The sequence below is a fragment of the Microchirus variegatus genome (assembly GCF_963457635.1).
Source record: "Microchirus variegatus genome assembly, chromosome: 11".
NCBI classification, from domain to species: domain Eukaryota; kingdom Metazoa; phylum Chordata; class Actinopteri; order Pleuronectiformes; family Soleidae; genus Microchirus; species Microchirus variegatus.
Genome location: NC_139812.1, coordinates 24480392 through 24741050, shown reverse-complemented (window position 1 = coordinate 24741050; position 260659 = coordinate 24480392). Strand labels below are relative to the sequence as shown.

The following is a 260659-nucleotide window of genomic DNA, read 5'->3' as shown; positions in this document are numbered from 1 at the left end:
TGCAGGCTGTCGCTCTCTCTCTCTCCCTCTCACGTGACGTTTTGGCCTTTGTGCAGTGCAAACTGCATGCGGGCAGTGGGTTTGGGGGAGGCGGGGAGGGGCGGGGGTGTCTTACGAAGAGGCTGTGATGATGATGATGATGATGATGATGATGTCTAAAAAGCATTGCCATTCCTGTTCCCACTGTGCATACGTTAAGTTATGCAGAACAAGGCATCCCATGTAATTGTTAATGTTTTTTTTTTTGTTTTTTTTTTTATCCTAAGATAATAAAAATATAATACACACAAACAGCAGGGAGACAAGTGTTTGCAATAATGTCGACACTAACATTTTAGACGTCGACAGTGGTGGTGATTTGCATGTATTGGAAAAAAAACAAAAACATTTTGGCGTCCATCCCTAAATAAATGTATGCAATGTTGTCTTTTCTTAAAGAAACCCAGCTCTGACGTGTGTCTTGTGCCCGTTTGAGGTTCACCCATGCTTTTTTAGTTTACTCGTTAGCTGCCACTTTATTAGGTACGCGTGCATCCGGGAGTCCTGCACGGGAAAACTAACAAAATAAAAGCCCCACGACCCGAGCCACATCTGTGGTTTAAAAAAAACAAAGGCTTTCATATTTGATTTTTACTCAAATGTTAACTTATTTTTACTTAAATTAAAAAAAAAAAAAATCATTTCAAAATAAAAGTCATTTTGGCTTAATGAGTTATGATTCATACCCTAAAATTTGTTTTATTATGAATAACAAATATATTTTTGTTACCACCTCCCCACCTTTAGTTCATTTTCCAAGGGTTTCACAGTTCAAGAGAATCCAGCAAAGTTTTGCATGGTTTTGGCTGTTTATCCACACGCAACTGGCATTTTTTTGAGTCCTAAAATACTACTTTTGGGGGTAAAAAAATTGTGTTATTGTTTGTAGAACCACTACACAACTTTGGGAAACTCAACAATGTCATAGCCTGACCTCTGTAACCCTGCGTAACTCTGCTAAATGTCATATAATGACGATCCCTATGCTCCATGTGGCGTATATATTTATACTACAGTGTTTAGCGTTATTTATGGGACGTTTCCGAATGTATGAAGGTCAATCAAATCTCTACTCACTTTGTTTTGTAATATTTGTAGTCGATAAAGAAATCTGGTTACAATCGTCTTAAAGGTACGGTGTGTTGGACTGTGGGAACAAAACCAGCCATCATTAATGTCGATGACTTCCAAAGTCGGATTTTATTCAACTTTTATTCTGAAAGGAAGTCAAAAGAGCAGTTTTAAGTAGACGTATTCTACCTTCACTTTCTGCCAGATGTTAATCTAAATCTCACACACTGGACCTTGAAAACAAACCACATCAGCTGCCGTCAACAATCACAGTTGTCTTTGATTCTCAGTTTGATCTCCAGCTGCTCGTCTCGATCACGTCTACATTCAGAAATCAACCGAGTTGCTGCAGAGTAGATGTTTGCATTAACAGGTGTACCTAATAAAGTGGCCCGTGAGCGTACATGAAAAGTTATGTCATTTTCCTCCCTCAGGTGTGACTGAGAATCACGGCGATTGTCGTCGTCGTCGTGGCCTTAGCGCTGTAATGTAAAGTCATAGGGGCTGAGGTGAAGAGAAAAATGCTGTAAAGCAGGTTGATGTCGCCGTCGCGTCGCTGCAGCTGCTGCTGGATCTGTGTTCACTGTGACTTCCTGCTTTAAAGGTCAGCGCTGCAAATAGCAGACGGGTCCTGAGGTTAGGGAAGTGAAGAAAAGGCGTATTATTAAAAAGTTCAGCTCAGGATGTTAAACCCACTTAAAAGCACAAAGCAAATAGGACTGATGTTCTAAGCCTAATATTTACGTTTAACCGCGTTACGTTAGTTTCAGCATTCGTGGATTCTTCACAGATCAGATGAGATTTTAAAGCTTAATTTGAACAAAAACGGTAAAATCACCTAGTTAATTTTTTTTACAATTTAAAAACTGCAGCAGCAAAATGTTCTTTATTATTATAATTGCAAAAACTACCAGCAAGGAGGCATTTCTATGTTAAAATTATTGGTGATGATAACCCTGGGAAAAGGCTGTGTATGAGCTTTGAAAGTCAGAAATAAAATCTTATAACCAATCGTGGAAAGGTGATCAACTGTATGTTAAATAAACGCAACTTCTTCCTCACTTTAAGAACATTTTAAGACATTTTTGTTTATGGGAGTCAAGCTTCAAATTAGTGACGCTAGCTAGATTCCAACAAATTGAGCAGCTAGCTGTAAAGTTGCTAGCCAGCTGCACAGCTAACCGAGAGAGCAAAGAAGCAGCTATCTCCTAAGTTGCTAGCTACCTGGCTCTAAGAGGGAGCAAAGAAGCTGCTAAGTTGCTAGCTACCCGCTTATTTAGCGGAGTGAGCAAGGGAGCAACTTGCTCCTAAGTTACTAGTTGTCTGGCTAACGTGAGTGAGCAAAGATGCTCCCTTGTTGCTAGCTAGCTAGTTGTTATAGCTAGTAGAGTTAGCAAATAAGCTTCTCTCTGTTGGTGTGTTAAAGTGCTACGAGCTGTGTAATTGTGTGTTTGGCAGAAGGTGGCGCAACAGAACGAACCTGTAAACGAAAACATAAACTCAGTTTATGGCAAACTGTAAATGAAAATATATGTTGTGAATGTACTAACTGTAGCAGTGTTTCTTTAATTTCTGATGACGTCGGGGTTATTTTATGTCTCAATTAGTGCTGTCAAACGGGAAAAAACGCGCGTGACGTCATGTTTACGTGACTCCCGATTGTTAAAATGAGTCTCTAAAGTAACGCTAAAGTTTACAAACAGAGGCACACATACGCAGTGCACAGGTACGTTTACATATAGCATCTTTAAAGGGACACTGTGTAGTATTTATGGGTTTATATAACCCAAAATCCACTTTTTTTATACATATTATGTGCTCCTGCATTGTCTAGTCGCTGTATAATAGTTTTTGTTTCATTTTCGTAGTGTTTCAAAAAGTCGTAAAATAACATGGTCGCGGGCCGCGATTGCATTGCCACTGTTAGCAGCGACGCCATGTTTCTACGGGAGCCTGTATAGACAAACGCTAGAGAACAAATCAAGCGTCTCTTTACTTGTAGCGGAAGTCCCGCCTCCTCTCTCTCCGCTTCGTCTGCTACGACCGCGGTAGCTCACCCTCTCCCTCACCTCACGAACCGAAAGACAACGAGGACGACATTTGACCGGCTGAGGATACCGTAGCGCTCAGTTAAGGGAGGGGGTGAGCAGAGCAGCAGTTCTTTGTTGTAAATTTCAGCCTCTCCTCTAGATGGCACTATAAACTACTTACTTCACCTTTAAGTTGCTTTCTGACAAGAAAACACAACATTTTCCTTTCAAAGCAAACTTGACCTTTGAACTTTTGACCAAAAAAAGTCAAACAAAACAAAGAAAACTAAGCTAAAAGAAGCCTGACGGAGGGAAAAGGCAACACCAGCCCAGGAGAACGAGGAGGAGGAGCAGGAGGACGAGGAGGAGGAGGAGCAGGAGGAGGCCGCAGGCGCTGGAGTCCTGCTCTGCTCCACAGTCTCGTACGACTTCAACCTCCAAATGAAGGAGTAACAGGATTAAGCAGCATATCAGAGTGATAGGAGAGCAGAGAGAGAGAGTGATGAGACTGTGGCTAAAGCACGGCCCAGTCAAAGCCTGAATTCAACATGTATATTTTAAATATATAAATATATATATATATATATGCTGTACCCCCCCCCCCCGGGGGAAGGCAGTCACATAATCCTCTTCTGCTCTATTAAGACTGTGTCGTCAGCTCTTTGCTGATGATGGAGACATCAAAGCTGCAGCAGTGACACGAGCGCAGCTGTAACCGTCTGAGTCAAAGTCGACGAGGAGGAGACGACGCTGCGTTAATAATGAATGAGAGAGAGAGAGAGAGAGAGAGAGAGAGAGAGAGCTGAGGGCTTCAGAATAAAGCGTCAAGCGGGAGATTAGACATCTTTACCTCTGAATGCCCTCTCCTTCTTCTCCTTCTTCATCATCATCATCATCGCACACTAACAAGGGTTTCAAACTTGTGGCGCGTGGGCCTCATGTTGCCCCACACTATCAACTTAAATTGTTTTTATATATATATGTATATTTATGGATTTTGTGTCATTTTATTTTGAAATTTAAAATAAATAAATATATAGATATAGATATAGATATAGATATGTTTAAAGGAGCCATATGTAAGAATGTGGCCAAAAACGGTTACTACACTCAAATTCAAAATACCGATTTCAAAATATTTGCATTAAAAAATATATTTTGCAGACTGCAAATCATGTTTATGTTTTGAAATCATGTTTCGTGACCTACCGCCGTCGACCAATCATTGCAGTCAGTAGAGTCTCAGCTGCCGAGCAACCACGGGTTGCCAGTTACGTCAGAAAACGAAACCCAAAAGACTTCGGTATTTTGAATTTCAATGTAGTAACTGTTTTTTGGCCACATTCTTACATATGGCACCCTTAACGTTTTTTTTCACTTAACTGCCCCCTACTGGCCAGATTAGACATGTAGTAGTAGTTTGAGAACCGGCTTAATTTGTACGCTTTGTGTGTAAGTTTTATCTCAAATTTTTCAAGATATTATTTAAGAAAATTTCACTTCGTACGTTTGAAATCGGAACTTTTTCCGGTTCGATTTAAAGGTACAGTGTGTATAGTTTAACCACATGGACAAGAGAACTTTCCCGACACAATCTTTTTTCCAACAGTTTACCATAAGAAATGACTATAAATGCGTGTAGTACATACGCCAGGCCTGTGTGTGGCGCTGTAGCGCTGCCACAGACACACAAGAAACACAGAGAAGAAGATGTGGACCGTGTGCAGAATGTGAATGACCCAAACCAGGACGACAAAGGAGAGAAAATAAAAGTTAACATATCGTGAAGAGACCAAACAATCTCCAAACACAAGGAGACGATGATGATGATGATGATGATGACAGCAACTGTAAGTACAAGAAATATGTTATTGTTGTCTGAAAGTTACATTTTAAGGCTCTCAAAATGGTGGCGGCATGTGGATAAGAAGTCGTAAACGATACAAAACTTTTGTTTTTTTCTCCTAATCTCTAATCCTAATCTCGTTCCTGTGTGTACGAGCCCTGATTGGTTGAAGTTCATGGTGCCACTTCCTGTCCAAGTGTGTTGTTGAACCTTTGTTAACCTAACCCTGACATCTGGAAAATCTGGAAAAAAAACACACACCAAAATGTAGTGATTTAAGGTTTGTGAGAGGGTGAAGGAGTGTGTGTTCTTGTTTGTGTGTCCTTGTGAGGACCAAACACACGAGCCATGGGAGTGAGGACGTCTTTGTTTAATGTTAAGACTTAGTTTTATGGTTAGAATTTGGGTTCAGGTTTAAGGTTAGGGTTGTGAGGGTGTGTTGTTTGGTACATCTTTAGGCCATTTTCAGGCATAAACACTGACCTTGTGAGGACCGGTAGTCCTCATGGAGACCAAAACATGGTCCTAATGAGGCAGAACCTCAATTCTGAGGAAGTGGCATTGATTTAGGACCAAGATTTGAAATATGATTATGGTTATGGGTTAGGGTTAGGCATTTTTACTGTAGTTTGTCCAAATGAATGCAGTGTGTGTGTGTATTTTTATATCTTTGTGAGGTCCAGAAAATGTAAAAAACAACAACTTTAAAGGGCACTTTTAGGGTTAAGACCTGGTTTTTAGGTTACACTAAGGGTATTGGGAATACATTATGTCTTATGATGTGTTCTCACTAAGATATAAAATCCTACGAGGTCCAGAAAATGAAAAACCCTATCTTTGTGGGGACATTTTGTCTTTTTTGTCACATTTTTAAAAGGGCTTTTTCACATCTTGAGGATTTTTTCTCTATCATAAACACCGACCTTGTCAGGACCGGTAGTCCTCATGGAGACCAAAACATGGTCCTAATGAGGCAGAACCTAATTTCTGAGGAACTGGCTTTGATTTAGGACCACGATTTGAAATATGGTTAAGGTTAAGGTTAGGCATTTTTATTTTAGTTTGTCCAAATTAATACAGTGTGTGTGTGTGTAAACGTGTATTTATATCTCTGTGAGGTCCAGAAAACGTAAAAAACAACAACTTTAAAGGGCATCTTTAGGGTTAAGACCTGGTTTTAAGGTTAGACTAAGGGTCTAGGGAGTACATATGTCTTATGATGTGTTCTCATGAAGATATAAAATCCTATATGAGTGTGTGTGTGTGTGTGTGTGTGGTGAAGGTTGGTGGGGGGGTCCGTCTGGCCTACAAAGAGAGGATAAGCCCAAGCTGGTAACCCCATTTCCCTTCCATCTGTTGGTAGCGGTTGTAGAGCATGGCCGCTCTCACCAGGACCTGGCAACCCATCCCCCAATCTCTCTCTCTCTCTCTCTCTCTCTCTGGCTGACTGCACAGCTGTGTTGCGTTTGGATTAGGCCAAGAATAAAACAGGAAGTAGAAATTAAACAAAAGCTTAAACACACACACACACACACACACACACACTGTAACTTAGCAAAGACTCCACAGCAGCACTGAAGTGACAGAACTGTGGAAACACACCCACACATGTAAGACCATGGTGTTTCACACACATATTATACCAACTGCAGCATGAACAAAGTCGTCCTCTGCCTCCCACACACACACACACACACACACACACACACACGCGCACACACACACACGGGCAGGACCACAGGCATATCTATGGTCTGTCTGTGCCCACACTCGCGCTCACACACATATGGTGGTTTTACATGCTAAGTGCTGCTCTGCTCTGCCTCTTCACGGTGGTCTGACGACGGAGAAGTCGCTCCGTCGGTCTCGGAGGAGCGTGCCAGCGTAATGACGCTTATGTGTTTTTCACGCAAATGTTGAAAAAGATAAAAGAGTTTCTTTTGGTGGTGTTGTGTGACTGAATATCAGGAGTCGACGTCTGATAACGTGGCTGCCATCAGGGACGGAAAGAATCATAGATTTTAGCCTCAGTTTGTCACGTTATCTCACTGTTAGACAGTGTTTTAGTGCTGAAAACTGACGTCAGTGGACCGCTAACTCCTCTACACCAAAGTCCATAGAGAAAATCAGCGATTTTAGCTCACAAGGACATGGCAACTCCTAAACTAACACATGTAATTGATTGGGGGGGGGGGCCGCATGTGGCCCCCGGGCCGCCAGTTTGACACCCCTGCTCTTCAGCGTTGGTACTAGAGTCAGGATCGGACTGATCCGGTGGCCGTGGATTTGTTCGGATTGCGAAATGTACGTCGCGCGGACCTTTGCGGACGTCTGTAAACACGTGGAACGTATGACTTATAAAGCTATAAATATCTTTTTTTTTTTTTTAGTGTTTGAATGACCTGAAATAATTTTTCTCTCCGTTTGTCAACACTTTTTTTTTTAATGTTTTATTCACGTTGAACGTTCATCAGAACACATTTTGGTGTCGACTGCGGTCACTCGGGAACTTTTTGTGCTTATTAAAGTGTGGAGAATGAAATCACTCGTCTCCTGTGCTGCAAACTTTCAGCTCAATCCTCTGCGTAGTTTCTCTTTCGTGTGTGTGTGTGTGTGTGTGTGTGTGTGTGTGTGTGAACGCACCAAACACAGGAACTACGGTGAATGAGGAAGTGGAATTGGGAAGGAGATGTTTGGGAAACACACAGCTGCACGTTCCCGTATCGTCGCTCTCTCTCTCTCTCTCTCTCTCTCTCTCTCTCTCTCTCCGTCTCTAAACTGGCGAACGTCAAATGTTGATGGAAAGGCATGAAAGTGCTTCTCGTCACGAGTTGGAAGCGACTGTTAATGAATGTACGGTAAATGTTTTCAGATGTTATTTTTACTGTCAGGACTTGAGTCACCTCGCGATGAGTCACCTCGGGCTCAGTTTCTCTGCGTGTGTTTTTGTTGACGCGAATATGCCAGCGCGCTCGTCTGCACTCCGTGTGTTTATGTGCGTCTTCAGGAATAAGAGAAGCACATGGAAACACTTTAGTGTGCCGCTGTCGCCACTGACCCCTCCCCATTCATTCAACACATACACACACACACATTCTTGTACTTGCCGCATACTGAGGACCAGCATTTCCACTTCATAAATCAACACAATTACAAATATCTACTTCGTGAATGACATCTATAAAGAACTACTGGGACTTTATCGCAATAAACATCGTACCATAGAGACTCTCAAAATATCGCAATAAATATCGTACCAGAGAGACTGTCAAAAATATCGCAATAAACATCGTACCATAGAGACTCTCAAAATATCGTAATAAATATCGTACCATAGAGACTCTCAAAATATCGTAATAAATATCGTACCATAGAGACTCTCAAAATATCGCAATAAACATCGTACCATAGAGACTCTCAAAATATCGCAATAAATATCGTACCATAGAGACTCTCAAAATATCGCAATAAATATCTTACCATAGAGACTCTCAAAATATCGTACCATAGAGACTGTCAAAATATCGTAATAAATATCGTACCATAGAGACTGTCAAAATATCACAATAAACATCGTACCATAGAGACTGTCAAAATATCGCAATAAATATCGTACCATAGAGACTCTCAAAATATCGTCATAAATATCGTACCATAGAGACTCTCAAAATATCGTAATAAATATCGTACCATAGAGACTCTCAAAATATCGCAATAAATATCGTACCATAGAGACTGTCAAAATATCGCAAATAAACATCGTACCATAGAGACTGTCAAAATATCGCAATAAATATCGTACCATAGAGACTGTCAAAATATCGCAAATAAACATCGTACCATAGAGACTGTCAAAATATCGCAATAAACATCGTACCATAGAGACTGTCAAAATATCGCAATAAACATTGTACCATAGAGACTGTCAAAATATCGCAATAAATATCGTACCATAGAGACTGTCAAAATATCGCAATAAACATCGTACCATAGAGACTGTCAAAATATCGCAATAAATATCGTACCATAGAGACTCTGAGGACCTTAAAAACAGACGTGTTTACGACCTAAGGAATTGATTCAGTGAAAACAAAGGCCAAAATGTCCTCACTTCGTAAAAATGACCTCACTTTGTTGTTTAAAAACCCTCAATGGTCCTCAGTATGCCGCAAGTACAAGAACACACACACACACACACACACACACACACACACACACACACACACAAAGCTTTTCCTGGCCCTTTAACCAAACCTTAACCATCACGACCGTGAGTGTCTAACCATAAAACCAAGTCTTGGAGGGATATTTCAATGTTTTGGAAGTGTACTTGTTGACGGTTTGGAAACATTTCTTTGGCATCTTTTGATCGTCCCCTGCACCTAGAACCCACAGGAGACATGAGCTCAGTGAGAACATGGCTGCCAGCGATGAGACATGGATTCAAACCACGCAAAAAAAACTCACCTAAAAATCTTAAATCTATGCCCGCGTAAGTGTACGTACTTTTTGAATTAGTTTAAGATAAAACAGCAAAGTCAAACCACCTTGTGAACAGGTGTGGCTAAAAAACACATTTTTGTCCACATCATCATGGTGTTGCCACATCGGTGTCTCTGCAAAACCACATTTCCCAATTTTTAAAAAAAAAATCTTAAACTATCAACTTTAAATTCCAACCGGGACAAAAAAAAATCACAAAGACACACACACACACACACATAACCCACAAAATCCACTCCAGGTTTTCCGGCTTCACTCGTACACACAAACACACACACACACATGAGTACTTAATATCACTGTGTGATCAATGAGGAGCACATATGTGTCCATTGTACTGAATAATAGTCAACATGTAAAGCCAGAGGCGAAAAACATGGAGAGAAGCATATCGGCTTTACCATGGAGCGACACACACACATTCTTGTACTTGCTGCATACTGAGGACTGGGTTGCTGGCAAAGTGAGGACCAGCATTTCCACTTTTTTTTATTTATTTATTTTTTATTATTATTATTTTTGGTGCAACATTTGACAAAAACGTCACACTATACTATGTTGTCCAAAATTTGGGAAAACAATTTTTACTCAAAATTTTGGGGAAAAAAATGTACTAAAAATTTTTGGTCCTAAATTTGACAGAAACGTCACACTATACTATGTCGTCCAAAATTTGTAAAAAAAAAATTTACCCCAAATTTTTGGTCCTAAATTTGAAAAAAACGTCACACTATATATGTTGTCCAAAATTTGGAAAAAATAGTTTTAACCGAAATTGTTGGTCCTAAATTTGACAACAATGTCATACTATACTGTCGTCCAAAATTTGACACAAAAAATTTGACCCGAAATGTTTGGTTCTAAATTTGACAAAAACGTCATACTATACTATGTCGTCCAAAATTTGACAAAAAAAATTTGACCCAAAATGTTTGGTCCTAAATTTGACAAAAACGTCATACTATACTGTCGTACAAAATTTGACACAACATTTTTTACCCGAAATGTTTGGTCCTAGATTTGACAAAAACGTCATACTATACTACGTCGTCCAAAATTTGACAAAAAAAATTTGACCCAAAATTTTTGGTCCTAAATTTGACAAAAACGTCATACTACACAGTGATTTCAATGAAAACAAAGTGAGGACCGGCCAAAATGTCCACACTCTGTAAAAATAACCTCACTTTGTTGGTTAAAAACCCTCACTGGTCCTCAATATGCCGCAAGTACAAGAACACACACACGCACACACACAGTCGCACACACACATTTGTACAACAGGAACTTGCATTGTGTTCACTTTGGCCCTCTGTTGAGCGGTGAAAAGTGCTTCTGCTGCAGGGCTTTACACAGTATATCTGTGCATATAGTCGTGTTGGATCACACACACACACACACACACACACACACACACACACACACACACACACACGCACACACACACTTTCTGACTCCATACATTTAAAAAGACTTGTACGTTGACAGACTCTGTTCTTCTACCTGACTTCTACTCTGAAATCTTAGAGCTGGCGTAATCCTTCCCCCGAGCCTCTTCCTCCTCCTCCTCCATGTCATCAGGAGGGTAATATGAGGCATATGGCTGCTGATGACAGTCCCTAATCCTCACGCTGATAACTGATAGTTACCCACAAAAACTCCTCATCCTCGACCAAGAACAAGGGAGGGGGGAAAGCGTGTCGCTCCCCGATACTGTGGAGGTTAGCTCAGCCTCTGCATCTGCCTCCTCGGCTGAGAGTTATTATCTGAAATGACTGATGTGGAAAAAAGAGTGATATTAGTGAAGTTAGAACGATAAACTGCTGCTGGGGTTTTGTAGCTCGTAAGATTGATAGTAATAATTTAAAAGAAAGTATGCTACATGTTTGAGAGCTTGTGGAGGATAAAGTCATAACAAATATTTCAAAAACTGTCATACAGTCCACCAACTACCACCTGAGAAAATATTATACTTTGTTGAAGTAACACCATTATCGCCAACATCAAAATACAGTGATGTAAATACATAGAGCAAAGCTATCTACGGACTTTTTCGCAAGATGCAGATTTATTCCCAAATAGGCCTTTGATGTGTCTATTATAAACTGGCGCGTTTTTCTATTGGTACGTATGGTGCAAAACGACAAAATTCAAAATGTCAGACTTCCTGTTGACTTGAGGCCATAGTTACGATCGACTTTTTTGTTCGTCTTGGTCTATAACATCTTCCCACCAAGTTTCGGGAAATTCGGTGGAACTCAATGTATGCCGAAGTCACCTGGCACTTCCTGTTTGGTGGCGAACGGTCAAAATTCGCCAAAACACAGAGGGTTGCCATGGCCACACCATTTTGAATACGTAAAACCATTTCACCTTTGATGTGTCTATGTAGTACAAATTGGCATGGTTTTTTTTATGTCCGTACGACAAATACGCTCGGATGGGTTTGCTCATTTATGAAGGGCGCAAATCACCAAAATGGACAACTTTCTGTTGACTTGAGGCCATAGTTACGATCGACTTTTTTGTTCGTCTTGGTCTATAACACGTTCCCACCAAGTTTCGGGGGAAATTCGGTGGAACTAAATTTTGCCTCCATTTTCACCTTCGGGGGGCACTATAGAACCCTTGGGTCTGGGAACTATACAGTATACACTATATATATATATATGTACATATATATATATATATATACTGTATATACAAAAACAAAAGTGGTTTGGTTGGATTGGGATTGTATGTTTGAGTTGACGTAATCGTGAGAGAATAAATATTTAATTTTTCCATGATTGCCAAAAAGCCGAGCGTACAGACAGCAACAAACATGTCGGGGGGGGGGCGTAAAAAAACCCCAACAGTTTGACAGTTTTTGTTCTGATCCACTCTCCGGTACGGTATGTGCATTTATTTAAACCCTCTGACATAAACGTCTGGTCTGCAAATGTTTATGGGCGAAGCCGTTTTTTAAACCGTATTGGATGATTCCTCTGGAGAAGCAGCAGCAGTGCAATGGAAAATTCTGCCGTGTGTGTGTGTGTGTGTGTGTGTGTGTGTGTACATACATACTTGTGCAAACAAAGTGACACACTTCTCCGTGAGTGGAGTGGATGTCAGTCACAGCGAGGATAGTCAGCCAGCCACAGCTTTTTTTTTTTTAAAGGGCCCTGCGATTTGACAGAATCCCATAGGGAGACATGGGGGGGGGTTGTGGGGATTAGGATTAGCAGCTGTTTCCCCTCAAACACTCGCGAAGATATGGGCTATATAGCTACACCACTGCTGATAGCAAATTAATAGATGAATAGAGCGTGCGTGCGCTCCGCCTCAGATAAAGTGCGAAAAGCCCTCAGTTTCATAAATAGCGAGGAAGGTGTCCTTTTCCTGAACTCGGCTGTGAGGATCTGCTGTCACACACACACACACACACACACACACACACACACACATATATATATATATATATATATGAGTGGCAGGCAGGGAAAGCGAAGGCATATTGTGGCCATGAGAAAGGTTTAAAGCATCATCATCGCTTTAATCTGGGCGCACAAAGCCAGCGACAGATTACGCCCGTGCCTCTTAAGCGACTCTGCCGCTGCAGATCCGGTTTAGATGACCCCCGCTAACGCCCTCAGAGACACGAGGCTCTTAACCCCCCAAACAAAACACACGTATTAACCACGTACACGGCATCCTCGTTGACTTTCCCCACACACACACACAGACACACACACACACTCAAGGCTTACGTCGGCTCCGCTTTCATTCATTTCAGGCACAGGAAAAAGCACAAAGTGTTGTTGTGTCACTCGCAGGTGTTTTTTTTTTTTGCGGTAAAAATGACACCATCGCTGGTGTGAAGAGGCAGCAGATGTTTCACTGATGTCATTCATGGACCTGAAGTACGGTGGCCCTGAGGTGCAAAACACAAACGCAAATCTCAAATCACAAACGCAAATCAAAAAACACAAACGCAAATCACAAACGCAAATCAAAAACACAAACACAAAAGCATTTAACACAACATTATCTCACAACGGAAACGCAAATCATTAATGCAAACAAAAAAGCAGACACCACAACGGAAATGCATGTCAAAGCGGGAACGCAACTCGGGATCGACCAGTGACGCCGTTTTTTTCGTTGTTGTTTTTTGAGTTGCGTTCCCGTTTTGACATGCATGTTTTTGTGTTTTCTGCTTTTGTGTTTGCGTTGTGAGTTAATGTTTTTGTGTTTTCTGCATTTGTGTTTGCGTTGTGAGTTAATGTTTTTGTGTTTTCTGGTTTTGTGTTTGCGTTGTGTGATTTGTGTTTGCGCTGTGAGTTAATGTTTTTGTGTTTTCTGCTTTTGTGTTTGCGTTGTGAGTTAATGTTTTCGTGTTTTCTGCTTTTGTGTTTGTGTTGTGTGATTTGTGTTTCCGTTTTGAGTTACTGTTTTTGTGTTTTTGATTTGGGTTTGTGTTTTTTGATTTGCGTTTGTGTTTTTTGATTTGCGTTGTGTTTTGTGATTTGCGTTTGTGTTTTGCACCTCAGGGCCACCGTACTGAAGTGACGATGACACGGCTGCCAACGAGGCTGCCTGAATAAAAACGGGCAAGAAATCAAAAAGAAAGAAAAACGCTCATGAAGGATGACAGAGAAAAGGCTCAAAAATGGCTGCCAGGAAAAAACATGCCCTCACACCAAAAAGACTCACCTAATAAAATCAAGGCCTTCTTTTATTCTGTGATGTGTTGACAACATGTTACTTAATTTCACTCTGACAGCATTTTTTTATGCCCTGAAATTGATGTTTGTGCACCGCTCCCTCTCCTGCACCAAAGTCCATAGAGAAAAGCAACAATTCTTTTTTAGCTCACATGGGACGTGAGAGCTGCTGTTTAACTGCTGCTTCATTTTGTAAAATAGCCTCATTTAGGTAAATCCAAACAAAGGATTTCAGTCCCCGAAATCATTAAGCAACACATTTGAAGCCACTGTTGGAGGCAGCAGTGGAGAACTTCTTCATTTGCCGTGTTGTAAAATCGCCGATTTTCTCTATGGACTTTGGTTCAGGGAGTTGCGCCGTTAGCAACGTGATTCAAACTTCATTTTCCAGTTGAAAAATGCGGTTTAACAGCAAAAATACACAAGATAAACTATAGTTAAGAAATTATAGACTCAAGCTGGCATTTTCCTTCTCCAGCAGCCAGTGTCTCCGTCTAAAGCTAGCCTTTGTTAGCAATAATGGTCGCTAACAGCACTCTATGTGGTATATTTCCGAACACAAATAGCATGTCTACGGTTAAAAGTTAAACAATACTGGGTGTGAGACTGATTTACAGTGAAATAAAAATTCTTTTAACGGTAAAAGTAGCAGAGTTTTGATGGTGAGGTTGCTAGCAGTTGGAAATCCTCACTCAGGAACCCTGGAAAATCCGAATAACTGACTATAAATGGAACACACCGTAAAGTTAGTTTCTCTCACACTGTCGTCACTACTTTTGTGAGCCTTTTGTTCTTGATCTTGTCAGGGAAGGCGAGTGTCTGCGTCTAAAGCTAGCCTTTGTTAGCAATAATGGTCGCTAACAGCACTCTATGTGGTATATTTCCGCACACAAATGGCATATAGCGACATGTCTACGGTTAAAAGTTAAAAATACTTATTTGACAAGACTTTGAGGGAAATGCTGCCTTTAGCGCGCTAACATGCTAACACAAACAACATCCTGACGTTTATCAGGTGTAACGTCGTCCCTTTAAAGGAGCTGAGGCAGCACATTTAGCACATTTGTGCTCAGTCTCACTTTAAGTCGAGCGCCAACCACACAATTAGCTCCCCACGAGTTAACGACTGTCTTTCATTCCACCTCCCGACCGAAGAAGGCGCTAAACCAGGGCTATATTCAATCACACACTCAGCGCAAATGTATGAAATGCCTAAAAAAAATTGCGTAAAAATAACAAAAGAACTGTACGGGAACAGAATCTGACGTGGTAGCAGTAATGTGTTTCACTTTGAAATAAAAAATAGTGTGTAAACAACAAAAAAAGTGTACTGTAGTAGCTGTGAGAGTTGTTTCTCATATTTTTCATATTTAACCCAGATGCAACTCAAAGTGCATAACATCAAAAAAGGTGCACAATATTAGCTTTACTACATTAGCTTCTCTGAATTAAGATAAATATTTGTCACGTAATTAATCTCAATAAAGAAACACTCGCCCAGATAGTGGAACCGCGTGTGGACAGCGCATGCGATCTAGCGACCTTTAAAGCGGGCCTTTCAGCGGCGAGCCGCTCGAAAACAGACGTGTCCGAGGGAGCTGTAGCCTCGTTATTTTCTTCTTCTTTGGTAGGATTGCGTCCTATTCCTATCCCTGCATCTAGACCAGTGCTGCCACCCGATGGTGAAATGGGATACTGCAGGACCCTGACGCGTGAGTATACGAGGGTCAACGATGTGCACGTGGAAGTATACCAGGAAGTATACAAGGCTGCTTTTGGGCCGCCATTTGATTGACACATTCTGCATAATTCTCAGTATTTTTCTTTGTTTTGCTGTTTAAAAAAAGGTGCAGCTCATTCATGTTTAATTGTCAGCATGTATGAAATATTTAAAGCTATAGCCACGGCTGGAGCTGGAGCTTAACCTTTGCTTTAAATAAAGAGCGGAAATGGAAAGTGGGAGAAAGTGAGATACGAGAGAGAGAGAGAGGAGGAGGATATGTAAAAGCCGAGCGACTTTGACAGCGGTTTGCCACAATACACTTGAGACCTGAAGGATGAGTCAGAGCGTGGACCACGGCCATGTGAGGGAAAACTGTGAAAGAGAAAAAGACAGAGAAAGAAAAAAGACACATTCTGTTTGAACTTAGTCCTTGAATTTGAACTATAGGAGAATAAAATTACAACAATATCATCACGGACCAGGAAACTTGGAAAAGTTATTCTGTTACGTGACAAAACTGAGGGTTTGAGTTTTTTTTGTTCTCCACGCGACACTTGAATTAGCTTTAATCACTCACTCACTCACTCACTCACTCACTCACTCACTCACTCACTTACACTTAGTCACACACTCACTCACTCATTTACACTCACTCACTCACTTACACTCACTAACTCACTCACTTACACTCACACCCACACTCACTCACTTACACTCACTCACTCACTCACTCATTTACACTCACTCACACTCACTCACACTCACTCACTTACTTACACTTACACTCACTCACTCACTCACTCACTCACTCACTCACTCACTCACTCACTTACACTCACACTCACTCACTTACACTCACTCACTCATTTACACTCACTCACTTACACTCACACACTCACACTCACTCACTCACTCACTCACTCACTCACTCACTCACTCACTCACTCACTCACTCACTCACTCACTTACACTCTCACTCACTCACTCATTTACACTCACTCATTTACACTCACTCACTTACACTCACACACTCACTCACTCACTTACACTCACACACTCACACACTCAAACACTCACTCACTCAGTCACTCACTCACACTCACTTACACACTCACTCACTCATTTACACTCACTCACTCACTTACACTCACTCACTCACTTACACTTACACACTCACACACTCACTCACTCACTCACTCACTCACTTACACTCACTCACTCACACTCACACACTCAAACACTCACTCACTCACTCACTCACTTACACTCACACACTCACTCACTTACACTCACACACTCACTTACACTCAGTCACACACTCACTCATTTACACTCACTCACTCACTCATTTACACTGACTCACTCATTTACACTCACTCACTCACTCATTTACACTCACTCACTCACTTACACTCACTCACACTCACACACTCAAACACTCACTCACTCACTCACTCACTTACACTCACACACTCACTTACACTCAGTCACACACTCACTCATTTACACTCACTCACTCACTCATTTACACTCACTCACTCATTTACACTCACTCACTCACTCATTTACACTGACTCACTCATTTACACTCACTCACTCACTCATTTACACTCACTCACTCACTCACTCACTTCAGTCATTTGTCTCTATACGTAGAGAAGATCTTTTTTTCTTTTTCACACTTTTACAATTGCAAAGCTAAACCACTGAAACCACATGGAAAATGTCCACACACCCTTCAATAACGGCCGTGTGTGTGTGTGTGTGTGTGTGTGTGTGTGTGTGTGTGTGTGTGTGTGTGTGTGTGTGTGTGAGAAAGAGGTAAAGACCGAGAGAGAGAAAGCACACCCTGTTTCCTGTCGCCAAATAAAGCTGATGGTGTGTGTGTGTGTGTGTGTGTGTGTGTGTGTTCTTGTCTTTCTATGCTTGTGTGGACCACCCCCTGGCAAACTACCTTTTTTGTGGGGACATTTTACCTTGTGGGGACAAAATGCCCGGTCCTAACAAGGATAATGCTAGGATGAGCTCCTTTGACCCTAATGGATGATCTGTCAAAGTTTCAGCAGAAGTCCTCATAGACTTAGAAAACTCAGAAATGTGTGTGTTTCAAGTTTGCCATGTGGCCACTCAGTGTTACTGCACCCACATTTTTTTTTCGAATGGGTGGAGTGAAGACAAATTTTGTGATTGGCTGAAGCAGGGGAATTTTGTGATTGGCTATTTCAAAGGCAGACAGTACATTTCAAATGAAAAACAATGCAAACAGAGCTTTGACTATTATTATAATTATTACTATTTACTATTCACAAAAACTTTAGCAATAATCCAGAGCACCACAATTAGAGTTATAATAATAATATTATAATAATAATATTTAAACTGGAAATAGTCAATTTTAGCCACAGATTAATTAAATAATGATTCAAATATATATTTTTGAACCACTTTTGCAAATCATGTGTATAAATCAGTGTATGAGTGTAGAGGATCGGCTTATTAAGGAAACTGAAAAATTGTAGTAAGAGTTTCATGTATTTTAATTGTAAGCACACTCAGGTAATGTTTATGAGATGTGCTGTACAAATAAAACAGATTTGACTGCATCAGTATTAATAATATACACTCAATGTTATTTTGATTTACCTTTCAGAGACGTTTTTATTTGAATCTATAATGTACCGTAACCAAAAATAAACTGAAAAATTAGTTTAATTTACATGAATTACATGAATTTTATTATATTTTAAGTAAAGTCATACTTGAATTTCACAGAGGGGATTAAACATGTTATCTGTCAATCTTAAGATCACCATCCTAACAGTACTTTTGCTTTAAACTCAGAGTTTAACTGAAAACTTAATTTTATTGACATTTTGCTTTGAAACCACACATTTGATAATTGTCAGCCTCGTCATCATCTTCTCTCTTAGTTTGACTCCACAGTTGTTTTTTTCTTTTTCTTGAACCATTCTTTTTATGTTCTTCCAGTCTCTTTCTGTTTACTGCCATTGTCTCCTTTTCTAAATTTCTTATTCACATGACAACTTGTGACTGCAGTCCAGTCTGTATGGACCAGGCCAATGGGCTAGTTGCCTTGTGATGTATTTTCAGTCTTAATTTGCATGTCACTGTCGTATCTGCACTGCACTTTTCCCTGTTTGTCCAGATAGAAAATGCTTTCCATCTGAAATACGTATTTTGTTAAAAGACAGTTTCAATAACTACTAAAGATATATAAAAGCACTACATCAACAACATAATTTAGACAAGCTCACATAATCCATACAGCGATTTTTTTACTATGTCTAACATGTCTATGTTAGATTTTGTTCCCATCATAATGCTTATGATTTTCTCATACATGATTATGTCTGAGCAGAACAGTACACAAGTCTTTGTCTAATTTAATCAGTCGTTGCCGTTTGAGGTAGTAAGAGGGAACGGTGGGGGATGAGCAGACTGACAGCAGACTGACAGCAGATTAACATCAGTCTAACATCAGACTAACATCAGATTAACAGCAGATTAACTCCACAATATTCAGCTCTTCTCTTCTCTGAACTTCAGGCCTTTACAGGCTAACATGCTTACAATAAAACTAAACTGAAGTATAGGCACAAGTAGAAAAGTGTATTTGTTTTTCAACATGAGCTTGACACAGCAGACACAATGGCGAAACACGGTGCATAAACCAGGCATGTGTGAGTAAAGAGAGTGGCCAGTTGAACTGGACAGTCCCAGGAAACAAGAACAGCACATGGACAATAACTACTGAGATAAACATAGATTTAAACAGGCTCACACAGGTGCAATGTTGGTCAAACTAGGTAATTGGTCAAATGCAGCATGAAATTGCTTTTTCAGTCTAACAGAATTAGGGACAACTAGTAAATAATCCTCTGCTTAGGGGTCGAGATCTTAAAAATACAAGTTCTGATTCATAGATGATGGTTTTAGTGTGTGAAATAATACACCATTAATCTGAAAAATACTACATTACTTGCACTTTTAACACAAAAAGAGCCATTATGCATGACTGTATAGTCGCAACCTTGGCCTCCACACTCTTGTCTCAGGCTCAGGCTGAGATTCTCAGGTTGATTGAGAACAGCTCAGAGTTCTGTGATGTAAAAATCATTTTAAATTGGGCAGATCTTCACCGACTGTTTTGTGAGCATGACACGTCCTCATCACAAATGACACTCTACCTCCCGTCTCACTGACATATAGAAATAAAGACTGAAAGGCTGTAAACACAAAGACAGGTTTGGACTGGGACCGTACCTATGTTCCCCGGGTCCTATGTTCCCCGATTTGTATGTGACCGGGGAACATAGGACCCTTTCTCTAAACCTAACCCTAACCCTACCCATTTTCAAAAAAGGGTCCTATGTTCCCCTGTCACATACAAAGTGGGGAACATAGGACCTTTTTTGGAAAAACGGGGAACATAGGACCCAGGGAACATAGGTACGACCCTTTTGGACTCACTGCCTTGAAGCTAGTATATCCAGTAAATGATGACATTTTGGTTGTACTTTTGTGTTAATACATCCATCCTGTCTCACACATAGTGGGTCTCAATTATCAAAGGTGCATTGAAACAGATGCAGATCCAGGAACATAAGACATTGTAACCCAGATTTCACTTGTAATTTCTAAAACATTCATATTTCACTAGTATTAATCTACATCTGATCAGGTTGAACTAATGGAAGAACACGTTTTTCACTTCTTAGAAATATTGAGGAGGGTCAGAACTCTGTCAATCTCTAACTGCTGTTTTGTTGCGCACTGAGCGGTAATGCTAAGCACAGGGAAAAATGTTCATTAATTCTCTTTAAAAAAATGTAAGGTTGAAGATTCACTGTCATTTCTCACAGTATAGCATTCTCATCCGTATTAGACAGTCATTAAAAGACTTATTAGAAAATCTCTACTCTAATCTCACGATTTAAAAATATATATAAAAACACTACATCCATGACATCATGTAGACAAGCTCTCATAATCCATACATTGTATTATATTATATTTTATAAAGTCAGATATTTCAGGGTGGATGTGTGTGTGGTAAGGAGAAACTTTTTTTTTTACTATGTGTAACATGTCTGTATTCTGAGCAGAACAGAACTTGCAGTTTGAGGGAGTAAGAGAGAAAGGTGGGGGATGGGCAGAGTAACATCAGATTAACAGCAGACTAACATCAGTGCAGGTGCAGCATGTCCCCCCCTCTCCCCCTCTCCCCCCTCCCTCTGATGGGCCATCAATGAAGGCTGCACTGAAAATTGTTAATATGTTCAGAGGGTCACAGTCAGGTCAGGCTTTCCCGCCTCTTCCTGCACCTGCAAACTATTTTTATTTTTTTTAGAATGCTGCATTCACAGGAAAACGGACATTTCACTTTTAATGACCCTAACAAAACATGTTTTATGTTTAAACTAATAACTCTTTAAAATCTTAATGCTACATAGAAACTCAGAACTATGACTTAAATAATGTTGTCTTTAGTTTTATTAAGTCATTTATATAAATAAATAACATTTATGAGCATCCTTTCACATTAAAGTCCAGGTTTCCAAACTTGCATTGAACGCGTCTCCAACATGTCTGACCGAGTTCAGAGGCTGCAGCAGCATCATCACATGTGTCAGAAAAGATTGGAGGACCAATTAACTGCAAAAAACGTTCAAGAACACCAAAAAACTTTACAATTATTGGAGGTAAGTCATTTTTCATATGTTTTTGAACTGTTTTAAAACATTTCTAGTTTTCTGGTGCATTTGAAGTATTATTATAGAGTCATATGATTTCTATGAAATGTATTTACACATGAAATAAGTCTGTAAAGTCAGCCAGCTCATTTATTTTGACTAATTACCTTAATACATTTGAATGACAGTCACCAAGTGTTTAAATTTAAAACCTAAGATTCTGGGGGCGTGTCCACTCGAGTCCATGACACACACAGATAGACAGACCTTTTTTGTGGGGACCAAAGTATAAATATGATATTCATCATGGCTGCTTCTTGGTGTCCATGTCATCACACACAGGACTTGTTAATCGACTTTTTTTTTTAAACTTTGCTGTATGGAAAATCATTTGTGTTAGTAAACATTATCAGTGTACTTTTTTAATAAAGTGAACCGTGTTTTTTTTTTGCTTCTTGTTAATTTTACAACTTATAACTTTTCAGATGATGAAGCGAAGGAAAGTTGAACAAGAAGAGGGACAGGTATGTTTTCCTCTTCCTTTGTTTCTTATATTGATGTCGGCTGAAAGCCACTAACATGTTTAGGTTTTTAAAAAGAGACTAAAAGTTTCACACATTTGACATAATTGGAATATAATTTCAGTAAAGCTTAATTAATGTTCCCATAATTTGGAGCTCAAACAGTTTTTACTGGTTTGTATGGATGAAACATTATATATAAATATATATTTTTACAGTATAATGAAATCATAATTTGAGACAATGCAATATATAAATCATACAGGCTGGTTATTAATTCTTCTATTTTTTTCTTCTAGTTCTATTGTTGACTGTTATGTCCTATGTCCTATTCATATGAAAAGGTTATTCATACATGTAGGAAACATTTCATATTTTCAGGTGTGATCACATTCCATTATATTTCAGATGTTATTACACTGTGAATATTGAATTGAACCTTGTTTTATATATTTATATATATATATATGTGTGTATATATACACACACACACAGTACTGTGCAGAAGACTCAGGCCACCATTAGATTTGTTGTTTTAGCTGCTGCTATAACAACAATCAAGGATAATTATTTCTATTTCACTTCACTGGAACACATCCAGAAAATATGTATGCAGTTTTTTTTGTTTTTGTTTTTTTTTTTAAAGAAAAAATCCTCTACAGGTGTAGAGTATTTAGCATGATCTACTCTTACACTTGAACAATAACACAGCTCTGTCAATACTGGAGTGGAACCTTCATTAATGTTACTGGTAAATCCTGTGTTTGTCCTACTATTTCATTTATAGAAATATCTGCTGTAAAAAATGCTGTTATGCTGTTACATACACGTGTTGCATGAGTTAAACTCACTTACAGCTCGCTAATATATAAGAGCAGCTTTAAGTCGCATCACTTCATTCACAATTCGTATTATCACAGAAAAAAACAACAGAGCTGCTGGAGACTGAAACGTTTGCACAGTACTGTGTATATATAGCAGATTAAATCCAAGTACCGCAGTCTGTCAGATGCTAATTTTCCACCAACCATTGGGCCTTAATGGTCTGTAATGACACATGAACACAGTTTTTACATTGTGAACTAAACTTAGCACAAAAAGTAAGGAAATGTATGTTTATTGGATAATTTCTTGTTGTAACAATAGAATGTATACTGTTGTAAACTCTGTTTATTTCCCTTTTAATAAGGAAACTGATTAATTGAAGCATTCCAAATTTTGCAATGCAACTGAAATTATTATTATATTTGTATTATTATTTAATATTTACATTATTATATTTAGTTATTTTTGCACAGATCACAGTGCTGCAAAAATTATCCATTTGTCAATGAGTGAACTTATAATTGATCATTGTGTTTTTTTAGGAGGACTGTGATGCTTCTCTATCAGAATCTAGCCATGATCTGGAAAGTGATTATGTGCCATCAGCCTCAGAGACCTCAGACAGCGAATCCACATGTGAGGTTCTTGAAAATAACACAAAATCAACACTAAAAATAAACCCTAAACTTCAAGATGAACCTGCCAACAACTTAAGTGACTCAGACGACAACCCCTGCAACTCCAATGTTGACGAAGACTGTGGCACAAAACACAAAAGTGACAGGGAAGACGAGACAACGGAATCAAAAGTTAGTGTGAAAAGCTGCAGAAGAGGACAGAAACGAAAATTTGACAAAAAACACTACTGTGTGTACTGTAAACATCCTCAGAGCAAAATGGCACGGCATTTGAAGAGAAAGCACAGTAATGAAAAAGAAGTGGCCCTAGCACTGTGTGAAAATCCGAAAGCATGCAGCCAGATATTAGCGTCACTTCGCAAAAAAGGAGATTACTACCATAATGTTGACGTTTTGAAGGAAGGACAAGGTGAGATTGTTACCTACAGGCAGCCAACAGAAGAAGTTGAGCCAAATGATTACTTACCATGTAACAAGTGTTTCGGGTTCTTCAAGAAAAATGAACTATGGAGACATGAAAAACGGTGTAAAAAAAACGAGAAGCCTGAAGTTCAGTCGAAGCAAAGAAAAAGAGTTCAGTCTGCTGCCATTTCTCTTTTACCTCACGAAGGACAAGCGTCACAAAGGTGCTCAGAGATTATAAGCAGAATGATTGTTGATAAAGTATCAATACAAGTGAAAAATGACCCACTCATCTGTGAATATGGAGAAAGACTCCTAGAGAGGCATGGAAGTGATCAATCAAAGGACGGTCACGTCAGCCAGAAGATGAGAGAGTTGGGCAGATTTCTTATTGCTGCTCGTTCCATGAACCAGAGGGTGAAGAACCTACAAGATATCTTGGTGCCTCCTTATTTTAAACTAGCTGTTGATGCTGCAAAAAAAGCCAGTGGTTTCTTGAAGGCGAAATATCGTTATGACACACCATCTCTTGCAATAAAATTAGGTCATTCGCTGAAGACGCTTTGTGAAATTGTAATTGGCCAACATATCAAGGATGAGGACGATGTGGCTGCTGCCAGAGTTCGGAGCTTCTTAGGGTTAGTGTCCACAGAGTGGGGTCTTTATGTGTCACGTCGTGCCCGAACCAACTTGGAGGAGGATCGTTGGAATAAAAAAGACATGATCCCTTTAACAGCAGATGTGATGAAGATGAACAACATTTTAAAAAGCACAAAGATAGAAGCAAAACAGATGCTCTTGACTGGACCTAACCCTGATGCTTACAAGACTTTAAGTGAGTGCCTTCTCTCTCAGATTATTCTGTTCAATAGAAGGCGACAAGGAGAAGCTGCCAGAATTCCTCTGCTGACCTACAAGAACAGAGTCAAAGACGTACCAAACGAAGACGTCATGCAGTGTCTTTCAAAATTCGAACAAAACTTAAGCAACACAATTACCAGGCTTGTCATAAGAGGAAAGAGAGGACGGAAGGTGCCTGTACTCCTCACAAGTGAGATGACTGAGTCACTGGATTTCCTAATCAAACAGAGAAATGACGAAAATGGGGTCCTGGAATCGAACGATTATGTCTTTGCAAGACAGAACTCAAAGTCTCATCTACGTGGTTCAGATTGTTTGAGAAAATATGCCAATGCATGTGATGCAGAAAGGCCTGAAACACTCACATCAACTCACCTGAGAAAACATGTGGCCACATTGAGTCAAATCATGAACCTTAAAGACAATGAGTTGGATCAGTTAGCAAATTTCATGGGACATGATGTTCGCGTTCATCGCGAATACTACAGACTAACAGAGAACACGCTTCAGCTTGCCAAGATTAGCAAACTGCTAATGGCCATAGAATGTGGGACTGAGGTTTACAAAGGCAAATCGCTAGATGAAATCAGTTTAGACATAGAAGGTAAGTATGCAAGTAGAAAGTTACAGAGTATCGTTTGAAGTTTTTTATGTTGTGATGTGTGTTCTATCAAAACAGTTCCTCCAGCTTCACAAATAAGTGCTGAACAGACGTTTGAAGACCAATCTTCTGAACCAGAAGAAGAATATGATGGTAAGTTATTTTAGTTTTTAGTTATTTTACACATTTATTCACTTTATCCTCCATATGAGTATCACATGGCTGTTGGTGCCAATCCCAGCTGATTTAGGGTCACATCCTGGGGCCTGGGGAGTTAGTTAACCCTGAGATGAGGGAAACTCTGTTTTTAATTTGGTTTCAAAATGCCAGTTCGGCTCAACTCTGAGTCAGTTACCCTGGCAACATACTCTGTGAACCTAACTCAAGTCATAAACGTAGCGTTTTTGTTTCTTTTGAGTTATTTATTTTTGTTTCCAAAAATGTGCACTTTTACCTTTACAGCATCTGTCAGTATGATGACATTATAATACTGACATGATATTACATTTATATTTTCTCTTGTAGAAGAAACACCGTCTGAGAGTCTGTTGGCAGAAACCTCATCTCCAAGACCAGATGAGCAGATAAAGCCTCAGGAAACAGGTAAACTCTTAGTAATTATCATTAATTTGCCCCTGCTCCTGTGTATTAACAGTTCAGTATTCTATAATTAATCCTTAATATGAATTACATTTTTATTTTGCATTGTAAGTTTGAGTGTATGTTACTTCTTTCTTTGTTAAAATAATACAGTTCTGTTTTTCTTCTTCCTGAAGCGTCCTCCAAAAAAAAGACATCAAAACGGTCAAGATCATCATTCCAGGAATCATATGGTATGATCAGTGAAGGAGCATTATTATATGGCTATTATTGTATATATAATATATAAATGTGATAATTTGGGGTGATTTATGATCTGTTTTATTTTGTAGGAGAAACATCCATTCAACTTCCAGACACCTCAGTTCCAACTCCACCAAAAAAGCCTAAGAAGACTCAGAAAACAGGTAAACTCTTCTTCTGTCTTATTTGTCTCCTCCTGCTTTTGTGTATGATCACTTCTGCAGTCTCCAATTACAACAAAACAACTAAAGGGAAAGTTCCAGGGTTTTGTGTAAATAAATCTTGCTTTGTAAGTGAATAGTACTGTAAAAAAAAAAAAGTGAAATGTCATGTGTTTGTTACCTGCTCTGTCAGTTTGTCCACACACTTCAGCTGCATCTTCATGAAGCATGTGACGCTGTGCTGTGATTGTGGTGTAAGGGATGGAATGTTAGGTGGACAGAAACAGCTGCTGGGCTCAGGGTTCTGGATTATGATTAGTCTATTGTGGCAAAGTACATATTACTCTCTTCTGCATCAAAACCAACTTGTGGGGTTAAAAATACACTTTTTACAGTATGTTTCACCAGGATGTTCTAGGAAACACAACATTTCAGAATTACAAATCAGCTGCACTCACTATGTCTTATGTTTTTTTCTAAATGTCAGGTGTGGATCCACAAACCGTACCTCCCAAAAAAGGCCAACGGAGATCTTGGACATCTGCAGAAAAACAGGCAGTATGGAAGCATCTTGGCAAATACATGACTCTGCAAAGAGTTCCAGGTAAAGAGATCTGTGATGAGGCCATTGACAAAGAGCCAGATCTCTCCAGGCGCGATTGGAGAGATGTGAAAAACTATGTGTACAATTATATTGTATCATCCAGACGTAAACAGCTGTAGTTTTGTTTTGTTTTTTTCTGGTTGAACAGAGGTTGTAAATGTACCCAAATGTTGGTGCCTGTAAGCACTTTGACAGTCGCAGGACTTAAAATGCTGATAGGAAATTATTTTATTACTCGGTTTGTTCTACAGTAATCAATGGTGCTGAAAAATTTTAAGTGAAGTTGAAGTTGAAAAAGTGAAGTGATGAGATGGTGAAGTGGTGAAGTGATGAGATGGTGAAGTGGTGAAGTGATGAGATGGTGAAGTGGTGAAGTGATGAGATGGTGAAGTGATGATGTGATGAGATGGTGAAGTGGTGAAGTGATGAGATGGTGAAGTGGTGAAGTGATGAGATGGTGAAGTGATGAGATGGTGAAGTGGTGAAGTGATGAGATGGTGAAGTGGTGAAGTGATGAGATGGTGAAGTGATGAGATGGTGAAGTGGTGAAGTGATGAGATGGTGAAGTGGTGAAGTGATGAGATGGTGAAGTGATGTGATGGTGAAGTGATGATGTGATGAGATGGTGAAGTGATGATGTGATGAGATGGTGAAGTGGTGAAGTGATGAGATGGTGAAGTGGTGAAGTGATGAGATGGTGAAGTGGTGAAGTGATGAGATGGTGAAGTGATGAGATGGTGAAGTGGTGAAGTGATGAGATGGTGAAGTGATGAGATGGTGAAGTGGTGAAGTGATGAGATGGTGAAGTGGTGAAGTGATGAGATGGTGAATTGGTGAAGTGATGAGATGGTGAAGTGGTGAAAATGTTTTCATGTATTAATTTTTTTCATTGTTTGTTTACCTCCTCTTTTATAATGAGGTGATCCTTGTGAATGGAACATTATGGTTTTCCCATAAGTGATGTTACTTTATCAAAGACACTTCCTTTGTGAAGTGTGATCTTTATCATTAAATGATGTTTGATGTTACTGATAAAGTGATTTGTGTTATTTTTCTCATACTTTTTGGAGCTGCAACAATTAATATATTAATTGATTACTAAATTAATTGTTAATTGTTTAACTATTTTGAATAAGTGATTAAATCAGAATATGAGAGAAATCAAATTAAATTAAATGACATTTTTAGGACCAAGCTCAATTTTTAAAAATAAATAAATAAATAAATAAGCAACATATTGATTAAGTTGCAGCTCAAATAAAGTGATTAGAGTTGATTCAGTACTTAATATCTCTATTAGCTACTTACATGGTAGCTAATACATGTGGTATTTTACATGTGATAGAAAACTCATCCTGTAATTAAAAAATACTTGTGGCATCATAAGAAACCCACAGATTAGTCAGTATTATTATTATTATTTAAAATAGATGTGTTACTTTGGCTGTGAATCATGGACTTTTTTCAGTAAACAAACCTTAAAGTACAGTAAAAAAAAAAAAGTACAAGTTGTCTTCAGAATAAGTAGTGGAAGTGTTTACAATTAACCTAAAATTAATTTATATATAAAAAATTAATTATATGTATTGAGTACAGTATTTCAGGTGTGAAACTTCACTAATCAACTACTATAATAAAGATTAATATATTTTTAGAGATCCCTGCTCCACTGTTCTAAAAACCTACAAACAAATACATGTGCGTATGTTAAAGTCTGCCTAGCAACAGTCACCGGTCCACACAAGTGCAGCAGAAAACTTTTTTTGCTTTTCTTTGAGTGTTTTCGAATCTGAAGTGAGATTCTTGCTCTCTACTCCCATCTAGTGAAGGATTTGATTTTTGCACATTTCTAGCTACAGTGGAAGTGGTGGTCCACACAATGACTACTGAGAACGTGGTCCACACAATGTGGTAAAGACATGTATGTGTGTGTGTGTGTGTGTGTGTGTGTGTGTGTGTGTGCACAGTAAGCTCAGTGATCACACATTCTATTTTCACCTTTTCTTTAGTCATATATCTGTGTGGAAATGCATGTTTATTATTTATCATTATTACCTTTATCTTTACTTATCTGACACCCAGTGGTGCAGAAAATAATACTAATACACTTTAATCGCACATAAAAACACACAAGTGTGCACTTCAAATTTGACATAAATTATTAAAAGTGCTTGTCGTGTGTATCCATGCAAAGTGCTACTACATCATTAACTCTACAGTCTACACCATATATTTTATTTCAGACGCATCTAATTAATTGTGTAAAAGTCTGTTATTTTTGTGGTTATGTGACTGTAAGTAATTCATTAAAATTATTCCTTATGAGGTTTGGCAATATTTTCAACAGATCCTTGTTCAGGGTGATACCGACTATTATGATGGTAAATTTCAAGTCATTCCGAGATACTTTTTGTTTTTCGAGAAGAAAGTCAGCTCACTGTCAAACTGCTTCAGGGCAAATGGATCATTTCCTGTATTTCAAAAATTCATTAAAATTATTCTGTAAGAGGTTTGCAAATATTTTCAACGGATCCTTGTTCAGGCCGATGCCGACTATTATGATGGTAAATTTCAAGTCACTTTTTGTTTTTTTGAAGAAAGTCAGTTCACTGTCAAACTGCATCAGGGCAAATGGATCATTTCCTGAATTTAAAAAATTCATTAAAATTATTCCTTAAGAGTTTTGCAAATATTTTCAACAGATCCTTGTTCAGGGCGATGCCGACTATTATGATGGTAAATTTCAAGTAATTCCGAGATACTTTTTGTTTTTTTGAAGAAAGTCAGCTCACTGTCAAAGTGCATCAGGGCAAATGGATAATTTCCTGAATTTAAAAAATTCATTAAAATTATTCCTTAAGAGGTTTGCAAATATTATCAACAGATCCTTGTTCAGGGTGATGCCGACTATTATGATGGTAAATTTCAAGTAATTCCGAGATACTTTTTGTTTTTTTGAAGAAAGTCAGCTCACTGTCAAAGTGCATCAGGGCAAATGGATCATTTCCTGAATTTAAAAAATTCATTAAAATTATTCCTTAAGAGGTTTGCAAATATTATCAACGGATCCTTGTTCAGGGTGATGCCGACTATTATGATTGTAAATTTCAAGTCATTCCGAGATACTTTTTGTTTTTTTGAAGAAAGTCAGCTCACTGTCAAACTGCATCAGGGCAAATGGATCATTTCCTGTATTTCAAAAATTCATTAAAATTATTCCTTAAGAGGTTTGCAAATATTTTCAACGGATCCTTGTTCAGGCCGATGCCGACTATTATGATGGTAAATTTCAAGTCACTTTTTGTTTTTTTGAAGAAAGTCAGTTCACTGTCAAAGTGCATCAGGGCAAATGGATCATTTCCTAAATTTCAAAAATTAATTAAAATTATTCCTTAAGAGTTTTGCAAATATTTTCAACAGATCCTTGTTCAGGGCGATGCCGACTATTATGATGGTAAATTTCAAGTAATTCCGAGATACTTTTTGTTTTTTTGAAGAAAGTCAGCTCACTGTCAAAGTGCATCAGGGCAAATGGATCATTTCCTGAATTTAAAAAATTCATTAAAATTATTCCTTAAGAGGTTTGCAAATATTATCAACAGATCCTTGTTCAGGGTGATGCCGACTATTATGATTGTAAATTTCAAGTCATTCCGAGATACTTTTTGTTTTTGAGACTAAAGTCAGTTCACTGTCAAAGTGCATGGATCATTTCCTGTATTTCAAAAATTCATGAAAATTATTCCTTAAGAGGTTTGCAAATATTTTCAACGGATCCTTGTTCAGGGCGACGCCGACTATGATGATGGTAAATTTCGAGTCATTCCGAGATTATGAGAGTTCTAATACTGTTGAAATTCTGCCATAAATTCACAGAAATTATTTACAGTGTAGGTTCAGAGTCGTATTTAAAACACGACGCTGGGAGTTCACATGTGGAGTAAAGGCGACGTGCTTGTTCTCAGTCCCCGTGAGACTGACACTCCCAGATAAGTGGGCTGACGATGATGATGATGATGATGATGATGTTTCTGTGCGGCCTCCACTGCTCCACTCAGATAAGCTTGAATAAAAACACAGCGTGGCTCATGCACGCTAACGTCTGCTCTTATCATCTTTCTGTGATTCCTCCACCTCCTCCTTCTTTAAATTTTTTTCTCTCTCTCTCAGTGATTTCTTCACACTCGACCTGCAGGTACGAGAAGTGCTGAGGTTTCATGTGATGATGTGTGTGTGCTCACTTCCTCCTGTGATGCTGCCGCTGCGACAGAGACCGAGGGAGAAAAGGCCCAGTATCTACCGCAAATAAGTGAGTGTGATTCATCACTTCCTTCCTAGTGAGCGCTTGGATAGAGCAAGAGCAGAGGGTTTGGTTTATACACACAGAGTTCATGGTTCACACACACACACACATGCACGCACACACACACACACACACACGCACACACACACATAAAGTGGCCAGTGAGTATATTTGTATACATGTATACATACAGTGCACTGAAAAAAGTTCAGATAATGTAAAAAAATTTTATTAAAAAATAAAATTAATTTTAATTATGAGTTGGAGTGTAAACTCAAATATTGATTGCAGTGAGTTTCCTTGAAATTTTGAGTTGTCTTTTTTTTACAGTGTAGTGTGTGTGTGTGTGTGTATGTACAGCCTCATTTTATTGTTGTACTGTAAAAAATGTTTGAGTTAACAGCCCAACGAAAGATCTCGAGTTTTTAAAAAGTTCCATCAACTAATATTATTTTGTTAGACAAACTTAGACAAAATTTATTTTTTATTTTTTAATTCAATTTTTAAATTATCTGATTAAAAAAATAGTAAGACAAACTGTTTGAAAACAGAATTTTGAGTGGGCACAACTCTAATAAAATAATATTAGTTGATGGAACTTTTAAAAAAACCAGAGATCTTTAACTTTACATAATATGTAAAGTTAAAACACTATAAAAAAAATAAAAAAATAAAGGTTTCTAGCAGTTAAAAACATATGTTTTTAACTGCTAGAAACCTTTATTTTGGGCCTTGTGTACCCAATTAAGTGGCCAGTGAGTGTATTTTTAAACACACATACATACAGTAGTGTGTGTGTGTATGTACAGCTTTAATATCCCTGTGTGTGGGTACTTTTTAGGACTTTCTCTGGTCTAAACGCTGATCTTGTCAGGACCAGTAGTCGTCATGGAGACCACAAACCTGGTTTAAGTTTAGGGCTGAGATTTAAATTGTGCCTAAAGTCAGGGTGAAGGCTCTTTTTTCCTTAAGTCGTCCAAAAATGAAGATCAACGCATTGTCCTAAGAAGAAACTCTGTTTGTGTACTTTTTAGGACTTTTTCTGGTATAAAAACACTGATCCTCGTCAGGACCAGGAGTCCTCATGGAGACCAAAGCCTGGTCCTAATGAGACAGAAGCTCATTTCTGAGGAACAGATTTAAAATTGGGGTTAGGATAAGATTAGGGTTTGGCATTAAATGGTTAGGGATGACTCTTTTTTTTTAGGTGGTCGAAAAATGAAGGTCAACGCAGTGTCCTCAGAAGAATCCCTGCGTGTAAACCTGTGTGTGTGTGTGTGTGTGGAGTTTTTCAGGTATAAACGCTGATCTGGTCAGGACCAGGAGTCGTCATGGAGACCACAACCTGGTTTAAGTTTAGGGCTGAGATTTAAATTGTGGCTAAAGTTAGGGTTAAGGCTCTTTTTTCCTTAAGTCATCCAAAAATGAAGGTCAATACAGTGTCCTAAGAAGTTTTTCAGGTATGAACTCTGCTCTCGTCAGGACCAGGAGTCCTCGTGGAGACCAAAGCCTGGTCCTAATGAGACAGAACCTCATTTCTGAGGAACAGATTAAAAATTGGGGTTAGGATAGGATTAGGGTTTGGCGTTAAATGGTTAGGGATGACTCTTTTTTTTAGGTGGTCGAAAAATTAAGGTCAACGCAGTGTCCTCAGAAGAATCCCTGTGTGTAAACCTGTGTGTGTGGAGTTTTTCAGGTCTAAACGCTGATCTCGTCAGGACCAAGAGTCGTCACGGACCTGGTTTAAGTGTATTGAAATTGTGGTTAAAGTTAGGGTTGAGGCTTTTGTAAGTCGTCCAAAAATGAAGGTCAACGCATTGTCCGAAAGAAGAAGAGCGTGCGCGTGTGTGTGTGTGTGTGTGTGTGTGTGTGTGTGTGTGTGTGTGTGTGTGTGTGTGTGTGTGTGTGTGTGTGTGTGTGTGTGTGTGTGTGTGTGTGTGTGTGTGTGTGTGTGTGTGTGTGTGTGTGTGTGTGTGTGTGTGTGTGTGTGTGTGAGGGCCTCCACAAAGCTCTGCTCTCGACCTCTGGTGCCATCTGCCAGTGACAGGGCAGAAATGCAAATCAGATGCAGTCAGATAATACGGCACACACGCTTCCTCCATTAGAGCAGCCTACAGAAATAAACTAGGTCAGACAGACCAGCAGCCAGCTGTGTGTGTGTGTGTGTGTGTGTGTGTGTGTAATAAGGCACATGTGCCTCTCTTTGTGTTGGGAGACAGCTATACATGTGTGTATGTGTGTGTGTGGGGGGGGGGGATGGGTTTCCAGTGAGAAAAGAGTGGGTTGATAATATCCTTTATTGTGATGCTGCTGCGGCGGCGGCGGCGGCGGCTCTGAGAACCCCGTGTGAGTGTGACAGGGCCAAGGAGCCCAGTGACAAACAAGGACTCTTATCTGAGGCTGGAATTAGACCCACGGCCAGAGCGCGACTGATAGGGAGGCGTATTAAACTCTCGCAAAAAAAAACAAAAAAAAAACAACCAACCAACCAACCATCCAACCACCCTGGAGGATGATGCAACGCAGAGGCAACACTGGCGTAATGCAGACAGATGCGTCCTCTCCTCTCTCGTATAGCTGCGGCGACGCCTCTGAATTATGAATGAGGCTCCTGGTGCAAAAAGTCTTCATTTGCACCCTCACAATGTACTGTTTGTTTTTTTTTCTTAACGCCTCACGTCATCGCTCTCGCTCGATTAAAGACTTTAACTAATGGTAACACGGTGGAATTCGAGAAGGCCTTTTTTTTTTTCAAATCCCCCTTTGTTTGAGGACGACGTTCACGACTGTGCACGAAGCAGATGGCTCGCCGTATATGTGCTGATCAGAGACTATTACATGGTGGAGATAAGCTGATTTAGGCTTTTTTTTTTTTTGTTGGTCAAACACAACATTTAAACACACGGTATGTCATTCCTGCCTGAGGGCATCTCTCGATCTAAACAATGACAAAAGACAAAAGAGTAAGGGAGTAATCCAAATAAACGTAACGGTAATAATGGTCCGTATTTACAGTACGTAGCATTTTTCTTGTCTCGATCACCACTCATTTACCATCTTCCCTACCCATTCACGGTCGTCAGGCGCAACGTGGGGTTGTGTCTTCCTCATGGAGCCTGGGAATTTAACTCACAACCCGCTCTACCACTGAGCTAACGTCGCAAAAAAGCAAAAGACGACACACTCTGGCTAACCATGTACAACCACGTACTGTACGTGAAAAGAGGTTGCTGTCTTCCAGTTTGCCGGAAGATGCCAAAGCGGAAGTAAATCTATGTTGAATAGCCTCCAGGGGGGGGCGCGACTGCCCTGGCTGCAAAAATAAGTCTGTTTGAATGGAAGTCAATGGGAAAGTTAGCTTGGCACGTTAATGCATGCTGGTTTCCATGACGACTGACCGCAAAAAGACGTGCGTGACGTCATGTTTACGTGACTCCCGATTGTTAAAATGAGTCTCTAAAGTAACGCTAAACGCTAAAAACAGAGGCACACATACGCAGTACACAGGTACGCTGGTTATTTGTAGCGCTGCTCTTTTCGTTTAATGAACAGACCGCTCCAGTTCGAAGGCATGCTAACGTAGGCATGCTAACGACGCTAACGAAGCTAACGGAGCTAACTGGTAAACGGACTCCGGTGCCCAGCACTACTTCTATCTCTTACTTGATTTATAACGTCAGTAAACAGGTACCTGAGGTGCTAACGGTCTCAATAGCTAGTTTCAGGTCTTCTTCAAAAGAACGTGGTGTCATTTTCGTAAATGATGTTCAAATTGTAGAGGGAGACGTCCTTGAACTTATGGTTGCAAAACGTCAACGCATGGTGCAGGCTTCAAAATAAGCGTTCAGGTTCTTTGGGGCTGACGTGACGACCCAGTTGTCGCTTGAGTTGAACTGAATATTTCCCCCCTTCCTCCGACGATTCACACATTGTTTTTGCCCAAAGTTCTAGCAGAATCGTAGCCTCCTGGGTGAACTCAGCGGAATCTGCCAGCAGTTCGATTTTGCTCTGCAGACGCACGTATCTGGTGAGGACAGGAGTTCTTTTGGCCAACTACATAATCTCCAAAACAAGGGAACCAATCACTAACAGGTTTTTCTTTCTGGCACGCTAAAGCGTAACAGCCCGGTCACAGCTCCCCCTACAGTTTCGGAATCCGATATTTACTCGTGTCAGACAGTCGTTTTCTCTGCTTTTGGCTTGAAGGACGTCTAAAATAACGCGGTTACTGCCTTTATCTTATAGAGTGTGTGTGTGTGTGTGTGTGCGCGTACTGCCGTGTAACAATTCAACTTTATCGCGAAACTTCCTGATTCTGAGCAGGGCCGGCCCAAGGCGGACTAAGCCACTGCTTAGGGCCCCGTGACCACCAGAGGGCCCCCAAGAGCAATTACCTAAAAAAAAAAAAAAAAAAGTTTGGATTGCTGTAGTTTATTTAGAATTTTTCTCCCCATTTTTTACTAAAGCTTTTTCACAGAAAGTTCTCACATTTAGTTTTACAAGTGTATTTGTATTCGTGACAGAGTAGAATAAGTAGAAGTTAGTATAGCAGGTGTATGAATGATCAATAATCATTATTATTGGCAGTGACAGAGGGCCCCAAAATCTTATTTTGCTTAGGGCCCCATGAAGGCTTGGGCCGGCCCTGATTCTGAGGACTCCAGGTTGGCGGCCCTGATCTCCCAAGGCTCGTTTTCCGATAATTCAAGGGGGACGTACCTATGTTCCCTGGGTCCTATGTTCCCCGATCGGGGAGCATCTGACCTTTTTTTAAAAAAAGGGTCCTAAGTTCCCCACTTTGTGGAAGCCTGGGTGTGGAGCTCCAGGGTAAAGGGTTAGGGTAGGGTAGGGTAGGGTTAAGGTTAGGGTTAGGGTAAGGGGTAGGGTCCTATGTTCCCCGGGTCCTTTTGGGTGAACAGCGGGAGCGGGGAACATAGAACCCTTTTTTAGAGAAAGGGTTCTATGTTCCCTGGTCACATACAAAGCGGGGAACATAGATACGGTCCCCATTCAAGCATCACAGTGACTGTGAAGCTGCTAAAATCCCTGCGTAGTTCCACTTTACCATGACGACAAACTAGAATCAGTGTCTAGCAGCTGTTGTTTACGCAGCAGTGATTTGATTCTGCTGTTGCTTCCCTTTTTAAGCGACTTGCTCCAACGAACTTCCCGGGGAAAAGTCGCTCATCGCTCCTGAGAAAAGTACAACGAGATCGTTTCTTTGTGCGTTTTCCGTTGCTCTGCATACGTCGTCCAGATCTGATTGGTCGTAGGTCTTTCAAATTTTGTCTACGTGGATTGGTCAGGCCTCTTGGAAGTAATTACAGGCGACCCAAATGAAACGGCGCGTTCCCTTGAACAGAAACACGGATCGCTGTGGGTTAAAAGAGAATGTTGTGTCAGTAACGCAGAACAGTTACGCGCTGTATCTTTAATATATCAGTGTAAAACCTCTTTATCTCTGTGTGTCATTTCAGACTGGCGCTGCAGCATATTGTGTAAATTTCTATCGTTTCACAGCTGAGAGGTTCAAGCTGCACTTTACATCTGAGTCGATTTACCTTAAAGGCCGTGTTTGTCTCTGATGTTGACGCAAACCGATTCCAGATCCGCGACAGACGTGTCAAGTTAGCAGCTTTTTTTTCCTCATACGATGAACATACCGTATATGCGAACATGCCTTTCATGATCATTTTCAATCGCGGCCCCCCGACTATTTATAGGTGCTCAAACATTTCCTTCTGCGGTCTGACTTTCTCTGCTTTCTTTCTCAACCGATTTCAGCCGCAGATTGTAAATTTGCTCACGAGGGAGGGTCAATGATTCTCATTTCCTGCCGTTTGGTTCCTCTTTAGACCAAAGACTCTCCACTCCCTGAATTCTCAGACGTTTCCTCGGAGGAATCCGCAGCCGCCTGCGCTCGCCGTGTACGCGCCGTACGTTGGCGTGCACGCAAACACCAGCTCGTTCACACGGGCACACGTCCAGTACGACATGTGTCTGTAGGTATTTGAGCGTAATGCATGAAGTTAGAGGGGGGAAAAAGTGACATGAGTTGAAACGGTTCCAGGCTGGTGGGAGTTTGACAATTGCAGACAATCAGAGAAAAACTGTAAAATAAGATTCCTCAATTGCAAGAGAACAGTAGTTGAATATGAATGAAGATAAAGGGTGAATTCCAATTCCTTGCTTAAACCTCAATCTCAAAAATGCGCGCTCCCTCTAGTGCAAGTGCTGTCCCGATTCTCAGAAAAATTGAGTTGAGGGGCAAGTTTAAGGGCTGTATCGCCCTCAATATTGAGATTTTCCGAGACCACCCTTGGGAGCAAGGGCTACCCAGAATGCATTGCGTGTTTTCACATAACAAAGATGGCGACCCAAAGCAGCGAAACGAGTACGCTACAAATGAAGTATTTTCTTTGTTAATAGAGATATAAAAATGATGAAAACCATTGTATTATCTTAGTTTAGGCCCATATTATGGATTACTGACGTCATTGTTGCGTAACATTTTCGGCATTTTGCTTACTAGGGCTGCAGCTATCTAATTTTTGTAATTAAGTATTCTACCGATTACTCCTCAATCAATCAAAAAGTAATTGGTTGAATACTCGAGTACAAAAATATTCGATAGCTGCAGCCCGAGAGTAGTACCAAAATGACCAACCTACAACCGTTCCATTCTTTGGCACCCTTCAGACTAGACCCACAACAGTCAGCTGATGGGGTCACTCCCACTCATACAAAGCTCGACGTCTTTTGGAGACAAACTGCCACAAACCAAGCCAGAAAAAAGAGCTGTGTCCTCCATTGTTGTCTTTTTCCTCTGTTGATGTCGCGCTGGTACGACGTCATGCTACCTGGCACAGCCCACGCCCCGCCTACAAAGTAAAGGTCCTGTTCTCAGTTGAAATGCAAGCCCGGCCCAGGGCTTTACCAATCCAAATTAACAAATCGAACCCTGCAACGAGAACCAGAATAAGGCAACGAATGAAGGTTAATTCAGTAATATCTACACTTCCTTAGTCTCTACTATCTTACGATCATGCTTGCGACTTTATTTCACCTTAAGACAGACATTTATAACTGTTTACTCTCCCGCGCCAAAGTCCATTGAGAAAAGTGGTGTGTCTGTGTCAAATAAGTGAATCCAAATAAAGGATTTCAAGCCCAGAAGTCACAAATCTAACACATTTGAACTTTTAAAATCACTGATATTCCCTCTGGACTTTGGTGTTTTTGTTTTTTTTTTAAAAAGAAGAAGAAAGAATATAATTCAGTTTGACTTCATGTATTTTTATACATTGTAAGAAGGACATCTGTTGATTGCTGTTTATGTAAGGTTTAGAAACCACAGTAACATAAAATGATCACATGTCCTCACTAATAAATCACAGATGGGTCGTCCTTGAGGATAGAGTGGGAGGAAGTCCTGTCGTTAAACGGTTTAGACGCAGGACTAATGGCTGGAGTGGACGCCTTCGCTCTGAGGACGGAGAGGACAGGTAAAGGACGGGACACTGTCGTCCCAGTCTACAGGCTTAGCTCGGCCTCTCGTCCCACTGCTTCTGCTGCTGTTGCCTCTGTTTTGATTAAATCCATAACCGGATTCTTTCCAATACCAATAGTCCCCGACAAATCCATCTCCATGGGATATTCAAACAGCATTATTCTCGTCTTTGTGTCTGCGCTGGAGGGGGAAAAAAGAGCTTCAGCGCAGTTTGGAACAAGACATCCAATCTGTACTTCTTCTCTCCATTGTCTCGCCCACCATGCAGACAGTCCATTGAATGAACGCTCTGGGCCAAATCCCCCCCCTTCCATGAGCAGACACAGTCTCCCCTGCCCACAGATACACTCCGCTCTAATTAGTCAGACTGTTGGACGTATTGTGGGGGGAAATCGCTCTACAAAGACATATCGTCTCGTGGCAGCTTTACAGATTTAAAGTGCGTGTAAAGCAAATGCAGAGTTGGAGAATAAGTGGCTGAGAACATGTGAGAAAATTTGCAACTGTGGAATAACCATTGAAAAGAGTTTCTCTTTCCCGTCTTCTATTCAGGTTGTTTTAGGCGTGTCAAAAATCATGAAGCAGTTTGGTTTGGTACAGTAAGGTACGGTTTGGAATGCTATAGTCCTGGGTCAGGCTTTGCGTTTCAACTGAGAAGAGTGTCTTTACTTGGTAGGCGGGGTGTGGGCGGTGCCCGATGGCCGCATAGCTTGACATCGTACCAATGCAGCGACAATGTGACGACGACAACGAACGTCAGCAACAAATGACAACGGCAACAAACGACGACAACGAACGTCAGCAACACACGACGATGACAAGAAGCGAAGACAACGAACGTCAGCAACACACGACGATGGCAAGAAGCGAAGACAACGAACGTCAGCAACACACGACAATGGCAAAAAGCAAAGACAACGAACAACAACAACGAACGTCAGCAACACACGACAACGGCAACAAACGACGACAACGAACGTCAGCAACACACGACGATGACAAGAAGCGAAGACAACGAACGTCAGCAACACACGACGATGGCAAGAAGCGAAGACAACGAACGTCAGCGACACATGATGATGGCAAGAAGCGAAGACAACGAACGTCAGCAACACACGACAATGGCAAAAAGCAAAGACAACGAACAACAACAACGAACGTCAGCAACACACGACGATGGCAAGAAGCGAAGACAACAAACGTCAGCAACACACGATGATGGCAAGAAGCGAAGACAACGAACGTCAGCAATACACGACGATGGCAAGAAGCGAAGACAACAAACGTCAGCGACACATGATGATGGCAAGAAGCGAAGACAACGAACGTCAGCAACACACGACAATGGCAAAAAGCAAAGACAACGAACAACAACAACGAACGTCAGCAACACACGACGATGGCAAGAAGCGAAGACAACGAACGTCAGCAACACACGACGATGGCAAGAAGCGAAGACAACGAACGTCAGCAACACACGACGATGGCAAGAATCAAAGACAACGAACATCAGCAACACACGACGATGGCAAGAAGCGAAGACAACGAACGTCAGCAACACACGACGATGGCAAGAAGCGAAGACAACGAACGTCAGCAACACACGACGATGGCAAGAATCAAAGACAACGAACATCAGCAACACACGACGATGGCAAGAAGCGAAGACAACGAACGTCAGCAACACACGACGATGGCAAGAAGCGAAGACAACGAAGGTCAGCAACACACGGCGATGGCAAGAAGCGAAGACAACGAACGCCAGCAACACACGACGATGGCAGGAAGCGAAGACAACGAACGTCAGCAACACATGATGATGGCAACAATCGAAGACAACAGACGACAACAAGAAGCGAAGACAACGAACGCCAGCAACAAATGACAACGGCAACAACCGACGACAACGAACGTCAGCAACACACGCCGATGGCAACAAACGACAACAACGAACGGCGGCAGCAAACGTCAGCAAAATGACGATGGCAACACACAAACGACGGCAGCAAACGCCAGCAAAACATTACGATGGCAACAAACGGAGACAACCAACGTCAGCAACACATGACGACGGCAACGAACAACGGCAGTGAACGTCAGCAACAAATGAGGACGGCAACAAATGACGACAACGAACGACAGCAGTGAACGTCAACAACAATTGACGACGGCAACAAACGACGACAACGAATGACGACGATGAGCGTCAGCAACACGGTAACGATCGAAAACGAACTACAACGGCAACGAACGTTCACAGTGAACAAGAACATGGAGGACAAGAATCGATACTTGGTACTATTTCTAATGGAAACGCAAAAAATAAGTACCGTACTATAACGAACCGAAGTTAGCATTATGAATCCTCCTCAAACGCTGTAGTGATATAAAAGCCCTAAAGTGAGCTTTAAATCCTGTTTCTGTCATAAACACTGACCTTGTCAAAACCTGGTCCTTATGAGGCAGAACCTCATTTCTGAGGAACTGGCTAAGTTCAGGGCTAAGATTTCGGGAGTTAGGGTTAGGGATAAGGCTTATAGTTAGTCTGGTCAAATGAATGGAAGTCTGTAAGAGTCAGAATTTTCCTGTGTGGTGACAAAGTCAGAAGACATAAGCTGATGTTTAAAGGTGTTTGTTTTGACAAACTAGTGATGAAATAAATGCTTCGTTTTGAACGTGTGTGTGTTATGTGTGTGTGTGTGTGATGTGCTGCGGCGGCATGTTGCACAGCCTTGCACAGAGCGGCCTGTTCCTGCAGTTACAGTGTGTACAGTGTGTGCGTCACATCTACACAACTTGGTGAGTTTTCCCCTGAGACCTGCGTCATCAGCACAGAGGTTATTTCCTGTAGTTGAAGAGCAGCATGACTCTCTTCCTGTTCTGTGTGTGAAGAAGTACCAGCCCTAGCCCCCTCAACACCCCCCCCCCCCCCCCAAATGTTCTCCCTATACTGGGCACAACTTAAAAAGCAGAACCATTAGCGCGGCAGATGTTTTTGCCTCACATTTTTACTGAGTATATATTTCATATTTAAAGTCCTAATAGGCGGCATCACTACAGAGTGAGTTGACGCTTGACTTTCATCCCCTGGTTGTTAAAATACTAAGATCTGGGCTCTCTGTCCTCAGCTCAGTGAGAAAAGTTACCCGAGGCAGTTTCTCCATCTCTGAAACTCTCTGCCAATGTTGAAAATTGCATTTTTCTTTTTATCCAACTGTCTTTTAGACCCATGGTTCCCAAGCCGTGGTCCAAGCCAGAGATCACATGGAGGGTACAGAGCTTTGTCTGCTCTGAAAAATCCCAATCACACACTCTGCCCGGATAATCGCAACGTGGTATCACCCAAGTTAAAACCCTTTTTTTTTGGTCCACTTTTAAATTCATTCAACACCTCTATGACCTATGAACTTCTCTGACTATTACTGCGTAAAGCCCAATTTATACTCCTGCGTAAAGTGCTCTACGTCGCCGTCTCCGGCTGCACGAAATATCGCCAAGGGACAACGGCGACGGCAAGGGCTGCGATTGGTCCTCAGGACAGGCCGAGCTAACGCTGCTCTGTGCCGTCCACAGAGGCGGAGCTGATCACCGCCGACAACGTCGCTGCCGAACTATAAACCCGTCGTATTTATGCACAAAGCACGTGTTTAGACTCTAAATGGCTAATTTCTCGCCTCGTAAAACTTATCTTAAAACTGCGTTCCGTGACACAGAAAAGTTAGAAAACGGCCACTGTTTCATCAACAACAACAACAGTCTTTCTCTTTCGGACGCCATTGCTCACAGTAGCAAGAAGGACAACAACCTTGCCTAGCGACCCCTACTGATCGGGCAGGAAATTGCAGTGCGTATCCGTCACCACGACGGAGAACTATGAAGGCTCGAGGGCTCGCTGTCGGATAACGCATTACTCAGTCGGAGAAGTATAATGTGGCCTTAAGAAAGTCCTGATCGTGTTCCTGAGAATATCATGTCCGAATAACGTTGAAAATTACAAAAAACTCACTGATATAAACAAAGAAAAGAAGACAATATCAAGAGTTAGTTTGGTTTTCATTTTAGGAATCACAGAAGAGTTTTTGTCCGTATACGATGTGAGAATAGGATCAAAAACCTACAATTGCTGTTTATTTTTGCATATAAATACTTGTAAATATTAAATTTATTGTTGTGGTGTGTGTTGGTGGATAAAGGCCACATTATATTTCTCCGACTGTGTAATGTGTTATCTGACTGCGTAACCACGGTCACCCTTCAAGCCTTCATACTTCTGCGTCGTGGTGACGGATACGCGCTGCAATTTCCTGCCCGACCAGTAGGGGTCGCTGCGCAAGGATGTTGTTCTTTTGGCTACAGTGAGCAATGGCGTCGCGAGAGAAAGACTGTTTTTGTTGTTGAAACAGTGGCCGTTTCTCACTTTTCTGCGTCACGGAACGCAGTTTTAAGATAATTCGAGGCGAGAAATTGGCCATTTAGAGTCTAAACATGTGGTTTGTGTGTATTAAGATATGACGTATTTATAGTTTGGCAGCGACGTTGTCGGCGGTGATCAGCTCCGCCTCTGTGGACACTCGGTGCACACTGTGAGACGGCACAGAGCAGCGTTAGCTCGGCCTGTCCTGAGGACCAATCACAGCCCTTGCCGTCTCCGCTGTCCCTTGACGGAGTGACCGACTCTGTGCTCTGCATAACCCACACAGAGCACTTTACGCAGGAGTATAAATTGGGCTTAAGTCTCAACTCTACTTTTCTGCTTTTCCATCAGTCATAGTGCTTTTATTGGTACCTGCTCTGACGAGGTTCCAAGCGAGCTGACTGAGCCAATGCTAAAATGTGACATCAACAGACTGCCGGGCCACCGATTGGTCAGAGAGTGTCGTCACTGGAAGAGTCGTGAGCGTGACGTCCGTTGCTAGAATCAAACCGAATCACAACCCGTTCAGACGTATTTTACTTCAGCGACTGTGTCCGGTCGTGCAGAAAGAAACGATTCTAATGATTCATTTCCGCCCAAAATATGGAGGTACGATGAAGTAATGGAAAATGACATGACCATATATAATAGAAAAGCGCCGTCGGACACAAGCAACTGTTGGGAACCACTACTTTAGACGATCCCTTTCTTAGGCTCCAAACGCACTTCTGCGTGCTGCTTCCGAGGTGAATGTTTTGCAAACTGTTCACTTCAAGTTGTGCTCGGGAAAAGTGAAAACTGTCACGGTTGTTGTGTTTAAGTGCCAAACTCGCAGCAGTATATAGCCGCTCTGAATCGAAAGAGCAAAGCCAATGCCTTTGGAAATGTAGTTTTCACATTGACTCTCGGTGCTTTCATGGATTATCATTACTACCTGTGGGCCTGAAAAAGCTTTGGCTCTATAAAAGAAGTGCTGCAGCAAACGAGCTAAAGGAGAAGCTTAACCTCCAGGAAGTAAATATCAAATGTGAAGCTCCCTCTCTCCCACCGCAACATGCATGAAATTTTAAATTGAATGCATAACACACTGAGGGGCGAAATTCTCTTCTTTTTTTCTTTTTTTTCTTTTTGGCAGACAGAAAAATGTGACAAGTATCTCTTTAGCTCGTTATTTTGAGCTTCGAGTTAACGCTGTTGTGACCCAATTTCCTAAAACAGATTTAGATTACGGTTAAATAAGTCTATGAAACGCTCAGCATTAATGTTAATGAACCTCCTCACACAGACAGCCATTGATTCCCCCCCCAACTCTCTGTCTTTTTCATTCCGCCTAAAGAGAAAAGCTGTTACCTGCTGCTTCCTCATCTCCCTCCTCCTCTTCTTCTTCTTCTTCTTCTTCCATGTCCCTGGGGAGATTCTGCAACACAATCCCTTCCAGCAGCTTCCTCCTGACAACAAAAACCTTATTTTTTTTTATTATTTCCCCAGCCTTCCATCCATCATGATGGAGCTATTATTCGGCTTTATTCTGCATATGACCTGGAGCGGCGGGAGGCTGAACACATTGGCTGCACATGATGATTATGTCTCTCCTCGGAGTTTAAATCTGCACACTGCAGTTTAGTGTTGATGTGGCCTTCTAATGCTCCAAGTTTTATGTGGCATTAACGCAGTTACAATAGAGTAGGACGGATTTATTTGGGCTTTTATTGATGAATAATTCTATACTAATCATTCAACATCACGGAAATTGTTCTTATTTTTTGCCTATAAGAAAAATGATCTTGGTACTGCACTAGAAACATAAGATATTAAAGCTTATGTTAAGCTTTACGAACTAAAGCAAAGGTTTGCATGACATCACTATCACAGTTTGGTGTGTGTGCAAGTTTAGCCTCTTCTTCCCTGACCCTCTTTTTGGAGTCCCTGCACGAAAATGACATGCCCAAACTAAATAGAGTTGCAGTTACAAGCTCTATGTGGATTATCTTGGTATCAAAATAAAGATAACACTTGTGAGATTCCACCAGAGGTGTAAGTTTCACTGTGGATGCCACTATGTCAGAGTAAATGTACATGGAACACAGCATAAATGAAGGATTTTTTTTTCTCTCGCCTAAAAAAATATTGCATTTTAAAGTAAATATCACCTTTAAAATATGCAGTAGGAGCTTAAAAACACGTGGAGGTCATGTAACAACATGTGGACATGAGCTGTGCAAAGTCTGATGCTGCTGAAGTGAAGCAGAGTGAAATTACAGAGGTTTTAGTAAAGAGATGTCTAGGCATTCTCTCGTTTGGCACAGTTTGGCACCATCTGTGCCGTTTGAGATTTCTTAGGTACCAAATTATTAAAACCCATTTCATTTGATTTACATGTCACTACAGGTCTAAAAAGAACTTGTTTTGATAAACAGCAAAGGTAAGACAACATTTCTGCTTGTATTTCTTGAAAGTGACGCTCCGGTGTGCACTGTAACTGGTTTTTTTCGCTCCTGCTGTTTGATCCATCAGTGTTTTAACTGTGTTTCGTGAACATAAGAATGGTTTATATGAGCTTTCAGCTGAGTTTCTGACCTTTCTGTGGGTATGCAGCATGTCTGTGTTTGTTCAAGTTAGACATGGTTTGATGATGCTTTTGTCGCTGCGTCTGACGTGAAGAAGAGGTTAAGAATTTCTCAGGTATAAATACTTAAATCAGCTTAATCTAACTGAGTACAACTTTCTTAAATTTGGGGAACTTTTGTCTCATTTTGGTCTGTTTTGTAAAATATCATGTTAATTTTACCACAGAAGAGACCAAATGCATGTGCAACAATTCATTAGACACTGATTGATCCGGCCTCTACTTCCTTTCTCTCAGATTCACCCTAAAATAAACTTAAGTCTACGATATCTTAAGAATCTTGTTGTTAAACATCTTTATCTGTCTGGAAACTGAGATTTGTGTTGCGTTATACGCTGCTCACTCTTCATCAGAAAGTTAAAATGTGTTATTTACGAGTTCACCTAAGTTACACAAACTTGCCAAACGAGCAAACCCTGTATCCCTGCTAGCTAAAAACGCTAATATTCCTTAAGGACTTTAATATAGTAGAGCGGCTGCCTAATGGCGAGATAAAGCAACACATATATTCCTTGTAAACTGTCATATTTTTTTCGGTAAACCTTTTCTTAAGTGGCTTCTTAAGTTTTTTGTATCCCTAGCTAGCAGCTATGCTTTCATTCAGGGGATTAGCAGCTGAGGCAGCGCTAACTGTTTGACACGGTGCCTTAAAAAAACACTTTTACTATTACTTTGACAACATAATATGTTTTAAAATGTATGAAAAATACTTAGATAAGACTACAAGTCTGAAGGCACACTGAGTTGTTCAGAGCTAACTTCTACCATGCTAACACGCTCACAGTGACAACATGCTAATGATGATCTGTTGCTAGAGGTGACAATTAAGTGACATGTGTTTGGTTTGAAAAATAAAAAAGACAATAAATGTTCGTAAAATAAATATTAGCATATGTTAGGCTCAAAGAAGAAGCAGTAATTCTCTTAATTTAAATGATGCACAATGATTATTAACAGAAAATATTTGTTTGTGTCTTAAAAGAGCCGTTGTAACAAGTTACACATTATTTTCTCCATTAATTGAGTAATGGTTTGGTCCATAAAATGTCATAAAATGTTGATCAAACATGGAAATGATGATGTTCTCAAAGGTCTTGTTTTGTCCACAAACCAAAAATGACAATGATTTCTTTGTTAAATGGAGCAAAGAAACCAAGGAAATGATTCACACGTAAGAAGCTGACAAATATACTGGATTAGTTCAACTCCTGAGGTAAAATGCTGGACTAGATAAAGACGGTTGCTAGGGAAAATCCCCTCACGACACCTTGGCCTGTATCCACACACATCCCCGCTGAGTCCCTGTGTCCTGGAATTACACTGTGTATAAATAAAGGAGCGAGTATCTCTGTGGTGTGAGGCCATACGTCATGCTGCAAAAGGACATTTCTGCTCGGAGAAATATCTTTCTTAAGCTAAAATGTGAATATTTACTGGTTTCTTTGCTCAAAGATTTGACAAAGAAATCGTTAAAGGTGCATTATGTAATAAATCTAAAGCAACTGGCCATAAAATCCTCCTAATATGTCACAGAGACTCAGGAATAATGTTCATATAACAAACTGAATTCACCAACAACAACAGTTCAGCCAAAATATTTGCATTAAAAGAAATATTTTGCAGACTGCAAATCATGTTTATGTTTTGAAATCATGTTCTGGCATGTGGCGCCACCTACCGCCGTCTACCGATCATTGCAGTCAGTAGAGTCTCAGCTGCCGAGCAACCACGGGTTGCCAGTTACGTCAGAAAACGAAACCTAAAAGACCTTGGTATTTTGAATTTTAGTGTAGTAACTGTTTTTGGCCACATTCTTACATATGGCGCCTTTAAAACTGAATCATTTTTTGGTTTGTAGTCAAAACAAGACATTCGAGAATGTCGTCTTTTTCAGGTTTGGGAAACACAGATTGGCATTTTTCAACATTTTCTGACATTTTATAGACCAAAGAAAGTACTTGATTAATTGAGAAAACAATAAATTATGAAAATAATAGTTAGCTAAAGCTCTACACTCCTATCTGATCGGGGGGAAATCACAGTTTTGTGTGTGTTGTCGATTTTTTACTTGTCTGAACAACTGTTGCTTACTTCTTCATTTCCCTTTCTTTTTTTTGGCATTAAACACATACATTTGCTGTCAGTGTTGAGTCCTTTAGAACAAACGTTTTTGATAATATAGAGCAGACTGCATCAGGTTTTATTTTACTGATACACCCCCCCATCAAGAGAACACCCAGCAAACATAGAACAACATCACCACCTAGTGGCATAAATGTAGTTTACAATGAAAAGCCTATGAGGACCAAATCAATGACATAACTGTAGCACAACATAAATACCATATTTTAGATTTGGGTTCCTTGTTATTTGTAATGACAATTGTAAATGGGAAGAATGTCACAATAACCATTAGAGCTATTTTATAATGACATTGCATATCTTACTATTATCTTCAGATGTCTTTCAGTCAATTTGACATTAATTGTGGCGAGTTAAATTAGTCAAAACTGTCTTACAAATGCCTGTAACTGTCATAATTATGAGAAAATTGCATAATAATGAGATACTGTTTCAAAATTATGACTTTGAATCTTATCATAATGAGATGTTAAGCTGTAATTATGAGATATCTTTATTATTATTATTATTATTATTATGAGATATTAAGTCATTCAAGTCTTTCACGTTTGACTCCAGTAACGGAAGCCTGTTTGCGCCACTTGAAAAGTAAAAAATACATATTAAGTCATAGTTAAGAGCTTTATTGTGTGTCTATTTTATGAGATAGTTAGTTATTATTATGAGGAAAATGTCTCATAATGATTATTTACGATTTCTGAACTGTGACTTCATTTATATTTTGATTTTTCAAACGCCGTAAACAGGCTTCCGTACTGACAGTGGAGTCAAAAGTAAAGTGAAAGTAAAATACTGCCCTACTTTTCAGAAGAGACGTAGGGAGTACGCAGTGTTATTTCATTGCGTTGTTATGTTATATTATGTTTATTTTATATTATGTTATTAGTCGTACACAGGTCCTGAAGTGAAGACACGAATAATGGCGTCATATTCAAACAAGTTCACTGTGAGGTTTTTCACCTTCGTGTTGGTTTCCTACCAGTTGTCACTGTAAGTACAGTTGAACCTTTTTCCTGACAGGAAGTGTCGCCGTTTACTGAGGTTTACGTTTTTAAATCTTTTACAGAGTTATTATAACTGTCATTACTGCCTGAGGTTAACGCAGCGTTTGTAGAGAAGAGATTTTTATCGGTAGGTGTGGCTCAAATTTTTAATGTGTGTGTGTTTAGCTCCGGACAGAATTCACCGCAACACCTGAAGCAAAAAACTAGCACCTGAACAGACCGAGGTAACTGCGTTTTTAATGGAAACTGCTTAGCTTATGGCAGTTGTGACAGTTACGAAGACATTTTAAGCAAAGCCCCGGTGTTGTGTCGAAGTTTCCCCTCAATTTAAGCCGGTTTCCAACCTGCTGAGATGCAGGAAAATACCCCATCCCGCCTGGGTAATAACCGAAATGAACACCGGAAATCCCGGAAGAAGAAGAAGACCACCGGGGATAGGTCATTTAACTTTTTAACGTTCGCTGCTCTTGGAATAAACGGACTAATGACACAAAAACAAGAAACACCAGCAAGCTACACGTCGTTCTTTTAAATCTATTTATATTTGAAAAGATTTCCCCCCGTGATGTATTCCCACCGTTGCTTCTGGAGGGTGAATTCATGAATTCCTTCAAGTTTTTGCTCGTCGTTGCCTCTAGCGGCCATTTTGTGTGAGGCCATTATGAACTTTCTCTTTTTAAACAGTTTGCATTCAACACCAGCAATATCGATAAATAAAACAAAGACATGGTTAAAAGCACACCATAAATAGGAAAACAAATTCTACAATCTAAGAATTTAAAATGTTTAAAGTGTGGTAAATTTCCGTTATTGTGATATTTTTTTGATATCTTTTGGCAAAATTGTTAATATTGTGTGTGAGAGATTTGAAATGGGCCACGAGTGTCACAAATGTGCAGAAGTGTATTGCTGCCACACATACAAAAAAGTGGGGTGCTCGGTATTACATTATAATGAGAAACTATCGCGTTATTTCGAGATAAGATGTTTTGATGTTATAATGAGAAAACATCTTATCTCTAAATAACATAATAGTTTCTTGAAATAATGTGATAGTTTCTCGTTACAACGTGAAACAATCTTATCTCGAAATAATGTTTTCATTTTTCGTTATAACAAGAAACTATCACGTCATTTCAAGAAACTATTACATTATAACGCGAAATGATCACGTTATTTCCAGATAAAATGTTTTCTCGTTATAACGTCAAAACATCTTATCTCGAAATAAGGTGATAGTTTCTCGAAATAACGTAATAGTTTCTCGAAATAACGCGATAGATTCTCCTTTTATAATGAGAAAACATCTCATCTCAAAATAACTAGATAGTTTCTCGTTTTAATGAGAAAACATCTTATCTAGAAATAATGTGATAGTTTCTCGTTGTAACGAGATAACATCTTATCTCGAAATAACGTGATAGTTTCTCGAAATAACGTAATAGTTTCTAATAATAACGTGATAGATTCTCGTTATAATGAGAAAACATCTCGAAATAACGTGACAGTTTTTCATTATAACGAGAAAACATCTTATCTCGAAATAATGTGATAGTTTATCGTTATAACAAGATAGTGAAAGTTTCTCGAAATAACGCAATAGTTTCTCGAAATAACGTGATAGTTTCACGAAATAACGTGATAGTTTCTCGTTATAACGTAATACTGAGCCCTTTCTTGGCAGCAATACGCTTCCGTAACAAACAACCACTGGCTATTATACTCACTTTTATTTGTGTGTGTTTTTTAAATGTCACCAGGGCGTCTTCCTCACTCTCACTCCTAACTGACGGAAAAGTCACTCAGCATACATTTAAAGGATTGTTCCGCAACAGAAGGCAGGCGTGTGCAGATGGCACCTACATCCATGAAGGGCGGACGTGTTGCTTGTGTAGTGCCGGTGAGAGTCCAGAGGAAATGATTAAATCCGTAATAATGCACTGTATATTTTCCTTTTGGCTCATGTTTTCTCATCTCGTAGGCTTTCGTCTGAAAAGCCACTGTTCTGCGGGACACGTCGATAGTCAGTGTGAGTTCTGTGATGCGGGGACGTACAGCAGTCATCCCAACAGCCAGCCCAATTGTGAGCTTTGTAGATCCTGTGACCAACTCAGCGGTAAACACACACACACACACACACACACTGTGTCACGTCACATTTTGATGCCGTAACTTTTTATTCATACAAGATGTTAGATTTGGTTTAAAGAAAATTCACAACTCAAAATCCATATTTTTTTATGGAAACCTACTACTTTCTGTGCTGTTAATGTCAACATTAGTTAGTAAAATAGACAGTAAATCTTCGTAACTGTTAGCATATGTTAGGCTCAAAGACGCCGCATTAAATGATGTACAATAATTATTAACAGAGTAACAAGTTTAGTGCTGCAACTCACGATTATTTTCATAAATTATTAATCTTGTCAATTATTTTCGAGATTAATTCAATAGTTGTGCAAAAGGTAATTGTATTTTTTTTATTTCAGCAAACCTGGAGGAGGCGGAGCCCTGTACCGGTGCCAGGGACGCTAAATGTCGCTGTAAGAAAGGTCACTTTTGCATCAGCGGCACAGACACGTGCAGACTCTGTCATTCTTGTCAAGAGTAAGTTCATCCTCATGAAAGCTCTCAGCCCACTTCATGGCATTTTTCAAAATCAGGCATTGGGCCAAGTCAGCTTCAGAAGAGAGGCATTTTAAGATGTCTGGCTTCTATTTATGTCACCAGTTTATTTTAAATCAAATGTCTGAGACGTGAACTTTTGCCCGTCGCTCATTCTCGATCCTCTCTTGTTTTGAAGATGTGGCACCGAGGGCGTCAAAGTGGCCTGCACCTCCACCAACGACACGATCTGCAATGACACAGCCCAAGGTATGATGTACTTACCGGACGGTAATGTTGTCATTCAGCAACGTAATAATAACAACAACAACAACAACAACAACAACAACAACGTAATGTCATGTTTGTCTTTCAGGGGGAAATGGTGCGATCGTCGGCTGTGTAATTACCCTCGTGATCATCCTGATACTCGCTTCTGGATTTCTGGTGTACTATTTGAGAAGGAGGAGGTTGTGTGAGTATCAAAACCCTTTTGTTATGCAAACCCAGATAGTCTATATTGATTTAAAAAAAAAAAACACATTCAAACCATGTTTCGAATGCGATTCTGATCAGACTTTTAAAGATCAATTCCAATCTGAACGTCTCGGTCGCTCAGATAGGATTTCAAAGTGTCTTCAGCTTCACTCGCTGTGCGACTCGAACAACAACAACAACAACAATAACAACAAAGTAGATCCGAAGAGACGGACGTTAATTGGAGGCGTGTTAGACACAGTGGAAGAAAATAGTTAAAAAATCAGATCACATTTGATCACTTAGATCAGAAGATCAGATTCTGATCGGATGTGCTTCCAAATCTAATTTGGGCTGCAGTCTAAACACAGCCTAAGTAAAAAAGTAAAAAAACAACAACACACATAATACAGTAACATGTGACCAGCAGAAGATACAAAAATTCAAGTCATTCTGAGATACTTTTTGTCTTATTGAAGAGTCAGTTCATTGTCAAAGTGCATCAGGGCAAATGAATCATTTCCTGAATTTCAAAAATTCATTAAAATTAATCCTTAAGAGGTTTGAAAATATTTTCAACTGATCCATGTTCAGGGCGATGCCGACTATTATGATGGTAAATTTCAAGTCATTCCGAGATACTTTTTGTTTTAAAAAAAAAACACCTTCAGTTTATTGTGTTTTTATGTTCTTCCAGAAATAAAGTTGACTTGATAGAAATATATATTATTGATCCCGATACAGGGAATTTCTTACAGATACAGATGAAATACCTGTTGTACAACCTTGAAAAACTTCACATTCAAAATACCTATTTTTGAACCATATGTTTCTCTTTAACTCGTCTCTTCAGGTTCGAGACGAGGGTCTGCAGCTCAAGGGAACGGCACTGCGACCCCAGAGGTGGTGAGTCATTCTAACTCTCTGTTCATCAACAACAAATTAGACAAATTAATGTACGATCAACTTTTTTAAACCTGCTTCTCCTCTAATGCTATCAAAGCTGCCCCTTTCTGTAGGACATACAGGTTAGTCGACTGAAACCCTTGTTATTTTACCCTCGTCTGTGTCGGTGCTGTTGTTGTGTGACGTGTATAGTATTATACAGTATATGAAAAGATAGTTGAAAAATACTGTATTCACGTTCGCTCTTCTTTGTTTCAGGAGTTGCTGCTTTTTAAAGGTAAGAAAAACTTTAAAAAAAAACCGCTTGTTTTAGTTGATGCATATCAGACTTTAAAGTGTTATTTTACAATTTTTAGAGCTCCTCAAGTGAAATATATTAAGTAATCATCAGACTTGAGTAGATAAGGCTGGCAGATTCAGCAAAATCTCTTAAATCACCACCTAAAACCTCTTTAAATTGCCTCAATGTGATGTCATCTGTTTATTCACTGGAACCTCCGGTCAATGGGAGCTTTCTTCAATCCAATAATTTGAATTTAAGGCCTTAAAATGTCTTAAATTCTCCAAGAATCTCATAAAAGGTCTTAAATACAATCTGGAAAGGTCCTAAAAATCTATCAACATTACTTTTATTTAGAACATGCATAAACTTCAGTCTCGCTTTTTGAGGATGCGTTAACATAACTACAAAATGGAACTAAAGTAGGCCGCCAACAGCTAAGCCAAATTCTTGCATATGGGTAAGAGCAAGTTCAACTATTTGTGGCTCCAATTTTCCTTTATGTCTTTTGTACTTTTTGCCAGTATGGATTTGAAATGGGTCTTAAATTGTATTCATTATGGTCTTAAAAAGTCTTAAATTTGACTTGTTGAAACCTGCAGAGAGCCTGTTTAAAGCGGACCTAGACCGGAAGTTCCAATTAACGCTGTGCTTTATTGTAATCTCGGGCTCAGAGAGATCTCTGAAAAAACCTGGTCCGGTTACGTAAACACCGGTTCTCCTGAACAGCAGATCCTCCTGCTCCGGGCACTAGTCCGGGCACATCCGGTTGCGTACATTGAACCGCAGAAGAAGAAGAAGAACGTCCGTTGTGGTGGTGTTTCACGAGCGACAGTGTCTTCTGACTCTGGGTCAAAGTCATAAAAGGGACTGCGGCGGGGAGTCGTGAAGAAGCTATTTTTAAACACTGTTAAAACAATGTTTTGATAATGAGTAGCAGTGCATCCACCGTTCCAGAGGGGGGAGCTGCGCTTCTGAGAGCCTGAATATATCACTTCCGGGTACTGGCCAATCACAAGACAGTTGGGAAGCCGGGGTGAGAGTTGAGTCTGAAATATCGCGGCTGGGGAACAGCGTCAGAAAAGAGGATTTCTATCGGCTCGTTTACAGCAACTAGGAGGTTTTTGAGCATAAAAACAAGATAATGTATGTAAGTAGACCTCCATAACTCTATATGTGCAACAGGACAACTCTATGTGAGCTTTAAGGAAGCGGCTCTTACCACAAGCTGTGTTAGCACGTTCAGTCCTTGAATTTGAGGGAATTGGTCCTGGAAAGTTCTTGAATTTGGTGTCAACCAAAGGTGCGGGAGGCCTGAGTCGTGGTAGTGTTTGTTATCATTTGTCGTGTTTACCATTTTTAAATCCTCACATCTTTCACGTCAGATCTCGACCGTCACCAGTACGACGTGGCAGCCGTTTTGGGATGGAAGGACATGAAGGAGGTGGCGAGTCGTGCGGGCATTTCAAAAACCGATATCGAGACCTGTACCTTGAATCACCCGGGCGACGTCGACGAGCAAAAGCTGCAGCTGCTGGGCACGTTTGCGGAGAAGCACGGCCGCAACGCCTCGAAGACTCTGATCAGCGCGTTGCGAAACAGCGGCAAAAAAGACAAAGCGGAGAAAGTGACCGAACTTCTGCGCCGCGACGGCGACAACGACGCTGCTGCTTCGTCGGATGTCGGACACGAGCCTGTTGTGTGAGCGATGTTAGAATTATTTGCATATCTGCCTACCTGTCGAGATGTTTACATCATCGTTTCTAGCTGTACATATGGATTTTAAGAAGCTGCGATACGGATGTCGGAACTTTTATGAAATTATTAGTAGAAATTTTAAAAAAATATATTAGTTTTTTTTAGTTATGAATCATATCGCAGTTGCAATATTTATTAAAAAAGATGATGTTTTAGCTCTACTGCCATCTAACTGTAGATACTGTAACTTCCTGTTACAAAAGGATTTCATTCAGTGGCCTCATACAATGACGTGAAAACCAGTAAGTGTTGAGATTCTCCGGCCAAAATATTACGACTTCTGAAATTCTGGAACAAAGCGAACGTTTGTGGTGTGACCACGTCAGAGTCAGGGTGAGGGTTAAGATAGAAGTTAGCCACACTTTGCACGAGCCTAACTTTGAAAATTCGGCTGATTCTTGACGCGTTAACTTGCAAGCTGTATTATTTCTCATTTGTAATTTGCGAGGATTCGTGAACAGGAAGTTAACTGTTCGTTTTTATTTTTGTCACGTACGGTGGCCCTGAAGTGCAAATCACCAACACAAATGGGAAAACACGACATCAACTGAAACCGTCTCAGTTGATGTTGTAGTGCTTTAATTCATTTTGTGTTTTAGTTGGTGTTATTTCAGTTGATTTGCACTTCAGGGGCCACCGTAGTTATGTATTTGCTAACTGCATTTTCTTCCTCCGCTGTATTGTTTTTCATCAAAACTTCTGTAAGGAAAGTCTGATAATTTACCTGTATTTCCATACCCTTTTTCCCTAATTTTAAACTTTTTAAATTTCTCTGACACTGTTTTGTTTCTGATTTTCTTTTTCCACTTTGTATAGATTTATTTATTTTTTTAAATGTCTATGTGGAGCATCTTCAATCTGCCTTTTGTGTGTTTAAAAAAAAAAAAAAGAAGCCTTATGAATAAAAGTGCATTTAAAAATAAGCTGGTCACTGTCATTTATTTTAAGTCAGTCACACACACACAGACTCATTTGTCCCAGATGAATTATCTACTTTACTAAGTAGCAAATGTCACCACTGGAAACATGAAGGTTTATTAAAACTGGGTCATTTATATCGTAGAAACGTGAAATAATAATTGAAGTCGGTGTCTTCTTGGCCGAGAAAACAGTGTTTTTGGCTCATGTGGATGAACGACAACAACTCCCAGAATGCACTGCGCTCACTGTCCTGCGAGAAAACGAGGGAAGAGCCGTCGGTGTGTTCACTGTCACAGTGAGTAGAGATTTAAAATGACATGTTTTGATTTGATATAGTATTTTTACAATGTTGTATTTGGTGTTTCATATCTTTTTTAATGTCTTTTTAAAATCTCGGTAGCTGTGGAAAAAAAAAAACTATGAAAAAGTGAAGTGTTTTAGTGCGACCAGTAGGGGGTGCCAAAGCAGAACAAAAGGAGAGTGACACTGAAGTTGTGTGTGTGTGTGAGTGTGTGAGAGAGAATTTAGAAGTTTTGTATGAGTTTTCATTTATATAATTCATTTATAATTAAACTGCACTTTCTTTCTTTCTTCTCTGTATTAACTTTACATGAAAACTGCTTGTAAGTACAGAGTCTGATTTATTAACCTAATGCTATATTTACATTTTAATTTTAAGACTTTAATCGTGAAGAAACGTGTATTAATTTACAAATAAACTGGTCAAGCTATAATGTGTTATTTCTGTATGTTTATCATAATTAGTATTATTATTTACAGATTCATTTTACACAATTCATTACGTTTTTATTGTGAACTATATATTGTTTCCTATCAAAACACTTTTATTTTTACACCGTGAAATAATAATTATCGCGAACAATCTTTAATTTTAAGATTATATCACCAACTTTTATGGAAGTGTTGCTTTTTTCCCTTTTGTCAGTTGATCGTCCTGTGGAGGATAAAGCGATCGTCAATCACTTCCCACACTTAACAATTGGCCGAATAATCACCGGGGGGGTGGGGGGGCCGATTAGCCATTCTCAATCAAACTTTTGATTGTGACTTCAAAAGTTTTGACTTGAGTTGAGTTCACTCAGTGCTGATTAAGCCTATCAGCTCTCTACCACTCTCTCTTTGTATCTCAGTACAGTCTCACACCGCATGAAGGAAGCGATTTGTTTTCCCCCGTCGTCGAGATAAAACGAGGCGACAGCGAAGCTCTGCGTCAGGCCGGAGTGTGACGTGCGCGGCTCGAAGTGCGTAAGTAAAGCCGCAATACCAGTTTTAGCCAGAGGGAAGCGCGTCGTCGTTGACCTTGCGCCTAGGGGGGGCGAAGGAAATAACCTGTTTAACTTTACGCTGTGCAAAGTTATTTCAATTATTACCATTTAATACTGTGATTGTAATACTTGGAATTGGAATAATTCATTATGAAGAAAGATTATAATCAGCTACAGTACCGTTCAAAAGTTTGGGGTCACCAAGACAATTTTTGTTGTGTTTTCCCATTAAAAGTCACACTGTTATTCATCAAAAGAGTTTTCAAAATGAATAGAAAATATAGTCAAGACACTTACCCATAACCCAACATCATTGCGCAAGGGTTTTTATGGGTTTTTCTAACCATCAATAGTCTTCTAACGCCATTAGCAAACACAATGTACCATTAGAACACTGGAAATGGGCCTCTATACACCTATGTACATATTCCATTAAAAACCAGACGTTTGCAGCTAGAATAGTCGTTTACCACATTAACAATGTATAGAGTGTATTTCTGATTCATTCAAAAATAAGGGCATTTCTACCCTCTTAGAAATAAGGGTTCTTCTACAAGGGCTGAGGTTCTACCTGGAACCATTTGCTTGTGAAAAACCCTTTCCTGAGGAAAAGCTTTTTCAACGGTTCTTGGTAACACTAACGGTTCCAGTAAGATCCATTTTAATCCTGAATAAGGGGGTTTAAAAGGTTTTTTTTGGTGGAACCCTCCAAAAAGGGTTCTCCTATGAGGACAAGCCGAAGAACCCCATATGGTTCTACTTGGCACTTGTATTTCTAAGAGTGCAAGTGAGCCCAAACGTTTGAACGGTAGTGTATCTGTAGCTCGATATCACCGGACCTCTCTTTCTGATTTCTTCTATCTATGTAGGACTCGTCCCGGTATCTCTGTCCCGTCTCACGTTTGCCTCACATGTCACACGGCCGCTCGTCCTTGGGCCTTCGCTCACGATGACTCGACTGATTCCCCGCTGTTATCAAACGCGTCAATGATTAACCGTCGCCTCACAATCGTGAGTATATAATCTGTTCGGCTCATCGTCACAGCGCCCATCACTCTGGAAAACACACACTCACACATACACAGGAGTGTGTATAGCGTGTAGATACATGTGTATTTCCAACCCCCCCCCCCCCCCCCGAACACAACAGGAAAAGGGTTGACGCCCTCCCTCCGTCCCTCCGTCCCTCCCTCCGTCCGTCCGTCCCTGAAAGCAGCACTCACTTTTCAAGAAACCTTCCACATTTCTCAGCTTCACCCCAATTTTGCGACCTGACGTTACTCAGATGTGACTTCACCCCCGGAGGAAGTCATCTATAGAGTAAGAGAAAGCCTGAAGATAAGTGGAAACATCTGGGGTAAGATGACCTAACCCCCCCCCCCCCCTTGTCTAAACACATTCCTTATTCTTGCAGCTCTGTCCCCCTCACACAAGACAAAACATTTCCAGAAGACCAGATTAGGCTTTTTCTTTTTGCCCCCGTCTTATCCATTATATGCATGAAAAGTTGAACTTTAGACATATTTGGGCAGGGGGGGGGGGGGAGGACGAGGAGGACGAGGAGGAGGCGTGTCCTCATGCAGTGTCTCTACGGCCTTATAAAAAGCTGCATGTTTTGAACTCAGACTTTGCTCATTTGCATCAGGACTCCACCAGGACCTACAGCCGCAGGGAGAGAGAGACGACCTCCCTGCCTGAGAGGACACACCGGGACTCGAGCTAAGCAAATAACTCCTCACATGATGCTTTGCTTCTGAAGAAGGAGGAGGAGAAGGAGAAGGAGAAGGAGGAGGAGGACGTTTTTGTCTTGTTTAGTTTTTTTTCTCTGAGCTTTTGTGAAAGCCTCCCGGTTTTAAAAAAGATTGGCTTCGGTTCACATCCTACAATTGTCCCGGGAGCGAGAGCAGAAGGTCTTCACCACCACCAGTGAGGACCATGTGTGCTGCTGCTCTGGACCAATACTGTGGCTCCGTTTTCTGGGTAAGAATCAACCGCAGCTTCTCCGACGTCGGTCGGGTCAATTCCATTCAAGAATGAGCCGTAAACGATGAATAAGAGGTCTGAGAGGTGGACTTTAAGACAAGCCAAGAATGAGTGATCGTGTAACATCCCTGAGATTCATTGTCTAATATTAATGGGAACCAATTTCAATTAAATTAAAAGTATCTTGGTATTTTGTCCCGATGACAAACGCGTTGGAGAACGTGTGGACGTTTGGTTTGTCATTCAGAGATAAATGAACATTGTTGATTTCAGTCGTTCAGTCTGACCTTGAATGCTTTTAGAAGTCGTCCTTACTGGTGAGTTACTACTTAATTTAAACGTGGGAGGACATCAGAGAAATTCAATGCCTCATTTTTCATCTACAAAGCTCGTGTTAGGCACGCCGCCCGCCCTTCTACCTCGCTAACCAAGCTCAATCTCCACTGAAGGGCTATTTAAATAAATACTAACTGTTTGGTTGATTCATTTTTGTTGATCTTTTATTAACCCTTACCTCTAAAAAAAAAAAAATAGAACTTAAATATTAAAAAACCGACCTGCGATGCTGTGATAGATAGCACGCCGTGTTTTTAACCCTTGTACACAGTGGACACGTGACCGTCGTGACTCTTGAGTAACACATGACTCGACATGTCTAGTACCTGTACAACACATTAACCTCAGTTATCGCCTCTGTTTCATCTCTTGTGGAAACAAGATGCGTATAATTTTACGAATTTCGTTTTTTTTAACGACTTGACAAAACACCTATATTAACAATATACATATATATATATATATATATATATATATTTCAAGTACTGGGACAACTCACTTCTTTGGATTCTTAAATTGGAATTCAGGATTTGCTGATTTTCTTAAACCTCAACACAGACTTTATTATTTCCATCCTACATTTCCTTTATAAAGCTCTGGGTGTTAACTACACTCTTAGAAATAAAAGGTTCTACGGCTTGTCCTCATAGGAGAACCCTTTTGGAGGGTTCCACCAAGAACCCTTTTAAAACCTTTTATTCACGAAAAGGGGTTTTAAAGTGTTCTATGGGTCAAAATTGTTCTTACTGGAACCATCAGTGTTACCAAGAACCCAGAAGCAAATGGTTCCAGGTAGAACCTCGGCCCTTGTAGAAGGACCCTTATTTCTAAGAGTGTACCATTAATTAGTTTGCCTCCACAGAGTAACTAACGAGTCAGTTTTTGTTCAAATAACACACCACAGGCCACCGTTCAGCTCCCATTTTCCTCTTAGAAGTCTTTGTTTTCAAAGTATAATCAGAGACATTTTTGTAATATGACGTCAGTGACCTGTGTGTGTGTGTGTGTGTGTGTGTGTGTGTGCACTCCAGAATGAATCGTACCTGCAGAGGGAAGACCCAGATCTCCCACTATGTATGGAGCAGACGGTGCTGGTGTGGATCCCTCTGGGGTTCCTGTGGCTTTGCGCCCCGTTGCACCTGGTGTCGTTTTGCAGACAGGAACCGGGGAGCCGAAAGTTCCGCTCCAAGCTCTACCTCTGCAAACAGGTACGAGAAATCCATACAAACACAGTGTTTTAATTATTACAGGGTTTCGAAATTCTGAAGTGCATTTTCTTTTTACTACATACACCATTATAATCCTATCCGTCCTCCTTTCAGGCCGTGGTTTCTCTACTGTTGCTGACGGCCATCGTGGGCCTGGTGATCACGTTAGCGGTTGATTACAGTCCCAACAACGACTCGTCGTCGTCTGCGACTGAGAAATACCCAAGCGTTTACTATGTAAATCCCATCCTGTTTGCTGTCTCGTGGGTAAATATTACGTTTTTTCATCAAGATTTAAAGGTGGTATAGATTTTTTTTTTTTTTTTTTTTTTTCACAACATGTTTTTTTACATTTTTTGTTAGATCCTGGTTCTCTTGTGTCAAGAAGGAATGAGGCAACAGAAAGGAGTGGTCGACTCGGCCACGCTTTTCGTCTTCTGGTTGCTTCTCGTTCTGTGCGACATCTTCCCTTTCCAGACGCTGCTGCGAGAGGCACTCAGACAGGTATGAGGGAAAAAAAATTGTGCGAGGAACCTCACCCTAACCCTAACCCCAACCCTAACCCTAACCCTTCAGATTATTATTATGACGGGGTTAACGTGCATAAAAACTCTTGAAACTTGGCATGGAGTTCAGGTCTGGAGAAAATGCGATATTGGCATAATGCCAGACCCATACGTTGCTCAACGGACCTACAGCGCCCCCTATTGTGAAAACAGAGTCAAAATTGAGTTCCACTAAATTTCCCCAAACTTGGTGGGAAGATGTTATAGACCAAGACAAACAAAAAAGTCGACCGTAACCATGGCCTCAACTCAACAGGAAGTCGGCCAGTTTGGCGATTTGCACCCTGTATGTAAACGAGCGAACCTTTTGTCGTAGCGACATAAAAAAAAGAACACGGCAATTTGTAGTATACACATCAAAGGTGAAGCATCGTCAGAAGGATTTGCGGATTCAAAATGTTGTGGCCACGGCAACCCTCTGCGTTTTGGTGAATTTCGACCATTCGCAACAAAACAGGAAGTGCCCTATAAGTTCAGCATGTATTGAGTTCCATCGAAGATGTTATAGACCAAGCCGAACAAAAAAGTCGACCGTGACCATGGCCTCAAGTCAACAGGAAGTCCTCCTTTTCGAAATTTGCCGTCCATTTTGGCCATTTTCACCCTACGTAAATGAGCGAACCTGTCCGAGCGTGTTTGTCGTACCAACATAAAAAAAACCCTTGCCAATTTGTAGCAGACACATCAATGGCGTAGAGTCGTCGAAAAAGGATTTGCGGATTCAAAACAGTGCGGCCACGGCAGCCGTCTGCGTTTTGGCGGATTTCGACAACGAAACAGGAAGTGCCCTATAAGTTCGGCGTGCATTGCGTTCCATCGACTTTGGCGAAACTTGGCAGGAAGATGTTATAGACCAAGACGAACAAAAAAACATCGACCGTAACCATGGCCTCAACTCAACAGGAATTTTGAGTTTTTATGCACGCTAACCCGCTCAAAAACGACCACAAGGATAACAATAGGTTAGTTTCGGCCCCTGGCATTCGTGGCCATTGTATTTCTACCTTGGAAGAGTTCATTTAATTGAATAATTACCAGGTATCTTAAACCCATTTTCGTCCTTCCAACAGGGGGAGATCAGCGATGTCCCTCGCTTCTGCCTTTTCTACATTTCCTTTGGCCTGGAGCTGATTGCACTTGTTCTCTCCGCTGTGGCCGATATCCCTCCAGAAGACAGGGACGCTATTAAAAAGGTAAGCGTGGGCACAACGGGGAACGCCATTCTCTGAACATCATCCATCATCTGTGTGCTCACCAACTGCTTCCATCCACAGAATCCAGAAACCGGTGCAGCATTTTTGAGCAGAATCACCTTCACCTGGTTTAACAGGTAAACAAAAACAAAGAGTTATGTCAGTAAGGAACCTTCCAAAACTATGCTCTATTGATCCCACTTTTTCCCCCCTCGTCAGTATGATGTTTAAAGGCTTCAGGCGACCCCTGGTTCAGGAGGACATGTGGGATCTGAACCAGGAGGACAGCACCGCTTACATCCACGAGCGGTTCCAGTCTATCATGGACACGGAGTTGGGTAAAGCTCGGGTCCGCTTACAGACTCACATGAGGAACAAATCCCAGGAAGACGCATTTGAAAACGGCCACTGCTCTGGTCTGAGAGAAGGCGTCAGTCAGGATGTGCTGATGATGGTGAGCGTGTGGTAAAGCAATATACGTTTACGTGTCGTGGGTTCTCTGTCACGTGTCACAGAGTTTGTTCTGTTCTACTTCAGGCAGAGAAAAGAGGCAAAGGAAAGGGAAAGAAGAAAGAAAAGGAGGAAATCACCTATCCCAACTCGTGGCTGGTGACGACCATCTTCAAGAGCTTTAAAGGGGTTTTGATCGAGTCTGCCCTCTTCAAACTGCTGCAGGACGTCTTCATTTTTATCAACCCTCAACTGCTCAAGTGAGTCAAGTTACTGATGGGAATATTGTTACGAACCAAGTCAGAATTCTAAGTTTAAAGTCAGAATTCTCAGAATAAAGTCAGAATTTGGGGTTTAAAGGTCAGAATTCGGGGTTTAAAAGTCAGAATTCTAAGTTTAAAGTCAGAATTCTAAGTTTAAAAGTCAGAATTATGAAAATAAAGTCAGAATTCATAGTTTAAAGTCAGATTTCTGAGAATAAAGTCAGAATTTTGAGTTTTAAAGTCAGAATTTGGGGGGGGGGGGGGGTTTAAAAGTCAGAATTATGAGTTTAAAGTCAGAATTATGAGAATAAAGTCAGAATTCTGAGAATAAAATCCGAATTCTCAGAATAAAGTCAGAATTATGAGAATAAAGTCAGAATTCTAAGTTTAAAGTCAGAATTATGAGAATAAAGTCAGAATTCTAAGTTTAAAGTCAGAGTTCTGAGAATAAAATCCGAATTCTGAGTTTAAAGTCAGATTTATGAGAATAAAGTCAGAATTCAAAGTTTAAAGTCATAATTCTGAGAATAAAATCCGAATTCTGAGTTTAAAGTCAGAGTTCTGAGAATAAAGTCAGAATTTGGAGTTTAAATGTTTTAATCGAGTCTGCCCTCGTCAAACTTCTGCAGGACGTGTTAATTTTTATCAACCCTCAACTGCTCAAGTGAGTCAAGTCACTGATGGGAATATTATTACGAAGCAATTAATCCATTGATTTATTGATGATTTCACAGTCCCTTTCAAAATAAAATAAAATACGAGCGACTGATAAACCCTGACCCGGTGCTGAGTCACGCGACATCACTGACAATAAACTCAACACTGACTGTTTGCTGCTGATTGCCTCTGTGCACCTCATTGCAATCATTAACTCCAGAGATTAGGGTTGACTGTGTTATGCTCACAGTCAGTCAGTTTACACAAAAACATACATACAGTACAGCGTAGTATATAGTTGTACTGCAGAGACAGAGACAGAGCACAGGAGGTCACAGGATGTTTTCTGTCACCTCAACCACAGAACATATGATTCAATTAAATAAAATAAAATTAATACACACACACACACACATTAGGCAAAGTGTTTGCAGCTCTTTTTCTCAGGAGCTGGTGTTGACTTCTACGGAAGAGGATTAGAATAAAGTCCGAATTCTGAATTGTAAAGTGAGAACTCAAGTCTGAATTCTGATAATAAAGTCAGAATTCAGAGTTTTAAAGTCATAATTCTGAGTTTAAAGTCATAATTCTGAGAATAAAGTCATAATTCTGAGTTTTGAAGTCATAATTCTGAGTTTTGAAGTCAGAATTCTGAGTTTTGAAGTCAGAATTCTGAGTTTTGAAGTCAGAATTCTGAGTTTTGAAGTCAGAATTCTGAGAATAAAGTCAGAATTCTGAGAATAAAGTCAGAATTCAGAGTTTTAAAGTCATAATTCTGAGTTTTGAAGTCAGAATTCTGAGTTTAAAGTCAGAATTCTGAGAATAAAGTTAGAATTTTAAGTTTAAACTCTGATTCTGAGTCAGAACTCAATTATATTTTTCCTGTGTGGCCCTAATCCTTTTACGTAGACTGTCACTCATTCACTCTGAAATTAATACTCTGAAATTGAATTGGAAATGATAATTTTTTGCCCCCAATCGATCCTCACTCATGTGCCGTCAACTGTATTTATCCATCTGAAACACGCAAAAAACGTACGCGTGCACAACAACTCGTTCAAAGCTGTGGAAATAACAGTGTGTTGTGCTGGTGAATAATCCATACAACCCTTGGACTTCACTATTCGCTCGACATCAGCTGGGGGGGATTCATACTGATCTGTTTGCTTGAAGTCATTCTCATTACCTAGATATTACTTTGGAAATATGTCTGTGTATTACTGTTTCAGAAAAAGACGACTCTGGGAGCGTCACATGTAAGCACGTGCGATTGAGCTGCGCCGTTGACCGTTTCTCTTTTTCGTTAGACTCATGGTCTCCTTCACTCAAGACAAAGCCAGCCACGTCTGGGAAGGTTATCTCTACGCCGTGCTGCTGCTGCTGGTGGCCATCCTGCAGTCTCTGTTCCTGCAGCAGTACTTCCAACGCTGCTTCGTGCTGGGGATGCAGGTGCGCACGGCCATCATGGCGGCCGTGTACAAGAAGGTAAGACGCCCGCGTCTTGTTTTTAGCCCCAAAGGAAAATAAAACGTGACCATGACTCTCCCTTTGTAAGACCTGCTGTCAGCTTTTTACGAGCGACAAATCACTTTTATTAACGTGATACGAGGTTTGGTTAAATGTCACAGATAAGGAGACATCGTCTAATCACTGCCATGAGCTGTACAAAGTCTCACTCTGTCAACATTTGGTGCTTAAGTACTGTAAACACTGCCGTGATAGGGGCTGCAGGGATTAAGTGATTATTAGTCATGTACTATTTTGATAACTCATTAATCAGTTTGACTCAACGCAGTGATGATAGGGCCCTCGCATCCTCCACGCAAGTCAGGGAGTGACCTCACGTTTGAATCCACAAAACGTTTCAACAACTTTTCACCCTTCACGTGTCTCACTTATTTAAGTACGGTGCAAATCGCCAAAATGGACACCAAAATTCAAAATGGCCGACTACCTGTTGAGTTGACCCCATGGTTACGGTCAACCTTTTTGTTCGTCTTGATCTATAACATCTTCCCACCAAGTTTCGGGAAATTCGGTGGAACTTAATGCATGCCAAAGTCATAGGGCACTTCCTGTTTCGTGGCGAATGGTCGGAATCTGCGAAAATGCAGAGGGGTTGTCGTGGTCACGCCATTTTGAATCCATGAAACCATTTCACCTTTGACGTGTTTAGTACAAATTGGCACATTTTTTTAATGTCCGTACCACAAACGCGCTCGGACGAGTTCGCTAATTATGTAGGGTGCAAATCGCCAAAATGGCCGACTTCCTGTCGAGTTGACCCCACGGTTACCGTCAACTTTTTTGTTCGTCTTGGTCTATAACATCTTCCCACCAAGTTTCGGGAAATTCGGTGGAACTCAATGTTTGCCGAAGTCATAGGGTACTTCCTGTTTCATGGCGAATGGTTCAAATTCGTGAAAATTCAGAGGGGCTGCCGTGGCCACGATGTTTTGAATCCGTAAAACCATTTCACCTTTCATGTGTTTATTACAAATTGGCAAGTTTTTTCATGTCCATACGACAAACGCGCTCATTTACATAGGGTGCAAATCGCCAAAATGGACGACTTCCTGTTGACTTGAGGTCATGGTTACAATCAACTTTTTTGTTCGTCTTGGTCTTTAACAGCTTCCCACAAAGTTTGGGGAAATTCAGTGGAACAAAATTTTTCCTCTGTTGCGCAAAATTTCTTCCATGAGCTGTTTCGCCCCCTGTTGCTAACCCATCTCTCGCTCTCCACCTCTCCTTCCCAAGTCTCTGGTGATGTCCAACGACAGCCGCAAAGAGTCGACGGTCGGCGAAACGGTGAACCTGATGTCGGCGGACGCCCAGCGCTTCAACGAGGTGACCAACTTCATCCACCTGATCTGGTCCTGTCCGCTGCAGATCGTCCTGTCCATCGTTTTCTTGTGGGTGGAGTTGGGACCGAGCGCTTTTGCCGGGTTTGGAGTCATGATTTTACTGGTGCCGATCAACGCACTGCTCGCCTCCAGGGCCAGAACGATCCAGGTCAGTAGACCTAAACAGAATATACGTAGTAATATATATTACTAGGATCTTTGAGGGCTTGATTTCTCTTCCATCTCTTCCCAGATCGATAACATGAAGTTTAAAGACGGGAGGCTGAAAATCATGAATGAAATACTCAACGGGATCAAGGTGAGTTGCCTTTATTGAACTTATTCCTTGTTTGTTTTCCCCTGTAACGTGTGCCTCTTTCTGGGTAAAGATCAGTGGCCGTGTGGAAGTGAGACTTGCCTTTCATGTTTTTGAGGATAAACCTGAAATGTTAGTTTTGCATCCACCACCTGCGGTCTACTGCAATTGTCCACAGAGCTGTTTTCCCTCCTCCTCCTCCACAACCCCACCCTTCCTTCCTTTTCCGTGCCTCATTCTCCCTGAATCCATCGCCCTCTCCCACCAGATTCTGAAGCTCTACGCCTGGGAGCCGTCCTTCCAGAGGCAGGTCGAAGGCATTCGGGGAAAAGAGCTTCACGTGTTGAAGAAGTTTGCCCACCTGACGTGTATCTCCACCCTCTTGTTCATCTGCGCTCCGTCCCTGGTTTCTCTGGTCACATTCGGAGTGTTTGTGGGGATAAGCTCTGAGAATATATTGACCCCGGAGAAAGCGTTCACCTCCATCACTATTTTCAACCTCCTCCGATTTCCCCTCACCATGCTGCCCCAGCTCATCGCTGGCATTGTGCAGGTGAGAGACACAAAGTACACTGAGAGTCAGAATTCTAAGTTTAAAGTCAGAATTCTCAGAATAAAGTGATAATTCTCAAAATAAAGTCAGAATTCGGAATCTAAAGTCAGAATTTGGAGTCTAAAGTCAGAATTCTGAGAATAAAGTCAGAGTTCGGAGTTTAAAAGTCAGACTTCGGAGTTTAAAGTCAGAATTCAGAGTTTAAAGTCAGAATTCTGAGAATAAAGTCCGAATTCTGAGTTTTGAAGTCAGAATTCTAAGTTTAAAGTCAGAATTCTAAGTTTAAAGTCAGAATTTTCAGAATAAAGTGACAATTCTGAGTTTTAAAGTCAGAATTCTGAGAATAAAGTGACAAATCTGAGTTTTAAAGTCAGAATTCTGAGAATAAAGTCAGTATTCAGAGTCTATTCGGAGTTTAGTCAGAATTCAAGTTTTAAAGTCAGAATTCTGAGTTTAAAGTCAGAATTATGAGAATAAAATCAGAATTCAAGTTTTATTCAGAATTCGGAGTTTAAAGTCAGAATTATGAGAATAAAGTCAGAATTATGAGTTTTAAGTCAGAATTATGAGAATAAAGTCAGAATTCTAAGTTTAAAGTCAGAATTCTCAGAATAAAGTGATTCTGAGTTTTAAAGTCAGAATTCTCCAAATAAAGTGATAATTCTGAGTTTTAAAGTCAGAATTTATTTTCTGTAGAGTGCCACTCATTTGGAAAATGTAAAGAAATATTATTTTCGTCCCTTCAGACGACAGTGTCTGTGAAACGCCTGGAGAAGTTCCTCAGCGGTGAAGACCTTGACAGTAGCAGTGTGCAGCGCGACCCCAGCTTCAGTACGTTCACCGTCGACATTCGTTTGTGTTGTTGTTTTTGAAGCTTCTCAGCAAATCTTAACGTGTGCGTCTGCTTTCATTTGTTAGACGCTGCTGTCAAAGTACGTGACGGCTCCTTTGCTTGGGAAAAGGATTCCAAGCCTCTGCTTGAGAAGTACGTGAACATCGCTCACCCTTGAACTTTATATTATATGACACATAGCTGCAGCGTAACAGTGTGTTTGTGCTGTTTTTTCAGTGTTTCCTTGGATGTTAAGCCCGGTCGGTTGGTGGCGGTCGTGGGAGCTGTGGGCTCAGGGAAGTCCTCTCTGGTTTCAGCTCTGCTCGGAGAGATGCACATCGTCAAAGGCATGGTCAACATTCAGGTGATGCTCCTTTTGGTAGTTTTCTGTTCAAAGAGCTTCGGGTTATTACAGGGACAGCGCAGAGGGCTGTATATTGTATTTTATTATGTTTTTTATTTACCTCTGCTGTTAAAATGTGTACATATGTAAATATGTTCTTTATATGGTTTTCATTGTTTTTCTCTCAGACGCACATGACAGTATTAGAGCCACATGTAACATCTCAGACTTACGATTTACTGACTTTAATCTGAATTCTGACTTTAATCTCAGAATTCCAACTTTCTGACTTCAATCTCTGAATTCAGACTTTCTGATTTCAATCAGAAAATTCCAACTTTCTGAATTCTGACTAATCTCAGAATTCCAACTTTCTGACTTTAATCTCAGAATTCAGACTTTCTGATTTCAATCAGAAAATTCCAACTTTCTGACTTTAATCTTAGAATTCTAACTTTAATCTGAATTCCGACTTTAATCTCAGAATTCTGACTTTAATCTCAGAATTCTGACTTTAATCTGAAATTCCGACTTTCTGACATTAATCTCAGAATTCCGACTTTCTGACTTTAATGTCAGAATTCCGACTTTCTGACTTTAATCTGAAAATTCCGACTTTCTAACTTTAATCTGAAAATTCTGACTTTCTGACTTTAATCTCAGAATTCCAACTTTCTGACTTTAATCTCAGAATTCAGACTTTCTGACTTTAATCTCAGAATTCAGACTTTCTTATTTTAATCGGAAAATTCCAACTTTCTGACTTTAATCTGAAAATTCCAACTTTTTGACTTTAATCTGAAAATTCCAACTTTCTGACTTTAGCCTGAAAATTCCAACTTTCTGACATTAATCTCAGAATTCAACTTTCTGACTTTAATCTGAAAATTCCGACTTTCTGACATTAATCTCAGAATTCCGACTTTCTGACTTTAATCTCAGATTTCTGACTAATCTCAGAACCCCCCGTACTTCCAAGTGTTCAGGACTGGTGAAGCCCCTTCATTCTTTTCTGCGAGGCATTTTCATTCCCTCTCGATGGACCTTCTGACTCTTCTTTCACGTCTCTTTCTCCAGGGCTCCCTTGCATTTGTGCCACAGCAAGCCTGGATCCAAAATGCCACGCTCAGGGACAACATCCTGTTTGGCTCTCCGAGTGACGAGAGGAAGTTAGAGAGGGTGATCGAGGCGTGTGCCCTGAAACCTGACCTGGAGCTGCTGCCTGGTGGAGTCCTCACTGAGATTGGAGAGAAGGTCAAATATTTATTCCTGTGTGTCCCTAATACCTCTTCCGTATTAGAGGATATTAACTATATAAACTTAATATTTTCTTCTCTACCTTCTCCTCAGGGAGTCAACGTCTCAGGCGGTCAAAAGCAGCGTATTAGCTTGGCTCGAGCAACTTACAGCCAATCTGATATTTTTCTTCTGGACGACCCGTTGTCTGCAGTGGACTCTCATGTAGCGAAGCATCTTTTTGATAAAGTTATTGGACCCAATGGACTCCTTAAAGATAAGGTTCGTACTTAATCTGGCATCGGTCCATTTTACAGTGTTATTTGTGCCATTGGCAACAGACAATCCAGCAAATAAACACCCGGAATGACGTCTTTGTCTGCACAGACTCGTATCCTGGTGACACACGGCGTGGGTTTTCTGCCTTACGTCGACGAAATCGTGGTCTTGAAAGATGGAGCGATCTCTGAGGTCGGATCCTACAACAGCCTCCGCGCCAGCAAGGGCGCCTTTTCCGAGTTTCTGGACACGTATGCCGGAGAGCAGACAAAAGAGAGCGAGCCAGAGTCAGGTAATCAAACCGCACGATGTACTGTAGATACACTACTGTTCAAAAGTTTGGGGTCACTTAGAAATGTCCTTAGTTTTGAAGGAAAAGCACCTTTTTTTCAAGTAGTATCGATCTGCAGAGCAAGTTGCGTCTGTGACTTTCGATATGGGTTGAGCATTACCTAATGGTGTGCATCCTTGAGTTTGAAATTTTTTGGAGGAATTTTAATTTTGACTGATTTCTCATGCTGCACCAGGCTCATCAGCAAAAAAAAAGTATTTCGGAATGACTTGAAATTTACCATCATAATAGTCGGCATCGCCCTGAACAAGGATCTGTTGAAAATATTTGCAAACCTCTTAAGGAATAATTTTAATGATTTTTTGAAATTCAGGAAATGATCCATTTGCCCTGATGCACTTTGACAGTGAGCTGACTTTCTTCTCAAAAACAAAAAGTATCTCAGAATGACTTGAAATTTACCATCATAATAGTCGGCATCGCCCCGAACAAGGATCAGTAGAAAATATTTGCAAATCTCTTAAGGAATAATTTTAATGAATTTTTGAAATTCTGGAAATGATCCATTTGCCCTGATGCATTTTGACAATGAGCTGACATTCTTCTCAAAAACAAAAAGTATCTTGGAATAACTTGAAATTTACCATCATAATAGTCGGCATCGCCCTGAACAAGGATCCGTTGAAAATATTTGCAAACCTCTTAAGGAATAATTTTAATGATTTTTTGAAATTCAGGAAATGATCCATTTGCCCTGATGCACTTTGACAGTGAGCTGACTTTTTTCTCAAAAACAAAAAGTATCTCGGAATGACTTGAAATTTACTATCATAATAGTCAGCATCTCCCTGAACAAGGATCCGTTGTTTATCCGATTAATGTGACCATTTTTTTCCAGACAAGTGCCACGAGACCATGGACGTGCATCTCATCTCTGACATCGAAGATGCCGATCTAGACTCGCCCATGGTGGACATTGTGTCTGCTACAATGAAGAGGGAAAATAGCATCCGCCGGAGCAAGCGCATGGGCAGGTTAGAGCACCGCCGTGACACAATATTTTCTCTCAATTACACTACCGTTCAAAAGTTCGGGGTCACCAATACAATTTTTTGGTGTTTTCCATTAAAAGTCACACTGGAACACTTGAAATGGGCCTCTATACACCTATGTACATATTCCATTAAAAACCAGACAGTTGCAGCTAGAATAGTCGTATACCACATTAACAATGTATAGAGTGTATTTCTGATTCATTTAATCTTATATTCATTGAAAAAAAGTGATTTCCTTCAAAAATAAGGAAATTTCTAAGTGAGCCCAAACTTTTGAACGGTAGTATATTTCATGGCCCACAGTTAAACTTGTGAAGTGGTGTTGGTTTGCTCTCTCTGAGTGCTTTTGGCATCTACTTCTTTTTCTAGTATCAGACTAAGAACAAACAGTTCTATCAAAAAACCAGACGACAACGACGCAAAGAAAGGCCAGAGGCTCATAGAGAAGGAAGCGATGGAAACAGGACAGGTGAAATAAGTTCTTAAATACAGTAAATACATCATTTGGCATCACAGATTATATAACCTGTTCACTGAAACTTGTTGCGTCTTCAATCTCCAGGTGAAGATGTCGGTGTATCTCGAGTACCTGCGAGCCATGGGCTGGGTGTACAGCGCCACGGCCTTGTTCTTTTTCATCCTCCAGCTCGCGTCCACCGTCGGTCAGAATGTGTGGCTCAGTGATTGGACGAATGACGCGGCGAAGTACGCCAACCAAACGTACCCTACCTCAGTCAGAGACACCAGAGTGGGAGTGTTTGGAGCTCTGGGAGTCGCTCAGGGTAACTGTTGATTATCTGTTTGGGGAAATGGGAATAGTTTCTCCTCTTCAAAAAGGCCGACTTCCTGTTGAGTTGAGGCCACGGTTACGGTCGACTTTTTTGTTCGCCTTGGTCGATAACACCTTGCCACCAAGTTTCGGGAAATTCGGTTCAATTCGATGTATGCCGAAGTCATGGGGCACTTCCTGTTTTATGGTGAATGTTCGAAATTCGCCAAAACGGCGAGGGTTGCCGTGGTCACACCGTTTTGAATCTGCCAAACCTTTGAACAGCATTTCATCTTTGATGTGTCTAGTACAAATTGCCACGTTTTTTATGTCGGTCTGTCGGTTCGGTCATTTATGTAGGGTGCAAATCGCCAAAATGGATGCCAAAATTCAAAGTTCCTGTTGAGTTGAGGCCATGGTTACGGTCGACTTTTTTGTTCGTCTTGGTCTATAACATCTTCCCACCAAGTTTCGGGAAATTCGGCAGAACTCAATGTATGCCAAAGTCATAGGGCACTTCCTGTTTCGTGGCGAATGGTTAAAATTTGCGAAAACGCAGAGGGTTTGCCGGGGCAACACCGTTTTGAATTTGTGAAACCATTTCACCCTTTGATGTGTTTAGTACAAATTGGCACGTTTTTTCATGTCCGTACGACAAACGCGCTCGGACGAGTTCACTAATTTACGTAGGGTGCACATCGCCAAAATGGTTGCCAAAATTCAAAATTGCTGAGTTCCTGTTGAGTTGAGGCCATGGTTACGGTCGACTTTTTTGTTCGTCTTGGTCTATAACATCTTCCCACCAAGTTTCGGGAAATTCGGTGGAACTCAATGTATGCCAAAGTCATAGGGCACTTCCTGTTTCGTGGCGAATGGTTGAAATTTGCGAAAAAAGGCAGATGGTTTGTCGTGGCCACGCCGTTTTGAGTTTGTGAAACTATTTCACCTTTGATGTGTTTAGTACAAATTGTCTATAACATCTTCTCACCTAGTTTCGGGTTATTTGGTGTAACCAATTTTTCACCTTAGTTGGCACTATTGAGCCCTTGAACGACGCCAATATCGCATTTTCGCCAGACCTGACCTCCATGCCAAGTTTCAGGAGTTTTTATGCACGTTAACCCCCTCAAAAATGACCGCAAAGCCACGGATCTACTAATAATCTGAAGGATAACAATAGCTTCCTCGCAGAAATTTGTTCCAGGAGCTGTTCTGGGCCCCGAGCCTATAAACAATAGAATAGTTTTAGTTTCTCCTCTTGTGCTGAGTTTTCCCTCCCACAGTCCAGAGAAACCTCTCTTTGCCAAAACACTGCCAAACATTTTAAAGCGCTCCACTGTGTGAAGGTGTATTTACAGTCTCTCCTTTCCTGGCAGGTGTCTTTGTGTTCATCGGCGCCATCCTCATCGCCAACGGTTCGGTCGTCGCGTCTCGCATCCTGCACTCGAGTCTGCTGAACAACATACTGCGAGCTCCCATGCTGTTCTTCGACACGACGCCAATTGGGAGAGTGGTTAATCGCTTTGCAAAGGTCGGTCTATCGTTTCCTCTTTCTTGTTGTTGTTTTCTCACTTTCTTCCTGTCTTCTTCCTGACATATTCTTGTAAATCGGAATTTTGGACATAAGACCTATTTTCCAACTCAGCCGGTGTGATGGAGACGTCCGGAGACGTTTTCAAGAAATTTCATTCAGTTCTTCTAGTTGCCGAGTTCGCTGGTGCTATGGCTAGCGCAAGTCAATGTTACGAGCTAGCATGGCATTAGAAACACTCATACCGACTCCACAGTGCACCCGAGGCAAATCAATTGTAACGGCAGACTATCGATGTACATATCTGTGTTGATAGAATGATATTTGAAACAAAACTAACCTCGCATCGCATGAATTTTTGAGGGACTACTTTCTCAGCAGCAGTGGAATCAGTCCGCCGCTGCCATAGCCTAACAGGAAGTATGACGCGCTGCTGCTGAGACATAAATCCTTCAAATTTCAAGGTTGGTTTTATTTCAAACATTCTATCAACACAGATATGTACATCGATAGTCTGCCGTTACAATTGATTTGCCTCGGGTGCACTGTGGAGTCGGTATGAGTGTTTCTAATGCCATGCTAGCGTGTACCATTGACTTGCGCTAGCCATAGCACCAGCTAACTCGGCAACTAGAAGAACTGAATGAAATTTCTTGAAAACGTCTCCATCACACCGGCTGAGTTGGAAAATAGGTCTTATGTCCAAAATTCCGAACTGTCCCTTTAACTGACAAGGCAGTAATAAAACACTGTGAACAGTAAAAACAAGGTTAAACAGTGTTAAAGTAAACAGGCAGACTGTAATGATGATATAATCTATTTGACAATGGCACCAGTCATTCATTCAAGTACACAGAGTGCAATAACGGCCGTAAAACAATAAACAACAAGGACACAGACAACAAACGGGCACTTCATTCACAGACTGCACACATCACAATTGAATTGAATTGAATTGAATTGAATTGAATTGAATTGAATTGAATTGAATTGAATTGAATTGAATTGAATTGAATTGAATTGAATAACTTTATTCCTCCCCCGGGGGGAAACACACTTTTACAACAGCTCAGTTAAAGTGACAAGAGGTGCAGAAATGTGCAAGGGCATAATAAGTAAAAGAAATAAAACGTAAAGATAAGAGTAAATATAGAATAAAATAAAATACAATATGGTGAAAATTACACTCTAAATATCAGTAAAAAAGAAATAAAACGTAAGATAAGAGAAAAATAGAATAAAATACAATATGGTAAAAAAATCACACTCTAAATATAAGTAAAAAAAATAATACGTAAGATAAGAGTAAAAATAGAATAAAATAAAATACAATATGGTAAAAATTACACTCTAAATATAAGTAAAAAAGAAATAAAACGTAAAGATAAGAGTAAAAATAGAATAAAATAAAATACAATATGGTAAAAAATTTAATTAAATTACACTCTAATGTAGAGTAAGTAATAAAGTAGAGATAAGAATAACAATAAGATAAGAATGCACAATATACAAAAATGTACACACAGTGCAGAAAGGGAATAAACCGAGATGTGCACTCAATACAAAAAAGAAAAATCCTGAATGAAGCAACTGAATTTACACCATAAGCAGAGGTAAGTAGGTCAATCAGTTAAACGAGGAGTTAAATATCAATGAAATTGCATCTGCAAACACATCAAAAACACATGGAATATTTAAAACTCAGGCAAGACCAGACGTGATAAGCAAAATCTAAACTTCCCAAATGCCTTTCTTCCTAAAGGACATTTTCACCGTGGATGAAGTCATTCCCATGACCGCACGCTCCTGGCTCCAGTGTCTGCTGACGGTGTTGGGGACTCTGTTCGTCATCTGTTTGGCCACTCCTTTTTTCGCCCTCATCATCCTCCCTTTGGCTGTTTTCTACTACTTTGTACAGGTAAGCTGAGCCAGATTAAGAAAACAACAACAAATAGAGGGGGGGGAGGGGGGGAGGAAAAAAGGCTTGTTTTCTGATCCTCGCCCTCTCTCTCTCTCTCTCTCTCTCTACACCTAGCGCTTCTACGTAGCCACGTCGAGACAGCTGCGTCGGCTGGACTCTGTCTCTCGCTCTCCCATATACTCTCACTTTGGCGAGACCGTGTCCGGTCTGTCGGTGATACGAGCCTACGGCCACCAGGCAAGGTTTCTGGCGCACAACGAAATGGTCATGGACGAGAACCTCAAGAGCGTTTACCCTTGGATTGTGTCAAACAGGTCAGATATTGAAAACACCATGTTTTTATTTTGACACCAGTGTGTGATCAATGATAACACCTGATCACTATCTCTGTGTTTTGCAGATGGCTCGCTATCCGACTGGAGTTTCTCGGGAACCTGGTTGTGTTTTTCGCGTCTTTGCTCGCTGTTATTTCCAGGAATACCCTGGACAGTGGCCTGATCGGCCTGTCGATATCTTCTGCCCTGAACGTAAGTCACTGGTGCACTCTTACGTTGCAGATGATAACATTCTTTTTCTAATGCTAACAAATGGACAATTCCTTCTATTTCGGGGATTTGCAGATAACGCAGAACCTCAACTGGTTGGTGAGGATGAACTCAGAGCTGGAAACCAATATTGTAGCTGTGGAGAGAGTGAACGAATACACCAAGATAGATAACGAGGTATGTTAGATTGTCTTGCATGTGCATCATACTTCTTCGTCAATGTGTGTAACTCATTTACGTAGGTTGCAAATGGCCAAAATGGACGCCAGAACTCAAAATGGCTGAGTTCCTGTTGAGTTGAGGCCATGGCTACGGTTGACTTTTTTGTTCGTCTTGGTCTATATCATCTTCCCACCAAGTTTCGGGTAATTCTGTGAAACCAATTTTCACCTTAGGGGGCGCTATAGAGCTCTTAAGCAATGCACGGGTTCGGCACCTACGCCAATATCGAATTTTCAACAAACCTGACCTCCATGCCAAATTTCAGGAGTTTTTATGCACGTTATACCCCCTGAAAAATGACTGGTAAGCCACGGATATAATAATAATTTGAAGGATCCATTTGCCCTGATGCACTTTGACAGTGAGCTGACTTTCTTCTCAAAAACAAAAAGTATCTCGGAATGACTTGAAATTTACCATCATAATAGTCGGCATCGCCCTGAACAAGGATCCGTTGAAAATATTTGCAAACCTCTTAAGGAATAATTTGAATGAATTTTTGAAATTCAGGAAATGATTCATTTGCCCTGATGCACTTTGACAGTGAGCTTTCTTAAAAAAAAAAGAAAAAAAGTTGCAGTCTGTATTATTTTAGCTTTTACTTTCCTTATCATGCATTACCATAACTTAAAAATCTTCTTTCAGGAGTTTTTATGCACATTATACCAAAAATAATAAAAATAACCAGAAAGCCACAGATACAATCATAATCTGAAGGATAACAATAGGATCTCTGTGGCCAGAGATCCAGTAGCCAGCTATTCACTCTTACCTTTATAGATAAACCTAGGCCGTAGACGCGAGAAAGCCAACATGCTCCCCTTACAAGTCGCTTAATGCCTATACAGTAATAGGGTTAGCCGTCGCTAGCTGGCCCGGCAGCTAACTACAAGCTAGCTACGTCTAAGACCAAAAGTGTTTGTGGTTGTTTCTGTACAGGCTGAGTGGGTAAATGACGAACGACCTCCAGCGGATTGGCCTGAGGAAGGAGGGCTACAGTTTGAAAACTACAAGGTCCGCTACAGGCCTGGATTGGATCTGGTGCTGCATGGAATCAACTGTGACATCAAGAGCTCTGAGAGGGTGTGTGTGTGTTTTCTGTGCTTTTTGTGACCTTGACATTGTCAGGAACAATCGTAGAAAAATCTTAAATTTAGACTGTGTAGGCATGCACAGGTAGAAAGAAGATATGGCCTCTTTTGAAGCAAAGCAGAAAGGACTGTAAATATGAATATCGGAAAAAACAAACGTGCCAGCTGTCGTGTCACATTTATTAATTGTGTGTGCGTTCCAGATTGGAATCGTGGGTCGCACGGGAGCAGGGAAATCCAGCTTAACAAACTGCCTGTTCAGAATCATTGAAGCTGCCGAGGGCCGCATCCTCATCGATGGCATCGATATCGCAAAGATCGGCCTGCACGACCTGAGGAACAGGCTCACCATCATACCACAGGATCCGGTGTTGTTCTGCGGGACCCTGAGGATGAACCTGGACCCGTTCGACCGATTCAGCGACGAGGACATCTGGAGAACGCTGGAGCTCTCGCATCTGCACGACTTTGTGTCGGGACTGGACGAAAAGTTAGAATACGAAGTCTCAGAAGGAGGCGAGAACCTCAGGTACGAGAACACAGGAAAGCTGAACATAACACTATAGTTTAGAAGTAGGGGCTTGGCTACAGCGTTACAATTGTTCTTTGTATTTCTCCCTCTCAGCGTCGGGCAGAGACAGCTGGTGTGTCTGGCGCGAGCGCTGCTGAGAAAGTCTCGCATCTTAATCCTGGACGAGGCCACGGCGGCGGTCGACCTGGAGACGGACAACCTGATTCAGAACACCATCCGGCAACAGTTCTCACACTGCACTGTCCTCACCATCGCCCACCGCCTGCACAGCATCATGGACAGCTCCAGGTGAGTGGTGCCATTCAGGTTCCAGGGTGTAAGGATGAGTGTAGGGCTGCAGCTAGGGGTGGGGGGAAAAAAATCGATTCACATAGGAATCATCCACGATTCTGAATCGATTCATAAACTTCAAAAATCGATTTTTGGAAAAAAACAAAAAAAAAACAACATTTTTTTCAGAAAGTTTCTATTTTGAAAAACCACACAAAACACCAGTTTGTGTTATTTAACCCTAACCCTAACCCTAACCGAGTTACTCGAATCACTCGAGTAATCGTTGCAGCCCTAAATGAGTGACATCTAGTGGTGAGACATTAGATGTACCAAACGCTTTGTTTGCATAGTAAAAAAGGAAAATGAACACAATGGCTGGTTTGTCACTCGTCTAAAGTGCACATAACTTGTACTTATTTTTATTTTATTGTTATTTTAAAGCAGTTTTATACAAACACACGTCATATATCGGCCAATAAACATTCCTAAATGTCACACACTGGACCTTTGTAATGTGTCTTATACCACTCATTTCACAGCAGTTACATCATTCATTCTTGTATTTTTTTGTTGTTGTTCGTGTTCTGCTTTAACACGAGTTAATGCTTTACAAACAGCTGTGGATTGTTCAATTTCAACTCTTTAAAGACCTTTGGACCACATGGATCACATGGGCCTCACCAGGAAGTGGACTCTACAGAGTTGATTAAGAACCTTTTTAGACATAGAGTAACACTTTAAAGATGACTTGTGTATTTGTGTTTCTATTTTCTGTGCCGTTTGCTCTCTGTTTTATTTCTAAATTATGGGCTTGTCCAACATCTTGAGTCTTTTCATCCATCCCCTCCACTTCTGACCATTAATAATTGACAGTGTTCAGCCAGGTCACTCTCTGTGTTTGTGCTTCCTCCACAGGGTGATGGTGCTCGACGCGGGTAAGATAGTGGAATTTGATGCTCCAGGATACTTGTTGGAAAAACGAGGTCTATTCTATTCCATGGCAAAGGACGCTGGGATAACAACAGACGCCATTGCAAAGGATGCGGATTTCAGTGTTCTCTGATTTTTATACTATGACGACAGTGATGATGATGATGAAATTTCTTGAATTGCTTTTGTTGCTGAATTTGGTAAAAACTGATCATTTTTGTATTTGCAAGACAAAGTGTGTAAAAAAAATAATAAAAAAAATATTATTTCTCATAATCTGATTAATTGCTTTTCATGGAAAGAACCACCAGAGCGTTTTTTAACTGATGTTTGTTTCAACCAGGTTATACCAAACACTGGAGATATGATCATCACTGTAAAACAAAAACGTGCTGATTTATCTCTATGTTACAGTTAAATATACTGATACACCACACAGCAGCAGGTGTAACAACAAATCAACATAATGTTGACACTTAAATAGAACAAATAATGAAAAAAAACCCAACTATAAATATATAAATAAAGCTTTCTATGAGAAAACCTACAGTAGTTTACATATTTTGTGGAGTGATGTTTGGTTGATTTAGTGTTTTTTCACTGTACATAGTTGCACATTTAGAAATAATAAACTCAATCAGAGATTGGACCTTTTTGACTAATTAAAATGGGTCTTTTGTATTTTTAAATTAGTTATGTCTAATAAATAAATAATGTACATATGCTATATTGTATGTTTTTTTGTTGTTGTTAATTAGTTTTTCGTTTTACACATAATTTGGTAATAAATTAATTTAAGCAACAAAAATATCTGAGGGTGCTAAAAGAACCGGCTCTTTTTTACAGAGCCGAGCCAAAAGTACCGGCTCTCCATAAAGAGCCGGAATTCCCATCACTCGTGTGTGCGTGGTCAGCGTCATCCTCCTCCCGTCCATCACACGTGACGCGTATATTACAACCAATCACAGTCGTGTGGGCGGGGCCGATGATGAACTAGCGGAAGATTCAAAAAAGAAGATGGCGGCGGCTGAAAGTGATCCTCAAAACAAACACAAACTAGGCAGGAGGTATTAACTATTTTCTTTACTTTGGTGGAGAATTAAAAGTCACAAAACTACGCGATAATTCGTTGGTTTATGGGACGATTAACGCTCAGAAAAGCTGTGTCGTTTCCCTGTAACTGCTCTCGAATGTACATCAGAGCTATTGACGTTAGCAAACAATAGCTAACAACAATTCGTTACGCTGTGTTGTGTTCCGTTTATTCAGTATTTGCTCCTTGTACAGCCACTCTGTTGTTGTAATAACAAACACCCAAGTACATCAAGCGTTGCTATCCCATAATAAGTGTGTTTCTTTGTGACAGGGGGACAAAATGCAGCGTGTTCAACAGCCAGGAAAAGCCAAACAGCAGCCAACCGGTGATTTTTAGCCCGGACTTCTTTGTGGAGAGGCTGAAACACGAGCACCCGCAGATCTTTGCGGAGTTAATACTCAGCAACATTACGAGGCTCATCGATCTTCCGGGGGATGAGTTTGCGCAGCTCACCGGAGAGTCCGAGCCCAGGGTGCCCTCCTCCACTGGCTTCTTGCGCTCCTTGAACTTCCTGAAGAGAAAAGGTTGGGCTTAAAAAAAGCAGTGTATACAGTCTCTGAAATGTTGTTTAAGACAAATACAATGTTTTCAGAGGCGATTCTAGAGTCTGTAGGGGCCCTAAGCAAAGATTCCCAGGGGCCCTTCCTTCCAACCAGTGTTCATCACCATTATGTTATAAATAACCTTACACCCAACGAAAAATGTATGACATCAAAATTATTATTTTTTTTCGAAATGAATGAAATAACATGAGAAAAACCTTGTAATTAAAAAGTATGTGAAAATATAAATGTAAAGAACAATAAAATACTGTAAATAGCTTTTTAAAAAACTATATACTTAGCAAAAAAAATACATTACACTGTAAAGAACCCACATTATAAAACAATATACATATATAGAACAATAAAATACTGTAAATAACTGAAAAAAAACATATATAAACAGATGCATTACACTGTAAATAATCCTCTTAATTTTCCAACTTGCAGAACGATAAATTCACACAGGTTAAAGTGAGGTGGGGCCCCTTTAGGGAGGTTTCCTACTGAGATGTCATTGAAAATCGCCCATTGTTTTTTAAGGGGGACTGAGATGCGGCTGGTCACTGCACATTTCAGTAAAAACAGCCCTCAGGCTCCGAGTGTCGGGGGGAACCCCTATCAGCTCGGGGGCCCCAAGCAGTTGCCTGCCTTGCCTGTTCACAAGCTGCACCTCTGATATGTCTTCAACTTACTCCCACTGTGTGGTTGTATTGGAACCAACATATTGTGTTGATTAATTAAGTGTTAATTCATGCCTTTCAGACAAAGGAGTGGTTTTTGGTGCACCGTTAACGGAGGAGGGGATAGCGCAGATCCATCAGCTCATTGAATACTTGAGTAAAAGTGAGTATCGCCTTCATATACCTGTGTAACCTCTGCTGAGGACACACACACTCATCAAATATGATAATCGTGACTAACCACATTTGTATCAGGGTAACCGCGTGGTCTTAAAAAGTCCAATAATTTGAATTTAAGGCCTTAAAATGTCTTAAATTCTCCTAAAATCTCATAAAAGGTCTTAATACAATTGTGAAAGGTCTTAAAAATCTACATTAGCCCACACACCGCGGGCTGTTATAGCTTAGCATAGCAGCGGAGAAAACTTAATGAAAGCCCCCAGCTAAACTGAATTGCAAGTTCAACGATTTGTGGCTCCAGTTTTCCTTCATGTCTTTTGTACATTTTTGCCAGTGTGGATTTGAAATGGGTCTTAAATTGTAATCATTATGGTCTTAAATTTGACTTGTTGAAACCTGCAGAGACCCTGTGTATGTGTGACCTGATCCCCCACCAAGATGGCTGGTAAAACAGTGTGTTACATATGTTAAACCGTCAAGGCTGCATCTTACTTTACTCCTTCTACTTTAACTTGGCTGGAGAGATCAGAGAAAAACAGTGAAGTCATGGTTTATTTCTAGAAAGCGATGATGTCATGCACTGAAAGTGGACACTGGGGGCAAACGCCTCGAGTCAATAATTTATCTCGAAGCACTTTGCTCCTGCCGTCCTTCGCTTTTCATTTTCCCTTCACTCACTTCTGTGACTTTGGCCTCTTGTGTCTCCCCCTCACTCACCGCTGCGTTTCTATCCCTTTCGTCACGTAGACCTTCACGCCGAGGGCTTGTTCCGTGTGCCGGGACACAGCCTCAGACAGGCGGCCCTGAGGGAGATGCTGAACGCGGGCACAGAGATAGATCTAGAGACGGGCGACTTCCACCCCAATGATGCCGCCACGTTGCTTAAAGCCTACCTGGGAGATCTGCCCGAGCCTCTGCTCACTCACAAACACTATCACGCTCACCTCAAGATTGGAGGTGAAGTTGTTCTTGTTGCTCAACATAAATCACGAGTCAACACTATTGTACTTTTGCTAACGATCCTGTCGTCCGCTGCGTTCAGAGCTCACGCGCTTCGACGAAAAAGGCGATAAGACCAACGTGCCCGACAAGGAACGCCAGATCGAGGCGTTTCAGCTGCTTTTCATGCTGCTGCCGCCAGCCAACAGGAGCCTGCTGAAGCTGCTGCTGGACCTGCTGTACCACACCGCTCGCAACCAGCACCTCAACAAGATGTCTGCCATCAATCTGGCCACAATGTTCGCTCCACAAATCCTCTGGCCTAAGAACGTAAAGAGCTTTGGTTAATTTGGTTAATTTGTATGCCGTTAATCCACCACATGAGCAGTCAAATAACACGTTTCTTAAACGATGTTTTGGTTTTAGGTGACGCCGAGCGATCTCCAGGGAAACATTGAGAAACTGAACAGCGGCATCGCGTTCCTCATCAGGCATTCACAGAAACTCTTCAAGGTAAAAGCTTCACAACACTGATGTCTTCTGTTTTTCGTTCTTCTAACTCAATGAAAATGAATGACAACACGGGTTGATTTTTGTCGTCTGTATTGAACTTTAACTGGATATTGTTTGAGATAAATAAATCTAGAGGATGTCACAGCTCCCCCCGTGGTTATGTTTCCTCTGGTATTCTGAGTATTTAGCGTGATCTCCCCTTACACTTGAACATATAACACAGCTCTGTTAATACTCGAGTGGAACCTTAATTATTAATGTTACTGCTAAATCCTGTGTTTGTCCTTCTATTTCATTCATTCATTCTATTACGCCAGGTTTATTCAAGACATGTTTGAGTTGAGTATTACATACACATGATGACACATGAGTTAACCTCATTGACAGCTAATCGCTAATATATAAGAGCAGCTTTAAGTCGCATCACTTCATTCCGAAGTCACACGATCACAGAATTTGACAGACGGGAAAAAAAACAACAGAGCTGGTGGTGCCTGAAACTTTTGCACAGTGCTATATATGAGTTGTTAATTCATGATTTTCCCAATGGAATTGTCCTTATGTTTAAAATCACGTGGAGTTAACGTACGTGTTTACTGTCATTGAAGGCGCCAGTATACATCAAAGAATATGCCCGCTTATACTTCAAAGGATCAAACTCTCTTCAGTCAAAGGTGAGTGTTTTTGTTAGTTTTTTCCCTGAAATCCATCCTTATAATAATAAATACTAATGCTTTTACCACATGCTCAGGGACACTTGACATTAATGAGAAATATACAACATTAATTGCACCTTAAAAGCAGTTCTGACTTCTGACTTAATTGTAGGTGATCTATATTAGCGCTGCAGCTAACAATTATTTACGTAATAGATTAATCTGTCGATTATTGTCTCCATGAACCGTTTGTTCCATAAAATGTTAAAAAAAACGGTAATCGGTGTTTGTCAAATCTGGAAATGACGATGTTCTCCAATGTCTTGTTTTGTCCACAAACCAAAATGGTCCAGTTTTTAATGATTTCTTTGTTATGTGGAGCAAAGAAATGAAGAGAATATTCACATTTAAGAAGCTAAAACGATCAGAAACCTTGTTTTTAATCATGAAAAAGGCTTTAAACCGATTAATAGATTATCAAAATAGTTGATCAAATGCTGTGACCTGCTCGTGGACACATGATCTGAGGATTTTTCTCTAATAAAATGTCTGAAAACTGCTGTTGTCATGTTGTTCACACGTGTTAATGCAGCATGGTCTCATCACTCGATGGATTCAAAGATTTGCTTTCAGTGACATCAATGTATGAACGTAAATATCTGACCTCTCCAGGACGACATCACGCTCTTCTCTCGGACCAAAGACTCTGCTGCGTTCACCGCCGCCGCCGCCCCGTTGTCTCCCGTCACGCGACCGCTTAGAAGAGAGGTCAACGGCGCCTGCTCTGCCGGGTCGTCTGTCGACCCTCAGAGCTACACCGAGTCTGCGCTCAGGGAGCTGTACCAGCAGGTCAACAGCATGCCCGAGTCTGCCAAGAAGAAGAAACTCATCAGACAGGTACGCTTCTGTTGGATTCAGCTTCACAATGCACCTAAAATGCACTATGACCTTTACAGGTGAACTTGAAGGGATACTTCACAGATTTGCATGTGGCTTTGTATTGCTAGAAGAGCAGTAGTATTTTCTTTGGAGGTTTGTTTGTCTGTCTGTTAGCAACATAACTTGAAAAGTTACGGACGGATTTGGATGAAATTTTCAGTAAATGTCCAGGAACAAGTGATAACATTTTGGCTGTGATCCGTAGACGTTGCTCGCCGGGAAGGTTGTGTTTATAGGCACTGAGCTGCCTTGGCGGAGGTCTGCGCTCTGAGTGCTTTTCTAGTTTAAAAAAAAAATGTGCTTCCGTCCCTGATGCGAATGATGCGAAACGCGTCATTTGACTCACAGTAGGGCAAATTTGGAAAAGGGAAAACGGATATATTTACAACTTAGCGAAAAACTGAGGGAGGGAATACTACTGCTATTCTAGGAATACAAAGCCACATGCAAATCAGTGAAGTATCCCTTTAAGTGAACCTTCTGTAAACTTTTGAATGCACATTGTTCAATGTTTCATTTCTGGTTCAATGACAATTTCTATTCAAACTCCTCTTCATCATGATGTTCAAATGTTGACATCATGAGACCAAGACAACACCTTAAAATGAAATGACCATTGCGTCCTTAAATGCCTTGTTTTCATGCTAGAATATCACTGTAGCGTGAACTCTTTATAGGGATATTCTTGTACTACTACTTCTACTACTACTACTGTATGCTCCAGCTCTGGAAGCCTGAACCCTGTGTTTTTACGTCTGTGTCCAGTTTGAAAAGCAGCCTTTGCCGACGCCGTTGTCCGACTCGCGGACGCCGTTCAGCAGGAAACACTGGCGTTCGCGCTCTCTGGGTGGAATGATCAAGGTTTGTCGATCACTTTTCAGCATTTGAACTCTTTTTTTTTTTTGTTCAAAGCCAGTAAACTTGATCTATCGTTGGTTTTGTTTGTTTATTACTCAGTGATGCTCGCCTACAGTGATTTAAATATTTTACGATTAAAGGTGCCATATGTAAGAATGTGGCCAAAAACAGTTACTACGTTTAAATTCAAAATACAGAGGTCTTTTAGGTTTCGTTTTCTGACGTAACTGGCAACCCGTGGTTGCTCAGCAGCTGAGACTCTACTGACTGCAATGATTGGTAGACGGATGCCGAAACATAAACATGATTTGCAGTCTGCAAAATATTTTTTTTAATGCAAATATTTTGTCTGCACTGTTGTTGTTGGTGAGTTCAGTTTGTTATATGAACATTATTCCTGAGTCTCTGTGACATATTAGGAGGATTTTAAGGCCAGTTGCTTTAGATTTATTACATAATGCACCTTTAAAGAAAGTGTTTGCACGGTTCTAAAGATGCACTAGTGTGCGTTCAAGGTTTGTTTTTGAAGCTACAATAGTTTTCCTTGACCAAAAATCATGACGTTTTGTTTTTGTTGAAACAGAGGAAGGTGTTGGGGAACCAGGGATTGACGGAGAAAGAAAACGGCAAAATCCACAGCAGCAGCAGCAGCAGCAGTCCTCGTCCTCTTCACTGCAGTTCAGTCGACGGTCACGGCGCAGAAAAGATCAACTGAGAACAAGTGAGTTTCGCCACCACAGAGTGAAGTAGTGAATCAATCAAATATCAGCACACGGTGACACATTCTATTACGACACTTATTCTAATTTATTTAAACCAAATCCAAACAAACGTTCGGCGTGAGCCGTTAAATCCGTCATCGTCCTGTGACTGATGGAGTTTCTCTGGCACTTTGAGGCAAAACAGTGTGTGGTTCACCACAGGAAAGTCTGTGCTGACGTTACTAATGATGCTGAAAGGATTAAATAATTCTCTTAATAAATCTGTTTTCCTCTTCTTTTTCTTCCTCCATCTCCAGGATTAATCGTCTTCGGGAACTTGAGTTAGACGCATTAAAAGGATCCTCGTGGCCATGTTTTGACACACGTTTAGATCTTTATTTTTGTGAGTATGAGCCTTAAACGTAGCAAAAGGAATCCACCAAAGTTTGACTTTGACAAAAGGAGTCAAAATGTTACAGTTTTTACTTTTTACGTCGACGTAAGTTACTGTTTTTCTTCGATTCTTAGACGTGTTTCTATTTAATTTGCATACTTAATGGTATTTATTTCTTTGTGCAGGCTTTTCTATTTAAATATGAAATTTGCTTTAAAGTTGTAGAAAAGTTAGACTGAAAATGTGGTAAATCCAAAAAATGTGCCTTATTTTTTATCCTTTTTTTAACTTAATAAGAACTTCTAGAGAAACATTTTATTCCTGTAAGTTACCAAAAGTCTTTTCAGATTTTTAGTCAGTTAAGTATATAGGAGTGATGATGGGAGATGTTTTTTCTTTTTACTTTAAGCTCAACACTGTGATACTTTAAACCACTGCTTCTCTTAACTTGATCTTTTTGCTTTCTCAGACGAGTTTGAATCCTTATGCAACGTCGTGTACAGTCTCATATCCACGTGTTTTACGTTAATCCCCGTTACAGGTTTTTTTACGTGTTATTTTTTAAGCATTTATCGTGACTTTTTAATCTTCTCTTTAGCGGTTAGAGCGAATGCAAATGAAGACGAATCTTCCTCTTGCAATGTTTTATCCTCTCTGGGAGAATGTGAGTCAGAATTATTATTATTATTTTTTTTATTTTAAGTCCTCCTCGGTGTCTTTAACTGGCTTTAATTCAGTAGCAGTTTCCAGTTCAGCGGTCGCTCTGCCAAGCTGTTACAAGTCGACTGTGATGTGATTTCTGTCGACGTTAGTGACCGGGAAACACGTGTACGCTGATGCTACTGTAACTCACTGTAAAATTAAAAAGACATCGAGCTGTGATCTGGAGTTCTTTGATTTCTTTAAAATCATAGCACACAATTATAATAATCATACCTTTATTTGTAGAGCACATTTAAAAAAATAGGGATGTGAATCTTTGGGTGACCCGACGATTCGATTCAAATGATTCTCGATTCAAAAATTGCTACAATGCATAGTGTGTTAAAAAAAAAAAAAAATTCCAAATAACACGAACTGGTGTTTTTTTCAAAATAAAATATTTGAAAAAATAAAATAAATTCCACTTAACACGAACTGGTGTTTTTTTCAAAATAAAAAATTTGGAAAAAAAAAATTCCAAATAACACGAACTGGTGTTTTTTTCAAAACAAAAAATTTGGAATTTTTTGTTTTTTTTTTTAAATTCGAAAATAACACGAACTGGTGTTTTTTTCAAAATAAAAAATTTGGAAAAAAAAAATAAAAAAATCCAAATAACACAAACTGGTGTTTTTTTCAAAATAAATTTTTTTTAATTTTTTAATTTTTTTTTCCAAAAATCGATTTTTGAAGTTAATGAATCGATTCAGAATCGTGGATGATTAGAATCACGATTCCTATGTGAATTGATTTGTTCTAAACAACAGTTTAGTTGCAAAGTGCTCTTGCATACAGTACGTACACATATTATATCAACAGTATAAATTAAACATATTTGTGGTGCTTAGAAAGAAAGATAAATTAGATAAAAAGATAAAAATAGATAAAGATGGCGTCTATAAATAAGTTTTGAGAAGTGATTTAAAAGAAGACGCTGAGAGCACACTGCAGCTGCATGTTCAGACATGGATGGCCACAAGGTGGTGCTGTTTAGTTAAAAATCACCCAACAGTACAAGCTGCTGCAGCTTCTGATTTGGGCTAAGGTGTATATATATGAGAGGTATACTGTTAAATACCAAATACATGGGTATCTGAACACAAAGTTACGCTTAAAATATGAATTAATAACCATTTGAAATTTCATTACAAAAATAGATAATAAAAAAACAACAGAAAGCCATCAAATGGAAACATAAAAATGCTGCTCCCTGCAGAAAATGATTTGCCCAAAATTGAATCTATTTTAATGGAGCGAGTGTGTGTGTGTGTAGTGAGTAGAAAGAATGTGTCGTCGTGTGTCGTTAGCGTCCGCGTCGACGCACGCTCGGTGTCGTAAAGTGTGCGTCGTAAACATCGGTGATAAACTGTGACCCTTGCTTTTTCTTTTATTTTCTTTTATTTTCCCTGTGTTCTGTAAATAAACAACAGCGTCCGTCCCATGATAGGAACAAACAGTGTTGTCTTACAGCCAACACACACTACACAGACACAGGGTTATATTTAGCTTTGTGACTGGAGCGGAGTCGAGCCTGACGACTGTAAAATGAGTCAGTCCTACTGTAATCAACTTAACATTATCTGCTCTGTGTGTGTGTGCTCAAAACCCACAAACACACACACACATATATACATATATATATGTATATATAGTGTATGTTGAGTGTGGAGATGTATATGTTTCACCAGTTAATCACATTTAAATGTCACTGTTTGGTTTGACTGACAGTGATTCATCTTTTATTTAAAAAGAACGAAAAGGTCGACTGTGAACGAATACTTAAGTCAAAAGTAGCCTCGGAAAATAATCTGTAAACGTTCCATATCCAAGTGTTATTTATTATACTTTAGCATTAGCAATAAACACACGTTGAGCTTCCCTTTGACTTCTTTTGTTCAAACTTTAAGGCGTTGCAGGACTTAAAGGTGCATTATGTAATAAATCTAAATCAACTGGCCGTAAAAATCCTCCTAATATGTCACAGAGACTCAGGAATAATGTTCATATAACAAACTGAACTCACCAACAACAACAGTACAGACAAAATATTTGCATAAAATTTTTTTTTTTGCAGACTGCAAATCATGTTTATGTTTTGAAATCATGTTTTTTTTTGCATGTGGCGCCACCTACCGCCGTCTACCAATCATTGCAGTCAGTAGAGTCTCAGCTGCCGCGCAACCACGGGTTGCCAGTTACGTCAGAAAACCAAACACTAAAAGACCTCTGTGTTTTGAATTTGAATGTAGTAACCGTTTTTGGCCACATTCTTACATATGGCGCCTTTAAAGCAGTTGAATATTCTAAAAAAAAACATCCTTATTTTTCTACTCTTAAATTCGACTCTATTCAACTTTTTAAGCACAAAACCAGGATTATTTTTGTTCTTCTCCTTCTTCTAATGCACAGCTTTTCTCAGAATGAAAACACAAATAACATCGGCTTGAAGAATGCTGTGGAATTCTTCTGGATGCCACATTTGGCTTCTTGTGTGTGCGCGTGTGTGTGTGTGGTCAGCATCGCAGACGTGAACCGCTTCATTCGTCTGTTTCGAAGAAACCCTCCAGCACCTGCCAGTTGAAAGTTTTTCATTTTTTATCCCTAACTTGAAGTGAAATGCTCTACGCCGTGGTCTTAATTATTAACCCTTTAAGGTAGGACTCAACCATTCGGTCGACCACACTTTAAGTCACTGTATCTCATTGAAAAATGCATCAAGCTGAACTCACTAACACTAAATTAATGTGACTTGTTCTCAATGTTGTACTTTATGAATTATGCAAACCAGGTTTATTATGAACAGACGTCTCAACCGTTTGGTAGAGGCCTGTATCTGAAATACTGTAGGGTCTTTAATTAAAGGCGCCACATGTAAGAATGTGGCCAAACACGGTTACTACATTCAAATTCAAAATACCGAGGTCTTTTGGGTGTTTGTTTTCTGACGTAACTGGCAACCCGAGGTTGCTCGGCAGCTGAGACTCTACTGACTGCAATGATTGGTAGACGGCAGTAGGTGGCACCACATGCCAAAACATGATTTGAAAAAATTAACATGATTTGCAGTCTGCAAAATATTTCTTTTAATGCAAATATTTTGTCTGTACTGTTGTTGTTGGTGAGTTCAGTTTGTTATATGAACATTATTCCTGAGTCTCTGTGACATATTAGGAGGATTTAAAGGCCAGTTGATTTAGATTTATTACATAATGCACCTTTAAATGAAATAAAATAATAAAAAATGCAAAGAAATAATTTTTTTTTTTCCTTGGTGTGTACCTTAAAGGGTTAAAATACTGTGTGACTTAAAATATTCCTGTTGTGTATTTGTGTGCATTCCTAACCCCCCCCCCCCCCATTACCAGTAAACACCAGCGTCTTCTCTTTAATTAGACATTCATAGAGGGAAGATCTACACTGCGCTGACATGTTTACAGGCACAGATGGCGCTCTCTGAGGTCTGTGTTTACTCGTTCTGCCTCTACCTGCATATGAAAGTGACCTGAGAGGCAAAAGTTCCCTTTTTTATTTGTGTGTGTTTGTGCTGCTGTTTATGTTTGGAAAGGATTCACCCCGCAGCAAAACTGGAACAAGTGGCTTTAAAAAAAAACCTTTACTGAGAGATAAGGAGTTCAAATGTGGGCTTTGTTTGTTTGAAAACATGCTGCTTATATCAGGAAGTGGACACAGGGATTATTGGAGAATCCTGGGTTAGATTAGAATAGAATAGAAATACTTCATTCATCCCCGAGGGGGAGATTGTTTTGACGCAGCAGCAAAATACGATACAAAAAAAGGAAAGAATTCAACATAAAATAAGTGCACAAATAAATGAAAGAATGAATGACCCATAGAATCAGGTGCAAAGGCATAAGACTAATGTACTAATATTAGACTGATATTAATCTGATTAATGTCACAAAAAATGGAAAACGGCGTCTAAATCAGGGGTCTCAAACTCATCTATTGTGCTCAAGAGGGTATACTTGTATACTTAATAATACTATTTATGATGCAAAATTAATGTATTAATATCAAAAACACACATTTATTTTAAATTACATAAATAACAGTGTGGACAACTGTCATTAAAATGTTCTGCCAGGAGCCGTTTAGGGGCCACTGCCGTTTGTAATTATGACCAAATGTGTTATTATTACTGTTATAAAAAAACATTGCTAGCAAACATATATTATATTCCATCACCTCATCTTATTAAATGGGGGGGCCCCATGTAACCCATTGGGGGGGCCCGCCAGTTTGAGACCCCTTGCTATACGGATAAAGCAAGTTTATTCGTATAGCAAGGTCGTTCAAAGTGCTTTACATAAAAAAGCATTAAAAAGCATAGAAAAGAGACATTTAAAAAATAACATTCAAATATTAAATAAAAAAAACAAAAAAACATTAAAGGTGCCATATGTAAGAATGTGGCCAAAAACAGTTACTACATTCGAATTCAAAACACAGAGGTCTTTTAGGTTTCGTTTTCTGACGTAACTGGCAACTTAACTTGCTCAGCAGCTGAGACTCTACTGACTGCAATGACTGGTATACGGCGGTAGGTGGCGCCACATGGCAAAACATGATTTCAAAACATAACATTTTTATTTTTGTCTGTACTGTTGTTGTTGGTGAGTTCAGTTTGTTATATGAAAATTATTCCTGAGTCTCTGTGACATATTAGGAGGATTTTATGGCCAGTTGCTTTAGATTTATTACATAATGTACCTTTAAGTAATAGAAGATTAAACATAAACGAACTCACTGCTTGTCTTTCAGCAGCTGATTCAGCATGAATTAAGACGGCGTCTGACTTCATAATTACACACTGGGTCAATAATAATAACAATAACGAGCGTTTCTCTCTTTCTCTGGATCACTTTTGAAACAATCCACCGTGGACAGAATCGTAGAATCAGCTCGGCTCTGGACGCAGAACACTGAACACATCGATGTGCGTTTGGAAAAGTTTCACAAAGGCTACAATTACACTGTCAACAGTGGCTCGAGAGCCTTAATGCATTCGACTGTTGTTTATAATATTTGTTCAGAATTCATAATAATTCGTGGCAGATGCTCCACAGTCTCCACTTTAGCTCTGGCATTAATAGAAAAGGGTCATTTGTGTGTATATATCAGTATATTATACACTCTTAGAAATAAGGGTTCCTAAAGGGTTCCTCCTGCAAGGGCTGAGGTTCTACCTGGAACCATGTGCTTCAAGGGTTCTTGGTCACACTAATGGTTCCAGTAAGAACCATTTTGATCCAGAGAACCCTTTAAAACCCCTGTCCTGAATATGGGGTTTTAAAAGGGTTCTTGGTGGAAGGTTCCACCTGGAGCTAAAAAAGGGTTCTCCTATGAGGACGAGCCGAAGAACCTTATATGGTTCTACTTAGCACTTTTATTTCTAAGAGCGTAGAGTAGAATGTGTGTTCCTTTGCCAACGCTGTCCTTTTAAAATGTAGTGTTGACTTACTTTTTTTATGTTCTGTGGTGTGTCTTTACGACAAATCACGAGTATCTGTGTGTGTGTGTGTGTGTGTGTTCTTGTACTTGCGGCACACTGAGGACCAGTGAGGGGTTTTTAAACCAACAAAGTGAGGTCATTTTTACAAAGTGAGGACATTTTGGCCGCTCCTCACTTTGTTTTCATTGAAATCACTTCCTTAGTTTGTAAACATGCTATGCTCTTGTTTTTAATATGGTACCAAAAACACTGTTTTCCAGGCCCCGGGTGTTTCACATACCTTTTTTGCTCTGGGGCTCCACCTGCGGACATTTTAACGTACTGCACCCCCCAAGTAGTTCTTTATAGATGTCGTTAATGAAGTATATATTTGTAATTGTGTTGATTTAGAAAGTGGAAATGCTGGTCCTCAGTATGCAGCAAGTACAAGAGTGTGTGTGTGTGTGTGTGTGTGTGTGTGTGTGTGTCCACACGTTAAAAGACCCACATTTAGGGGTTATTTATTCCAGCATTTTCGCCTCCTGGGACTGAGGTGTTGATTCCTATCTTCCCCAGTGGATTCTCCTTTGTTACATGTACACTTTACACACACACACGCGCACACACACACGCACTCACACACACTCTCGTTCTCCCCCTCGGGCAGGGGTTATGCAGTGTCATGCAGGTTAGGTCTCTCTCTCTCTGGGGGGGGTTGGGGTTGGGGTTAGGGTTGGGGGTTCTGCTCGGAGGCAAACTTTAGAGGAAAAAAGAAGTGGAGTGAGTGAATTAAAGGGTGAAAAAAGAAAGAAAGAGAGAGAGAGACTGGATTTGTGTTGTGAGTCGAGTGAAAGACGGGGGTCTCTAGAATGAGAGTTCAGGTTGGGTTCTGTGTGGGGAGGGGGGGGGGGGTGCAGAAGGAGGAGGAGGAGGAGAGGAGGTGGTAGGGGTGGAGTCGAGGGGCTCTGCTATTTGTAGATCCCCGTGATGGATGACTGGTGTGTGTGTGTGTGTGTATGCAAGAGAGAGAGAGAGAGAGTGTGTGTGTGTGTGTGTGGGAGAGCGAGACTGGCTTCTCTTTTCCTTTTTTTCACTCTGCTCTTTCCTTATTCCCTCTCTCTTCAGGCGAGCAGAGAGCGCAGAGGAGCAGAGTGAGTGGAGGAGAGAGACCAGAGTACAGCAACTCCACAAAGACAAGAGTTTGCACAGAGGAGGAGGACGAGGAGGAGATAAAGAGAAAGAAAACAGCTTCTTCTTTCTTTCTTTTTTTAAAAACAACAAGAACAAATTGTGGTGGATATCAAACCTACATCAAAAGAAAAAAAAAGGATTTTAAAATATCTCATTTATTACAGAAAAAACAATTTCTATCCACCACACATTTCTCTAAACAACAGCAGAGGACTTGTCAGCTGCAGCAGGAGTTTGGCTTTTTTTGCAGTTGCAGTTGCAGAGTTTGTTTGTTGTTTGAAGAGGAGCAGGCTGCAGCCGTGGTGAAAACATGCCCGCGAGAGGCAGCTGCACTCCCTGGATGTGGGCAGTGATGCTCTGTGCCTTGCTCATGGGCAGCGCCGGCGCCTGCCCTGCCCTGTGCTCGTGCAGCGGCACCACGGTGGACTGCCACGGACTGGCTCTGAAAACCATGCCAAGGAATATCCCCCGCAACACCGAGAGACTGTGAGTACCATCTGCACTCTGTGTGTGTGTGTGTGTGTGTGTGTGTGTGTGTGTGTGTGTGTGTGTGTGTGTGTGTGTGTGTGTGTGTGTGCGTGTGTGTGTGTGTGTGTGTGTGTGACTGACACACAAACTCAAAACTGTATCCCTGTGTTCTGTTGCCTCTGTTTCTCTTGTTATCTCGCTGAAGTGCACATGACTTTGCCTGGACTGAGAGAGAACAATAGCCTGCAAATATTGTGTGTGCGCAAATGTGTGTGTCCATGTGTGTGTGTGCATGTGTGTGTGTGTGTGTGTGTGCATGCATGTGTGTGTGTCTCACACACTCACTCACTCACTCACTCCCTGGCATTCCAGTCAGGTATAAATAGGCATGAGAATCTGGAAAGTGCAGGAGCAGATGTGTGCTTTTCATATTTTACCTGTTTGTTTTTGATATATATATATATATATATATATATATATATGTATGCATGTATATGTATGTATATATATGTGTATATATACATACTTTTATATATATATATATATGTATAAGTGTGCGTATAAATATGTGTATATATATAAGTGTGTGTGTGTGTATATATGTGTATATATATATATATATATATATATATCAAAAACAAACGGGTAAAATATGAAAGGCACACATCTGTATATATGTGTATGTATATATATGTATACATATATGTATATGTGTGTATATATGTTTATATATATGTATACACAACATATGTATATATATATATGTGTATGTATGTGTATGTTTGAGTGTATATATATACATCTATGTATGTACATATATGTTTTATACATATAAAAATAGTTCATACGTGTATATATGTGTATGTATATATATGTGTATATATGTGTATGTATATGTGTGTGTATATATATACATCTATATGTGCACGTATATATGTGTTTTATACATACATAAAAATAGTTCATATATATATATATATATAGTTGATTTTTGACTTTTAAAGAGCATAAAGGTTGAATTAAGTTGAAATCTAAAGTCAGAATGGCCTCAAACACAGTTCTTCTTGTATAAACATACATTATCTTCCATCTCTGTTCACTTCCTTCTCCTCTCGTTCTCCCTCCTCCTCGAACACTTGCTCCGCAAATCTGTTAAATGATGTAGAAAATGAAGCGCAAACCTTCTTCTTAAGTGACTCTCGCTCGAGGATCACGTCACTGCTGTCTCATAAATGAAAGAGGGAGGAGGAGGAGGAGGAGGAGGATGATGGAGAGTGAGAGGTGGAGTTCCTTTTCTGTCTTCTTCTCCTTCTTCTTGATATTCCTCTGAAATATTCATCGGTAAATCAGGAAAGGTGAGGAGAGTGAGATCGTTCTTGTTGTCTCTGGAACATCAGCGGTGAATAAAACATGTGTTGGGAAACAGAGGAGCGAGAAACGAGCCTGTATCAGAGGCAGCAGCGCTGGCACAGTTTGATGTTTTTCATATTTAATTTCTAAGAACACCTCTGTTTTTCGTTTTTTTTTGTTTTTTGTTTTTACTGTACGTGCACGTGCTGCTCCGACGCTGACGCAGAGAGGAAACGCGCTCATTTTGTGGTTTCCTTCTTACATGAATGGTCGTTCACACAGGGAATCGGCCCTGCCCCTGCACTCGGGAGCGTTTCTGTGATAGAAGTTGTTTGTGCATTCATAGGTCAGACGGTTTTTTAAGAATCTCTTGCAGGATGCTGCAGTTTAATATTGTGTGTGTGTGTGTGTGGAGTGCCAACACAACAATAGAGACTCTCTCCTGATTTTGCGAGCCGTCATATATGCGGTGATTCGTCAAGGTGATTGTGCAAGTCAACACAGACCCACGTGATGGTCCCTCTGGTGCAGCGTTAGATTTACGTCCATGCGTTTGCGAGATACGTGTTCATGTGAATGAAAGTGTGCAGCTGCTACTGAGTAATGACTCGGTCAACTTTTTTACGTAGACTTTTTTCCCAGACGTTTGTGCTTTTTTTTTTCTTTGCAGAAAAACTCGTTTAAATGACACACGGATTGTTGAAGTGTATCCTGTTTCGAAAACGGCCTTGTTTCTCTTTAACGGGAGGAGATTTAAGTGTTTGGAAGAAAAGCAGACGCAGAGGAGGCTTTACACTCTGTCAATTTGTCACTTAGAGTTTTTATGGAATCTGGTGTGAATGCATATGTTAGGTTTGTGTGTGTGTGTGTGTGGGGCGTGGTGTGGATACAGGGAGCAGAATCCCATTTGCACTTGTCACTTTAGGTTTGCCTCAGTCTGACCCTGTGCTCCCTCAGACTGCAGCCTGTAATGAGACAGAGCTCCACGTGTTACAATCACACTGTGTCTCTAACAGGACACAGATGCTCCTCCCCCTCTGCATCAGCTCCTACACTGTGTCCTTTTCTTTATTCATTTAATATCATATTAACATCAATCACATCGATATCACACCACACACAAAGAGAGAGAGAGAATAATAACATTTATCAAACAACTTTCTATCTATCTATCTATCTATCTATCTATCTATCTATCTATCTATCTATCTATCTATCTATCTATCTATGAATGACCTTATTTAGACGTAGAGTTTTCTCCTCGTCATCGATCGATCGACCGACCAACCAACCTTCCTTCCTACCTACCTACCGTCTTTGCAAACTATCTTCCTTCCTTGCTACCTACCTACCTACCTACCTATCTATCTTTCCTAACTACCTAACTACTTACTTACCTATCTTTCCTTCCTTCCTTCCTCCCGACCATCCTACCTACCTTCCTTCCGACCTTCCCACCTATCTACCTAACTTCCTTCCTACCTACCTTTTTTCCGACCGACCTTCCTTCCTACCTACCTACCCAATGACCTATCCTTCCTCCCTACTTCTATCTGACCTTCCTTCCGAATCTACCGTCCTTACTACCTACCTACCTACCCATTCCTTCCTTCATTCTTCCTACCTACCTATCTACCTAACTTCCTTCCAACCTACCTACCTACCTACCTACCTACCTACCTACCTACCTACCTACCTACCTACCTACCTACCTACCTACCTACCTACCTACCCATTCCTTCCTTCATTCTTCCTACCTACCAATCTATCAATCTACCTAACTTCCTTCCTTCCTTCCTACCTACCTACCTACCTACCTACCTACCTACCTACCTACCTACCTACCTACCTACCTACCTACCTACCTACCTACCTACCTACCTACCCATTCCTTCCTTCATTCTTCCTACCTACCTATCTACCTAACTTCCTTCCGTCCTTCCTACCTACCTTCCTTCCGTCCTTACTACCTACCTTCCTTACAATCTACCTTCCTTCCAACCTACCGTCCTTACTACCTACCGACCTACTTACCTATCTTTCCTACTTTCCTTACTTCCTACCTACCTACCTACCTACCTACCTACCTACCTACCTACCTACCTACCTACCTACCTACCTACCTACCTACCTACCTACCTACCTATCCTTCCTTCATTCTTTCTACCTACCTATCTATCTAACTTCCTTCCGTCCTTCCTACCTTCCTTCCAACCTACCGTCCTTACTACCTACCTACCTACTTACCTATCTTTCCTACCTTCCTGACTTCCTACCTACCTACCTTTCCTTCCTTCATTCTTCTTACCTACCTATCTACCTTCCTTCCGACTGACCTTCCTACCTAACTTCCTTCCTTCCATCCTACCTACCTACCTTTCTTCAAACCGACCGACCTTCCTTCCTACCTATCTACCCACCGACCTATCCTTCCTTCCTTCCTTCCTTCTATCTAAAGATACTTTGTTACTGCAGTGTCAGAAAAATCAAATTTTTTATTTGTTTTATCTTTTCCCCCAAATTATTCATCCTCACCGCTGAGCCCTCGTATGTAAATGTGTTTGCCGTGTAATTATAAAACCTTCAGTGTTGATGGTGAGTTCCTGTGTCAGATAAAGACCTGTACTGAGATTTCGGGGCTCATATTTAGTTTAGATTGTCCATCAGAGGAGGTGGAGGATACGTATTCATGAACGTGTGATTAACTTGTGTATATTCATGCACATGTGTGTCCATATGTCAGTATTATTAGATGGAAGCAGGGGTAATGGAGGGGGGGTCCTGTGGTGTGTGTGGAAGCAGGAGGTGTGTGTGTGTGTGTGTGTGTGTGTGTGTGTGTGTGTGTGTGTGTGTGCGCTCCTGTGTGCCAGGGAAAGCCTGCAGTGTTTTTGGCACCGGTTCATCACTGGAACAACTGATAACTCACCAGCCACCTGATCCATAATTTGCCCTGACAAGCCTGAACACAGCCTGCCCACTAGCTGCCAACTCTGGCTGTGTGACGACCTGACAGCGAGGCGTGGAGCTGGAAGGTGGAGGTAGATCCAACAAGGCGAGGCACAAAACTAAAGCGCTAAACGCACTAATGAAGGGATTACGGCGGAATGAAGACACTTGTAACTAAACCTCTACGCCACTGAATGAATAAACAACACTGTGTTATTTATTAGAACAGGGGTAAATGGGTCTAGCCGGGAGGCGGACTGAAGACTTTCTTTTCTCCAGACTAATATATCCATCCTCAGAGCCAGTAATCCCATGAGGAGCGATAATGCCCGGAATGAAAATCATTCGGAGAATGTTTATGCTCGGAGAAGCGTTGTGAAATTACAGGCCTGGGACTGAGTCACTTCAGTTTACCGCCAGCTCAACGCAGCTGTGTCCTTTTTCACCAGTCGGACGCCGTCTCTTTGTCCTCCTGGATGTTGAATTTCGGACGGTTATGTTTATGCTCAACACACTTAACGCCACACGTCTGATAGCTGAGTGATGATAGAACGCTCACACCAGAAGCTCAGTTATGGAACGGTTTGATTGTTCTCAGGAGAACTGAGAAATGACCCCCAACAACAGGGAGGTTTACTTACCTCGGAACGTTTTCTGGTAGAGGCGGTGAATATGTCAGGACCAGTAGACGTCATGGAGACCAAAGCCTGAGGTTCTGGTTAAGTGTACACTCTTAGAAATAAGGGTTCCAAAAGGGTCCTTCTACAAGGGCTGAGGTTCTACCTGGAACCATTTGCTTCTGAAGAACCCTTTCCCCGAAGAAAGGGTTTTTCAAGGATTCTTGGTAACACTAATGGTTCCAGTAAGAACCATTTTGAGCCAGAGAACCCTTTAAAACCCCTTTCCTGAATAAAGGTTCTTGGTGGAACCCTCCAAAAGGGTTCTCCTATGAGGACAAGCAGAAGAACCTTATATGGTTCTACTTAGCACTTTTATTTCTAAGAGTGCAGGACTAAGGTATGATTAGGCACTAACTGGTTATGGTTAAGGTTTAAAAACAAGGCTTTGGCTGGACGTCAATGCTGTGTCCTTAGAACACGGGTTCTCAAAGTTTTGATACCTGAGGGCCAATTTAGGAACCCAACTTTGGACTGAGGGCCACCAAAGAAAAAAAACAGAAAGAAATCCCATTTGTAATAATTTTAATGACCAGATTGCAGTTCTACAGTTTACACTTATTGGTCTGTATCCAGTAATGTCCAATAAACATTTAACAAGCTTAGTAGCTCCTGGATTAAAACTACCAACTGTAATTCATTGCGGGGCCGCCAGAAACATTGTGTTTTCAGAAACATTGTGTTTTCGTGTAGACAACTGTACCACGCACTAGTGCGCTGGCCGTTGTTATCGTCATCATCGTATTCCTTGTTTTGCGTTTGGTCATTTTTTTTTGCTTTTTTAATAACTTTTACTTCGTATTTTCCTTCTTATCCGGCGTTAACTGAGCCAACGTTAACGCATGAAGCATTTCCGTGTTTACGCGGCGCAGCAACGTAGTCCAGGCACCGTTTACCAGCTAGCTCGGTTAGCTGCATTAGCTCCTTTAGCGGCGTTAGCGCGCCTACAGTCAGTTTCATTAAACGAAAAAGAGCAGCGCTACAAATAAGCAACGCACCTGTGTACTGCGTAACTTTAGCGTTACTTTAGAGAATCATTTTAACAATCGGGAGTCACGTAAACATGACGTCACGTGCACGTTTTTCAGGTCGGTCGTCATGGAAACCAATATAAAGCTTTATTTAAAAGTCTTATTCTCCACTTTGGTGTATTTTCTACTAGCAGCACCTCACACAGGCCTGGCATATGTACTACAGCGTTGTACAGAGTTGTTTTTTGGGGGATTTCATGTTGGATGAAGACATTTCCTGAAACCAGACTGTGTGTGTGTGTGTGTGTGTGTGTGTGTGTGTGAACACCTGCACTTCTTCTCCTTACGCATGTCTGACATGCTGTGGTTTGTGCGATGTGTGCATAATGTGCACATTTGAGTGCACATGCACGATTGGTTTGCACGCCTGTCTGAAAGTGGTTGTATCTCAGTAGACCGTGATAATCCAATTTGGGAGAATCCACCGTAGATCACCTTTCATCCCTCAGAAGTGATGCTTTTAACCCGTGTGCATGGTCACTGAGAAGCTGAGCAATGGGAGCAGAAATGTGTGTGTGTGTGTGTGTGTGTGTGTGTGTGTGTGTGTGTGTGTGTGTTTGTGTCTCCTGACGTCGTAGATGTTTCTTCATAATCCACATTTGCGTTACTTAAGCATGCTTTTGATGTGATATAAGCTCGATTGGGGTGATTATGGACAGGTTTCCAGATGCAAAGAGAGCTTGAGATCATGGAAAAAATCAACTCATTGTTTAAAATCTTTGTCATTTCATTGTTTTTTTCCAAAATCTGAAATGACTTTGCTTATTTTTCTCTTCCAATGGGAGTTATCTAATATCATGTATTATCATAATCACGATCACGTCTATGAGGAGCGACAACATCAGTGTGCTCAGTGTATTTTTAGGCTTTCGCTGTCACATTAGAGCAGCGTCTCCAGAACTAACTTTAAACGGGGACCCACTTTTTCAAAGATGACAAACGATCACGACCCACTTCTCAGTTTAAATCGTGACTCGAGCGAATTTGTGCACAACATAATGTGTTTTTCTTACCTCTAATATTGTTTTGAATATGTAAATCACCCATTTCCAAAAGTTATTTTTTTGCTGAAGTATCACAACTTCATTTTATGCATGTCATTTAAAGTAGACATATTATACCCTATTTCTCCAAGTTAACCTAGTTCCCTGGTGTCCTAATGAACATGTCTGTGACATGCTTTGGTCAAAACACCTTAAGGATGAAGCACCACAGCAGTTCAATCACCTGCCAAAACAGCCCTGTTCAGAACGCTCTGTTTTGAGCGCCTGTCTCTTTAAATATGCAAATTAGACACAGGAAACTACATCAGCGTCACTTAGGCTAACGGCAGCTAACAGCAGTTAGCATTTGGAAAATACATCATTTGCCGACTCTAGCCGGCACATTGCCTTCATATGTGAAATGTAAATCCTCTGAGGCTGGAAGTTTGTGTAGAACTCTGTGCTGCACTGTGGAGACAAGAATAGAACACTTCGCGGACTTCCGCTCTTCAGGATACTATTGCCCTCGTCTGCACTTGCGTTTTTTAAGGACAAAGCGGAGCTCCGCGAGACAACAATTCCAGGAATGTCTCATTATGAAGTCACAATGATAGCTCACCGCGCTAACTGGGCTAACTCCGAAAGCCAGCGGAGCCAGGGGTTAGCAGATTGTATTCTTTCGGAACATGGGTCTTTCGGAACATAGGGCTTTCGGAACATAGGGCTTTCGGAACATAGGGATTTCGGAACATAGTGATTTCGGAACATAGGGATTTTGGAACATAGTGATTTCGGAACATAGGGATTTTGGAACATAGTGATTTCGGAACATAGGGATTTCGTAACATAGGGCTTTCGGAACGTAGTGATTGCGGAATGTAGGGCTTTCGGAACATAGGGGTTTCGGAACATAGGGCTTTCGGAACATAGGGATTTCGGAACATAGGGCTTTCGGAACATAGGGGTTTCGGAACATAGGGGTTTCGGAACATAGGGCTTTCGGAACATAGGGATTTCGAAACATTGGGATTTCGGAACATAGGGCTTTCGGAACATGGCTTTCGGAACATGGGTTTCGGAACATAGGGATTTCGGAACATAGGGATTTCGAAACATTGGGATTTCGGAACATTGGGATTTTGGAACATTGGTTTTGGAACATAGGGCTTTCGGAACATAGGGCTTTCGGAACATAGGGATTTCGGAACATAGGAATTTCGGAACAGGGCTTTCAGAACATAGTGATTTCGGAACATAGGGATTTTGGAACATAGTGATTTTGGAACATAGGGATTTCGGAACATAGTGATTTCGGAACATTGGGATTTCGGAACATAGGGATTTCGGAACATAGGGATTTTGGAACATAGTGATTTTGGAACATAGTGATTTCGGAACTTCGGGATTTCGGAACATAGTGATTTCGGAATATAGGGATTTCGGAACATAGTGATTTCGGAAACATAGGGATTTCGGAATATAGGGATTTCGGAACATAGGGCTTTCGGAACATAGTGATTTCGGAACATAGGGATTTCGGAACATAGGGATTTCGGAACATAGTGATTTCGGAACATAGGGCTTTGGGAACATAGTGATTTCAGAACATAGGGCTTTCGGAACATAGTGATTTCGGAACATTGGGATTTTGGAACATAGGGCTTTCGGAACATAGGGATTTCGGTACATAGGGATTTCAGAACATAGTGATTTCGGAACATAGGGCTTTCGGAACATAGTGATTTCGGAACATTGGGATTTCGGAACATAGGGCTTTCGGAACATAGTGATTTCGGAACATTGGGATTTCGGAACATAGTGATTTCGGAACATAGTGATTTCGGAACATAGGGATTTCGGAACATAGTGATTTCGGAACATAGGGCTTTCGGAACATAGTGATTTCGGAAACATAGGGATTTCGGAACATAGGGCTTTCGGAACATAGTGATTTCGGAACATAGTGATTTCGGAACATAGGGATTTCGGAACATAGGGATTTCGGAACATAGTGATTTCGGAACATAGGGCTTTCGGAACATAGGGATATCGGAACATAGGGATTTCGGAACATAGTGATTTCGGAACATAGGGCTTTCGGAACATAGTGATTTCGGAACATAGGGATTTCCGAACATAGGGATTTCGGAACATAGGGCTTTTTGGGCCTCCAGAGTCCCAAATACAAGCATTAAAATGATTAAAAAGTTTTGCGTAATATGTCTCCTTTTGAAACAAATCGATCCAGTCTCTGGATTATGTCAGCACACACGGGCGACATCCCAACAAATTACCCGGCTGTCGACACGCGTCTCGCGCGGACGAACCTCGTCTTATCCGTCTGCGCGGAGTGAATTTGAACATCATAGATGTGGCAGAGCAGATGTTTTATCCATACGATACACTTTTACAGTCAAAGCCGGCGCTCGCAGCAGCCTTTCGATGCCTTTAAAAGCCACAACAGAGCCATCGGCATCTGTCACTGAACAAACTGCAGATACAGTACAAAACCATGAAAGACCCCTCTGTGTGTGTGTGTGTGTGTGTGTGTGTGTGTGTGTGTGTGCAGAAACAGACGCTGGAACAGATGTTTAATTGATTGACTTGGGCCTGAGAGAGTGTCAGAGAAGTTATCTATGTTTGATCACAAAGTGTCTGTGCTCTACTTTTCCTCCCCGACTCCCAGACTTTTCTTGTTATCTGTGTGAAGTTTTTTTTTTTTTTTGCTGACATCAGCATGTGGCGGTCGAAAAAAAAACACAGCGTGCCCTTGTCGAGGTTGTTGTTGCGGTGTGAAGGACGGTGTGGAAACAGCCAGAGAAGTCAGACGCTTGGGTTTAAAATTGAGATGTTTGGAGGAGGCTACATGGGTGAAAGATCAAGAGGTGTGTGTGTGTGTGTGTGTGTGTAAAAAAGATCTGCCTCGTATTTACCTTTCCTATCAGCCGTCCTCCTGCGTCTGAGGCCTGACCGAGCCGAATGAACGCCGTAAATAGCCCTCGAAGGAGCCAGGAAAACACTCAAGCGTGGTCTTTACGCTCTGAACACACACACACACACACACACACACAAAAAGTACAGTCGAGGGCCTTGAAAGCCACATTTCAATAGAAAGGAAAGTTTTGTTCGAGCAGAGCAGAAATCTGACCTCTCAGTCTGCATAGAAGTGTTCCAGTTGGGTTTTAAGAGTGTTATTTTGGTCACGGTGGTCTGCGCTCTCTCTCTCCCTCTCTCTCTCTCCGTCTCGGAGTTTGAGGTACTGTCTTGTCGCGTAGCTCGTCGAGACCGAAGCGATAATATGTAGGTCACTTTTTTTCGCCCTCGTAGTCTAGCGCTTATACCCGGGGCCCCGCCGATGCCTCATCTCTGCTGCCGCTGACATCTGCCAGACGGCCCATCGCGGCTCCTCACAGCTCCCCGACTGCTCGCAACACTCCGCCGCACTCGTCCACTCCGTCACTTTTAGGCAGCTAACAACGCTGTCAGTTTCGCGGCTGTCGCGTCCATATGCTCGCGAAATGCTTTCGCTCGTCTGGTCTGGTTTATTAGGATTATCAGTGTGTTTGTAGTCATCCGTGCTTGGGATGTGCACGACTTCAGGCGTCTGCGCTCAGATTGTTTCCACACAGCGAGGGAGTTCGATCAACGCTGCGCCCGCCGCTCCTCTATCAGCTGGCGTCTGTCGTTCCCTGCCAGGCCAAATCTGTTCAGGACAAATGGTCCTGCAGAGCTCGCAGTGGCCATCGCTGCCTGCACTGAACAGGAAGAAGAAGAAGAAATGAGTGAGTGAAAGGGAACGATATTTACTTCCAATCACAAATGTTCACCTGTTGTGGCCTTATATGTAGAGTTCACCTCGAGTAAGACCTTTATTAGGGACCGAGCAATTATTATTAATTTTCTCCGTGGGGGAATCTTGAATTTGACCCCCTAAACATGCGTGTAAATCCAAAATTGCCACGCAAACCAGAACTGGCGAAAAATTCGATAAAATAATGGAAAATGGTTCAGTTGCACCCCCACAGGTCAAACACCTACCTTTGGAGCGGGCCATAATTTAGTTGCGCCGAATTTCCCGAAATTTGGTATGAACATTGTCCGGCCCAAGACCAACAAAAAATCCTCTTGACACCATGACCTCAAGTCAAGAGGAAGTCAGCCATCTTGGATTTGGCGTCCATCTTGGCGAATTTTCACTGAGGGCCACATCAGCATAATTGTTACCCTCAAAGGGCCAGATGAATAAATGTAACGAAATGTAACCAAACGTAATGTAAAATAAAGGTAACTACTACGTAACATATTGCTAAATAACTTTCTGTATTTATTACTTATTCAATTTGACTCGTCCCATGATGCATATACAATGATACACTGCGATCTAGTGGCGGTGCCGTCACTTTGCTGGTCACACAATCACCATGCATTGTGGGAAATGTAGTTTATGGTCAGCGCTCGCCTTAAAGCACCTTAGACCTATTTTAACGCAGATTTTTTAGACCAATTAATCACTCACGGGCCACATTAAATGACATGGCGGGCCACATCTGGCCCCCGGGCCTTGAGTTTGACACATGTGATGTAAAGGTAATAATGCCCCCCGAGCGGTATGATAGGTATGAAATATATGGTTTAAAAACGTCTTTCCAGAGTGTGCAACCCCAGACTACACATTATTTTTCTGTGTGTACGTTTTATTGCTGGCGTTTTGTACCAGGAACACATTTTCATGATCGTGCGATCAAAAGAATGTGTGTGTGACAACATTAACAGCTCTCATATCTCGAGACGGGAGCGAGATCTCAACTTCCCGCAATCATTAACAAGGAAGGAAGGGAGGGAAAACAAACAAACAACACACACAGAAACAAGTGAAAGTGACTCATCTGTGTTCATTTTAGTTCTGCAGTGTCACTCACACCAATTCAAAATGGTGGTGAAAGCAGTCAATTCTTGTTATTGTTCTTATTTGCTCTCACAAACACCCAGTGGAACATTTATGTTACCTGCTGTATATTAATATGGTCAAAGGCTGAGCACTTGTGGCTCATCTATCAGATTATATATCTGTGCAGGCTTCAAAATTTGAACCAGGTCCACCCTTTATATCCCCAGCAGCTGGCAAAAATAAATAATAATGAGTTTTTCAGCATTGTAGCACTGCTTTTTGAATTATAGAGATGTAGAGCAGTGGAGCATAGAGCTGCTGCTTGTCCACCCCGAGGGAAGGTGCTCCAGGAAGTACTCGGAGGCATCAATCAGCTCCGGACAGAGGAGGAAAAAAGGATTAGATAGTGATGTCATAAATCCACTCGCTCTCCAGGAAGTGTGTCGGCAATCGGGGTGGGGGGGGGGGGGGTGGATTTGACTGAGACAGCTGTAGGAACTGGGACTGAAGTACCTCTGAAGTCAAACTAAAGTAACCGTAATGTGAAAACCCTGCACGCTGCTAAACATCTGTGAGCGTGTCTTTGCTGCAGTGCCAAAGAAACATTTCTAAGACCTTTTTTTTGATTGGGAAACAAAGCAAATAGCAACGGCCGATAATGTAGCTATAATAAAGTGCAGATTTATCTTTGGAGCCGTTCACACTGTACTGTATATTACTGTGGTCTATCTATCTATCTATCTATCTATCTATCTATCTATCTATCTATCTATCTATCTATCTATCTATCTATCTATCTATCTATCTATCTATCTATCTATCTATCTATCTATCTATCTATCTATCTAAATGCTAGCTAGTTGTCTATCTATCTATCTATCTATCTATCTATCTATCTATCTATCTATCTATCTATCTATCTATCTATCTATCTATCTATCTATCTATCTATCTATCTATCTATCTATCTGTTAGCTAATTATCTATCTATCTATCTATCTATCTATCTATCTATCTATCTATCTATCTATCTATCTATCTATCTATCTATCTATCTATCTATCTATCTATCTATCTATCTATCTATCTATCTATCTATCTATCTATCTATCTATGACCTTATTTAGACGTAGAGTTTTCTCCTCGTCTGTCTGTGTCTCATCATGTGTTCACTGAGATTCTTTTGAATCCATTCAAATACTTAGCACCGATATTCACCGACCGTGACCACCACACTGTGTGTGTGTGTGTGTGTGAGTGTGTGTGTGTGTGTGTGTTCAAAGCTTGATGTGAATCCCAGCTATTTTCCAAGAGAAGGGAGTAACTTAGTGAACTTCCCCAGAGACAGATCATACTCCTGTGGGTCAGCAGACTTCATCAGACGGGGGTCAGACATCAGGAGCTGCTGCAGTTTATATACGGACCACGAGTTCTTATCGTGAAGCAAAGGCGTTCTCTTCACGATGCGTTTCCCGAGCGCCGTTGATTTTAAAAAATGGTATTTACAGCTCGGCCCGGGAACGCTTTGCTGCGAAAGGTTGTGTCAGTAGACTTTTAAAAAACCAGTCATCACTCCTGCAGAGGAAATGTTATTACGCCGGCAATATTCAGGGTTCCTGATTATCACCTGGGCCATTTCAAACACTTGGATACATCGCGTGCTTTCCCTTTTTTTTGCCAAATGCCAAATGGAAAAGGTCAGAGTATGAAATAAACTGTGCAGATTTTCGACCAATTTAAACATCATAAGGATGCGGCTGACATTTAAAGGGTTTGCCTAAATGTCACGGCGTCGTCGTCGTCGTCGTCGCTGAACAGGTGCTGCGTTCAAGAGCAGGATATTGCAGGATAACAGCCTCTGGGGGCATTTTCAGCACCTGAACAGCAGAGGCGCTGCTTGTGAACAGGCAAATGCCTGGGGCCCCGAGCCGATAGGGGGCCCCCGACACTCGGAGCCTGAGGGCTGTTTTTACTGAAATGTGCAGTGACCAGTCGCCTCCCTGTCCCCCTTAAAAAACAATGGGCGATTTGCAAACCTCCCTAAAGGGGCCCCACCTCACTTTCAGGATTATTTACAGTGTAATGCATATCTTTTTTACTCAGTTTCTATATGTTTTTTTTCAGTTATTTACATGATTTTATTGTTCTATATATTTATATTGTTTTAAAGTGTGGTTTCTTTACAGTGTAATGTATTTTTTTTCCCCCTAAGTTTATATAGTTTTTAAAAGCTCTTTACAGTATTTCATTGTTCTTTACATTAATATTGTCACATACTTTATAATTACGGTTAAAGGCGCCATATGTAAGAATGTGGCCAAAAACGGTTACTACAATCAAATTCAAAATACCGAGGTCTTTTAGGTTTCGTTTTTTTTTTTGTAACTGGCAACCCGTGGTTGCTCGGCAGCTGAGACTCTACTGACTGCAATGATTGGTAGACGGCGGTAGGTGGCGCCACATGCCAAAACATGATTTGCAGTCTGCAAAATATTTTTTTAATGCAAATATTTTGTCTGTACTGTTGTTGTTTGTTATATGAACATTATTCCTGAGTCTCTGTGACATATTAAGACAATTTTATGACCAGTTTCTTATAGATTTATTACATAATGCACCTTTAATTAAGGTTTTTCCATGTTATTTCATTCATTTTGAAAAAAAATGATACATTTTATCGTTAGTGTCAGATTATTTGTAACATAACGATGATCAACACTGGTTGGAAGGAAGGGCCCCCTGGGAATTTTTTTTGTCTTGGGCCCCCTACAGACTCTAGAATCGCCTCTGCTGCTGAACAGTGACTGAGTTTTCAGTTCACCAGATCCCCCCGGCTAACAAAAACACTTTACGCTTTTGTTTGATTAGTCAACTCTGAGTGCACCGCAGTTAAACTCTGGCATGTTGTCCCTTATTACAGGGCCGAGCGAGACTTCAGTGAGTGTGCGGTTTGGTTTGTTTACGCGTGAGTCATCGTTTACCACGTCGTTTACCCACACGTCCTCGCGTTAACTGACTCTCTCTCCTCTCTCTCCTCATTCTGTCTCTCTGCTTCGTCTATGTAATGTTCTCCGGATGTCGTCGTTGGAGAATGACCACCCTGAAGATGAGACATTGGAAATCCAGAAGTGTGTGTGTGTGTGTAAGCACCTGTAATGAGCACCACATGTGTGTGTATCAGAGCCCAGGCTAATGAAGCTCAGTCCATTATTTATTTCCCGTGGCCCTGTCGCTTGGCCTGGTCGGTGCACCTGTGTACACACACACACACACACACACACACACACACACACACACACACACACACCATCTGTCTATAATGACCACTCTCTTTAGGTCTACGTCGTGCTACGGTCCCTGGAGTAGTCATTAGACTAGAGAGAGACTGAAGGGAAAGAGCTTGGAAGAGCTTTCGGCGTAGATTTGGACCCCGTTTTTTTGGAGTTGAGAAGGTCAGGATCGTATGGACTCGTGATGCTTATAAAGTGCAGTAGCACCTGGGTGGCTTGTGTGGTTTACACTACCGTTCAAAAGTTTGGGGTCACTTAGAAATGTCCTTATTTTTGAAGGAAAATCACTTTTTTTCAATGAATCTCACATTAAATTAATCAGAAATATCCTCTATACCAGGGGTGTCAAACTTAATTTCTCTGAGGGCCACATCAGCATAATTGTTACCCTCAAAGGACCAGCTGTAACTGTCATACAGAATAAATGTAACAAAATGTAACCAAACATAACGGAAAATAAAGGTAGCTACTACGTAGCATATTGCTAAATAACTTTCTGTACTTATTACTGATTCAAGTTACAAATATGATGCATTACAGACGTAACCCGGTCCGCGATGGTGATGGCCGTCACTTTGCGGGTAACAAAGCAATCGCCGTGCATTGTGGGAAATGTAGTTTATGGTCAACGCATAGACCTATTTTAACACAGATTTTTAAGACCGATTAATCACACTCGCGGGGCCACGTAAAATGACGTGGCGGGCCTCATCTGGGCCCCCGGGCCTTGAGTTTGACACACGTGCTCTATACATCGTTAACGTGGTAAACGACTATTCTCGCTGCAAACGTCTGGTTTTTAATGGAATATGTACATAGGTGTATAGAGGCCCATTTCCACTGTTCTAACGGTACATTTTGTTTGCTAATGGCGTTAGAAGACTATTGGATGATTAGAAAACCCTTGAAAACCCTTGTTAGCACAGCTGAAAACACTTTTGCTGGTTCTTTGACGAAAGGGAAATGGAAAACACAACAAAATTCTATAGGTGACCCCGAACGTATGTGCTTTTATTTCCCTCTGTCAAGAGAATACAAGCAGCTACTGAGGTTAAATATGAATTACTATTATTATTGTCGTATTTAAATCCTCAGCTTTTCACCTGTCATGTCTTTTAATTCTCGGCCTCTCAGCGGGGGGACGCCGCTCGCGTTATGTCCACACCACTTAGCTTTCTGGCCTCGTGGCCCTGCTCAAATCCCCCTCGGCCGGCTCCCACTAATCCCCCCCAACACCAGAGAGACATGACAGCCAGAGGGAGGGAGGGGTGAGGGGTGAGGGGTGAGGGGGTGGTGTTTGTAGTCGTGAAAAGACAAACGCGTTCCACTCAAATGTGGCTTCCATTTTTAATAGGAACCTCTTCATGTGTCTCCATCGAGCTGGAACTTTGCCGACTTGGCAAATGTTCAACATCACACTTAAAAAGCCTTGAATTTGCCTTGAACAAATGCACCGGTAATTATGAACGTTCTCAACATATATTACAGCAGCAGTGTAAACAGCTTGTGGCACTGTATGTGTGTGTGTGTGTGTTTGCGTGTGCGTGGTCTATTGTGAGGACTTAAATAAACATATAAAGCATAGAGAGCATGGTCCTCACGTCCTGTCGTCCCTTAAAATGACTTTTTGAGTTTGTGTTAAGACTTGTTTTTAGGGTTTATTAATTATTCTTTCTTTTTTTTATTTTTAAATGTGTGTGTTTTTGTGTTTGCAGGGAGCTGAATGGGAATAACCTCACACGCGTCACCAAGAGTGACTTTGCCGGACTCAAGTACTTGCGAGTTCTGTAAGTATATTTTCCTTTATCCTTTTTTGTTCTATTGACGCTTAACCAGAGCTTTATCCAGGTTGTACTCGCTTATTATCGTCACAGATCCTACAAATCCATTTGATTATTACGGTTCATGATGTATTGGATTTTTCCAAATTTCTATATTATTGCACTTACAATAATGTGAACTCTATTTTCTGCCCTTTAGTTTAAACATTTCGGCACAAATGAAGGTGAAAATAAAGTGAAATAAATAGTGCTGGGCACGCTAATGTGTTAACGGCAGTTAGCGGCCCGCGTGACGTCATGTTTACGTAACTCCCGATTGTTAAAATGAGTCTCTAAAGTAACGCTAAACTTTAAAAACAGAGGCACACGTACGCTGAACACAGGTACGCTGGTTATTTGTAGCGCTGCTCTTTTCGTTCAATAAAACAGACCGCTGCAGTTCGACTGTAGGCGCTGAAGTAGCTAATGCAGCTAACGGAGCTAAGTGGTAAACGGTGTTATTTTAGAGACTAATTTTAACAACTGGCAGTCACGTAAACATGATGCGCATCTTTTTCCAATCTGTCGTCGTGGAAACATGTCACGTATTAATGTTGATGCCGTTAACGCAGCTAACCGCCGTTAGCGTCCCCAGCACTGGAAATACATGAATGATTTGGGTAAAATATCTACCTTAAATGACTAATTCAAGCTTCAATTTAATATTCACTGTGATATAGACCTAAACATGACAGAGTATTATCATATCACAACATTAACACCTGTACTCTCATGCACAAATGAGATCTTAAAGTTTATAAAAATCTTTAAATAATAGTCAAATTTACACTGATATTAAGTAATGTTGCATCTTCCAGCAACTAGAAAATCAACAAGCGATGTCATGAGGCATATAACAGCATATAATGTGTTTCCCTGTCACTCCATCGACGCAGAATCGTCCGTATCCACGTTGTGTAAACAACATATTCCGACACCAATACTTCCTGCTCACACTTGTGAGGAAATAAACCCAGTGAAGTGGACACGCTTCTGTCAAAAGTGCTACTCGACGGTACATTAAGCTGCTGAGTGACTCTAACTGGCGCTGTAATGCGGACTCCTCTCAATGTGCTCGCTCTGCTGTAGTAGCACTTATTGTCCCCTCAGACTCACAATCGCGCGCCTAATGTGTACACAAAGTCCTAAATAGGCTCTCAACGCGGTTAACTCGACAGTTTCTGTGGTGAAATTAAAAAGCACTCGTGGCTTCTGGTCGTAAAGTGGTCGCACAAGTGTCGGACGATAGGTGCTAAAAAAAAAACCCAGCCGAAGAGGAAGTCGTGTAGACGCGAGCACGCTTTAAAGGTAACACGAGCTGCACATAATTCCTACGGCCTATTATGGACTATTTTCAAGCCTCCTTGTTAACTTGCTCACCCCCCACTGTTGTCCCCTTCTTGGTCTCACCCCTTGTTGTCTCCTCTCGTCTTCCGGCACCGTGCCTCCTCCATTTTTTTGTACCACCTTCCACAGCCACATGGAGGTTAAAGGGGTTATGTTATGTTATGCAAAATCAACTTTTTTTTAGTATGTTGTCCAAGATTGACAAAAAAAATGTATTCAAAACTTGACAAAAAAGTCATACTATAGTATGTTGTCCAAAATTTGACAAAATAAATGTCAAAAATTTGACAAAAAAAGTAAAAAATAAAAAAGTCCAAAATTTGACACAAAAGTAAAAATTGTCCAAAATATGACAAAAAAGTAAAAATTGTCCAAAATATGACAAAAAAAGTTAAAAAAATCTAAAATTTGACACAAAAGTAAAAATTGTCCAAAATATGACAAAAAGGTAAAAAAAAAAAAGTTGTCCAAAATTTGACAAAAACTTCAAAATTGTCCAAACTTTGACAACAAAGTAAAAAAAAAAAAAAATAATTGTCCAAACTTTGACAAAAAATTCATACTAGAAAATACTAAAAAAAGTCAAACATTTGACAAAAAGTAAAAAAAAAGAAGAATTTTGCAATGTGTCCTATTCTTGTCTGCACAGTGCAGCACAGAGTTCTACACACACTTCCAGCCTCAGAGGATTTACATTTTATATATGACGGCAATGTGCCGGCTCGAGTCGGCAAATTATGTTTTTTTCAAATGCTAACTGCTGTTAGCTGCCGTTAGCCAGACGTAGTTTCCTGTGTCTCATTTGCATATTTAAAGAGACAGGCGCTCAAAAGAGAGCGTTCTGAACAGGGCTGTTTTGGCAGAGTGATTGAACTGCTGTGGTGCTTCATCCTTAAGGTCATTTTGACCAAAGCATGTCACAGACATGTTCATTAGGACACCAGGGAACTTCATGTCGCCATGTCGTTAATTCCTGCTCTGACATGCCAGATAATCATGTACATGATGCATGATTAACACGGCCTAATAAAGGAGCATGATAGTGCAACCAGAGAGCGAAGAGAGAAAATCAGTCTCTGTGGGGCAACAGCCTTAAGACAAGCAGTAGTTTGACCTCTGACCCCGACGACCCCCCCCCCCTCCGGGCCAACCCTCTGAAGGAGCCGAAACAGGAACGGAGGTTTATCTTTACAGTCAGCTGCCGTCGAGTCTAAAATCAACACAGCTGATTTACCACCGCCCGTCCGTCTCTGGGTGTCTGGAGATGAAAGGAGATCAGAGAAACTCGACTACAATAAATGTTTTATCCCCCCCCCCCCCACCAAAAAAAAAAATGCAAAAGCACTCATCACAATATTTTTTCCTGCTCTCCATCTAAATTCATGAGAAAGACGTCCGAGGCGAATTTTCTCTTCGCAGTGTTTCGGAGCGCGAACACTGATTAGCATTTATATTCGACAGAGGAGGAGGAGGAGGAGGAGGAGGAAGCACAGACTGCTGAGTTGCAGCGCGGCGTTTTTTTTTTTGCCTTCAACACAGAACAGTTGTACGTGTGATGAAGGAAAGCTCTTGTTGCTTCTCAAAAGCCACTGGATGCCTTTCTTTCATTCCTGACCTTGTGTTATTGTAACACTTCCAAAACCATCCAAGGCTTCTTTTTTTATGTTTTTTTTTTTTTTTTTGTGCGTTAGCTTTGGCAGCGTAGCTGAGGAAAGGAAGTCTCTCTCTCTCTCTCTCTCACCCTTGTGTGTGTTTGTGTGTATGTTTGTTTGTAACACAGTCTCCATGTTGTTGATACTGTCCACACACACACACACACTGACTGTGGCACTTGGAAAAACAGTTACATCCCAACTCCAGTTTCCCCTCCTCCCTCCTCTAATGTTTTCTGACCCCCTGCCCACCTTTTCATCTTCATCTCCACCCATCCGCTTCACCCAGTGGACCACACTAGAACTTGAACCCGCACTTTTTCTTTTTTTTTTTCTTCTCCTTCTTCTTCTTCTTCTTCTCTCGAGCCACCTTGGAAACTTTCCTGGCTGCTGCTTCCACTTCTTTTGCCAAGATTCCACACTGTGCCCTCAACACCACACCACTGCCCCCTGTGTGTGTGTGTGTGTGTGTGTGTGTTTCAGAGAGACAGAATTAAGGTGTTGAATGTACAGCTTAATGACCGGCCACCCAAAACCCCCACAGTCCCTCCTTTTTAAACGTTTGTTAAAGCCTGAGTGACCGTCTACAGTCGTCGTACAACTGTAATGCATCACTTTTAAATATAAACAAAATGTCCATTACGTTCAAACCGCTGTCAAATGAGTTCACTCAGTGCTGATTAAGCCCGTCGGCTCCACGCGGCACTGCTTAGATCACAGTGACGCTTTAAGGCGAGGCAAGTTTATTTGTATAGCACCTTTCAGTGACAAGGTCGTTCAAAGTGCTTAAAAAAAGCATAGAAAAGAGACGTATATAAAATAACATGCAGATATAAAATCAGGAAAAAACTAAAAAAAAAGCAGGTCAAATATATATGCAAAACATTAAGTGATTAAAAATAATACAAAATAAAGCAAATATACCAAAAAATTATAAAAATCAAGAGTATCAAAGGAATAGGAGTTGCAGTGCAGTATTAGATAAATGACTGTGAAATGAAATGAGTGCAAACAGGAAGTGTGCTTCTCAAAAAAACACTTACACTTGCTGCGCTGCTGCTGTATACACACATGCTCCCTTCAACCTCTTTCACGCTAAAATGAACTAAGTATATCGTGGATTTTTAAAGGTGGTGAAAAATATAAAAATGATAAAACTGCAATTAACACCAAAAAACACAAGTATTGTGGTGTTTTCTTCACAGGAACAAAAAAAGAAAAGATAACGTTACACTGGTTACTATTCTGCGTATTTCAGTTTTCTCTTTTTAAATTCAGCGTTCTGATATCCATGCGATTAAGAAATTAGCTAAAATGCAAAAAAAACAAGTATTGAAAAAGGCGGTTAACAGCGTCAACATTAACGCACGTTAGCGAATGACGCGCTTCCATGGCGACTGACCGGAAAAAGACGCGCGTGACGTCATGTTTTTACGTGACTCCCCGTTGTTAAAATGGCTATTACTAAAGTAACGCTAACGCTGGTCATTTGTAGCGCTGCTCTTTTCGTTTAAAAAAACAGAGCGCTCCAGTTCGACTGCAGGCGCGCTAACGGCGATAAAGAAGCTAACGCAGCTAAGGGCGCTAACTGGTAAACGGTCCCTGGACTCCGCCGTTAGAAAGTAAAGATCATGACAAACATTAATGCCAGTTAAACGCATTCCCACTGGTAAAAACAAAACAAAAACGTGGAATAAGAAGGAAGAGGATTAACTGGAGGAATGGGCTCCCCGACAAGACTGATAGTATTGCCTGACAGAGCCCTTGTCAGATGAATTCTGTCTCTTAATGGTGACTAAATAATACTACATTAATAACACAGTAAAACCACCCATAGTTCCACACTGCAGCCATAAAGTCAAAGCCACATTGTGCCGTGTTTTCCTAAGAACTCTGGTTTCTGTCCTCTCTCTGCAGGCAGCTGATGGAGAATCAGATTACCGTGATCGAGCGCGGGGCTTTCGACGACATGAAGGAGCTGGAGAGACTGTGAGTACCACCCAGCGCGACCAGAAATAACACCGTTTTATTTATTTTCTAAACTTGAACTCTGAATAAAAAAAACCCGCGTTTCTTTTTTCTTTTTTTTTTTTTTACGGCCCTGGGCTCCGTTATGTGTCGGTGGAGTGGCGTAATAAGGAGGCACTGACAGTAAATGGTGGATCAAGTGCGAGGCACTTCCCTGTCATTCCATTGTGGTCGCGGAGGGTGCAGAGAGAGTACAGAGTCTTTTTTTATGAGCTCTGCCTGACAGGAATGCCCTCAGTGGGATGTGTGGTCTTGACGAGCCTCCCCAACCCCCCCTCCCCCCCCCCCCACTGCCGCAGACCCTGGCTCATCTGGACAACACCAGGCCTCCACAGCAGCTTGTAAACCCGGCTGGGGAAAAACACACAGACAAACACAGTCAACCACACCTCGACCGACTCATTAGCAAATCAATAATATCGCTACCCGCAGGGAAACCTGCGCGGCAGATGATTTTAATGGATACGCGCTGTCATGCACACATTGTGGTCGACTTATAAAAGACTTTCCCCCCTGATCTCAAACCCACATTAACAATTTACATTACCAAAACTCGTGGCCTCCTCCGTATTCAACCCGAGCCCAAACCTTGGGGAAGACGTATTCCCGTGCCAGACCAATGCGGAGGCTCGTTTCTCTGATGTTAAAAAACCCACTAAACCCGCGAGCAGGTACATTTCAGTGTGAACGGAACAGCAGCAGACCATTAATACCCATTAAGCCCTAAATCTCCGGCGCGGCCGGCCAAGCGCTCGTCTCAACGTACACTGTGAGTGGCGCGGGTCCCAACATCTGTCCGAATGTGTCTGAAGGCACGGCCGCGGTCCTGCCGTACAGATTTGTTGCCTCGCCTGTGCCACAGCCGCTAGAATTCACTCCCCGTGTGCCTCCAATGGGCCATTCAGAGGGAAGAGAGCTGTGGTTTCCAACAGATTAGCAACAGTCTGTTCCTCATTGACTTAATTGTTGTATTTGCATAAAGCCTGCCAGTCTTGGACATTACTTATTTGACACGGAGTCAATTGCCAGCCACCGTTCCTGTCAGCGCTTCCTTGGGCTTGAATGGGCCCATCCATTTGCTTTAAATCTTTTTTTTTTTTTTTTGATGAAACATCTTGTTTTGATCGTTTTGCGCTCAGATAAAAATCTGTTCACGGTCCGATAAGCAGTTTCTATTCCGTTTTCTCTGGGAAAAAAAAAAAAGTTGGACTCTACCAAGCGATGCATTGCGATTAAAGTGTGCACATATAATTTACAGCGCTGTCTCTGTTCTGTGCCTCCCCCCCCGAACTTTCGTTTGAAAACCAAAAACTGTTTTGCTGGTTCTTTGACAAAAGGGCACAATTATTATTTTGAATAAAAATTAGTGTTGGGCGTCGACGTTAAAAATATATTCAAGACGTTGACAAGATTAGAAATAATGATTTTTATTCACGCTGGGCATGCTAACGCGTAAACGCAGTAGTCCAGGCACTGTTTACCAGTTAGCTCCATTAGCCTCTTTAGCGCCGTAAGCGCGCCCATGGTCGAACTGTATCGGTCTGTTTATTAAACGAAACATTTTGACGCGTTCCCATGACGACTGACTGGAAAAAGACGCGCGGGACGTCACGTTTTTACGCGACTCCCGATTGTTAAAATGAGTCTCTGAAGTAACGCTAAGGTTTAAAAACAGAGGCACGCATACGCAGTACACAGGTACGCTGGTTATTTGTTAGCGCTGCTCTTTCCGTTTAATAAACAGACCGCTCCAGTTCGACTATGGGCGCGCTATCGGCGCTAAAGGAGCTAATGGAGCTAACTGGTAAACAGTGCCTGGACTACGCCGCTAACGCGTTAGCATGCCCAGTGTGAATAAAAATCATTATTATAGTCAAGACATTGACAAGATTAGAAATAATGATTTTTATTCACGCTGGGCATGTTAGCGCGTAAACGGCGTAGTCCAGGCACTGTTTACCAGTTAGCTCCATTAGCTCCTTTAGCGCCGTTAGTGCGCGCACATCGTCGAACTGGAGCGGTCTGTTTATTAAACGAAACATTTTGGCGCGTTCCCATGACGACTGACTGGAAAAAGACGTGCGGGAAGTCGCGTTTATCGCTTCAGTTCGACTATGGGCGCACTATCGGAGCTAAAGGAGCTAATGGAGCTAACTGGTTAACAGTGCCTGGACTACACCGTTAACGCGTTAGCAGGCCCAGCGCGAATAAAAATCATTATTTCTAATCTTCTCAATGTCTTGACTATATTTTCTAATCATTTTGCAACTCTTTTGATGAACAAAAGTGTGACTTTTAATGGAAAACGCAAAAACGTCCATAAACCCCACACAGTGAGACACAAAAAAAGTTGGACTCTACCAAGCGTAATGCATTGCGATTAAAGTGTGCACATATAATTTACAGCGCTGTCTCTGTTCTGTGCTCGCAGTTTAATCCCCCCCCCCACCCACCCCACTCCACTCCGCTGAACTTTTGCTTGGATATTTATGTGACATTCAGAGCGCACTGAAACACAATAGCCTGTGGCAAAGCTGATTCTACGGCAGCGAGGAGAAATTATTCACAGCCTACACACTCAAGGGCACATATGCGTAGTAGACACACACTCACACACACTCACACACACATGCACTGGTTGATCATATGTTTTCCCTGCCGCAGGCGGCTGAACCGTAATCAACTGCAGCAGCTTCCTGAGTTGCTGTTTCAGAAGAACCCTGCCCTGTCTCGACTGTAAGTCCACTTCTTCTTCTTCTTCTTTATCCCTGTTACAGTACACAGCTCTGTCGGTCTGCACATCATCCTCTCTTTGTCTCAACCTTAATTACACAACGTTGCCGCGAAATACCGTGTGCCGCACCACAACCGTGCACTGCACGCGCTGCACGGCATGTTTTCAATAAGTTTGACGAAATGTTGGCTTTGAATGCAACTAAGGGACAATTTAGCTTCTGTTACGCTTTGCTGGCAGCTCGCTGGACCTCATTTACATTCAGACTTTATCGGGGTGAGTAAGTGCGTGAAACGTACGCCGCGATATTCCAGTCTCTGAGACACAACGGTATTGGACGAGTGGAAATCTTGCCAGGTCATCATCATCTGCACTTTCTCTGTGAGAGTGAGAGGGAGAAGGAGGGAGAATCCACCGTTGACAGGGAGTTGGTGCAACGCTGGGATTCAAACTAAGGGACACGTTAGACTTTAAACTGTGTTCCAGGTGAAAGGATGTCTGTGTTACTTAATGAGGTTCTTTTTATATCACTGGAGAAGCCCCAGAGCTCGTTCTAGAGCCAGTGGACTCAAAGACCTCCAACCTACAGTGCCGTTCAAAACGTTTGGGGTCACTGAGAAATGTCCTTATTTTTGAAGGAAAAGCACAATGAATATAGCATTAAATGAATCATTAATACACTCTATACTTTGTTAATGTGGTCAACGACTATTCTAGCTGCAAACGTCCGGTTTTTAATGGAATATGTACATAGGTGTATAGAGGCCCATTTCCAGTGTTCTAATGGTACATTGTGTTTGCTAATGGCGTTAGAAGACTATTGGATGATTAGAAAACCCTTGTGCAATGATGTTAGCACAGCTGAAAACAGTTTTGCTGGTTCTTTGACGAAAGGGCACAATTATTATTTTGAATAAAAATTAGCTCACATTAACGCATGACGCGTTAACATGTAAATTTTTTATTTCACCAGCTTGATTTCTGGCATCAATATTCAAATTCCAGTGTAACATTCATCTTACGGCCTTTAGCATAGCTGTTAGCCAAAAATGTTTTTGTGAACCTTAATTTCTGCAACTTAGGACAGTGCTCAATATGTTTTTATGCCATATTACTCAGTGCTGGGCTAACAGCGCCAACGTGAACGAATGACGCGTTTCCATGACGCGTTTCCGACTCCCGATTGTTAAAATGAGTCTCTAAAGTAACGCTAAACTTTAATGTTTATAACGATTTTTTCTTTAATGTGCGTTAGCATGCCGCGTTAACATGTTAATTTTTTATTTCACCAGCTTGATTTCTGGCATCAATATTCAAATTCCAGTGTAACATTCATCTTACGGCCTTTAGCATAGCAGTTAGCCAAAAATGTTTTTGTGAACCTTAATTTCTGCAACTTAGGACAGTGCTCAATATGCTTTTATGCCATATTACTCAGTGCTGGGCTAACAGCGTCAACGTAAAGGCATGACGCGTTTCCATGACGACTGACCGGACACGCGGGACGTCACGTTTACGCGACTCCCGATTGTTAAAATGAGTCTCTGAAGTAACGCTCAACTTTAAAAACAGAGACACACACACGCAGTACACAGGTACGCTGTTTATTTGTTAGCGCTGCACTTTCCGTTTAATAAACAGACCGCTCCAGTTCAACTATGGGCGCACGCTAACGGTGCTAAAGGAGCTAACTGGTAAACAGTGCCTGGACTACGCCGTTAGCATGCCCAGCCTGAATAAAAATCATTATTTCTAATCTTGTCAACGTCTTGACTATATTTTCTATTCATTTCGCAACTTTTAAGATGAATAAAAGTCTGACTTTTAATGGAAAACACAACAAAAAATTGTACAGGTGAGCCCAAACTTTTGATCGGTAGTATATGAATGAACCGTCCACAAACCCCACACAGTGAGACAATCCCATACTAATGCTTAACTTTGATTCCCATCTGTGTGTGTGTGTGTGTGTGTGCTTCAGAATAATCAGTGTCCCTGGTGTTGCAGGCTGATCATTCCAGCTCCCATTATTTTAGTTCGGATTACCTGGAGCATCTGGGAATAATGAAACGGTGGGACATGGAAAAATCATTTCCCCTGCCTTCTATGCACATTGTGGTGCGACTATAACCCCGTGATCTCCGGGGCCTCGGCCTCTCCATCTGTTTATCTCGCGTGTTTGATGTTTTAACGCCATCTTGAATCTATCTGTCACAACTGTCTCCGCACGTCTTCTATCATTACGCCGAAATTGTGTGCCCTTTCGGGGGCAAAGCCTCACCCTCTCGGGGGGCGATGCTAGCCAGGTTTGCGGCTCGCTAACACTGAGCAGCGCCGAGTCGCCTGTCTGGTTGGAGCAGACGCAGAGCAGAGCGAGGCCTTCCAGACCAGTGGGATGGCCTTGAAACGAGCGTGATTAGTCCATCTGGAGCATGCGGTTCTCTGCCAACAGCCAGAGGATTGTGCTAGCGCAGCTAGCGGTTTGGGTTACAGCCCTCGTCTTGCTCTCACCAGCAGCTTTTAATGGACTTAAAAGGTTCTCGGCTCTCAGGGGGAAGACGTTCCACTGCTATTTTATTTCTGCATTTGTGTCCGAGGACGTCGGAGAGCGAGAGTAAATGTGTGTGTGTGTGTGTGTGTGTTCAGCCGGGCTTGTTAGTCTGCCTTTACGATCGTAACGAGAGAGGTTAATGTGAATGCCTGCTACCCTCAGGTGGAGCCCTAAACCCAGATGGTTCCTCTTCCCATGGAGGCAGATAATCATCCCTCTTTCTCTTTACTCCACTCTTTCTTTTCTCTCTCATTCTGGTGTGTGTGCGTGTGTGGGTGTGTGTGTGTGTGTGTGTGTGTGTGTGTTAGCGTTTGAGGAAAAGCTTGTATAAAAGTGGTCATTTGTCACGGGGCGTCCTGCTGAGAGGACCAAACAGAAAGAAGGATGTGAGGGTACGAGCAGACGAGATTGTCGCTCTCATTAAACTTTAGCGGAAAAGCTACAGCGGGGTTAATAAAAGGCTGTCATTGAGGTCGTTTTGTGGAGAGTTTGACTCATTAAGCTAACAGGCTAATAGCTTGTCACTACAAAGTGTACACGGACCATAAACTGTTTTTGCTAGTATGTAAAGTATGTCATTCAGATGTATAAAAGTACACTTTTTACACCGAGTGACGCGTTTCCATGACGACTGAGAGGAGAAAGACGCGCGTGACGTCATGTTTACGTGACTCCCGATTGTTAAAATGAGTCGCTAAAGTAGCGCTAAACTTAAGCGTTACCTAAAAACAGAGGCACACGTACGCGGTACACAGGTACGCTGGTTATTTGTAGCGCTGCACTTTTCGTTTAATAAAACACACCGCTCCAGTTCGACTGTAGGCGCGATAACGGCGTTAAAGCAGCTAATGGAGCTAACGGTGCATCGTATGTCAAATTTGAGGCATTTTTTACACTTTTTACACTTTTTACACTTTTTACACCGCATGGCGCATTTCCATGACGACTGACCGGGAAAAAGACGCGTGTGACGTCATGTTTACGTGACTCCCGATTGTTAAAATGAGTCTCTAAAGTAACGCTAAACATTAAAAACAGACGCTTGTATTTGTAGCGCTGCCCTTTTCGTTTAATAAAACAGACTGCTCCAGTTCGACTGTAGGCATGCTAATGACGCTGAAGGAGCTAACGGAGCTAACTGGTAAACGGTGCCTAGTATGTCAAATTTGAAAAATGCCTTAAATGTCCTCATTCAGATGTATAAAAGTACAACGCTGAATGACGAGTTTTCCATGACAAATGACCGGGAGAAAGACTTAATAAATACACCGCTCCAGTTCAACTGTAGGCTCGCTAACGGCGCTAAAGGAGCTAGAGCAGCTAACGGAGCTAACTGGTAAACGGTGCCTAGAATGCCTCTAATTTCCTCATGCAGATGTACTACTACTTTTCAATGGTAGGGTATACACTTTTTACACCGTATGTTACGGAAAACAACTATGTTTTAAGAAAAGTCAAGTGCTGACTGAATCCATATTTTATTGCGACCTCTTTATCTCCGTTGCCGCGCCGGCTCTTCTTCCCATGCCCCCGAGAGAGAGATAACCGGAGACACTGATGCATGAGGAGCATGAGGAGAGATAATTGGAATTGATTAGGAGATGATTAGAGATTGTTAGAGTCAGTTAGCGCTGCCCCGTGATGGATGGCGATGACGAGGGGGGGAAACGGCGGCGCAGAGGCGTGGTTCCCCCGACACATCCGCGGAAACAATAACAGCGAAAATAGAGTCGCATTCATCACCGCGATAACGACCTGTTGCCCTCAGCCCACCAACCCCTGACTTCTCCTCCGTCCCCCATTTCCAACTGCACTTCACATCTGTAATCTGCTCATCCGTGTCTGTAATTAGTGTCTTTTTCACAGTGGGGGAGCGAGAGGAAGGAAGGATGGCGGAAAAAACAGAGGGATAGGTGAGCGCTGGAGTCGGAGGAGGGTAGAGCAGTTATAGGCCTGATCGTCTGAGCCCTCGGGAGCAGCATCTGGTTTGAGCTCAGGTATTAGAGGTGGAAGAGGAGGCTCTGTGGTATTTCTGTGGTTTTCCTGATGACCGTGTTGCTCGTTGCCGTCACAAACAAATGATCCCAAACAGCCCAGGATTGTTGTGAAGGGGGAGTTTCTTTCATTAGCGGCTAATGTGCAGGGTTAACGCGGTGGAGCGGCGGGCTGCGATTAGGAGAGGTTTTCCCTTGTGTTTCTCCCCGGGAGGTAAAGGAGGATGAGGGTCGAGGGGAAAGGTGTGGTTTTACCTGCTTTACAGGGAGACAAGGAAAACCTGGCAAAGGATAGGGAGGGGAAGAGGACTATCCTAACCTAATTTAAAACCCTTTTTTAAAATGTTTTATTATTGGCTGACGACTACGATCCTAATACGCTCTTAGAACTAAAAGTGCAAAGTAGAACCATATAAGGTTCTTCCGCTTGTCCTTATAGGAGAACCCTTTTTTGAATCCAGGTAGAACCTTTTTATAAAGGTTCCACCTGGAAGCCTTTTGGAGGGTTCCACCAAGAATCCTTGCAAACCCCTTATACAGGAAAGGGGTTTTAAAGGGTTCTCTGGATCAAAATGGTTCTTACTGGAACCATTAGCGTTACCAAGAACCCTTGAAAAACCCTATTCAAATTTGCTTCTGAATATGTAAATGGTTCCAGGTAGAACCTCAGCCCTTGTAGAAGGACCCTTTTGGAACCCTTATTTCCAAGAGTGTATACACTACCGTTCAAACGTTTGGTCTCACTTAGAAATGTCCTTATATTAGAAGGAAAAGTATGTTTTTTTTTTCAATGAATATAACATTAAATGAATCAGAAATACACTCTATGTGGTGTATAGAGGCCCATTTCCAGTGTTCTAATGGTACATTGTGGTTGCTAATGGCGTTAGAAGACTATTGGATGATTAGAAAACCCTTGTGCAATGATGTTAGCACAGCTGAAAACAGTTGTAGCGCTGCTCTTTTCCTTTAATAAGCCGACCGCTACAGTTCGACTGTGGGCGCGCTAACAGCGCTAAAGGAGCTAACGCAGCTAACGGAGCTAATTGGTAAACGGTGCCTGGACTGAAAGGGCAAAATTACTATTTTGAATAAAAGTCCTTATTTCTAATCTTTTGACCTCAAACTTTTGAACGGTAGTATATACAGTATATATATATATATATATATATACAAATGTAATAAGCACACACTGTCTGGGTGACATACATACACATGCACACACACACACACAGGGAAAAAAAGAGAGGGAAAATGTAAATAACACTAATTAGACACAAACACACTCAGAAAAACACTATAATTACATCTCTGTGTGCTAATGTGAGGACGGCAGGCGTACACAGGGGATTTCATTCTTTATATGGCTTGGACTATAAAAGAGCGATGTGTTGTGTTGTGTTGTGTTGTGTTGTGTTGTGTTTGTGTTGTGTGGAGCTGCCTGTTTCGCCGCCGCTTGTCTTTGATGAAGCGCTAGCTGCTGCTATGTGTCGGTTCGCTGCCTCGCGGCTTCGTGTCCGAAAAAAAAGAGTAACAGTTTGAGGGAAGGTGAACGAGAATAAATAATAATCTGTTTTACTTAAATAAATCATGTCCGTGTTGCCGTCTCAACTGGTTGTGGACTCTGTTTTCATTCAGCAGACGCTGCTTTCTGCCCCTTTTATTCGCTTGCTGATTGATTGGCTTGTAAACTCTGCACTGGTGTCCCAACAGCGTTTTGTTCCTCAAAGAAACCAAGTTAATTCCTTGGAACTTTTGGCGTTTTGTTGACGACTGCATCAACGACTGATGTGAAGGTTCTTTTTTTTTAATCCTCATGACTGTTTTTATAATACTGTGTATGTGTGTGTGTGTGTGTGTGTTTGCCTGGCAGGCTGTTAATGGTCCAAGCTGATCTTGTCATTTCCTTCCCTTTGTCTTTGCTGATGAATGACCTGCCTCGACGTGCTAGGTCTCTCTCTCCCTCTCCCTCTCCCTCTCTCTCTCTCTGAGGACCATTCGGGCCCCTGCTTGGCAGCGGTCCCCATGGCAACCTGTCGTCATTAGGAGGTTTCTGTCCCATCGATGGCAGACATCCTGATTTCTTGACTCTGAGTTATCTGACGCTGAGTAAACACCGAGAGCAGGGAGTTCAGTGAGAAACGTTAACTTCACGTACGTCCGCACGGCAAAGACAAAAATACCTTTGTGGTATTTTGTCTTTGAGGTTGTCTTCAGGTTAGTAGTTAGTTAGTAGGGTATAACTCAATGGTCTTTAGTTAATGGTCTCAGCTGCCTGTTTTTGGTCATAGATCTTTTTTTTTATATACACTACCATTCAAAAGTTTGGGTTCACCTATACAATTTTTGTGTTTTCCATTAAAAGTCACACTTTTATTCATCGAAAGAGTTGAAAAAACGAATAGAGAATATAGTCGAGACATTGACAAGATTCGAAATAATGATTTTTATTCACTTTGCTTTCGCCAAAGAACCAGCAAAACTGTTTTCAGCTGTGCTTACATCATCAAAACAAGGGTTTTCTAATCATCCAATAGTCTTCTAACGCCATTAGCAAACACAATGTACCATTAGAACACTGGAAATGGGCCTCTATACACCTATGTTTAGAAATACGGGTTCCAAAAGGGTTCTTCTACAAGGGCTGAGGTTCTACCTGGAACCATTTGCTTCTGAAAAACCCTTTTCCTGAAGAAAGGGTTTTCAAGGGTTCTTGGTAACACTAATGGTTCCAGTAAGAACCGTTTTGATCCAGAGAACCCTTTAAAACCCCTTTCCTGAATAAAGGGTTTTAAAAGGGTTCTTGGTGGAACCTTTATAAAAAAAAAAGTTCTACCTGGAGCCAAAAAGGGTTCTCCTATGAGGACAAGCCAAAGAACCTTATATGGTTCTACTTAGCACTTATATTTCTAAGAGTGTAAGACTAAGGTATGATGAGGCATTAACTGGTTATGGTTAAGGTTTAGAAATAAGGCTTTGGCGAAGAACCTTATTTGGTTCTACTTTTATTTCTAAGAGTGTACATATTCCATTAAAAACCAGACGTTTGCAGCTAGAATAGTCGTTTACCACATTAACAATGTATAGAGTGTGTTTATGATTCATTTAATGTTATATTCATTGAAAAAAAAGTGCTTTTGCTTCAAAAATAAGGACATTTCTAAGTGACCCCAAACTTTTGAACGGTAGCGTATACATTATTGGAAACTAGTGTGATTGACAGCTGGTGTTGTCCAGTGTAGGAGCTTGGTTGCAGATGACATCTGTGAATTGAATCGCAAAAATCTCAAGGCTTCAAAAAGAGGAGTTTTTAGTTTAAGTCTGTGACTCAGATTTAGACTTTGACCAAAGTGTAATAGTAGTGACACCTTCTCACAAACCACGGGTCACTTAAAGCTGAGGGCGCCTGAGTATGTGCGCTCTGAGAAATAAGGGTTCCAAAAGTGCCTGAGGTTCTACCTGGAACCATTTGCTTCTGGTTTGGATTAATGGGGGACGACCGCTTCTGGAAACTGAATTTCTGAATAAGTATCCCTCATCATACAGCGCTGATATCAACACTTGGATAAATCACTCAGAACGTGTCTGTCTGGATGAATTACAGTAGAATAAATGATGAAAAATTATTTTTATTTTCTTCACTTTGGCACGTTTTTTATAGCTTCACATAGACTTTGGCGAAGCCATTAGATCGGTGACCGAAACTCGTTGCCCCTTCCCCTCTTCCTGCCCCCCCCCCCCGTCCTTGTCAGCTGGTAAAAGTGGCTTTTATGGCTTGTCACTGTTTTCTTTACGAGTCGGACTGTGTGTGTGTGTGTGTGTGTGTGTGTGTGTGTGTAGAAATGCAGACCAAACCATGTGAGCAGAGCGGAAGCCAAAAGGGGGTAATTTGAAAACCACTCCGCCATCTGAAATATTCACAACCACAGCACAATGTTAGAGAAAGAGAGAGAAAAAAAATCAGACTAGAGAAAGTGAAAGAGGAGACAGTGAGATGGTCAGACGTGCACAAAAAAAAAAAGTCAAGGTGTGAAGAGAAGGAGGTAAAGAAAAAGTTTATTTTTTATTGAGACTTGGCTAAATATTCACACCAAAGGGCTGGAGCGTCCTGTGTCCTGAGTCTGGAACACAGCTTTGGTGCTCCACATGACTGTCCAAGCAAATAGAAGTTATGTACTGACCGTGTGTGTGTGTGTGTGTGTGTGTGTGTGTGTGTGTGTGTGTGTGTGTGTTCATGTACGTTCACATCAGGGACATTCTTGTCATTATGAATTGATACAGCATGAATAAGACATCACAGTGTGGTCTAGATCCGTCACGAGTAGACACACACACACACGCACGCACACACACACACAGGGATTTCACTCACCCAGCTGCCAAAAAGGGAGGCCACCTCCTCCTCCTCCTCCTCCTCCTCCTCCTCCTCCTCTCCTCCTCCTCCTCCTCCTTTTCTCGCTTGACTTTTTGCCTGGTCCAGATTGGAACTGACACACACGGGAGAAAAGGCCGCCCTTATGTCCTCACACATACACTAACGTTCAAAAGTTTGGGCTCACTTAGAAACGTCCTTAGTTTTTTTAATCAATGAATATAACATTAAATGAATCAGAAACACACTCTATACATTATTAATGTGGTAAACGACTATTCTAGCTGCAAACGTCTGGTTGTTAATGGAACATGTACATAGGTGTATAGACAGAGGCACAGCTTGTGAACAGGCAAGGCAGGCAACTGCTTGGGGCCCCCGAGCTGATAGGGGGCCCCCCTACACTCGGAGCCTGAGGGCTGTTTTTTACTGAAATGTGCAGTGAGCAGCCGCCTCCCCGTCCCCCTTAAACAACAATGGGCGATTTGCGATGACATCTCAGTAGGAAACCTCCCTAAAGGGGCCCCACCTCACTTTAACCTGTGTGAAGTTATCGTTCTGCAAGTTGGAAAATGAAGAGGATTATTTACAGTGTAATGCATATGTTTTTTTACTCAGTTTATATGTTTTTTTTTTCCAGTTAATTACATTATTTTATTGTTCTTTATATTTATATTGTTTTATAATGTGGGTTCTTTACAGTGTAAAGAAGGTTTTTCCATGTTATTTCATTCATTTAGAAAAAAAAAAATATATTTTGAACTCGGAAGGGCCCCCTGGCAATTTTCGCTTAGGGCCCCTACAGACTCTAGAACCGCCTCTGTGTATAGAGTTTTTGACGAATAAAAGTGTGACTTTTAATGGAAAACACACAAAAAAATGTGTATAAGTGAGCCCAAACTTTTGAACGGTATAGTGTATCTCCCACATCTTGCTATGTTTCAGCTAAAGATCTGTGGTTTCAATCTCTGCTCAGGATCATCATGTGCGAGTGTCGTGTGCATGTGTGTGTGTGTGTGTGTGTAACTAAGCACTATCTTGCGTGTCATCTCAAGTTATGAGCTGTGCGACTGTGTTGAAGGTGTAGCCCCCAAAAATACAGACTCTTATTCAGTCAGGGGAAAAGGAGGTGGAGGAGGAGAGCGGTGGTTTGGAACTTACTTTCCTGTGCAGGACAACGCAGGAAACCTCCCACACACACACACACACACACATACGTGCATGCGTGTGTCGCCCATGCAGCAAAAAACCCACACACACACACAGCAGTAAACGGCCGCTGCAGCCCTCATCTGTGGCCTCAGGCTCTGTCTGTGAGATTATGAAAAAAGAAAGAAACAAATAAACAAAACAAGGAAAATGACTGCACGCCCACACACACACACACAGTAATACTCTGTCATGGAAGTTAAATGGTTAAAACAAAAGCCTCCATATTTTGTGAACTCGGCCTAAATCCATTTGCTTGGGAAAAGTGTGGCGTAATGGATGGAAAGAGATTTTTGGATTTTTACTTGTGTGTGTATGTATGTAATTACAGGCTTTAGATGCATCCCTTTATCCTCTGGAAGGAGAGACTTTGGTTGAACTCCTTCCTCTTCCCCATGGCTATATTTGTGTGTGTGTGTGTGTGTGTGTGTGTGTGTGTGCACTCTGTCTCCTCTCTGTCTGTGGTGAGCAGGTCCATTTTGTGGACACCTCCAGACCCTTTTGTTTTTTTTTCTTGACGCTCCGCAGCGCCGTGAAGCCGCAGCCCGACTGCAGCCAAACTTAACGACCGAGAGAGCGAAGGTGGTTGTGGTTCGATTCCCGTGTCACGTTTGGATGAACGAGGAGCTCTTTTTGTGCGGCCGTGATTGAGATTCATGCAGATGTTGCGTTAAAGAAGACAAACGAATGGATTGTTTTTAAAAATAGCATCTGAATGCTGTCTTTTGTGTTTTAATGGTTATCATGTATCACGTTTCCAGCCTCATGCTACAAATGTTTCCCCCGATGCATCGATCGCTTTAAGGGTTTTTCATCATGTGTCTCAGATGCAAAGGCAGTGTTAGTGTTCTCCGCTAATTCCCATGATAGCATTTAAAGTGTGTAATTAATACAATTCTGTGCAGTCTTTGTGTATATCGAGTATCTGAAAAGGTGATAAAAAGTAAAAGTACAAGTATCTTAACGGGAAATGACTTTGGAAGAAGTTGAAGTAAAAGTCTTAAAGTTTATGACATTTATTGTACTTAAGTAGTTTCTGATATAAAATGTACTTAAGTTTTAGAAGTAAAAGTATTAAGAAAGTGAGGCGTAAGGATTGAGTCATGGTGGCTCAGTGCTACACTCTTAGAAATAAGGGTTCCAAAAGGGTTCTTCTACAAGGGCTGAGGTTCTACCTGGAACCATTTGCTTCTGAAGAACCCTTTCTTTGGGAACCTTATATGGTTCTACTTAGCACTTTTATTTCTAAGAGTGTATCGAGTATCTAAAAAGGTGATACTTGAGTAAAAGTACAAGTATGTTACCGGGAAATTACTTCAGTAGAAGTAGAAGTTGAAGTAAAAGTGACATGACATTTACTGTACTTAAGTATTTTCTGATATAAAATGTACTTAAATTTTAAAAGTAGTAAGAAAGTCAGGCGTAAGGTTTGAGTCATGGTGGCTCAGTGGTATAGGGCCAGTTGTCTTTCAAACTGGAAGGTTGCAGGTTCAATTTCCTGGCTCGGCTCGTCTATATGTGTCCTTGAGCAAGGCATTGATTAACCCCGTGTTGCAGTGTGCAGTGTGTGAATGGCAAAACTCAATATTTACAGTAAATACAGACCACAATAGCAACTCTTCTTCTTCTTCTGATTTTATTTGGTAGTAACAAAGATAGTTAGAGGAAATGCAGTGGAGTACAAGTACACAATAGTATTATTAGAAATACAAATAACAAAGTAATGTGCAGATATGTGAACTTTGTACTTAAGGACAGTAACTAAGTATTTCTACTTCCTCCTGAGTAAATTCTATTCTGCCAAAATAAAAGCACAAATAACACAGGATAAAAAAAAAAATATATATTTACATAAAGGATTTCCATAGCTTTTGTAAGTCCCTGCATATAAATACACAAAACACACAAAGAAGTGATGGACGTGTAAACACTGCAACACAATCCATGTGTTTCCCGTTCTCGCTGCTCTGTGATGAGACTGACTCTGTTCCTCTGAGTCACGTAAACACAGAAAATCAACCTGTTTACAGCAGATCTGGATATTCACAGATGATGAGTTATGTGCGCTTGTAAACACCCACTGTGACTGTGTGTGTGTGTGTGTGTGTGTGTGTGTGTAGCACCCCCACCCCCCGGAAAACACAGTTTAAACACTCATTTATTACACAACTGTTTTACATGTCGACCATAATCAAAACCTTCCTCTCTGCCTCCTCCACCAGTGCGTCCACCTTTCCCAGTTAACAAAAGACACTTGTCTTCTTTGGTTTGTGGACACCCCACATTCCAGAAAAAAAAAAAAAAAAAAAAAAAAAGACATATTGAGCCACGAAAAAGAAAGGGTGGAGAGGAGAGGAGAGGAGAGGAGAGGGGGAGAATTCTAGTACAAATGTCTATCTGTTTCTAATATTGGCTTCTTTTCACAATACTGTCTCCTGCTGGAATCACAGCATGAAGCAGTAATCTCATTAGCCTCAGAGTGTGTGTGTGTGTGTGTGTGAGCGTGTGTGTGTGTGTGCCTCTTGTGGAGGTATTTTTTTGGTGGTGTTGTGTGTGTGTGTGTGTGTGTTTTGTCTTCTTTTCTTAACTTTGTATACAGTGCAACAGGAAATCACTGGGGGATGGAATCGATTCTCCTTCACTGCTGTCTTTGACTTGGAGTCCACACACACACACGCACACACACACAGACACACACACACATACACATTCACAACACAGCCCAAAAAAGGCATCCAGAAATCTATAAAGTTGCCACGTCCAGTACTTGAAGTGTGTATTTTACACCAGTCTCGCCAATCTGACACCTCGTACAACGTGAAGACGAGGAGCGAGGAGACGTCGAGTATTGACGTGAAAAACAGGCAGGATGAAAGTTAGAAGAGCGGTTTAAAACTTAAAAAACTTAAGATGTTTTTGGAGGTCGAAAGTCTTCCCCCTAAATATACACTCGTCCAAAAGTAAATAGACGGTGAATGAGAGGCTTTGGAAAGACGGTGGAATTAGTTTAAGGGCAGCATATACACTCTTAGAAATAAGGGTTCCAAAAGGGTCCTTCTACAAGGGCTGAGGTTCTACCGAGGTAGAACCTGGAACCATTTGCTTCTGAAAAACTATTTCCAGAAGAAAGGGTTATTCAAGGGTTCTTGGTAACACTAATGGTTCCAGTAAGAACCATTTTGATCCAGAGAACCTTTTAAAACCCCTTTCCTGAATAAAGGCTTTTAAAAGGGTTCTTGATGGAACCCTCCGAAAGGGTTCTACCTGGAGCCAAAAAGGCTTGTATGAGGACAAGCCTTATATGGTTCTACTTGGCACTTTTATTTCTAAGAGTGTACTACCGTTCAAAAGTTTGGGGTCACTTAGAAATGTCCTTATTTTTGAAGGAAATGAAATTTCTGAAATTTTTTTTCCAATGAATATAACATTAAATGAATCAGAAACACACTCTAAACATTGTTAATGTATAGAGTGTATGTAACGACTATTCTAGCTGCAAACAGAATATGTACATAGGTGTATAGAGGCCCATTCCCAGTGTTCTAATGGTACATTGTGTTTGCTAATGGCGTTAGAAGACTATTGGATGATTAGAAAACCCTTGTGCAATGATGTTAGCACAGCTGAAAACTGTTTTGCTGGTTCTTTGACGAAAGCAAACCGACTAAAAATCATTATTTCTTATCTTGTCATTGTCTTGACTATATTTTCTATCCATTTTCCAACTCTTTTGATGAATAAAAGTGCGACTTTTAATGGAAAACACAAACGAAATTCTATAGGTGAGCCCAAACTTTTGAACGTCAGTGTGTCTAAAGTAACCTGACAGTGATGGACTTTTGCGGAGGAAAAAGACGGAGCATAAATAGCGCTGGGATAGAAAAGTAAAGTGAGGTTGGCAGATAAAGTGGACGTTAAAAAAAAAAGAGAGAGAAGAAAGATTGGCCTCATCTGTACCGGACTTTGAAAGGATTTCCATCTTCCTTCTCATCTCTCTTTTTTCGCGGCCGTGCTGGGAGACGGAGCGGCGGCCGGGGGCACCTGCAGCGGAGCATTAGCCAAAAGCTCCATTATCACTTCAAAGCTGGACTCTGCTTGTGTGTGTGTGTGTGTGTGTGTGTGTGTGATGCTGAGGCCTCGCACTGAGGATGAAACACAGCACACGGGAGATAGGAGGAGGTTTCAGCTTCTCCCATCATCATCCCCCCTCCTCTGCCCTTAACTGTACCTCACTTCCTCGCTGTCATCCACCTTGTCTTACCTTTCTTATTACCCCCCCCCCCCCGTCCTCTATGACTTCCTCCCTGCTTCTTATCTGTATCTTTAACACCTGGTTTGGTCCTGAATGGCAGCCTCTATATGAGATCTCTTTTTTCCGCGAGCGCTGCTCTTCACCCGCTGGCTTCCATCCTCTCCGGCTTATAAAAGGCCTCGGGACTGGGAGCCCCGATGAGCCCCAGGCTGTGGTAATGAGCTCGCAGGCTCTTTCATGTGGAGATCAAGCCGTTGACTGGAGGGGGTGGAGGGTGGAGGTGGTGGTGGTGGGGGTGGGGGGGCTGTTGTTGGTGGATTGTGGCTTGTGGAACGAGTCGTAGTCATAGTAGGTCAAATCTCAGCCCACGCCGCTGTTCCCATGAAGTTAAAGGAGCAACGGCACAGACGGACATAAGTTGATAAGTTAGTTCCAACCAAAACGTTGTTTTTTGGTGCGTATATGCGCCATCACCTCGTTTATGAAGCCCTAAAAGTTTCGAAACTGCTGAGAAAGCTGGGTTTTTATCGTATTATCGGGCTCTGCAAGTGACGGCGAATGAGAGGCTTTGGAAAGATGGTGGAATTAGTTTAAGGGCAGTATATACACTCTTAGAAATAAGGGTTCCAAAAGGGTCCTTCAACGAGGGCTGAGGTTCTACCTGGAACCATTTGCTTCTGAAAAACCCTTTCCCGAAGATAGGTTTGGGCTCACTTAGAAATGTCCTTATTTTTGAAGGAAAAGCTCTTTTTTTTTCAATGAACATAACATTAAATGAATCAGAAATACACTCTATACATTGTTAATGTGGTAAACGACTATTCTAGCTGCAAGAATAGGGTTTTTCAAGGGTTCTCTGCAAGTGGAACCTTCACAAAAAGGTTCCAGAGTGTACTACTGAGTGTACTACTGTTCAAAAGTTTGGGCTCACTTAGAAATATCCTTATTTTTGAAGGAAAAACACTTTTTTTTCAATGAATACAACATTAAATGAATCAGAAATACACTCTATACATTGTTAATGTGGTAAACGACTATTCTAGCTGCAATATGGAATATGTACATAGGTGTATAAAGTTTGGAAACTGCTGAGAACGCTAGGTTTTATTGTATTCTCGGGCTCTGCTAGCGCTCTGAAAAAACCCTGGAATCGTGACGTAAGGATCTCGTCTCCTGATCAGCAGATCCTCCTGCTCCGGGCACTAGTCCGGGCACGTCCGGTTGCGTATATTGAACCGCAGAAGAAGAAGAGGAAGAACGTCCGTTTTGGAGGTGTTTCACTTGCGACAGCGTCTTCTGACTCTGGGTCAAAGGTCGTGACGAAACTATTTTTAAACATCGTTAAAACAATGTTTTGATAATGAGTAGCAGTGCATCCACCGTTCCACAGGGGGGAGCTGCGCTTCTGAGAGCTAACGTGCTAATTACGTCACTTCCAGGTTCCTGGCCAATCACAGCACAGTTCTGTCTCCTGGGGGTGAGATTTCGGTCTGAAAACAGCGCGGCTGATGAGAGCTTCAGTTAGGAGAGATTTGGATCAGCAACTCTTTTGGTTTTTGACCATAAAAGTTAATGTATGTAAGTCGACCTCCATAACTCACCTATATGTGCGATGGGACCACTCTGTGGGAGGTTTAAAGCATTCCTCTGTCCAATACATTATCCCCCGAGACCTTTACTGATATTTACAGACCTCAGAAGGTCAGATACCTCACGCAGGACAACAGCGTTGTAGGCCAGAAATCAACTGGAAACTACACAAACGTATGCAGCATTTTCAAACACCCGTCCTCAACGTGTGTGTAAACGCTTCGTAAATTTGCCCCCCCCCCCCCCCTCTGAATAAATCCAGGGACAAATAGAAAGGAGGAGGACCAACAGAGCGATGTTTGCACAAAAGTCTACTTTGACTCCGCCCCTTGAAGCAGAAGCAGATTTACCGCCACGCCTTAAAGCCTCCTGCTAAATCTTACAGAACCAATTTATGCAAGTGTGTGTTCAGTGTGTGTGTGTATTAATCCGTACTGCCGTGTCACACACCATTACCAGTCCCCGCCCCCTGACACCTTCATTAGCTCAGCCCTGACTTTCACCTGAGTTTAGTCAACTTTAACAGTTAAAAAATACTTAAAGTTTGGAGTTTCTTTTATAGGAAAGCCTTTTGCTGGCAGGATATAACAGAGAAGGGTTAGATCTGAGATGAATATGGGATAAATACCTCAGTGAAATCATTACAGCATGGGCCAGTTGTCTGGGCGCGCTTCGCCTTTTGTCTTTTTTTAATTATTTTTTTATAGTGTAGCTTTTAAAAGTTTCTATGGAGACTGAAACAGGCAGAGTGTTGTGTTCCTGGATGTAGAAACATTACATTTGTGTGTGTGTGAACACGCTCGCGATGAAGAACCCGATCACAGAAAAGTCCACATTTTTCAGCGATGTCGCTGTCGGTGAACCCTCTGAACGTCTGTGCAGTTTCGCCGCGCTGCTGATTGCAGTAAACGCAAAAAAAAAAAAAAGAAAAAAAAATTGTACGTAATTCAGCTCCGTCAATTCCCGAGATGAGTCTGTGCTGCAACAACAAAGACAGAAGTCTCTGCAGAGCAGCACATTACGTAAGGATTTATTTACCTGTGGTTTTGCTTCACTGGTTTTTACCCCCTCATACTGTGCAGGTGTGGAGCAGGAATTTAAAAAAGAAGGTAGAAGTCAGGTTGTTTTGCGTGTTTTCACCATCATTTCCCCCCAAAAGTTTTGAGAGAGGAGTTCAGTTCCGTTTAGTTTAGTTTATTTCGAACAGGTGAATAATAACAACAACGAAATAGGAAATGGAAAAAAATAAAAAAGCAACAAAATACATTTTAACATGTCCGAAAAGGAGTAGTAAGAAGAATAACTTATATAATACTACCCCTTCTCCATTTTCTAATTTATTTCTAAATTATTTTTTGCTTTGAACATTATTTGTGCCGTTTTAAGCTCTATAATATCTATGAACTTTATTATTTTTCACTTTAAAGGTCACATAGAGTGGTCGTGTTGCACATATATGTTAGTTATGGAGGTCTTCTTACATACATTAACTTGTTTTTATGGTCAAAAACCTCCTAGTTGCTGTAAACGAGCCGATAGAAATCTGTCTTTTCTGACGCTGTTGCCCAGCCGTGAGATTTCCGACTCAACTCTCTCACCCAGAAGAGTGTGTCGTGATTGGCCAGTACACGGAAGTGACATATTCAGCACACCCGCTCTCAGAAGCGCAGCTCCCCCCTCTGGAACGGTTGATGCACTGCTGCTCATTATCAAAACATTGTTTTAACAATGTTTAAAAATAGCTTCTTCACGACTCCCCGCCGCAGTCCCTTTGATGACTTTGACCCGGAGTCAGAAGACACTGTCGCTCGTGAAACACCTCCACAACGGACGTTGTTCTTCTTCTGCGGTTCAATGTACGCAACCGGACTAGTGTCCGGAGCAGGACAATCTGCTGTTCAGGAGAACCGCTGTTTACGTAACCGGACGGGGTTTTTTCAGAGATCTCGCTGAGCCCGAGATTACAATAAAACACAGTGTTCTCAGCAGTGGCTGAACTGTTTGTTTTGAACCTTCAGGGCTTCATAAACAAGGTAATGACGCAGATACACACTAAAAAAAACCAGCGTTAATTGGAACTTCCTGTCAAGGTCCGCTTTGAAATTTTTTTTATTTGTGTGTTCTAGATATATCCAGCTTTATGAACTATTCTTATGGCTCTTTTTTGTAGTATGTAGATATGTATGTATTTCCCCAGACTTCTGCGCAGTATTTCTCTGTCTCTGTTCTGAACAGAGACGTCCTGTTGGGGTTAGAGAAGCACAGCCTTGTTTCCCAGGCAGGCAGCCTCTTTGTGACATGGTTAAAGATGTGTCCTAACACCGTTCCCATCAGCCTTTCGTCCCCTCCTCTCCCCACCTCAGATCCCTCGTCCCTCCGTACCTCCCCTCCCATCTCCAGAGAATAGCCTGCCCTTTGCTCAAGCCATTCCGTCTCCTCGGAGCTCATTGTTCCCCCCGGTTGCTAGGCGATAGCTGGGGCCTCATTTTGGTCACCTTGGATACAGGGGGGAGCCTGGGTGTTTGGTATGGGGTCAGGGCTGACAGAGGTGATGTGAAGGTGTGTGTGTGTGCGTGTGTGTGTGCGCGCATGTGTGTGTGTGTGTGACGACGTTACAAGGATGTGTGCATGCATGGTCAGCCATCAAAGTGTGTGTGTGTGTGTGTGGGTGCATATATGTGTGTGTTTGGTTAAGGGTCAGGCGTGACAGCGCCGCGACAATAGAGCGGGGCGTGACCAGCCCCTCCCTCGCCATTTATTAGCCTATTCAGTCACCCACTCCCCTGCTCACAGCCAGGGCCGGCCAAGGAGGCAGCCGAGCTGTCAGTCAACAGCAAGGGGGAGGAGCCCCCCCCCCCCCCCCCCCCCCGAGAGAGAGAGAGAGAGGGGACGGCTGCAGAAAAACATAATTAATGAGGAACACAAGAGCTGCCTTTTATTGGTCTAAAGAGGAAATTAAAGAAACAAGAAGCAGCAATTACACAGCACTGAAAAGACAGCGGTCACACCTGCTTTCACCTCTCACTGGTTTAAAAAACGGGTTTATTTCCCGGGTTCAAACGTTTACGTTTAATCCTTATTTACTCCAGTTGTGGGAAAACAAGGCCTGAGTGAAAGTGTTAATTCTTTATTCACCAGCTTCATTTCTGGGCAGCGATATTCAAATTCCAATGTTAACATTCATCTTACGGCCTTTAGCATAGCTGTTAGCCAAAAAATGTTTTTCATGAACCTTCATTTCTACAACTTAGAACCGTGCTCAATATGTTTTCATTTCCCGTCAACATTAGCGCACATTAGCGCATGGCGCGTTTCCACGACGACTGACCCCGGAAAAAAGACGCGCGCGACGTCATGTTTACGTGGCTTACCGATTGTTAAAATGAGTCTCTGAAGCGACGCTAAAACTTTAAAAAACAGAGGCACACATACGCAGTACACGGTACGCCGGTTATTTGTTAGCGCTGCTCTTTTCGTTTTAATAAACAGACCGCTCCAGTGCAACTGTAGGCGCGCTAACGGCGCTAAAGGAGCTAACGCGGCTAACGCGGCTAACTGGTCAACGGTGCCTGGAGTCCGGTGCCGCGGCGCGTAAACACGACGTGTACGCGTGTCTTTTTTACCGGTCAGTCGTCATGGAAACGAGTCAGGCGTTAACGTGCGTTAGCGTTGACGCCGTTAGCACAAATATTACTACATATTACATAAGGGCACTAATAGCCTTAAAATCACATACTTTGCTATTGAGTTTGAACGAGAAAACAGAAGCAAAAAAAACACGACCTTACAAAACAATCTCTTTTTTAGTGGGTTAAAAAAAATCCCAGATATACCTGCTAATTGCGGCTAATCTCCCGCTCTCTCACACACACATTTCCTCTCTCACCCTCTCTACATTCTGTAACAGACACACACACACACACCAGGGGGAAGAAGCCTCTTTTGTTAGTCATTCTGCTGAATTCCGATCTTCAATCTTCAAGCTGGGGCCGTGGCTATAGCCAGCCCTGGAGAGCCCTGGAGAGGCTTTCATGAGGCTCCACCACACACACACACACACACACACACACACACACACACACACACACACACACACACACTAGTCTACACTACTGTTGCGAAAAGCTGAAGCACTCATCAAGTGAGTGAAATGAGCAAAATGGAGGCTAACATTTTTAGAAACTCTTATTCAAATGTGACCCATTGTCTCCGTCCCACACTCACTAGCTGCAGTACAGTCACTGTGAGGCCTGTTCGCTGATATCATTAAGGCTCTGCGGTCAATCCCTGTGCCCTGAGAGCAAGAAAAAGTTATTTTCACCCCCAAATTAAGCGGGCATTAAGGATGACTCACGCTGGTGTCTGTTAGTCATCCTTTTATTTTGTGTCCTTTTATATAACTTTACAACATGGGAATCGTCAGCTTTTCCTCTCTTTGTGTGTGTGTGTGTGTGTGTGCCTGACGGTGTAAATCTGCTGTCACTTTTATCCTGGCAAGCGTTTCACTAGTACTAGTACTTGTTTTATTCCTGTCTCCTGTGGCCTGTAAAAAAAAATATTACGAATTTTTTTTTTCCAAATTTGTCACAATTTTTTTTTTCAAATTTGTCACGAATTTTTTTTTTCCAAATTTGTCACAATTTTTTTTTCAAATTTGTCACGAATTTTTTTTTCCCAAATTTGTCACAAATTGTTTTTTTCAAAATGTTTTCACAAAATTTCTTTTTAAATTTTTTTTTTCAAAATTTCTTTAAATTTTTTTTTTTAAAATGTCTTTAAACATTTTTTTTTCAAAATGTCTTTAAAAAATTTTTTTCAACATTTTTCACAATTTAAAAAAAAAAAAAATTCACAAATATTTTTTTTCACAATTTTTTCACAAACTTTTTTCACAATTTTTCACAAAAATATTTTTCAAATTTTTTTTACAATTTTTTTTTTTCAAAATATTTTTTCACATTTTTTTACAATTTTTTCTTTTTCAAAATATATTTTCAAAAGATTTGCGTCCTCGATTAATCAAAAAATAATTGGTAGAATACTGGATTACAAACATATTTCGTAGCTGCAGTGCTACATTTGACTACAACAACTTTTTTTTGCAACACAATGCAGAGAAGCTCTGTGGTTTTTGCTCAGTCCCTCAGGAATCGTTTTTCTTCCTGCGGCGTCTGCATGTGTGTGTTCCCAAAAGAAAAAAACAAGCATGGAGCTATGAGATTGTTGCTGTTTACCGGCCTAAATTGCTGCCGTGTGTTTTCGCGGATCACTGGTGACGCATAGAAGGAATGTGGTGTCCTCACCTGAGTTGTGTTAACTGTTAAGTGGAGCTAACATGCCCACACAGAGGGAAGAGAGGAGGGAAGTCTCTGGCAGTGGTGTGAAGGGCATACCTGCACAGAGAAGGCAGGGTGTGTCTGGCCACTGAGAGTTCACCGTTTCTGACAAAACCGCAGTGGTAATGCAGCAGAAAATGAATACTCAGAGTGTGGCACTGTGGGAAAAAGTTGTTGAGTCGCTGAGGAAATCACTGAGCGAAAGGTGCAGAGAGAGATTCATATTCATGGTATTCAGCCAAAACAAGTTATTGAAAGCAGCCCGGTGCATTCATTTGGGTGGAATCGGCTGCGTTCATTTGCCGCGGGGGCTGCATTGATGTGGCGTTGACCCGCAGCGTGCATTGCTGTCAGCGTGGCTTTGTTGGGGAAGCAGTAACCTTTCTTTGTGCCCATGTTTGGGCCAGTAACCTTGCTTTGTGTGGCTGTGTGTATCAGGGTGTAGTGTGACTCCCTTTCTCCATAAATCACTGTCAGATTCCAGTGGTAGAAAAAAACAAAAGCCCTCGCCTGAAGCTGGGATAATGGGGTTGTTGGCGTGCGCGGTGTACACGTATGTGCATGTGTGTGTGTGTGTGTGTGTGTGTGTGTGTGTGTGTGTGTGTAGTCCTTGATTTACCAATCAGAGTTTATTTTATTCTTTTTTTCCCTTCTTCTTCAGATGAATATTGCACGACATTGAGCGACAAAACAGTCCATCGATTTTCAAGAAAGATAGAGGGGAGGGGAGTGATGGGAGGTGGCAGTTAGGGAAGGGTGAGGGAATGAGGTTGATCGCTGGAGCATGATGGAATAAACTGCTGGATGTCTGTCACTCTGTTAGTGTGTGTGTGTGTGTGTGTGTGTGTGTGTGTGTGTGTGTGTGTCGTACACGGGGGGCTGATAAATAAATGATGTTTGAAATGAGAGCACATCTCCGCAGACCGAATCTCCACTTCACGAGGAAGCGCTTGTTTATAACTTTGCACACACACACACACACACACACACACACACACACTTCGGTAACACTTTATAATAAGTGCGCACTATTAGCATTAGCGAAGCATTGATAATAAATATTGAATTCATCTTTTATAACGCACGGATACTCATCAGTATGCAAATGCACGTGAGTAAAACATTTACAACTGTGTTTATATTTAAGAATTAGTGACATCTTATGGCACGATTACAGACTGGGGGGGGGGGGGACATACAGTGGCCTTCACTGGCCAAAAAGGATAACGTTCTTCTTTGTTTGTGTGGTTCAATTATTTTAATCCAAAGTAACTTTATTAGTCTTACTTGGGGTTTACTTCCTGGTTTGTAGTGTATCAACTTTGAACTTAACTTTTAACTTACCGCCTTTTCCGTAAAACCAGAAAAAGACGCGCGTGACGTCATGCTTACGTGATTCAAATGAGTCTCTAAAGTAAGTTATTTGTAGCGCTGCTCTTTTCGTTGAATCAACAGAGCGCTCCAGTTCGACTGTAGGTGCGCTAACGGCGCTAAAAGGAGCTAACGCAGCTAACGGAGCTAACTGGCAACCGGTGCCTGGACTCCGGTGCCGCGGCACATAGACATGACGTCACGCGTCTTTTTCCGGTCAGTCGTCATAGAGTCGCGTTAGCGCCCTTAACCGCTGTTAGCGTGTTAGCATGCCCACCGCTTCTTATTTTTATTTACTGTGTACAGCACTTTGGTCCACTGTTGTTCGTTTAAAGTGCTTAACAAATAAAGTTGGATTGGATTGGATTTATTACTGCTTAACCAATGCTAAAAGTGTTACCCACACTTCTACGTGAATCTGCGGCTACCTGACGATTGCGCTGCTGCAGGAACACACACTCTGCATCTGCCTCCTGTGAGCCTCCATCTAAGTGTGTGTTCCCGCTCTCGCTCTCTCTCTCTCGAGCCTCCTTCGCATTATACTCTGCATTCCAGCCGTGTTGATGGTTGAAGGGATGGGAAGCATTACGGCGCAGGCCAAAGCAAACACACACACACACACACAGGCGTATGCATAAACACCTACCTTGTGAGAGAGACTGCAGAGCATTAGTGAGCTCAGCAGAGCAAACACGGTGATAAAGGCAGGATTTGGGCAGATTCTAATAGGAGGAAGCAGTAAGGCAGGGTGGTGGTGGCGGTGGATTTACCACCAGTATCCCCACAGGCCCGGGCACGATCGATGGCCTCACTTTTGGAACCAAACAGTGTGCGGCGCTGACTCACAGTTCCTGTGTTTGCTCTGCAGGCCGTCCTAACACATCAGGACTGTTTCCTCGTACCTTCCAGACAAAACCTGACCTTTTTACTTTCTCCCAACCTTAAAATGAGCCGATGCCACTCGAGATGAGCTGCTGCTGCTGTGTGTGTGTGTGTGAGAGAGAGAAGGATTCATGGGTGTCAGAGAGAGGGCACAGAGTTATTCCCACAGTTCATTGTTTTTGGAAGATTTTTTGTGCATGCCATTTCTAGGCAACTGAAGCAAAGGTCAAGAAACGGAGGAAGGAAGAAGAGGATGGAGAAAAGAGGAGGAGGAGGAGGGTGTTTGATGGTCTGGGATACACGTTTGGAATGCTGCAGTGGTTTTTAATTACAAACAGCGGAATAGTCTTTTTAAATATTTAGAGTGCAGATGATCTGTCGTGCTGGTGTGTGTGTGTGTGTTTGTGTGAGAGTACGTGAGTTCCTGAAGAGTGTGTGTGTGAGATGCACCTGTAGATTATACCCTATCGTTCAAAAGTTTGGGCTGTTTGGGTGTTTTCCCTTAAAAGTCACACTTTTACTCATCAAAAGTGTTAAAATAATGATTTTTATTCGCACAAAGAACCAGCAAAAGTGTTTTCAGCTGTGCTAACATCATCGCACAAGGGTTTTCAAGGGTTTTCTAATTATCCAATAGCCTTCTCACGCCATTTGCAAACACAACGCACCATTAGAACAGTGGAAATGGGCCTCTATACACTATGTACATATATCGTTTACCACATTAACAATGTATAGCGTGTATTTCTGATTCATTTAATGTTATATTCATTGAAAAAAAAGTGCTTTTCCTTCAAAAAATAAGCACATTTCTAAGTGACCCCAAACTTTTGAACAGTAGTACACTCTTAGAAATAAAAGTGCCACGCAGAACCATATAAGGCTTGTCCTCCTATGAGGTTTTAAAGGGTTCTCTGGATCAAAATGGTTCTTACTGGAACCATTAGTGATACCAAGAACCCTTGAAAAACCCTTTCTTCAGTTCCAAGCAGCACCTCAGCCCTTTTAAAAGTACCCTTTTGGAACCCTTATTTCTAAGAGTGTACCATTAGAACACTGGAAATCTATACACCTATGTACATATTCCATTAAAAACCAGACGTTTGCAGCTAGAATAGTCGTTTACCACATTAACCATGTATAGAGTGTATTTCTGATTCATTTAATGTTATATTCATTGGAAAAAAAAGTAATTTTCCTTCAAAAATAAGGACATTTGTGACCCCAAACTTTTGAACGGAAGTGCATACTTGGCGACAAGATGGTCGCAACCCTGTGAAAGCAAAGGCAGGAAGTGACGAGTACATGTGAGAGTGTCTTCAGAGCAGCAGACAGGTTGCAGTAAAGAATCTCGACTCGACTCAAAGCAGCCGGCCGTTAAAAAGCAAAAGGAAAAAAGTCGCGTAAATCAACCATAAATGAGACGGACGAGCGGGAGATAAAAGAAGACGCTGAAGCGCTGAGACTAAAGAGGTGGTTTCAAGGTGCTAAGTGCTCGATCTTGACAATGTGGGTCACGCTGTGCGAGGCAAGTACGAACCGCTCTCTCTTGGTTTTTATCTCTGACTGACGTTAAGGTGCAAAAAAGAAGGAGAAAAAAAACAGACGCAGGGGCCATAATCTCCTCATCATTAGACGGGGGAACTACAGGATGTAAAGAGACGTGACTGCTGTCTGCGAGCGCTAAGCCGTAGGAAGTCGAGATGCCAGAGTTAAGTGGATGAGCAATATCCCCCCTTTTTTTTTTTCTACGCGCGTGAATGGGTTGGCTGCTTTTGTTCGACGGGGCGTCTCTTTCTGCAGACTCAGAACCCGCGGACGGTAAATAAACGGGGTTGTAATTTTCAGGGGGGGGGGAAAAAAGCCTCGTGCAGCAGAGGCTTTTTTCGCATTGATCCGTCATTGAGAAAAGTTAATGAGCGTGGACGCGAGTGTGCGCCGAGTCTCGCCCCCCCCACAAAGACATCAAAGTGGCTGCCGCTGTGACTGGACCCGCTGTGAGACCGGCCTTCAAGGCAGACACCCGGGGGGGGGGGGGGCTGCTGCTGCTGCCGCAACCCCCTGACTCCCCGGGAGGAGAGAGGAGCAAAGAGGAGTAAAGAGGAGGAGGAGGGAGATCCTGGCGTCTCCATCCTTTCTCTCGCTGCATGTGTTTGTGCTTCTTAGGCCGGGGGGTTAATTGCAGAGCAGTGGCAACTTTCTGAGCAGCAAACAAAATTCCTTAACTCTTCTACCTCAGCTCACCACCTGCTGCCTGGGAACCTGCTGGCTGCACACGCACACACATGTTCACACACACACACACACACACACACACACACACACACACACACACACACACACACACACACGCACGTCCTGCTACTAGGTAACTTAGCTGGCTATCTGCCTTTTCATTCCTCTCCGTCAACAGCAAATAAGAGAAGGGGGGAGAAAAAAAAAAGCAAAATCCGAGAGCAAATATTAGCCCACGCAGACAAAGGCATTCCAGACTGGGCTGTCACTCTCACTCGCTCATCGTTTAAGTCCCATCCTCCTCTCTCCTCCTCCTCCCCTCCTCGCACAGTTCCTCCCTTTATTTCCTCCCAAGGTCTCTCTCTTTTCAGCGTTTTGTTTATGTACAAGTTCTTTGTCTCCGTCTGTAAAACTCTTCTTCCGCAAAATCATTGCTCAGAAATAGTGAAATGTCTGCCTCGCTGCAGAAAAAAACAAGACTCAAAGGTCCCGTTTTCATATTTTCGCGATGAATGCGTCATCTTATTTTGCTTATTTGCTGGATTCAGACTCACTTACATGCTCTCTCTCTGTGTCATACTTTGAGATGCTAAGGCTCTTAAAGAACCACTATTCAAGAATGAGTGACATCTTATGGCTCCACTGCAGACTGGAGGGGAAACTACAGTGGCCTTCGCTGACCAAAAATGACGTCGTGCTTCTTTGTTTGTGTGGCAAACTTCAATTTTAATTCAAAGTAACTTTATTAGTCTTAGGGTGAAATCCAATTCCTTGCTTAACCCTCAATCTCAAAAATGCGCTCCCTCTAGTGCCGATTCTCAGAAAAATTAAGTTGAGGGGCAAGTTTAAGGGCTGTATCGCCCTCAATATTGAGATTTTCCGAGACCACCCTTGGGAGCAAGGGCTACCCAGAATGCATTGCGTGTTTTGACATAGCAGCGAAACGAGTACGCTACAAATGTAAGTATTTTCTTTGTTAATAGAGATATAAAAATGATGAAAACCATTGTATTATCTTAGTTTAGGCCCATATTATGGATTACTGACGTCATTGTTGCGTAACATTTATTTTTACTTTACGATCTTTTGTCAATAGTCGGCCGGTGCGGACAAGCGACGGTTTGCTATGGTTTACTTTTCAATAAGTCGTGGTGTGTGGTAACTGTCAGCTGAATATGTCCGTGGTTGTGGTATTTGTATGAGTATCATCTTATAACTAACTGACAACCTAATAACTTGACTGACAAACGGATCGTAATAAATAATCCTGACGTAAATGTGTTCTTCTTCTTCTTCTTTTTTGGAGTTGACAGACGCGTTATTCTGCCCCCTACAGTCTGAAGACGTATCTGCATTTAAGGGGTGTCCCATTTCTAAGTGACAAAATAACCCTCAACACTTGTTTTTGAGGGCCAGTTATGATTAAGGGTTGAGCTTGAGGGTTAAGATAGGAATTGGAATTGGCCCTTACTTGGGGGTTACTTTGTGGTTTCTGGTGAAGTGCAGACCACATACTCCTCATCCTCCTCCTTCTGTTCATCATCATCTCTCTTCCTCCCTCCCTCCCTCCCTCCCTCCCTCCGCTGACCCCCCCGGGGGTTCAGATGTCATCCTCATCCTTGTCAAAGGCGTCTAATGGATCAGTCACGCTCGGGAATCCTTCCCCGCCTGACTCGCGGCGCTGGGCGCTGGGGGTCAAAGGCCACAGCTCGGGTGAGACAGAAACCTCGTTGAGAGGACATCCGCTAGCTAGACTGTTCCCAGCCGCGCGTGTGCATCTACATTTATCTGTGTGTGTGTGTGTGTGCATGTATTATTTTCTCAGTAAACACATGCTCCAGGTACCAGTGTGCATGGGGGGGGGAGGTTTTGAACACTAAAATGCACCAAAGAAAATAAATAGTAAAGTTCATCATGCAGGATGTAGCACTGTCAGGTAACACACACGGTGTGTGGTTACACGTGCGTGCACGCTCTGTGCACGTGCAACCCCACACACACACACATACGTCTGGCATATCCATCATAGTCCTGTTCTTTTCCGGGTCAGAGCTGAAAATGGTCGAGAGGAATACGGCATCCTGTGTGTGTGTGTGTGTGTGTGTGTGGATCTTGTGGTGTTGATGATGTCTGGACCGCTGAGATGATCCATCGTCATCGCAAAAGAAACACAAACCAAATGTATGTCTGGCAACGCAGCGAGTCAACACATATGATGATGTATGGCTGTAAGTTCTGAGGGTCAGCAGCTCAGGTCTTTCTTGTGGGTTTCTTCTTCTTCTTCTTCTTCTTCTTCTTTTTTCCCCCCCTCTTTGTGCAGATATGGAATCTCACCAGGCAGCATTAATGCAGAGCATATTTCCACTACTGCCGGGCAAATGTCTTTTATATTTTTTCCTATATTTGGACCTATTGTGTCCCGTTCTCCACTTTATTATCCTTTGTTTCCCGTCCACTACCTCCCACCTCCACCTCCTCCTCTTCCTCTTCCTCCTCCTGACGTTTTCGGTGCCTCTCCCTGTTTTTTCCTTGGTGGTGAGTTTTAATTTCATGCCCCCTGCTCTGGCAGTTGCTCCTCTGGTGTGTGCCAGTGCTGGGCTTTGTGAAAACACCCTTTCCTTGTGTGCTACCAGCCTCTCAAACACACACGGAGCCACAAATATGCACATTCTAAGCCAGCGCTGCTCAAAGTGAGGCACGAGGGCCAAAGTTTGCCCATCAAAGGGTTTTCGTTTGGCCCGTCAGACCGACTTACATTAAATCAAATCTTATTTACTTTACTTGTTACTGTATATACTAAAAAGTATAATTAGAATATTACGTTTAAGGCTGCATACATTTTCTGTCAGTGACTCAGCTGCAGTGTGGCATTGACAGTGGAAACTCATGTGCACTTCAGACTATATACTTTAAAAAACCTATTTATGTAGAATATTCATGGAAACCTGAAACATACAATGTTAAAGCTCTAGTATGTAACTTCTGATGCCACCAGAACCAGAACCAGAAAGTTGATTTTTCGCTCTGTGTCTCCACAGACATGAAAAAACTTAATCAAGCATTGTGTGAAGTCATTTCATAATAGTTTGTTTTCCTATTTTAAAATAAATTTAAAACGTTACTGCAGCTTTAAAGCTAAACTATATTAAATAATATTAGGAACCTGAGAACTCTGTAGGCTGAAAAAAGTAAAACCATTGCTGAAATTTAAAAATCTAAAATATTTGACTTCACAGAATCTAAATTGCGTTACTACTTATGACCTGGTTATTTTATGTTGATGTAAACAATAATACTGGACTTCCACTGGCTAAGCTAGCTAGCTAGCTAGCCAGCTTAAATTGGGCTACTCTTTGCTATTTTGACAACACGAAACACTAAAACTTTTATTATCAGCAAGTACTTTGCTGTGTATTTTTATTTTTGGACGAAACCCACCCAGGAAGTAATCGATATCCACAACGTCAAATGGTGCGTCTTGGCGTTAACATTTTAGTTATTGAACCAAACTAATAAACTGAAATTGAACCATGCCATTCATTGCCCAATTTAAATTGGCTAGCTAGCCACCGCCAAAGCTAGCTAGCTAGCTACTAAATCGGGCTACTCTTTGCAATTTAATTATCAGCAACTGATTTGCTACTTAGGTTTATTTTTGGACGAAACTCACCCAGGACGTAAACGATATCCGCAATGTCAAATGGCGCGTCTTGGCTAGCATGCCGAAAGAGAGCTACTTACGGGACTTGACGTGCTCTGACTGTGCGGTGTGCAATGCTCATGCACAATTCAACTTTGTTATAATTAGTTCAGTATAACTCAAACTTGATGTCTCTAAATGCAAAAAGAATGAGTTTCACAATCACAATCAATCATTTTATCTTGTTTTAAATGGCATGTATTAGTTCGAATGGACTGCATGTTAGACTTTTTTCAGTGTACATTACAATGCAATAGGCATTTAATGTTGGGCCCCCAGTATTGGGCACCCCCCCCCCCCCCCCCCTTTGCTCTAAGCCCACGTCTATACATCACCGTCCATGCAGAACGTGCAGCGCGGCAATAAAATAATCCAAAGAATGCTGCGGAGAACGCACAAAGACACACGCTGTCAGAGATGTGATTACACAAGCAGAGCGCACGGGCGTGTTTGTTCACTTCATACTCAAACAAATTGACTCGATTCAGCGCTGACACGTTATTACGGAAACAAAAAGGTGCCACTGTGTGTGTTGCCGCTTGTTCCCTCATCGCCGCCGCCGTCGTCGTCGTCGTTTATCTAAAAAGGCATTGGCCTCATCTGGCGAACCGACGCTGTTTCAAACTGTACCGGCATGCGCTCATCGCTCCAAACAGACGCCTCGCAGCCCCCGGGGAGTAATCTGTCCTCACGGTAATGCCTGTGGATGATGATGGATGTGCTTCAGCGTCTATTGTCTCAGAGTGTATGTGTGAGAGGAGATAAAGACTGTTTCCTTCACTCGGGGATGGATTAATCCTCAGACACCATTGTCGGGATAGCGATGATGGCGAAATGCACTTTTCCAAGTGCCTGGTTGAGCTGAAGTTGAAGTGGAGACAAAGAGAGACTTGAGCGTGCACACATGTGTGGGTATTAGAGGTAATAATCCCCGCCTACAGCTGCACCTCTGCTCAGGGTTCATTAACCCTGATCGCTCAGTCTTCTCGGGGCCTCGTCTTCACCTCCCGAGCGTCTGCTTCAGGCAGGTCAGTCATTAACAAACAGCACAGAAATGTACGTGGTCGTCAGGTCGTCTCAAAACTTGCGGGTGGTTTCCGTCTTTTTCGTCCGCTCCTGCATTTCTATTCAAAATATCTCATAACGGGCGACGTGTTTTTCCAGAAACGGCTTCATGGTTTTGCTGGCGAAGACCTCGCTGCGAAACAATTTTCATTGGAACGGCTTTTATTTTCATTTTAAAACCCCGAGGAAATAGTTCCAATGAAAGCCGCTCGCATTGCGGTCTGCCATAATACTCCGAGGAATTCCTGTAAACATCTCTGGTAGCAGATTATCTATAACCATTAGCTGAAACTGTTTGTCTTTATCTGTGGTCGTGCTATGGTTCGCCTCACTCACTCACTCATTGTATGTGGGCTGTCACTGTGGGAGGATGAGGGTATTCCGGAGCATTGTCGAGACGCAGAGTAAACATCCAGCGCAGTCGCTGGTGTCCATTGTTGTGTTTTTCTTCTCTTTTTTTCTCAGGACAACTCCCACTCCCACTGCAGCACAGCTGGTAACATCTCCATTGTCCTTTTCACAATTTACACACTCACCATGCTAGGTAACTTTTGTCTCCTAGGAACCAGAGAATTATTAGGGTTCGAGCACCGAGGGTTAGGGTTAGGGTTTAGGCCACATTATACATCTCCGGCTGGTTAACCACGGAGACCCCTCGAGCCTTCATAGTTCTCCGTCGTGGTGCCGGATACGGACTGCAATTTCCCGCCCGATCAGTAGGGGTCGCTACGCAAGTTGTTGTGCTTTTGGCTCCAGTGAGCAATGGCGTCCGAGAGAGAAAGACTGTGGAATAACATTGAAACAGTGGCCGTTTCTCACCTGAAATAAATATTTTTCTCTGTCACGGAACGCAGTTTTAAGATAATTTTGAGGCGAGAAATTAGCCATTTAGAGTCTAAACATGGTGGTTTGTGTATTAAGATATGACGTATTTACGACGTTGTCGGCGGTGATCAGCTCTGCCTCTGTGGACGCTCGGTGCGCACTGTGGCCGGCACAGAGCAGCGTTAGCTCGGCCTGTCCTGAGGACCAATCGCAGCCCTTGCCGTCTCCATTGTCCTTTGACGGCATGACGGACACTTATTGAGTATAAATTTATACGCTTTAGGGTGCGTAGAACCCTATTGAAACTGAAGGAGTTATTCTTCTTCTTCTTAGATTTCTGCGACTGCATCAGATCTGGTGAAAAGTCACGTCTGAAAGTTGTGGTTTCGGGGAATGTACGTCAAAAATTGGAAGTAGGCGGGGCTAAAGACTGACGCAAACAAACTTCTAAAAGGTCGTCTGATGTGGGGTTTAACGTACGTGAACGAAACTTGGTACACGTGTTCATTAGGTCGGGACAGTCAAAAAAGTCGATGACGACTTTCCCGCGAACCCTACAGGAAGGCCGCCATTTTGGATTGCGCGTCAACTCGGAGCAAATTTTTAGCCATTTCGCACCATTGGTATTTCAACGAACTCGTCCTAGAGGTTTCGTGCGATCACCTTTAAACTCGGTGAGGTCACTGTGGACCAGTTGAGGAGCTTAAGTGCTAGTTAGCAATGCACCCCTAGTTTGGGCTTAACTCGTCCCAACATTTGGAGTTTTGTGTGAAAATGCGTTGGGCCGTTAGCTCTCGTGGAATTGCTTTCTTAATGCTGTGAAGCTAATGAGGATTTGTTGATAGAACGAAAGAAAGTCAGAGAATTAAACCCAGAGGCTTTTGATTAAATTCCGCCGCATTTTCTTTGACTTTTGTTTGAGCCGGAGAAAAACAATCACTATCAATACAAATCAAATAATTACCTCTGAGACAGAGAGAGAGAATAAAACCCCAGTACACTGTATGTAAATCACACACAAAATGTCAAACTTGTTCCAACAAACTCGTGAAACAGATCAAAGTTATTATAATTGCTAAGAATTTCTTCTGTTTGAAAAAAAAACAACAAAAAAAACAACATCACAAATTAGACGGAGAACTATTTAAATTTAAAAAAGTATGCAAATTGGAGCAATTATTCCATTCAACAGCTCTGCTCATCACTGGGAGGCCTGTGTCAGAGAAAGCAATTAAAGTTTAGTTTTAATGTTTGTGTGCATGTTTGTGTGTGTTTGTATGATTGTGTGTGCGTGTGCGTGTGTGTGTGTGCGTTTACTTTCCTGACAAAAACTCATGCAATATTCATGGACGGATCTCCATCGTCTCAGAGACCCTGCAGTTATTTATTCATTGCTTCGTGGAGGCCTTTGCTGACCCCTGACACACACACACACACACACACACACACACACACACACACACACACACACACACACACACACACACTGTGCCAGCTGACCAGTGTTTAACCACATGTTAACCATGTGTTAACCTCATTGTTACTTTGAGCAGTGCAGTGAGTCTGAAGACGAACGCCACTTTTCCAAACTACTTTATTCTCATTATTGTTTTGCGATCCACTCGACATCGTCGTCCAGGCCTCGATGTGACCTTGTTCTTCACTCCTCCAGCTTCAGTTCTGTCTGAATGATCGTCTGACTCTGCAGGTACAAAACAAAACAAGTAATTGCTGTTCGTCGTTCGCCGCTGTAATTACACAGATTTCACGACACACGTCCAAAGCTGCAGGAGCTGGAATTAATTGATCTGTTTTTTTCCCTCCACAAATGTTTCTTTTAATTGTGGACAGTGAAGAAGAAACGGCTTTGACACCATTGTCTCATCGTCTTAGCCGCGTTAGCAAATTCAGTCAGCCGTGACAGACACTGTTCTGCCACCTCCAGCACCAAGCTACACATAATTATGTGTAGAAGAGTTGAATAATTAAAAAATGCTACTACTGACTACTCATTTCTCTTACGTTGCAGCTCTCAAATGAGGGAATAAATCAAACGTGACGCTGTTCGCTTGCATTCAATGGCAATTTATGAAACAATCAATGCTAATTTACAGTAACTCTAAGTCATTATATCGCCACATGTGCGGCATATCAACAGGTGAACCTTTAGTCTAATCCCTCCTTGTGTTTGTGACACAGTGCTCTTTTGCAGCCTGTGTTATTGTGCAGAGATACGAGGACGAGAGTCCTGACTTAGCCCTGATTACACTGCTGCCTTCTGCATTAAGATAAGCTGTGTGTGTGTGTGTGTGTGGGAGTGAAAGCACTGTGTGTGTGTGTTTGTGCGTGTGTTAACACACAAGCGTTTGTTTGCATGTGAGTGTGTGTGTGTGTCCTCTTAAAGATAAGGTGATACATGCCCGGAGTGAGTTGTTGACTTGACGTCAGCCACGGTGACCTGTGTCATACATCACAGTGAGAAGAGCCTGCAGCCTTTATTGTTCCATCACCTTCTCCTCAGTGAGCTGTGCTATAAGACATATATGGATGCTGTATATATATATATATATGTATACACTACTGTTCAGAAGTTTGGGGTCACCTATACAATTTCTTTGTGTTTTCCATTAAAAGTCACACTTTTATTCATCTAAAGAGTTGCAAAATGAATAGAAAATAACAGTGAAGACATTGACAAGATTATAAATAATGATTTTTATTACAAATAATCAAAATGCAAAAGGGTTTTCAAGGGTTTTCTAATCATCCAATAGTCTTCTAACGCCATTAGCAAACACAATGTACCATTAGAACACTGGAAATGGGCCTCTATACACCTATGTACATAATCCATTAAAAATTAGACGTTTGCAGCTAGAATAGTCGTTTACCACATTAACAATGTATAGAGTGAATTTATGATTCATTTAATGTTATATTCATTGAAAAAAAGTGCTTTTCTTTTGCTAACGGCGCTAAAGGAGCTAATGCAGCTAACGGCGCTAACTGGTAAACGGTGCCTGGACTCCGGTGTCGCGGCACGTAAACATGACGTCACGTGCGTCAACCAGTCAACCTACGGCCCAGCACTAATATATATATCTATATATAGATATATATATATGACCATTTCACATATTAAACATAATTTAGAGGAAACAATTTGTATTTTAAAACATGAATGAATGAATGAAGGAGGGCAAGTGTTATACCTTTTTTTTTTCCTTTTTTCTCCTCTCATGATGAGTTCTCTAGACGTTGGCGTCCTTGACTCAAAACAAGCTCCTTTGGGCTGTTTTTGTGTTTTGTCTTTCTGAGGGATTTAGAGGCAGAACAGGAACAATACAAACATAGCTGCTCTGCTCACCTTCCCTCCGGGCTATCGTCCTCTCTCCTCTCTCCTCTCCTCTCTGATCCTTTCCATGTGTGCTATAGTGACTGCAGTAGTACAGTACTGACTGGGTGGGTTTTCCCCCAACCTCAAATAAAGTTAATTCAAAGAACAGAAAAGGCTGTTCATCAAAGATATAGAAAGATAGAAATAATAGATAGAAAGGGGTCAATTTTTGGTCGTTTTTTTAATGCCTCCTTCCCCCCGGAGGACGATGTCAGTCCAGCGCCTCGTCGTGCGTTCATTAAAGCTCACATAGAGTGGTCCTGTTGCACATATATGTTAGTTATGGAGGTCTACTTACATACATTAACTTGTTTTTATGGTCAAAAACCTCCTAGTTGCTGTAAACGAGCCGATAGAAATCTCTATTTTCTGACACTCTCCTCAGCCGCGATATTTCAGACATAAATCTCACACCCAGAAGACAGAGTGTGTTGTGATTGGCCAGCCGGCGTAGAGCCTTCCCAACTGTCTTGTGATTGGCCAATACCCGGAAGTGACATATTCAGCACACCCGCTCTCAGAAGCGCAGCTCCCCCCTCTGGAACGGTGGATGCACTGCGACTCATTATCAAAACATTGTTTTAACAGTGTTTAAAAATAGCTTCTTCACGACTCCCCGCCGCAGTCCCTTTTATGACTTTGACCCAGAGTCAGAAGACACTGTCGCTCGTGAAACACCTCCACAACGGACGTTATTCTTCTTCTGCGGTTCAATGTACGCAACCGGATGTGCCCGGACTAGTGCCCTGAGCAGGAGGATCTGCTGTTCAGGAGAACCGGTGTTTACGTAACCGGACCGGGTTTTTTCAGAGATCTCGCTGAGCCCCGAGATTACAATAAAACACAGCGTTCTCAGCAGTGACTGAACTGTTTGTTTCGAACCTTCAGGGCTTCTTAAACAAGGTAATGACGCAGATACACACAAAAAAAACAGCATTAATTGGAACTTCCGGTCTAGGTCCAGTCTAACGCGTCGATTGAAGCAGCTCCTGGTTCTCGTACCGCGGGCCGCCTCTCCTCGTCCTCTGATCTGATATCAGCCGCCTGCGGTTAGGTGTGGTGGATCTCTCATCGCAGCGGGCTCAGTAACACTGACCTCAGACCAGACCGGGCTGCCAGGAAAAGCCGTCACCCGATCCGTGGGATCAGTTTTCCCCCTCCGCCGTTTTTTTTTTTCTAGGTAGACGGACGTTTCACAAAGAGGCATCTATAAGTACTTTAGTGGGACCACACAGTGTGTTCTCCTTTTTCCTTAAACTCCCATCATGGAGCTTTATATTTTAAATGATTTTTAGAGATTATTTCAGCCCCCCCCCCCCCCCCCCCCCGACAGCTAATGGACATGTTCAGAGCTTGTATTTCCTCTTATCCTTTATCTCGCACACATTTCCGCTGTTGTCCAGCAGGTAGACGAGCGTGTGATGGATGGACGAGGAAGGTGGTGGTGGTGGTGGTGGTGGGGGGGGGGGGTTGTGCTATTGTCCACCCCGCCGCGGGCTGATAGCGCCTGTGAGCGTTTGTCGTGATCGATGCCACTCAGCGCTGCTCCATCACTCAGCCTGAGCGCCGCTGAAAAGGCTCGGACGCAGTCAGGAACACAAGTGGCCGTAATGGCGGGAGGAAATGAGGGTGAATCCAGAGCGAGGGATAGATTTTCTCTTCTCGCTTTTCTTTCTTTCTTTCTTTCTTTGCTACGTTAACTCTTTCGTTGGCTGCACGGGTGGCAGCGGAGCGTGCGGCCAAACGTATAGTATGTACTGTATGTGCTCATGTGGGATTTTGAAATCACACACACACACACACAAGACATCATGAATCATTTACAGTGAAAGAAGAGATGTGGGCAACAGTTAAACTAGAGCTGCCTTGATTCTCTTTGTGTGTGTGTGTCTGTCAGTGTGTGTGTGTGTGTGTGTCTGTCAGCCCTCATGTGGATTTGATAAGTTCCCCCTGACATTGTGTTTTCTCTCGGTGGTTGTTGAGTGTTCCAGTCTGGGAGCAAACTGTGTGTTTCTCATTGGTCGCTGAGCTGCAGATGATTACAGTGGAGCCCAGCCATGAAATCCCTTTTAGGTCGTGTCGAGAAAGAGACAGTTTGTGGACGTGTGTGTGTGTGTGTGTGTGTGTGTGTGTGTGTGTGTGTGTGTGTGTGTGTTATGGGAGCGAGAGTTTCAACATCAGAATAAATCTCAACACAATCTTGGCCTCCTGGCACGAGAGGGTTAAAGGCGCCATATGTAAGAATGTGGCCAAAAAAAACAGTTACTACATTTAAATTCAAAATACCCAGAGGTCTTTTAGGTTTCGTTTTCTGACGTAACTGGCAACCCGTGGTTGCTCGGCAGCTGAGACTCTACCGACTGCAACGATTGGTAGACGGCGGTAGGTGGCGCCACATGCCAAAAAAACCACGATTTCAAAACATAAACATGATTTGCAGTCTGCAAAATATTTTTGTTAAATGCAAATATTTTGTCTGTACTGTTGTTGTTGGTGAGTTCAGTTTTTTATATGAACATTATTCCTGAGTCTCTGTGACATATTAGGAGGATTTTATGGCCAGTTGCTTTAGATTTATTACATAATGCACCTTTAAACTTACAGTACTGTAAAGCCCAATTTATACTTTGTGCTCTACGTAGGTTTACACAGAGCCTCTGCGTCGTCTCCGACTGCACGAAATATCTTTTAAGTGTCCGTCACTCCGTCACGGGACAACGGAGACGGCAAGGGCTGCGATTGGTCCTCAGGACAGGCCGAGCTAACGCTGCTCTGTGCCGTCCAGGCGGAGCTGATCACCGACAACGTCGCTGCCAAACTATAAATACGTCATATCTTAACACACACAGCACATGTTTAGACTCTAAATGGCTAATTTCTCGCCTCAAATGATCTTAAAACTGCGTTCCGTGACACGGAAAAGTGAGGAAAACGGCCACTGTTTCAACAACAACAACAGTCTTTCTCTCTCGGAACGCCGTCGCTCACTGTCGCCAAAAGCACAACAACGTTTGCGTAGCGACCCCTTCTGATCGGACGGGAAATTGCGGCGCGTATCCGTCACCACGACGGAGAAGTATGAAGTCTGGAGGAGGGGTCTCCGTGGTTACGCAGTCGGAGAAGTATAACGTGGCCTTAACTGTCCCTTGATAATGAGATAATGCTGCTTGATGACTTATTTCCTGAGGTCCATATAAATAAATAAAAGAATAAATAAAATAGAAAACGATACGGCACAGGAAGGACGTGCGACACGCAGCCCTGTCGGAGCATTTTGCTGCAGTCCGCTGTTTGTTATTCATTACATTCTTATTTTTATAGAAGCTCTCCTGTTTATTCCTCACTGTTAAAAAATAAAGAAAAAATAAAGAAAAGAAGCAGCACTTTTATCAAGTCCTCCTCCCACTGTGATCCATGCAGCTCTCTCCTCCTCCTCCTCCTCCTCCTCTGCTCAACTCATCTCCACCACAAAGAGACTGGAGAAACATTTCACACACACACACACACACACGCTTGCTTGCGTGTGTCTGCGCATGATAATTTCCCCCCCAGAACATGAATGATGGATTTTATTTTTAAGGCTGTGTTTTGACCTGCAGATGATCATGGTGATCACGCTGACGACGATGATGATGATGATGATGATGATGATAGTATAGTATAGTATAGTCGTGGTGATGGTGTCTGGCTCAGGCTCCTTGTCCAGATCGCGTTGACTGATGTATGGAGGGTATTAAACGCGGGGAGGGGGAGGACGTTAACGGAGACACGCTCCGGCGAGCTTGTGTATCATTTATTCTAGCGGTGAAGGAGGGAGGGGGGGGGGGGGAAGAAAGTAAAAGGTGTGGTGAAAGAGGAGATGAGAAATCCAGGACACGAGGGTTTGTTGACCACACACAGATGCTCACTCTCTCTGGGCCACACACACACATACACACACATACATGCATGCACGCCTGTGTTTTGGCTCACACCCAAAGGCCCTGCAGCCTCAATCCATCCTCCTTCATACTCACCTGCTTTTTTCATTTTTATTCCCCCGCTTTAAACACCTTCTTTATTTTATTTTCACCTGTCTGACACTGCAGGGAGTTTTTGGCTCGTTCTTTACATAGAAATGTCAACACAATAAGTTTGTCATGTACACTACTGTTCAAAAGTGTTGGGCTCACTTAGAAACGTCCTTATTTTTTGAAGGAAAAGCACTTTTTTTTCAATGAATCTAACATTAAAGCTCACATAGAGTGGTCCTGTTGCACATATATGTGAGTTATCGAGGTCTACTTACATACATTAACTTGTTCGCATGGTCAAAAACCTCCTAGTTGCTGTAAACGAGCCGATAAAAATCTGTCTTTTCTAATGCTGTCCTCAGCTGCGATATTTCAGACTGTGAACTCTCACACCCAGATGACAGAGTGTGTTGTGATTGGCCAGCTAGCGTAGAGCCTTCTCAACTGTCTTGTGATTGGCCAATACCCGGAAGTGACATAATCAGCACACCCGCTCAGTCAGTAGAGTCTCAGCTGCCGAGCAACCACGGGTTGCCAGTTACGTCAGAAAAAGAAACCTCAAAGACCTCGGTATTTTAAATTTGAACGTATTAATCGTTTTTGGCCACATTCTTACATATGGCGCCTTTAAAACTCGGAATTCTGACTTTATTCTCCGAATTCTGAATTTAAACTCAGAATTTCTGACTTTATTCTCAGAATTCTGGTAGATAGATCAGATCATATACAGAAATACAGCAGTTAAACAATAATGTCAAGTGTTAAAATCTGGAAATGCTGAGGGATGAAAAGTCAACTTTAAGTTTTGATTCAAAGAAAGTTACTGACTCCGCCTGTCGTGTCTCTTGCGGCCACATAAAAGCCATGTGACATTTGAATATAGAGAATATACATATACACGTAAATATTATTTATGTCACTCCATTGCTCCTTCTTGTCTTTAGTGTCGTTACTTTCCCACTTTCACAGCCACGTCTTCTCTGAATGGCCTCAGTTTGTCGATGTGCGGTTGTTTACGTGTGTGTGTGTGTGTGCGCGTCTACTCGTGGGGAGGAAGAAGGTTGTTAGCAGTTAGTGGCAGCACACTGCCGTTCTTTGAACAGCCCCACACACACCTCATTAACTCCCTTAATGAGTAAGTAATCAGACGCACTCCCTCCCTCTCTCTTTTTACCCCCCCCTCCTCTGTCCTTTTCTGCCTCTTTGAACGGTAGAATAAACTTAAGAGCATTTTGCCGAGCGTAAACATTCCCTTATCACGGCAAGTCGAGTCGAGAAATCAAGAAAACAAACAACTCTTTTTGAACACACGGGTGCACTTAAATAAAGGGCGCTGTATACAGACGCCACACAGGCACCTCTGGTCAGGGTCACCAGGTTTTTATCAGAATGAAATCTAATCGTTCACAAGTAGACATATTATTGGCTTTTAGGACAGCAAGAAAACTAGTTTTCTCAGCTTTACCGAATATTCCTAACGATCTGTATCAGTTTAAAACTGTCCGGTGTAACTTTTACACAACATTACTTCCATAATTTAACCTATATCACCATCATAACACAACCTTCTGTGTTTTTTTTAGGATAACAGTGTTTATATTTGTTTCATTTAAAAGACAGACAATAGTTTCGGGCATCTCTGGTTCTTGGTTTAAAGGCGCCATATGTAAGATTTTTGTGGCCAAAAACGGTTACTACATTCAAATTCAAAATACCGAGGTCTCTTAGGTTTTCGTTTTCTGACTTAACTGGCAACCCGTGGTTGCTCGGTAGCTGAGACTCTACTGACTGCAATGATCTGTAGACGGCGGTAGGTGGCGCCACATGTCAAAAACATGATTTCAAAACACAAACATGATTTGCAGTCTGCAAAATATATTTTTTAAATGTAAATATTTTGTCTGTACTGTTGTTGTTGGTGAGTTCAGTTTGTTATATGAACATTATTCCTGAGTCTCTGTGACATATTAGGAGGATTTTATGGCCAGTTGGTTTAGATTTATTACATAATGCACCTTTAAATCATATCTGTGCAGTAGAATGAAAACGTGCACTAAAGTAAAGTAACGGTGTGCCTCAGGGCTCTGCGCTTGGACCGTTACTTTTCTCCGTGTCCTGTACATTTCACCTCTCATATCTGTCATGTGTAGTTGATTAATATCCACTGTTACGCTGATGACAAACAGATGTACAGTATATGTGCCCCACTAAATGCTAACGATCGCTCCCAGATCAAAACTATTTGAGGCACGCTTATCTATCCTATCAGTAACAGCACTCAGAATGAGTGATAACTTCCTCCTATTCCAAAAGAATTCTTCAGTTCTGAACTGAAGAATTAAGGGATAGGGCAGGGGTGTCAAACTCATTTTCACTGAGGGCCACATCAGCATAATGGTGATCCTCAAAGGGCCAAGATGTAACTGTCATACAGAATAAATAAATAAATAGAACTAAATTTAACCAAATATAATGTAATATAAAGGTAACTACTCCGTAACATATCAATTTCACTCGTCGCATGATGCATACACAATCATACACTGCGATCTACTGGCGGTGCCGTCTCTTTGCTGGTAACGTAATCCCTATGCATTGTGGGAAATGTAGTTTATGGTCAACGCACACCTAAAAGCAGCATAGACCTATTTTAACAGTGATTTTTAAGACCAATTAATCACCCGCGAGGCCCCATAAAATGACGTTAGCGGGCCGCATCTGGCCCCCTGGCCTTGAGTTTGACACACGTGGGTTAGGTTAGGGTCTAGGGTTATGGCTAGGGTTAGGGTTAGGGTTAGGGTTAGGTAAGGCTAACCCACCACTAACCCTAATTACCGACAGATCTAAGATGGAGAAAGAAAGCAGTAAAGACAAACCCTAGGCCGGCATTTTAAGATTTTCCCACTCTGGGAGGCAAAAAATATAAATTTCAGGTCCCCTAAAATGCGATCTCCGTGTGGATGGAACTCGTCTCTGACAAAAGAAAGTATTCACCTGGACGACCGCGAGGTGTCAAGTGGTGCCGTTGGCACAGAGTGCACAGCTATATATCCTCACGTGGCATTTTCCCTCCCTCCCCCTCAGTAAAACCTTTAAAATAAGGATATCAAAACATCAGATCGTACCATTTGATTGATGCCCCTCCGTGTCTCAGCCAAAAGAGATGATGAAACCTTTCAGACATGAAAGACTCCACTGTCTCTGCTTGCACGGCGGGAATGTGTGCGCACGTGTCCAAAGTGTGCATAGTTTTTTGATTTGTTGCGTTACAGGCTTGTGTATTATTCTTATACTGCGTGATGTGTGTGTGTGTGTGTGTGTGTGTGTGTGTGCAACCCTGAGGGCTTCGCGTCCTCGAAGTGACTGAGCCGCAGAAACTTCTCGAGCTGCCAGAAAATTAGCGATTAGGACGGAATTAAAAGGGATTGTCAGAGGCACCGAGCGCTAATCTCGTTACACATCTTTTTTTTTCCCTTTTTTAGAATTTGGTGAAATGAACATCTCATTGCGTACAGTATTAGTGCAGTGTGCTGAGATAGAGATCAGAGGTTAATGATGTGAATCAGACAGGAACCAGACATTACCTTCAGTGTGCGTCTAATCTCCAGACCAGGCGCCTTGAGCTATGTCTGATAACGTTGCTAATTATTCCAGATAGAGCCTCTGCAGGGATTCTTGTAAACAGGCATATCAGTCGCTACCATTATTGTTGGGGCTACTTTGGAATTGACTAAACAATACCGTTGTTTGAGGCTCTTTTGTAAGTTGAATCTGTTAAAAAAAAAGGTTTCCCACAGCAGCAGCAGCAGCATGTGAGGGGCCGTGCACACACCTGAAAACATGTGTTACTTCATCATTAAGGGGCTACAATGGGAATGAACTGTGAGCAACGTCACCTCACAGAGCCAGGCGACGTTAATGAACTCGCTGCCCACTGCGGGGTATGTAGTGCATTAGGCTAAATCTATACCAGGTCCACGCCTCACTTAAGACACCGTTACACACACCTGTAATGAAGGAAGACTGGGCGGACATGTTTGGGTGAGACGCCTGGAGGCCTGGACTGGTCCTGGTCCTGGTCCTGGTCCTGGTCCTGCCTCGTGTCTTCATAGCGCTGTAATGAGCGCAATGCATCCACTTACAGTGAGGCCATTTACCGGGAACAGAACCCAGAGAGTGGAGTGACGTCTGGAGGGTTACGACCCGTGTCTGCTTCTGATATTTAACGTACACTACCGTTCAAAAGTTTGGGGTCACTTAGAAATGTCCTTCTTTTTGAAGGAAAAGCACTTTTTTTTTTTTACCAATGAATTAACATTAAATGTTCTAGCTGCAAACGTCTGGTTTTTAATGTACATAGGTGTATAGAGGCCCATTTCCAGTGTTCTAATGGTACATTGTGTTTGCTAATGGCGTTAGAAGGCTATTGGATGATTAGAAAACCCTTGTGCAATGATGTTAGCACAGCTGAAAACAGTTTTGCTGGTTCTTTGACGAAAGGGCAAAATTATTATTTTGAATAAAAAAATCATTATTTCTAATCTTGTCAATTTCTTGACTAAATTTTCTATTCATTTTGAAGCTCTTTTGATGAATAAAAGTGTGAATTTTAATAGAAAACGCAACAAAAATTGTATAGGTGAGCCCAAACTTTTGAACAGTAGTGTAAGTCTTCCCTCTGCTCTTGCATTGGGCTCATTTCAGTTTTTGGATTTGTTTATGGCTAAAATCGTATTTTATTTCATGTTACAGCAGCACGAGTAGAGCTTTGGTTGCCACTTTTCTTTGCCACTCACACACATAGGCATGGACACATCTGTATAATCACATAGACAGTAGTGTGTAGTTTAACGAATAAAAAGGGCAACGACGCCAGATCCAGTCTCACAGGGTCACCGGCGATGAGCCTCCACGATGCACTTTAGCGCCAGGTGTACTTAACTCTGTCTGCATGCGATCGGATCACCGAGGCGCGATGTTAATACCAGGTCTGAACGTAACCAGACCCAGCATTTTAGAAACTGTAAATTAGCGAGGACATAAAAAAAAAAAGAAAGAAAAGGACAAAAAGACAAGTTAAAAAAAAAGTTATAATCTTTCTGATATTTCTTGCCGTGCCACTTTCTGTTGTCTTGAATATGTTTTTCTCGAATGATGAGCTGTGGTGTGACATTAAATTTACTGTCACGAGACAGTAAAGAGACGATGGTGGCCAATACCCCGTCCCCCCTCTGTGGTGACTGTTCTCACATAATCATGTCTGTTTTGGAAGGGATGAGTGCTTCCCTGAAAAAAAACCCGCTTCCAAACTAATCAGAAATGTCAAACATCTCCGAGCCAACTCAGCCGGGGCCCGAGCTTAGAAAATACCAGTGAGGGGCAACCACAGACTATGCAAAATACAGCGTGGGCTCCCACAGAAATGCGCTGTTTGCCGTTTTGAGAATGTGTAAATGCAGAAATGTAACGTTGCTAAATTTAATGTTGCTCTGGCTCCCGTAGGAGCCTCGAACCCCACGATAAATCCATAAAGGACGCGCGGAAGACTCCAGACTCCAAACCGTGACCGCTGTGATTATTCTGTTCGCTGTGACAGAGGAGCGAAAGAATCAGGCGGCCGAGGCCAATACAAGTAATTGAGAGAAAGACAGACTTTCTGGCACGATGGATGGCATTATTTGGGGATCGCCGTGCGGCTGCTTTTTTTGGGCACGCGGCGCAGAAAAAGCGACCTCCCACGACCTCGACATCTAATCCAATCAAACTGCACCGTAAGTGGGAGCGTATAGATCACTCCAGCCAATCATGTTATAGTGCGCTAACAGGATTATGGGGGTTTTTAGTGTGCGCGGATTCCACTCCAGAAGCTTTTTCGGGGGGTTTTTAACTACTTACACACACATGGCATTGTCAGAGCCGCCTCGCCTCGTCTCGCACTCTGTCGCCTGTCTGTATCTGTATCTGCTCCATCTTTCTTCCACTCGCTGTCGCCTCTGGCACCGTAACAGCGCCCCGTTCCTATAGCACAAGCAGTCTGTTATCATTACTTACTTATTGTACGCCTGGAGCGAACACACCCACACACACACACATGCATACAGAGAAAACACTCCAGATGTCCGGGGGGAGAAGTCATTAACTGTGTGTCTGTGTTGTAAGAGTAGAAAGTGAGAGGACTAATTAGTCTGCAGGACCAGGTTCGACCAGAAGCATTTTTTCTTGTCGTCTTGATAAGAGGCACCACAACTGATCTGTGAGACCCACAACTGATCTGTGAGACCCACAACTGATCTGTGAGACGCACAACTGATCTGTGAGACCCACAACTGATCTGTGAGACGCACAACTGATCGGTGAGACCCACAACTGATCTGTGAGACGCACAACTAATCTGTGAGACCCACAACTGATCTGTGAGACGCACAACTGATCTGTGAGACGCACAACTGATCTGTGAGACGCACAACTGATCTGTGAGACCCACAACTGATCTGTGAGACGCACAACTGATCTGTGAGAACCCACAACTGATCTGTGAGACCCACAGCTGATCTGTGAGACGCACAAAACGCAACAACTTCTCTTCCCGCTTCTGTCAGCGTTTGACGCTCGTGGCCCGATTCTGCCAAACGTCGCAGAACAGATAGATTATTATTTGCGCGATTGCCTAAATTGCTCCGTTAACGGGAGTTGCCCCCCCCCCCCCCCCCCCCCCTCAACGACTGCCACGGCGAGAGCAGATGTTATGCAGATCGGCTGTGGAAATTAAAGTAAAAAAAAATAACCTCAGATGATAAAATTAGAATGTGCCATCAGATGGAATATTTATGTTCCCTTTGATGGCGAGCCAGCGATGTGTGTGTTTCGTTTTTTTTGCACATCTGTGCGTGTACTCAAAACAACAGATCAGACAAAGCCATAGCAGCGCACATATACAGTATGTACGGACATGTTCTAATGGGGGTGTAAACACAGACCCAAGCAGTTGGCTGCCGGCACACAGTTGGATCCATCATAGCTTCATAACAAAATCCAATATTTTATAATATGGTTTGCCTTCAAATTAAATATAATCGAACAACAGAAAAGCAAACACACACAGATTCCGTCTGTAATTGCGGTGCATTTTGTCGCGGCCCGACGGAGCGCTTTTCATTTCTGCTGCGCCATAAAAGACACAACAACCCATTCATTAGGCGGATTGCACAACACGACACTGTCACAGTCCCCCTCGCTTCTATCTGCGACTGAAACGACGTGGGCAATGTGGGGTTAGGGGGAAACTGTGAAAACGATGATCAGTGGTGTCATGGAAGCTCATTTTTAACATTTACCCCATTGAGTTTTATGTCAGTGTGTGTGTGTGTGTGTGTGTGTGTGTGTGTGTGTGTGTCCTGGGATTTCTTACGTGAACACTTGGAATAGTGATAGTTATCAAAGTCCTATGACAAAAAGTTGTGTGGGGTTTTATGAATTCTGGTCGAGTCCCTCAAAAGGATCCACCTTGCAATATGCCTCATTTACCATAACGCATTAACGGCATCAATGTTTACGCATGTTAATGCATGACGTGTTTCCATGACAACTAACGGGAAAAGGCCTTGTTTACATGCCGCGGCACTGGAGTCCAGGCACCGTTAGCTCCTTTAGCGACGTTAGCATGCCTACAGTCGAACTACAGTGGTCTGTTTTATTAAACGAAAAGCGCAGCGCTAACAAATAACCAGCGTACCTGTGTACTGCGTAAGTGCGCCTCTGTTTTTAAAGTTTAGCGTTACTCATTTTAACAATCGGGGGTCACGTACAACATGACGCCACACATGGCGTCTTTTTCCTCAGTCGTCATGGAAACGTGTCATGGGTTAACGTTGACGGTTAACGGCCCGGCATTATAAATAATACATTAAAGGTGCATTATGTAATAAATCTAAAGCAACTGGCCATAAAATCCTCCTAATACGTCACAGAGACTCAGGAATAATATTCATATAACAAACTGAACTCACCAACAACAACAGTACAGACAAAATATTAAAAAAAAAATACAAATCATGTTTATGTTTTGAAATCATGTTTTGGCATGTGGCGCCACCTACCGCTGTCTACCAGTCATTGCAGTCAGTAGAGTCTCAGCTGCCGAGCAACCACGGGTTGCCAGTTACGTCAGAAAACGAAACCTAAAAGACCTCGGTATTTTGAATTTGAATGAAGTAACCGTTTTTGGCCACATTCTTACATATGGTGCCTTTAAATCTCAATATCTCACATAAAGCCTTGTTTTTTATCCATCAGTAAGTCCTGGTCCGATGCACAGCCGTACTCTCTGTGTCTTAATGAATCCAGACGACCAATCACTGCGCTGCTGCTCTGCCTTTGCTTGTTTGGTCTTGGTGCAGCCAGCAAAGTTTCGGTCACCTCGCGCCACAAAAAAATATGGTAAAAAGGCAAGGAGAACAAATTACAGCATGAGTGTACACTGAATAACAACCGCTATAAAATAACAACTCCATTGTGAGTAATGCTCACCACGCAGCACCACACCTAAAGGGTTTTGGCGCACATGAGGGAGGGGAAACAAATTGCCCCGAGCCTTTCTGTTCTCCGCCAATGGTCGCGGTTTCGAGGGAGTAACACTGAGCCCAGTGTTGGTTCTTCTTGTTTGAAAGAGTGTTAAAAAAAAACTCAATCAAACAAACAAACCTAAAAAAAAAACAGGAGTGAGTTTGTGTGTGATTTGTAACCAACGCCTGTTTTTTTTTATTCCTCCACAGAGATCTGAGCGAGAACTTCATCCAGTCCATCCCCAGAAAAGCCTTCAGAGGAGCGACAGACATCAAAAACCTGTGAGTACCTCGCCCTGTTCAGCTCTTAATCCTTACTTTTATTATTGATTCATGGTTGGTCTGCAGAACATTAACCCTTTTAACACCCAGCGTATCCCAGACGAGACGTTTGCGTTACCGTAATTACGCGGCGGTTTGTGCTACAGGAAAAATTCCAACTGTTTCTGAAAGCTAGCGAAATTTCACTCGCGCTGTTGCAGGAAGCCGGTAAAGATCTCTCTGTCTTTATCACCAGAGAGGAGAGAGTTGGAAAAACGCCTGTGCATAATTTCCATTTTTTGGGACATTTAAAGGTGCATTATGTAATAAAACTGGCCATAAAATCCTCCTAATATGTCAAAGAGACTCAGGAATAATGTTACAGTACAGTACAGCCAAAATATTTGCATTAAAAAATGTTTTGGCATGTGGCGCCACCTACCGCCGTCTACCCATCATTGCAGTCAGTAGAGTCTCTGCTGCCGAGCAACCACGGGTTGCCAGTTACGTCAGAAAACGAAACCTAAAAGACCTCGGTATTTTGAATTTGAATGTAGTAACAAAAAAAATGTCATTTGCGATACTGCGCTTCATGCATGCATACACGCATAGACCAACTCGTATATCAAAATGGAGGGCTTCGTCACGTTTGAAAGTCCAGGACATAAGTGGAAGCCACCAGGGGGCGCCTCTGCTGGTTGATAAAAGACTTAAATAAGAGCAAATGTCTGTATTTGTTTCCCAGACATTTGAATGTCAATCTCAATTGCTAGTTTCAGGTCTTCAAATAGCAAATTCAATGTAAATTTGATACGACACGTCGTCACTTATCGTCCAATAGGTGCCTGCGTGGTTGCACGTGATTGATGTTTGTGTCTTCAAAGCGGGAGTTTGTAACCCTAACCCTACCCTCTTAGAAATAAGTGTTCCAAAAGGGTTCTTCTACAAGGGCTAAGGTTCTACCTGGAACCATTTGCTTCTGAAAAAACCCTTTCCCGAAGAAAGGGTTTTTCAAGGGTTCTTGGTTACACTATTGATTCCAGTAAGAACCATTTTGATCCAGAGAACCCTTTAAAACCCCTTTCCTGAATAAAGGGTTTTAAAAGGGTTCTTGGTGGAACCCTCCAAAAGGGTTCCAAGTGGAACCTTTACAAAAAGGGTTCTCCTATGAGGACAAGCTGAGGAACCTTATATGGTTCTACTTAGCACTTTTATTTCTAAGAGTGTAGCATTAAACCAAAACATAAGTTAAATAAAAGAACACAGAACACATTTCCTCATTGGACGGTGGTAACGGGGATATTTCAGGGATAATACTTACTGTGAAATTACTAATTAATTACTAATTGATCGTTGAAAACAAACAGCGATCGTCAATAATGAGTCTGGATTATCCCCGCGTGAAAGGAACTCACCGTGAAACCCCTACAGTGCGACGTGAGCGACCGTGTGATCATTTTTATCCACAGTAATAATTCCAGCACGTTGACATTGTTCGGCTGACTTTAACGGCTCTCTGTCGTCTGTATGTTTGTGTACGCGTGTGAGTGGATTATATATCACCGCGATAGAGAATACGACCGACCTCGTCACACACACACACACACATGTTGTGATTTACATCTTTATCCGAGCGGGACTTTACGAGGCGCATCAATTCAGACAAACAAGCGGCAAAGTCGACTTTGGCCTCTCTCTCCGGGGGTTACATGAGCCGCGGTGACTGGAGCGGCGGCATCGATTTACCATATAGTCCGTCAGCGATAATACTTACTGTATCAATGATTGCAACTGCTCCACGGGGAGACGGAAAGGTTGTTGTGTGCGTATGTGTAACAAAGCCTCTCTTTTTCCATGTTGTCGCTCTGCAGTCAGCTGGATAAAAACCACATCAGCTGCATCGAGGATGGAGCTTTCCGGGCGTTGAGGGGCCTGGAAGTGCTGTAAGTATCTCGCCCACCACTGTATCGTCCCATTAGAGTTCCATTAAAGCTCACATCAGACCGGAAGTTCCAATCAGCGCCGTGTGCATCTGCGCCATTACCTCGTTTATGAAGCCCTGAAGTTTGGGAACAAACAGCTGGGTTTTATTGTATTCTCGGGCTCTGCAAGATGTCTGAAAAAGCCTGGAATCATGACGTAAGGATCCCGTTTCCTGGACAACGGATCCTCCTGCTCCGGGCACTAGTCCAGGCATGATCCGGTTGCGTACATTGAACAGTAGAAGAAGAAGAAGACGGTCGGTTTTGGAGGTTTTTTAACTTGCGACAGCGTCTTCTGACTCTGGGTCTGACTCTCGGATGTAGTGACAAAGCCATTTTTAAACACTGTTAAAACAAAGTTTTGATAATGAGTAGCAGCAGTGCATCCACCGTTCCAGAGGGGGGAGCTGCACTTCCAGGTATTGGCCAATCACAAGACGGTTGGGAAAGCTCTCGTTGGCTGGCCAATCACAGCACAGTTCTGTCTTCTGGGTGTGAGATTTCAGTCTGAAATAGCGTGGCTGACGAGAGCTTCAGTTAGGAGAGATTTCTATCGTGGTTTTTGACCATAAAAACAAGTTAATGTACGTAAGTAGACCTCCATAACTCACATATATGTGCGATAGGACCACTCTATGGGAGCTTTAAGGAGTTAGTTAGATGAAGACATTCTTCTGCACTGCTAATAACCACCACATAATATATACACATAGCACAGGGCCTTTAATTAGCATGCCCTTGGTTTTTTTTTTTCATGCCAAAATACCCCCAGTGGGCCTCATGAAGACGGGGGGGCTGCATTGCATCATGGAGACCAAGCTCCATTAACTCATTGTTCCACCCAGTTGACAGACGTGTTCCCCCTCCATCACATTAACGCTCCTCCAACCTCCATCAGGGCCATGTGACAACAGAGCTCCAACCATGTTAATCAAAAAAAAAAAAAAAAAAAAAAACACCTTTTCAAGTGGACATTCCTGCATGGATTCAATGGCGACCATGTTATTATGCAGCATTTCTTAATTCCATTCCGTTCAATTAATCATCCCTTGTCAAAAACATCATAATCACAGGCCTGTGTTTCGACGCTCCGCACCTGAAACAATGACGACGAAGAGGCGACAAAGGACGACTCTGACAGCGCTGCTGCTGTTGTTGTTGTTGTTGTTTTATGAGCGAGCGACTGAGCCGTGCATGTGTGTGTGTGTGTGGTTTTTTTAGTGGGTGGAAAAGACAAAAAAAAAAAAAAAAAAGTCATTAAAGGCTGCTTTCATGGCATGGATGGATCGCAGATGTGGTGATAGGTTTGTTATAATAGTGTTTGTATGTATAGGTTTATGGGGGGAGGTGGACAGGTTGTGTTAAAAGGGGGGGGAGCAAGTTGAAAAATGGTAAAAGGTTATTAGGCTGATTGAAATGACCCGATTCTCTCAGTGCAGCTGATGCCCAGGCTTCAGTGTGTGTGTGTGTGTGTGTGTGTGTGGGGAGTGGGAGGTGCCAGGGCTTCCCATCTGCGTGGAATGAGGTGTTACTCCCAGTGGGGATGCCACACAGAAAGAAGAAGAAGAGGAAGGGCAGGGACCGGGAGAGGGGGAGGATTAAAAAGGATGGATGTAAACAAAAAAACTCTTTTTTAGAAGCATTGCGATATTGCGCTACATGCATGCAGACATGCATATATCAACTCGTATATCAAAATGCAGGTTAGTCCAGGACATAAGGCGGAAGCCACCAGGGGGCGCCTCTGCTGGTTGATAAAAGACTTAAATAAGAGCAAATGTCTGTATTTGTTTCCCAAACATTTGAATGTCAATCTCAATTGCTAGTTTCAGGTCTTCAAATAGCAAATTCAATGTAAATTTGACACGACACATCGTCACTTATCGTCCAATAGGAGCCTGCGTGGTTGCAGGTGATTGATGTTAACCCCACCCTCTTAGAAATAAGGGTTCTTCTACAAGGGCTGAGGTTCTACCTGGAACCATTTGCCTGGAACCAAACCTTTTCCCGGAGAAGGGTTTTTCAAGGGTTCTTGGTAACACTAATGGTTCCAGTAAGAACCATTTTGATCCAGAGAACCCTTGAAAACCCCTTTCCTGAATAAAGGGTTTTAAAAGGGTTCTTGGTGGAACCCTCCAAAAGGGTTCCAAGTGGAACCTTTATGAAAAGGTTCTACCTGGAGCCAAAAAGGGTTCTCCTATGAGGACAAGCCGAAGAACCTTATATGGTTCTTCTTAGCACTTTTATTTCTAAGTGTACACTCTTAGAAATAAGGGTTCCAAAAGTGTTCTTCTACAAGGGCTGGGGTTCTACTTGGAACCATTTGTTTTTCAAGGGTTCTTGGTAACACTGATGGTTCCAGTGAGGATCCAGAGAACCCTTTAAAACCCCTTTCCTGAATGAAGGGTTTTAAAAGGGTTCTTGGTGGAACCCTCCAAAAGGGTTCCAGGTATAAAAAGGTTCTACCTGGAGCCAAAAAGGGTTCTCCTATGAGGACAAGCCGAAGAACCGTATATGGTTCTACTTAGCACTTTTATTTCTAAGAGTGTATGATAAAACCAACACATGAGTTAAATAAAAGAACACAGAACACATTTCCTCATTGGACGGTGGAAACAGGGATATTTCAGGGATAAAACTTACTGTGAAATTACTAATCAGGATCATTCATCAATAATGAGTCTGGATTATCCCGCTGGATTATTACTCACCGTGATGCCACGGAGGGAGGATTAAAAAGGGATGGGTGTAAACAAAAAAAACTCTTTTTAGACGTACAGATATGAATATGACTGTGATGTCTGATGTTTTGCTTCCCTCCGCAGAACGCTGAACAACAACAACATCAGCAGCATCCCGGTCTCCAGCTTCAACCACATGCCCAAGCTACGAACCTTGTGAGTCACACCTTCCTCCTCCTTTGAAATAAAACTATTATTCTGCAGGAAGGCAGACACACACACACACACACACACAGAGTCAGGACGGTGCTGACGGTGCTGCACCGTACGATCCCCGAGTTCTTAGCTTCTGTCATTCCAGACATTGCTGGGAGGAAGCCATATCACCACCACAGTGGGGTCTGTCGCGCTGCCAAAAGCCATTATCTCCTGCGTCTAAAGCACACACAACAACAACAACTGGCCCCGGATTCGACGCAAATAGCCTCGGAAAGCCCATTGTGTATTGTGCATTGTGTGTCATTACTAAATCTGAAATTATGTACAAATTAAAAACAATTATGCACCGCTGAAGCCGTGACTCCACTGTTCTTGTGGTGGGCTTCCTCGGGCTCTCAGTGGGGTCTCATTATATGGTGGGGCCCCCGCTCTGTTTGTGTGTGTGTGTGTGTGTGTGTGTGTGTGTGGGTCTGCGGAGTTAGCATATGTGCTCCAGAGGTTCCACCGCACCACAGCACCGGCAGAGTTATTCTGGACAGACACGGCATTCCAGGAATGTGTCCGTGTTTGGAACGCCGGGGGGGGGGTTTAGAGAAGAGTCCTCTTTAGTCCTTACGTTCCTCCGAATGTGTCACTTACAATCATGCGTGCAGCGTATTATTTGGTGTGCGTCGCCCACAGAGACGGGATGTGATTAGTGAAGGAACAGAAACTCTTTTTTTTTTAACGCTATTCTTAAGCTCAGATGGAGGTATTTTAGAATCTTTTTAATGACACATTCGTCTTCTCGTCCTACAGCCGACTGCACTCCAACAACCTGAACTGCGACTGTCATCTGGGCTGGTTGGCCCAGTGGCTCAGACAGAGGCCGACGCTCGGTCTTTTCACGCAGTGCACCAGCCCGCCGGAGCTCAGAGGGCTGAACGTGGCAGAGGTGCAGAAACATGAATTCAGCTGCTCAGGTAAAGAAGTGATGGACGTCGTCAGAGTCAGACTCCTAACTCCAACTCATAACCTCCAATCCCACACTGTGTCGTGTGTCTGTGTTTTGACAGCTCTCGTCTCCAGCAGTTTTCAGGGAGTTGCGTAGCACGACATGTGCGCTACCGTTCAAAAGCTTGGGCTCACTTAGAAATGTCCTTATTTTTGAAGGAAAAACACTTTTTTTTCAATGAATATAACTATAAATGAATCAGAAATACACTCCATACATCGTTAATGTGGTAAACGACTATTCTACACTCTTAGAAATAAGGGTTCCAAAAGCATCCTCCTACAAGAGCTCTTGGTGTTCTTGGTCACACTAATGGTTCCAGTAAGAACCATTTTGATCCAGAGAACCCTTTAAAACCCCTTTCCTGAATAAAGGGTTTTAAAAGGGTTCCTGGTGGAACCTTTATAAAAAGGTTAGAACCTTTTTAGATCCCTGGAGCCAAAAAGGGTTCTCCTATGAGGACAAGCTGAAGAACCTTATATAATGATTTTTATTGACATTACTTTTGCCAAATAAACAGCAAAACTGTTTTCAGCTGTGCTACATCATTGCACAAGGGTTTTCAAGGGTTTTCTAATCATCCAATAGCCTTTAAACGCCATTAGCAAACACAATGTACTGTTAGAACACTGGAAATGGGCCTCTATACACCTATGTTTAGAAATAAGGGTTCCAAAAGGGTCCTTCTACAAGGGCTGAGGTTCTACCTGGAACGATTTCCCAAAGAAAGGGTTTTCCAAGGGTTCTTGGCAACACTAATGGTTCCAGTAAGAACCTTTTTGATCCAGAGAACCCTTTAAAACCCCTTTCCTGAATAAAGGCTTTGAAAAGGGTTCTTGGTGGAACCTTTATAAAAAGGATCTCTTTGGGGTCACTTAGAAATGTTATTATTTTTTGAAGGAATATCACTTTTTTTTCAATGAATATAACATTAAATGAATCATAAATACACTCTATACATCATTAATGTGGTAAATGACTATTCTAGCTGCAAACGCCTGGTTTTTAATGGAATATGTACACTCTTAGAAATACAAGTGCTAAGTAGAACCATATAAGGTTCTTCAGCTTGTCCTCATAGAAGAACCCTCATAGGTTTTTGGAGGGTTCCACCAAGAACTCTTTTAAAACCATTTATTCAGGTAAGGGGTTTTAAAGGGTTCTCTGGATCAAAATGGTTCTTACTGGAACCATTAGCGCTACCAAGAACCCTTGAGAAACCCTTTCTTCGGGAAAGGGTTTTTCAGAAGCAAATGGTTCCAGGTAGAACCTCAGCTCTTGTAGAAGAACCCTTATTTCTAAGAGTGTACATAGGTGTATAGAGGCCCATTTCCAGTGTTCTAATGGTACATTATGTTTGCTAATGGCGTTAGAAGACTATTGGATGATTAGAAAAACCTTGTGCAATGATGTTAGCACAGCTGAAAACTGTTTTGCTGGTTCTTTGACCAAAGCAAAGTGAATAAAAATCATTATTTCGAATCATATCAATGTCTTGACTATATTTTCTATTCATTTTACAACTCTCATGATGAATAAAAGTCTGACTTTCAATGGAAAACACTTAAAAAATGAGGTATAGATGAGCCCAAACTTTTGAACAGTAGTGTATATAAAGCACACAGTTGCCCCCGCACTGACAGTAGCTCAGTCCTGTGTGATTATTCGTCACCTTTCACCTCTGCCTGTGCGTGGATTATCGCGGGCTTTGAGCGAGGTTATCATATCAGCACGGCGGAGAAAAAACAGCATGAGAAACTCTCCTCCACACAAGGCCATCTCACTCTCAACACCAGCTGTGAGGAGTGATCCCGTGCATGTGTGTGTGTGTGTGTGTGTGTGTGTGTGTGTGTGTGTGTGTGTGTCTCTCCATGGGTTGTGATTTTTACGCAGCCATACGGCGTGACAGCACAGATCATTAACTATTCATCGCCCAGGGAAAGAGACCCAAAGAGTGGGAGTGTAATGATATAGAAGAGGAGGGGGAGGCAGGAGCAGGGGTGTGTGTCAAGGGGGGGAAACTTTGGGGGTCTGTCGGGACCCATATAGGAAAAAAAAAGTTGAGTTTTTTTTGGCGTGACGGACAGTTGCAGATCTTCGTATCGCGTCGACATAAGCCGTCTTTCGCCGAGGTTTTCGTAACCAGGACGGCGGCGGCGGCTGTTGTTAATCAACACTGATTGGTTTCATCCATCAAAACAAACGTGACGGTGTGTGTGTGTGTGTGTGTGTGTGTGTGTTCCTGCCCGTCATTGTGTAAATATGCAATCACGCATTCATTCACGCAAGCACACGTTTCTTTTCTCTTCTCTCTGACCAGGAGTTGAACTCCCAGTGAAGGACTCATTAGGAACTGGCACGCACACACACACACACACACACACACACACATGCATGTGCTTTTTTTTGTGTGGTATTTTGTGTGTTAACTAGTTTGTGCTGTGCAGAGGGCCAGGCCACCTGCAGAGGGGGATTTGAGGCGGTGTGGTGTTGTGTTTTGAAAAAAAGGGGAGGAAGAGAAAGTAAAAAAATGGGTGACTTTGTGTTATTAGTGGCTGTAAATAATGAAATTCAGCGTTTCGACTCCAAGTGTTTTGGCTGGAAAATGGCACAGTTTTGCACAAGTCGCACGTTCACGGTTTCACTTTGAGGAGTAATGTGAATATTTCCCAGAAAGGAAGCTCATTTTTCAGTTTAAAAAACAAAAAAAATAACAATCACCTTTATTTTTATTCTTGTGAACGACTGCAGCTCCTGCTGTGATTTTACCGCTCAGATCGCTCACGTTTACGTGTTCTCTGTGCCACTCTCGCTAATTTAGGGTTATGTGATGGAGAATTAACGATTGTCGTTCCCCGGGATCATAAATGAAGTTTGAAAAATATTATGTTTGAAATGATTCATGAACCCGAGTGTGAGGAAGGAGACAAATGGAGGGAAAAGCTATATACGGATAATATTTTTGAAACACTGAGAATAATTGAAGGAGTTGTGCGTGTGTGCAGTGGCTGAAAGTGAAGACGCGAAGAGCAGCTGTAGGAGCGCAGAGTGATAAAAAAAAAAAAAAAAAAAAAGGGGGGGAAGGCAAATAAAACAAGAGAAGTTGGATGGGGGGAAAAGGATCTAATGGAGGAAACGGCTCTCGGAAACGAAACTGGATGAGCCGTACATCAAACAGCGTCACCTGGAAGTTTACCTGTCAGGCGGCTGTCATTGTTACGGCTCCTCCAGCTGCGCTCTGCACTCTCCCTGATCTCAGACCTGTCAAATGTGCCATGTTAGATCACAAGGCGACCTCTCTCTCTTTCGCTCTCTCTCTCTCGCTCTGCCCCGCACCTGATCCCAGATCTGTCAAAACCTCTGCCGCGCTGGATCACGGGCGCCTCAGATCACGACTGTGATGCAATTTGTTGTTGTTTACTTCGCTCTCTTCATCCGTTCAGTAACACGTAAACCTTCTATATTTACTTTATTTGCTCCGACATCGACTCCACTGTAATACTGGGCCGTGATGTTTCTCAGGGTTTCACAGAGTGTACAGTTTCTCTGTCACCGACTGTAACTCCATCTTCACTTTTCCCCCTCACAAGCTGAGCAATAGACGGAGAGGTCATCAAATATTAATGGTTTGAAACTTGGGTTAGTAATGCTGTGTAAATGAGGCCATTTAAAAGTCTGTTTTATTCATTTTTATCTAGGTTACACGTTCACACACACACACACATACACGACACATACCAACACAGTGCATGCACCCACATCACTTACGGCGCCACAGTTTTATTTGAACAGGTATCCAGAGACGGCGTGATGGGGTTGTGTGTGTGCGCTCTGTATGCAAATTTGAAAAAGTTGAAATGTTTTATAACAAATGGAAGTGAAGAGGTGGTGGCGTTGGTGGGGGTTGTTGTGCACGCTGAATGTGCAGAACGGCATTAATTCAAAACCCGGAGAACGCAGACTCAGGAGGAACATTTTACCACGGAGATCAATGGGTGTTATTGAGCGTCCATCAATCACCTCCCCGCAGCTCTTGTCTTCATATCCCTTCTCCTCCTCTCGTGACAGGCCCTTTAATAGATAACCTACTTTCGAAAGCCTATTGATTTGCCGCAGATGTACGGCTTTACGATAAAGTCGGGGGAACAGGATGTTTAATCTCTCGCTCCCTCAAGTGTCAAAACATCCCAGGTGACGTGTGCGTTCATTTGCAATTCACTTTATGTAAAAAACCCCGGGAGGACCGATGAGCTTCTCCGTCGATCTCTCCCAGTAATTAAAAACACGTCCGATCCACCTGTGCTTTACAACACGCACCTGTTATTAGCTCACCCGTTTGGCTTCTGTTTTTCCAGGTCACCAGGAGTCTTCCAGCCTTCAGCCGTGCAGCACGGGCGGCGGCTCGTGCCCGGCGATGTGCACCTGCAGCAACAACATCGTGGACTGTAGAGGGAAGGGACTCACCGCCATCCCGGCCAACCTGCCTGACAGCATGGCTGAGATGTAAGTATATTATTATGTTATGTGAAAGCCTTTTTGAGGTTCATTCAAGGTCCAACTGGTCCTGAGGTGGTGATTTTGAGAGAGTTTTAAAGGTGAATTAAGTGGTTTATAGTGACATCTAGAGGAGAGGCTGAAATTTACAACAACGAACTGCTCCTCCGCTCACCCCCTCCCTTCCCTGAGCGCTACGGTATCCTCAGCCGGTCAAATGTCGTCTTTCACCGTGTCAGCAGATGAGGTTCTAGTATTTATCCAGATGTATAAGTGTGTCTTTAGTGTATCGTATCGGCTCCGTCAGCGGAGGCGGGACTACAAGTAAAGCGACGCTTGATTTGTTCTCTCGCGTTTGTCCTAACAGGCTCCGGTAGAAACATGGCGTCTCGCTGCTACCAGTGGCAATGCGACAGCGGCCCGCGACCATTTACATGACTTTTTGAAACACTACGAAATTGAAACAGAAAACTATTATACAACGACTAGACAATGCAGGAGCACATAATATGTATAAAAAAGTGGATTTTGGGTTATATAAACCCATAAATACTACATAGTGTCCCTTTAAGTCGCACAAACTTTTGAATAACATATTCCCCTCCTCGCCTGACGTGGCGCTGCATCAAGAGTTACTGAAGGAGAAGACGAGACAACATCAGAGCAAAAACATGGAGCTGCATCAACCCCTATCGGTCTTGGGTCGATACGGAGTGGGAGCGAAGTATTGTTTTTAGTGGCTCTGCGTGTCTGTCTGTCTGTGCGTCCGCACTTGCACTTGCCAACATGACCAACAGAGGCCGCCAGAGGCTTTTTGAGTGAAAGGGGTGAAGTCTGCCTTGTTTATTTATTTTGTTTTATGTGAACGTACGACAGGCTGCAACAATGGGCTCAGACATTTCTCCATGGTAACACGCGCGTATGTTTTGGTTGTGTTTACCCACAATGCCCTGCGTTGTCGCCTACCTCCTGCATTAGGTTCACTAGAAGCGAACCGAGACCTATGTTTTTTTAGGCGGACCAGAGTTCGCTTCTTTTTTGTTCAATTGTTCGTTCACACCTCGCCAAAGGACTAGGATTTGAAGTAGAAGGAGCTTGACTTTAATATAAGCAAAGCTGATCGTTTCCCTTAGTCGAGAGAGCATTATGTCAACAATCTAATCACTTCCACGAAGAAGGGCCCATGAAAAGCTTCAGGAGTGTAAAAAAAACATCATTATTTAGCAGATTCTTGACCCGAAAATATTGCGTAACGGATCCATTTTTAGGCCGACGTCAAGTTGTTTCTGTCCACCCAGACTCAACAGAGGCAAAGTTAAAGCGCCGCAGCTTTAAAGTCAATATTTGTTTTGTTTTGCGCTACTAAAAATATATTACACACGTCAGTGATAGATGTGTCATTTTAACGCGTCTGCGCTGATCAAAAACCACAACAACAGGAAAGAGATGGATTTCTGCAGGAACACAGCTCCACCGTCGCACGCTCCTTTGAAGCGCGGCCTGCGCGGCAGGGCGTTCGCTCACACACACACACACACACACACACACACACACACACACACACACACACACACACACACACACACACACACACACACACACACACACACACACACATATTCAACATTTGTTGTTGTGTGTGTTTTCTTATCAATCTCTGTGTGGTTGTGGATGATTTAAGCGTCCGTGTGCATCTGTCTTGTTGCAGCTCGCTTCTCTCAGCAGGCGTCACCTGACAGCGAGATGTGATTTTTCTGTGCGGACTTTCAGCCTCAGACATGCGTGGTCTTAACCAGCTCAGATGATGGCTGTGAAGTGCATTCAGACACTTTGCTATCATCCCTCCCTCCCTCCAGTTTATCAGCCCTGTAACATCTGTCTGAGCATTAACTCTTCACAGCCCACATGCTATCTGCCCTTCATGGGAATGCACGTCTGCACGCCTGCATGACACGGAAACAGTAACGCCGTGAATGCGTGAAGTCAGTGGTCGCATATCTTCCAAGGAGCATGTGTGTGTGTGTGTGTGCGCGATCAGGAGGACACAGCAAGTTTCTAGGTCTCCTCCTCCCCATGGGGTCTGTTTATAAATACCCAGCCAGCATGGAAGTCACAGATCCCATGTTCCCCCAACAACCCTGACCCATTTCTCCTGCAAGTGGTTTGCGCCGTTACCTAATTTGGACACGGAGTTCACACTTCTGTGTATTCTTGTCGAATCATTGCGACCACACACACACCATCACACACACACACACACAGTATTGAGGCATTTAAAAATCACTTTAATGGAGACATATTATACCCATTATTTCTCCAAGTGAACCGAGTTCCCTGGTGTCCTAATGGTCAAAATACCATACCAAAAAAAGGATGAAGCACCACAGCAGTTCAATCACTCTGCCAAAACAGCCCGAACGCTCGCTTTTGAGTGCCTGTCTCTTTAAATATGCAAATGAGACGCAGGAAACTACGTCAGCGTCACTGAGGCTAACGGCAGCTAACAGCAGTTAGCATTTGGAAAACCCTTCCTTCCGAATAAAAAAATAATTCGGAAGGAATAAAAAAACCTTTGTAATTTTGAAAATAAATAAAGTATGTGAAAATAAAAAGAACAATAAAATACTTTAAACAACTTTAAAAAATATAATAATAATAAGTATAGAAGTTAAATAGTTTTCTTGGGGGTACGAAACTAAACCAACAGCAATTCCTCATCAGCGCTGCTTCTACTAGCGTCAGCTAGCATTCTGACGCTAACATTAGCTGCTGTTCAAGTCTTTGTCCCCGTTAGTTAGACAAAGTACCAGCAGTCGCTGATTGTTAACGCTCTCTTTTGAGCGCCTGTCTCTTTAAATATGCAAACTGAGGCTAACGGCAGCTAACAGCAGTTAGCATTTGGAAAAGCCGTCATTTGCCGACTCCAGCCGGCACATTGCCGTCATGTATGAAATGTAAATCCTCTGAGGCTGGAAGTTTGTGTAGAACTCTGTGCTGCACTGTGCAGACAAGAATAGAACTCTTCCCGATACTATTGCCCTCGCCTGCACTATCGCGTTTTTTAGGGACAAAGCGGAGCTCCGCGAGACAACAGATCCAGGAATGTCTCATTGTGACTTAGCAATGAGCGCGGAAGTCAACATCGCGTGTTTTATCTCCTGTACTCAGACTGAGGAGGACCACAAAAACATGACTGAGTCACCTTTGCCGACTCATAGGGCCTCCAGAGTCCCAAATAGAAGTATTAACATGATTAAAAAGTTGATTTTGCATAATGCCCCCTTTAATTTGAGCAAGTCTCATGTGATCTGTGAGGGAGACACTGGAGAAAGCTGACCTACAGCTCTCCACGCAGAGAAAATGATGAGTAAAGACATTTTTTCAAGTCTGCCCTTCACGTTTAATTGGTGCTTAACCATGTCCTGCTAATAACTTCCCTGTTCATGTTTCATCTTTTACAAGACCTGGGCCAAACTGACTTAGTATTATTATTAAAATATGAATATTCCCCCTGACCAGAGCCTCATATTATATTATATTATATTATATTATATTATATTATGTTATATTCACACAAAATCTTCTTGCCAAATCACCACGGGCACTTTTTTGAGGGAGGACGATCGACTCTGTAATTCGGTTGCAGCAGGTTTGATCTGCGCTCGGAGTTCATTATAAAAACAGCTTCAATTACGGCGAGGCGGGCTGCCGGGTATCAAGGCCGGGGCCTAATGCCTCGTTAATGAGGCACTCGGAAAACTCGCATGCTCGCAACAAACACACACATGCTGCTCTCATTACGTACAAATCGGAGGATTGCAACCTCCCTCGCCTTCGCCCGCTCTCTCCTCTCTAATGAGTGCCAGCGTCTTGTGTTTTTGGCTGTGAGCTGGTTTGTGTACTACACCCCCCCCCCTCCCCCCACCTCCCCTCCACCTCCTGTGAGAGCAGGCCCAGTGAGCCTAAACAGCACCACAACAGATTACTATGCACCGTGGTTCTCTGTCTGCAGCGACTGAAGTCTGCCATAAAAAAAAGAAAATCTGCCCTCTTTCATCCGCCGCTGCGGTCCTGCCGTCCATTCCTGACACACGCGACGCACCCGAAGGCGTTATGTGTTTCCCCCTCTCGCTCTTTAATGAAAACCATGCCTGGATCCTAATGAAGAGGATGAAGAGCATTGATTGGGGCTGAGACAAACACCAGCTCACCGACACGCAAACACATGCAGACAAACATACAAATGTTCACTCTGATGAATTGGATGGAAACCATTGATTTAGTGTCTCTGTGTGTGTGTAAATGGGCCCACGCAGCTCTTTTGTTGATTGCAGGGATTAAGTCGCTCGCACATATCGATCTGTGAAGATGTGACAATGTGAAAAGTTAAAAAAAAAGCTGTGTGCAGGGCCGGCCAAAGCCTCCACGGGGCCCTAAGCAAAATAAGTAATACAAAGATTTGACTTTTATATGTAAAAAACACAACATGAAATAAAATAAACAAATACATATCAAACAAATAGATGCACCCAGAACAAGGTAATGAAAATGGTTTATAAATAAAATAAAGTTAAATAATCACATCTGACAACTATGTAAAAACTGTGAAAAAGCTTTGGTAAAAATGGGGAGAAAAATTCTAAATAAACTACAACAATCCAAACTTTTTTTTTTTTTTTTTTTCGTCAATTGCTCTTGGGGGCCCTCTAGTGGTCACGGGCCCCTAAGCAGCGGCGTAGTTCGTATATGCCTTGGGCCGGCCCTGGCGGCATTTTGCGTCGGTGTAATTGTGCGACGGTTTGTGCTATCGGAAAAATGCTAACGGTTTCTGAAAGCTGAGAAGTTGCTTGCCAATGTGGACGCGTTGTGGTGATTACGGTAATTTCACTTGCTGGAAAAAAACGCCTGTACATATAGTTTCCATTTTTAATTTTAATATTAGTATTGTTTTTATTGGCTCTGTGTGTTTGTTTGTTTGTTTGTGCTTCCACACTTGCACTTGCCAATATGACCAACAGAGGCCGCCAGAGGCTTGTGGCGTGAATGGGGTGTGAAGTTTTTTTTTTGACATTTTGGACAAAAACTCAAACAAATGTTACTTTAAATATGTTTTAAACAGTTCAAAGTTCAAATTTAACCCACAAAATATGGTGTTCGTGACAAAACCGATTGTTAAAACTGTTGCAGATAACTGTCAGATATTGAAAAATGGGGGAAATGGGCAAAAGCACTTAGTTGCAGAACATCCTAAGGCCCCTATGGTTAAAATCAGCAAACATTTAGGGAGGCTAAGGTGTTAAAAGGGTTAAATCAAACTTTTACACTCCTAAAAAAGGCGATTGAGAGTCAAATTACAACTTCAGTTGGATTTTATCTGTCACTGGTGCTCTGAGCTTTAAAACTGGGACTGATTTGAATGAAACTGCGTCAACTCAACAGCTACTGAATCTAAAGACCCAAAAAAATGTTGTCATGCTATATTGTATCGTATATATGTGTGTCTGTGGCACACCGGGGTGCCACAGCACGTACGCGGCCCGACACCAACAACATGCAAACAACATGCGCAGAGTGCCAGACTGTCTTGAAACGGGGTTTTGCAGGCTTGATGAGAGATGGCGCTAAAGCCACTTGGCCCGACACTCTGCTGCTGCATGGCGAGGGCAGAGGAACCGCAGCGCTGTCACTCCACCGTAAATCCAGGGACACTTTGGGACAGGCAGACGAAAACAGACGAGGAGGGGGGGGGGGGGGGGTGAGAGGAGAGCGCGTCCACCGCAGGAATCTGTGGTCTGGACTCTGCTGCTATCCCAAGTACGCCAATTGCACTCCTATATCGCTCCATAATCACGGGCCACTCCTTTGAAGGCCAAACATTCTTGATTGGAATTTTTTTTTTGTTGTTTTTTTGTTTTAAACTGTTAAGTGGTCGTGGTTAATGTCTAACAAAAACATTTACCCCCCACGAACAGACATAATCACAGCAACAGCCCCGAGGCCCCCCGCAATAAATCTGAAACGTCTCCGCGAGAATAATTAAATCATGTGGAAACGTCTTCTCCAGCCAAGGAGTCACACACTAAAGAGGGCTGAGATTGAATCTATCAACAGCATTTCTTGCTTTTGCCGAAGGAGGTTTCCCAGATTTTTCGCGTTGTCCTGTGGCGACAAAATGTCATTTCGGATTCCGCTGGTCCTCCGCTTCCGCCGCCGCCGCCGTCACACGCACACACATGGCACCGCCGTGTTCTCAGCGCTGCAGCTGGCTCCCGCCGGGGCCCTGCTCTGCTAAGCCTTGTTAAGGACACTTTTAAAAGCTGTGAAGTGACCTGCAGATAAACAGCCCCCCTGTCAGCTACGACAGGGGATCGTTGCCGGGTCCACGAGCAGCAGCAGCAGCAGCAGCAGCAGCAGCCGTTCCTGAAAAACACTGACGTGCATGCCCACACTAATGGGGTTCAGCGACGTCTGTTTCCCTGGGATCCATCTGAGACTGATTAAACTGTGGGACTGTTCTGTATTCAATGACCACGTTCAAAAGTTTGGGGTCACTTAGAAATGTCCTTATTTTTGAAGGGAAAGCACTTTTTTCCCAATCAATATAACATTAAATGAATCATAAATACACTCTATACATTGTTAATGTGGTAAACGACTATTCTAGCTGCAAACGTCTGGTTTTTAATGGAATATGTACATAGGTGTGTAGAGGCCCATTTCCAGTGTTCTAATGGTACATTGTGTTTGCTAATGGCGTTAGAAGGCCATTGGATGATTAGAAAACCCTTGTGCAACAATGTTAGCACAGCTGAAAACTAGTGCTAGGCGCGTTAACGCGTTCCCACGACGACTGACCGGAAAAGACACGCGTGACGTCATGTTTACGTGACTCCCAATTGTTAAAATGAGTCTCTAAAGTAACGCTAAACTTTAAAAACAGAGGCACACATACGCAGTACACAGGTATGCTGGTTATTTGTTAGCGCTGCTCTTTTAATTTAATAAACAGACCGCTCCAGTTTGACTGTAGCCGCGCTAACGCCGCTATAGGATCTAATGCAGCTGACGGAGCTAACAGAGCTGATGGAGCTAACACAACTGACGGAGCTAACACAGCTAACGGAGTTAACGGAGCTAACGCAGCTGACGGAGCTAACGGAGCTAACTGGTAAGCGGTGCCTGGACTCCAGTGCCGCGGCACGTAAACATGGCGTCACACGCGCGTCTTTTTCTGGTCAGTCGTCATTGAAACGCGCCGTGTGTTAGCGTTGACGCCGCTAACCGCCATTTATCGTCGTTAACGCGCTAACGTGGCCAGCACGGGGTCGTACCTATGTTCCCCGGGTCCTATGTTCCCCGTTTTTCCCAAAAAAGGTCCACTTTGTATGTGACAGGGGAACATAGGACCCTTTTTTTGAAAAAGGGTAGGGTTAGGATTAGGGTTAGAGAAAGGGTCCTATGTTCCCTGGTCACACAAAGCGGGGAACATAGGTACGGTCCCGCCAGCACTACTGAAAACAGTTCTGCTGGTTCTTTGACGAAAGCAAATTTTTGAAGGGCAAAATTATTGATATTTTGAATAAAAATGATTATTTCTAATCTTGACCATATTTTCTATTCGTTTTGCAACTCTTTTGATGAATAAAAGTGTGACTTTTAATGGAAAACACAACAAAAAAAATGTACAGGTGAGCCCAAACCTTTGAACGGTAGTGTATATCTACAAAAAATTTCATCAAATCTTGTCACTTTCTGAGTGATCCTGTTCACAAACAGTTGGAGAAAACTCAAACGAAGCCAAATATACTATAAAACACAATAAAAATATATATAATTGAGACAAAATATTGGGTCACGGAGCTCTGATCTGCCCATGAATAAAAGATAAATTTGTGACTTTTAAAAAATGCATAGGTGACTTGACAAACTTGTGAACGGTAGTGTATATTCCTTTGGTTCTTTTATGGTTGGTGTGCGGTAGTGTGTGGGGGGGGGTTTTGTCAGACTTTGTCCTTGTCAGCTTAGTGTCAGCCGCTCTCAGGCTCACGGGGGGAAAGTAAACTAACGCGAGTAATATTTCACAGAGCTGCGGAGTAAAGGTTTGACACTTTGCAGAAGGGAAGACAAATTTCACAGGATCGTTATTGATTTCAGGATGTCACATGAGAACGTAAGTGCTGGAAAAACTGTAAATGTTATAACAAGAAGAAATATGACTTTTGGAGTTTGAAGGCCTTAACACCCTCCGGCCTTTTGCCCCCACCTCCCTCCCTCCCGCCTCCCTCCGGTCTTTTTCCACAGCACTTTAGTATTCAGATTGTTTATTGGTTCTGAGGATGTTATGACTCCGACATGCCTGGACCTATTACAGCTGGGAAATAGATCTGCGCTAATATAATCAGGCCAATCACCGAGGGGTCAGAGGTCACGCTGGGATTACTCAGGTCTGTTGCCACGGAGAAAGTCCATTGTTTGGTTAACCGATGGCTGTTTCTCTCTCTTGTTCTCTCTGCAGACGTCTGGAGCAGAACGGCATTAAGTCCATCCCTCCCGGAGCCTTCTCTCCCTACAAGAAGCTGCGTAGGATGTAAGTACAGCAAGTAAAGACTCACCTCGGGGGCTAAATAACACAGACGAGAACGCGGCGAACAACCCAGGGGCTGGAAAAAGAAAAAAGGACGATTGGCAGTGACTCTTATTCCTGCTCCTGAGAAGCATGAAGTATTTATTTTGTCTGCGTCTAAAGAACATATTCTTGTTCTCAGACTCGTGGGGTGGTACGGAAAGCAAGCGCTCAGATGCTGCGCGAGTATAATAACAGACCTCATCTGTCATTCGCCGGGGCACTGGTATTTCCCTGGTTAGTGTTGTGTCCAGTCCAGCGTGTGTGTGTGTGTGTGTGTGTTGTGGAGTTGGAAGATGAGGAGGAGACAGTGAGTGTGTGCTGGAATGAAGGCTCTGCTGAGGCTTCGCTCGCTTCCTCTACAGAGTGAACAGTAGCAGGCTCACGGTCGAGACTGTTGGTCCGTCTGGTCAAAGAGCCTCAAATCGCTCGCCCGTCGGGCCAAACCCGTAACTCCGACACCAGCAGGCCACTGACCGACATAGCAGCAGGCGGCCAGAGGAAACAGGGAAAGGGTCAGGGAGTTTCTCTGCCCGTCACCGGGACATTTCTCACAGTTTCATCTCGATTCTCAGACGAAAATAAAATCCTAGGTCAGACCTTCTATACAAAAGTATAGCCTAAAAATGCAAGCGACTGCTATTTTCAACGTATCGTCCCCGAATCTTGATATTATTACAATAGTAAGTGCAAAAATGTGACTCGTTTTCAAAGTAAATGGAGCTCTAATGACAAACTAATCTCAAGCCCCTGAAAACTGAGCCAAAAACTGAAGAAAAATGTGTTGCAGCTATTTTATTTGTGTCTTCTGTAGCCGCAACGGCTCCTGTCATCGCTCTGTTTTACCGAAATATGAAAAAATAAGTAAGAGTTTTCAGGCATAATCAGATTTTTAACCAATTTCTTTTTCTTTTTTTTTAAATGGACAAATAAAAAACATTTTGTTGTTATTGTATAAGAATCTTTGACATTACAAATATTTTTATACCAGCAGGCCCTGACCAACATAGCAGCAGGCGCCCAGAGGAAAAGGTCAGGGAGTTTCTCTGCCCGTCACCGGGAAATTTCTTACAGTTTCATCTTGATTCACAGACAAAGCAGATGAAAATTCTTACAAAAATAAAAGTCTAGGTCAGATTTCTATACGAAAGTAAAAAGCCTTAAACTACAATCAGAGTTTTTAAGCTAACAGGAATGCTCCAACTGCTATTTTCAATGTTTCTTCCCTGAACCTTGATAATAATACAATAATACGTGCAAAAATGTGACTCGTGTTCCTTTTCCTTCACAGTAAAATGACAACCTCATCTCAATGTCCCTTTAAAACTGAGCCAAAAAACTGAACAAAAAATGTGTTGCAGCTATTTTATTTGTGTCTTCTGTAACCAGAACCGAAATATGAAAAGAATAATTAAAAGGCATAATCAGATTTTAAACCAATTTCTTTTAAAAAAAAATTAAGAAATTGAGTTTCTCAGCCCTTCACAAGGACATTTCTCACAGTTTTATCTTAATTCTCAGACAAAGCAGATGAAAAATCTAATATTTATACTTACAAAAATAAAAGTCTAGATCAGATTTCTATACAAAAGTAAAGCCTTGAACTATAAGTGAGAGTTTTTGACTGTTATTTTCAAAGTATCTTCCCTGAACCTTGATATTATTACAACAATAAGTGCAAAAAATGTGACTCATTTTCAAATTGGAGCTCTTAAAAAATGACAATCTCGTCTAAAAAACTGAGCCAAAACTGTAGAAAAATGTGTTGCAGCTATTTTATTTGTGTCTTCTGTAACCGCAACGGCTCCTGTCATCGCTCTGTTTTACCCAAATATGAAAATAGAACTAACCGTTTGCAGACATAATCAGATTTCAAACCAATTTTTCTTTTAAAATTGACAAATAAAAAACAATCTTTGACATTACAGAAAGAAATGCCAGACCAATTTTTTTTATATATCTTTGTGAAAAAAGTGGATTCACTTCCAGAAAGTTTTCACATTCAGATTAAAAAAAAGAAACCGAGCCAGAAAGTGACATTTTAAACAATATTACGACGACTCTAACACAAAGCAGATTTAATGGCAGTGAAAACGTCTCGCTCAGCTTCCAGTTGGTCCCCATAACAGAGCTGACCCTGCTATTGTTGCTGCTACTGCTTCTGCTTTTAGTAACAACAGTGAGCGGCTGCATGTCTGCGTCGACCCTGGTGCTGGTGTTGATTCAGCTGCTCCAGAGGCCGTCACCGGTCTGGTCCTCTGTGTGTGTGTGTGTGTGTGTGTGTGTGTGTGTGTGTGTGTGTGTGTGTGTGTGTGGTCTTGTACTTGCGGCATTCTGAGGACCAGTGAGGGTTTTTAACCAACAAAGTGAGGTCATTTTTACGGAGTGAGGACATTTTGGCCGGTCCTCACTTTGTTTTCATTGAAATCACTTCCTTAGGTTGCTGTAACATGCTATACTCAATTTGTCAAAAAAAACAAAATTCAAATTTTGGACGACATAGTATAATGACGTTTTTGTCAAATTTTGGACCAAAAATTTTTGGTCAAATTTTTTTTTTTCATTTTGGATGACATAGTATAGTATGCCGTTTTTGTCAAATTTTGGACCAATTCTTTTTTTCAAACTATTTTCAACTTTTGGATGACATAGTATAGTATGATGTTTTTGTAAAATTTTGGACAAAAAATTTTGGGTCAAATTTTTTTTTTCAAATTTTGGACGACATAATATAGTATGACGTTTTTGTCAAATTTTGGACCAAAAAATTTGGGTCAATTTTTTTTTCAAATTTTGGATGACATAGTATAGTATGACTTTTTTGTCAAATTTTGGACCAATTTTTTTTTTCACATTATTTTCAACTTTTGGATGACATAGTATAGTATGATGTTTTTGTAAAATTTTGGACCAAAAAAAAAAAAAAAAAAAATGTTAAAAGTTTTCCAGCCCTTTTTGCTCTGGGGCTCCACCTGCAGACATGTGATGGTACTGCAACCAGTAGTTCTTTGTAGATGTCATTCATGAAGTAGATATTTGTAATTGTGTTGATTTATAAAGTGGAAATGCTGGTCCTCACTTTGTCAGCAACCCAGTCCTCAGTATGCAGCAAGTACAAGAATGTGTGTGTGTGTGTGTGTGTGTGTGTGTGTGTGTGTGTGTGTGTGTGTGTGTGTGTGTGGACGTCGTGATGAATTATGGCCCTCGATTTTCTGTTGTACATTTATTTACTTATAGGTTTCTGGTGTTTTTCGGTGGTAAATAAGTGTAGGTTGGACAGAATTCTTTGCTTATTTGTGGAGTGCAGGTATGTGTGTCATGTCTCTCTCTTCTCCTTCTGCATGCCGATCGTATATGTGTTCTCGTTCACCTTGTCCCAGTTTTAAATGACCTACACATGAACTGCTCCTGAAGAGACAGATGTACACTGGTAAAAAAAAATATATCTCTGCCCCATTTACTCAAGAAAATCTGTGCAACTAATTGCATAATTTGATTAGGTAAATAAAACAAGACCAGTCGTTAAATACCTGATTTGATTTGTTTAGTATTCAACTTAACTTTGTTAAGTAAAATCTACAAGAATTGACCAGTAGAATCTACTCAAATCTACAATCATCCAGTAAAATCTACAAGAATTTTCCAGTAAAATCTACTTGAATCTACAAGAATTGTCCAGTAAAATCTACTGGAATCTAGAATCGTCCGTTAAAATCTACTTGAATCTACAATAATTGTCTGGGAAAATCTACTTGAATCGACAATCATCCAGTAAAATCTACAAGAATTGTCCAGTAAAATCTACTTGAATCGACAATCGTCCGGTCAAATCTACTTAAATCTACAAGAATTGTCCAGTAAAATCTACTTGAATCGACAATCGTCTGGTCAAATCTACTTGAATCTACAAGAATTGTCCAGTAAAATCTACTTGAATCGACAATCGTCCGGTCAAATCTATTTGAATCTACAAGAATTGTCCAGTAAAATCTACTTGAATCAACAATCGTCCGGTCAAATCTATTTGAATCTACAAGAATTGTCCGTTAAAATCTACTTGAATCGACAATCGTCCAGTAAAATCTACAATAACCTACAAACATCCAGTAAAATCTATAAGAATTGTCCAGTAAAATCTACTTTTATAGACTCCTGTAAAATGTACTCAATTTTGACCGTTGTGTGTGTGTGTGTGTGTGTACTTAAAAAGATTGTCTGGGATTACTTAAATAAAACTGTTTGAGGAATAAATGCAAGTGATAATGTTTGAAATACTCATGTAAACAAAAACGACGTGTTCATGTAAACAAACATACTTACAGTTGTACCGTAAATCATAACAGATTTTATCATGATCTCAGCGTGACTTTTATCAGTGTAGCACACACACACACACACACACGAGTGCAGATGTTGGCTCCTTGGCCACATTTTTTTTTTTTTTTTAATTCTTCTGCTTCCAAAGAAACCTCAGTGGTTTGCAGAGGAAGACAAATAGGTACTTATTTAACTGTTACCCCCAAACGAGAAAATATCCCTCTCTCTTCACCGCATGATGATTCTCCTTCAAAGGTATCCAGTCGACCGGAGTTCAGTCCACATTCTCTCTCTCTCTCTCTCTGTCTCTCTCTCTGTCTCTCTCTCCATCTGTCTTTCTCTGGTTCTGCCCCACTGTTTCTCATTTACTCTCACGTTCACTCACACATAAACACATGGACACATAGGCTTAGTGGTTATCCTGTGGGGAGAGGCCTGTGGATCCTATTAACAAACGGCCATGTTTGGAGCCCGTCTGCTGTATTTCAGCTTGGATGTTAGCCCCCCCCACCCTCCCCCCTCCCCTCGTGCCCCAATTTTCTTTACTAACTCGTGATACAACACAGATCTGGTCGACAAGTCAATGTTTTGATTGGCTTTCGAAACCTCCAGCCAGCTCCGCTTTTAAATCAAATCCCGGATGGGGATGCAACTCTCTCGTGAGATATGGGCAAGAGCTTGAACTCATCCTCGTCCGGGTCGCACTGCATTCGCTTCCTCTCCCGCCTTCCTGTGAGGGTTCACTCCTAAAGGTCACTCCCGTATTCCAACAAATCTCTCTTTGCTTGTTCCTTTACACAGCGACCTGAGCAACAACCAGATCTCGGAGATCGCCCCCGATGCCTTCCAGGGCCTCCGTTCGCTCAACTCTCTGTAAGTGGCCCCTCAGTTTGCACGTACATTAAATACGCAATCGGGTGTCGTTTATCTCGTGTCTAAAACACGTCTGCGTTGTGATTCCACAGCGTGCTGTATGGAAATAAGATCACTGACCTGCCCAAGGGGGTGTTTGACGGCCTCTACGCCCTGCAACTGCTGTAAGAGAAAGAACACTCTTCTGCTGATCCACTGCAAACACACACCACTCACAACAAAGTTAGGGATGTTTGGCTTTTGGATTCAGTTTCAGAATGCACCTAAAATGCACTATAACCTTTACAGGTGAACTTAAGCTAACCTTCTGTGAACGTTTGAACGCACATGTCCAATTGTTCAGTCTTTCAGTTCTTATTGAATAACACGCTGTTCTCTAACAAGGTGATTAAGCGCAAAAATTACAACAAATGTCTGATGCAGTGGTTCAAGTGTTATTGAACCGCTAAAAGTTCTTGTTCAATGACAGTTTGTATTCAAACAGTCGTCTTCATCAAATGTTCAAATGTTGACGTCATGAGACCAAGACAACACAAGTTATCGTGACATTGAGATGTTCTGTTGTGGTATTGCCTCCACTGTTGTTAGCTCTTGCGTTAACGGCGGTTAAACGACGTTAGCGGCGTCAATGTTAACAAACGTTAAACGCATGACGCGTTTCCAGGATGACCGACCGGAACAAGACGCGCGTGACGTCATGTATACGTTGACGGCACCGTTTACCAGTTAGCTCCATTAGCTGCGTTAGCTCCTTTAGGGAACTGGAGCGGTCTGTTTATTAAATGAAAAGAGCAGCGCTAACAAATAACCAGCGTACCTCTGTTTTTAAACTTTAGCGTCACTTTAGAGACTCATTCTAACAATCCGTAGTCACGCAAACATGACGTCACGCGCGTCTTTTTACCGGTCAGTCGTCGTGGAAACGCGTCATGCGTTAACGTTGAGGTTGACGTTAACCACCGTTAACATGCCCAGCACTAAGTTATATGAAATAAAAACAAACTGAGCACTGTTCTAAGTTGCAGAAATGAAGGTTCACGAAAAACATTTTTGGCTAACAGCTATGCTAAAGGCCGACACCAGAAACAACAAAAATTACATATTCACCCACAAGTGGAGTAAATACAGATTAAACATCATATTCACACTGGTCAAAACTCTGTTTTTAAAGTTTAGCGTTACTTTAACGCTGTTAAAGGCGCCATATGTAAGAATGTGGCCAAAAACGGTTACTACATTCAAATTCAAAATACCGAGGTCTTTTAGGTGTCGTTTTCTGACGTAACTGGCAACCCGTATTTGCTCGGCAGCTGAGACTCTACTGACTGCAATGATTGGTAGATGGCGGTAGGTGGCGCCACATGTCAAAACATGATTTCAAAACATAAACATGATTTGCAGTCTGCAAAAAAAATGTTTTAATGCAAATATTTTGTCTGTACTGTTGTTGTTGGTGAGTTCAGTTTGTTATATGAACATTATTCCTGAGTCTCTGTGACATATTAGGAGGATTTTATGGCCAGTTGATTTAGATTTATTACATAATGCACCTTTAAATATTAGGAATGACCATTGCATCCTTCTACTTAAATGCCCTCCTTTCATGGTAGAATATCACTGTAGCATGAACTTTTCATAGGGATAGTCCAGTCGAATATCCCTAACTTTGTGTGAGTATATACCAGGCACCTTTTTCACTCCCACTCATATAAATATTGCGTTTGTGCATAGCTTTCTAAGATGCATAATAAATGAATACATAAAGACATTTTGACAAGCTCTTTTCCTCCCTTTTTACTCCCCCCCCCCCCCCCCCTCCTCCGTGCTCTCAGGTTGCTCAACGCCAACAAGATTCATTGCATCCGCGCTAACACTTTCCAGGACCTGCAGAACCTCTCGCTGCTGTCGCTCTACGACAACAAGATCCAAACTCTGGCCAAGGGCACCTTCACGTCGCTGCGAGCCATACAGACGCTGTGAGTCCAAACGCAAAAAAAAAAAAAACACTCTCACACACTCCAGCCAGCGCTGTAAAAAAAAAAAACACCAGCCAACACGGCAGTTGTTTACGTGCAGGTCTGCGTAATAACACGGGTTGAAACTGGAAATCACGAGGAGAGTAAATCTATCATCTTCACAAACACACACACACACAGCTTCTCTGCGGCCGCGCTGGGAGATCAAAAAAAAAATACAGCGCCCACTCCGTCTAAATGAAGGCCTCCTATTTTCTGTACCGATAAACAAGGCCCAGCCACATGCTACGATCAATACGGACCCCACACCACGGTGTGTCCGCCGAAGCCCCAGACACACAGCGGGATGAAAGCTGCAGACAAAAGGGGGAAAGGCACGCAGGACACCTGTGGACGACGCCGGCTCTCACCGCACTTGCATATAGACGAGGAGCCGTCGTCTAAAGGCGGCTTCAAAACAGGCTAAAAATACATTTTATCCACACTGACTTCTTCATCTGGACGGCAGCACGCGCTCTTCAAAGGGGAGTAGGTTTGAGACGTGATACATCATACACAACCGTCACTTAGAAATGTCCTTATTTTTGAGGGAGAAGCACTTGAATATAACATTAAATGAATCAGAAACACACTCTATACATTGTTATTGTGGTAAACGACTATTCTAGCTGCAAAAGTCTGGTTTTTAATGGAATATGTACATACTAATGGCGTTAGAAGGCTATTGGATGATGAGAAAACCCTCGTTCAATGATGTTAGCACAGCTAAAAACGGTTCTTTAAAGATTATTTCTAATCTCGTCAATGTCTTGACTCTATTTTCTATTCATTTCGCAACTCTTTCGACGAATAAAAGTGTGACTTTTAATGGAAAACACACAAAAAAATTGTATAGGTGAGCCCAAACTTTTGAACGGTGGTGTATTATTAACAGGAATATTCACCAGCAGCACAGCTACGACCACAAAACCAACGCTCAGGTTTAACTGAATTAGCAACGCAACATGGAAAAAGGAACCTGAAAAAATTGAAATGGGGGGTTTTATAACGGTATAGTATATGAGATCAAGGTGGCTCAGTTTCCCAAGATATTCACCTGTCTTGCAGGGTGAATAGTTATTTTTAAAAAAGGAAATTCTGGACCTTCATCCTTCATCCAAATCACCTTCATTAGGCCATAACTTGCACTACTGTTCAAAAGTTTGGGGTCACTGATACAATTTTTGTTGTGTTTTCCATTAAAAGTCACACTTATTTATCTAAATTCATGCAAAATGAATAGAAAATAATAGTCAAGACAATGACAAGGTTAGAAATAAATAAATAAATCATTTCGCACAAGGGTTTTCTCATCATCCAATAGTCTTCTAACGCCATTAGCAAACACAATGTACCATTAGAACACTGGAAATGGGCCTCTATGTACATTAAAAACCACGTTTGCAGCTAGAAAAGTGGTTTACCACATTAACAATGTATAGAGTGTATTTATGATTCATTTAATGTTATATTCATTGAGAAAAAGTGCTTTTCGCGGGGAGGTGTTGTGCCTATCTCAGCTGACATTGGGCTTTCACTCATACTCACACACCTACGGTCAATTTAGAGTGACCAATTCACCTAATCCCCATATGGCATGTTTTTGGACTGTGGGAGGAAGCCGGAGAAAACCCACGCACACACGGGAGAACATGCAAACTCTGAACTCAGAAAGGCCCTTGTTCCGAAGTTGTTCCAAACGGGGCTCAAACCCAGGAACCCGGGTCTTCTTGCTGCAAAGGCAAGAGTACTAACCACTACACCAACAGTGGGCCCCTACTTCATGTCATAATAGTGAATTATTGTCCAGCTCTCCACTGACATTGTCTCATATTGGAGTCTGTATTAAATCTGCGGTGTTTACCCTTGTTTTTCACGTGTGTTCCTTCTCTTTCTTCTTCATCTTCTCATCCTCTCATCCCCGTGTCTTCTCCAGTCACCTGGCCCAGAACCCGTTCATCTGCGACTGTAATCTGAAGTGGCTGGCCGACTACCTGCGCTCCAACCCCATCGAGACCAGCGGCGCGCGCTGCGCCAGCCCGCGCAGGCTCGCCAACAAGCGCATCGGACAGATCAAGAGCAAGAAGTTCCGCTGCTCTGGTATAAGCCGCTGTTTTTATTATTATTATTCCTCTTTCCTCTCTCTTCCCTCTTTATCTCTGTATCGTTCCACCCTTTTTCACTGCATTTACCGAGCCATCGTCGCTCTGTTATTTGCTGAGCCGCTGCGCCTCGATCGATACCTTCGCCGCGGAGAAATCGACTGGTTTCTCCGTTACCACGTCGCGAGTCTTGGTTTCACAATGCCGAGATCACCCGGTGGAGGCCGGTGTGCTAGGGTTTCTGCACATGCCCGTCATTCCTCTGCACTTCTGCCAACCTCAAACTCCCCCTCACATCCCTCACATCCCGTCGCCCACTCATCATCACTCTCTGCCTGCCAGGCTCAGGTTTCCTCCTCCTCCTCCTCCCCTCCAAAACTCTGTGTACACTATTGTGTTTATGCGCCGCGTTACGCCGTCTGGCGCTCGGCACGGCTGAGGTTTCGCACTTCTTCACAGCAGCAGAGTTTTTCTTTCTTTCTTCTTTCACCATCTCTCTGTGTGTGTGTCGCTGCCATAGCAACAGCCAAATATTTATCACCCCTCTCGACATCGTGTTTCCCGTTCCACTGCATCGCCCGCGATACGCAGAGATAGTCCAGGGCTTCTCTGTCATGTTGTGTGTACCCGTCCTTGAGTCACGCGTTACACGTCATATATAAGCTCAGTTTATATATGACTCTCACCACTGACGCCCGTCCCTCTTTCTTTTCTCCATCACAGCCAAAGAGCAGTACGTCATCCCAGGTGAGTGGCTTTGTCATTGTCTTCCACATCTTCATCGTCACTCACTGTTCTGTTAAGAGGTTATTATTATTATTCAGCGGGTTTTTAAAAGAATCTGGGTGATTATTTAATGAAGTGACAGATATTTCATGTCATTTTTACACGTTTTTCTCTTCTCGGGAACTTTATAAATGCTGCAAAAGTCACTGCAGGTTTACTTATGAATGAATTAAATATATTTATATACTCAATATTCAATACAAAAAAAACATACCCCCATTACTTAACCCTTTAAGGTACTACTCAACCATTTGGTCGACCACACTTTAAGTCACTATATCTTATTGAAAAATGCATCAAGCTGAACTCACTAACACTTAAATGTGACTTGTTCTGAATGTTGTACTTAATTGCAATCCAAACCAGGTTTATTATGAACAGACGTCTCAACCGTTTGGTAGAGGCCTGTATCTGAAACACTGTAGGGTCTAATTAAAGGCGCCATATGTAAGAATGTGGCCAAAAACGGTTACTACATTCAAATTCAAAATACCGAGGTCTTTTAGGTTTCGTTTTTTTTTTACGTAACTGGCAACCCGTGGTTGCTCGGCAGCTGAGACTCTACTGACTGCAATGATTGGTAGACGGCGGTAGGTGGCGCCACATGCAAAAAAAACATGATTTCAAAACATAAACATGATTTGCAGTCTGCAAAACATATTTTTTTAATGCAAATATTTTGTCTGTACTGTTGTTGTTGGTGAGTTCAGTTTGTTATATGAACATTATTCCTGAGTCTCTGTGACATATTAGGAGGATTTTATGGCCAGTTGCTTTAGATTTATTACATAATGCACCTTTAAAAAAAAAAACACAATAAAAATATTGTTATTATAAGTTTTTTCTTGGTGCGTACCTTAAAGGGTTAACATTATTGTTAATAAGTCAATAAATAAAACCTAAATGCTTGTAGTGCTGACTCATCACATATAAGGTATTCTTACCTCTAACTATGCAAATAATACAGCCTATGTATAAACATACACATGCATATATATATGTATATATATATATATATATGCATGTAATTTATTCAAGTAAAGCAAAACAACATTTGCATTTCTAAAGATCAGCCATCAGTCGGCCTCTTGCAAAAAAAGAAGCTATAATTGGTTACAAACAGACTTCCCTGGTTTAACGTTGACCTATTATTATATGCAAATGTTTGTTTATTTCTGCACTTTTGGGGCTTTTTAAGACCCAAAACCCATCCTGTGATGCTCGGATGAACCTTAGAGGAAATGGTCTGTGCAGAAAAGGGTAAAAAAAAATAGTCGAAATCTGGTGGAACCTTTTTGTTATTTCTAATAATTGCTTCCCCCCCCCCCCCCCCCCCCCGAATGACTGACGTTGCATTTTACTGCGATACGGCAGCGTGCGAGGAACTCCTGCTTCTCTTCAGACTCTGTTTTCCTTAATGTCTCAACAGAGTCTGAAGGAAGTGGCTCTTTGCTTTGGCATGAACACAAGACAGTCACTCATCATGATGGGGGGGGGTAGGAGGGAGGAAAGGAGGGAAGGAAAGGACAGAGGGGGGGGGGGGGGATGGAGGAGAGGAGTGTGTGTCCTCTCTATCAACGAAAATAAAGCCCACCAGAGGACACAGATTCCTATCAGCGGATGTTTCCGGACCTCTTAACAGCAGCGCTTCCAAGAAAATAACTAGGAGGAGGAGCGCTGATGTGTGTCAGACTGTGTGTGTGTGTGTCAGACTGTGTGTGTGTGTGTGTGTGTGTGTGTGCGTGTGCGTGAATTAATGCGTCTTTGTGTGCCCGAGCCAGAGATAAAGCTCGACGCTGGCTCGGAGAACAAATGGAAGAACCGTGTAAGCAGAAGAAAGATCAAAGACGATTGCGATTGGGATTAACGAGATTTTCCCTCCTCCCTCAATGATAACTGTAAAACACACACACACACACGCACACACACAATCACCGAGAGCACGGGATCCCATAATGCACTCATAATGAGGAGCCGAGCTGCAGGGAATTGTGGGAACTTCTACAACTCCACTCCAATGAGTCATTTCGCACCCCTCACCCCCCTCCCCCCCCCTACACTCCCGTGTGTTTCCTCCTGTTTCGTCTTAAATCTGCCGACAGTAAAAGTGTCGCCACCGCGCGCTCGTGACGACGACGATGATGATGATGATGATGATGATGATGACTCAGGCTTCACAAATCTCCTCCGGCTTATTCTACATCCTCCAGATCAAAGCGCCCCGCGCTGAAACTTTCATTGCTTCCTCTGCAGCAGGAAATGCCTTGTCCTGTCGTCTGGCACCGGCCGAGGACGATTCCTTAATGACGGCGCATTACGCTCCACTGAGTCTCAGACACAAAGACTTTCCACGAAACTCTGATTCACCGTCCAGCCGCATTTGTTTTACCGTTGATTATAAAGCTGAGGGGGATTGTGAATGTTATTCAAAAATGACTCCAGGCAGATTTTTTTTAAAGGATATTATACCATAGTTCTACAAGTGAACCTATGTTCCCTGGTGTCCTAATGAACATGTCTGAGACCAGAGGCGATTCTAGAGTCTGTTGGGGCCCTAAGCGAAAAATTCCCAGGGGGCCCTTCCTTCCGAACAGCATTCATCGCCATTACGTTATAAATAATCTGTCACTGACGAAAAATGTATGAAGTCAAAAGGTTTTTTTTATTCCAAATGAATGAAAAAAAACTTTTTTTTGTATGTGAAAATAATATAATGAAAGAACAATAAAATACTTTATTAACTATATAAACTTCTTAAAAAAAATACATTACACTGTAAAGAACCCACATTATAAGACAATATAAATATATAGAACAATATAATACTGTAAATAACTTTAAAAAATGTATTGAAACTTAGTAAAAAATAATAATATTCATTACACTGTAAATAACTTTAACAAACTATATAAACTTAGTAAAAATATATATACATTGCACTGTAAATAACTCCCATAATAAACTTACTAAACAAAATGTTAAGTATAGAAGTTAAATAGTTTTCTTAGGGGTACTAAACTAAACCCACAACAGGCAATTCCTCATCAGTACTGCTTCTACTAGCGTCAGCTAGCATCCTGACGCGAACATTAGCTGCTGTTCAAGTCTTTGTCCCTGTTAGTTAGACAAAGTAACAGCAGTCACTGATTGCTAATGCTCTGTTTTTGAGTGCCTGTCTCTTTAAATGTGCAAATAATGAGACACAGGAAACTACGTCAGCGTCACTGAGGCTAATGGCAGCTAACAGCAGTTAGCATTCAAAAAAGCCGTCATTTGCCGACTCTAGCCGGCACGTTGCCGTCGTATATAAAATGTAAATCCTCTGAGGCTGGAAGTTTGTGTAGAACTCTGTGCTGCACTGTGAATAGAACACTTCGCAGACTTCCGCTCTTGAAGACAACAATTCCAGGAATGCATCGTCGTGACGTAGCAGTGAACGCCGAAGTCAACATGGCGCGTTTTATCTCCTGTACTTAGACTGAGGAGGAACACAAAAACATGACTCATGAGTCATCTTTTTTCACACTTTGCCGACTCACAGGGCCTCCAGAGTCCCCCATATATAAGTATTAGAATGATTAAAACGTCGATTTTGCGTAATTTGTCTCCTTTAATAGTCAAAAAAAAACCGTGGGGTTGTTTGAGGTTTTTTCCTGGTCATGGTTGTAGTCTCGCTGACATCATCTCCAGTCCCCGAGGCAGAGAGGAGTTGCGCTGATGTCAGCATGCCAAATGCCTGATGAGGACGCGGGATCCTGACGCAATGTGCGGAGGGTTGTTCCCTCTAAATGGAACACCCCACACACACACACACACACACACACACACACGTACTGATGCAGACACACACACAGTGTTCCGAGCGAGTCCCGCTGCTGTTCCATAATTGAGCAGCCGTGATGTAACTGTCAGCACGCTTTTTTTGCGGCACGTAACGTCTATTCATAGACAGAGGAGGTGCAGCAAAGTGTCCCACTCTCCTCTTACGTCTTCTTCTTCTTCTTCTGTCTTTCCTGCATGTAGATGTCCTCCCTGTGTGTCCTCCTCCTCCTCCTCCATCATCTGTCTCCTCCCCTTTGACCTCACCTGTCTGCACGCTCAATCCAACCATCCTCTTCCTCCCTCTCCTGGGTGCTGCTGTGCTTCATTGAAGCAGGTTTTTCTAAATCCTCTTTGGCATCTCAATCCCTCCCTGTGCTACTGTTCTTTTCAGCCCACTGCTCCCACTCTTGTCCCCTCTCTAAAATAACTCACCCTCTCGCCTCCTCTCCTCTCCTCCCCCATCCTCTTGACCTCGCTCGTTTATCTCCCTGCTGTGAGCGGCAGGATGTGCCTCAGGCCGCCTGAGGTTAAAAATGATTTGGGGGGGGGGGGAACAAACTAGTGAGAGACAGCTGTTGAGGGAGCAAATCATGGGAAAGTAAGTTGGTATAGAGTATATTTCGTTGTTGTAAAAATGCAATTTTTTCTCCCCGTCTACAGGCACAGAGGACACCCATCTGAATAACGCATGCAACAGCGACCCGGTGTGTCCTCCCAAGTGCCGCTGCGAGTCCAACGTGGTGGACTGTTCCAACCTGAAGCTCACCAAGGTTCCCGAGCACATCCCATCGTCCACCTCTGAACTGTAAGCAATCGTTGCAATTTATAGACTATTCCAAAGTGGTGGAACAGGGAAAATCAAAATTGACTATTTTGTATGATTGGTTGTAAGTAAAGTTCTAAAGTACACTCTTAGAAATAAGGGTTCCGAAAGGGTTCTTCTACAAGGGCTGAGGTTCTACCTGGAACCATTTCTGAAAAACCCTTTCCCAAAGAAGGGTTCTTGGTAACACTAATGGTTCCAGTAAGAACCATTTGATCCAGAGAACCCTTTAAAACCCCTTTCCTGAATAAAGGGTTTTAAAAGGGTTCTTGTTGGAACCCTCCAAAAGGGGTCCAGGTGGAACCTTTATAAAAAGGTTCTACCTGGAGCCAAAAAGGATTCTCCTATGAGGACAAGCCCGAAGAACCTTATATGGTTCTACTTAACACTTTATCTATAAGAGTGTACACTCTTAGAAATAAGGGTTCCAAAAGGGTCCTTCTACAAGGGCTGAGGTTCTACTTGGAACCATTTGTTTTTCCAAGGATTCTTGGTAACACTAATGGTTCCAGTAAGAACCATTTTGATCCAGAGAACCCTTTAAACCCCCTTTCCTGGATAAAGGGTTTTAAAAGGGTTCTTGGTGGAACATTCATAAAAAGGTTCTACCTGGAGCCAAAAAGGGTTCTCCTATGAGGACAAGGCCAGAGAACCTCCTATGGTTCTACTTAGCACTTTTATTTCTAAGAGTGTACCAAGTGAAGCGATTCAGCCAGTGTTTCATCCATTCATTCATCTTCTACCACATTAACCTTCACATACATGAAGGTCTCTGGTGCTAATCCCAGCTGACGTAGGTCCAATTTGCCCCAAATCTCCACGATTTTGGACCGTGAGAGAAAACCCATGCACACTCACACAGGGAGAACATGTGTTAAATGTTATTTTACAGCTTAGTTTTAGATCAAATCATGACCTTTTCTCTCCTGGCATAAATAGAACAGTAACATCAAATGTATAACATTATTGTGAATTTCTCTGCGCTCACATATCAAACACTCATGTTCCTGTAGTGAAGCGAAGAACAACAAGGATCTTTGTGTTTTGTTGTAATGACATGATGTGACATGAGTGTGTGGTGTATAATCATTCTTTATGAGACTCTCTCTCATGTGTGATTAAACGTCTGCAGCCGCCTGAACAACAACGACATCACCAGTATGGAGGCCACTGGAGTTTTTAAGAACCTTTCCCAGCTGAAGAAGATGTAAATGAAACTTTCATTGTTACTTTTCAACTTACAATTACCTGCAATAGTATATTATAGTATAGTTTATAGTATATATATATATACACTATACATAGTATACTACCGAAGAGGATTAGGGCCACACAGGAAAAAGATATTTGAGTTTTGACTTTTTAGCTCTTTATTCTCAGAATTCTCACTTTATTATAGTTTTAAAGTCAGAATTCTCAGAATAAAGTCAGAATTTACAGAATAAAGTCAGAATTCTGAGTTTAAAAGTCAGAATTCTCAAAAGTAAGTCAGCATGAAGTCAGAATTCTGAGTTTTAAACTCAGAATTTTCAGAATAAAGTCAGAATTCTGAGAATAAAGTCAGAATTCTGAGTTTTAGTCAGAATTCTCAGAATAAAGTCAGAATTCTGATTTTTAAAGTGAGAATTCTAAGTTTTAAAGTGAGAATTCTGAGAATAAAGTGAGAATTCTAAGTTTAAAGTCAGAATTCTCAGAATAAAGTCAGAATTTACAGAATAAAGTCAGAATTCTGAGTTTAAAAGTCAGAATTCTCAAAAGAAAGTCAGCATGAAGTCAGAATTCTGAGTTTTAAAGTCCAAATTTTCTGAATAAAGTCAGAATAAAATAAGAATTCTGAGAATAAAGTCAGAATTTTCAGAATAGAGTCAGAATAAAATAAGAATTATGAGAATAAAGTCAGAATTCTTAGTTTTAAAGTGGCCCTAATCTTCTTCCGTAGTATCCAATCCAGTATCTGACATGTCTTTTTTCTCGCAGTAACCTCAGCAACAACAAAATCACAGAGATCGAGGACGGAGCGTTTGAAGGCGCGTCGTCGGTCGTTGAGCTTCATCTCACGGCCAATCAGATCGACACGGTGCGCAGTGGGATGTTCCGTGGCCTCGAGGGACTGCGAATGCTGTGAGTCAGGACAAAAAAAGGAGTTTTCCTGGTTTTCTAAAATGCGTGACACCTTTTTTGTTTTGAGTTGTGGGCTGAAATCCTTCCATTTCCTTCCACTTCCTCTTCAGAATGCTCAGGAACAACAAGCTCAGCTGCGTCCACAACGACAGTTTCACCGGGCTGCACAACGTCCGCCTGCTGTCGCTCTACGATAACCAGCTGACCACCATCACCCCTGGAGCCTTCGACACCCTGCAGACCCTCTCCACCCTGTGAGTCCCACGCCATCTTCACATCTTTACACCCTTCCTTTCAATAATTTTCTGGTGATTGTTTGACACAAATCTACCACTTTCCTCGCAGCAACCTCTTGGCCAACTCCTTCAACTGCGACTGTCGGCTGGCTTGGCTCGGCGATTGGCTGAGGAGCAAGAAGATTGTGACGGGTAACCCTCGCTGCCAGCGCCCTGCCTTCCTGAAGGAGATCCCTCTGCAGGACGTGGCTCTGCCGGACTTCCGCTGTGAGGAGGGTAAGTGAAGTCCAATCCAAATCCAACACCATCTGAGTCCATTTCTATCGCTCTCACGCTTTACCATTTTTGCTAAAAACTCTACTTTAGGCAACATATTTAGCACAATCCACAAATGTTTTGCATCTTTTTTTTATCTGTACTGAACTGACATTTTTTTTTGGAGCCCTAAAATCTCCAAACCCTTACCCTTACCATAACCCTAACCCTAACCCTAATACCTAGCCCTAGCTTGTTAGTGTATACAACTTTGGGAAAATGATGTCATAGCCTGACCCTAACCCTAGGGAAAGTTTCTGCATCTGTGTGGATAAGTCTTTTGAAAACAATGCATATTATACTTCTGGATGCACTCTTAAAAATAAAAGTGCTATATAGAACCATATAAGGTTCTTCGGCTTGTCCTCATAGGAGAACCCTTTTGGAGGGTTCCACCAAGAACCCTTTTAAAACCCTTTATTTAGGAAAGGGGTTTTAAAGGGTTCTCTGGATCAAAATGGTTCTTACTGGAACCAGTAGTGTTACCAAGAACCCTTGAAAAACTACTTTCCCCGAAGAAAGGGTTTTTCAGAAGCAAATGTTTGCAGGTAGAACCTCAGCCCTTGTAGAACGACCCTTTTGGAACCCTTATTTCTAAGAGTGTAGGGCCACAGTAAACACACTTTGGCGTCACCTATACACATTTTTTGTGTGTTTTCCATTAAAAGTCACACTTTTATTCATCAAAAGAGTTGCAAAATGAATAGAAAATATAGTCAAGACATTGACAAGATTAGAAATAATGATTTTTATTTACTTTGCGTTCGTCAAAGAACCAGAAAAACTGTTTTCAGCTGTGCTAACATCATTGCGCAAGGGTTTTCTAATCATCCAATAGTCTTCTAACGCCATTAGCAAACACAATGTACCATTAGAACACTGGAAATGGGCCTCTATACATTAAAAACCAGACGTTTGCAGCTAGAATAGTTGTTTAAGTGACCCCAAACTTTCGAACGGGAGTGTTCTATTGGTATTTTCCATTTTGTTTTAAATGAAAACATAGTAGTATGGATATAAGCAGACGTAATCTGTCTCAAACAAACAGCCGATGACCTGAAACTCAGCAGTGATGAAGATTTACACGTTTTCACCTTCGAAGCTGCTTAAAGTGTCTGAGATCCTCTGAAATAATGACCGGCTATTGTGCGGACTCCTTTGTTGACCGAACAGATTGCCTCTCAGCAGTTCCTAAGCTTCCAGTCGATGTCGGGGGGGCTGAGTGGAGCTTATTGAACTGTTTGCCTTATTGACCAGTCAGCCTGTTTGCACCTGGATTAATGTTAGACGTGTCGTCAGGCCTCGGGCACTTTCCCCGTTCTTTTCGCCCTTCTGCCGGTCGATATCACATTAGCGAGGCTCCTCTCGCGCCGTCCTGTCGTACGTTTTCCCCACTTCCTCTTCTTCATTGTCCCGCTGCTTCATCAGCCGTTCGCAGATTGTGCTGCTCTTGCTCTCTTGTTGTTCAGACTTTCCATAAATTCTCTCGCCAGGGATGACAGCTCTGTTGGTCGATCTCCAAGGTTTCGTCCTTTTTTGCTTTCTGCTCTGACTAACCCCTCTCTTTCTCCTCTTCTTCTTCTTCTTCTTCCTGTTTTTTTTTTTCTCCCCCAGGCCAAGAGGAGTCGAGCTGCGTGCCCAGACCCCAGTGTCCCAGCGAATGCACTTGCCTGGAGACGGTGGTGCGCTGCAGTAACAAGCACCTCCACACGCTGCCCAAAGGCATCCCCAGGAATGTGACTGAACTGTGAGTTCCTCCGCTATGAATTATGTTAATTGGATTTATCATATCTTATCGGTCTCAGGAGTTATTACGGTCTGGCTTTGTTGGAGGTCGGAGCTTATAGAAAGGTATGAAAGTGATAAGAGGTAGAAGCCAAATAGAAAAGACAAGATCTCATCATCGTTCGGGGGGAAGTGGGAAGGAGTCAATAAACCCCCGAGGTTATTCTCTCAGACATTCTTCTGCTGTGTTCCCTGCAGCCCTCGGGGTTAGCGCTGATGTCACTCTCACACTCAGAGCCAAGGATCTGTGTGTGTGTGCGCGTGTGTGTGTGCACATGCATGTGTGTGTGTGTGTGTGTGTGTGTGTGTGTGTGTGTGTGTGCATATTTGTGTGAGGGCCAAAAGTCTGTCCACAGGAGTACGGGGGAGCAAGAGGACATTTTAATGAGCAGCTTTCAATGGAAAGGGGAGGGAATGGAATCGGTCTGGAACTTTCCAATACTGCTTCAAGTCGCACACACACGCACGTGCACGCACTCACACACACACGCACACACACATGCATAGATGCTGTGCGAGAGCCTTCAGGCCTGTCATTGTCCCAGCAGGTGTGACCAGGTGTGCCCCCTCTGTTCTGGGCTTTCATCTCGTCATCTGGAGAGTTTTGCTACTCCATCATTATCCAAAGTGTCCTCTACACCATCATTACCCTATCATTACTTCTGAACTCAAGGGTCCGTCCCTCTTCCCTCGTCCCCCCTCCCCCCTTCCCTCAAGCTATACCCAGCACAACCCTGCTGCTGCCCTTCCCACCTTGCGTATAAGTGAACAACAATAGCAGGGGGGGAAAGCTCCTGTAGCTCCTGTAGTTCGGGAGGGAACGAGCTCTTAATCAGTCATTTGTCACGGTGACAGGTCCTCTGGTAGCACTCTGTGTTGGCAGTCAGCAGCAGGGGTGGTTGCAGCCCCCCCGCAGGCGCGATGTCGCACACACACACGACTGTGTTAACGCAGAAATGCAGGAATGCAGCCGCGTCGCAGCCAAAGACGCCGAGTTACATCGAGAAACAGCGCAGAAATGTCACCGAATGTCCCAGAAGTGAGATATAATAATTATATACACTGCCGTTCAAAAGTTTGGGCTCACCTATACACTTTTTCTTGTCTTTTACCGTTAAAAGTCACACTTTTATTCGTCAAAAGAGTTGCAAAACGAATAGAGAATACAGTCAAGACATTGACGAGATTAGAAATAATTAGAATTAGAACCAGCGAAACTGTTTTCAGCTGCGCTAACATCATTGCACGAGGGTTTTCTAATCATCCAATAGCCTTTTAACGCCATTAGCAAACACAATATACCATTAGAACACTGGAAATGAGCCTCTATACACCTATGTACATATTCCATTAAAAACCAGACGTTTGCAGCTAGAATAGTCGTTTACCACATAAACAATGTATAGAGTGTATTTATGATTCATTTAATGTTATATTCATTGGAAAAAAAGTGCTTTTCCTTCAAAAATAAGGACATTTTCTAAGTGACCCCAAACTTTTGAACACTAGTGTATAATTCTCTACGCGTCTAAAACTGTATGACACTATTAAAATGTTGACAGAAAGCAGAATACATTTTTTAGTAGAATGTAGAATTATGTAATATATCACAACCAGCGTTGCCATAATTCAACATGATCTGGTTTGAGAGCATTGGGAGCCTCTTAATAAGCAGCTTGAACTGAGAGATAATAATCCGCAGATTCAACGCAGACTGAGCGCAAATATTCCGTCTAACTCATAACAGCTCAGTAAAATAAAACACGTCTGATGGAGTGATGAAGCGTCTCGTGGAGCACCTGCAGAGGAAAAGCCGTAAGTCACAGTGAGACTTTTATTGTGAAACAGCAGCTGCATTTTTCAGTGGTTTAGAAAGTGAACGACAGAACCGCAAGTAAATATTTCTCATACCTAAAACTGTTTTAAAAGAAAACCACGGTATTTGGATGTGATATCAGTCTGTTTGTGTGTCTTTATAAAGATATCTGGATGGAAACCAGTTCAGTTTTGTGCCAAAGGAATTGTCTGCGTTCAAATACCTACAGCTGGTGTGAGTATTTATTCATTTATTTATATGTGTTATAATGTGTGATCTCGCTGTGCAGATCTGTACTGAACTGAACTTTTTTTTTTATTTTTTAAATTCATCTTTTAGAGACCTGAGCAACAACAAGATCAACTCTCTGACCAACTCGTCCTTCGCTAACATGAGCCAGCTCACCACGCTGTAAGTGCTGGCCAGCGTCGGCCTCGTGTTTCCCTCTCAACAGAGCTGCGTTTTATAAATGTAAATATGTAATTATTGTATTTTTAAATTTGCAGAATTCTGAGCTACAACTCCCTGCGCTGTATCCCCAAAATGGCCTTCAGTGGACTGCACTCCCTACGACTGCTGTGAGTTCATTTTACAAGTCTGCGTGTGTTTTTATAGAGACTTTATTGAAGGTTTTGTTTCGGTCAGTGTTTAGTTTAGTTTAGTTCAATTACTTCATTCATTCAAATTATAACTAGGACCGCTCGTAGGACTCACAAATTTCATGTACAGTAGTTCTGTTTACGTTAGAGCTTTCAAAAAGTTGAATTTTAAAGTACTTTTCCTGCCATTTAAACATCAAATTTGACCTTTTGATTTAGAGAAAATTCTTTGACAACTTTTAATCATCAACTTGTCTCGAACATATGGACCGAGTTTGATGCGGCTAGCTTAAATTGTGCTCGGACGAGTTCGCGCAAATGCGTAGACTAGCCATTTTTGTTTTTCCAAAATGGCCGACTTCTGGGTGGGCGGAGCTAATGGAAGTACATTCGAAATTTGTTTGGAATCATGACACCAACAAGTTTGCCAAGTTTGGTTCAAATCGGAACAACTATGTGCAACTTAGACTCAAGAAACTTTGGAATAAATTCCGTCCAGATCCAACGACTTCTGTCTGACCACGACCAGACTTCTGGGGGCGCTATAGAGCCCTGGGGGCTACGAACGTGTGCGTGCCCTACGCCACTATCGCATTTTCCGCCAACCCGACCTCTGTGCCAAATTTCAAGAGTTTTTATGCACGTTAACCCCCTCGAAATGAGCGCAACGTTGGAGAAAAATAATAATAATCTCAACAGGGAGAATAGGTTTCACAAAATGTCCATATTATGAATGAAAGAGAGCAGAAAGAAAAGAGCTTTCTTTGGAAGTCGGTGAGCTGCGAACGCTTTGAACTTTGAAGTTTTGCACGAGACATCCCGAACTTCAGCTTTCAGAAAAACAACACAATGTGGACGCAGCTTATTTATAGATAGTGTACGGCCTGAAGAGTCCGTCCGTCTGTCTTGAATTGAGTTTTAAAAGATGTTGCTACGTTCTTTTGAAAGAAGATAAATTATTACAGAAGATATTTTTGGAGGTTCCAGCGGCCACGTTAGCCGTGCTCCACATGCTGCCGAGACTCTCTGTGCTGATTGACTCCAGAGGACCGAGCGCAGTCTAAACAGTCGCGACAGCTTGTGAATTCCCTCACACACACGTACTCAAACCTCAAACCTGTTTTCTCTGTTTTAAACGGCAGTCACGGTGCTTGTTGTTCCAGCTGCTACTGTTCACCTCGTCTTAAGACATCTGCACAGTCTGCCTGTTCGCCTCTAAACATCCCGAGCTCATCACCGCCCTCACCATCGGGGCCAAACATGCGCCCCCACAAAACCCCGCTGTGCAAAATCACTCTGACACTGATTGCCAGAGAATTTTCCGCACTAACCAAAAAGGGTTTTTGACTTTGCCTCCGGGTTTTTTTTTTTTTTTTTATGAAGTTATGTTAAGTTTTTGGATCGTGCGCGCTCAGTGGCCATGGGTTCCCCTGGAATTGGTGGAATTGGTCTGCTCAATAACTGAGATGTAGAATGCAAATGTGTTTGACAGATTGATGAGGAAACCAAACCAATCTTTGGACCCACATCCAAATATACAGCAGCTGGAGGGCTTTTTTTTATAGATTCAAGTTAAAAGTCCTACATTTGCACTTTTAAATCAAAGAAATTCCCGACTTTGAGTATTAATAAAAACTAAATTCTCCATAATGTCTGGAAACAACTGATAAAGTTTTGTTCAGGACATCTATGACTACCAGCATACTGTAAATCAGACATTTTTACTAGACAGTTTCGGAGAAATTTCAAGTTAAAAGTCCCACATTCGCACTTTTTAATCAAATTTGAGATGCAATAAGAATTAAGTTTTCCATAAGTTGTGGACAAGACTGACTAGGTTGTGTTCGGCATATTGATATCTACTAATGTACTGTAAATCAGCCATATTTACATTACCCTTTTAGAGAATTTTCAAGTTAAAAGTCCCTCATTCACACGTTTTAATCGAAAACATTCTCAACTTTGAGTTGTAATGAAAACAAAAGTTTCCATCTTTTCTGGAAATAATTGATAAAGTTGTGATCAGGACATCTATGACTATCAGCGTACTGTAAATCATACATTTTTTACTGGACAATTTCAGAGAAATTTCAAGTTAAAAGTCCTACATTTGCACTTTTTAATCAAAACATTTTCAACTTTGAGTTGTAATAAAAAACAAAATGTTCCATTATTTCTGGAAATTACTCATAAAGTTGTGTTCAGGACATCTATGACTACCAACATACTGTAAATCAGACATTTCTACTGGACAGTTTCAGAGAAATTTCAAGTTAAAAGTCCCACATTCGCACTTTTTTAATTGAAAACATTGTCAAATTTGAGTTTCAATAACAACAAAGTTTTCCATAAGTTCTGGACAAGACTGACTAGGTTGTGTTCAGCATAGTGATATCTACTAGTGTACTGTAAATCAGACATTTTATTTACCTTTTTCGAGAATTTTCAAGTTAAAAGTCCCACATTTGTTTTTTTAAATAATTTGAGATGGGATAAACAACACAATTTCATTATATCTGCATGGAAACGACTGATAAAGTTGCGTTCAGGACATCTATGACCACCATCATACTGTAAAGCTGACATTTTTTTCCTGGCGCTGGCATTCATTGTCTACATGTTTGTCATCTACTTATTGCCGTATGTTAGTATGTGTGTGGGAGACTTATCGGCCTCATAGCAGGCACACTTTTTTATTACTCCTGACAACAAAGCTTCAACAAAGCCTCTCTCTTTTTTTTACAGTAAAGATTTGTCCGATCGTTACGAGACACAAAGCACAAGAGCGAGAGCCCCCTTTAAACGTGGAATGAGAGTGAAGCTCGGTCGTCATTAGTCGATGCAGCTTCACGAGCCTGGGCTTTTTTTTAAAAACAGCTTTGATGTCTAATGAAGCAGCGGCCGTTATTTCTGCTCTTGCTCACTCACGCCACCTTTACTTCTGAAAGTGTTAGACGCCATGTGAGGCCCGCCGCCAACACACAACTACACATATATATATATATGCACAGACTGTCTGGACTACCTTCTTGTCTCAATCAGACAGGAGTCAGACCCTGAAAACTTTGATGTCTTTACTGCTGCAATGATCAATCGCAAGTCTCCCATTAAATGTCACTCGGTGCCACGGCTTTCTTTATAGCGCGCGGAAAAAAAAAGCTCTCGCCGGTGGAACGAAACCCCACGGAAAGCGACAATGAGCTCATTTTAATAGTCCCAACTTTAAGACTCTGCGCCGAGTTCAAAGTTCAGAGTTGGAAGCTTCACAGGGGAAAAAACCGCAGCGAGATTCCAAAAGCCGGGGCTACGAGCCGAGGAAACGCTCGCGCGCGCCGAAGTGCCAGAGCTTTTATAAAGCTGCACCTTTGACTTTACACAGCAATTAAAAGGAGAAGAATCATTAACGCTCACAGTTTCAAACAGCCTGAGTCTGCGTGTGTGTGAGTGTGTGTGTGTGATATTTGTGGTTTGACTGTAGATTAAAGGTGCCATATGTAAGAATGTGGACAAAAACGGTTACTACATTCAAATTCATGCAGCTGTCTTTTAGCTATCGTTTTCTGACGTAACTGGCAACCCGTGGTTGCTCGGCAGCTGAGACTCTACTGACTGCACTGATTGGTAGACGACAGTACTCACAAATTTCTTGTAGTTCTGTTTACTTTCAAAAAGTAGAATTTTACTTTTCCTGCCATGTTAACCTCAAATTTGTCGGACCGCTGAGGCTACACCTTTTGATTTAGAGAAAATCCTTTGACAAGTTTTAATCATCAACTTGTCTTGATCATATGGACCGAGTTTGACGCGGCTAGCTTAAATGTGCCAGGACGAGTTCGCTCAAATGCGTAGACTAGCCATTTTTGTTTTTCCAAAATGGCCAATTTCTGGGTGGCCGGAGCTAATGGAAGTACATTAGAGATTTGTTTGGAATCATGACACCAACAAGTTTACCAAGTTTGGTTATAATCGGAACAACTACGAGCGACTTAGACTCAAGAAACTTCGGAGTAAATTCCGTCCCGATCCCACAACTTTTGTCTGACCACGACCAGACTTCTGGGGGCGCTATAGAGCCCTGGGGCTACGAACAGGTCTGTACCCTATGCCACTATCGTGTGTTCCGCCAACCCGACTTCTGTGCCCAATTTCAAGAGTTTTTATGAACGTTATATGTAAGAATGTGGCCAAAAATGGTTACTACATTCAAATTCAAAATACCGAGGTCTTTTAGGTTTCGTTTTCCGACGTAACTGGCAACCCGTGGTTGCTCTGCAGCTGAGACTCTACTGACTGCAATGATGGGTAGACGGCGGTAGATGGCGCCACATGCAAAAAACATGATTTCAAAACAAAAACATGATTTGCAGTCTGCAAAATATATTTTTTAATGCAAATATTTTGTCTGTACTGTTGTTGTTGGTGAGTTCAGTTTGTTATATGAACATTATTCCTCAGTCTCTGTGACATATTAGGAGGCTTTTTATGGCCAGTTGCTTTAGATTTATTACATAATGCACCTTTAATAAGCAGCTAATTAGCCTGTTGGGTATTAGGTGTGAGGTGAATGAGCAGAGACAGTGGCGAGGGAGTGGAAGCTGCATGTGGAAAAAAAGAAAGTGTAGATAAAAGACAGAGTGATTCAGCGTCACATGATTCTCGACTCTAAAACCCGGCACATGATCACAACGTGTCACGAAGGAGTTGCAGAGGAACAGATTCAGATCGGAGGGGAGCATATTTTTAGCTATAAAACATGACATTTAACTCCATTCTGAGGATCGTATCTGTGTCAGGACGCGGATCAGATGACATAGCAAAGATGGAGTGACGCGGGGATATGCAGTATACGGCTGTAGAAGACGTCAGCATAACATAATTCTCAAAAAAAAAAAGAGAGGCAGCGACAAGACGACAGACATCAGGACCCTGATGCTGCTCGTGCCGGCACAGAGATCAGTTGACATAGAGAAGATGGAGTGACGCAGCGATACACAGAAGGAAAAAAAAAGTACGAGTAAGTCGCAGGGAAAAAGGAGGTTTAGTGCAGGAGCAGATCGGGTTTCTTCCTGGAGACTCTCTGGCTCCGTTCTCCCATGAGATCTGTGCCTGGCTGGCACACTCCGTGCCCTTTTAGTATCCTTAACCATTCTCCAAATACCACAACCCATAGTTACTCACTCTGCACTAATAAGCACGCTCCCCTGGCAGCTCGTACACAGGCCAATTAACGCTGTTGTCTCTGATGGTTACAGCGTATATTTTTGAAGCTTCGCTTCCTCGACGCTCACACCCACTCCTTTTGCCTCTGCTGCCACGGTCTTCACGAGTGATTTGACGACGATCGAATAAATAAAAAATTCTGGATTTTTATTTTGTAGGGCCAATTCCAATTCCTATCTTAACCCTCAAGCTCAACCCTTAATCTTAACTGGCCCTTAAACGCAAGTGTTGAGGGTTATTTTGTCACTTAGAAATGGGACACCCCATTAAATGCAGATACGTCTTCAGACTGAAGGGGGCAGAATAACGCGAAAGCTGCGTCCACTCTGTCGACTCCAAAAAAGAAGAAGAAGAAGAAGAACACATTTACGTCAGGATTATTTATTACGATCCGTTTGTCAGTCAAGTTATTAGGTTGTCAGTTAGTTATAAGATGATACTCATACAAATACCACAACCACGGACATATTCAGCTGACAGTTACCACACACCACGACTTATTGAAAAAAATAAAAATAAATGTTACGCAACAATGACGTCAGTAATCCATAATTTGGGCCTAAACTAAGATAATACAATGGTTTTCATCATTTTTATATCTCTATTAACAAAGAAAATACTTCATTTGTAGCGTACTCGTTTCGCTGCTTTTGCCGCCATCTTTGTTATGTGAAAACACGCAATGCATTCTGGGTAGCCCTTGCTCTCAAGGGTGGTCACCGAAAATCTCAATATTGAGGGCGATACAGCCCTTAAACTTGGCCCTCAACTTAATTTTTCTGAGAATCAGGACATCACTTGCACTAGAGGGAGCACATTTTTGAAATTGAGGGTTAAGCAAGGAATTGGAATTCACCCTTACTCAGTAACGGATAGGATTTATAAAGTAACTAAGTACAATACAATACAATCAAGTAAAAAACAAAATCCTGATTTTAAATTGTACTTTAAAAATACAAACAAAAAAAAGTATTTAATACAGTAACTTGAGTAAAAATGTATTTCATTACTTTCCACCTCTGGTAGACAGAGACAGATGCAGATGAGTCATGCACAGTGTGGACGGAGCTGTGGTCACGTTAGCGTGTGGTCAGCTGAGGGGTTTTTTGGAGGTGGTAATGACCTGGTGAATTACAGCAGCCGTCAGTCAGCGAGCCAATAAGCCGTGGCCGGCTTTGACACCCTGGACAGCAGACGTGGGGATCTGTGGATGGGGAATAAGAACGTGTTTAAACGCACATGTGTAGACAAATGAAACAGTTTTTTCAGTGTCCTGCGTATGTTGCAGAGCTCTGTACCTCCCTCTCCCTCCCTCTCTGGCGTATGTACCCGTGTTGGCCTTGCCAGCCAGACACAGAAACCTGACACTGCCGGTCTTTTCCAGACGTACAGAGCAGACCTCACATCTCTGCCAGTTGCACAAGACTCAGACTCAGAATTACAAACCAGTGACGTCTCCGTATATGTAACGCTAACACAAAACGGAAATAACCCTCATCAACATTGTTTTTTTTCCCCCCTCTTCCTCGTCTCTGGTTTATGTCGTCAGGAAGCAAACGTCTTTTTTTTTTTTATCATTTAGTCTGTTCCAAAAAAAACAAAAAAACAGCTGAGCATTTTTTTAGATAACATTTTGTCAAATTGTCTGTTTTTTCCTGACAAACATTCATTATCTTTACCAAGGCTTTTTCCTTTGAGGCCTGTGAAGGGGAACGGAAGCCAGTTAGCTGACACTGTCCGAGAGGCAGGTCACTTAGAAATGTCCTTATTTTTTTAAGGAAAGCGTTTTTTTTTCAATGAATTCAACATTAAATGAATCATAAATACACTCTATACATTGTTAATGTGGTAAACGACTATTCTAGCTGCAAACGTCTGGTTGTTAATGGAATATGTACATAGGTGTATAGAGGCCCATTTCCAGTGTTCTAATGGTACATTGTGTTTGCTAATGGCGTTAGAAAACCCATGAAAATCCTTGCGCAATGATGTTAGCACAGCTGAAAACTAGTGCTGGGCACGTTAACGCGTTCCCGTGACGACTGACCGGAAAAAAGACGCACGTGACGTCATGTTTACGTGACTCCCGTTTGTTAAAATGAGTGTCTAAAGTAACGCTAAACTTTAAAAACAGACGCACAGTACAAAGCTACGCTGGTTATTTGTAGCGCTGCTCTTTTCGTTCACTAAACAGACCTCCCCAGTTCCACTGTAGACGCGGTAACGGCGCTAAAGGATCTAATGCAGCTAACGGAGCTAACACAGCTGAAGTTGCGGTGAACGACTATTCTAGCTGCAAACGTCTGGTTTTTAATGGAATATGTACATAGGTGTATAGAGGCCCATTTCCAGTGTTCTAATGGTACATTGTGTTTGCTAATGGCGTTAGAAGACTATTGGATGATTAGATAAACCCTTGTGCAATGATGTTAGCACAGCTGAAAACAGTTTTGCTGTTTCTTTGACAAAAGCAGAGTGGATAAAAAGTCATTATCTGTAATCTTGCCAATGTCTTGACTATATTTTCTCTTCGTTTTGCAACTCTTTTGATGAATAAAAGTGACTGGGTGGAAGGGTCTGGTCCATTAAATGACCAACCATTGTATACTTCCAAATTGTCTAAATTCAGGAATTTTTTTTAAGTTTAAAAACTGTGCATAGACCCTGAAAATGATCGTATCTCACTTTTAAAACCCTCTTTTTTGAAACATATGCTCATTTGTCCAAAGGTCTCTCCACGGCAACGAGGTCTCAGAGCTGCCCGACGGCATCTTCAACGACGTCGCTTCCCTCTCCCACTTGTGAGTACAGCAAGTGTAAGCCCATATATGTGTGATACAACTTCTGCTGAGTTTGTTAAGTCTACACACACACACACGTGCACACACACACACTTTCAGGCACTGCAGGGGTCTGGTGAGACAGTGGGCGAGTGTGGCTCACAGTGGGCTCTCTGTAGTTGACGTTGGTGGGCCGCATGAGCCGAGCCCTCCCTCGATCAGCCGCGGTCGTGTGGTTAAAGCGACACACAGACCCCTCTAGTGTCTCATCTCCCTGTGACATCTGTAACACACACACACACACACACACACACACACACACACACACAGGTTCTCCATGGTCTGTGGACTCTGCTGTTTGTTTATTTATGTCTGTAATTGTGTGTGTGTGTGTGGTGTGTGCAGACTTGTGGGACATGTGTAAAACGACACAGACGGCATCTTTGCCCGAGTGCCCTCTGCTCTACAGCCTCTACAGATACTCACATCACCCCCCCCCCCCCCTCCCTTCCCTTTGACAGCCACTAATCAATAGACCTATCAGTGTCAGAGTTGGAGAGGATGAAGGTGAGGATGGAGGATGGAGAGAGAGCTAAACAAAGACATTTTTTATTGAGAGAAGGACGAGAGTCAAGGCCTGGCGTGGAAGCCATTGATCCGCAGTCACGCTCAAGTGGCTTTCATGTTAGCAGATGTCAGGTGTCAGCGATTGTCCCGGGGCCTGAAAGATGAGTCTGTATTTCGCCATAATGGAACAGCATCGATTCAGGAGTGTTTGTGCGCGCAGCAGCGGGGAGGAGGACAGAGCGGCCATTGATTCACGACCACCGTGACAGAAGTGGTTAGAAGTGCTTTCTGTCCGCACCTTTGCCGATAATTGAGATTCCACTTCCTCCTCCTCCTCCTCTTCCTCCTCCTCCTCCTCCTCCTCCTCCTCCTCCTCCACACGATGCACGGCGTCAAACTTTAAATCTGTTTTACTTTTTTTTAGAGAAGCACTGTTTTCTTCACAGTCGTACAGTAATGCCGAGTTGATTTGGTTTGTTTTATGTAAGGGTGTAGTGACACTTGGTGGTGAAGGGATGTACTGCAGCGATAACTCAGTTACATACACTCACAGGATTGGCTTTTTTGGACCATTTTTTAGACGTACGCTACCGTTCAAAAGTTTGGGGACACTTATTTTTGAAGGAAAAGCACTTTTTTTCAATGTATTAAACATTAAATGAATCAGAAAAGTCTGGTTTTTAATGGAATATAGGTACATAGGTGTATAGAGGCCCATTTCCAGTGTTCTAATGGTACATTGTGTTTGCTAATGGTGTTAAAAGGCTATTGGATGATTAGAAAACCCTTGTGCAATGATGTTAGCACAGCTGTAATCAGTTTTGCTGGTTCTTTGCCGAAAGCAAAGTTTTTAATTTCTAATCTTGTCAATGTCTCGACTATGCTTTCTATTCATTTTGCAACTCTTTGGATGAATAAAAGTGTGACTTTTATTGATAGACATTAAAAAATTGTAAAGGTGATCCAAAACTTTTGAACGGTAGTGTAGCTATGTGTTAAAAAACACATTCAAAGTCACTTCTTTCCTATTCTGTTTTTCCGTTTTGGTCACGTTGACCATCTGCGTAATCTGCGTACCCTAATGCCACGCGATTGGCCGATCAGATTATTCTTCTTACACAGAGGTTGTATTCTCTCTGTCCTCTCAGGGCGATCGGTGCCAACCCGTTGCACTGCGACTGTAACCTGCGCTGGTTGTCCGATTGGGTGAAGACGGGATACAAAGAGCCGGGCATCGCTCGCTGTGCCAGCCCCAAGAGCATGGAGGGCAAACTGCTGCTCACCACGCCCGCAAAGAAGTTTGAATGCACAGGTGAGTTTGACCTGTGTTAAATGAAAAATGAGACTCAAGAGACGCACATGTCTTATTTTCATGTGGTTTCATTTCATTATTTTTTCATGTTTTCTTTTCCTCAGGAGACGTTGACACGGCGGTGTTGGCCAAGTGCAACCCCTGTCTCTCTGGTCCCTGTCTGAACCAAGGCATCTGCCACAGCGACCTGGTGGAGATCTACAGGTGCAGCTGTGCTCCTGGCTTCAAGGTTAGAGCGACACACACGCACACACACGCACACACACACACACACACACACACACACACACACACACACACACACACACACACACACAATCCCACCGTCTACTTCAATAATCGTTTGCAAAATTTGTAAAAAATGAAAATGATTCTCTGTCTCAGGGCAAAAACTGCGAGACGGTGCTGAACGCCTGTGTGAGTAACCCGTGTTCCAACGGAGGAACCTGTGAAGTGGACGAGGATGAGGAGGGAGAATACAGGTGAGGAAGATGAGATCTCCATCTATCCACTACCGCTTTATCCTCGTGGGGAGCTACTGAGTGCAGTAGGCGGGGTACACCGTGGACAGTTCGCCGGTTCTAAAACTTTTCTAAGGAACAAAGTGTAATGAGTGCATCATCATATGTTTCCTTCACAGTTGCTTTTGTCCGCTGGGCTTCGAGGGCCCCACGTGTCAGACCGACATCGACGACTGCGAAGACAACGACTGCGAGAACGGAGCGACGTGCGTCGACGGCGTCAACAACTACACCTGCCTTTGTGCCCCGTATTACACCGGTCAGTCTCTAACTGTACCTTTAAAGCTCACACAGAGTGGTCCTGTTGCACATATATGTTAGTTATGGAGGTTTACTTACATACATTAACTTGTTTTTATGCTCAAAAACCTCCTAGTTGTTGTAAACGAGCCGAAATTGCAGAAATCTCTCTTTTCTGACGCTGTGCTCAGCCGCGATATTTCAGACATAAATCTCACATCCAGAAGACAGAGTGATTGGCCAGCCAGCGCAGAGCCTTCCTAACTGTCTTGTGATTGGCCAATACACAAGTAAAAAGTCTTTAAATGCCAGGATCCATTTGGATCACTGGGTTTATCGCCGCCTGTATCAGAGGTTGTTGTGGTCAGAGACTTGGGGATGATGGAGTCCTCTTTCCTGTCCTGACCTCATGACGTGGCAGCAGAACTTTAAGAGATTAAAAATCAAGTTAGAGATGTGCTACATGTGGTTTTATGGGCTACATGGGGGGGGGGCATCTCTGACAGGAACCAGAGTCAAAGATGTGCGGCCATCTGCCTAGACAGGTTGGGGTGGAAGGAAAAATGGGGGACAAGAGGAAAGGTGGGGGACAAGAGTGAGATTATCTGGATACAGAAGAAGAAGACCAGGAGCAGATATATAACTGCTAGGACAACTGGGACACAAGGAAAAAGGGAGGTTTCCTAGGTAAAACACTTCCTCTAATTCTTTTATTTTGAAAATCCTGTTGTTTTTGTATAGGGGAGATGTGTGAGGAGATGGAGGACGTGTGCGCCCCGGGACGAAGCCCCTGTCAGCATCAGTCCACCTGCCTCATCACCTCCACTGGACCCAAGTAAGAATTCACCACACCACCATCAACTTCACAGACATGGTGATAAATATACTGTGTATGTAGGGTTCTAGGGTCGTTGTGTTTGTGTGTCTTCTCGCAGGTGTGTGTGCGCTCCCGGTTACGTCGGCGACGACTGCAGCGTGGACTACAACGACTGCTCGGAGCACCGCTGTCAGAACGGAGCTCTGTGCGTGGACGAGTTGAGCGGATACTCCTGCGTCTGTGCTGAGGGATACAGGTGACAAGAGCTCAGATTTTTAACGTCCGCACACGTGTTGTTGTTGTTGTTTTGTCACCATCATCCTCCTTCACCTTCACTCTCTCCCCCCCCCCCTCCCTCATGTAGTGGTCAGCTGTGTGAGGTGGCCCCCTCTCTGCTGTCCCTGTGTGAGCTGGCCGACTGTCAGAACAGCGCCCCCTGTGTGGAGCGAGGCGGGCGGGCTCTGTGCCAGTGTCCGCCGGAGTTCGGCGGGCCGCGCTGCGAGAAGCTGGTCAGCGTCAACTTCATCGACCGAGACTCTTACCTGCTGCTGTCTGACCTCAAGAACTGGCCTCAAGCTAACATCACCCTACAGGTATGATGATTGTGATAATATGATTATTATATTATGATATTTATTATTTTATTGTGTGTCTGTTTGTATTGTTGAAATGTGTCACCATTTGTTAGCCAGGTAAAAAAAAAAATTTTTTTTACATCATTGAGGATTTTACCTGATTATATACAGGATATATAACACATTCAGGTTATACCATTTTTTTTGCATTTTCCATTAAAAGTCACACTTTTATTCATCTAAATTCATGCAAAATGAATAGAAAATATAGTCAAGACATTGAAAAGATTAGAATTAATGATTTTTATTGAAAAATAATAATTTCGCACAAGGGTTTTCTAATCATCCAATAGCCTTCTAACGCCATTAGCAAACACAATGTACCATTAGAACACTGGAAATGGGCCTCTATACACCTATGTACATATTCCATTAAAAACCAGACGTTTGCAGCTAGAATAGTCGTTTACCACATTAACAATGTATAGAATGTATTTATGATTCATTTAATGTAATATTCATTGAAAAAAATGACAAAAAAGTGCTTTTCCTTCAAAAAATAAGGACATTTCGAAGTGTTATAATATGATAGGATTCTATTTTTGGAACAATTTGAGTGAATATGCTAGAACTCAACCATGTTCCAACACAATAACCACTATCAGCAATATGTAAAAGAAGAAAAATAAATCTAAAATACATCTCCCATCCATATATATATTGGAACATTATGATATTCTGGACTTTGTGAGATATAGATTTACAGAACTAAAAAGATCCACTCCACTTCCTCACTGTAGGTGTCAACAGCTGAAGATAACGGGATTTTACTCTACAACGGCGACAACGATCATATCGCAGTGGAGCTTTACCAAGGTCACGTCAAGGTCAGCTATGACCCGGGCAGCCAGCCGGGCCACGCCATCTACAGGTGAGGAGCCATATTCTTGTGTTGAATCCTCAGCTTTGTTTTTGATCCTATAGACTATAAAGTAAAGATTTTTATTGTCCTTCCCCCCCCCCACAGTACTGAGACGATCAATGATGGCCAGTTCCATACAGTGGAGCTCGTGACCTTTGATCAGATGGTGAACCTGTCCATCGACGGGGGTCTCCCCACCACCATGGACAGCTTCGGGGCGGAGCGGCCCCTCAACGGGGAGGCTCCACTATACGTGGGGGGTAGGGGCCCTCTCCAGAACACACCTCCCTCCTCTGCAGGCACTCTTATCTACTACACTACTGTCAATCACCACCCACCCCGCCCCTCCCCCCCCCTCCCTCCACCACAACCAGCTCCCTCCTCCACCCAAAAAAAAAAAAAAACCCTCTCCTACACCCACTCCATACTCACCTTCAGTCACGACTGTGTTTGCTAGGGGCCTCACATGCACCCAGAAACATTTATAACGTACACTTTAGAGATAAAACAACATACAGTAGTTTACAGCATGCAAAGTGCACCATCTAGTGTTCACGAAAGGAACTAGCAGACACAGTCTGAACCATTTGTCTTTGCTTTTGCATGATTTCCGCTTGCACAAAGTGTCAATCAGTGTATATAAATGTGCGATTGTACAGAAGCGCATTGCATTCATTTAAAAAAGAAAAAATTATAATATATATATATATTTTTTTTTTATTTATATAATTAATTTTTTTGTTTTGTTTGTTTTTCTGAGTAATTATTTTCCAGTTTTTGGGGATACATTTTTTTCTGTTTTTCAGGATAAATTTTTTTCCTGTTTTTCGCAGTAATTATTTTCCTGTTTTCGGGATTAATTTTTTCCGTTTTTCACGATTCACGTTTTTCGCAGTAATTATTTTCCTGTTTTCGGGATTCATTTTTTTCCTGTTTTTCGCAGTAATTATTTTCCTGTTTCTTGGGAGTGATTTTTTTCTGAATTATCGACATATTTGAACCTCCAACCTGCAAGTGACTCCGATTAGTCGACAAATTAAAGCTGATACCGTCGATGTGACTTAAAGACAGGACTCTCTCTCTCAGTGTCTTAAACCCAGATCAAAGTCAAACTTGATTAAACTAAACCTAAGCCGTCCATGGCTAGGTTTAGGTTTAGTTAAATCGAGCTAAATCGAGCTCTTAATAAAGGAATTGATGCGTTTATTGTTCCAAATGCTCTGTAAACTCAGAGAAAATAATAAATGACTCTTTTTTAAGTGAATGCAGTTCTCTTCTGTACGATTGAGCCACTCTTGTCAAAATGTCCCTACATTTTAAAAAAGTCACGGCTTGACACGACAGTTTTCTCTGGAGTGGCTCAAACATCAGTGTCCATCAGTGCTGTGATGTGACATGTACACAATTCCATATTGTTTTATTAGTCCTCTCTTTCAAGGACGACGTGTCTCTCGGTGCAAATGCAAAACCCTAAAAATTCAAAAGTCAAATTTGTTTGAAAAGCTGCAGATGCTCTGTTGAGATGCAGCGTGTTTGAAATTGTCCTCCATTACTCTCATACCATCCCTGTGTTAGCTGTCTGTGTGTGTGTGTGTGTGTGTGTGTGTGTGTGTTCTACGTCTTCACACATCAAAACATTTCATCCCTCTCTCTCTCTCCCTCTCCCTCGCTGCAGGAATGCCCGTGGACATCCACTCGAGTGCTTTCCGCCTCTGGCAGATCCAGAACGGCTCCAGCTTCCACGGCTGCATCCAGAACCTGTACATCAACAACGAGCTCCAGGACTTCACCAAGACCCAGATGAAGCCCGGCGTGGTTCCAGGCTGCGAGCCGTGCAAGAAGATCTACTGCGTCCACGGCATCTGTCAGCCCGACGGCGTCCAGGGACCCGTGTGCCACTGCCAGCCGGGCTGGAGCGGACCACACTGTGACCAACCTGCGAGCAACCCCTGCCAGGGCAGCAAGTATGTCACCGAGAGGCTCAGAAAATGTTATCGCTCTGAAACTATCTGTTCAATTTAGTGTTTTTCAAACAAGAAACAACTACTGCCACACACACACGGTCTGATTTAAATCTTCTGAAAGTCTTCTGACGCCCACCAAAACATTTAATTTTCTTTAAAGGTGCATTATGTAATAAATCTAAAGCAACTGGCCATAAAATCCTCCTAATATGTCACAGAGACTCAGGAATAATGTTCATATAACAAACTGAACTCACCAACAACAACAGTACAGACAAAATATTTGCATTAAAAAATATATTTTGCAGACTGCAAATCGTTTTGAAATCCTGTTTTGGCATGTGGCGCCATCTACCAATCATTGCAGTCAGTAGAGTCTCAGCTGCCGAGCAACCACGGGTTGCCAGTTACGTCAGAAAACGAAAACCTAAAAGACCTCGGTATTTTGAATTTGAATGTAGTAACCGTTTTTGGCCACATTCTTACATATGGCACCTTTTTTTTGTCTGAGATATCAGAATCAGAATCAGATTTATTGCCATGTATTCTAGAATCGATACAGGGAATTTTCTGTGGTGAAATTGGTGCCAAAATACAATAAAAAAGAAAAATATAAATTACACACTATATTAAGATAAGAGAGTCCTTTATTCGTCCCGCAGTGGGGAAATTCACAGTGTTACAGCAGCAAGACAGTTAAGATAAGGATAATAAATAATAAGCATGCATTAACAAAAAAAAGTACAAAATAAAGATATTAACACTAAGACTATATCAAAAATTAAATAGAGTAGAATGTATAGTGTACATAATAAACAATTTCCAGAATACTAACTAAATTAAACAATAAACAAACAAAAAGAGGAAACAAATCCAGTGACATTGCTTATAGTACCCGGCATTCTGTGTATGAAACGGGCCGGATAATAAAATTAGAAAAATAACTCTAAACCTCTCTAGACACTCTCATGGCCACACCTGCATTACCGTCACAGGCCACCAGGGGTTCGGAGAAGGTCTCATAAACTATATTATTCCCCTACAGGAGGTAATAATGTGTTTTTGTGCAGTCAGTAACGTGTAAGGAAGACATGATCAGATGTTGCTGGTGATCCCGACATGGATTTGGATTCTGGATTTTCTTAAAACACCTGTTTGTGTGTGACACTGACACTGAAGGAAACTGAGTAGCTTTGGCAAATGTTTCCTCTAGTTCTTAGTTATAGTAATATTGTTACAATAAGTACATTTTACTGTTGCTTACTTAAATCTGGTCATTTTAATCCCATGTTATAATGTTGACAAAAAATAAAGAGAGGGTTATTATTCACCACGTTGCTTACTTGTCTCTTCGTAGGTGCGTCCATGGAAAGTGCATCCCTCTGGACGCTCAGTCGTACCGCTGTGAGTGTGAGGAGGGTTACCGTGGAGCTCTGTGTAACCAACAGGGAGAGCTCTTCAACCCCTGCCGCCGCCTCAACTGCAAACACGGCCGCTGCCAGATCTCAGACACGGGAGACGCCTACTGTCACTGTGAAAGTGGCTACACTGGCGACCTCTGCGACGCCGGTTAGTTTGGTTTTTCTTAACTTTTTTATATCTTTTGCAACTCTAACCCTATTTTATTGCCATTTTTGTAGCACCTCATATTCAGCTGAATCGGTAAAGCAGTCATTTCCAAGAGATATCTGTTTGATAACAGCGTCATTGTGTGTCAAATAAGAAATCTAGGATAGGATATGAATTTGTTGGCTATACGTTAACAATTTGTGTTAATATGCAACTGACACTCACCATTATTAGCAATATGCAAAAGAAGAAAAATCGACCATACAAAGGTAAACTAAACAAATAGAAGAAAATATTAATTTTAACAATTTTAATTCATCAGCTAGTGCATCCCATAGAGCTCCCTAAACTGTATATGTGTCCTTTAAGACATCTTAAAGCTGTAGTATGTAGCTTTTAAATACCGAAAAATGATCATTACATTCAAACCATTTAGCTCCACGCGTCTGCAATTGGACTACTGCTCTTGTTCCAGTCTACTCGCACTACAGTCTTAGAAATAAGGGTTCCAAAAGTGTTCTTCTACAAGGGCTGAGGTTCTACCGGGAACCATTTGCTTCTGAAAAAAACCTTTCCCGAAGAAAGAGTTTTTCTAGGGTTCTTGGTAACAATAATGGTTCCAGGTTTAAAAGCCCTTTCCTGAATAAAGGGTTTTAAAACACTCCTTGCTGATAGTATTGCTTGACAAAAGTTATTCCCTGCAGCTTTAAAGGTGCATCATGTAATAAATCTAAATCAACTGGCCATAAAATCCTCCTAATATGTCACAGAGACTCAGGAATAATGTTCATATAACAAACTGAACTCACCAACAACAACAGTAGAGACAAAATATTTGCTTTAAAAAAATATTTTGCAGACTGCAAATCATGTTTTGGCATGTGGCGCCACCTACCGCCGTCTACCAGTCATTGCAGTCAGTAGAGTCTCACCTGCTGAGCAACCACGGGTTGCCAGTTACGTCAGAAAACGAAACCTGAAAGACCTCAGTATTTTGAATTTGACTGTAGCAACCGTTTTTGGCCACATTCTTACATATGGCACCTTTAACAGCGTTAAAGTAGCGCTAAACTTTAAAAACAGAGTTTTGACCAGTGTGAATATGTTTAATCTGTATTTACTCCAGTTGTGGGTGAATATTTAAATTTATTTGTTTCTGGTGTCAATATTCAAATTCCAGTGTATCCAGTGTTCATCTTACGGCCTTTAGCATAGCTGTTAGCCAAAAAAGTTTTTGTGAACCTTCATTTCTGCAACTTAGAACAGTGTTCAGTATGTTTTTATTTCATATTACTGAGTGCTGGGCAGGTTCGAGAGTTCGACTGTAGGCGCGATAACGGCAATAAAGGAGCTAACGCAGCTAACTGGTAAACGGTGGGAAACATTCTGCAAAGTCTCTCGAAATAACTGCTCTGACTCATGTTTGTGGCTGCTCTCCGTCTTCCAGAGTCCGAGTGCCGCGGCGAGCCCGTGCGAGACTTCTACCAGGTGCAGCGAGGCTACGCCATCTGCCAGACGACGCGCGTGGTCTCGTGGGTGGAGTGCACCGGCGTCTGCGACACGGGCGCCTGCTGCGCCAGCCAGCGGATGAAGCGCCGGAAATACACCTTCGAGTGCAGCGACGGCACCTCCTTCACCGAGGAGGTGGAGAAGACCATCAAGTGCGGCTGCGCGGGCTGCATGTAGCGCCGCTCGCTCGCTCGCCGCGCTTTCCCTGCCACTGCTGCGGAAGAGCAGAAGAAAGATAGGAAAGGAAGGAAAGGAAGGAAGGATGAGAGGGAGGGAGGGAGAGGAAGACAGAAGGAAAGAGAGAGATTATAAAGAAAATATATAAAACCTCTATCTATATATTATGGACCACAATGTTTGTAAAATAGGACATTTCCTCCCCCCCTTCCGAGGGTGTGTGACCTACAGTAACACAGAGAAAACAACAGCAGCAGAAGCAAACCCATTGTTCCGAGAGGTTTTTCAAACCCTTCCAACCTAATCTACCCCGTCCATCTGTGAGGCCCAGACGCCACCTGTAATTATTTAACTTCATGATGGAGTCAGTGATGGAGGGGGACAGTGAGATCCAGCCAGAAAGAGAAAGATGGAGGCAGAGGCAGAGGAGAAGGACAAAGAAAAACGAGAGAGCCATACGAGGAGAGCTGGACCGTTTTGACTTGGCAAAGCTATCTTGAGTTGAGCTTGGCTGGGTTTGACCTGAACCGGAGCTGGATGTGGTTTTTGTCAGTTGAAATTGTTGCCGGTTTGGGCGTAGCAATGTTTTCCGTCATCCATCCACACACACACACACACACACATGCACGCGTAGAAGCGAACAAAGAAGACGACAGAAGAGATAGAGCGGCACATAATCCGGCTCCCCCACCGGCTTTGGAGGCCGTGTTTTGCGGCGTCACAGACAGTTTGCGTGCGCGGTGAGGAGAAAAACGTAAGAAAATACGTAGAAAATTAGAGACTGCAATGACGAGCAGCACTGAACATTTTACAGTCACACACTCTCTCACGTATACGATCGCACATGCATGACACACAGTACATACATACATACATACATACATTGGCCAGCAGTGCTCAGAAATCCTGATTTCTGAGGATCAAAAATCCCACCCCCCCGTTTGTTGAGCAGCAGGCCGTTCCATTCCAGCTCCCTGCTCGTCTCGATGCTTGCAGTATTAAAGTCGTGCAGACCTGTCGCATGTGTGGAGAGAGTTTGCCCGCTAACATGTAGAGAGCCTCTTAATATCACTATAGAACAAAAACGGTTGCAGAATCAAAAAAAAAAAAAAGAAATCTCCCGAATTTTGTTTTGTTTTGTCTAATTTCTCCTATTGCTTTGTTTTTATTTTTGTTCTATTTTGTTTCTCATGATGCAACCTAACTCCTTTAGTTGCCCCCCCCATCCCTCCCCAGCATCCCTTTATATAGAAATGCCTAACAGATTCTAATATATATATATTTGTATTTCATTTTGGTATAGTATTTTTCTATGTTAAAGAGTATGTCTGTTTCTGGAAGTTTTTTGGGGACCGGTGGTAAAGGCAAATCTCACGTGGTTTCCCCTGGGTGTTTTTTTTTTTTTAAATATTATTTGACGATCTCACTTTCTCCAAAAAAGGTGATTCGTTACAAGAATTGGCCAAAAATACGGCAGAAGGTTCCAGCCAACATGTCCACGTGAGGCTTCTATGGTGGCCCCATTTCAGCCTACCTGGGTACTGAGTGGGTACTATGTCGGCATGGGCTTGAAGGGGGTGGTAAATTATTCCACATATGAAGAATTAGTGTGAGAAATTTCATGTAGTTCTGTTTACGTTAAAGCTTTCAAAAAGTGGAATTTTAAAGTCGTTTTCCCGCCCTTTTTAACGTCAAATTTATCAGAGCGCTGAGGCCACGCCTTTTGACGTAGAGAAAATCCTTTGACAGCTTTGAATCATTAACTTGTCAAGAACATATGGACCAAGTTTGATGCGCCTAGCTCAAACGTGCTAGGACGGGTTTGTTCAAATGCGTAGACTAGCCATTTTCGTTTTTTCCAAAATGGCCGACTTCTGGGCGGAGCTAATGGAAGTACATTAGAAATTTGTTTTGGAATCATGAGAGCAACGACATTACCTAGTGTGGTTAAATTCAGAACAACTTTGTGTCAAGAACATATGGACTGAATTTGACGCAGCTAGCTCAAACGTGCTAGGACGGGTTTGTTCAAATGCGTAGACTAGCCATTTTTGTTTTCTTCCAAAATGGCCGACTTCTGGGTGGGCGGAGCTTATGGAAGTACATTCGAAATTTGATTGGAATCAAGAGAGCAACAAGTCATTCAAGTTTAGTTAAAATCAGAACAACTATGTGTCTAGAACATGGACTGAATTTGACATAGCTAGCTCAAACATGCTAGGACGGGTTTGTTCAAATGCGTAGGCTAGCCATTTTAGTTTTTTTCCAAAATGGCCAGCTTCTGGGTGGGCGGAGCTAATGGAAGTACATTCGAAATTTGTTTGGAATCATGAGAGCAACGAGTCATTCAAGTTTGGTTAAAATCCGAACAACTATGTGTCTAAAACATATGGACTGAATTTGACGTGGCTAGCTCAAACGTGCTAGGACGGGTTTGTTCAAATGCGTAGGCTAGCTATTTTAGTTTTTCTAAAATGGCCGACTTCTGGGTGGGCGGAGCTAATGGAAGTACATTAGGAATTTGTTTGGATGAGAGCAACAAGTGTAGCAAGTTTGGTTAAAATCTCAGCAACTATGTTCGACTTAGACACGATAGAAAATATTTAAAAATGTAGCATTTAACACAGTTTTGGCCACTTTCTCTCACGTCAAAAATTCCAAAAAAATATCCTCAAGAAACTTTGGAGAGCCGGCAACTTTTGTGTGACCATGACCCGGCTTCTGGGTGCGCTATCGAGTCCTGGGGCTCCAAATGTTTTTTTTATGCACGTTAACCCTCTCAAAAATTAGCTTAACTTCGGAGAAAAATAATTATCTCAACAGGAACAGTAGGTTCCTTGCTCAGGCCCTTGAGCCATCCCAGAATTTGAACCTGCAACCCTTTCCTCTGGGCTATGTTTGAGCAAACGGGTGGAGCCACCATGGAAACCCACATGGACATTCTGGCTGGGGGGGGGGGGGGTTGTAACATCTTGTTGTATGGAGGCAGTATCGCTCTAGAACTATGTTTAATAATATTGTATATGTTGTCTTCCATGTGAATATTACATCTAATTCATGTGTTTTTATTTATTTTTTTTATCTAAAGGCGTTTTTTTTTTTGTTCCTGTAGAAAGTAAAAAGGCATCATCATCATCATCATCGTCCTCATCATGTCGCTGACTTTCAAATATTTTTCAAAAATTTCAAAAAGATGGAAAAAATGATAAATAAATAAATAAATAAATAAAAAATTGCATAAAAATCTGTAAGGTATTTGTAAAATCACTCCAAGGCTGTAATTATCATAACACACTCAAGGCTTCTGATTGTATTCATGTTCATTTTGTTGATTCATGTGCTGGGTTGTATTTGCTATTATTATTATTATTGTTTGTTTTTTTTTAATTTGAGGGACGTTTGCCGCAGAAAGAAGGACGAGTGTTTATGTTTTATTTTTTTAAGTCAAGCTCAACTGACTATAAGCTGCTGTCAAGCCGGAAGGGTTGACAGCAGAACGAGGTTTTTGAGCTGAACGAGGAAGACCTGGGACGTGTCGGGCGTGTCGAAAAAAAAAACAGTGCCAAGTACAGTGAACACAACAAACAAGTCATATCTGAATGTATAAATGTGTATAGATAAATATGACCTATGCTTACTCATGAAGTGGTACATTAACTCTTAGCCGTCCTTTTAGTTTCCAATGTAAAGATAATAGAAACCACACACACACACACAGATTCATCAGAAATGACTTAAAGGCGTTAATTGTTCTCCCACCCGCGCATTGTGTTCATCCATTTTCCCCTCGAGGTCTAAAAAAGTCTTATTATGTGAAAGAAAAGCTGAAGAACCACAGTCACAGGACTTTGTTTGACCCAGTGGTGAAACATAAGTCTGATTAAAGGATACTGGTGAACAGTCACTGTCATTTCATAGCCTCTGTGCCTCATACAGGTACATATATGTAAGTCTTTCCATGTCTCCTTCTGTCCCTCTGCACTGACCCCTGCTGGACTGGTGCGGTTCAACTTCCCGGTAGACATCTTAGTGGTGCTTGTGCTTTATTGAGATGTAATTCAGTCGTCAGAGACACACACACACACACACACACAGACAGATTTCCCCCCTGTCATATGAAATATTATTATTATGCATCAATATGTTATTGTAAAGAACACAAATGTCTCTGTTGTATTGAACCAGTGCAAAAACTTCTATATAATATCCCCTGTTCTGTTTGGGGCTTTGTCTGTTTTTTTGTTTTTCTTCTTTTTTTGTTGTTGTTTTTTTGTTTTTTTTTGCAGGATTGATGCTGGGATTAAAACAGAAAAAAAACTCCCAAATAATACTGAATGTATGTAGTGCCACCGACAAAATGTTTACCAAACCTCCACTCTTTTCATTAATTAAACTTAAATGTGTGTGCTTTTAAGAAAACATTGGTGTCTGGGTTTTTTGTACAACTTCACTTAGTTTAGTAAGATGTCCAAAAACACTGAATTTTAGAGCCTGAATAACAAAACGAAAAAGCCTGCAGTCAAGCTGATTTCAAATTTTAAGACCAGCTAAGAAATTATCAACTTTGAAATGTATTAAAAGCACACTTTACTACTTACTGTACTGTGATATTTTTGTCAAACTTTGGACCAAAAAAATGTTTTTTTTTATAAACTTTTTTTGTCCAAAATTATACAAAAACGACATACTATACTATGTCGTCCAAATCAGAATTTTTTTTTTGAATATTCTTTTTAGTCCAAAATGTGACCAAAACTTCATACTCTACTATGTAGTCGACCTCAATGTCATACTACACTATTTCGTCCAAAATCTGACCATTTTCTTTGAGAAAAAAATTTTGGTCCAAAATTTGACAAAAACGACATACTATACTATGTCGTCCAAAATCGGAAATTTTCTTGAAATTACTTTTTTTAGCCCAAAATGTGACCAAGACGTCATACTATACTATGTAGTCGACCTCAATGTCATACTACACTATTTCATCAAATATCTGACCATTTTTTTGAAAACAAAATTTTGGTCCAAAATTTGACAAAAACGACATACTATACTATGTCGTCCAAAATCGGAAATTTTCTTGAAATTTTATTTTTTTGCCCAAAATGTGACCAAGACGTCATACTATACTATGTAGTCGACCTCAATGTCATACTACACTATTTCGTCCAAAATCTGACCATTTTTTTGAAAAAAAACTATTGGTCCAAAATTTGACAAAAACGACATACTATACTATGTCGTCCAAAATCGGAAATTTTCTTGAAATTACTTTTTTTAGCCCAAAATGTGACCAAAACTTCATACTATACTATGTAGTCGACCTCAATGTCATACTACACTATTTCGTCCAAAATCTGACAATTTTTTTGAAAAAAAACTATTGGTCCAAAATTTGACAAAAACGACATACTATACTATGTCGTCCAAAATCGGAAATTTTCTTGAAATTACTTTTTTTAGCCCAAAATGTGACCAAAACTTCATACTCTACTATGTAGTCGACCTCAATGTCATACTACACTATTTCGTCAAAAATCTGACCATTTTCTTTGAGAAAAAAATTTTGGTCCAAAATTTGACAAAAACGACATACTATACTATGTCGTCCAAAATCGAAAATTTTCTTGAAATTTTATTTATTTGCCCAAAATGTGACCAAGACGTCATACTATACTATGTAGTCGACCTCAATGTCATACTACACTATTTCATCCAATATCTGACCATTTTTTTGAAAACAAAATTTTGGTCCAAAATTTGACAAAAACGACATACTATACTATGTCGTCAAAAATCGGAAATTTTCTTGAAATTACTTTTTTTAGACCAAAATGTGACCAAGACGTCATACTATACTATGTAGTCGACCTCAATGTCATACTACACTATTTCATCAAATATCTGACCATTTTTTTGAAAACAAAATTTTGGTCCAAAATTTGACAAAAACGACATACTATACTATGTCGTCGACCTCAATGTCATACTACACTATTTCGTCCAAAATCTGACCATTTCTTTGAAAAAAATATATTGGTCCAAAATTTAACAAAAACGACATACTATACTATGTCGTCAAAAATCGGAAATTTTCTTGAAATTACTTTTTTTAGCCCAAAATGTGACCAAGACGTCATACTATACTATGTAGTCGACGTCAATGTCATACTACACTATTTCGTCCAAAATCTGCCATTTTTTTTGAAAAAAAAATGTTGGTCCAAAATTTGACAAAAACGACATACTATACTATGTCGTCCAAAATTTTTTTTGAAAGATTTGATACTACGTCGTCGACCAAAACATCATACTATACTATGTCTTCCAAAATCTGAAAAAAAATTAGAAAAAAATGTTTTTGTCCTAAATGTGACCAAAACGTCATACTATACTATTTCAAAAACGTCATAGTTAGGTCTGTCGTCCTTAAATCTACCACAAGCTCAGGTAGCCTAATGGATAAGGCACTGGCCTCCTGAGCCAGGGATGATGGGTTTGATTCCCGTCTCAGGTGAATGTCATTGAGACAAAGTAAATTAAAACAATGAAGAGTATATAACAATGAGATAGGCATTCTTGCACAATACATCAAAGACGAGAGTTCTTTGGGCGGAAATTTGATGAAAACCTCATATGTCGTCCCAAGTCTGACTGTTTCTTTGGAATAAATTATTTGGTCCAAAATTTGACAAAAACGACATACTATACTATGTCGTCCAAAATCGAAAATTTTCTTGAAATTTTATTTTTTTGCCCAAAATGTGACCAAGACGTCATACTATACTATGTAGTCGACCTCAATGTCATACTACACTATTTCATCCAATATCTGACCATTTTTTAGAAAACAAAATTTTGGTCCAAAATTTGACAAAAACGACATACTATACTATGTCGTCCAAAATCGAAAATTTTCTTGAAAAAATGTTTTTTAGCCCAAAATGTGACCAAAACTTCATACTATACTATGTAGTCAACCTCAATGTCATACTACACTATTTCGTCCAAAATCTGACCGTTTTTTTGAAAAAAAAATGTTGGTCCAAAATTTGACAAAAACGACATACTATACTATGTTGTCCAAAAAAAGTTTTTTTAAAATTTGTCATTGAGACACAGTAAATTAAAACAATGAAGAGTATATAACAATAAGATAGTCATACTTGCACATATCATCTAAGACGAGAGTTCTTTGGGCTGAAATTTGATGAAAACCTCATATGTCGTCCCAAATCTGACTGTTTTTTTGGAAAAAAATATTTGGTCCAAAATTAGACCAAAACGTTATACTAAACTATGTCGTCCAAAATCTGATTGTTTTTTTAGAAAAAAATATTTGGCACATATTGTCTAAAAAGAGTTTTTGGGTCTAAAATCTGCTATTCTTTTTAGTCCAAAATGTGACCAAAACATCATACCATACTTTGTCGTCGACCAAAATGTCATACTATACTATGTCGTCCAAAATTTGACAAAAACGACATACTATACTATGTCGTCCAAAATCGAAAATTTTCTTGAAATTTTATTTTTTTGCCCAAAATGTGACCAAGACGTCATACTATACTATGTAGTCGACCTCAATGTCATACTACACTATTTCATCCAATATCTGACCATTTTTTAGAAAACAAAATTTTGGTCCAAAATTTGACAAAAACGACATACTATACTATGTCGTCCAAAATCGAAAATTTTCTTGAAAAAATGTTTTTTAGCCCAAAATGTGACCAAAACTTCATACTATACTATGTAGTCAACCTCAATGTCATACTACACTATTTCGTCCAAAATCTGACCGTTTTTTTGAAAAAAAAATGTTGGTCCAAAATTTGACAAAAACGACATACTATACTATGTTGTCCAAAAAAAGTTTTTTTAAAATTTGTCATTGAGACACAGTAAATTAAAACAATGAAGAGTATATAACAATAAGATAGTCATACTTGCACATATCATCTAAGACGAGAGTTCTTTGGGCTGAAATTTGATGAAAACCTCATATGTCGTCCCAAATCTGACTGTTTTTTTGGAAAAAAATATTTGGTCCAAAATTAGACCAAAACGTTATACTAAACTATGTCGTCCAAAATCTGATTGTTTTTTTAGAAAAAAATATTTGGCACATATTGTCTAAAAAGAGTTTTTGGGTCTAAAATCTGCTATTCTTTTTAGTCCAAAATGTGACCAAAACATCATACCATACTTTGTCGTCGACCAAAATGTCATACTATACTATGTCGTCCAAAATTAAAAAAAAAAATGTAAAACTTTTTTTCAAATCGTCGTCTTTCTCCGTGTCAGCAGATGAGGTTCGTGAGGCGAGGGAGAGGGCGAGCTACCGCGGCCGTAGCAGACGAAGCGGAGAGAGTGGAGGCGGGACTTCCGCTACAAGTAAAGCGACGCTTGATTTGTTCTCTCGGGTTTGTCCTTACAGGCTCCAGTAGAAACATGGCGTCTCGCTGCTAACAGTGGCTATGCAACAGCGGCCCGTGACCATGTTATTTTACATGACTTTTTGAAACACTTAAAAAATGAAACAAGAACTATTATACAATGACTAGACAATGCAGGAGCACCCATAAATACTACACAGTGTCCCTTTAAGTGCCATGATGAGCTTGTTTCAAGGATTTTTAAAATGTGTAATAGTTTAGCATTTTGTCAATTTTAGGACATACTATATGCAGTTTTATGCACATATACATTTTAATGTGTTTTTTGGACAGTGATGCACTTTGGCTTTTTGGGCTTTTCTGTTTCAGTTGGACAGAGTCTGAGATTCATTCGTTATTCTCAAGTCATCATTTTGTTCCCCCCCGTTTCTGCAGAACCTGAGGTGAGGAAGACAAACTGTTTACCAATCTGTCCCCACAGTGGGAACTTCCTCTGGTGCTCAAGACTTGCCTGTGAGCCGTATGGCAGGTCCTCCGTCCTATGAAATGCCTTCATTTATGCCTTTTAGTCGAGCCGATGAGCAAAAAAATCACTCACAACTGGAAAGAAGCACCATAATTTGACTTTATGTGTACACTGTTAGAAATGTTCCTGTAAAAAAACAGTAAAGTGCTGGCAGCTGGGTTGCCATTATGTTACTGTCACTGAAATGTAAATTTTGTCCCGTAAATGAAAAATACAGTGTAAACTGATATTTAAAATTACTTTCACTGTATTTTACAATTAAATGACTATTTAGCTTGTATTGTTTGTACATTTCAATAATCTATTAAAAAAATATGATTGCACATAGTCAAAGGCACTTTTGTTAAGAAAAACATGTTACATGTCACTGACTTTCGGTTTCAAAAAATCTCTGTTTGAACCTGGCCACAAGCACGGAAGGCAAACCATAATATAATTAACCTACTGATTTTTCAATCATGTGATTAAAATGTAAGAAAAGAAGCAGCTTCTTATTAAACTTTACTTTTATTTGAAATCAAAGATGACATGTAAAAACTTCACATGCTGAACAAATTGCATTAAAAACAGTATTAAGAACATACATGTATTACATATATAACATATGCCGAATATTATGATGGTAAATTTCAAGACATCCCGAGATACTTTTTGTTTTTGAGACTAGTCATCTGACTGACAAAGTGCATCATGGATCATTTTCATTATTTTCAAAAATTCATTTAAATTATTCCTTAAGAGGTTTGCAAATATTTTCAACAGATCCTTGTTCAGGGCGATGCCGACTATTATGATGGTAAATTTCAAGTCATTCCGAGATACTTTTTGTTTTTTTGAAGAAAGTCAGCTCACTGTCAAACTGCATCAGGGCAAATGGATCATTTCATGAATTTAAAAAATTCATCAAAATTATTCCTTAAGAGGTTTGCAAATATTTTTAATGGATCCTTGTTCAGGGCCATACCGACTATTATGATGGTAAATTTCAAGTCATTCTGAGATACTTTTTGGTTTTTTGAAGAAAGTCAGCTCACTGTCAAACTGCATCAGGGCAAATGGATCATTTCATGAATTTCAAAAATTCATCAAAATTATTCCTTAAGAGGTTTGCAAATATTTTCAACAGATCCTTGTTCAGGGCGATGCCGACTATTATGATGGTAAATTTCAAGTCATTCCGAGATACTTTTTGTTTTTTTGAAGAAAGTCAGCTCACTGTCAAAGTGCATCAGGGCAAATGGATGATTTCCTGAATTTAAAAAATTCATCAAAATTATTCCTTAAGAGGTTTGCAAGTATTTTCAACAGATCCTTGTTCAGGGCGATGCCGACTATTATGATGGTAAATTTCAAGTCATTCCGAGATACTTTTTGTTTTTTTGAAGAAAGTCAGCTCATTGTCAAACTGCATCAGGGCAAATGGATGATTTCCTGAATTTCAAAAATTCATCAAAATTATTCCTTAAGAGGTTTGCAAATATTTTTAATGGATCCTTGTTCAGGGCCATACCGACTATTATGATGGTAAATTTCAAGTCATTCTGAGATACTTTTTGGTTTTTTGAAGAAAGTCAGCTCATTGTCAAACTGCATCAGGGCAAATGGATCATTTCATGAATTTCAAAAATTCATCAAAATTATTCCTTAAGAGGTTTGCAAATATTTTCAACAGATCCTTGTTCAGGGCGATGCCGACTATTATGATGGTAAATTTCAAGTCATTCCGAGATACTTTTTGTTTTTTTGAAGAAAGTCAGCTCATTGTCAAACTGCATCAGGGCAAATGGATCATTTCCTGAATTTCAAAAATTCATCAAAATTATTCCTTAAGAGGTTTGCAAATATTTTCAACAGATCCTTGTTCAGGGCGATGCCGACTATTATGATGGTAAATTTCAAGTCATTCCGAGATACTTTTTGTATTTTTGAAGAAAGTCAGCTCATTGTCAAACTGCATCAGGGCAAATGGATCATTTCATGAATTTCAAAAATTCATCAAAATTATTCCTTAAGAGGCTTGCAAATATTTTCAACAGATCCTTGTTCAGGGCGATGCCGACTATTATGATGGTAAATTTCAAGTCATTCCGAGATACTTTTTGTATTTTTGAAGAAAGTCAGCTCATTGTCAAACTGCATCAGGGCAAATGGATCATTTCATGAATTTCAAAAATTCATCAAAATTATTCCTTAAGAGGTTTGCAAATATTTTCAACAGATCCTTGTTCAGGGCGATGCCGACTATTATGATGGTAAATTTCAAGTCATTCCGAGATACTTTTTGTTTTTTTGAAGAAAGTCAGCTCACTGACAAAGTGCATCAGGGCAAATGGATCATTTCATGAATTTCAAAAATTCATCAAAATTATTCCTTAAGAGGTTTGCAAATATTTTTAATGGATCCTTGTTCAGGGCGATGCCGAGTATTATGATGGTAAATTTCAAGTCATTCCGAGATACTTTTTGTTTTCGAGAAGAAAGTCAGCTCACTGACAAAGTGCATCAGGGCAAATGGATGATTTCCTGAATTTCAAAAATTCATTAAAATTATTCCTTAAGAGGTTTGCAAATATTTTTAATGGATCCTTGTTCAGGGCCATACCGACTATTACTATGGTAAATTTCAAGTCATTCCGAGATACTTTTTGGTTTTTTGAAGAAAGTCAGCTCACTGTCAAACTGCATCAGGGCAAATGGATCATTTCATGAATTTCAAAAATTCATCAAAATTATTCCTTAAGAGGTTTGCAAATATTTTTAATGGATCCTTGTTCAGGGCGATGCCGAGTATTATGATGGTAAATTTCAAGTCATTCCGAGATACTTTTTGTTTTCGAGAAGAAAGTCAGCTCACTGACAAAGTGCATCAGGGCAAATGGATGATTTCCTGAATTTCAAAAATTCATCAAAATTATTCCTTAAGAGGTTTGCAAGTATTTTCAACAGATCCTTGTTCAGGGAGATGCCGACTATTATGATGGTAAATTTCAAGTCATTCCGAGATACTTTTTGTTTTTTTGAAGAAAGTCAGCTCATTGTCAAACTGCATCAGGGCAAATGGATCATTTCATGAATTTCAAAAATTCATCAAAATTATTCCTTAAGAGGTTTGCAAATATTTTCAACAGATCCTTGTTCAGGGCGATGCCGACTATTATGATGGTAAATTTCAAGTCATTCCGAGATACTTTTTGTTTTTTTAAAGAAAGTCAGCTCATTGTCAAACTGCATCAGGGCAAATGGATGATTTCCTGAATTTCAAAAATTCTATAAAATTATTCCTTAAGAGGTTTGCAAATATTTTCAACAGATCCTTGTTCAGGGCGATGCCGACTATTATGATGGTAAATTTCAAGTCATTCCGAGATACTTTTTGTATTTTTGAAGAAAGTCAGCTCATTGTCAAACTGCATCAGGGCAAATGGATCATTTCATGAATTTCAAAAATTCATCAAAATTATTCCTTAAGAGGTTTGCAAATATTTTCAACAGATCCTTGTTCAGGGCGATGCCGAGTATTATGATGGTAAATTTCAAGTCATTCCGAGATACTTTTTGTTTTCGAGAAGAAGTCAGCTCACTGACAAAGTGCATCAGGGCAAATGGATGATTTCCTGAATTTCAAAAATTCATTAAAATTATTCCTTAAGAGGTTTGCAAATATTTTTAATGGATCCTTGTTCAGGGCCATACCGACTATTACTATGGTAAATTTCAAGTCATTCCGAGATACTTTTTGGTTTTTTGAAGAAAGTCAGCTCACTGTCAAACTGCATCAGGGCAAATGGATCATTTCATGAATTTCAAAAATTCATCAAAATTATTCCTTAAGAGGTTTGCAAATATTTTCAACAGATCCTTGTTCAGGGCAATGCCGACTATTATGATGGTAAATTTCAAGTCATTCCGAGATACTTTTTGTTTTTTTGAAGAAAGTCAGCTCATTGTCAAACTGCATCAGGTCAAATGGATGATTTCCTGAATTTCAAAAATTCATCAAAATTATTCCTTAAGAGGTTTGCAAATATTTTCAACAGATCCTTGTTCAGGGCGATGCCGACTATTATGATGGTAAATTTCAAGTCATTCCGAGATACTTTTTGTTTTTTTGAAGAAAGTCAGCTCATTGTAAAAGTGCATCAGGGCAAATGGATGATTTCCTGAATTTCAAAAATTCATCAAAATTATTCCTTAAGAGGTTTGCAAGTATTTTCAACAGATCCTTGTTCAGGGCGATGCCAACTATTATGATGGTAAATTTCAAGTCATTCCGAGATACTTTCTGTTTTTTTGAAGAAAGTCAGCTCACTGTCAAACTGCATCAGGGCAAATGGATCATTTCATGAATTTCAAAAATTCATCAAAATTATTCCTTAAGAGGTTTGCAAATATTTTCAACAGATCCTTGTTCAGGGCGATGCCGACTATTATGATGGTAAATTTCAAGTCATTCCGAGATACTTTTTGTTTTTTTGAAGAAAGTCAGCTCATTGTCAAACTGCATCAGGGCAAATGGATCATTTCATGAATTTCAAAAATTCATCAAAATTATTCCTTAAGAGGCTTGCAAATATTTTCAACAGATCCTTGTTCAGGGCGATGCCGACTATTATGATGGTAAATTTCAAGTCATTCCGAGATACTTTTTGTTTTTTTGAAGAAAGTCAGCTCACTGACAAAGTGCATCAGGGCAAATGGATCATTTCATGAATTTCAAAAATTCATCAAAATTATTCCTTAAGAGGTTTGCAAATATTTTTAATGGATCCTTGTTCAGGGCCATACCGACTATTATGATGGTAAATTTCAAGTCATTCTGAGATACTTTTTGTTTTTTTGAAGAAAGTCAGCTCACTGTCAAACTGCATCAGGGCAAATGGATCATTTCATGAATTTCAAAAATTCATCAAAATTATTCCTTAAGAGGTTTGCAAATATTTTCAACAGATCCTTGTTCAGGGCGATGCCGACTATTATGATGGTAAATTTCAAGTCATTCCGAGATACTTTTTGTTTTTTTGAAGAAAGTCAGCTCATTGTAAAAGTGCATCAGGGCAAATGGATGATTTCCTGAATTTCAAAAATTCATCAAAATTATTCCTTAAGAGGTTTGCAAGTATTTTCAACAGATCCTTGTTCAGGGCGATGCCAACTATTATGATGGTAAATTTCAAGTCATTCCGAGATACTTTCTGTTTTTTTGAAGAAAGTCAGCTCACTGTCAAACTGCATCAGGGCAAATGGATCATTTCATGAATTTCAAAAATTCATCAAAATTATTCCTTAAGAGGTTTGCAAATATTTTCAACAGATCCTTGTTCAGGGCGATGCCGACTATTATGATGGTAAATTTCAAGTCATTCCGAGATACTTTTTGTTTTTTTGAAGAAAGTCAGCTCACTGACAAAGTGCATCAGGGCAAATGGATCATTTCATGAATTTCAAAAATTCATCAAAATTATTCCTTAAGAGGTTTGCAAATATTTTTAATGGATCCTTGTTCAGGGCCATACCGACTATTATGATGGTAAATTTCAAGTCATTCTGAGATACTTTTTGTTTTTTTGAAGAAAGTCAGCTCACTGTCAAACTGCATCAGGGCAAATGGATCATTTCATGAATTTCAAAAATTCATCAAAATTATTCCTTAAGAGGTTTGCAAATATTTTCAACAGATCCTTGTTCAGGGCGATGCCGACTATTATGATGGTAAATTTCAAGTCATTCCGAGATACTTTTTGTTTTTTTGAAGAAAGTCAGCTCATTGTAAAAGTGCATCAGGGCAAATGGATGATTTCCTGAATTTCAAAAATTCATCAAAATTATTCCTTAAGAGGTTTGCAAGTATTTTCAACAGATCCTTGTTCAGGGCGATGACAACTATTATGATGGTAAATTTCAAGTCATTCCGAGATACTTTCTGTTTTTTTGAAGAAAGTCAGCTCACTGTCAAACTGCATCAGGGCAAATGGATCATTTCATGAATTTCAAAAATTCATCAAAATTATTCCTTAAGAGGTTTGCAAATATTTTCAACAGATCCTTGTTCAGGGCGATGCCGACTATTATGATGGTAAATTTCAAGTCATTCCGAGATACTTTTTGTTTTTTTGAAGAAAGTCAGCTCATTGTCAAACTGCATCAGGGCAAATGGATCATTTCATGAATTTCAAAAATTCATCAAAATTATTCCTTAAGAGGCTTGCAAATATTTTCAACAGATCCTTGTTCAGGGCGATGCCGACTATTATGATGGTAAATTTCAAGTCATTCCGAGATACTTTTTGTTTTTTTGAAGAAAGTCAGCTCACTGACAAAGTGCATCAGGGCAAATGGATCATTTCATGAATTTCAAAAATTCATCAAAATTATTCCTTAAGAGGTTTGCAAATATTTTTAATGGATCCTTGTTCAGGGCCATACCGACTATTATGATGGTAAATTTCAAGTCATTCTGAGATACTTTTTGGTTTTTTGAAGAAAGTCAGCTCACTGTCAAACTGCATCAGGGCAAATGGATCATTTCATGAATTTCAAAAATTCATCAAAATTATTCCTTAAGAGGTTTGCAAATATTTTCAACAGATCCTTGTTCAGGGCGATGCCGACTATTATGATGGTAAATTTCAAGTCATTCCGAGATACTTTTTGTTTTTTTGAAGAAAGTCAGCTCATTGTCAAAGTGCATCAGGGCAAATGGATGATTTCCTGAATTTCAAAAATTCATCAAAATTATTCCTTAAGAGGTTTGCAAGTATTTTCAACAGATCCTTGTTCAGGGAGATGCCGACTATTATGATGGTAAATTTCAAGTCATTCCGAGATACTTTTTGTTTTTTTGAAGAAAGTCAGCTCATTGTCAAACTGCATCAGGGCAAATGGATGATTTCCTGAATTTCAAAAATTCATCAAAATTATTCCTTAAGAGGTTTGCAAATATTTTCAACAGATCCTTGTTCAGGGCGATGCCGACTATTATGATGGTAAATTTCAAGTCATTCCGAGATACTTTTTGTATTTTTGAAGAAAGTCAGCTCACTGTCAAACTGCATCAGGGCAAATGGATCATTTCATGAATTTCAAAAATTCATCAAAATTATTCCTTAAGAGGTTTGCAAATATTTTCAACAGATCCTTGTTCAGGGCGATGCCGAGTATTATGATGGTAAATTTCAAGTCATTCCGAGATACTTTTTGTTTTCGAGAAGAAAGTCAGCTCACTGACAAAGTGCATCAGGGCAAATGGATGATTTCCTGAATTTCAAAAATTCATTAAAATTATTCCTTAAGAGGTTTGCAAATATTTTTAATGGATCCTTGTTCAGGGCCATACCGACTATTACTATGGTAAATTTCAAGTCATTCCGAGATACTTTTTGGTTTTTTGAAGAAAGTCAGCTCACTGTCAAACTGCATCAGGGCAAATGGATCATTTCATGAATTTCAAAAATTCATCAAAATTATTCCTTAAGAGGTTTGCAAATATTTTCAACAGATCCTTGTTCAGGGCGATGCCGACTATTATGATGGTAAATTTCAAGTCATTCCGAGATACTTTTTGTTTTTTTGAAGAAAGTCAGCTCATTGTCAAACTGCATCAGGTCAAATGGATGATTTCCTGAATTTCAAAAATTCATCAAAATTATTCCTTAAGAGGTTTGCAAATATTTTCAACAGATCCTTGTTCAGGGCGATGCCGACTATTATGATGGTAAATTTCAAGTCATTCCGAGATACTTTCTGTTTTTTTGAAGAAAGTCAGCTCATTGTCAAACTGCATCAGGGCAAATGGATCATTTCATGAATTTCAAAAATTCATCAAAATTATTCCCTAAGAGGTTTGCAAATATTTTCAACAGATCCTTGTTCAGGGCGATGCCGAGTATTATGATGGTAAATTTCAAGTCATTCCGAGATACTTTTTGTTTTCGAGAAGAAAGTCAGCTCACTGACAAAGTGCATCAGGGCAAATGGATCACTTCTTGAATTTCAAAAATTCATTAAAATTATTCCTTAAGAGGTTTGCAAATATTTTTGATGGATCTTTGTTCAGGGTGATGCCGACTATTATGATGGTAAATTTCAAGTCATTCCGAGATACTTTTTGTTTTTTTGAAGAAAGTCAGCTCATTGTCAAACTGCATCAGGGCAAATAGGGAATAATTTTGATGAATTTTTGAAATTCATGAAATGATCCAAGAGGTTTGCAAATATTTTCAACAGATCCTTGTTCAGGGCGATGCCGAGTATTATGATGGTAAATTTCAAGTCATTCCGAGATACTTTTTGTTTTCGAGAAGAAAGTCAGCTCACTGACAAAGTGCATCAGGGCAAATGGATGATTTCCTGAATTTCAAAAATTCATTAAAATTATTCCTTAAGAGGTTTGCAAATATTTTTGATGGATCTTTGTTCAGGGTGATGCCGACTATTATGATGGTAAATTTCAAGTCATTCCGAGATACTTTTTGTTTTTTTGAAGAAAGTCAGCTCATTGTCAAACTGCATCAGGGCAAATAGGGAATAATTTTGATGAATTTTTGAAATTCATGAAATGATCAAAGAGGTTTGCAAATATTTTCAACAGATCCTTGTTCAGGGCGATGCCGAGTATTATGATGGTAAATTTCAAGTCATTCCGAGATACTTTTTGTTTTCGAGAAGAAAGTCAGCTCACTGACAAAGTGCATCAGGGCAAATGGATGATTTCCTGAATTTCAAAAATTCATTAAAATTATTCCTTAAGAGGTTTGCAAATATTTTTAATGGATCCTTGTTCAGGGCCATACCGACTATTACTATGGTAAATTTCAAGTCATTCCGAGATACTTTTTGGTTTTTTGAAGAAAGTCAGCTCACTGTCAAACTGCATCAGGGCAAATGGATCATTTCATGAATTTCAAAAATTCATCAAAATTATTCCTTAAGAGGTTTGCAAATATTTTCAACAGATCCTTGTTCAGGGCGATGCCGACTATTATGATGGTAAATTTCAAGTCATTCCGAGATACTTTTTGTTTTTTTGAAGAAAGTCAGCTCATTGTCAAACTGCATCAGGTCAAATGGATGATTTCCTGAATTTCAAAAATTCATCAAAATTATTCCCTAAGAGGTTTGCAAATATTTTCAACAGATCCTTGTTCAGGGCGATGCCGAGTATTATGATGGTAAATTTCAAGTCATTCCGAGATACTTTTTGTTTTCGAGAAGAAAGTCAACTCACTGACAAAGTGCATCAGGGCAAATGGATGATTTCCTGAATTTCAAAAATTCATTAAAATTATTCCTTAAGAGGTTTGCAAATATTTTTAATGGATCATTGTTCAGGGCCATACCGACTATTACTATGGTAAATTTCAAGTCATTCCGAGATACTTTTTGGTTTTTTGAAGAAAGTCAGCTCACTGTCAAACTGCATCAGGGCAAATGGATCATTTCATGAATTTCAAAAATTCATCAAAATTATTCCTTAAGAGGTTTGCAAATATTTTCAACAGATCCTTGTTCAGGGCGATGCCGACTATTATGATGGTAAATTTCAACTCATTCCGAGATCATTTTTGTTTTTTTGAAGAAAGTCAGCTCATTGTCAAACTGCATCAGGTCAAATGGATGATTTCCTGAATTTCAAAAATTCATCAAAATTATTCCTTAAGAGGTTTGCAAATATTTTCAACAGATCCTTGTTCAGGGCGATGCCGACTATTATGATGGTAAATTTCAAGTCATTCCGAGATACTTTTTGTTTTTTTGAAGAAAGTCAGCTCATTGTAAAAGTGCATCAGGGCAAATGGATGATTTCCTGAATTTCAAAAATTCATCAAAATTATTCCTTAAGAGGTTTGCAAGTATTTTCAACAGATCCTTGTTCAGGGCGATGCCAACTATTATGATGGTAAATTTCAAGTCATTCCGAGATACTTTCTGTTTTTTTGAAGAAAGTCAGCTCATTGTCAAACTGCATCAGGGCAAATGGATCATTTCATGAATTTCAAAAATTCATCAAAATTATTCCCTAAGAGGTTTGCAAATATTTTCAACAGATCCTTGTTCAGGGCGATGCCGAGTATTATGATGGTAAATTTCAAGTCATTCCGAGATACTTTTTGTTTTCGAGAAGAAAGTCAGCTCACTGACAAACTGCATCAGGGCAAATGGATCACTTCTTGAATTTCAAAAATTCATTAAAATTATTCCTTAAGAGGTTTGCAAATATTTTTGATGGATCTTTGTTCAGGGTGATGCCGACTATTATGATGGTAAATTTCAAGTCATTCCGAGATACTTTTTGTTTTTTTGAAGAAAGTCAGCTCACTGTCAAAGTGCATCAGGGCAAATGGATCATTTCATGAATTTCAAAAATTCATCAAAATTATTCCTTAAGAGGTTTGCAAATATTTTCAACAGATCCTTGTTCAGGGCGATGCCGACTATTATGATGGTAAATTTCAAGTCATTCCGAGATACTTTTTGTTTTTTTGAAGAAAGTCAGCTCATTGTCAAAGTGCATCAGGGCAAATGGATGATTTCCTGAATTTCAAAAATTCATAAAAATTATTCCTTCAGAGGTTTGCAAGTATTTTCAACAGATCCTTGTTCAGGGAGATGCCGACTATTATGATGGTAAATTTCAAGTCATTCCGAGATACTTTTTGTTTTTTTGAAGAAAGTCAGCTCATTGTCAAAGTGCATCAGGGCAAATGGATGATTTCCTGAATTTCAAAAATTCATCAAAATTATTCCTTAAGAGGTTTGCAAATATTTTCAACAGATCCTTGTTCAGGGCGATGCCGACTATTATGATGGTAAATTTCAAGTCATTCCGAGATACTTTTTGTTTTTTTGAAGAAAGTCAGCTCATTGTCAAAGTGCATCAGGGCAAATGGATGATTTCCTGAATTTCAAAAATTCATCAAAATTATTCCTTAAGAGGTTTGCAAGTATTTTCAACAGATCCTTGTTCAGGGCGATGCCGACTATTATGATGGTAAATTTCAAGTCATTCCGAGATACTTTTAGTTTTTTTGAAGAAAGTCAGCTCATTGTCAAAGTGCATCAGGGCAAATGGATCACTTCCTGAATTTCAAAAATTCTATAGAATTATTCCTTAAGAGGTTTGCAAATATTTTCAACAGATCCTTGTTCAGGGCGATGCCGACTATTATGATGGTAAATTTCAAGTCATTCCGAGATACTTTTTGGTTTTTTGAAGAAAGTCAGCTCATTGTCAAAGTGCATCAGGGCAAATGGATGATTTCCTGAATTTCAAAAATTCATCAAAATTATTCCTTAAGAGGTTTGCAAATATTTTCAACAGATCCTTGTTCAGGGCGATGCCGTTTATTATGATGGTAAATTTCAAGTCATTCCGAGATACTTTTTGTTTTTTTGAAGAAAGTCAGCTCACTGTCAAAGTGCATCAGGGCAAATGAATCATTTCCTGAATTTCAAAAAATCATTAAAATTATTCCATTCGAGTCCAAAATTGAACAGATCAGAGATGTACCGTAGTGTAAGGGCCCAGTCAATACTGTCATTATTATTGTCTGTGTGTTGAAGCATAAGGAAGTGAAACTATTGTGTGTAACCAGGAAGCAGAGACACACTTTTCCCCTGCACAGGTATTTAAAACATTGCCTTTCACTCTTAAAAAACCCCAGAAAGAATGAGGAAAACATAAAATTCAAACATCTTTATATCAACTCCAGCAAAAATACAAAGTTCTCAACATCAACATGTATCATTCTTGGGATTACCACAAATAAAGAAGCTATTCCTTTTTCTAATATACAAAAAATCAAAATCTTTAAATAGCAACTGTAAAGAATAATAAACATGTCCATGTGTGATATTTGGTGGGCTGATTTCTTTTTTTTTTTTTTAAGATTTCCTAAAGTCATTAGCCTTAGCATGAAAGTCTTTTTTTTCTCTTCTTTTTCCTTTCTTTTTTTAAATAACAATAAAAACATGACTGACATGTTTTGCATTTACAGATGATTGACCCTCTAAAAGAGAATCGACCATAATAAAAAAATAACACTGTGCTAAAACCGGTATTTTTTCTTTTCTTCTTCGTTTTCCTTTTGACGACAAACTAATGCGAGTTTCTACTGCGGTAAAGTTAAAAAAAAAAAAAAAAAAAAAAAAACACTTCACATTTTGAGAACAATCTGCCCCGACGGTCGACGACGACGACGACGACAATAAAAACAAGAACAGAGAAACTGCAACAGACTCGATAAACGTACGTCTAACTTTGTGAGGAGAGGAAACGGATCGCCTGGTAATCTGTGCCATTAATGCTCAACGACGTCTTAAAGTACAGCTTTTTTCTTTTTTTTTTTAATGCGCACAAACTGTGAATGCATAGTCTACGACTGAAACTTCACCTGTAAGAAGACGAGAAGCAGGTAAAAAAAATACTCGTGTAATGTCACTACTATTTGCAGACAACGGTGAGAGGTGAGGGAAACAAAATAAAAACTCATGACACATACAGAAAACGCCTGTCTCTAACACGTAAATACGACCACATTTTTATCTTAATGCTCTGGAGGAAAATAAACATTTCAGTCAAACACACGAAGCTCACGCTGGGTGAAGCAGTTGTACGTTCTACAGCGGGATTTTCTTTTTTTTTTTTTCACATTTAGCAACATCGTTCTATTATTATACATTTCATAAATAAGGCACCTGGTCACAACAGTCACATATATTCACAACGTTGTGTTTCGGAAGACAGTAACTGCAGCGCATGCTCTGATCTAAAGACGACTATGTACAAAACAAACGGAATAACTGCATCGTCGTTGAGACGTTGAGAACTGGAACACGACGCTAACGCAACGACGTCGCGTAGGGACTGTTTGTTTGTCCCGGAAAAACACAGAGCGAACATTGGACCGAAAAAAAAAAAAGCTTTACAAAAGCATAAATGAAAACCTGGTTCCTTCTTTCGCACCGAAAAAGTCTCCTCGGCAAGAGTTTGATGAGAATATACGCAACAGTTCCTTCTGAATTATGTTCCGAATAAAACAAAAATAAAGACGACCTCGCTCTCTCTGTCCGTTTCATTTCGAGTGCGACGTCCTGGTGCGCTTGGCCGGCGTCTCCACGGCGACATCCTGAGCTCTCTTCGTTGCCGATTTTGTCGCGGCGCGCGGCGACAAAGCCGCCCGACTCCTCAGCGTCAGCGTGGGCTCCTCCGGGGTTTTCCTGCCCGGTTTCGGGGACTTTGCGAGCCTCTTTGAGGAATGAGCGGGGCTTCCGTTCACCTCCATTTTCCTCTGGGATCTGGTCAGAACCTGGTCCGGCGAGGCCGGGGGGGCCTTGGCGTCTGTGCTCTGGTGAGGTGTTCCGATAGTGTTTTCCGCGTCTTTGATTTCAGCACGAACGCTGTTTAACGATTCTTTTGTCTGGGCTTTTAAAGGATGCATTTTACTCACCGCGGGTTTGACCACGTCTACGATCTCCGCTTCACTCGTTTTACTATTGTCCGGCTTGTTCTTGGATGCGTTGGCGAGGTCCGACGTCCTGGGCGAGCCGAGTCGTTGAGAGTTTCTCTTTGGAAGTTCCTTTTTAGTCGCGTCTCTTGAAAGTCTGCCAGCGCTGGAAGCCTTGGCCGTTTTCACGAGGTGCTTTACAGTTTTTTTGCCGGCCAACGATTTCCTTCTTTCCATTTTTGCCACCGATCCTTTCATCTGTTTCGCGACAGCTAAGGTTGACCTTCGCGACTTCAGGGACGACTTCAGCTTCGACTTTGAAGACTTCAGTTTTTTCATTTTGTTGCTTTTTAATGCTTTTGCTGCCTTTTTCAATGCGACGTTTGTTTGCTGGACCTGCATCTTTCCGCGGATGTTCGAGTATTTCCTCAAGATTCTTGCACTTGCCGGGTTTTTCGATTTACAGGTGGATTTCTGAGATTCGCTGACCTGAACACAGGCTTCTTCCGAGGACGACGTCGTCGGAGTCTGAGTCGTCGTGGGAAGTTCCTTCTTCTCTTTGCTCTTGGCTGCGTTCGCCTCTTGCTCCAGTGCCTTTGCGATCAGTTTCTGACTTTTCGGGGTGCTCTTCACAGGCGACGCGATGGCAAACTTTTTCAGGTGTTTCTTCAAGCGCTCCGCCTGCAGGCTCGGGAAAACCCCGTGCGACGTCCCCGAAGAAGAGCTGTGGAAGCAGAGTTGCGTTTCCGAGGGCAGTCGCGTGTTGACCTTCTTGACAATGACGAGAGACTTCGTCTCCGTTGACTCGAGGAACCAGCGACAAATGCTGGTCAGATTAAAACCTTTCATGAAGAGCATTTGGACCGGTGAGTATCTCTGGTGCTCCGAAGACTTAGGTTTCCGGGCCCTGCGCTTACTTTTCCATATAGCTGCCTGTCTGTCCGATTTGTTCTTGTATTTTGTCGCTGCCGGACTCTCCTTGTCCATTTGGATCCAACCTTTTTGCATTTTGTCGTACTTCATGTTTAGATTTGAAATTCGGGGTTGGTTGTCCTCTCCCGTCAGAGCCTCGAAGAATTTGTTAGTCGTTTGTTTTGGGGGCTCGGGCTTTGTCGTGACAAAAGCAGACGTAGCAGACGATGACGCGGGCTTAACCTGAGCTTTCATAACCCTGTCTGGCATCGATCTGGGAGGTGAAACTACATCACTCGGTCTTCCAGCTACAGTAGGAGAACTAGGAGCTGAGGTTTGAGACCTCAAAGTAAATTTCTTACTTTCCAGTGGCGGTGACTGAGTAACGGACTGATTTAACGTCTCGGTCCCACTTCTTAACGGCATTCTCGTGGGTTTGTCCGACACTGAAGGACTACACTCGTCCCCACTCGCCGACCCATCCTCTACGGATGCTACACTCGGTTTCTGCGGTAAAACGGCGTCACTCGCTTCAGCGTCTTTTCTAAGAACCCGTTTAGTCGGTTTACTCTCGTCGTTTTTATCGTTATCAATCACAGCCTTGGCAGATCTTAGCTTCTGTTTGGCTGGCGATTTGTTGTCTACTTGGTTTGTTTCAGAGGTTGTTGCCATCGGCTGAGACTGTTCAGCTTTTACTTCCATAGACGACGCTGGGACTGAGTTTTGTGGGGATTGTTGAGGGGCAGGGGCAGCAGAAGCAGAACTTGAGCTTATCAGAACAGGAGACGTAGCAGGAAGTGGAGAAGGCAGCAGTGGGAGGCAGGGAGGCTGTTCTGTAGATTGAAGAGCGTCCGTTTGATTTGGGGGTGAAGTGGGAACGACACTCGTAGGTAGTGATACCGGAGTGCCAGGTTTCTGGCTGGCAGATCTAAGTTGGCGTTTGGAATCTGTGCTCGGAGAGCCGTCGATTGACTGATCAGAGGACACGGGCGAAGTATCTTGAGGTCGCTGTGACCTCTTTTCTTTCAGAGTTTGTTTGATCCTTTGAGGAACTTTGGATTTTGGACTCGGCGTCGTTTCAGAAGATCCTTCCGTCGCCTGCTCGGCTCCAGGAGCAGCCTCGGCTGAACCGGCTGAAACGTTTTCTTCGGGCAGATGTTTCTCCACATCTTTGTTCTCAGCAGGTGAGTGAGCAGCAACAGCGGCGTCGTTGGCTACATTCTGACTAGACTTCACGGGGGTTTTCTGAGGCGACGTGGTGCTGTTACTCGATCGGCGTCGCAGACTCCTGTCAGACGCAGATATGGGTCTGCCGTTAACGTAACCCACGATCACCGATTTGGTCTTTTTGAAGCGCTTGGGCGTCAAGATCGTGCTGCCTCTTTTTCTTCTCCACGGGGGTAATTCCTTTAAGAGTGTGTCGAGCGATTTCGTGGACACATCACACTCGTTATCCTCATCCCCACCATCATCGTCATCGTCCTCATCATGAACATCATTATCATCATCCTTAGTTTCTAAAGGTATAACGCTCTCAGCTATTTCAGTTGTTTCCACCTCTGGCTCTTTCACATTTGAACCCATGACGCTGGAATCTTCTGCCGAGTCATCGTGATGTAACGGTGCCTCTGGCTGAAGTTCTTTAGGTTCCTTATCTTGTGTTTCCTCTCCTTCATTTCCCGCTCTTTCTTCCTCAACTTGACTCGCGGGCGATTGGACGTTATCCTGCTGGAGATCTGCGTCGCTGTTGCACAGTTTCTCCGATGAAACCTCAGTCTCGACTTCCTCTGCGGCGACATTTTCAAATGGCTCTGGTAATATTTTGTCCACAATTTGCTTGGTACTGTCAGATGTGTCCTCCTGTGGCTCGTGCTCGTCCATCTTTTCAGCTTCGGCTTCAGCCGGAGCTTCATCAACAGTTTCTTCACGTTCGCCCGTTCCCAAATCTGCAGTCGTTTCCTTTTCTACGTCTGTGTTTATATCCAGGTCGTTGCTCTCCGTGTGGAGCCTCACAGGAGACGAAGGCACAGATCGGCCTTTGCCCTGACACTGATCAGTTTGGCTCGTTTCAACTACGATCTCTTTTTCGCCGTCGGCGACCACTACGACGTCCCCCGTTCCTGGTATCGCGCCCTTCTCATCGGATTCTTCTGTTGACATCTGCTGATTAATCGTTTCCCTGCACGGAAAAGGCAAATCCACAGGAGGCACGCATTCAGGCTTCGATAGCATTTGTTTCGGGGTGACCAGCGTGATCAGTTCCGGCATTGGATTGTGACAGTTGCCGCGACCGGCCAACGTGCGGACAGTTTTTAATTCCCAGATTTCGTCCGAGTACATGTGTCCTCTGGTGCTTTTCCTTGCGTTGCGTCGAGGCAGTATGCTGCGCTGCTGCTCCTTAAAACACTCTGTAATCGGTTTGTCGATAAAAACAATGTCACAGTGGCCAAGATCGGGGTCAACCACAGTCCTACACGCAGGCTCTCTTGTCAGACGATTTTCCGACGACGTCCTCATGGACTTCCTGGCAGTCCGCGGAGACTCTGAAGGAATGGTCACGTGGACCGAAAACAGTTTGGCCGGTGAATCTTTAGCGTTGCCGAGGCCGTCCCTGTGCCTGGCTTGGTGCGCGTGACTCGTCTGACTGTGTCTTTTCAGAGACGAGCTGAGTCTGGCGCTGTGAGTCTCGGTTCTGACGGACACGTTTGCAACGTTCCCCTGTTTGGTCTCCGAGGCGTCCGAAAGAGAGGTATTGAGCACACACGACAGCTTCTTGCCGTCGGCGACGTTGCTGGCCATGATTTTCATCTTCAGAGGCGCGTGGTCACCGTGACGCATGTTCTCGGTGTCCACCGGGTACGAGGTGGGAGTCACCAGAGTGAGATTAGTCACTTGCCCAGGGCTGGTACGATCCAAAGCAGATCCAGCGTTGACCGGTGTTTTCAGCGACACTGCGCTCTCTGGAAATGTCTTCATTGCACAGCTGCTTGGGGTCAAAATCGACATATCGTGGGCTTCTGACTTGGGAGTGGATTGACCGGGAAATCTCAGCTCGGACTCGGCCTTCTCAGGGGTGACGGCGGACGAATGAGCACTCCCATGTGTCCCAGAGGTAGAGTTAGAAGCTTGCTGCGTCTTAGAGGCGGCGAGCGCTTTGACCTCGCTCTGCAGAAACCCCATGGCGTCCACGATCTGCCTCTGATGGTGCGGGCAGAGTTTGGCCATGAACTGCTCCAGCGTGGAAGTCGACTGAAGGTCTTTAGCCTTTGCGACGCGCAGGTCAGGAGACTCTCTGAAGGGACAGAAGGATAAAAGAGACGTCAGTGCACGGACAGAAGAAGACGTCCAAGAAGTGACCAAAAAAATATATATGGTGGAGTGAAAAGTCTGCGAGAAATAATTGACAACACACGACACACGTGACCTCGCCAACACAATGTTCATCATTGCTTGTTTAATACAAGAATAAGTGATTTTTTTTTTAAAAGTGAATCATTCTTCCGTTGAACATTTTTTTTTTAGCAATTACTTTGTTACAAGCTAGAATATGTTTGTCCTCATTTCACAGTGGTGTTACAGTATACATCGAGAAAGACGCGGTGTCCCATGCAAATTACACTTAGTAGTGGTAAAAACAAGTCAAACACAGAAAAATACATTGGGGGCAAATATCAAGTACATAAGTTTTATCATTTTTTTTCTGTATATATTCTTTAAGACTAGACACTGAAAACAAGTGCTCAACAATTTTAAAAAACAACAATAGCAAAGAGAAAATAAAAATCAGGTTACGCTTGATCATATGCAACATCGTTTTTTCTACAACATGCAGGCGAATCATCTAAATCAGTTCACTGAGCGAGGTGTGATTTTTGCCAAAAATAGATGAATCTTGCGACAATTAAAGACGTATTTTTTGCTTGTTAAAGATGTTCATCCCCCATTTTTGGTGGATTCCTGAGTTGACATGACACAAGGATACTCTATAAAATAACAATAATCTGATATTCTTAATATGCAGTATTGGAAAATCAGTGTTTTTTTTTACTTATAGCAAAGATGGGTAAAAATATGTACTGTTAAATGTCATACATTATAGTCTCTTATCTTAGTTTCTCAGAAAGAATAAAGTAAAAGTTTTTAACCTGCGGGTGATTTAAAAGCTTCATTAAGACGTGCAGTGTTCAGTCGTCTGATCTAAAAACATGACATGTGCTTTTTGGAGGCACTAAAATTAGACTCTGTGAAGAACTTCATTGTTTATCTGAATACCCTGCTGGCTTACATGTGACTCCAACTGACAGAATATGAATCATAAAAACAGTGAAATGACTTATTTAAGGTTTTTTGGTTTGTAAAAACATAAACCTGATTCCTTACGACCATGAGACAAAATATGCAAAGTTAGAGATTGATTAAAAAAATATCATTTGCTGCAACTGGAACCTGACTTTGTTTTCTTTTGAACATCAACAACATTCTGGTCTGGAAGCTTTTAAGCAGTAAAATTAGAATACCTGAATGACAAGTGGTGGTAACGGTTTCATCCCTGAGGGTTTTTCAACCAGTTTCATTTCACATTCACAAGACCTAACACTAGCTTAATCTAACAAACCAAACTACACAATAACAATATTTTACAATCACACACACAAACGTGTTAAATCATCAGCAGATGTTCATCATGTATATCATGTATGTAATGTAGTATTTTATCATATATCTTTAGTCAAACCTCCATCCATATTCATAACTTGAGCAATATTTCAAGATCAGAGTTCATCGATGACACCGAGACGCCGCTATTTTCAATAAAAACATCTTCAAAGATCAACTTTTACAGCCGACATTTCACCGACGCATGCAAAATAAACAGCCAGTGTCGTTCCTTTTGACAGTGTTAACGTTAGTCGGAATATAAAAATCTGTACATCGATTTTAAATCATCATCATCATCGAGCCTTTTAGTCCTCACATTTTAAATTCACCAGGCAAAAGATACAAAGTTTGTGTCGGAAATAATTTTTTAAAATGTTATCCTTTCACATTGAAGCGTACAAGACAGTTAAATATTCTGCATCTACTCATTAGCATTTTATATATAATTATATCTATAAATAGTTAAAGCCATTTACATTCATGTTTAATCAAATTTTGCAACAAAAAAAAAAAATCAACAGATTATTAGCACAGCATCGACAAAATAACTCATCAGTATTGGATAGGTAGGTACTGTAGGTTACTTTTTTTAAATCCCCAGCACTATCCTCACGCCACAAACAAATAAAACAAGACGGGAAATATTAAATATAGGTCAGGAGGATGCAACTCACAAGGATTCAGAGTATTTACATATGGTTGAACGGTGACAGATTTTCTGCTTCTTCTGTTAGCGTGTTTGTGCCATATGACAAAAGTACTATACGTGTGTGTGTGGGTGTGGAGATGCACCAAAAATTCAGAGACCGAAAAGACTCAACACCGAAACAAAACGACTTAAAGTCTTAAAACGGTTCCAACAACCCATAGTAACCCATTACTTGGATGTGGGGATAAAGCAGCGCACAGAGAAATGAATGATCCAGACTGCGTTGGATACGGAGATGCGCAAAACGCAGGACATTTACTCTTTTAAGCATGAATATTGATCTATATATCATAATATACTATAACTGCAATGCCTTGACTTTAGTGAGGTAAGGAAACAAAATTAATGGTACAGAATTGGCTGAAATTATAACATCTTTCTGTGTTTCGGCCAACAATTTTCATTTCGGTGCATCCCTAATGTGTGGCTTACATGACGTGAATGCTACATAAATAAACAGCCAGGACGGGCAGACTGTGATATAGAGGTTTTTTTCAGTTGAGGTAGTCGACCACTTGTTTACCTGTCAATAAATGCAAAGCGCTTATTATGTGGATTATATATTATACTCAATAAAACATGTCTCACACACACACAAACTGACATGTAAATAATGGCAGGTGATTGTCAATGCAAGAATAATTAGTGACAGTAAATCTGCGACTAAATATTACTTGAACCAACTGCTAAAAAAAACCAAAAAACAATGGAGGAAAATAAAAGAAAACCAAAAAGACAAGTAGTTAAACTACAGTTTGAGTGCTTTCAACAAACATTTCTGAACCGACGCTCGCCTAAAAATGTTTTTACGACCTGAAAAATATATACGACTCTTCTGATAAACTGCTGTAAGAACTACAAATCGAGCGTTGTAGATCATTAACCTGGGGCCGCGGTGTCGCATTGTGAAAATATCCTGAGGTATACGTGATAAACGCACAACGAAGGCAAAGAAAAGTTAAGTGTTATTAAGTTAAGACGATGTGGAGTTCTCTCTTCAGAGATATTCAGAGAAAAACATTCACAGGCCTTTTATTCTGAAGGACATGGAATCAACCTGAGCTTTGGTCTGAACCAAATACAAGAGATAATATATATATATGTATAAATATCTCAGGGAATTGTTCTAAAATAAAGGAAGTTGAAGTAGCATCACATTAGCAGTGGTTATTTAAGATTTCACTTCGGTAACTAAACAAATCCTTGATTTTTTTTAATGAGTTTTTGGCTTGAGGAATGTTTATATAGGAATAGTTCATGTTGAACTTGAAGATATTGCTTGAATAAAAAAAAAAAAATGATATATGGATTTTACTCACACGAACACACGGCTGCTTTTATTTAATTATTTTTACCTGAAATTAACATATAATAAAAAACACCTGAACGTATTTCAGAGCCGGGAGTACGAGACAATCCCTTGTCATATATGTAAGATACCTGTATTTTATATTTATTTATATATATATATATGTATATGTACGTTTGTGCGTCATCTTAGTAATAAAAAATAAGCCTTTCTTTCCTGTGTCTCAGAGAGAGAAAGAAACGTCAGAAAAAAAAAATCCACGTAGAACAGGAGCGTTCTAAAAAAAGGCTTCGACTGGCACTGAACTGCTACTGATAGAACGAGATAAGGTAGACTGTGAAGACATCCCAGAGTCGGACACATACAGCGTTTGTCAGTAAGACTTCCTGAAATGTGACCTCAAAAAAAGGGGGGGGCTCTGTAGGTATCCCCCCCCCCCCCCTTTTTCCCAGTATGAGGCGACTTATAATAATATTATATATATATATTTATATTATACGAGGCAATCGTGTCAGTTGAGCGTGGAGCTGAGGTAACTTGTAGCAGTTTTTACAGTAAGTCATAATCATTTCCTCTGAGTTTATAAAGGTATTGCATCATACCAAGCGGAACGTCCTGTTAGATCCTGAGTGCAGTGAAGGCAGTGGAGACAAACCTCCTCCTCCTCCTCCTACAGAAAAATACCTTGTAAATGTACTCTTAGAAGAGGAAAAGTGAAATTCTGGACAACAGACCGTGCTTCTTCCTATTCTTTTTTTTTTTCTTCTACTACTACAGACTAAACATTTAAAAAAAAAAAAAACACACAAATATATTAGATATTGTTCAATAAATATTTGGAATAATTCCTATTTGAAGTAAATTTGCAAAACAGTGACAAAGACTTTTCATTTTCATACAGAAACGCTGCGGAATCATAATGTTTTATAAACCCTGACTATTTGGTCTGAACAGTACTGAGAGAGGACACCGAGGGGCGCCACTTCCATACTGATGCTTAGGTTTTGGCCAGACAATAATGTGTTTTGTAAAGAATTAACCCTATATTGTCGTTCAAAAGTTTGGGCTCACTTGGAAATGTCCTTATTTTTGAAGGAAAAACACTTTTTTCATTGAATATAACATTAAATGAATCAGAAATACGACTATTCTAGCAGCAAACGTCTAATTTTTAATGGAATATGTACATTCTAATGGCGTTAGAAGGCTATTGGATGATTGGAAAACTCTTGTGCAATGATGTTAGCACAGCTGAAAACAGTTTTGCTGGTTATTATTTTGAATAAAAATCATTATTTCTAATCTCGTCAATGTCTTGACTATATTTTCTATTAATTTTGCAACTCTTTTGATGAATAAAAGTGTGACTTTTAACGGAAAACACAAAAAAAATTGGTATAGGTGAGCCCAAACTTTTGAACGGTAGGGTATATTAATAATAAATTGGAATTGTAGTGCGGTACACTGCCTTAGTGTTTAAAACATGTGGCCATAAACAAAACATTTGATGTATTTGATGACCAGAAGACTATACTATTAAAAAGACAGTAGATAATTAATTTGGTTTTTATAAGTTATACAAATGTTAAAGTTTTATGTGGGCAGGGCGGGGGCGGGAAACACAACATCATCATTAATATCATCAGAGTTAAACAGACGTTACTCGTTCGATGAGAGGATTCCGTCGTGTCCGTTATTCCCGTTCACTTCCGGGGCGTCGTTCTCCGTTTTTACAGTCACAAGCTGTTGAGGGAGCTGGAGTTCTTTCGTGTCAGGTTGCTGTGAAGCACACAGCAGCTGCTGCTGCTGCTGATGCTGCTGCTGATGCTGCTGCTGCTGCTCCATCTGGCTCAGCAGCTTCATTTTCTTTTTGGGGGGGTGCTTTAAGGTCCCCAGTCGCTCTTTGACTTTGTATTCCAGGGTGCTGTGAGGTATGCCGTAGATGGTCTGGGCTTTGGACACGCTCATCTTCCCGCCCATCACCACCACGATGGCCTCTTCCAGCAGCTCCGTGTTGTACTGGCGATATCGGCCGCGTTTTTTCCTCTTCTCCTCCTTCCCCGCTTCGCGTTTGATGGCGAGGTCGGCCTCGACCGCGTCCAGGGGATAGTTCCCCATCAGGACGTGGCGGTCGCCGACGTGAGGCCAGTATTCCTTATGTGAACCTGAGCTATTGAGACCTCTGCCGCCGCCCTTTTTGTTCATCTGTCTGGGAACGATGGGATGCAGCTTTTTCCCCAGACTGGAAAAATCAGCAGACAACGAATCCCAGGATGCGTCAATCCCTGAGGCCAAGACTCGCACCTGGGGTATCTTAAGGTCAAAAGAAGAGGACTGAGAAAGGGACAGGCTGTGGTCCATGAAGGCGTCTTGGAGGTTTCCTTTCTCAAACTTTGTTAAAAGTCCGGTGGCTTCCAACAACTTGGGAATGTCTTTGAAATGCTCGGACGCCTCGCTGTTGGCCTTGAGTTTGAGCAGAGCCCCGAAATGCGTTTTGGAATTCCACGTCGTAGATCCGTTTCGGAAAAGGTCGGCGGGCCCGGAGTCGTGGTTACGGCCGAGAGCGAGCGGAGACTCCGGGTCGCTCTCCACATCGGCCTCCTCTTTGATGTGCAGCGAGTAAGCAAGAGATGAGGACGGTTTATAGTGGGCGGAGTGGCCGACATTCTCCCTCCTCATCCCATCCTGCAGGCTCCTCATAAACAGCCCGACCTGCCCGTCCGCTCTCAACGATCGCCTGATTGGATGGAAGGAAACTGGGTGTAAGCAGAGCTTGCACAGTGCCTTTATTTTCTAAAGGAGGATGGGTTGGGGTGGGGAGGATGTTGGCCACTCCTTTATTATATGATCTTGCTTTGGTAACATCACTATTTTTTGTTTGTTTGTTTGTTTGTTTTTTTGTTTGTTTGTTTATAAATGACTGACTGCTCGTGTGCATGTGTGCGACTTTTTAATAACAAAAAAAAAAGGCTCGAGTTTGACAATGTTTTTATTCGTTTGCCGTCATGACTTTTACAAAATTGTTTGCACCAAACATAAGAGAAGAACAAAAAAAAGAAACAATGGAAAATAAAAGCAAAGAAAAAGGAGTGTACATGCGGTCGTAAAAAGTGTTTTCCCGTGGCTCGAAAAAGCACAGCCAGAAGGGGGCGTAGTCGAGCTAGTAAAATATGGCATAACAACAATGCCGTAGAAAATAGCTAATGCAAATGAGGAGTGGGTGTGACGTTACCACTAAACAAGCACAGCAATAAAAGAGTAAGCCAGCAGGGTTACTACATGTGAGTGAAATAAGAATTTAATTTAATCATACATTTAACATTTTTATTTAAAGGGGGTTGAGGGGTTGTTGTTGTTGTTTGTCTTTTTAAATACTCTGAGGTGTTCCGTCTATAGAGACTGATATATACTCTCTGAATGAAAGCCTTTCCAAATTAATAGATATTTATCTATGTAAATGTATTTTAAAATCTAAATAACATAATTATAAAGTTTAATTCCTCCGTTGACCTTTAAAGTAATATATATACATATATATACATATACATACATATATATATATATATATATATATGCATATACATACATGTATATATGCACAGGGATATACACATACATACATATATATATATATAAACATATACATACATGCATATACACATACATACATATACACATATATATATATATATATATACATATACACATATATAAAGGTTTTGTAAATAAATGGAGGCAAGTGTGGATTATATCATATCATAATCATAATCCATATAAGATTATTTTATAACATTAAGACACAAATAATCTCCATACATTTTAGACTAAAATCAACAAAAGAGGGAAAACCTCCTATGCTTAATGAATCCAAACTATATTGTGGTATTTTGAGTTTATAAAAATCATGCATCCTTGTTAGAATAAAGATATGTTTTGCCAGTGAAATGAGTGAAATGAAATGGCAATTTCTCTGCAGGGAATAATAATAATAATAATAATAATAATAAATGATGGGATGTACAGCTCTTTGATATCAGAAAGTCTTAAATAATGTAGCATTGTGTTAATTGGTAAGCACGACGTGCAGTCAGTTATGACATTTTCAGAATGAAACAAATGAATAAATAAACACGGCGTGCAAACAGAGAATCTCTTTTGTACGGGAGGGTTTTCGGTCATCGAGGCAAACAATTCTCACCGGTTCTTGAACCTGGAATTTGTTGCGCTGCTCTTATGTTCTAATGAACTCACCTCGCACGCGCACACACACACACATATATATATATATATAGATGCAGCTCTAAAGCTGCAGTAAATCTTTCCAGAAAGTAAAAAAAAGTGTTTGCTAACTAAACAGAAACACTTTGCTCTCACAGATGCTGCTTGTGCAGTCTCGAGCTGTCGGACAAAAGTGGGGCACGAGTTAAGAAGTGCATTAATGTTCACGTCTGCCAGGTAATTCATTTTGCATGACAGCGCGAGGCAAACTCCTGTTTCTCTTGTGGGGAACTGGAGTGAGGCTTAAAAACAGCAGCTACACACCAAAAAATACACAATCCTGTTTAAGGTTGTGCACTTTTTCATCAAGCGAGTGAAATTTCATTTTGTTAAGTTAAAGGGATAGTTCGGAATTTTGGACAAAAGACCTATTTTCCAACTCAGCCGGTGTGATGGAGACGTCTGGAGACGTTTTCAAGAAATTTCATTCA

The 260659-nt window shown here is 41.5% G+C and overlaps 4 protein-coding genes across 4 annotated transcripts; all 4 read left to right on the top strand.

Annotated features, from left to right (window-relative positions):
* Positions 1–48915: 48915 nt before the first annotated feature.
* Positions 48916–55894, top strand: fas (Fas cell surface death receptor). The gene is made up of 9 exons (XM_083897906.1): positions 48916–49073; positions 50848–50987; positions 51069–51203; positions 51577–51694; positions 51891–51961; positions 52068–52166; positions 53022–53074; positions 53333–53351; positions 54740–55894. The coding sequence occupies exons 1-9, from the start codon at positions 49003–49005 to the stop codon at positions 55057–55059; spliced, it is 1026 nt and encodes a 341-aa protein (XP_083754032.1). The 5' UTR covers positions 48916–49002; the 3' UTR covers positions 55060–55894.
* Positions 55895–59254: 3360 nt separating this feature from the next.
* abcc2 (ATP binding cassette subfamily C member 2) lies at positions 59255–79674 on the top strand (the record flags this gene model as incomplete). Its single annotated transcript, XM_083897457.1, has 30 exons — positions 59255–59299; positions 60670–60846; positions 60961–61113; positions 61210–61350; positions 62483–62605; positions 62687–62742; positions 62825–63059; positions 63146–63315; positions 65283–65460; positions 66736–66990; positions 67075–67140; positions 67406–67690; positions 68437–68521; positions 68609–68675; positions 68760–68886; positions 69943–70119; positions 70216–70383; positions 70489–70672; positions 71571–71706; positions 72097–72196; positions 72290–72509; positions 73873–74027; positions 75790–75945; positions 76063–76262; positions 76349–76475; positions 76569–76670; positions 77655–77798; positions 78010–78335; positions 78432–78626; positions 79527–79674. The coding sequence occupies 30 exons, from the start codon at positions 59255–59257 to the stop codon at positions 79672–79674; spliced, it is 4701 nt and encodes a 1566-aa protein (XP_083753583.1).
* An 884-nt stretch (positions 79675–80558) lies between these two features.
* LOC310933886 (rho GTPase-activating protein 19-like) lies at positions 80559–86662 on the top strand (the record flags this gene model as incomplete). The annotated part of the gene is made up of 10 exons (XM_083897456.1): positions 80559–80608; positions 80908–81161; positions 81945–82025; positions 82790–82999; positions 83085–83311; positions 83408–83494; positions 84103–84168; positions 84823–85047; positions 85855–85950; positions 86531–86662. 10 exons carry the CDS (start codon positions 80559–80561, stop codon positions 86660–86662), a joined length of 1428 nt encoding a protein of 475 aa, XP_083753582.1.
* Positions 86663–94752: 8090 nt separating this feature from the next.
* On the top strand, positions 94753–225991 carry LOC310933967 (slit homolog 1 protein-like; the record flags this gene model as incomplete). The annotated part of the gene is made up of 37 exons (XM_083897552.1): positions 94753–94873; positions 111736–111807; positions 116757–116828; positions 119532–119603; positions 167165–167236; positions 169087–169158; positions 172023–172094; positions 172896–173067; positions 177455–177594; positions 186101–186172; positions 191327–191398; positions 191491–191562; positions 193231–193374; positions 195350–195513; positions 196239–196262; positions 200784–200928; positions 202079–202153; positions 202924–203067; positions 203178–203321; positions 203413–203579; positions 205233–205365; positions 207385–207453; positions 207559–207630; positions 207726–207797; positions 215768–215839; positions 217534–217697; positions 217802–217926; positions 218082–218179; positions 218338–218477; positions 219200–219293; positions 219394–219531; positions 219640–219868; positions 220651–220781; positions 220878–221032; positions 222448–222736; positions 224094–224305; positions 225753–225991. Exons 1-37 carry the CDS (start codon positions 94758–94760, stop codon positions 225989–225991), a joined length of 4515 nt encoding a protein of 1504 aa, XP_083753678.1. The 5' UTR covers positions 94753–94757.
* Positions 225992–260659: the final 34668 nt, after the last annotated feature.

Coding starts and splice junctions, on each gene's coding strand:
- fas (XM_083897906.1), top strand. CDS start 49,003: ATGGCGTCATATTCAAACAAGTTCACTGTGAGGTTTTTCACCTTCGTG. Junction 49,074..50,847: donor GTTTCCTACCAGTTGTCACT/GTAAGTACAGTT, acceptor AAATGTCACCAG/GGCGTCTTCCTCACTCTCAC. Junction 52,167..53,021: donor TTTGAGAAGGAGGAGGTTGT/GTGAGTATCAAA, acceptor TCGTCTCTTCAG/GTTCGAGACGAGGGTCTGCA.